Below are 265,036 nucleotides of genomic sequence, written 5' to 3' on the forward strand. Positions count from 1 at the left end.
CTTATCTCACTAGGGGTAAGGTAGATACTGCCTACAGGAAAATTAAAGAGACCTTTGGAGGAAAGGGAACCACTTGTATGAATATCAAGAGCTCAGATGGAAACCAAGTTCTAAGCAAAGAAGGGAAAGCAGAAAGGTGGAAGGAGTATATAGAGGGTCTATACAAGGGCGATGTACTTGAGGACAATATTATGGAAATGGAAGAGGATGTAGAGGAAGAGGAAATGGGAGATACAATACTGCGTGAAGAGTTTGACAGAGCACTGAAAGACCTAAGTCGAAACAAGGCCCCGGGAGTAGACAACATTCTATTAGAACTACTGACAGCCTTGGGAGAACCAGTCCTGACAAAACTCTACCATCTGTGAGCAAGATGTATGAGACAGGCGAAATACCCTCAGACTTCAAGAAGAATATAATAATTCCAATCCCAAAGAAAGCAGGTGTTGACAGATGTGAAAATTACCGAACTATCAGTTTAATAAGTCACGGCTGCAAAATACTATCGCGAATTCTTTACAGACGAATGGAAAAACTGGTAGAAGCCGACCTCGGGAAAGATCAGTTTGGATTCCGTAGAAATGTTGGAACACGTGAGGCAATACTGACCATACGACTTATTTTAGAAGAAAGATTAAGGAAAGGCAAACCTACGTTTCTAGCATTTGTAGACTTAGAGAAAGCTTTTGACAATGTTGATTGGAATACTGTCTTTCAAATTCTAAAGGTGGCAGGGGTAAAATACAGGGAGCGAAAGGCTATTTACTATTTGTACAGAAACCAGATGGCAGTTATAATAGTCGAGGGGCATGAAAGGGAAGCAGTGGTTGGGAAAGGAGTGAGACAGGGTTGTAGCCTCTCCCCCATGTTATTCAATCTGTATATTGAGCAAGCAGTAAAGGAAACAAAAGAAAAATTAGGAGTAGGTATTAAAATCCATGGAGGAGAAATAAAAACCTTGAGGTTCACCGATGACATTGTAATTCTATCAGAGACAGCAAAGGACCTGGAAGAGCAGTTGAACAGAATGGACAGTGTCTTGAAAGGAGGATATAAGATGAACATCAACAAAAGCAAAACGAGGATAATCGAATGTAGTCGAATTAAGTCAGGTGATGCTGAGGGAATTAGATTAGGAAATGAGACACTTAAAGTAGTAAAGGAGTTTTGCTATTTGGGGAGCAAAATAACTGATGATGGTCGAAGTAGAGAAGATATAAAATGTAGACTGGCAATGGCAAGGAAAGCATTTCTGAAGAAGAGAAATTTGTTAACATCGAGTATAGATTTAAGTGTCAGGAAGTCGTTTCTGAAAGTATTTGTATGGAGTGTAGCCATGTATGGAAGTGAAACATGGACGATAAATAGTTTGGACAAGAAGAGAATAGAAGCTTTTGACATGTGGTGCTACAGAAGAATGCTGAAGATTAGATGAGTAGATCACATAACTAATGAGGAGGTATTGAATAGAATTGGGGAGAAGAGGAGTTTGTGGCACAACCTGACAACAAGAAGGGACCGGTTGGTAGGACAAGTTCTGAGGCATCAAGGGATCACAAATTTAGCATTGGAGGGCAGCGTGGAGGGTAAAAATCGTAGAAGGAGACCAAGAGATGAATACACTAAGCAGATTCAGAAGGATGTGGGTTGCAGTAAGTACTGGGAGATGAAGAAGCTTGCACAGGATACGGTAGCATGGAGAGCTGCATCAAACCAGTCTCAGGACTGAAGACCACAACAACAACAACAACAACAACATGTTACTGATTAGAAGAACGAATTGGGATATACTGCTACTCACTACATAGAGACAGTGGTGGACAGGCACGTTTAACAGCAGACCAAGCCATCTGATGAGGTGCTGAGACCCAAAGGTGGTGAGCAGCAATCTCAGCTGGGATGGATAACGGAGGTACAGAAGAGGTGTGGGGTGAGGATGGGGAGAGAAAGCTGGATAAGGTTGGGAGAAAGTGCTGTAGTGTTGCCTATGAGAGTTCGCAGGGATGTGATATGGCTGAATGGTGGACTGTTGGGTGCAACCTATGGAGGATGTGCTTGATGGGAAAATGAAATAGGAGAGAAGGGGAAAGGGCAATGCTGTTGTATGGGTAAGTGGGGGGATCAGAGGCATATGTAAAACAGGAGTGGGAACAAGGAAGGGGTGGATTTTGGAGGACAGGTTCTTAACTATGTTGCTGATCTATTTAGGCTCTGGAGTCTCTTACCTCCACTGTAGTGCATACTTTCAGAAGTAATAGATAATGCCTATAAATTAAACTGTGAGGCAGCAATAAGGGACTAAGAAAATATTTGTTTCATTATGTTTTATGCCTACAGCACGAAAATTTAACTTACCGCCATTGCATCTGGTCCACCAAACTTTTCAGGTATTTTTGTTCTTTCCCATGTTGGAGTTTTCTTACTAGATGCTGGCTGTGATCTCTGTGCAGTTTTTGCGATATCCGAAGTCTTCAGCTTTTCATCTCTTTTTGCGTTATCTACCTGCAATTAAATTCACATGCAGTAAGTGCATTCAGTAGAAACAGCATCCCCTTCTCCACTCTACTCCCAGACTGCTTTCTAGTCTCCTGATCCTACACTTAACTTTATTTCATTTCTTCATAAGTCCCCCCCCCCCCCCCCAAATCCCAAGGCCATCATTCTCTCCCTGCCCCCTGCTGTAATCATACTTTTTACTCATAGTGGACACATATTGCTATTCTTTATTATCCTCATCTACTCAAGACTTGTTCCATCAACAGGTGGCAACACATACGTTAAAAAAGTCTGACATTAGTGTGCATTTTAGAAAACTGGCAATTAAGTAATTGGCTCTGAGCACTATGGGACTCAACTGCTGTGGTCATAAGTCCCCTAGAACTTAGAACTACTTAAACCTAACTAACCTAAGGACATCACACAACACCCAGCCATCACGAGGCAGAGAAAATCCCTGACCCCGCCGGGAATCGAACCCGGGAACCTGGGCGTGGGAAGCGAGAACGCTACCGCACGACCACGAGATGCGGGCAATTAAGTAATTCCTGAATCTTCAAAGTTAAAGGCTGATTTTCATTCATAATAGATTGAGAAATGTTTTGGAAGATGTCATAGTGTATGCCAGCACATTTTAAGGCTTCACATGCCACTATGTGGGAGCTAAAGTCCAGACAACATTGGTTATTGAAATCGATAGCCTGTGACTCCACCAATGCATTAATAACATCATTTGCACTAATCTGTAACAGTTGCCAAAATAAGCCACAATCTTATTATTGCTGAAATCAGTGTTATTACAATTATTGATAAAAAAGTTCTTAAAAGCTTGTGTACATTATATTCTAAATGTTAATCAACTAGAATAAAGAACAAGGGAAACAACACTTCCAATCTGTTGTGCCATTTTAAAATGGGTGGTGAAGAGTTCTTAACAAACATACTGACAGAGGAAGAGACATGATTTATTTATTTAAACCTGAATTGAAAAAGAAATTAAAGAAATGGCAACACACAAGATTGCTCAGAACTCTACAACCAGCTTGGGTAATATAAAACTACAAATTACTTAACAAATCAATTTCAAAACTAGGAACAACACATAAAATAATGGAAAGGAAACCACTAACGTTTATCAGATTGATGCATGGAGCACAGAAACATGTAACAGAAAACAGCTACACACACCCGTACACAACCATACAGACACTTGAACATACACTCCCTTAGTTCTACTTGTTGTTGCTACCTAGGCACGTTTCTCTTCTTGTATTGTGCATTACCCCAATGGGATACTAAAGATGCTGTGTTCCTTGATTTCTGGAGGATGTGAAATGTACTTCCACACCATTGCCTACTGAACAACATATATGTACACAAGATACCATACCAGGTTTGTGACTGAGCAGAAGAGTTTCTAGCAAATACTACACAGAATGTCATTCATAACAGAGAAAAGAAATTTCCAGATGTAATAGTAATTTTGTGTGTATGCAAGGGAGAGTTATAGGACTATTACTATCCAGAAAACATATGAATGACCTAATGGATAACATTGACAGCTCTATGAGGCTGTTCATGGTTGATGCTGTTTTATTTAGAGAAGTCGCATTGCTATAAAATTGTAGCAAGATGCAGGAAGACCTACAACGGATCAGCACCTAGTGCAGAAATTGGCAACTGACCTTTAACATAAACAATTATAACACAGAGCAGAAAAACAGATGGTAGTTCTCTTTATTGTATGGTTACATGAGTGCCTAACAATCAATGAAAGGAGTCACATACACTAAATATCTGGGAATATGCTACAATGTGATTCAAAGTGAAATAAACATATGAAATTAATCTTAGAAAATGAAGGTGTCAGACTACAATTCATTGATAGAATCCTCATAAAGTGTAATCCACCCACAAAGGAGTTAGTATACAAAACCCTCACTTGGTCATTATTTGAGTATTGCTCATCAGTCTGGCATCTTAACCAGATAGGATTGATAGAGAAAATTCAAATAAGAGCAGATCATTTATCACAGGTTTGTCTAGTGAGTATGAAACAGTCACAGGGATAATCATATAACTCCAGTAGCAGAGGCCCAAGAAGCTGCTGTGCATCACGGTGTGGTTGACTGTTAAAACTGAGATGGCATACAGTCCTCAAAGAGTCAGCCAAAATAGTGGTTCCTCCAGCACCATCTTACAAAAGACCATGAAGGTAGAACCAGAGATTTGAGCTCACATGGAGGCACACTAACAATCATTCTTCACACACACATGTTTTGTGACTGGACTGACAACAGAGAAAACTGCTTATTTCAGTTAGTCATGGCTTTATGCTCCCTTCGAAACTCTCAGCAATCTCTGGTTGTTTTAACTTATACAGGTCTAATCTCCTTAAATTTCACATTCTTGCAGCTTTTTCAGCTGTATCAATTAATGAATTATAGATGAGTGCTCATATACTCCTGGAAAAGTTTAACAGTTCAAAACCTGTTTTCCAAATCTCCACCTTACCCATTATATAATCTATTTGAAACATTCTGGTGTGTCCATGCCACTTGTCTGCATACAACCTTGCTTCATCATTCTTAAACAAAGTGTTTACAATGCCTAAATCATGTGCCCATCTGACAATAAACTTTGTCCTTCCAGCAATGTGTGTGTGTGTGTGTGTGTGTGTGTGTGTGTGTGTGTGTGTGTGTGTGTGTGTGTGTCTGTGTAATTATTACATGTGGTCATTTCCATTAATGGCTCTCAAAAATAATTAAATTTTTTATTTATTGAAACTGCAATTTCAGTTATTATTCCTACTCAGGTAGAAGTCTCAAATGCAGATATGCACACAGGCATAAGCAAATACTAAACCCCAAGCAAGCACAAACACTATTCTAATTATACAGTACACAAATAAACTGCCTATTTCAGTTAGTCATGGCTTTATGCTCCCTTCGAAACTCTCAGCAATCTCTGGTTGTTTTAACTTATACAGGTCCAATCTCCTTAAATTTAATTATGGCCAGCGATTCCCTAATATTCTTTGGTCATCATACTGAAAGCCTTTTCTGCTCGGCCACCTTCCTGATTGATTCTTGAATCTTACTTTTATTTCCACCTTTCAGTTTTATTTCTAATTTGCTGTTTCATATTTCTCCTACATTTTCTTTATTTTTTTATTACAACCTCATATCCATTTCTGTTCCTCTATAAAACTTTTTTTGTTAAAGTGTTGTGCCATTATCTACTGTCAGTTTCTTCTGAACAGCCTCTAGTTCCTTACACGAAAGCTAGATGAATAAGGAACAGCTTCTGGTTCCATACATCAACCCTAGATGAGTAAAGCCATGAGGTGAGTTTACCAGGAATCAACTAGGTTGCTGTCAACGCTGACTGGTACTAATATTGGTGCTGTGCCAGCTGCTGTTATTGGGATGTGGGGATACACAGTACATTGCCTCTATCTTAACAAGAGAGCCAAGATAGATCAGTTGAACTGGTAGCTAAAAATGTAAAGGAGGGGGAGGGAGTACAGCAACAGAAATTCTGAGAATTGCAGGAATGAGAGATAAGCCATTTTTAGGCTAAATACCTCATTCAGACACGCTGCTTTCAAAGAAATCTACATAAATGAAGCATCACACACAAAAGATGAGCTTAACATTATGCACCAGAATGTTAGAGAACTAAAAAGCAAAGTTAAATACATTCTAATCTGTTTACATGATCAAGAATATCAAATGGAAGTTGATGTATTATGTCTGTTTGAGAACCACATAAATAAAAAGGATCCTTATGTTAAACATTAAGGATTATGTATTAACAGTCCGTTTCTGTAGGGAAAATATGGACAAATGAGGAGCTGTCGTGTATGAAAAAATTAAAATCAAATTTAAATCAAGTGAAAGCAGTATTTTCTGTTTAGATCAACAATTGGAAGTCTGTAATTTTGAATTGCTGCTACAGGAAAAGTCATTTATAATTATTACAGTTCATAAATAAATCCTTACTGGGATGCTTTCAAATATTGTTAGAAAACTGTGGGTCATACTATGCCACCTAACAAACAAAAGCAACCTAATGTTAGTTTGTAGAAATTTTAATATTAATTTTCTGAAAGATTAAGATAAAAGTATTTTTTGGGAGTGTTACTTAACTTCATGTGCCAGATTAAAATAATAAGGGAACATAGACCATGGAGTTATGAAGAGGATACGCCAGAGTCATGTTGTAGGGACCTGACGAAGGGTTGTGAAGCAATGCTGGGTGTGAGGAATTCTTGGAAGGCTTGTAAGGGATGTTTCTGAGGTAGTAGTGGTAGATCAAGTTGGGATCATGATCAGAACTGTTCAAGGCAGGGTGGTTCAATGTCAGGTTTGCCGTTTGGAAGGTTTTGGGATTGGATTGCAAAGTGATATTTCCAGTTGCCGTTATATGTGAAGGAAAGTAGGTCCATCACCAAAGCAGCATGATCAAATGCAGGTTTAAGTCTGAAAGTGAGACTCTTGGATAATACAGATAATTCAGGAGGGGAGAGTACTTTAGACGAGAGGCTGAAGATGCTGTACTGTTGTTACTGGTACTTGTGATTATGAGTTATTCTTGGTTTCTTGGTCTGGAAGGCAGTGGTGAAGGCTGTGGAATGTTAAGGAAGTTGGCCAAGCTCAGTTTGTAGGAGAGGAGAGGTGGTTGATGATGTGGGTGTTTAGGGAGCTGTAGAGGGACAGGAAAAGAAACACTACTGTTCAGGTAGCTTAGTAGAAGGTCAGGATAGCTTTTTGAGGTAAAGTCTGGCATGTTGTTGCAGTTTTAAGTTGGCTTGGTGTATAATACCATTGAAGGTAACATGAGGTGCAGCTAACTGCAGGATTTTGTAGAAGGAGAGAAGTCTGGTGAAGTGGAAATTGGCTGATGAGTGATGTAGGTCATAGATTGGCCAGGTAAGAGCAAGAGATTGCTGAAAAAGAACTTGGTGTAGAGTAAGATTACATCCAGGAACAGGTATTTTCCATGTTAGGCCTTATGGAGTAAGTCCAAGAGACAAGCAGGTTTCAAGAAACACAATGTGGGACCTTAGTTTTGATAGTGCAAAAGCATGTTTTCAAAAAGAATGGATGTAATATGTGATGAGATTCATTATGGCAAGAGAGCATAGTTTGGAGTGTTAGAAATCCCAGGAGTGGCAAAAAAAGATAAGCAGAGGATGGATAAAAGATAGATAAATGGCACTGCAGAACTCCAGGCTCTACATTCCCTAAAAGCTGATGACTCCATCATTATCCTCCCAGCAGGCAAAGGACCTACTACTGTGACATTTGACCAACAGGAGTATGTTAATGAAGGTCTACAACCGCTGTCTGACACTTCTATATACAGCGTCTACCATTAAGATCCCATCCCTGTGATTCAAACTGACCTGCAGTCCCTCCTTAAAACCTGAGTTCCATAACAAGGACTACTAACACCTCAATCCATACAACTTCTCACCCCACCCTAACCACGCACCCCCACCTTTTACCTTCTTCCTAAGATCCACAAACCCAATCATCGTGGCCATCCTATAGTTGCTGGCTTGTGACCAGAGTGGAGTAGGTGGTGGGAGGATGCATAGAACAGATCTTACATCTAGGTCAGATCTGTTTACAAAAGGTATCAATGCTTGTAGTTGCTTTATTAAAGGAAGCAGTAAAACTGAAGTCTCTATGTCAATGAAGGATCATAAAAGTAGCTCCAGAATACTTAATTATGGATGAAATTAGAACTAAACAAACAAAAGGTGGGCTCCTAATGCTAGGATTAGGGCACACTAGCACTGGTCAAATATAGAAAATTGCTGAAACAGAGGTTAGGTGATTACTGGAGAGACAAAAATCACCCCCAGACCCACAGAAAACCATTTGTGAGCATATTATTTGTTTTAATAACTCTTAGGGATAGCTAAAACAATGAAACTAAAATGAAATAAGCATAATCTGTGAAATTATGATACACTATTCTGGGAAAATACAGGTTTAGTAAAATTTTCACTTTAGCTATGAAAAAGGAGAACTGAACTTAGTGAAAGTAGTGTAGCAATATTGTAGTATCCAACGACAATGAGAAACATAATTGACTACAGCATTAGACTTTTTTATTTACAGACACGATATGTATCAGATGTGTTGTGCAACTCTCACGAGGAGACAAGTGTGGAAATATTAATTGGTTTAAAGAAAGCTTGAAGTCTCTAGCTTTAAAACAATACTTCCTCCAAATTTTTAAAGCTGCAATACTGGTTCTACTGAACTACAGGAAAATCAGTTAAACAGTTACTGGATGCAAAACTTGCACAGCTACACTTTTTGGAAGATTTTTGTACGCCTTTCAAATCTTATAATTTCTTCCAAAATGTAGTTGAAGATACATCCAACAGATGGAGCTGAAAATTAAAAATGATTTTTTTCCCCCACACTGAACTTGTTCTTCATCCTGTAAACGCGACTTTAAAGTACAGTTTACAGGCAAAAGTTACACAGTGGAATTGCTAAGGTTCCAAATGGTGTTCCGCAATACATCCCATGCAGCTAAGATTTTTATGCACAGTTCCTTCTGCTTTGCAGGCAGGTTGGGCACTAACAGCAGGCTCAATGATGTCCCATACAGTTTTGATCAGGAGTGCATCTCATGATGGCACAGTATGGCACACTGTTTAGTACTGCAAGGTAAAATATGGAAGTAGCTGCAATGTGAATAAGCATTTCCTGTTGATGCAGAGCAGAAATGAAAGAGGTCTGGTTTGCAGTACCTAATAAATTGGGATGTAAAAGTATGATTAAAAAACCTATGGTGAATGTGCATCCTGTGAAACTGGACACAAAGCATGGCACCAGAATACTCTCCTCTCCCCACTCCTTGCTTTTGCTTATGACATCCAATATTAAAATGTTTGTCTTGGCACTCTCTTATTGCTATCACACACGACACATTAGTTGTCACTAACAACATAAAACCAGAACTCATTACTAAAAAGAATCCGTTGTCATTCATCATGGCTCCATCAGCATGACTCACCAGTAGGTAGAGGTCTTTCTCGGATGGTCTGTAATTAGCAGTTAAGACTGGAAACATACAACTGTTAAACATGAAAGAGAACCACTAATCTGTCAAGCAGTGTTCTCAGGAAATTTTGATGCTACAAATACAGATGCAGAGGCAAAATGTCATATAGTGGGAATTGTGAGATGTTGGACATAGGGCAAATGTGTCACTGACAAGTGTGGAGCTTGTAGGTTAGAGGCAAATGAACCGATTGCATGATAATTTGCATGGAGGCAGTAATGGTGGCATCTTTGGGTTCAGCAATATTGAATTTTCGTGTTGGGGTAAACAATTTTAAGTGACGTGTAGTAGCTGTGCCTCATGTAAGTGAAGGTTACTGTATGATCCTAGGGTTAGACGCAAAAACTGGCCTTACACACTGTGTTGTCGAACTTAGAGGGACAGCATTACAGCTAGGGGAAACTGTTGCAAGTGAAGTGCTTTGTAAGGCTCATCTATCTTAATGGGTGAACAATTTGAACTTAGGACTACAACTCCAATGACCTCCCAATTCAGATGAGTTGCTGAAAAGTTCAAAGAAAACTTGAGTTTGATTTCAAACATGTACCCGACTCATCGATTATAGTTGGTGGTGACTTTATTTTACCCTTGATATGTTGGTGAAAATATATGTTTAATTCTGGAGGCACGCATAAAATATCATCTGAAACAGTTAATTCATGAGCCCATGCAAATATTAAACAGTTGTGAAAACCCACTTGACCTCTTAGCAACAAATAATCCTGAGTTAATAATGAGTATCAAAACCTATACAGGGATTAGTGAGCACAGGGATGTCGTAGTGAGATTGAATATTGTAATCCCCAAATCCTCCAAAAATAAACAAAAAATATACCTATTCAAAAAAGCAGATAAAAATTCACTTGGAGCTTTCCTGGGAGACAATCTCCATTCATTACAAATTAATAAATAAGTGTAGACCAGATGTGGCTTGAATTCAAAGAAATAGTATTGGCAATAATTGAGGCATTTATTCCAAATAAATTAACAAATGATGGAACTGATCTTCCTTGGTTCAAAAAACGGATTAGAATACTGTTGTAGAAACAATGAAACAAACATGCCAAATTTAAGCAGACGCAAAATCCCCAAGATTGGCGATCTTTTACAGAAGCTCGAAATTCAGCGTGGACTTCACTGCAAGATGCTTGTAACAATTTCCACAACGAAACTTTGTCTCAAAAACTGGCAGAAAATCCAAAGAGATTCTGGTCAGATGTGAAGTATGCTAGCGGCAAGAAACAATCAATGCCTTCTCTGTATAATAGCAATGGAGATACTGTCAAAGACAGTGCTGCCAAAGCAGAGTTACTAAACACAGCCTTTCGAAATGACTTCACAAAAGAAGGCAAAGTAAATATTCCAGAATTTGAATCGAGAACAGCTGCCAACATGTGGAACTTAGAAGTAAATATCCTCAGAGTAGTGAAGCAACTTAAATCACTAAATAAAAGCAAGTCTTCTGGTCCTGCTTGTATACCAATTAGGTTCCTTTTGGAGTATGCTGATGTATTAGCTCCATACTTAACAATCATATACAACCGTTCGCTTGACGAAAGATCCATACCCAAAGACCAGAAAGTTGCACAGGTCACTCCAATATTCAAGAAACAAGGTAGTAGGAGTAATCCACTTAATTACACGCCCATATCATTAACGTCAATAGTAGTTCTAAGTTCTAGTGGACTGATGACCTCCGCTGTTAAGTCCCATAGAGCTCAGAGCCATTTGAACCATTTTTTTAGTCATCAATATTATATTCTCCTTAACTAATTACAATAGTCTGCCAATGCTGGAGTAATTTTACAATTTTGCGACTGTAGAAATCATGTGGTTTTGAAGCAAAGAGCTCACTGAGTCATATTCATAGTGCACTTTCATTCAGAATCTAAGTTATTTGAAGGATTTGCCCTGTCAAACAGGATACTTTCCGGAACTGGATCAGACTCTGAATGTGACTCTCCAGCAGGGATAAGACTTTCTCAAATCCTGCCCTGAAATGAGATCCATCCTTCATGAAATCCTCCCCACTCCACCAAGAGTGTCTTTCCGCCGTCCACCTAACCTTCGTAACCTCTTGGTTCATCCCTATGAAATCCCCAAACCACCTTCCCTAACCTCTGGCTCCTACCCTTGTAACTGCCCCCGGTGTAAAACCTGTCCCATGCACCCTCCCACCACCACCTACTCCAGTCCTGTAACCCGGAAGGTGTACACTATCAAAGGCAGAGCCACGTGTGAAAGCACCCATGTGAATTACCAACTGACCTGCCTACACTGTGAAGCTTTCTATGTGGGAATGACCAGCAACAAACTGTCCATTCGCATGAACGGACACAGGCAGACAGTCTTTGTTGGTAATGAGGATCACCCTGTGGCTAAACATGCCTTGGTACATGGCCAGCACATCTTGGCACAGTGTTACACCGTCCAGGTTATTTGGATACTTCCCACCAACACCTACCTATCAGAACTCCGGAGATGGGAAATTGCCCTTCTATATATCCTCTCTTCCCGTTACCCACCAGGCCTCAACCTCCACTAATTTCAAGTTGCCGTCACTCATACCTCACCTGTCATTCAACAACATCTTTGCCTTTGTACTTCCGCCTCGACTGACATCTCTGCCCAAACTTTTTGCCTTTACGTATGTCTGCTTGTGTCTGTATATGTGCGGATGGATATGTGTGTGTGTGCGCAAGTGTATACCTGTCCTTTTCCCCCCTAAGTCTTTCTGCTCCTGGGATTGGAATGACCCTTATCCTATCCCTTAAAACCCACATCCTTTTGTCTTTCCCTCTCCTTCCCTTTTCCCTGATGAAGCAACCTTGGGTTGCGAAAGCTCGAAATTTGTGTGTGTGTTTGTGTTTGTTATTGTTTCTACCAACATACCAATGCTTTCGTTTGGTAAGTTACAGATAATGTGGGCATAGAAACAAAACAAGTTGAGATACGCTCTTCAACTGGTGGTGGAGTGTTTTTGTCTGCCAGTAGTGGTTTATCTTGCAGTGAAGACGAAGTAGATACTCCGTGCGAATTGGTATGGGTGGAGGTTATACTTAACAGCCAAACTAAGTTAATAATTGGCTCCTTCTACTGACCCCCAGACTCCAATGATATAGTTGCTGAACAGTTCAGAGAAAATTTGAGTCTCGTAACAAATAAATACCCCACTCATATGGTTATAGTTGGTGGGGACTTCTACCTTCCCTCAATATGTTGGCAAAAATACTTGGTCAAAACCGGTGGTAGGCAGAAAACATCTTCCGAGATTGTCCTAAATGCTTTCTCTGAAAATTATTTCGAGCAGTTAGTTCATGAACCCACGCGAATTGTAAATAGTTGCGAAAACACACTTGACCTCTTAGCCACAAATAATCCAGAGTTAATAGAGAGCATCATGACTGATACAGGGCTTCGTGATCACAAGGTCGTTGTAGCTAGGCTCAATACCATTTCTTCCAAATCCACCAGAAACAAATGCAAAATAATTTTATTTAAAAAAGCGGATAAAGTGTCACTAGAAGCCTTCCTAAGAGACAAGCCTTCCGAACTGACTAATGCAAATGTAGACGAGATGTGGCTCAAATTCAAAGATATGGTAGCAACAGCAATTAAGAGATTCATACCTCATAAATTGGTAAGAGATGGAACTGCTCCCCCATGGTACACAAAACAGGTCCGAACGCTGTTGCAGAGGCAATGGAAAAAGCATGCGAAGTTCAGAAGAACGCGAAATCCTGAAGATTGGCTAAAATTTGCAGACGCGTGAAATTTGGCATGGATTTCAATGCGAGATGCCTTTAATAGGTTCCACAACGAAAAATTGTCTCGAAATTTGGTAGAAAATCCAAAGAAATTCTGGTCGTATGTAAAGTACACAAGCGGCAAGACAGTCAATACCTTCGCTGCGCAGTGCCGATGGTACTGTTACCGACAACTGTGCCGCTAAAGCGGATTTATTGAACGCATTTTTCCGAAATTCTTTCACCAGGGAAGACGAATGGAATATTCCAGAATTTGAAACATGAACAGCTGCTAGCATGAGTTTCTTAGAAGTAGATACCTTAGGAGTTGCGAAGCAACTCAAATCGCTTGATACGGGCAAGTCTTCAGGTCCAGATTGTATACCGATTAGGTTCCTTTCAGATTGCGCTGATACAATAGCTCCCTACTTAGTAACCATATACAACCGATCACTCATCAATAGATCTGTACCTACAGATTGGAAAATTGTGCAGGTCGCACCAGTGTTTAAGAAGGGTAGTAGGAGTAATCCATCGAACTACAGACCTATATCATTGACGTCGGTTTGCAGTAGGGTTTTGGAGCATATACTGTATTCAAACATTATGAATCACCTCGAAGGGAACGATCTATCGATACACAATCAGCATGGTTTCAGAAAACATCGTTCTTGTGCAATGCAGCTAGCTCTTTATTCACACGAAGTAATGGCCACTACCGACAGGGGATCTCAAGTTGATTCCGTATTTCTAGATTTCTGGAAAGCTTTTGACATCGTTCCTCACAAGCAACTTCTAATCAAGCTGCGGGTCTATGGGGTATCATTTCAGTTGTGCGACTGGATTCGTGATTTCCTGTCAGGAAGGTTGCAGTTCGTAGTAATAGACGGCAAATCATCGAGTAAATCTGAAGTGATATCAGGTGTTCCCCAGGGAAGCGTCCTGAGACCTCTGCTGTTCCTGATCTATATAAATGACATGGGTGACAATCTGAGCAGTTCTCTTAGGTTGTTTGCAGATGATGCTGTAATTTACCGTCTAGTAAGGTCATCCGAAGACCAGTATCAGTTGCAAAGTGATTTAGAAAAGATTGCTGTATGGTGTGGCAGGTGGCAGTTGACACTAAATAATGAAAAGTGTGAGGTGATCCACATGAGTTCCAAAAGAAATCCATTGGAATTCGATTACTCGATAAATAGTACAATTCTCAAGGCTGTCAATTCAACTAAGTACCCGGGTGTTAAAATTACGAACAACTTCAGTTGTAAAGACCACATAGATAATATTGTGGGGAAGGCGAGCCAAAGGTTGCGTTTCATTGGCAGGACACTTAGAAGATGCAACAAGTCCACTAAAGAGACAGCTTACACTACACTCGTTTGTCCTCTGTTAGAATATTGCTGCACCGTGTGGGATCCTTACCAGGTGGGATTGACGGATGACATCAAAAGGGTGCAAGAAAGGGCAGCTCGTTTCGTATTATCACATAATAGGGGAGAGAGTGTGGTAGATATGATACGCGAGTTGGGATGGAAGTCATTAAAGCAAAGATGTTTTTCGTCGTGGCGAGATCTATTTACGAAATTTCAGTCACCAACTTTCTCTTCCGAATGCAAAAATATTTTGTTGAGCCCAACCTACATAGGTAGGAATGATCATCAAAATAAAATAAGAGAAATCAGAGCTTGAACAGAAAGCTTTAGGTGTTCGTTTTTCCCGCGCACTGTTCGGAAGTGGAATGGTAGAAAGATAGTATGATTGTGGTTTGATGAACCCTCTGCCAAGCATTTAAATGTGAATTGCAGAGTAATCATGTAGATGTAGATGTAGATGATGAATTTTTATATATTCACCAGTTTGTTTCAATAAGTGACAACGGGCAGAGTTAATATTGTTAAAAAATGTGTATTCCATCAGAACATCAAAAATGGCTATTGAAAGTTGTCAGGATAGCAAAGTTTATTCGTCCAGTCATATCCTGTTCCTTATTCTGTAAAGCGCCGAGAATCCTGCATCAAGAGGATCGAAGCTAACAAGAAGAATTTGCATGAGCAGAGGAGGGGTCATCCGGAACCAGTATTGTCATACCAATCTCTATGCACAATAGCGGTAACAAGAATAGGATGTACATAAATTTACGAATGTATTGAAGGTCTGCTGATATTAACACTTTCACTGCGGCTGATGCTTATAAGCGTCACAACAAGCCATGAGCCAGTGCGGCTGACGCTTATAAGCGTCTGCGCTCGCTGTCGGATTACTCAGTCTAGTTGCAGTGTCTAAGCTAGCATCATCAAAGTGTGCAAGCTTTTGTTTTGTGTGGTCAGTTATTGAACATATATTGTTCGTAATGGTGGCTAATGAACCAAGACCTGGACCTTCCAATGTGAAAAGGAGCAGGAAGAGTATTAAATTGACAGAGGAACAGTTGCTTAGTGTACTAGATGACAAAGATTTTCTGTGTAGTGAGGACGAGGCATACCACGGAGATTGGCATTTAGAGGCTGCAGAAGAATTGCAGAGTGATGATAGCATGGAGGCACAGGTTTCGAATCTGTTTTGTAACAGTTCCAAATCTGGCAATACGGATCACGATTGTGTGGAAATCGATGACGAAAAAGAGCCCACCCCATCACAAGGAGATAATCCAGGTGAGTCCTGGCATAAAGAACCACATAATATGCAGTATCACCCATTTACGAAGGAAGAAGTTTTGCAAATTCATGCTGCTGGCAATTCTCCTATGGATTTCTTCAGATTATTGGTCACAGACGAATTGATGCAACTTGTAGTTGACGAAACGAATGATAAGACAATCAACATATTGCTGAGCGAAAATACAAAAGAGGGATCTAGGACCTGTAAATGGAAACCCCTAAGTATAGGCGAATTACTAGTTTTCCTGGGTGTTTCGTTACATATGGGTAACGTTAAATATCCGCGATTACAAGACTACTGGAAGAAAGAACCGCTGTTTTAGAGTAGAGGAATAGCGATGAGTATAAGCAGAGACCGGTATTTGATCATATTACGCTGTCTGCATTTTGCAAAAAATCCACTTCCAGGAAACCCAAAACCAGATGATCATTTATATGAGATACGACCTATATTGGATTATTTTAACACGAGAATGTCTCAAGTGTATTACCCAGGAAGAGATTAATCAATAGATGACTCAATGATTGTTTGGAGGGAAAACTTGTCATTTAGACAACACATAAAAAGCAAACGTAATAAATATGGCATTAAGATGTACATGCACAAAATTCCAGACAGTTTCGTAAATAAGTGCGCTGTGTACACGGGAAGTAGTGGAGATAGGGGGGAAAAGGTCGTGCTGAAAAGGTCGTTTGCATTTGACAGTAGAAAAGCTGCATGTTGGTCATCACATTTTCTTGGACAGTTGTAACAGTTTTCATTTAGCTACAACTCTGTAGAACCAAAAAACACTTCCACAGATACTTTGAAATCAAACAGGAAATACACCCCCGAAGACATTGTATCAGCAAGACTTGGGAGAGGAGAGACATTTGCACAGTATTCTAGTGGAGTTATGATTGGAAAATGGAAGGATCGACTTGAGGTTTCCTACGTTTCCACAGAACATCTAAATGTTATGGAGCAAGTGACGAATGCGCACCAGCAAATAGTCACGAAACCTTTGCCTATTATTAGGTACAATTCGTGTATGTCTGGGACTGATAAACAAGATCAGATGTTATCGTATTATTTATGTGAACAAAAGACTATCCGCTGGCTGAAAAAACTATTCTTTCATGTCATTGACATGCTAGTTTTCAATTCTCTATATCTGTACAATGAATACTCAGGAAATGAAATGACGTTGGACGATTACAGAATGAACATTATAAAAGGCTTCCCTCCACCAATGGACGTTCCATGAAATGTGAGCAAGAAACATCACAAACAAACACACGTTGTGCAAAAGCGAGAAACTACTCCAGGGAAGAAGCAAGTTATGAGAAAGCGGTGTAAGAAGTGCGCAGAACACGGCAAGTGCACTGATACACCATACGAGTGTACAACCTGCCGAGAGAAACCTGGATACTGGTTGAACTGCTGTATAATTTCCCATAAGTAGCAAAAACTCGATAATATCGGGGAAATTCCGATTATCAAAGACCACTTTTTTTTTTTTTTTTTGACATTGCATGGATTCTTTTTATGACATGTAAGGTTAGAACATTTTTTCAGGATTACTCAGAAGATGAGGTTTTCTTTTGTGTTAAGTCAACTTCTTTCTTATTGCGTTGCAAAGCGTTCACTTGAGTTTTTTGCGAAAGAATTTGTTGTGCTAAATTTGTCTTAATAGCACTGCAATTGAAGTAATGGGGGACACGAGAGAAGCCCCCATGTAGGGTGTGTTTTGGTTACTAATTTCTACACATCCGGGTGTCCCTTGGGTGTCTATGATAAATGTAGATGGCTAATTCTCTCATACCAGGAGCAAACATGCTACTAAATTGACGACCTCTATCAGAGTCAATCTTAAAAATGCACATTTGAAGTAAATATAATTTCAAATGAATCCAGTTTCCTTTTTCCTTTTTTTCCTTCTTTAGTGTCTGCGTTTTAGAATCAAAATTTTTCCTGAATGCAGTGGATTTGTTGCTTGTTTGAATTGTATTTTTTGTTACATTATCAACAAATCACGAACAATTGAATGACGCCTGTGACCCCTATAGGTGTCAGACAGCAAACAGACTTTAAAACATGACCACAATACAGTCGTAGCTTATTTGAAGCAATACATCTAAGGTGTCATCATTAAGTCAGTATAGAACATGATCCTAGAGATCTTACAATGTCTTGACGCCAGCCTGTAGCTCAAGTGTGCTTAGGAGCGACGGCTCTGAGCAGTATCTGCTGTTTCAGAATGTTACTGGCTCGCACTTGCACGTTGCCGGGCCGCACTGGAGAGGTGCATGCCTGCACCAATGCCGCAGCGAAAGAGTTAATGCTAGCTAAAGTTCACTCAAGATAAAAGTACTTTCCAATTTCTTTCAATTATTCTTTCAGAATTTCTCTGTTTAATAATTATTTAAGCAGCAATTTATAATCAGTTTACATTATATATTACATTTTATGCACACCCCCTATTCTTCTGTTCCCCTCAGCAACTATTCAATGGCGACCGTTCAAAGGATGGTGCCGAGCGCAATATGAACAAACCTTTCAATTGTTGAGATAAAAAGTTTTTGAGATAAATGATTCATTTTACCATTACAAGAAACTAATGAGGCTTTTGTTGCATTTGTTACATGTCTGTGAGACTGGAACTATTAACAACCTGAAGGAGCAAATTAAAATTAAATACTGCCTACAAATGAGACGCGCTGGTAATGCTGATTTCAATGGTAAAGGTATGCTTATAGGGCCGCACTTGGCGCCATCTCTCTCGCAGTAAATAATCTCTTTTCCTTTCAATTAATATAATTTATGGAAAGTGCATTTCTATGGCAAGGACAAAAATTTGTGTAAAGTCAACATTAAAGTGCAAAATAATTCATTCAGATTCTGCAAGACTGTATCAGAGAATAATAAGGTTCATTAATGAATATGAATATAAATCTGCTTTAACTGAAAAGTACTGATACAAACTCTGATTTAACTGAAAAGTACTGATACAAGCAAAATTTCATGTTCAATTTTTTTTTCTTTTCATAATTCTGTTAGCACTGTTCACAATGGAGTCAAAGGAAATGGCCATTGTTCAATACTCATTACAAAATGCAATACCCCAAGATGACGGAAATCCGAGCTTGGCAACAGTTGAAAGTAACAGGCCAACTCGTGAACTGGCCGATGGCTACCAAAACAATCACGTTGGCATCCCACTATTAAAAATTGATGACACTGGTGATATAACTAATCATGATGTCACTTTTATGATGCTCGCTGAGACAATTTCTCAGTTCTCACCGCAAAACATTTTTTCAAATAGTGAAACTGAAGTGCATGACAAAACATTTTTTTCAAATAGTGAAACTGAAGTGCATGGCAGCAAAACTTCCTCTGATTATTTGCTCACTATGTTGCGAATGTAAGAGCAGGAAATAGTTCGAAAAAAGCAATGGAAATACTAATGACACCCACAATTTGACACAACTCATGCAACTAATAACACAGTTCACACAGCAGTTGCGCCGGCCGTGGTGGTCCAGCGGTTCTAGTCGCTCAGTCTGGAACCGTGCGACTGCTACGGTCGCAGGTTCGAATCCTGCCTCGGGCATGGATGTGTGTGATGTCCTTAGGTTAGTTAGGTTTAAGTAGTTCTAAGTTCTAGGGGACTGATGACCACAGATGTTAAGTCCCATAGTGCTCAGAGCCATTTGAACCATTTTTGAACCACACAGCAGTTCACAAGATATCAGGAAAATATAGGACAACAGTTTGCACAGCAAAATCAGGCATTTAATGATTTCAAGAATAGTATTAGTCAACAGTTCAGTGAGGTGAGCAAAACTAAATGAACTGAATTATCTGATGAATTATCCGGCAAGTTCACAGGGCTCAGTAAACAACTAAAACAAGAAATAATTACTGACACGTCCTGCAAATATAAATACGTTAACGAAAAAGGTAACATTCGTAGATTGTAAACAGGAACAATTTGCAGGTGAGCTGCAGAGCCTTAGTGAAGTAGGAGACGCAATCCAAAGCGGATGCATTGGTAAAAATGTGATGAATGCAGTAAGCAAGCTGAGAGATGTATGCAAAAACCTACCTACAGAAATACACAAGTTCAGTCTATGAGCAGATCAGTTAAATTTAGAGTCAGAATTTGCCAAAAAACAGAGAGATACATTACGTGCAGATGTAAAGGAACTAACAGAAAAAGCTGAAGCCAGGATGCTGGATAAGGGCAGCACCCTTGCTGAAAAGGCAGTGTCAGAATGCAAAATTTATGTAGATACTGTAGAAGAAGCTCTAAAAGAGAAAGAAAGTCAATTTCTAGCTAAAATAGACTTAGGTTTAAGGGAAGCATAGGAAAGGTTATGAGGCAGTGTTGCCAGAACTAATGACATTTCAGAACAACACGTGACAGATAACAAACCTATGCTTTTACAGAAGTTAGATACGTTTGCTAGTTACTCACAATATGGGGTTAGCCAGTCGAAGGAAAATAGCAAAGGTTGCACAATGTGCCAACGCTTGCCGGCAGTTGCACCTGTTGAGCAAGTGCAGTTACCATGCGCTACCCCAAAAACGAACATAAACATGCTTGTCACTGACAGCGCAGCGTGTTTGTCAACATTACTTGCAGATGAGGCATTACTTAGGCATCGACTGAAGCCCAAAAAATTAGATTTGTTGTTGGATACACACAGGGTGAGATTCTGCTATGGGCTACAGACATGACAGAAGGTTGCCACTATTATTAACAGTTTGAAAGAGCATTTCTGGATAGGTATTGGACTGAGGCCGTACAAGAGAGGCTCAGATGTGAAGTATTCAACCCAGCTCCATTCAATAGCAAGTATGGAATCTTAAGGGGCAACATTAATCCCAAAGTATTTCTTAATTCTTTTAAAAGGATATTTCCACGTAGTTGGACAGAGTATGACAAACTACAACTCATAGTATCAAAAATTGTAGGACAAGCAGCATTGTGGGCTGTTGAGATAACCGAAACCTGCAGTACATGTTCCGAATCTGAAAAACTATTTTTAGCAAAATATTGGTCAATAAGAAGACAAGAGAGATTACGTGAAGAAGTTTATCAGCCTCAATTTTACAATTCAAAGAAAGAAACATTGAGACAATATTTTGGTCATTATTTCAACAAGACATGTTATTGGACTGAAGCAGTTTCAAGTAGGGAGGTTATTGATATATTAAAAGGTAGATTACCTTTTAATATCAGAGAGAAACTTATACATGTACCCAATAGTGAAGTAAGAATGATTTCTGTCAGTAATTGATTAAATCTGATGGAAGATGTGAGACAATGGCTGCATAAGAATAGTAATTATTATTCTAGGAATAATCTGTGTAGAAATCAATGGAATAATAGTAATCAAAGTAATAGTCATTCTCCAGACTTTAACCGAAGTAACAATAATTCTAAGAACAGTAGTGGTCATGTAGATCGCACACAAAAGAATAATCAAAATTGGAAGATGAATTACAAATACTCTAAAGGTAATTTTGTAGGAAATAATAACCAAATGCCAGGAGCAGGAGGTTTTTGACAGATGAACGTTGTAAATACAAATAGGAAAAGAGAGTTTGGGGGACAGCAGTTGTCAAACAATCCATGTTGCAACGATGGCCATAGGAATAATTTCACTCCTATGGAGCCACCGAATAAATCAAATTGGGGAACATATCAGACGAATGATGTAGGTTTGACAAACACTAATACTACAGGTACGTCTCCTGGATCTACCGGACCCATACTGTTGACAGACGGGTTGACAGATGGGACAAATGTAGTTGTGGATAATACATATCCACCAGCAGGAAATGAAATTCATTTAGTAGAGGTACATGAACAGCCGAGGTACTTGAATGACGGACCATCAAATTAGTACCAGTCATTTTAGGCCTTCCTCGGGTGGCTGGTATTGAGGAGAGAGGCAAACTCGCGAATCAGTAAATATTCTTGAATATAATATGGAACCGGATGTTTGGGAAGATCTCATGAAAGAACCAAGGAATGAAATACTTTGCAAGCGATTGTAGTAGTAAAGATTAATAATTTACCGGTTAATGTACCGATAGATACAGAGGCAACGGTTAGTGTGATGACAATGGGTTGCTTGAATATGGTTAGGCAGCAACAAAAAATACTCACCTTACCAGTAACAGGCTGCACAGTGTCAGGGGTGTTTAGCGTGAAAGGGCAACACATAATTAAGCAGATACAGGTGACAGTGGAACTACATGGAGTAGTCATAGAATGCACATTCTTGATAATGTCTAGAATGTCAACGCCGTGTATTTGGGGTATGGATTTTTTATATGATTATGGTGCAGTGATTGGTGATAACGAAGGTGTGTGTACTTTTATAGTTAAAGGCAAACTATTAAATGTAACTTTGTTGACAAAGATGATTATTTTAGGAAAGTATTGCCAGAATCTAACCATTAATTGTCTTCCTGTAAATGCTTTCCATTTCAAGAATAATGATTGTGTTAGGGAAACTGATGCTGAGACCAATATATCGAGCATCACTGAAAAAGAACGAGAATTGGGATATTTATCGCCCCAACAACAAACTGAATTGAGAGAAGTCTTGCAATTATGTTTGCCTGTATTTAATAAAAAAAACCAGGTGTAATTAAGGACTCTGAATATTGTATCGAAACATACCCTCATCCGACTTTTTGTAAAACGATGTATTCAGTCCCATGGTCAAAAAGAGAAGCTGTAACTAAAGAAATCAAAAAGATGACAGACTGGGGAATGATTGAGACTTCCATGTTCGAATACTCAAGCCCATTATTGGCATTGACTAAGCCAAATGTTGACATTCGGTTAGTCTTAGATGTCCGTGATATTAATAAGATTATTAAGCCTGTGAGGCTCGCCTGCAGAATTTAGAAGAACTATTACAGAAATTTCATGGGGTAAGTTCTTGAACTCCCTTAACCTCCAAAGCTCATATTGGGAAACTAAAATATCTAAGGAATCAAGAACGTATATGGCGTTCATTTACCTAGGACGTAGTTACCAATTTAAAGTAATGCCGTTTGGACTGAACATTAGTGGTGGTGTTTTTATAACTGCTTTAGATACAGTACTCGGTCCGGAGTTACTAGAGCATGTCACTGTATAAGTTGATGACTTACTGATCGCCACAGAGACCTGGGAAGAACATATTGAGCTAATGAATCGTGTATTTGAGAAATTCCTAGAATATGGAATCACGATTAATTTAGAAAAATCTAAATTTGGAAGAAATCAAATTAAATTCTTGGGTCATATTGTAACTTCTGAAGGAGTTGGATCCAATAAGAAATTGTCCGTACCCGCAAAATAAGAAACAACTAAAGTTATTTTTAGGTCTGGCATCTTCCTTCAAAAAGTTTGTATCTCAGCAGTTATTAAAAAAAGACTGTCTGTTGTAATTGTTGGGGGAAAATGTATCAGGACAGTGGACAGAATCTTGTAGTAAAGCCTTTGACAAGATTCGCAATGCTTTAATAAATGCTCCATTGTTGCATCATCCACAGATGGATAAAGGTTTTTTCATAGCAACAGATGCAACACAAACAGGACTAGGTGCTACATTATTCCAAATGTATGATGAGAATAAAGTAGAAACTATAAAAATTGTTGCCTTTGCTAGTCAAACCTTATCAGGCTGTGAATGCTCATATGGTACTACTGAGCTGGAAGTGTTAGCAATTACATGGGCACTAAAAAAGTTCCGATATTTTGTATATGGTAAATGGACAGTGATATATTGTGACCATAAAACAGTGACGTTCTTAATGACGAGTAGAATGTTACATGGCCAACTTATGCATTGGGCCTTATTATTACTCGAATACGATGTAACGGACAAGCATGTCAAAGGGAGAGACAATGTTGTCGCTGATGCATTGTCAAGGTTACCAACTACCAAGATCAATGAGGTTGAAGAAGAGTGAGTAATGGATTTTAAGGTGATGATATTAGGAACACTTCCATATAGGACAGAGGTTAATGAAGTGTGTTCGTGAATAGGGCAAATGCAGAAAGTAGATGGTAAATGGAGAAAAATAATAAGTGATTTAAGAATAGGAATGACTGATAAAGTTAATAGTCATTACCAATTGCAAGGCGTATTGTTTTATCATAAAACTGAGAAGGATGAGTGGAAGATATGCATTCCCTCAAGGTGTATTGATTCTGTATTGTGGTTTACACATGTGAGATGGGGACATTTCGGAGCTCATAAGTGTGTACTGAAATTACAACAACTATGTTTCTATCCAAATTTACTGAAAAGAGCTCAAGAAATACTCAAGAGGTGTAGGATATTCAAAAGGCAAAGCTGGTCAATTATTGTGTTAAAGATGTGTTGCATCCAATAATACCTAGGAAATCTCTCAGCATCGTATCATGTGATACATGCGGGCCATTTCCAGTAGCAAAAGGAAATTTTAAATATGTATTTGCGATGTATTTTTTCACAAAATATGTAAAATTGTATGCATTACAATCAACTAATGTGAAACCTAAGTTAAGAAGGATCATACATGAATATTTAGTTACGATGGGGAAACCTGCAATGCTAATTTCTGATAATGCATTGTATTTTTGAGGTAAAGTGTGGCGCAAAACAATGAAGACATGGGGAATTCCTCATGTATTCATTGTCTGCTGTAATCCATCAGGGAACCTGTGAACAGATTCATAAGAATGTATGTGTGTAATCAACATCATGGATGGATACAATTACTTGGAGAATTTGGACAAATGTATAATGAATTACCACATATGTCAACCGGTTTTTCACCTAATGATATTTTATTTAATAAGCAACATAGTAATGAGTGACTTGGTAAGTTACCATGTTTACATAATAAGACAAAGGATCATGATGAGGTTATACATAAAGTACATTTATAATTACAACATAAAGATAATTTTCGAAAAAGTCAATTCGATAAGAAGCTAGGTTTAGGAATTAGCTATAAAGCTGTTGATTGTACGTTATTAAAGAATCATCCCAAATCTTTGAAGAGAAAGAAATTAAATAGAAAATGGTGTAGCTTATATAAAGGACCATACCGGATTATTAAAATACCACCTTCTGGAAGATGAAAATAACAAAAAGATAAAAGGGGTATATCCTCATATAGAATTAAAGAAATATTTTAACTGATTAAGAATTTAATTATTTGCATATATAAAGTAGGATAAGATGGGAAGCAAGAAGACGTGAACAATGTTTATGAACTTTTCTATGTAGAATTAGTGGACAATTAATCGTAATGCATAAGTTAAATTTTAAGTCATCAAAGTTGATGACGAGTTTCATTGAAAGTTTAATAAGTAACAGCAGCATGTTTCATTAAGTTTTTTTTAGTAAGCCATCAAGAAAGATGATGGCTTTTGTTATAAGTTATTAAGTAGTTAAGTATGTGTCTATTTTAAGTTAATTATTAATGTTTGTTTGTTATTATTTAACTAATGTGCCTCATCATGTTATGCAATAAATGAGGCATCAACTTAATATAAAGTACGCAAGCACACTGAAACATCTTGTCATGGTCATTCCGGAATAAGGAAATTGATTTAAAAGGAAAAAAATCACTTATTTTGAGAAAAATGAGATAAGAGACGAGTAAAGGAAAAACAATATAAACAGATAAACCAATAAACTTAAAAAGGATGAAAAACATTTCAATGACAGAACATTACTAATAAAATAGTGACAGTGTCTAAAAAGCTGTACTGGTTAACAGACCGAAAGTACACGTGTGAAGTGACAAGAGATTAGTCAGACAGGATGTAAACATGGTCAATTAAGTGCAGAAACAATGTGCCATGATGAAAACAATGAACATGTAGTATCATGTATCTACATAAGAGAAAAGTGAGCTAATTGTTACAGACTAAACAACAGTGGTGATGCGGATTGTCTTACGGCAGATTGTACTGAGTTATTAGTGCAGTCTATCAGTAGAGCAGCCACTGGACAACGAAGGTCACCAGACGAGCACAAGTAATTGGATCGTACTTGCTGCCTTATACAATCCGATGCTATGGCAGCCTTGCCATGGTGGAGGAGAAGAAGAAACTGGCTTCGAACTGTGCCATGTTTGCAGCTCGCATGGTCTGGTGCAGATGCAGCGTCAGTGTGGTGATGCGTCGAAAAGAAAATGAACAATAATGATGAATTTTTATAAGCTATGGACCTTAAGTTCATATAATTGTACCAAATGATGTAACAATTTAATCTTGTATATGTGTTTGTGTGAATGTGTGTGTGCAAAAATAAAAACAAGGATCTGACCTGGCTAGGGACGTTGAAGTGGGAAGTCATGTACCCACTTCATCGTCCGGGTGGCATGTGTAACGCCCCAAGGACAGAAAACCCCAATTAACAAACATTGTGGAAACTTAAAGTAGGGAAGTGAGTCATCTTGACAGTGACAGCAACTATTGACAATAACATCTACACTGGTAATATTTTGATTGACAACTATGTTATTCAAATACTGAGAATAGCATACAAAAAGGGGAGATAAAAGGAAAGGATTATCATAGATTCTTTATCAAACATCTATAGAATAAATTCAAAATCATATGAATGAAGGTAAAATCCAAGAAAGTAATTCAGTCAAAGATAACATTTACCATGGAAGAGAGTTGTAGCCGCATCGAAAAGGAAATTAAATGTGACTACAATGCAACTCAGATATGGAAATATTCAGTTAGTTAGTTGCTCTTGAGTAACTGTAGAGTACTTTTGTGATAGTTGCCTGGACGTAAACACTATTAGATTGTTTCAGTTTTGGAAGTTTGATAATTCATGAGGTAGAGACTGAAGTTTTGCTCAGTCATTCAACTGATGAAAGTTAATCTTTACCATTCTTAACGCGACGGTATAGTAAGACGGGTGTTAGACTTCAATTGAGTGATATTGGTTTATCAGACTTAGCCTTCGTTCTGATGAACAGTTACAAACTTTTAGAGCAATGGATCAATGACAGAAAAACAATTCATAGTCTTGAGTAGGAAACAATAAAATGAAGACACGAAGAAACACAAGTACGCCGATTAGTCAAAAGTTGTCATCAGTGTCAGGATGACTGAACTGAACAGAAGTTAATCTTGAATGACATATCGGTGTGTGTGTGTTGTAGGGACAAACAATTAATTACCAAAAAAACAATAAAATCTGAATCGAAAGATAAATCTTAGGTCTTTAAGTGATGAAGTGAAAACATGAATAATGGACAGTGAAGAGTGATTAGTTCAAACCAATATTACGGCATATTAAAAAAAGAAAAAAACATTTACTCCAACTATGTTATCTCTGGAGTTATGTTGGACCGTTGTTAACAACTGGGCATAGCAATGGAATAATAGACAGAAAATTTTCATCCTTGCTATGCTATGTACGATGTGAAAAACAACTGCAATGATGAAATCAAGAATCGAGATTTTATTTCAGCACGGAATTAACCGGGCAAAAAAATAAAAATAAACAATTGCAGTTTACCAGTTCGCACAAACTGAGAAGACTGTTGTGGACAGATAACCGAATATTTCTAAGCCACGCGAGGAGTTGTGTTCTTACGAGAGTTACATGTGCTGTTCCAAGTTACACCAACGGGGACGAACATCGTTACAAGGCGCGTCTCTTCCTGGCGAGTGAAGAAGGAGGGAAGGGATGTCACACTGGCCTGTGCAATATGTAAAGAGACAAGCTACAGGCAATAATCAACCGATTGCTTGGCACACGCAAAACAATAACAGGCAATTGAATAACTCACAGACAGTGGAATTCGGCCAGCAAAGTAACACACATATGCCAAATAACACACAGAGGCAAAGAGTATTTCAGTCAAGAGCCTCTCAGGACACTAATTAACGTAACCAAACACCAATGGTCAATACAGAGAAAGTTATGCCTAACCCAGAGATTGATGCCAACACGATGCCGGAAAACTTGAATTGGTCATGGTAGGCCCCTGTTCTGTGACCTTGTAGGGGAGTGGGGACACGAGCTTGATCGAGACTTGCTTTATCAGATATGATCATAGCAATGAATGAGAGATGATCTGTATCTAGGTAATGAGGGTACGCAGAAAAATTTGACAGAGAGCATGGTACAAGCTGCTGCTAAAGCCAAAATATTTGACCTTGATGTACCCATTGTGCTTGACACAAGTGCTACGACTAATTTGATGTCACAGGGATTCTTTCCAGAATTGAAGAAACTTGGATGTATATCCACACTGCCAGTGCAAAATTGCAAGGTACAAACTACCACTGGTCATAAATCGAAAGGAGTCAAGATATAAGCCTTAATTTCCACACAATTGGGACAGTTTTCTGTACAATGCAATTATTTGATAGTAGAGAAATTAATAATTGATTGTTTAATCAGTATGGATACATTTAGGACATACCAAGTACAAAATGTTATAGGAAAATGCCAATGTTATTTCACTGTAAATAACCAATTATTTGTAATAGACCTAGACAGGGGAAGTACTAATAGATGTCAAACTGAAGTTGCTCATGACTTTGAAGCTCAATTGATAAATCCCATTACAATAACGAACAGTTGTCAGCACAAGAAATAAACGTCGATGCAATAACCAATGTAAGTCAATCAAAGTACTTGCCTAAAGAACAGCAAGCAGAACATAGGGAACTGATACTTGTTTATATACATGAATTTAAAAAAATACCAGGTATTATTAAGGACTCTGTGTACAAAATGGAAGCGTATCCTCACAAAACTTTTTGTTCTACCTCATACCATATACCATGGGCAAAGAGAGAAGCAGTACGAAAAGTGATTAACAGGATGCTTGAATGGGACATAATACAACCATCATTTTCCCCTTATTGCAGTACTATTTTGGCTCTGAGTAAGCCAGATGCCAAGGTGTGCTTGGTTCTCAACACACATAACATTAATAAGATTATTGTACCCATCCGAACATGTCCAAACAATTTAGAGGAACAGCTTATGAAATTCCAAAATGCTAAATTTCTTACTATAATCAACCTCAGGTCTTCATATTGGCAAATAAAAGTACAAGAAGAAAGTCAGAAGTATACTGCTTTCATATGTGGGGGCAGGAGATTAGAATTTCAAGTATTACCATTCAGATTGAACGTAAGTGCAGGTGTATCTATCTCTGCACTTGACAGAGTGTTAGGGCCCGAACTTTTGAGTAGGGTAGCAGTATACATGGACAACCTTTTAGTTGCTACACCCACTTGGGTAGAACATTTAAGATTAACTGAACAAGTATTGAGCCGTTTTTCCGAATATGGAATAACAGCAAATCTCAATCTCCTTGGAAGGCATACTACCAGATCTTAAAAAACTTGATGCCATTAGGAACTGCCCTGTTATTCAAAACAAGAGACAATTAAAGGCATACTTAGGTCTAGTGTCATTTTTCAGCAAATTCACCCCCAACCAACTTATGAAAAGTGATGCTTTACTCAATCTTCTCCAGAAAAACTGACCTTGGTTATGGGACAAGCAATGTCAAACTGACTTCGAAAACATCAAGCAAGCCTTATTAAATGCTAATATTTTATCTCATCCAGACATGAAGAAAGATTTTTGTTTATGTACTGACGCATCTTCTCATAGTCTAAGTGCATGCCTTTTTCAAATGGTAGAAGAAGAGGGAAATCTCATCCCTAAAGTTATTAGCTTCGCCAGTCGCATCTTATCCAAAGCTGAATGTTTATATTCAGTCACGGAGTTGGAGGGTTTGGCTGTAACTTGGTCCTTTAAAAAGTTTGAATATTTCCTTTGGGATAAAGACACAAAAGTGTACAGTGACCATCAGTCGCTATCATTTTTGTTAACTTGTAAATTGCTACACCGACGGACAGCCAGATGGGGTATGTATCTGCAAGAATTCAGTTTTGAAACAGTATACATAAAAGGAAATAAAAACATAATAGCTGATGCTCTTTCTCGACTACCACAAGGCTTACAGAAATTCAATGATCTTTTAGAGCAGAAAGATGAAATAAGAGCTATGTTGATGGAGGACAAAACACTCCGACCATACATGTCCACATTTGGAAACATATGGAGCAATTACAAAAGGAAGACACATGTTGGAGTACAGTAAGAGCAAAACTTACACATAACGGCAATGAAAAATTAAAGAGATTCTTTACTATTCACAAAGGTGTTCTGTTCCATAGGAACCCTCCCTAACTAGAACAGTGACACATGTGTTTGCACAATGGCGATTGTGTTTGCCAGAGGAATATGTGGATGATTTTATCTTATACACACACATTACTTGGGACCATTATGGCACTGGAAAATACACTGATAAAATAGCTAAATATTGTTATTTCCCCAGTCTTAGACAAAGAGTACTACAGGGGGTAAGAAAGTGTATTGTCTGCCAGAAAGCAAAACATTCTAACACCTCCAAACAGATATAACTACATCCCATTGTGGCTAAGAAACCTCTAGAAAAGGCATCATTACGTGTGGCTGGACCCTATCACAGAGGTAAAGGGGGGAGTAAAATACATAGTAGGCCTGTATGATATTTTCATTAAACAAGTAAAACTGTATGCTGAACAGAAAGTTACAGCCAGTTCACTTATAAGACGAATGAAAGAGGATTATTTTGCAAGAATAGGAAAACCAGAAGTTATGTTAACAATAATGACTTGTATTTTGTGGTATGTAAATGGAAAGAGTTTGTAGATTCCAACTGAGTCAAATACATTTTAGTATCCACATTTCATCCCAAAGTATCCCCCATAGAAAAGGTGATTAAGTAATGTAACAGGTCTGTGAGGACCTACATACCTCGTAAATATACAAAGTGGATTGAATATGTTACTCCTTTCTTACAAGTTGTTTACAACCTTCCCCATTCATCAACTGGATTTACACCAAATGAGCTGAGGTTCAATTACAAACAAGTAGACAAATGGGAAAAACCTTTGCCCAAGATAATGATACTGGAATTATGCTGGATGATAAAATATGACAAGCAGTAATCAACCTTGAAACCTGGGCTAAATATAGGAAAGGAATTTACGACAGAAAACTGAAACGTACAACACAGTTTTACATAGGACAAAAGATGTTACTTAGAACACGTCCCAAATCCACAAAAATTGGAAAACTGAACCATAAGTGGCAATTACTATGGACTGGACCATGCATGATTACCAAATTCCGCTACCCGGGAGCATAAGACTGGCACACTTGAACACGGGCAAAGACAAGGGATTTGCCCACACAAAAACCCGAGAACGTCTATATATTGAAGAAGGGCTGCATACACTCTAAGTTGTATATATGGATAATAATATTAGATTTAGGATGCTGGAAAATCGCATTCCAGAATTTATGTTGTTAGTTGATAGGGAAAATTTTTGTTTATGTTTTTCTTATATGTCAAATGCGTAAATGATAAGGTGAGTGGATGTAACAAGGAAGAATTTTACTTTTATTTGTCTAGATATGATGATACTTTAAACTTAATGTTTCACCTTGCACATAGCCCAGTTGTAAATGAATAAATGGACTTGTGAAATGCATGGTAGCGTGCAATGCACTGCGTAACTCACCACAATGTTAGTGGTAACATAGCGACGCAGCGCATGCGCGTTGGGGAGAAAGCGTGTGGGTGCCAGACACACACACAGCTGAAAGTGTTGGAGCACCCAAAACAAACAAACCCTATGAGCTACAGCCTGCACCAGCATTTTTAAAGCCTGTTGCATACAAAGGGAAATAGAAAATTAATGGAGAGTCTATACTACAGGTATGACTATCTACACAATACACACAAACAGAGATAAGCTAAGGAATTATATATACAGAAATGGATCCTAAACTACAAAATATTTACTAACATTACACTACTATGTACATTATGTCTATATAGTTACAAATTTCAGTATTGAAAGTACATGCACTAACTATAATTGAGGGACCAGAAAACTCTTGCTACAGGTAAGCAAGTGAGTACCCAAGTGGCAAACTGAATAAGAGGTTGCACCATGCTTATAATAGAGTTTATCTTTTAGATTTACAAGGTAAGTAGAGATGCACACATGACATTAAATGAGTCTGTGATAGCAGGAGTACACACTTAAGTAAGTGAATACATGGTTGAATATATGAAAGAGGTATTAGTGACCATCGAGCCACTGTACACTTATCTATGAAGATTTAGTTTTAAATTAGTATTAAGTTTTTTTCTTTCAGGCAATGCTGCATCGACATGTCCTAAAGTGAAGAAAGATAAATGCTTGTCGAGTGTTAGATACCGTATAAAGATAAGAAAGGACCACACCACAAGTAAATATAGTTGTAAGTTTATGATATGTATGAATGTGATAATGTGAAAATATGTGTGGAAGAACGTCGCGTATCATGATGCTGTACTAAGGTGGAGCACTACTAAATAATCTACTGATCGAAATGTAACTACTGTGAGCGTCAACTACTCGTTAAAGTGTCCTACAATTGATTTGCATTGAAATTTTTATACACATTTGCTACTTACGTAAACACTATTTTACACTCACTGTACATAACATATAGTATTGCTGATACAACTCTGTACACCTCGGCATATGAAATGGTTATCCTTTATATAATGAACATAACAAGTAAATATGCACTTTAAACACTGAATACGTATTCGATACGATTGTTATCGTCAAGTTTGCGTTATGTTTATAAACAACAAATTAATTTGCTCTGGGGATCACAATTAAGTCTAGTAACGAGATGTAACTGAGCACATAAATGCTTTTCTGTGAAATTTCCTCAACCCTGTAGCATGTAGATCCTTCCCAGAGAATGCTAGAGAGGTAAGGCCATGCATAGTTATTTAAGCTGTGCATAGAATCTGTTGTAGCGCCTATTGTTTACTTCTTCAATTCTTTGAAATTGATAATATGCTCCAACAAGAAGTCATTGTGAATTGGAATGAAATGTATGTCAAATTTATGACACAAAAGAAAAACGAATCTATTATTGTATGAATGTTATGTAAAGAATGTAAAACCAAAAAAGAGCAAGAAGTGTACTCATATAATCGGTACTGAACAATGTAATGAAATTATAATTTCACAAAATGTACTAAACAAAATGAAAATCAGATTGTAATGTATATAAGCAAAAATAATGACATGTCAGCAAATGAATAGGATAAGTTTATTTTTGTAGTTGTATTATTATTTTTTTGTCATGTATATATTATGTGGAAAGGACATTTTGTGCAGTGCAACAGTATGAAAGATGATTTCAAAAACAAAGTGCAAAAACATATGAAACCTGCCTGCAAAGTGTTAAGTGTGCGTGTGAGCTATGTGGGTGTGTGCGTGATGAACTAAAAATGACAATACTTCGTGTAACATGAATTTTCTGCACTCGACAATGTCGTAAAACCATGAATTTTTGCGCTCGACAATGTCGTAAATACATGAATTTTCTGTGCTCGACAACATCGTAGAATCGGCAAGAAACATACCTTGTCAGCGAATGTTGGATGTACGGCTGTTGTCCCCACTGAATAAGTGCGAGCAACGAGGTGAAGTACATTCCTCAGGCCACTCATATGGAAACCAGTTGTCACTGCATCGAATATTTCACAAAGGATCACGCTGCTGAACACAAGCTTCATGAATTTGTGCAGCAAAAGCTATGTGAATGCATGACATGGGCCCTCTCACTTTATGTTAAAAATGTGAAAGCGAGCATGGACGGTAATGGACGTCAAGCTGTGTGCACATGCTTCGCAGGCTAAACACTGGGCAGAAACTGACTGACAATAATGGGACTATGTGGTTACAGCAAGCACTTTGTTATGAAGAGAAACTTATGTATGTATGTGTTAAAGGAGCTGACATGCCTATATAAATTGGTAACCATATAGGATAACTCCAATGGCTAAAAATAAAGGATATGCCCACAACGGCCAGAGTTATCAACCCATAAAAAGAGAAATAAGCTCAGACATTGTGCACCTCCATATGATGTCAGTGCAGAGTGGCTGGCAATTGTAATGTATCGTATTATTATTTTTTTCTTTTCTCCCTTTTCTTTTATATAAATAATTTTGCACCATAGATAATATGGGCTTAGAAACAAAACAAGAAGAGATACGCTGGAACTGAAGAATTTTTATATATTCACTGGTTTGTCTAAGTAAGTGATAGCGGGTGGACGTATTAACATTTCTGCTGAATTAATATTGTTAAAAAATGTGTATTCCAATTGTTCATTAAAAAGTGTTATAGAAAGTTATCAGGTCAGCAAAGTTTATTCGTCCAGTCATATTTTGTTCGTTATTCCGTGAAGTGCCAAGAACCTGCATCAAGAGGACCAAAGCTAACAAGAAGAACTTGCGTGAGCAGAGGAGGGACGATCCGGTACCAGTACAGTCATACCAATCTCTGTGCACAAGTGTACCAAGAAGAGTGTGTATGTAAATTTATGAATGTTAATCTAATAATGTATCGAATATTGAAGGTGTGTTGATATTAATGCCAGCTAAAGTTCACTCAGGATATGAGTACTTTCCAATTTATTTCAATCATTCTTTCCAAATTTCTTTGTTTAATTATTTCAGCAGCAAGTTTTAATCAGTTTCCATTATATATTATATTTTATGCATTCTATGCAACTATTCAACATACAGCCACACAATGATTTTCGTAATTTTGGCATGACGATCTTTGAAACTTCCCCATGGCAAACAAATGCTGAAAAATGGGAGGACGATCACAGTTCACCACATCCACCAGTTCGCGAGTTCACTCATGTGTATCACTGTGGATTAATGCATTTAAATGATCTTCATCAAATCCTAAAGGTCTTCCTGAATGTGGACAGTCACTAATGTCAAAACAATCCTCCTTAAAATGAGAAAACCATTTTCTTGCCATGCTCTGCCCAACAGCATTATCCTCACACATGGTGTAAATGTTTCTGGCTGCATCTGCTGCTGTCATCCCTCTACTGAACCCAAACGAAAATGTAAAAAATGTTCCAATTTCTCCACTCGACACTCCCATTTTCTAGCATCCACTGCTCCATTCACTATCTCCAATTGTCAAAATGGCAACATGTAACTCAAATAGCCACAGTGAACTACAAATAAAAAATGACAAACAATTAATAAACCCATAGCACCCAGAATACCAACATGCCAAATAAAAAGACAGTGAACTTATGCACCATCTAATATTGTAGAAAATTTGTAAAAGGATTTGCACATGTGGTGAGACTACTTACACAGCTATTAAAGAAAGGCACAAAGTTAGAGTGGACAAAGGAATGCCAGGATGCATTCAAGGAATTGTAAAGAGCTTTAAAAATGAGTCCAGTGTCAATTTAGCCAAGCTACGCGAAAAGAGTTTGTGCTTTCATGTCATGCTTCCAATCTGGCACTGCGGTGTGTTGTGTGTCAGGCAGTAAACAGCAAACAACATCCTGTAGCATACAATTCTCAACAGTGGAATAGAGAGGAGGGGAACTACTCCATGATGCAAAAAGAAATGCTCAGTTTGATGTATGGGGTTATGTGTTTATGGTGTTTTATTTAGTGTCTTATTTAGACTTTTAGTGTGGCGTTACATGATGGCTTTAGCAAAAATCAAATACATTTAGGTCTCAGTATTACAGGTAGTAATTACACACACACACACACACACACACACACACACACACACAATAACGCTTGTCAAAATACTGTAGTGGCAATTCCTGCCACCGAATGTATCAGTATGACCAAATATAGCGGGGAAGACACCAAATGTAGTGGGTGGGTGCCATGAGGTGCCGAGAACTTTCCAAATGATTTAATTTCTTTAGCTGCAGTGCCCTTGTTCACCTCGGTCTGCATCACTGGGCCCCGTCATGCTGAGGAAGCACAACAGTGGCCTGTGCAACGCAATGCTGTGGCTTGCTGAGTTCCAAAGATTTCAGGATGGGTGCGCCAGCAGCCAACTCAGTGATCACCATCCTCATTGTCTCAGCGCTGCTCCATCAAGAGCTGTAGGCCATTCCCACTGCTGCTTCTTCCTCGCTGGCGTAGCTGAGATTGGAGCAGCAAGCACCTGCGATCCAGCATCCGAATCTGCAGCCCTCACCTCGGGATATCTCCGGCGTGTGTCGGGAGCCGAGACAACTGCCCGCGGTAGAGAACCAAAGAGCAGCCCACTGCTGCCTGGCTGTGGACCCTGCATTGGGCTCAGAGGGTCAAACCAATGACCTGCCGTGGACTGGGATACTGGTGCCCCATTTGTTGCTGTTTGTAGCCGGTGGTGTGACACGTCTCGCAGTCCAGTAGAGCTGCCACACTTGAATGAATCTCATTAGAAATCCGCACCTATTTATACTCAGCTGTGTGCCTCCATTTTGCTAATGTGTCGCTGCGAGTCACATACGCACAACACTTACGTTGGCCAGTGGCCCCCTTCTGCCTGTGACTTGCGCCATGAAAACTGCGGTGTGTGCCCTCTCTGGCAGTTGCATGCCCCTCTGGCCAATATTTGCCTTCGCAACTGCTGGTACGTGTAACTCACTGCAACCTGGCCCGCACCTGGCTGTAACTTGTGCACCAAATATCGAACAAAACTAACTTTCTCTATCCTAAACGGTGGTGCCGCTACGTTATTCCCCTCTTCGGAAAGACCAGGTCCCCGGGTCAACCCTTAACTAGCTCTTAACTTGTTTGGGTCAGCACCTATGGCATATTTCCCTACTATTAGAAAACTTAAATGTGGTCTAGTGCCCCTTAAAACCATGACATGAAACAACATGTAAAAATTCCTTACTGGATGGCCACTGCTCAATCAACCCCTTACCTACTCGTCTCACACCTTCGGTATCCAATCCACTGGGACTTGGACTACCCTTGGTTCCCTCTTGGAATTAACTCTCCACCTAATCAGAAAGAAAACAATGCATAACAAAGTTAAGGCTGCAATGACACTTGGCACATAGGTGCTCAAAATGAGCGTTACTTGCCGTTGCCTTTCCTTATACTGAGCGACATGTTGCACAAGCTGTTCAGCTGATATGCGCCCCTCTTGCTCTAAAACGAATTGATTTACAGATCTCAACAGACTTGGCTCCAGAGTTTGATTTAACAAGGTCAGATTCTGCCTTGGCAAAAACTCTAAAGTGGCTTTCGGCCAGTACAGCTGTGGCTGCATAATATTCAATTGTGTGACTCCTGAAATTGATGCTGGCAGGTGGAAGGTTGGTCCTATTAAGTTACACTTAGTTCCATTGATTAAAATTCTGCTCTCCTCAAGCTCTATAAGTTTCGCTTCTGCAAATACTCCCCACTCAAAACAACTTGCTGCTACTATTACCAAATGCTCGTAGGTGGACAAGATCCAACGCATCCCGACCCACTGCAAGCTCAATTTTGGCTCCATGATGTCCCTTGGACAGTCTATTTCTTTCCCCTTAGCTAAAAATAACTGCACCATGCACGTGTCCCATATTTGTGGCTTCACAGATTTTCCTCCAACATTCACTATTTTTTATCCAAACCCAACACTGATTGTGTGACTACTTTCATTCTTAAATTTACATTATATGAACTGGTGCAATAAACACGACTTTCCTGTCCCAGCACTGTCTATAACTAAAAATTTAAACAGGAAATTGTACGACTCAGACATCGTTCCACACCTATTTGTCATGGCTTTGCGCAACATTTACTCTGACGCATCTATTCCTCCATAACTGTGTTTGATTTCTCCTCCAACAACACTCCACATACTTCAGACACTACACTGCCCTTTTCAGTGACCTGATGATAGGGATCACCATCACCCTTCCTCCTTCTTCAAAAAGACTGCTGCCCAAGCAGGCTCATGATACTCGAAAACCCATATACAAAACTACAATGCAAACCCAATGATACGTAACAAGAAAACAAAAAAAAAACTACAAATACTCTACTGCTGTCTGGATCTCAAAGCATATGGTACTTCATGCTGTACTCTATCTTCCTGGTCTTCTCTGCGCTGAAACCTCTCCTCACGCTCCCTTTCTTGCTCTTTCCTTCCTGTGACACACATGGAATCACATCTGGGCAACCCTTAGATGACCGTAACCGCCCAATGTCTACTAGCATCATTCTAGTTGGCAGCTGAAGCTTAACATTAATGGGACATGTGGTTTCAACAACTTGGTATGGCCCTTGATACCTCATGAGGAACTTCTTCGTTTTCCCTTTTTGCGTGTAGAGGGTAGACAGCATTACCCATTGCCCTACTCTATACTGTGGTAAACTTCCTTTCCGCTTCACTGCATCTTCTTGCCTTTCCAAAGCCTTTGTATTCACCTTTTGTAGCCATTTCCAAACATCCTGAATTGTCCTTGCGAACTGACATACAGATTCATTGGTCCTTCCTTTCTGTAGCTTCACCAAATCAAATGGTGATGGCAATTTTTGCTCGTACACTACCTCAAACATAACAGAGCTGATATTTCACCTGTCAGCTGCTGTTATAGGAAAGACCATGTTGAGCATTACACAGCCACAGCTGTATTGGCCAGATAAGCCACCAGAGATGCTCCCTATGCAAAGTTTCACTTATTTGACATTAGACTCTGATCTAATCCTTTCCTTGAATTGACTATGACATACAAGAGAGATGAATTCTGATGAAGTGGATGCTTCAACAAATGCAGAAACACTGGGAGGACACATGTTCATGACCATTAGTGTCACAGCAACAGATACAATGTTGGTTTGACTCTGTTTTGTGCAGCCTTCATCACCTTAGGCAGATGGCTGCTAATCAGTGTAACTCTCTGGTGTATCACATACCACTACACTGGTTAATTATTTGCATGTAAAGTAGAAGAGTGGAGTTCAGAAATTTTGAGATAAAAGTAAATGTAGTAATAAGGAATATATATTCTAGTATTAAGAATACATGAAATTCAGGGGGCATGGCATGGGGCCCTGAGTTGATTGTTGGAATGAGCTCTGTTGGTTGCTCAAATGGAGAAGAGCCTCTTTTTTTGTTGTGGGAGGGGGCATTGTTAAGGCATATTATTTTGGCAGTTAGTTATGAGAGTAGAAGTTCAATGTAATTGTGTATCGAATGCTTAATGAGTATGGATGAGCAAGAATATGTTCAGCCTCCAAACCTTATGGTTCAAGCTGCATAGTGTTAAGAAGGAAACTGTAACTCATGTATGTTGTGGCTGCGTATGTGGAGCTTTCTGTTGCAAAGTAGTCATGGATAGGGACACACAGACTGGGTCTTCACAAAGGGCATAGGGCAGTAGTGGTGCCACTATTTTTTGGGTGCTACTGTGGAAATAACTGGTCTGCTATGGCTGCCTTGTAAGATATTGACAGCTGACGGGTGTAAGTATGCCAATTTCATCAACAGGCCTATTTAGCCACCACAAAGCAGGCCAGACGGTGCCTCACAATCCTGGTGACATAGCAGATGTACAGGACAGCTGTGTGATGGGGCAGGGAAGTTTCTACATTGTTGAAGCACAGAGGTGTTGACTGATACAGGGCTGGAAGCATCGCAACAGCAAAGCACACATGTAATTAACCAGTATAAATACTCACCAATGTTACTAGAGATAGGAGCACTCTGGCAGCACCCACCATAATGCGAGGGTCATGTCAGTCACCAATGGATATGAGTCATCAAGCAGCTGATGCTCGTCTGGAATGGCATCTCCACCAGACCAGTTCCCAGTAGTAACTCCACCACCTGTGGACTGAGTGCTGTGCAACAAATGAGCCACTTCCAGCAGCAGCTGATCTTGTGCCTTGGAGAGCAGTGGCTTACACCCAGGGTGGTGCGGCAGCCAACAGATCAACTCTGTGGCGAATGCCCCAGCACCTACCATCATTGCCCGCTGGGGTGAGTTCGTCTTCCAAATCATGACGGTACCTTAGGGAACTGAATTACATGTAACAACCATTGACATTCCCTACAGTGGCTTACATAATGAATAACAGATGAGTCGAAATCTGGCCAATGTACCTGATTTTGATTCTGTCAAGTGTCATCAGTAATTCAAGATTGCCTGATCTCAGTGTATCATGAAAGTATTTCGGTATGGCTGGTCTAAATGAGTTGGAATGAAGAGCAGCTATTTTCATCCCACTGAGACATAATTCATTTATATAGTTTTTAATATGAATTCTCTTTTGACATCTTCCTTTTTCTCTAAAGCCTCTGTGGCCTTCAGTAACCTAGAAACTTCCCTTTATCAGTTGTAACATTCATTGTCATAGCAATGACTAGAAAATAGTCTGGATGCATAAGTAATCACACTTTCAACATTTTTATTTATTTATTTATTTATTTACAGCTTCTGGGATTTGCATTAGAACTGCACCTGCTCCATAACCACAAGCATCAGTGTGTAGTTTGGTCTCAGCACTCTCATCAAAAAGCGGCAGCACTGAGGAAGATGTCAGTGCTTCCTAAAGTACGCACAGAAAGATCCTCACTCTAGGAAAGTTTGTTATTTCCCTACAGCAATATCTTGTTCTCTCACATGATGAACATACCACCAGTCCAACTATGCCAATAGTATCTCTGTATTAAATTTATTTATAAAGAGAATCAATATGAAACTAACAATCCAAAATCGATCACCTCAAACCTAACCTTAAAGTCCTTAATTGTCCCCTTCTGGATCACTAGAACTCTTTCACCCTAGTCCAAGGATATTTGGATAATCAAGATATTTCAACAAAGATCATTATAGCATCCAGACTAAACAATTTTAGTCGCCCATTATCAATGAAATTGTCTAAGATGACCATAATAAATGACATGATCTTTGACCATGAGGCTCACATTAACAATAAAACTTTGGCACAGTTTTTAAGACAATATTTGGAGGTAATATGCATGGTTATCAAAAATGGAACCATTTTCAAAAATTTGTATGTATTCCAGGATGAATCCAAAATGAACAAGCCTTACACCAATAAAAAGAGGAAGTTTCAAAGTTTTTGGCAGACAGTGGCGAGCAGAAAGGCAGTGGTAATACAGGTGCTGGATCACAACTTTGCACAGTGGCAAGTAGTGCAGTGTGCTTATGCTGGCTGCAAGCTGCATATAATACAGCCACCATTCGCTGTATGTGTCAGCCCATTATAGATTGCGATCATGCGTCATAGTGCCAGCTAAGCTGAAGGAAGAAATTCTGAAGGAAGCATATGATTACATGCTTCCTGGGCATGGAGACTGTAAAACAAAAGTTAGGAGAATAGTGGAATGCTATTGGTGGGAGATGATGAAGAAGGATATGGACTGGTACACTGCTCTTGTGGAGAAGAAGAGGACACAGATCACCTTTTCTTTGGGTGCCCCAGACAACATGAAAGTACTACAATTCTTTTCAAGAACTTGTGAAGCTTGGTCATCCATTGCTAAGCTGCATGATGGCTTTGTTAGCAACACAGGTTCACAGAATTTTCTGCATGAAGTACAGATTCACTGTGCTGCAGGTATTCTTGTTTATGATCAACATATTACTGACAAAGGCCAGCACAAAAGTGTTTCATAAAGTTTGATTTTACAGTGGTTATCTGATAGTCTCTCTAGAATGTGTCTGTGTGTGTGCAAACAAACAACAAATACTGTTACACAAATTTTCTATCAAAACCTTTATGTTTTGTGTAAATATAAGCTGGCTGTATGCTATAAAATGGAGGCCAATAATTTCAGTTTTTAAAAAAATGTACTGGAAGTTGGAAAATCTGTTACATCTCTTACTTTTTCAGTATCATGAAAAAGTATTTTTTAACAAAAATTTAATCTGGGCAGCAAGTTGTCTGTCATGTGGTTGGAGAGCTGAGCACACCAAATGGCACAACTCATGTAGATCAATAGGTGCTATGAAGGCAGCCTTTTCTAAGTTAATCTTAGTCTGCCAGGAACCAATTTGCATAAGTATAAAGGAGAAATACTTCACTCCCTTCAGAAAGTTCAATGTTTAATCAATTTGGGGCAATGTTCAGGACAGTAATAATGTACAGCTAAGAATGCTGTAGAGTGGAACTGACAGCCAAATAAGGTGAGACTAGCTGTTTCCTAGTTCTAATGTGGAAAAGTTGAATTAGCTAAGCATTCATCCACAAACAAACAATGATAAATCAAAACCTGCCCTGCTGCATATTGTCCAATGTCCTAAGTAAAAGAGTCAAGACCAGATTAGTTGAAGAAAAGTGGAAAATCATCAAGAAGGGAAATAATGTCTTGCCTTCAGATCAAAATTGGGAAGGACAGAGTAGTGAAAGAATTTTCCTGTCTTGGAAGAAATATTACATAGGGTTTTCAAAGCAAAGGAGAAACGAGAAGTAGATTAGCACAGGAAAAGAAATCTTTCTTTGATAAAAGAACTGTACTGGGGTCAGATATTGATACAGAAATGAAGAAGAGGTTCTTGAAAGTATATGTCTGGAATACAACATTATATGAAATTGAAACATGGAAGTCCAGAAAAAAAAAAAAACTAAAAGCATTTGAAATGTGGTGCTACTGAAGAACATTAACATGTAAGTCAACAGATTAAGCACAAAACGAAGGAGTACTATAATGAGTAGGCCAGGAACGATGTCTACTGAAGATCTTTCCCAATGCATGGACTGATTTGTGGGATAAATGCTACACAATCAATGACTAAGCTTGAGTGTAACTCACACCACAGCACTGTGATCAAAGGACCTTGTCTGAGTATATATCAGACTGCAATTTTCACAATATGCGAGTCACCTATTGTTCGAAAACTGGACTAGTTTCATAAGGACACAATGTATGAACATCTGGCAACCTGTCCCTTGACAGGTGCTGCCTTCCATAGTCAGTTTCTAGAATTACTTTGAAAGGTGCAGTAGAGAATCTAAGGCTGTTGTTGGGACTGACTGAGATAATGTGTGCTCATGTTGTCATAAGTTTTGTGTGCACACTCATTAGGTTTTGTAATTTGCTATCATTCTGCTACAAGCATGTCACATTTGTTGAGTGGGTAAGAAATTTTGCAACCTCAAGGAGAAGAATTCAATGATTCTGGATTGGCTGGAAAAACACCCATGAGGGATCAGTCTGAAGAAAATTCATATTCAGATAAGCTGCCATCTTTCAAAATTTTATGCCACTAATATCACTGCTACAGATATTACTTCTGTAATTACAGCTTTTTCTGTTTTACATGACTTAATCTTGTGTTTTCACAGGCGAATCTTATGATTAAACAGAATCCAACATTGATTTCCAAGATTTGTTTGGAAAAATCAAGATAATTTACTGGCAAAATGAGCAGGAAAGAAACAAGATGGTATTGCCTGCATTACAAATTACCCCTCTGCATACCACAACACTTCAGATTTTGCCATACAAAACCAAATTACATGTGAAATTGCTCAAATATGACAGTAATAGTTTAAATAATGTAATAAATGACTGGTTTTATGGGTCCAAAATTTTCCTAAATGGCTGGCCCTCAAAGTGTTAACTTGGCTTTGTAAGGAGGAGTAGGAGGATAAAATGGTACAGGTAGATAAAAACTACAATGTAGAAAACAGATTAAATAAGTTGTTGGGTGTAGCAGTTATGTCTATATAGAAATATTATCACAAGCTAGGAAAATATAGAGGACAGCCTGAAACCAATTAAGAAACTGGACAGAAATAAGATTTTCAATTAAACTTTAACTGAAAAAACAGGACTTCGCATTTCTCCTTGTGTAGCATTCCAATTTGGAGACAAAGTCTTTGTTCAATAGGTAACAATTATTGTCCTCTCAGTAACATGGGTACTGATTCTAACAGAGTCTCAATGTACACAACCTGTTCAGCCCAGTTAATATGAGGCCAACACACCAGATATGCTGGCAGGGCATAAACTGACCAATATCGATTTATTGTTATGATATGTAAATACCAGTTCTTCATAGGTTGTATTCACTCTACACACATGTATGAAGCTTCTCATGTCACCTGCTGGGGACACATTTTCTGTCTATTGTTATCACAACACTGTTGCCACTGGCACTCATATTTTTGTTGCTTATGCAATCACAGGTAACATCAAATTTTATTATTTTTATTCTTAATAATATGTTATGTAGCTAGTTAATATGTTTAATTTATAATTTTGTCAGAGTTGATTCTGTTGTGTTTTTCCCCATTTTCGTGTGGAGTCAGCAAATGCCATGGCCAACTAAAATTTGTTTGCTACTGTTCCTAAAATGGTCACTATTATACCTGCAATGCCAAAGAAAGACCCTAAGAAAATGAACTTCAGGTTTTCATACAGCCATTGTTATTTGATTCTCAACAACCATCTTCTTTTTTCAGTTGAAAAATCTTTGAAGAAAAAGAAAATCTACATTTAATTAGCTCATAGCATTATTAGCACTCCTATGCCTAGCTGTTTTCACATGGTCTTTAATACATCTGTTTCCCCATTTTTTCCCATTTCTACAAGATGTGATAAAAACACGAGATAAAATTGTCTGAAACATGCAGACAATTACTTCACACATGAAAAAACACTAAAGGCATTGCTCGTGTTGTGTTGCTAAACAACTAACTGAAAAGTGTGACTCAACCATTAGTCACGTCTCCACATCGACATCAGCACTTCCTGCAAGGTCAGCTGAGAGAGGAACACCAATAACAGAATGTTTAAAAATGCAATATTGAACTTATATAGTTCTAAGATTAAAAAAAAAAATCCTTGTCATTCATAAAATTATCAAACTCTGGGCATTTTTGCACCCAGGACGTTACGCTCGATAGCACTAAAAAACTAGGACTGACTGGACTAATCGCAGATGTATGCAAAGGCTAATAATAATCGTCTTTATTACTTTTACTCAGAACTGAACTGTATATCTTATTTACTTTTAGTCAAGAATTCAAGTAAAGATTAGACAGGCACTTAAGGTACTTCTTTACACTTTGTTTGAATGCAGTGATATTCTCTCATGAATTTGATATTAACAGCTAGAGAATTAAAAATTTTAATACAAACATACTTCATCCCCTTTGTCTAGTGAAAGATGCATTAATTCACAGCTGAGATCATCTTTTCATCTGGTGTTATGACTACGTTACACTTTTTTTTTATAGCCAAATGAGTTATTTAGATCAAAACAAATCAGAAAAAATATATATTGTGAAATAGTGTTTATAATTTCAAGCTGTCTTGAAAAGCTACAGCATGATGTTATTGGATTTACATCGCACAACTTTCACTGCTTTTTCTGTCCCATGTAAATTTTCTTTGAAACTGACATGTTGCAACACTTAATTACACCATATTACATTAGAGAATGGAAGCAGGCTGGTTAAGGAGCATTGATGCCACCAACATGAGAGATAATTATTAGTGTAAATGTTGCTGATGACAATTTCTTATTGTCTGTAGAATGCAAAGTTCCCAACTTGTTTTACTATCTACATAACCAAGAGAGTTTCAAGAGTGTGTTTCCTTATGTCTAATGCTAATTTCTTTGTCTGGAGCTAAAGAAAACTAGTTTTATTTATGTTTACTGTGAGTGATTTGGCAGTGTACCACATAATAGTTTTTTTTAGTACCTCATTAATATCCCATTCTAAGTCAGTAGGCACATTATCCACTAAAATATGTCAATCAATAGTAAATAAGTTAAACTTGAGTTGCACTTTTCGTTTTTTGAAAAAGGTATCTCTCTCATTTAATCTGTTGTGTTCACTATGTTACAATATCACTGCACTTATTGCTGCTTTGTATTACTGGTTAGAAAGTGTGTATATTAATATACTGGCTGTCTCAAGAATTACAATGAACATGGCCACTAAGCAAAAAATATATTATTTGGTCACAAGTATTTGAAGAACCTTAAAGACGATCTAGAATGTCAGTGGCAGAGCGCAAGGAATTTATTGACTTTTGATATTTCAACAGTGACAGTTTATGGGACAGCCACAGGAGGCATGAAAAGGAAAATGTGAGTTGTTAAAATTGCTGGCAAAATGCAGTGTTACATCAGATGAACAAAAGTCAAATGTACCAGCATTCCCAATGTATTTCCTGTCATGAGTCAGCATTGATACATCTGACCCGCAGACAAAGCTCTTTGAACAAAAGGATGTACAGTAAGGAAAAATGTTCCAAGCTGGTTACGCAGTGATCAGTTAATTTTGAAGCATGTGCTCGTGCCTACTTAAAAAATTTCTTGGGGGGCGAGAAAAAAGATTTATTTGAAGCCTAATTTACAGGTTGTTGAAGGGATTGCAATTTCATAATTATGTGAATATGATGGCAAAAAAATTGTTTATACTACCACATCAACCACATTCCATTATACTACAAACTCCTCATGATACAGTGCAGAATTTGATCCAGGTACACTAATCCTCCTGCACAAGCTTTCATAGATTGTTGGAACACACTAATGTACTCAACAAACTATGAAAACGATCAAGAGTGAAAATATAGAATATTCATCTGAAATTTTTCATGAATGTAGATTTTATTAAAATGTTTATTTGGCCAAGACTGCAATGTAGACAAATGATGTAAGATCTACATTGTGATCTTGGCAAATGAAAATTTTCATAAAATCTACAACGTTCAAATGAACAGATCCCTGTATCCTTGCTGACTGTGTTAGGTAATTACAATGTGAAATTTTTCAAATAACCAGCCACAACAAATTCAGAGGCCACGTTCAAGAAGCTCATCAAAGTAAGGGAGCCCTAATAAGGAAAAATATGTAGAGTGAACCATAACCAGAATGAATGGAAATTCAGCAATGCTGTGGACAATATCTGCTAGAACACAGCCCTCATATCCACCATCTGACTGTGGATGAAAAAAATCATCCTTTCACTGTCAAGAAGGATCAACAATCAGATTTATGGACCATGAAAACACAGAAAAAAGCAAACAAAGTTGCAGCATCTGAAAAAATACAGCAGTGAAAATTTGCAAAAATCTACATATCACAAAAAAATCTACAGGTGCAAAATGAAATTCTTGCAAATATTGGCGCAACTTTCCCACTGGTAAACCTGGATGTCTATGAATTACTGAGATCTTTGGAATATTTCAATTCAAATTCAGTATTGAAAATATTAAATGGAGTCCAGATTGAGCTAACGGGGAAAAAATGACAGTGGCCAAGTATGGCAGAACAACCAAAAATCTTCTATTAATAGTTGTTAACTCACAGAAAACACCCACTTCCTATGCATAACTAGTTCAATGCCTTCAACTTGAACATTAGTGGAAATAAGTGACTGATTTCAAACTTGATTGATCAAAATAGCTTTAAAGAAGCTGAGAAGAAAATGTCACAATGTAAACAACATCTTTTCTGGCCTGGCTTATGCATGTGAAAAGCCTACAAAGCAGCCCTGCAATTGAATACAGCAAAAATTGTCAAGCCCAACCCAGTACCACTTGCCATCATGAACAAGGTTAAAGATGAACCTGAAAGACTGATCAAAGAAGCTACCTGGCAGCCAGTAAAGAACAGTCAATAGTCTACACTAACTGTGGCTGTCCAAAGCCAAATGGATAAATAATAATCTGTGGGGTCTTCAGAAGACTGTAAGCCCACAGCAGGAAACAGCTCAGTATCTGATTTCAATGGCAGAAGAGATGTTCCAGGAAACCATAAATGGTTGATGTTATATAAAAATAGATTTATAGGCTGGATATCTACACTTGGAACTGGATGAAGAGTATGAGAAAATTATGGTCATCAGTGTTCCACTTGGACCTCTGACTAGCAGAGACAAACATGTGGCACAGCCAAATACCCCTGCAATATACCAGTGATTTGTATCACAAGCAACACACCTGAATGTACCAGTTACTTGTATAATATAATGGTCACAGGTGCAAATATAGATGAATGTATCAGGAATTTAGACATGTTTTTCACACACCTCACCTCTGATGAAATAAGAAGAAATGTTAATTGTTTAGAAATAGAATACTTGAGCCGTATCATTGTTGGAGTTGATATTCAAAGATCAGAAACTAGTACCAAACCAATAAAAAAGCTGCTTCATCCAAAGAATATCCAGGAACTAGAGTTTTTCATTGGAAAAGTAACTACTAAACAAATCTATCAAAGGATTTCCTGAAGTCACTGAACTACAGAATAATGTTTGATAGAGAAAACATGTAGTTCAAATGGACTAAGCAACAAGAAGCACCATCTCCAAAGTTGAAGATGGAAACTATGAAGGACATGAAACTAATGTGCACTTTGGCCCAATCCAAACTGTGGTATTAAATACAGATGAGTCGTCATATGGAACTGGAGCCTTATTGTCTTGTAAGTATCCAGAAGGATCAGAAAAACCTATTGCCTTTGCTTCCAAGACTTTAAATGAACATCATGCCAGATACAGCAAAACTGAAAAGGAAGCATTACCAATAATTTAAGAGGTCAAGAAATTTCACGAGTACCTGTGTGGAAGAATGTCTGAACTAATCAAAGAACACAAGCTCCAGTTTTAATATTCTACCCAAGCAAACAGCTGTCAGTGATGAAAGTTCACAGACTACAAACATGGGGAGGCACAATGTGGGATATAACTATGAAATTCAGTACAAACCCAGAGAGAAAAATGGCAATGCAGATACCTTACTGACAGCGATTGCTAGTCCAGATGGAAAATTCAATGTATCTGAAGAATTTTGCTTGTAAATTTATGAAAATTGGATGTACATGTGGTATATTTGGTCAGGAGATCCCTTGTGGGCAGTGTGCTCACCTGGTGCAAGTCTTTATTTGATGCCTGATCAGTGACTTGCACATTGATATTGATGAGGAAAAGACCTGAAAGTACTGAGTGGAGAAAATCTCCGAGCTGACTGGGAACTGAGTCTATGGTTCCGTGATCCAAGAGTAAGCAGTGCTAACCACAAGACCATGAGCAACTGATGTAAACTGATGAAGAAATTAATGAAGAGATCAATTCATATTCAGTTGATAGCAGAAAAATCTAAGAAGCCATAAGCAAAGATGCAGCACTAAAAATGATCCTGTATTATGTGAAAAATGGATCACCAAACTATTTGCCAGAGAACAATAAATTCTTGCAGCCATTTCACCAAAAGGTCTGCTACACTATATGATAAAAAGTATCACTTGGCTGAAATGACTTACAAGTTCGTGGCACCCTCCATCGGTAATGCTGGAATTCAGTATGATGTTGGCCCAACCTTAGTCTTGATGACAGCTTCCACTCTTGCAGGCATACGTTCATTCATGTGCTGGAAGGTTTCCTGGGGAATGGCAGCCCATTCTTCATGGAGTACTGCATTGAGGAGAGATATCAATGTCGGTTGGTGAGGCCTGGCATGAAGTCAGCGTTCCAAAACATCCCAAATATGTTCTATAGGATTCAGGTCAGGATTCTGAGCAGGCCAGTCCATTACAGGGATGTTATTGTCATGTAACCACTCCGCAACAGGCTGCGCATTATGAACAGGGGATCAATCGTATTGAAAGGTGCAATTGCCATCCCCAAATTGCTCTTCAACAATGGGAAACAAGAAGGTGCTTAAAACATCAATGTAGGCCTGTGCTGTGATAATGCCAAGCAAAATAACAAGGGGTGCAAGCCCCCTCCATGAAAAACACTACCACACCATAACACCACTGCTTCCGAATTTTACTGTTAACACTACACACGCTAACAGATGACATTCACTGGGCATTCACCAAACCCACACCCTGCCATTGGATCACTACACTGTGTACCATGATTCGTCATTCCACACAATATTTTTCCACTGTTCAATCGTCCAGTGTTTACATTCCTTACACCAAGCGAGGCGTTGTTTGGCATTTACTGGCATGATTTGTGGCTTATGAGCAGCTGCTCGACAAAGAAATCCACGTTTTCCCTTCTCCTGCCTAACTGTCAAAGTACTTGCAGTGGATGCTGATGCAGTTTGGAATTCCTGTGTGATGGTCTGGATAGATGTCTACCTATTACACATTACGACCCTCTTCAACTGTCGGCGGTCTCTCTTTCAGTCAACAGACGAGGTTGGCCTGTATGCTTTTGTGCTGCATGTGTCCCTTAACATTTACATTTCGCTATCACACTGGAAACAGTGGACCTAGGGATGTTTAGGAGTGTGAAAATCTCGCATACAGACGTATGATACAAGTGACACCAATCACATGATCATGTTCCAAGTCCATGAGTTCCGCGGAGTGCCCTGTTCTGCTCTCTCACGATGTCTAATGCTACTGAAGTTGCTGATATGGAGCACCTAGCAGTAGGTGGCAACACAATGCACCTAATATGAAAAACTTATGTTTTTGGGGATGTCTAGATACTTTTGATCACATGGTGTATCAGCACCTGTCATGCCTTGTTACTGCTGCAGACAGGTTTCACAAGGATCATTATACCCAAATTGTGCCAAAATAAAATTTTGTAGAAACTTCATAATGGACACAGGACCATCATCAGAATGAAACAAATTCAAATGATATTGGCGATAGCCAAAAGCAGACAAATGCATCACAGAAAGGGGTTTCACAATGTGAAACTTGTTAACCAAACCAAATGGCAAAACCAAATCCAAGAAGGATTTTCAGAACTGAACCTAAGCAACAGAACCTCGACAAATGATTCACACTGACTGTGCTGGAGATTTTGGAAAGCATCCTGGTTCATGTGTGTGCAGACATACTCATAGTTCTATATTTTGAGTGCCCTCTCTCTGAGGGTCATCAGGCGCATTTACTCAATGGCTGGCTGGAGTTGCTGTGCAGTTCTAGGCACTACAGTCTGGAGCCATGCTACCTCTACGGTCACAGGTTTGAATCCTGCCTCGGACATGGATGTGTGTGATGTCCTTAGGTTAGTTAGGTTTAATTAGTTCTAAGTTCTAGGTGACTGATGACCTCAGAAGTTAAATCGCATAATGCTCAGAGCCATTTGAACCATTTTCCTCAATGTCTCGGGATATATTTGCAATTCTATTTTTGCAATGTGCAGCTGAAGACAGTTCAAACAAATATTCCTCATCATGTCTTCAACATGTGATGCTCGGTGTCTTCAAAAAGGATTGGTTTGTTTCCCATTACAAACAAAATTATTTTTAAAGCAAAATTGTACATGCCCATTTGATAAAGTGGTCCCACATTAGTCTGTTGTGACACTCATTTCACTGATGTGCATTAAAAAAAACAGTATAACATGAAGAATAACCAGTACTCCTGCAATGACTGAGGAGCGCTGCTGCTACTGCAGGGCAGTAGAGGCCAGTGTGGGCCAGGGTGGTGTTGTCGTCACTGGAGCTTTCCAACAACAATGGGCATCTCATGAAAGACATGATAAGAAGTATTTGTTTGGGCTGACTCCAGATACACGCTGTAAAAAAGAAATTGCAAATATCTGCCGAAACGGCATAGAAAACACATGTGATAACTCTTAGGAGTGACATCCAGCGTATTTGACATAATGTCAACAACTACAGAAGCCACAACAAAGGGACTTCAGAAAAATTTTTGCCATAGGAAAACTCCCCAAGAACAAAGTTTCAGACAGTGGGAAACAGGAATGGAATAGAATACCTGACTACAGCTCTGTTTCACTGTTCTTCAAGTGGAACAGCAGAAAGATTTGTCACAGCTTTCAAAGAATCCAAGAAAATGGCTAACTGGTGAGGAGAAAAGAAGCAAGATGCCCAGCAGGAAATGCTGGTAACTTAGTGTACAATTCCAAATTCAATAACAGGAAAGCACCTTCTGAACTATTTCATTGACATCATTGAAGGTTCATACTGCTACTGATCCTTCCATTAGAAGAAGAGGCAAAGTCAAAGAAGAATTCAAAGTTTCAAATTGGTGAGCAAGTGTGTACCAAATATTTCTCAAAAAAATTGACAAATTGTGGATCACTACAGAACATTTCTAATGTACTCAAACAGGTGGAAAATATGTTGTACATCATGAAACTACCTTATGGAACTTCAAAAGGCACCAATGCCACATCAGAAAATGTGTCGTCTTGAAGAACAGTGGAAAACACAGAACTGAAGATGAATGGCACTTAAATTGACTGCCTCCTGGACCAGCAGTTGAGCAAGATGAAAATGGATGCCAGAACAATAATAGGGGGCTGAACCAGAGAATACACAAATTAAAGGGGCAAACAGCAAAGCTTTGAGGGTGTATGTAAGACTATGGCAATGGAAATATATATGTTTACTGTATTTGGGGGTAGCCCCCATCTATCAAGGACTTTGTGAGACCCTCAGCATACTGAGAAGGGCAATTCTCATCACTGCAGATATGTGATCCACAGGTGGCCAGCCCATATAGGGGTGATGTTTTGATGTAGAAGACATAAAAGCTGTACAATGCAGGTATAGTTTATGGTTAGTGGGTTTGATATGGACAGATGTATGAATGGAGCTATTAGAGAGGTGGAAGAAAGTCCAGGAAAATAACATGCTGGGCAGAGAATGACCATGTGAAAAGAATAGGAGAGGGGTTGAGGCTGTGGAAAAACAAGGGTAGGATGTCTTGGCCCTGGGTCAAGATAATTAAGATATTACCACTGAACCTGCACCAGACAAGAGTTTTGGGGTTTTGGAAGGCTAGGGAGGTTTCCTCTAGATGGCAAGAAACAGATTGTCACAGCTCGTGCCATATGGACATCCTCTGCTGTACCACAGACTCATTTATAGGTGATGCCGTCAAAGGGGAAATAATTATGGGTAAGAATGTAAGTGGTTATCCTTATAGGAAGGAGGTTGAACATTTGGAGTCAATCAGACATTGAGCAAGATAGTGTTCAATAGCAGTAAGGACATGGGTGTGGGGGATGCTGGTGTGTAAGTAGGCAGCATCAATAGTGATGAGTTGGGATACAGGTGGTACTGGGGTGGGAATGGTTGAGAGCTGTTAAAGGAAGATACAAATTATTTCCTTCACTAACAATCGTTGCTATCTCATTACCACCTGTATCCCTACTTGTCACTGTTGTTGCCACAAAGACCTCCTAAACTAGCAGTAGAATATAAACCCAGAGGCAAGAGAAGTGTCAGAAGATTGTGGAACAGATGGTGAGACTGGAACAGACACTAGGCCTAACCCTGGAGAGGGAGGAGGAGGAGGAAAAACATGAAAACATTTGGGTTGAAATGGTTTCGACAAGTAAAAACCATTTGGGTTGAAATAGTTTTGAGATGTTAAAAGGACGGACCAAACAAGAACAGCAAGAAAACAGCCTGAAAAGGAATCTGAATGTAAAAGACAGAGTCATTGACTCAGAAACATTGGATCACTGAAGCAAAAAAGATATGAAAGGGAGAGGACTGGAATGGTACCAAGCTGAGAAGGAAGAAGTATTCTGGTACAGACGAAGATGGAAAGTGCTCTTCTACACACCATAGCAACTGGAGATCATTTATGATTAATGAATAATAATGATGATGATGATGATGATGATGATGATGACAGAGTACAGTTATTCTCCTTACCTGACAGAGAGCAATGTCCAAACAGGAATCTTCAGTAGTATCACTCCAGTTGTCAAATGTAGTTTTTTTCTGTGTGCTGCTTCTTTCTTGCCTTATGAAACTTTTTGGAGAATCAGAATCTATGTCCTGCTGAAGTTTCAGGAAGGCTGATTATTAATATCATCACATGTTCATCGTAATCCACTATATTAATACTTTACAATAAAAAAATATCATTCCATAAATATACTAATTTATTATATCATAAACACAAGGAACAATAATAAAATAACAGCTGGAAAGAAATTATGGTAAAACAGGTGCATATTGTGATACTACTCAATATTTTGTTCTTATGTCAGTATCTTTTATGTCTGCTCTTCAACCTGTTGGTGAGAACTCAATTCTTCTCATGTAACTTTTATTTTTGTTATAGAGACAGGCAGTCATGTTTTACTCACAAGATCTACAATAAATTATTCCATTATATGAGCTACTGTCATTGGCATCAAAACCTACTTGTCATCGTACAACATGTTCTGATGTGTTTGGAATTTGAAGACAATGAATGAGGAATTTAATTAATTTTAAACTTGTCTGTTCCATGTTTCAAGTTAAATTCCCCCTCAAATGATCAAAGTCGCCTCAAGAATAAGTGAGAAAAAATAAGAGGTAACAACTGAGATTAAAATATTATGGGGAATAAAAGACATGTAGGAATCAAGTAAGACGAATATTGTTTATTCGCACATCACGTGCAAAGAAAAGACAAAAGCATAGATTTCCAACATAGTTTTATAATATTAGTCAATAAAATGAAAACTATGTGGGACAGGGGTGTTTCAGTTTATTGTAACTTTGATAATGGGACTGATAGGAATAATCTAAATCTGTTTTTCTCACAATGAGCAAAAATGATAGAGATTCAAAATATTAGTTTCCTACACAATAAATAGAGTTACCAAAATAATCACACAACAGTCTTTCAAAAATTTTGTTGTAATAAGGTTAAAAAATAACCAAACTCTTAAAAGTAAATTTAAACTTCTCTGCCCATATTAAAATATTCAAGATATTAAAAGGAAACATTCTATAAACTAAGAAAAATGTAGCTGTGACAGAACTTTGGAAGGAACACTTAATTACTGCTTGTCCCGATGTCCATTCCAGATGTTGTTGTGGTCTTCAGTCCAGAGACTGGTTTGATGCAACTCTCCATGCTACTCCATCCTGTGTGAGTTTCTTCATCTCCCAGTACCTACTGCAACCTATATCCTTCTGAATCTGCTTAGTGTATTCATCTCTTGGTCTCCCTCTATGATTTTTACCCTCCACACTGCCCTCCAATACTAGATTGGTGATCCCTTGATGCCTCAGAACATGTCCCACCAACCGATCCCTTCTTTGAGTCAAAGTGTGCCGCAAATTTCTCTTCTCCCTAATTCTATTCAATACCTCCTCATAAGTTATGTGATCTACCCATCTAATCTTAAGCATTCTTCTGTAGCACCACATTTCAAAAACTTCTATTCTCTTCTTGTCCAAACTATTTATCATCCATGTTTCACTTCCATACATGGCCACACTCCATACAAATACTTTCACAAATGACTTCCTGACACTTAAATCTACACTCCATGTTAATAAAATTTTCTTCTTCAGAAACGCTTTCCTTGCCATTGCCAGTCTACATTTTATATCCTCTCTACTTCGACCATCATCAGTTATTTTCCTTCCCAAATAGCAAAACTCATTTACTACTAAAAGCATCTCATTTCCTAATCTAATACCTTCAGCATCACCTGATTTAATTTGACTACATTCCATTATTCTCATTTTGCTTTTGTTGATGTTCATCTTATATCCTCCTTTCAAGAAACTGTCCATTTCGTTCAGCTGCTCTTCCAGGTCCTTCGCTGTCTCTGACAGAATTACAATGTCATCGGCAAACCTCAAAGTTTTTATTTATTCTCCATGGATTTTAATTCCTACCTTGCTCAATATACAGATTGAATAACATCGGGGATAAGCTACAACCCAGTCTCACACCCTTCCCAACCACTGCTTCCTTTTCATGCCCCTGGGCTCTTATAAATGCCATCTGGTTTCTGTAAAAATTGTAAATAGCCTTTCGCTCCGTATATTTTATCCCTGCCACCTTCAGAATTTGAAAGAGAGTATTCCAGTCAACATTGTCGAGAGCTTTCTCTAAGTCTACAAATGCTAGAAAAATAGGTTTGCCTTTCCTTAATCTAGCTTCTAAGATAAGTCGTAGGGTCAGTATCCCCTCATGTGTTCCAACATTTCTACGGAATCCAAACTGATCTTCCCCGAGGTTGGCTTCTACCAGTTTTTTCATTCATCTGTAAAGAATTCGTGTTAGTATTTTGCAGCCTTGGCTTATGAAACTGATAGTTTGGTAATTTTCACATCTGTCAACACCTGGTTTCTTTGGGATTGGAATTATTATATTCTTCTTGAAGTCTGAGAGTATTTTGCCTGTCTCATACATCTTGCTCACCAGATGGTAGAGTTTTGTCAGGACTGGCTCTCCCAAGGCTGTCAGTAGTTCTAATGGAATGTTGTCTACTCCTGGGGCCTTGTTTCAACTTAGATCTTTCGGTGCTCTGTCAAACTCTTTACGAATTATCATATCTCCCATTTCATCTTCATCTACATACTCTTCCATTTCCATAATATTGTCCTCAAGTACATCACCCTTGTATAGACCCTCTATATACTCCTTCCACCTTTCTGCTTTCCCTTCTTTGCTTAGAACTGGGTTTCCATCTGAGCTCTTGATATTCATACAAGTGGTTCTCTTTTCTCCAAAGGTCTCTTTAATTTTCCTGTAGGCAGTATCTATCTTACCCCTAGTGAGATAAGGCTCTACATCCTTACATTTGTCCTCTAGACATCCCTGCTTAGCCATTTTGCACTTCCTGTCGATCTCATTTTTGAGACGTTTGTATTCCTTTTTGCCTACTTCATTTACTGCATTTTTATATTTTCTCCTTTCATCAATTAAATTCAATATTTCTTCTGTTTCAAGGATTTCTACTAGCCCTCGTCTTTTTACCTACTTGATACTCTGCTGCCTTCACTACTTCATCTCTCAAAGCTACCCATTCTTCTTCTACTGTATTTCTTTCTCCCATTTCTGTCAATTGTTCCCTTATGCTCTCCCTGAAACTCTGTACAACCTCTGGTTCTTTCAGTTTATCCAGGTCCCATTTTCTTAAATTCACACGTTTTTTGCAGTTTCTTCAGTTTTAATCTACAGTTCATAACCAATAGGTTGTAGTCAGAGTCCACATCTGCCCCTGGAAATGTCTTGCAACTTAAAACCTGGTTCCTAAATCTCTGTCTTACCATTATATAATCTATTTGAAACCTGTCAGTATCTCCAGGCTTCTTCCATGTATATAACCTTCTTTTATGATCCTGAAGTAAGTGTTAGCTATGACTAAGTTGTGCTCTGTGCAAAATTCTATCAGACGGCTTCCTCTTTCATTTCTTACCGCCAATCCATTTTCACCTACTACGTTTCCTTCTCTCCCTTTTCCTACTGCCGAATTCCAGTCGCCCATGACTATTAAATTTTCGTCTCCCTTCACTATCTGAATAATTTCTTTTATTTCATCATACATTTCTTCAATTTCTTCATCATTTGCGGAGCTAGTTGGCATATAAACTTGTACTACTGTAGTAGGTCTGGGCTTTGTGTCTATCTTGGCCACAATAATGTGTTCCCTATGCTCTTTGTAGTAGCTTACCCGCACTCCAATTTTTTTTATTCATTATTAAACCTACTCCCGCATTACTCCTATTCGCCTGACCAAAACTCTTGTTCCTCCTGCCACCAAACTTCACTAAATTCCCACTATATCTAACTTTAACCTATCCATTTCCCTTTTTAAATTTTCTAACCTACCTGCCCGATTAAGGGATCTGACATTCCACGCTCCGATCTGTAGAACGCCAGTTTTCTTTCTCCTGATAACGACATCCTCCTGAGTAGCCTTGCCTGGAGATCTGAATGGGGGATTATTTTACCTCCAGAATATTTTACCCAAGAGGATACCATCATCATTTAACCCTACAGTAAAGCTGCATGCCCTCGGGAAAAATTACGGCTGCAGCCATTCGCAGTACCAGCACAGCAAGGCCATTTTGGTTAGTGTTACAAGGCCAGATCAGTCAATCATCCAGACTGTTGCCCCTGCAACTACTGAAAAGGCTGCTGCCCCTCTTCAGGAAGCACACGTTTGTCTGACCTCTCAACAGATACCCCTCCTTTGTGGTTGCACCTACGGTACGGCTATCTGTATTGCCGAGGCACGCAAGCCTCCCCACCAACGGCAAGGTCCATGGTTCATCCCTCTGAAATCCCCAAACCACCTTCCCTACCCTCTGGCTCCTACCCTTGTAACCGCCCCCGGTTTAAAACCTGTCCCATGCATCCTCCCACCACCACCTACTCCAGTCCTGTAACCCGGAAGGTGTACACAATCAAAGGCAGAGCCACGTGTGAAAGCACCCACGTGATCTACCAACTGACCTACCTACACTGTGATGCATTCTATGTGGGAATGACCAGCAAAAAACTGTCCATTCGCATGAATGGACACAGGCAGACAGTGTTTGTTGGTAATGAGGATCACCCTGTGGCTAAACATGCCTTGGTGCACGGCCAGCACATCTTGGCGCAGTGTTACACCGTCCGGGTTATCTGGATACTTCCCACTAACACCAACCTATCCGAACTCAGGAGATGGGAACTTGCTCTTCAATATATCCTCTCTTCCCGTTATCCACCAGGCCTCAAACTCCGCTAATTTCAAGTTGCCGCCACTCATACCTCACCTGTCATTCAACAACATCTTTGCCTCTGCACTTCTGCCTCGACTGACATCTCTGCCCAAACTCTTTGTCTTTAAATATGTCTGCTTGTGTCTGAATATGTGTGAATGGATATGTGTGTGTGTGTGTGCGAGTGAGTGTGTACCCGTCCTTTTTTCCCCCTAAGGTAAGTCTTTCCGCTCCCGGGACTGGAATGACTCCTTACCCTCTCCCTTAAAACCCACATCCTTTCGTCTTTCCCTCTCCTTCCCTCTTTCCTGATGAGGCAACAGTTTGTTGCGAAAGCTTGAATTTTGTGTGTATGTTTGTGTTCGTTTGTGTGTCTGTCGACCTGCCAGCACTTTCACTTGGTAAGTCACATCATCTTTTTAGATATATATACAGACACAAGCAGACATATTTAAACTCTTTGTCTTTAAATATGTCTGCTTGTGTCTGTATATGAGCGGATGGATATGTGTGTGTGTGCGAGTGTATACCCGTCCCTTTTCCCCCCTAAGGTAAGTTTTTCCACTCCCGGGACTGGAATGACTCCTTTCCCTCTCCCTTAAAACCCACATCCTTTTGTCTTTCCCTCTCCTTCCCTCTTTCCTGATGAGGCAACAGTTTGTTGCGAAAGCTTGAATTTTGTGTGTATGTTTGTGTTCGTTTGTCTGTCTGTCGACCTGCCAGCACTTTCATTTGGTAAGTCACATCATCTTTGTTTTTAGGTATATATATATATATATATATATATATATATATATATATATATATATATATATACTGTATATGTGTGGATGGATATGTGTGTGTGTGTGCGAGTGTATACCCGTCCTTTTTTCCCCGTAAGGTAAGTCTTTCCGCTCCCGGGACTGGAATGACTCCTTACCCTCTCCCTTAAAACCCACATCCTTTCGTCTTTCCCTCTCCTTCCCTCTTTCCTGATGAGGCAACAGTTTGTTGCGAAAGCTTGAATTTTGTGTGTATGTTTGTGTTCGTTTGTGCGTCTGTCGACCTGCCAGCACTTTCATTTGGTAAGTCACATCATCTTTGTTTTTAGGTATATTTTTCCTTCATGGAATGTTTCCTTCTATTATAACTATATATATATATATATATATATATACACACACACACACACACACACACACATATATATATATATATATAAAAGAAAGATGATGAGACTTACCAAACAAAAGCGCTGGCAGGTCGATAGACACACAAACATACACACAAAATTCTAGCTTTCGCAACCAACGGTTGCCTCGTCAGGAAAGAGGGAAGGAGAGGGAAAGACAAAAGGATTTGGGTTTTAAGGGAGAGGGTAAGGAGTCATTCCAATCCCGGGCGTGGAAAGACTTACCGTAGGGGGAAAAAAGGACAGGTATACACTCGCAAACACACATATCCATCCACATATACACAGACACAAGCAGACATTTGTAAAGGCCTTTACAAATGTCTGCTTGTGCCTGTGTATATGCGGATGGATATGTGTGTGTGTGTGTGTGTGTGCGAGTGTATACCTGTCCTTTTTCCCCCCTAAGGTAAGTCTTTCCACTCTCGGGATTGGAATGACTCCTTACCCTCTCGCTTAAAACCCAAATCCTTTTGTCTTTCCCTCTCCTTCTCTCTTTCCTGACGAGGCAACCGTTGGTTGCGAAAGCTAGAATTTTGTGTGTATGTTTGTGTTTGTTTGTAAAGGCCTTTACAAATGTCTGCTTGTGCCTGTGTATATGCGGATGGATATGTGTGAGTGTGTGTGCGCGAGTGTATACCTGTCCTTTTTTCCCCGTAAGGTAAGTCTTTCCGCTCTCAGGATTGGAATGACTCCTTACCCTCTCCCTTAAAACCCAAATCCTTTTGTCTTTCCCTCTCCTTCCCTCTTTCCTGACGAGGCAATCGTTGGTTGCGAAAGCTAGAATTTTGTGTGTATGTTTGTGTTTGTTTGTGTGTCTATCGACCTGCCAGCGCTTTTGTTTGGTAAGTCTCATCATCTTTCTTTTAGATATATTTTTCCCACGTCGAATGTTTCCCTCTATTATATATATATGGCCTAGCATTAACCAAACAATGTCACAGGCCTATCCAACCTGCAGATGACACAAGCAATTTAGTAAGTGGGAAGGCAGCAGAAATGTTACAGACAACACTATCTGAGATATTAACGAGTGTTGTAAATTGGTTCAGCCAAAACAAACTAATACTAAATAAAAGGAAAATAGTAGCATCAAATTTTCATAATGTCAAGAGAAACAATGAAGACAATACAAAAATTCAGATATCAGACTCAGGCAACGCAAGTGTAGTTACCACAAAATTTCTTGGAATCTGGCTCCAAGACAGCCTTAGGTGGGATCCTCACTTTGGTAGCATGCAAGGAGTGGTCGAAAAGTTTCTTTCCCGAGATAGTTGCAGTAATGTCTCGCACAAATACCACCACCTACTTTTATGGTGACCCTTTGTGGGTATGCAAGACAAATTTTGCGGCTCCAGCTTCATTAGTTTTGGATTTGGATGTGTTGTATACCATAGTGTAAGCAAAACAGCAAATGTCAAAAGAATCAAGAATCACACTGTGATTTGATATCTTCATTTCAAGAGAATGATGCCCAAGGAAGCTGTGGGAGGCATGTAGAATACATTTAACTACAGTGCTCCATCTTACACAACAGTGAAAAACTGGGCATCTGACTCCAAACGTAGAAGAACGATTGTGGGAGATGCACCAAGGAATTGAAGACATGCCACTGTTGCCACTGATGAAAGAGTGACTGCAATTCATGATACGATATTGCAGGATTGTTGAGCAACATTGCTGTACATTGAAACCACATTTGGAATCTCCCATGGGTGTGTTCATGACACTGTTGTGGATATTTTGGGAATGCGGAAAGTTTCATCTTGATGGATCTCAAAAGATTTGAATGCAGATCAGAGACGGAAGCGTGTGCAGTGTTGTGAAGAAATCATCTGCCGATTTGAAGCAGATGAAGATGCCTTTCTTGCAAGGTATGTGACAATGGACAAAATGTGGGTTCACCATTTTGATCCTGGATCCTCAAAAAAATCCTGGTGCAAAAATCAGCCAGTAAGGTGATTAGATCGGTCTTCCGGGATGCAGAAGGGGTAATTATGGTGGATTACTTGCAAAAGAGTGTAACTATCAATGCATCATACTATTGCATCCTCCTGCACCATTTGAGAGAAGAGATAAAGGGAAAAAGGCACGGAAAATTGGTGCATGGTGCTCTTTTGCATCAGGACAACACACCAGCACACAAAGCCCTCGCAACTCTGGAAACTGTGTGACTGCATGTCAAATTGTTATGTCATTAGCCATATTCTCCAGATTTGGCTCCATCAGATCTTTTCCTTTCCCAAACCTAATAAAAGACTCAAAGGATGATGCTTTGACAATGATGATGCAGTGATCAATGCTGTGAATGCTTCGTGGACTCAAAATCAAAGATCTTTTATTTGACTGGTTTGTAGAAGTTCTCTGAGTGTTCCTGCAAGCGTATTGGTGTACATGGATATTACATTGAAAAATAAAGTGGTATTATGAAACTTCTATGATTGTTTATTTGTTTATCACTTGGAGTAATTGCTATCCTGTCTAAAACTCTTCAGGATGCAAAAAAGAATAGTGAGAATCATGGCTGGAATAAAAAAGGACAAAACCTGCAGACCACTATTTAAAAGGATGAGCATTCTTTCTTCCTTTTCCATGTATTTAGCTCTCTGAAAGTGCATCATTTATTACGAAATATGCAATGAAAACTCCTCGTGATCTCCTCAGAAAAGAAAATCTTCAGCATCCTAATGCAAGACAGAAAACTAACTTTCACATGCTTCAAATAAAAGCCAGTCTATGTCAAAAATGAACATTAGACCATGGTAAAATTATTTGCAATAAGTTGCCAAAAGAAATTAAAGTAATAAATGATCTAAAACAAATATATATTAATTCACTGTTTCTACAGTGTGGAAGAGTTCCTCCAAAATCTTTGAAGCCTAAGAAAGTTAATGTTAAGCATATAAGCCACATTTTTAATGTTAAGCATATAAGCCACATTTTTATCTCTTACAAAAATATTATGTAAATGTGACTATCTACTTGTACCATGTAAAGACAGTAATTATCAATATTAGGTTATTCATATTTTCAGTTGTAATTTTTTAGTTAAAGTGGTATAATTATAAGTAGAGCTTAAAAATGTACCCATTAATAAACAAAAAATATCATGTAAACATAAAGACATATTTGCACTGACCTGTTCAGTATCTGATGTGCTGTACTATACATGTATGATTTACTGGACCAAATTAAAAATATAAGTACAACTGCTGAATAAACAATGCGGCATCCTTATATACTAATGATATCAAACAACTGCCTATGCTATAGAAATATGCGTACTATTTAGGTATCAAAGTAATCTACCTTAAAAGTACCAGGTGAATAATATCAGCTGTTTGAGATACAGTTTGGTTTTGTGTATTTCCTGTCAAAATCAGTTGTATTAAAAATGCAAATTTTAGAATTCTACCCCTTCTTGGATAAATTTCTGTGAACACCTGTGACAAAGACCATAATACACAGAGAAGATAGTGCAGGTCTTTATCTAGTCGTGCGTATCAAATTCCTAACACCAATTATGATAAATTAGAGATTTATAACTAGCAGATAATAGTCATCAGTAACTATCATTGGGTGCCCACCTGGCTAGCCATGCGGTCTAACACACTGCTTCCCGAGCGGGAAGGTGTGCTGAGCCCGGCACGAATCCGGCCAGTGTATTAGTGTCACGGTCCAGTGTGCCAGCCAGCCTGTGGATGGTTTTTAAGGCGGTTTTCCATCTGCCTCAGCGAATGTGGGCTGGTTCCCCTCATTCTGCCTCAGTTACACTATGTCAGCAATTGCTGCACAAACACTGTTTCCACATATGTGTGCACCATAATTACTCTACCACGCAAACATTGGGGTTACACTCGTCTGGAATGAGATGGTTACAGGGTGGTCCACTGGGGGCTGAACCACACAATAAACCTGGGTTCAGTGTGGGGCGGTGGTGGTGTGAGTGGACTGCTGTAGCCTATTGTGGGGTTATGTACCACTGAGGGCTAAGGCGGGAACAAAGCCTCTCTGTTGTTTCTAGGTCCCTAGTTCAACACATACATACATACATTCATAGCTTTAGGCAGTTGTAACACTCCATACAATTTTATGGTATGAAGCTTTGGAGCTTACCTTAGACTCAGAAATATTCTCATGTGAAACTGGGCTTAGGTTAGTTACTGCTGTTTTACTCTTCTCACTTTCAATTTCAGCTTTCAGTTGCAAAACTTGACTTTCTAAGATTTGTTTTCTGGATTCAATTTTTGTTACAAGATTTTCATGATATATTACTTTTTCTTCCCATATCTTCTGCAATGAAAAAAAGTGATTTAGTATTTCATTTTTAACTTTTGTCAAGGAAGAATATCTGCAAAACTGGCAAACCCCAAATCTCTCTCTTCTTAAAGACCATTTATTACCTTTTTAATTTTATAATGTCATAAAGGATCATACAAGGGTGGTTTGAAATGTTTTCGGAATCACCCATGAGAGGTCAGCGCTAGAGCAACGAGTTGTTCACATGATATTCATTGGACTGTTGCCTGCAAACACGTGTCATTTTAGTGCTCTTGGAAGAGAACTGTGGCGGTGATGTGACTCTGTTGTTGTTCCCCTGCAGTGATTTGTCAAGATGGAAAAAATCAAGATTCAAGCAGTGATTAATAACTTCGTAAAGAAAGGTATGAAAGCAAATGACATTCATGCCAATTTCCCGAATACATTGGAGGACTCTGCTCCTTCATATTCAACTGTTGCCAAGTAGAAAAATGAATTCAAACTTGGTCGGGAGAGCTTAGATGATGATCTGCGCAGTGGTTGGCCAAGATGTGTCACTTCTCCAGAAATCATTGCAGAAGTGCACAAAATGGTAATGGAAGATCACCAATTGAAAGTGCGTGAAATTGCTCACACTTGCCAGATGTCATCTGAAAGGATATATCACATTTTCACTGAAGAATTAGAAATGAAAAAATTATGTCCAAGATGGGTGCCACGACTCTTGAAGCTGGATCAAAAACGCATAAGATTGGACATATTGGAACAATCTTTGGCCCACTTTAGGAGAAACAAACAAGATTTTTTGTGCCAGTTTGTGACGACAGATGAAGCTTAGGTGCATTACTATACCCCAGAGACAAAACAACAGTCAAAGCAGTGGAAACATGCTGATTTTTTGCCGCCAAAGAAAGCAAAGGCAATTCCTTTGGCAGGAAAGGTCATGGCACCAGTGTTCTGGGATGCACAAGGTATTCTGTTTGTAGATTATCTCCCCACTGGGCAAACAATTACTGGAGGATACTTTGGCATTGGATTGTTTTTAGTAATTTGTATACCATCCCTTCTCTGCAGACTGTGTCATATGCCATAGTTAGGTCTACGAATGCGACAGATGTTTTCGTGTTTTCTTGCAAACAAGACTATGAAAATTGTTAGGGCCAGTACCTGGTCGCAGCAACTTCTCTGTGGCCAGAAACACACTTGCTCAGCTGGAATATGTTCAAGAATGAAGCGGCTAATTCTACTATAGATGAGCCTCTCTAAGAGTTTATAAGTACAGCTCAAAATGGAAATTGGTCAGAAGCTTTGCTGATGGTCATCTGGTTCACCTGGATTCAAAATTGACACTATTTTTATTCTCTTTAGCTCATTCGGCAGTGATCCACTAATTTGGATGTAGGAGAAGAAGCGGATCATCCGTTTTTTTTCCACCGTTACCCTGTTTATCAGAAATTCTGGGTGTATATTATCCTAATCAGGCATTTTCCCATGGTTAGTTTGTTTCAAGGCCTCATACGATTCAGCCAATGTCAATGGTTAAGAGAAATTGGATTCGTTTGGGCACTGTGCTTTTAGAGAGGTGAGTTCTTGTTTTACTTTAGAAGTATGTTTTTCGTCACGGGATGATCTAGATGTTTCAACTACATGATTAGAGATTTGGTTACTTGAAATACCAGGTTTCTGCCTGGGTTTGTTGGAGGCTCCACCAAGTCTACTCAAAAGGCTCTATGTGTCTCTACTTGAATGTCTGAAGCTTACATTTTCTGCCATCTCACACCATTGTACTCTTCTACCAGCGTCAAGACTTTAGAGGGGGTTGTCTGCAATATCACTGTCACCAGTTTTGCTATACTGTTCATAAAGTTGTTCACAATGTTCATTCCTGCCTGGTATATATTCCTTTCTGTACCCACGAGGGGTAAACTTCTTAGCAGCAGTAAGAACAGCCCCGATGAATTGAGGGTAGTTTTTAGGTTCTGGTGGAATAAAACAGATATATTTATCTAGGTGGTCAGCAAAACTCTGGCAATCAGCCTGCGGAAATTCCATCTGGGTTGTGGTACAGGTCTCGCTATTGGGACAAAGAGCCCCATATCAAGGATTACTGGCCTGCGCTGGGTGTGTGGGAAATTAGGTATGACCTCTCTCGATATAGGCACTGGGCGCCCTCTCCAGTCCTGGGACACAAAGCAGAGATCTGGGTTGTAATCTCTTTGCCAAGTGGCCGATCTGAAAGTTCCCAAATCGTTGGCATTGTACAACAGGTATAGATTTTCATTTTCAGCCCAGTCGTTGACTGCAATACCCCACTGATTGTCACGTGCGTAGTTCCAGTGACCATGGTGACTACTGAAATCTCCAGCGTAAATCGATGAATGGACCATAATTGGCAGAACATCCAGTGGCCATGGCACAGTTGGTGGTTTGTAAATATTATTTATAATGGTCTCCTCCACTTGCACACAAATATAATGGATCTCATTTTCTGTATTTGTTTACATGAGACGAGCATGCGCGATATCGCTCCTTACATAGGTGGCAACACCATACACTCTGTGATATGTAGCACCCATAAGATTGTAGCCATGGATCCTACCTCTTCTACACAGGTCTTCCACAGTTGGAGCACATGTTTCCTGGATTAGAACTACGTCAATATCATTATCTACAATGAGTTTCGATAGGTACTCACTTTTAGTTTGGCTAATACCCTCTATGTTTAAAATTGCATACTCGGATTGAAGATCCAAGTCTTTTAATCAGTTGGTCCTGAAACGGTCCATTTTTTAAAGCTTTTTGATTTTGATTTGTCTGCATGTGTGTAGCCAGGAAATCCAATATCTGGTCTGGGGGCATATTCGTTCTAGCTCATTTAGCGTTACCTGGGGTGCACGTGTAGTATTCCACTACGGACACCAGCTTGTTTACACTGTATTGGCTCTAATTTCTCGAATTTTCTGCTCGTGATCAATATGCGAAATGTATGTGGCGGGAAGTAATATGTTGCCTGACTCCTCCTGAAAAATGCTGTCCTGAAATTTGAATAGCAAATCTCTCCTTGATGCACAACACCAGTCTTGTAAGGCAATCTACAATAAATTACTGCTGGAAGGGGAGCAAGTTCTTTCGCATAATCTTTATGGAAACTTATAAGTGTCTCATCTGGTCCTGATGCCTTTCCACTACTAAGTGATTGTAGCTGCTTTTCAATTCTGTGATCGGTCTTCTCAATATCTGCCATTTCGACATTCGTACGACAATGAAAGGAGAGCCAGTGTTATGTTCTTCTATGGTGAAACAACTTTGGAAGACTGAGTTCAGTATTTCGGCCTTCTCTCTGTTATCTTCCATTTTGGTGCCAGAGTGATTCTTGAGAGAATGAATATATGATTTTGATCCACTAACTGATTTTACATACGGCCAAAATCTCTTACGGTTTTTACTTAAGTTGGTTGACAATGTCTTACTTTCAAAATCAAAAAACGCTTCTCTCATTGCTCTCCTTACACTCATTTTTGCTTCATTCAGCTTTTGCTTGTCAATTAGGTTTTTATTTCTCTTGAATGAAGTGATGAAGTGCTCTTTGTTTACATAGAGCTTTTCTAACACTGCTATTAAACCATGGTGTATCTCTCCCATCTCTTAAAACTTTATTCGGAACATACTTGTCTAGGGCATATTGAACAATGCCTTTGAATTTTTCCATTTGTTTTCCACATCTTTGTCCTCATCACTGTATATTTGATGCTGACTGCTGAGTTATTCTGAAATTTGTATCCTATCACCCTTGCTGAGCAAATATATCTTCCTACCTTTCTTAAGATTCCTTGTAGTACCCTTCATCATAGATGCTGTCACAGCCTTATGATCACTGATACCTTTCTCTACATAAACTGATTTGATAAGTTCAGGTCTGTTCGTTGCCAGGAGGTCTAAGACGTACACCCTCACAAGTTGGTTCCCTAACTATCTGCTCAAGATAATTTTCAGACAAGACATCTAGAACAATGACACACGAATCCCTATCTCTGGCACCAGTTTTGATGGGATAACACTCCCAATCTATACCTGGCAAGTTGAAGTCACCCCCTTTGATACTCAATTTCACCCAGATTAATTCACATTCAGAATCTGTGATAACCTTGCTAGTTTTTTGTCATCAGTCTCCTGACTGGTTTCATGCGGTCTGCCGCGAATTCCTCTCCTGTGGTAACCTCTTCATCTCAGAGTAGCACTTGCAACCTATGTCGTCAATTATTTGCTGGTTGTATTTCAAACTCTGTCTTCCTTTACAGTTTTTTCCCTCTACAGCTCCCTCTGGCACTGTGGAAGTCATTCTCTCATGCCTTAACAGATGTCCTATCATTGTGTCTCTTTTCCTTATCAGTGTTTCCCACATATTCCTTTCCTCTCTGATTTTGTGTAGAACTTCCTCATTCCTTATCTTATCAGTCCACCTAATTTTCAACATTCGTCTGTAGCACCACATCTCAAATGCTTCGATTCTCTCCTGTTCTGGTTTTCCCACAGTCCATGTTTCACTACCATTCAATGCTGTACTCCAGACGTACATTCTCAGAAATTTCTTCCTCAAATTAAGGCTGATATTTGATATTAATAGACTTCTCTTGGTCACGAATGTCCATTTTGCCATTGAAAGTCTGCTTTTGATGTCCTCCTTACTCCACCCATCATTGGTTATTTTACTGCCTAAGTAGCAGAATTCCTTAACTTCATCTACTTTGTGACCATAAATCCCAATGTTAAGTTTCTCGCTATTCTCATTTCTACTACATCTCATTACCTTCATCTTTCTTCAATTTACTCTCAATCCATACTGTGTACTCATCAGACTGTTCATTCCATTCAGAAAATCATGTAATTCTTCTTCACTTTCACTCAGGATAGCAATATCATCAGCGAATCACATAATTGATATCCTTTCACCTTGAATTTTAATTCCGCTCCTGAACTTTTCTTTTATTTCCATTACTGCTTCATTGATGTACAGATTAAACAGTGGAGGAGAAAGGCTACAGCCTTGCCTTACACCCTTTTTAATATGAGCACTTCGTTCTTGATTGTCCACTCTTATTATTCCCTCTTGGCTGTTGTACATATTGTATATGAACCATCTCTCCCTATAAATTACCCCTACTTTTTACAGAATTTCGAACATCTTGTGTCATTTTACATTGTCGAACGCTTTTTCCAGGTCAAAAAATCCTATGAACGTGTCTTGATTTTTCTTTAATCTTGCTTCCATTACTAACCGCAACGTTGGAATTGCCTCTATCATGTCTTTACTTTTCCTAAAGCCAAACTGATCGTCATCTAGTGCATCCTCAATTTTCTTTTCCATTCTTCTGTATATTATTCTTGTAAGCAACTTGGATGCATGATCTGATTGTGTGATAATTCTTGCACTTGTCAACTCTTGCCATCTTTGGAAATGTGTGGATGATGCTTTTCTGAAAGTCAGATGGTATGTTGCCAGACTCATACATTCTACACACCAACGTGAATAGTAGTTTTGTTGCCACTTCCTCCAATGGTTTTAGATATTCTGATGGAATGTTATCTATCCCTTCTGCCTTATTTGACCTTATATCCTACAAAGCTCTTTAAAGTTCTGATTCCAATACTTGATACGCTATCTCTTCTAAATCAACTCCTGTTTCTTCTTCTATCACATCAGACAAATCTTCCCCCTCACAGAGGCTTTCAATGTATTCTTTTCACCTCTCCACTCTCTCCTCTGCATTTAACAGTGGAATTCCCATTGCACTCTTTAAAGTTACCACCCTTGCTTTTAATGTCACTGAAGGTTGTTTTGACTTTCCTGTATGCTGAGTCTGTTCTTCCGACAATCTTTTCTTTTTTGATGTTTTCACAATTTTCCTGCAGCCATTTCATCTTAGCTTCCCCGCACTTCCTATTTATTTCATTCCTCAGTGACTTGTATTTCTGTACTCCTGAGTTTCCTGGAACATTTTTGTACTTCCTACTTTCATCAATCAACTGAAGTATTTCTTCTGTTACCCATGGTTTCTTCGCAGTTACCTTCTTTGTACCTATGTTTTCCTTCCCAACTTCTGTGATGGCTCTTTTTAGAGATGTCCATTCCTCTTCAACTGCACTGCCTACTGAGCTATTCCTTATTGCTGTATCTATAGTCTTAGAGAACTTAAAGTTTATCTCATCATTGCTTAGTACTTCCATATCCCACTTCTTTGCGTATTAATTCTTCCTGACTACTGTGTTAAACTTCAGCCTACTCTTCATAACTGCTATATTGTGATCCAAATCTATATCTCCTCCTGGGTATGCCTTACTATCCAGTATCTGATTTGGAATCTCTGTCTGACCATGATGTAATCTAACTGAAATATTCCTGTATCACGTAGCCTTTTCCAAGTATACCTCCTTCTCTTGTGATTCTTGAACAGGGTATTCACTATTACTAGCTGAAACTTGTTACAGAACTCAATTAGTCTTTCTCCTCTCCCATTCTTTGACCCAAGCCTATTTCCTCCTGCAACCTTTTCTTCTACTTCTTCCCCTACAACTGCATTCCTCTCCCCCATGACTATTAGATTTTCATCTCCCTTGACATACTGTATTACCCTTTCCATATCCTCATACACTTTCTCTATCTCATCATCTTCAGCTTGTGTCATCGGCATGTATACTTGAACTATCGTTGACGGTGTTGGTTTGCTGTTGATCCTGATAGGAACGCCCCTATCACTGACCTGTTCACAGAAACACACTCTCTGCCCTACCTTCCTATTCATAACGAATCCTACTCCTGTTATACCATTTTCTGCTGCTGTTGATATTACCCTATACTCATCTGACCAGAAATCCTTGTCTTCTTTCCACTTCACTTCACTAACCCCTACTATATCTAGATTGAGCCTTTGCATTACCCTTTTCAGATTTTCTAGTTTCCCTACCACGTTCAAGCTTCTGACATACCACGCCCCGACTCGTAGAACGTTATCCTTCAGTTGATTATTCAGTCTTTTTCTCATGGTAACCTTCCCCTTGGCAGTCCCCTCCCAGGGATCCAAATGGGGGACTATTCCAGAATCTTTTGCCAATGGAGAGATCATCATGACATTTCTTCGGTTACAGGCCACATGTCCTGTGGATACATGTTACGTGTCTTTAATGCAGTCATTTCCATTGCATTCTGCATCCTTATGCTGTTGATCATTGCTGATTCTTTCGCCTTTAGGGACAGTTTCCCACCCCTAGGACAAGAGTGTGCCCTGAACCTCTGTCAGCTACTCCGCCCTCTTTGACAAGGCCTTTGGCAGAATGAGAGTGACTTCTTATGCCAGAAGTCTTCAGCCGCCAATGCTGATTATTAATCAAAATTTAAGCAGTGGGAGGATTTGAACCTGGGACCGATGACATTTTGATTATGAATCAAATACGCTACCTCTAGATCACAGGTGCTAGATTTTGTCGAATTTTTTACTGCAATAAAAACGCAGTCACCACTGGTAACTAACCTACCCTTAAGATAAACATTACAATCTGAACTTAGGATTTCATTGTCATTGACATCTGGTTTCAACCAGCTTTCTGTTCCCAATACTATTTGTGCATTATAACCTTCAGTAAGTGATACTACTTCTGGGTTCAAATGGCTCTGAGCGCTATGGGACTTAACTTCTGAGGTCATCAGTCCCCTAGAACTTAGAACTACTTAAACCTAACTAACCTAATGACATCACACACATCCATGCCTGACGCAGGATTCGAACCTGCGACCATAGCGGTCGCACGGTTCCAGACTGTAGCGCCTAGAACCGCTCGGCCACCCCGGCTAGCACTACTTCTGAGACCTTTACTTCGATGCGCCTGCAGCTTACTAAAATGATATTAATCTTTTCTACCTCTGATCTGCGAGGACCAAGATTCTCTGAGGTCACTGTGGCTGATTCAACATGCAAATTGACTTTGATCCTAAAGGAGGGGTTCTCTAACCACAAAAAGCCCCATGAAAATGCCACATGTACTCCGCTACCCTAGAAACTGCTTCCTGCATGTACTGTACACCTGTTATATTAAGGGGATCCTTACAATTCTGCACCCAATAGCGGAGGTCAAGAAATTCATATCCGATACCATCACAGAGCCATCTGAGCCTCTGGTTTAGACCTTCCACTCTGCTCCAAACCAGAGAACCGCAATCAACTCTGGGTATGGTGCTAAAAATAGACAGCTTGGCCTGTAACCCATGTGTATTGTTATTTGTCTTCACCAGATCAGCCATCTGCTGAAAGGAGCCGAGGATGGCTACAGAACTGAAGCAGCAGGCATCATTCGTGCCGACATGTGCCACTACATGCAGCCGGTTGCACCCAGTGCGCTTGACAGCCACCGGCAAGGCCTCTTCCACATCATGGATGAGATCTCCTGCCTTGCCTGCTATCTCACTGAGGGGCTCCATCACCTGCCTAACACTGGAGATCACAATGACAAGCATACCCACCCTCTGTAATTGTCCATACTGGACAGGAAAATCAACTGCTGGCCCAACAGGAGAGGCATCCCATGCTGGCTCCGAGTTATCATCAACATTGGGTAGCACCTCAAACCTGTTGCTAAGATGTAGCAAGCCAGCTGCACAGCCTGCTCCCTCTTTTGCCTTCTGCCCAGTGACATGAGAACCCACCGCTGTCTACCACCCACTCTGGAGTGAGGACGGAGTGGTTGTGTATCAGAAGCCCCAGCGACGTCCGGGTCATCAGGGGATTCCAGTGGCAACAAAGGTGTCGCAGGTTTTGTCACTGGCACTCTGACATCACTGCAACTTTGAGCATTAGCTAGAAGCTTTTTGACAGTAGCCAATGCAGCTTCCAACTGTTTATGCAGAGCAGCCAACTCTCCTTGTCTGCTCACAACAAGCACAGTTCCTAGCCATATTGTGCTATGTATAAAATAGATATAAGGTCTAAAATGGCGCTACTGAGTTTGAATATATACCAAAGGAGAATAAAGTAACACTAAAAGTTGCTGTGCAGATTTCTCACTGTACTCTGAGACCACAAGCTATTAAACAGAAACAAATTTCTTTACTAAAGTTGATCTATTTACAGATACCTGCTATTAGAAATCCTGTTGACCGAAAAGTTACTGCACGAGATAAATATTCCAACTGAACTGTTCTGATCTAAACTGTATGCTGTCTACTAGCACAAAATTAAAACTTTTTGGCATGACAGAGTTTCTGGCGCCAGGAAAATTTACACTAGGAAGTCGCCCTACACAAGCATAATCACAAGACTTATGCAAAAACAAAGCTATGATTAATTTTCTAACCACTAGTCTAAACATTAAAATACACATGTACAGTTCACTTCTTTACAGAAGCATGTGAAAAAAAAAAAAAAGACTAAATTAATTTACAGTTAAGCAGACAAGTGCTGCTACTGCTCTGCTGCACGTCCTCTCGTCTCAGTGGTTGCCACTACACAGTTTTCGAAATAAACAAAACATGAAGACTGTCACGAATAAGTTCAAATTACTTATGGGAACACTGCCAGGCGATGCCTTTGACAGCCGCTGATATTTCGGCAGACGCAGGCCCCATCATTTGCAAGGCACAAATGGAACAAGAATGTGCTGAGCAAGGAAATTAAAACCTTGATATGCAGAACATACATAGAAAGATAACACACACACACACACACACACACAAACACACACACACACACACACACACACACACACACACACACAAAGAGAGTGAGTGACTCTGTGTGTGTGTGTGTGTGTGTGTGTGTGTGTGTGTGTGTGTCAGGGAGAGAGAGAGAGAGAGAGAGAGAGAGAGAGAGAGAGAGGGAGAGAGAGAGAGGGGGGGGGGGGGGAGATAGAGAGAGAAACATTAACACCACTACACCACACACAACCAAAGATGAGCAACATAAGAAGTTGTCAACAGTAAATATTAAATCAAACAATGGAAAATTCAGGGTGGAATATAACAGTATTATGAGAAGGAAGTTGTTACTCACCATACAGTGGAGATGCTAAGTCACAGAGAGGCACAAAAAAAAGATTTTCACAGTTAAAGCTTTCGACCAATGGCCTTTTTCAACATTAGATGCACATACACACACACACATTCACGCAAACGCAACTGAGTGTGTGTGTGTATGCATCTATTGTTGACAAAGGCCATTGGCCAAAAGCTTTAAGTGTGAAAATCTTTCTGTAGTGCATATCTGTGAATCAGCGTCTATGCTGTATGGTGAGTAGCAACTTTCCTTTTCTTATATTGCAACAGTAAATATTAATAACTAACGGAAGAGGAAGCATTAACTCTTTCCCTCTATTGTTTGACCAGAGAGAGAGAGAGAGAGAGCAGGATTCCAAGAAGAATTTAACCAAAAACATCCATGTCTATTTAAACAAATAATGGTAACTAGATTCATAATGTTGTATTTCCTCTCTTTTTATACAGACACTAGCTAATTTAATTTTGTCTGCTTCCTTAATAACATTATTCCAATAATTCCTCAGACCTTCAAGGTCATCGTTCAGCACCTTGAGGTGTTGGGTATTCTGCTGGATATCAGTGCCATTCTGCACAATGCTTTGACAACATGAGTCGTTATTTTAATCAGGTACTACCTGAAACTGATCGTCATGTGGAACAGACCCAGTATTTGTACCTATACTCTTCGCACTCCATCATCAGCTCCAATGTTCCCTCTTCAGTCTGGAGCACCTGCTTGTGGACTTGTGTTCTGTTTTCGGTTTGCTGCAGTTCCAGGTGTTCTCTCTGTGGTCCATTCCCACTAGAAAGATTCTTAGGCACTACCTCTTTGGTGTGGTGCACAAGGCCAAGTGCTTGTGTCTCATTTTCAGTCACATTCCCCCGTCTGCATGCTCACATTTCATTCTCAATCTGGTGCAGTTCTGGATGATTCCTTTGTGGTCCTCTCCCACTAGTAGCACCCTGCGACTTTCCACCTTCAGTACAATGCACCTGGCGCTCTATATCGGAGGGCTATTTCCCATACCCACACCCTCAGTTCTTCTTTTTGTGACGTTCTGCAGCTGTCCCTGTTGCATTTTCAGCGACTCCAGTGCAGGAATCAAGGCTCTAATGAGTTGGTACCCAGTGTCTCAATTCATGAGGTTTTCCATCACCTTCATCTCTATAGACTCTCATATAACACTGTCTCAGTATCTGGGAGACTATATCGGAATCCTCATTTCATCACAGTTCATGGAATGATTGAGCTCCAGACAGTGCTTGGCAATGGCTGATTTAGTTGCTGTCTTAGTCGTGTGGGCCTCTAATGTTCTGAACACTATCCTAGTTGTTTGGCCAATGTATGGCATGCCACACTGGCAAAATATAGAGGGTGTTTATAAATGAATATCAGGGTTTTAATGCTTTATGATATCTATTACATTAAACTTACAGTTATAAATGATACATCAAATTAAAGAGCAACTCAAACAGTTTTGTTTGTATACCTGTGCACAATGGGAAGAGTATGGAATGACAAAGAGCGACTGAAAAACATGTTGAACAAGTATGAATCTTCCACACTTAGCCTCAGGAAATATCCCCGCAGAAAGTTTATGGGCCTTTCTTTTTCAGTGAACCGACTGTAACTAATGTTTCTTATCTTGATGTCCTACAGCTATGGCCCATGATTCAATGGGGAGAAGCTGAACAACACATCTTTATTTGGGGGCAAGATGGTGCGCCACCTCACTTCCATAACTCAGTATGTGACTGGTTAAACGACATTGTATCCGACCGGTGGATTGGGCGCAAGGGGCCAGTTGACACAGCATTTAATGCTTGACCTCCACTTTCACACACAATCTGACTCAATCCTGTGTATGTGCCTCCAATACTAGCTGATCTATCTGACTTTAGAGACAGTGTTATTGCAACAGTTACTCGTGACACATTGATCAAGGTTTCGGAACAACTCGCCTATCGACTCGATGTGTGATCGGTGTTCACACTGAATAATTGTAAGAAAAACTGTTTGAGTTGCTCTTTCATTTGACATATCATTTATAACTGTAAGTTTAATATAATAAATATAAACCATTAAAACCCCGATATTCATTTATAAACACCCTGTATTATAATTTCATGGTTTTTGTAGTCCCATCTTCATCATCTTTCACATTTTTCAGTAGCGCTTTTGTTTTGGTACATGGACAGAAAACACAATTGATGTTGTGCTTCCTAAGAATCCTGGTGATTTTGGCAGGAAAAAAATCAGGCATAGGGCAGGTATGTCACAGTCTTTTCTCATCTTGTTTTACTTCTAGATCATGTGGTGGAAAGGCTGGTTGAAGTGCCTTCTGAATCTGTTTGGTCATGTATCTATTCTTGCAGAACACTGATTGTTGATCTTCCATTTCTACTGCCAAACTATCTGGGTCTGACAAGAAGTGTGCCCTGTGGACCAGTGTACCTTGTTGGACCAATGCCCTCCATGGTCCTCGTGGTATGACATTCCACAACTGCAAGGAAACTGTCTTACTCAAACTAAGATCATCCTAAACAGGACCTAATCTAAGATGGTGATCAAAAAGCACATTTCACATCATATTTCCACAGAATGTGACCATTCCTGTTGGAAATGCTTCCTGCACTTTCCTGTCACCTTGTCATCAATCCAACAATTCACGGTGGTTGATAAAAAAAGGTGCATCTGATCCGTCATTCATGATTCTGATGAAATGTGACTTGAAAACAGGCTAAAAGTGACAAACTTTCAGGATTGGAGATGATGTGGCCCCCTCTGAACAGAGGTATGAGGTACCCCTTCATGCTGAGCTGCATGGTGACGACTATCAGCCTCTAAATACAAATTGGTGTAAGTTGGCTACCTATAAATGGCATGTCCCAACACATCATCATTTCTCCTGACCAAGACATCAAGGAAGGCAAGGCAGCCATCCTTTTACACCTCCATTGTGAAGCAATGTTGATGAATAGAATTAAGGTGTACTAAAAACCTGTTTAAATCCTCACTTCCATAAGGCCAAACAACAAAAGTATTGTCTATATGTGTGAAAAAAACACAGGTTTCAATTCTGCCAACTCCAAGGCACATTCCTTGAACTCCTCCATAAACAAATGGGCAATACTAGGTTAAAGGGGGTCCCCATTACAATTCCATCTGTATGTTCGCTGTACTGGTCATTGAATGGAAAATAAGCAGAAATCATCAAAGCTCAACAAATGTCATAACAGATATGCTAATTCAACATGAAACCCAGCCTCAATTAACCATAATGAACCATACAGAGGAATGCCAGTGAAGAGAGAGAGACCACATCACAGTTCACTAAAAAATCAGTCTTACAAATGCAATACGTCTAATGGACTTGAGAAATCTGCCAATTCTTAATGTGATAAACAAACCGACCTACTAGTGCACTCAACAGAGTAGCAAGGTGTTTTGCTCTAAAGTATGTTGGAGCACCAAGAATTAAGACCTTGACAGGCTCCTGTGACAAGGAACTTTTCTTTTGGAGACTGTTAGTCTTTCTCTCAATACTTTTTGTCAGGACAGCATTGATCTTGCAATACACTGAATCAGGTAGGAAATGCTTTTGAATATATCCCTGCTTGTCCAGCACAGTAATGTCTGTGGATGATAATATCAGAATCCACTCAGCAAATATAAAGCAGAGGCTGTTATATTATTCTTGGGCAGATGTGCTCTAGTCAACACATATAACATGCTGCCCTCCTGACCTCCTTGGCAACATCAGTACGTAATTTCAAAACAGTCTGTTTGACAGAACTTACAAAATCAACAACCGGTAAACTCTTGGGCATCAATGCAAAATTTAAAATATTCCCTAGCACTGATGAAGTTACATCATGAAAGGCTCACCCCATAAGATTGATCACACAGTTGGTCTAGATGTAGTACTAGACTCCAAACCATGGAGATGTTCAAACTTTAGTGGATGCGGCACAATTACAGAATGAAATTCCTAGTCAGAATGCAACCAAGAAACACTGTATAGCCAATCCCAAGAAAATGCCAAAATTTTCAGGACTAGAGGCAGGAGAATTAATATGATGCCCAACTTAAGCAAACGTTGGAACAGTATTTTGATCTCAACAAGTTTGATGCTGCATACTAAAATCTCACTGTACTAGTGTGTAGTTTACTAAGCAAATACCAGTAGTGACACATTTCCTCCCCACAGAGGTATACAATGTGAAGCTTGAGTTTCTCCCAGCATAAAAATTGTCCAAATAGCTTATGAGAATGCAGTTAGGTGATATCTTGGACAACCACTGATACTTCAACAAGCACACACCCTGTTGATTTTAGGGTACAAATGCAACAAGAAAGTCTAGTGCAAGGAAATTTAAAATCTTGCTATGCAGGGCACACACACACACACACACACACACACACACACACACACACACACACACACACACACACAAAAGCAAAAGTAACGAATGCCAGAAGTTATACATAGTGAATATTAATAACCAATGGATGAGGTAGTATCGACTCTTCTCCTCTGCTGTTTCACCAGAGTTCCATGTAAAATTTAAGCAAAGACCTCCATCCGTATTTATAATATAACTTGATAATTTAATTTCAACTGCCTCCTTAATAACACTATTCCAATAGCTGGAAGAGCATCCCACCGTCTATATTTTCTTGTATTCCATAGGATGACTGGTTGCAAGACTGTTGTGCAATTTCAGATTTGTTTGGTTGTTGCAAGTGGGTGTATCAATAATTTTAATATGCAGGTCCTCCACAGTCCTAATGGTCTCACCAATATACAGCATGCCACAACTGCATGGAATACAATAGAAACCCACCACATGCAAACCAAGATCACCCTTTACAGATATTAAAAGGACCATAATCTCAGATAGAGGTCAAAAAACACATTTCACATCACATTTCTGTTGAGTATGGCCAATATTGTTGTAAATGCTCCCTGCACAATACAAAAAGCCCACGGAGTTTGGTGCCACCTCATTATTAGCTACATTCTCCCTATTCAGGGTTATTAGATAGTTAACCACATGTTTGGTCTGTCTTTCACTATAACTATTCTAATAAAAGTTGAATTCAAGTTGGGCTACTCAGCTGACAAACTTTCAGTGTCTGAGATGATGTGAATCCTGTGACCAAGGTACAAAGTACTCCTTCATACTTAACTGAATGGTGAAAACTACCGAACTATAAATACAAAATAGTGTGAGTTGGCTTCCCATAAAGGCATGTCTCAACTTTCCATTTACTTTCCTACTTACCAGATATGTAGATGATGCTTTTGTTGTTTGACCTCATGAAAGTGTGACTTTAATTGGCTTTTAACACATCTGAATTCTATCACCCAATTACTCGCTTCATGTCATGGTGGAGATTTAAGAGGATGGAAGAGTGACTTTAATTGGCTATTAATTACATCTGAATTGTATCCACCCTATTACTTGCCTCACGGTGGTGGTTTAGAAGGATGGCAGCCTTCTTTCTCTCGATGTGTTGGTCAGAAGAATGGGTGACCATATGTTGGGGGATGCCATTTATAGGAAACCAACTCACATTGATTTGTGTTTACAGTTTTAAATGGGTACCTCATACCTCAGTTCACAGGGCACATGACATCTCAGACCCTGAAAGTTTGTCAGTTGAGTTAACCCACCTCAAAGTCATCTCTCATCAGAATGGTTATAGTGAATGACAAATCATATGCGCATTTCTCTTTCAACCAACTGTGAACTGAGCGAATAATGGTGATAATGAGGTGGCACCACCAAAGTCTATGGCCTTTTTGCATTATGCAGGAAGGATTTCCAACAGTATTGGCCATATTCTGTGAAAATATGTTGTGAAATGTGTTTTGGGATTAGGGCCCTTTTAGGAGCCATAAAAGATGACCATACACCGGTCAGAAATTCAGGACTGTTGGAGGACCACACCATTGGCATAAGCAGCACACCTGTTTACAAAACCCAAGCAAATCTGCTATTGCAGAACATTGCCTTGGCACTGGTCAACCTATGGAATGTAACAACACGGAGAATCTGGGATACACTCCCAGCTATTGGGATAGTGTTATATATGATGCACATTCATGAGACTCCTGATAGAGATGGAGGTTCTTTTGCTTTAATTTTGCATGGAATCCTTCTCTCCCTCTCTCTCTCTCTCTGGCCAATGAACAGAGAGAAATAGTTAAATCACCTCATCTGGTAGTTATTAATAATTATCACTGATATCTTCGGACTTTGGTCATCTTTGATTGAGTGGTGGTGCTAGCGTTTACAGAGTGTGAGTGTGTTTGTGTCTGTTTTATCTTTTCATGTGTGCTCTGCATACTGGGGTTTTAAATATCCTTGCAGATGCCGGCAGTTCTCAAGTTCCACATTCCTTACTTCTACAAAGAGGAAATGCATTGTTGTTTCCAGGGGCTGTACAGATTCTGAAGTAGTAGAGTGAGAGTGCATTGTACATTATCATTCTTGTTTGGTATTGAGAACATAATGTTGTTCAAATATGCCAAAGAAGTCATCATGTTAATTAATCATCTTGTCACCTGCTGCATATAGCAAGCCAGTGGTTTATCTCTTGTTTGTGATAGGAACCATTATACTCACTGATTGCTGAAGTTTGTTTTCAAGGGATTACTTCTTCCTCATTTAATGATTGGTTCAAAAATTTTGGAATTTTCTTAGAGTGGGTGGACAGTGATCCTTGGTCACAAACTGATTCGGAATTTCATTCTGTAGCTGCCCAGCATTCAGCAAAGTTTGAATGTTTCCTTGGCCCAGAGTTTAATACTACAACTCGGCACTCTGTGATCAACCTCACAGAGAAGGCTTTTGATGACACAGCTTTATCCATGTTATGGAAAGCTTTAAATTTTGTACCAAAGCCCAGTTGTTTACCACATGTTGACATTATAAGTTCTGTTGAACAGGCTGTTTTTCAACTGCCTCCTGATGCTGTCAAGTAGGTTTGGAGAGAAGCATGCTGTGTCAACTAGGCAGATTCACGCAATAGTGATATTACAGCAGCTGATAAAAAGTGTTGAGAGAAAGCATAAAAACCTCCTGAACAAAAGTTTCTTGTCATAGGAGACTATCTAGAGTCTTAATTCTTACTGTTCTGTCCCTGGCAGATAATATGGCCTTCCAAAGATCCACAAGGAAGGGGCTCCTCTTGGGTCTATTGCATGTAACACTGGTGCTCCAACATATGGCATAGCAAAACACCTTGCTGCTTTGCTAAACCACTAATTAATCAGTGTATGCATCACCTTAGGATCTCAGTGGATTTCTTTCATTAATTAGAAGGTTTGTATTCATATGACTTTCATATATTAGTAAAAGCAGGTGTGGTCTCTCTTCTGTCTGATTCGTTTTTGTTAACTGAGGCTAGGTTTGGTGTTGAATTAGTGTACCTGTTATCACATCTGTTGGTCTATTGACTTCCACTTATTTTTTATTCAACGACCAGTACTGTGAACAGACAGATGGAATTGGAATGGGGAGACTGTTGTACCTACTACTGGCAATTTGTTTATGGAAGAGTTCAAGGAATGTGTCTTGGAGTTGACAGTATTGAAACCTGTATGTTTCTTTGCAAATATTTACAAAATATTTTTGTTGTTTGACCTTATGGAAGTGGGAATTTAAATGGCTTTTTAATATGTCTTTATTCTATTCACATAAATACTTTCTAGACACTGGAGGTGGAAAAGAACAACTGCCTCCCCCTCCTTGACATGTGAGTCAGGTGAAATGTTGGTGATACATTGGGACATGGCATTTATAGGAAGCCCATTTACACTGTTTTGTATTTACAGGTTGATAGTTGTCACCAACTGGCCCAGTGTGAAGGGAAACCTCGTATCTTGGTTCACAGGGGCCACATCATCTCTGAACCTGGAAGTTCGTCAATTGAGTTAGCCCATCCTGAAGTCACCTTTCATTAGAATGGTTATAGTGAACGACAGATCAAATGCACATTTCACTAGTGACCAACTGTGAATTTAGCAAGTGATGATAATAATGAGATGTAACCAAAGTCTATGGCCATTTCACTGTACATAGGATGCACTTCCAATGGATTGGTCATACTCTGCAGGAACATGATGTGAAAGGCACTTTTCAATCACTACCTGAGATTAGGGCCCTTTTAGGATCAATAAAGGATAATCTTCATTTGCATAAGGCAGGTATGTGTCATATTCCTTGCAACCGTGGAACATCATAAATTGGTCAGAATATCAGGGCTGTGGGGGGCCTGTGCATTAATATGAATGTCACACCACCTACAGCATCCAAGCAAATCTTCTATTGCAGAACACTGCCTTGGCACTGGTGAACCTAAGGAATACACAAACAAGGAGATTCTGGCTAGCATTTCCAGCTAATGGAATAGTATTACTAAGAAGATAGTTGGAATTAAATTAGCTAGTGACCATATACGAGGGCTGTTCAATAAAGAATGATCATAACATTTTTTGACAACATACCTTTATTCATCCTCACAATTTCAATGGTCCTGCTCAAAGTAGTCTGCCATGAATGTGATGCACTTGTACCAGCATTTCTGCCCGTCTTTAAATACATGATGGAAACCATTTTTTGAGAGATCCTAAAAATTGCCTCCGCAGCCTTCACCACTGCTTCTGATGATTGATAATGCCTCCCATGAAGGCGTTTCTTCATGTTAGGGAATAGAAAAAAGTCACATGGGGCTAAAGCCAGACTGTAGGGAGGATGAGGGATGCACTTCACACTGATTTTTGAAAGATATTCAGCAACAACATTGGCTATATGTGGCCACATACACTCCTGGAAATTGAAATAAGAACACCGTGAATTCATTGTCCCAGGAAGGGGAAACTTTATTGACACATTCCTGGGGTCAGATACATCACATGATCACACTGACAGAACCACAGGCACATAGACACAGGCAACAGAGCATGCACAATGTCGGCACTAGTACAGTGTATATCCACCTTTTGCAGCAATGCAGGCTGCTATTCTCCCATGGAGACGATCGTAGAGATGCTGGATGTAGTCCTGTGGAACGGCTTGCCATGCCATTTCCACCTGGCGCCTCAGTTGGACCAGCGTTCGTGCTGGACGTGCAGACTGCGTGAGACGACGCTTCATCCAGTCCCAAACATGCTCAATGGGGGACAGATCCGGAGATCTTGCTGGCCAGGGTAGTTGACTTACACCTTCTAGAGCACGTTGGGTGGCACGGGATACATGCGGACGTGCATTGTCCTGTTGGAACAGCAAGTTCCCTTGCCGGTCTAGGAATAGTAGAACGATGGGTTCGATGACGGTTTGGATGTACCGTGCACTATTCAGTGTCCCCTCGACGATCACCAGTGGTGTACGGCCAGTGTAGGAGATCGCTCCCAACACCATGATGCCGGGTGTTGGCCCTGTGTGCCTCGGTCGTATGCAGTCCTGATTGTGGCGCTCACCTGCACGGCGCCAAACACGCATACGACCATCATTGGCACCAAGGCAGAAGCGACTCTCATCGCTGAAGACGACACGTCTCCATTCGTCCCTCCATTCACGCCTGTCGCGACACCACTGGAGGCGGGCTGCACGATGTTGGGGCGTGAGCGGAAGACGGCCTAACGGTGTGCGGGACCGTAGCCCAGCTTCATGGAGACGGTTGCGAATGGTCCTCGCCGATACCCCAGGAGCAACAGTGTCCCTAATTTGCTGGGAAGTGGCGGTGCGGTCCCCTACGGCACTGCGTAGGATCCTACGGTCTTGGCGTGCATCCGTGCGTCGCTGCAGTCCGGTCCCAGGTCGACGGGCACGTGCACCTTCCGCCGACCACTGGCGACAACATCGATGTACTGTGGAGACCTCACGCCCCACGTGTTGAGCAATTCGGCGGTACGTCCACCCGGCCTCCCGCATGCCCACTATACGTCCTCGCTCAAAGTCCGTCAACTGCACATACGGTTCACGTCCACGCTGTCGCGGCATGCTACCAGTGTTAAAGACTGCGATGGAGCTCCGTATGCCACGGCAAACTGGCTGACACTGACGGCGGCGGTGCACAAATGCTGCGCAGCTAGCGCCATTCGACGGCCAACACCGCGGTTCCTGGTGTGTCCACTGTGCCGTGCGTGTGATCATTGCTTGTACAGCCCTCTCGCAGTGTCCAGAGCAAGTATGGTGGGTCTGACACACCGGTGTCAATGTGTTCTTTTTTCCATTTCCAGGAGTGTATTATCATGATGCAGTAACCAGCCTGCTTCACGGAAATGGACTTGCAAGTTTACAGAACATCCCTGTAGTATTCTCCAGTTACTGATGTGTGTGCAGGTACAATATGCTGATAAACCATTCCATGAATATCAAAGAATGAGATGACCATAACTTTCTAGGCAGAAGAAATCACTTTTGCTTTTTTGAGAGTTGGTGATGAAGAAGATTTCCACACTTAGCTTTGCTGCTTGCTCTCTGGCTCAAAATGATGCAGCCAAGTTTCATCAGCAGTGATTACATTTGAAAGAAACTCTGGATCTTCCCCTAATATCAACTTTAACTGCACAAAGATCTGCATGCGAGTGTCCTTTTGTTTGGGAATCAACGGTCTTGCAACCCATCGTGCACAAACATGTGTCATGTGTAATTTTTCTGTCGCCAACATGTGGGTGGCACCCAATGAAATGTTCAATATTTCCGAAAGTGATCTTAAGGTAATTCGTCAATCCTCTCTGACAATGACAGCAGCAGTGTTGATATTTTTTTCTGTAAGAGCAGTAACTGGAGCACCGGGTCCATCTTTCTTTGAAATTGGTTGTCTCCCCTCTTTAAACATTTTAAACCACCTTCAAGCTGCACTGTAGGGAAGAACAGACACCCCATAGGCCCCCTGTAACATTGTATACACCTCAGCTGTAGATTTGTTGAGATGAATTTCAAAGTTGCATATTGTTCCTCGTGTGTTACCACCATTGCAGCGGTAGGTGATACTGAACATGTCTGACATTGCCTGCCTCTCACAGGCGGGAAACAGGAATCCCAACAATGAAACTACTATGGCATGTTTGTTGCGCATTAAGCTAACAGAATATCATAAGATTAAATTTTAGTGTGAGAAACTATGTTGTTGCTGTTGTTGTGGCCTTCAGTCCTGAGACTGGTTTGATGCAGCTCTCCATGCTACTCTATCCTGTGCAAGCTTCTTCATCTCCCAGTACCTACTGCAGCCTACATCCTTCTGAATCTGCTTAATGTATTCATCTCTTGGTCTCCCTCTACGATTTTTACCCTCCACCCTGCCCTCTAGTACTAAATTGGTGATCCCTTTATGCCTCAGAACATGTCTTACCAACCGATCCCTTCTTCTAGTCAAGTTGTGCCACAAACTCCTCTTCTCCCCATTTCTATTCAATACCTTCTCATTAATTATGTGATCTACCCATCTGATCTTCAGCATTCTTCTGGAGCACCAAATTTCGAAAGCTTCTATTCTCTTCTTGTCCAAACTATTTATCGTCTATGTTTCACTTCCATACATGGCTACACTCCATACAAATACTTTCAGAAACGACTTCCTGACACATAAATCTATACTCGATGTTAACAAATTTCTCTTCTTCAGAAACACTTTCCTTGCCACTGTCAGTCGACATTTTATATCCTCTCTACTTCGACCATCATCAGTTATTTTGCTCCCCAAATAGCAATACTCCTTTACTACTTTAAGTGTCCCATTTCCAAATCTAATTCCCTCAGCATCCCCGACTTAATTCGGCAACATTCCATTATCCTCGTTTTGCTTTTGTTGATGTTCATCTTATACCCTTCTTTCAAGACAATGTCCATTCCGTTCAACTGCTCTTCCAAGTCCTTTGCTGCCTCTGACAGAATTACAATGTCATCGCCGAACCTCAAAGTTTTTATTTCTTCTCCATGGATTTTAATAACTACTCCGAACTTTTCTTTTGTTTCCTTTACTGCTTGCCCAATATACAGATTGAATAGCATTGGGGAGAGGCTACAACCCTGTCTCACTCCCTTTCCAACCACTGCTTCCGTTTCATGTCCCTCAACTCTTATAACTGCCATCTGGTTTCTGTACAAATTGTAAATACTGTATTTACCCGAATCTAAGCCGCACTCGAATCTAAGCCGCACCTGAAAAATGAGACTCGAAACAAAGGAAAAAAAGATTTCCCGAATCTAAGCTGCACCTGAAATTTGAGACTCGAAATTCAAGGGGAGATAAAAGTTTTAGGCCGCACCGCCAAATCGAAACAAAGTTGGTCCATTGTAATATGAGACACAATTTAGGTCGAATGAATGACGATACAGCTACAGTAGTTTGGTTCGAGTTGTAAGCTTTACCAGGTAGCCATTGCTATGCGTCAGGCGCTCCGTCCGTATTTATACGGGTACCCTTCCTTTTTCACGTGCTTCGTCTGGTTTGAATCGATTGCTTATTTTGTTTTATCTGATAAGTGCCGTTTTCTCTGTTATAGGTGTTTACGTCACTCTAAGCTGAAAATGCATCACTGTAATGTGTCATGCATTGTTTGTCGCATTCTGATAGTGCGTGTTTACGGCCTGTCGCCGTTCGCGGCATGGCTTGCTTTTGTACGTGCTACCGCCGCTTACAACTAAAAAGAGGCGAATCGTCTCATTAGCGAAGCAATGTCAAGAGACTGCTATTTGTTGTTACTTACACTGCTGCTTTCTTTGAGAATGATCAACAAGAACCAAATAATAGGCTGCGTATGATAGAACATGTTCTGAACGAGAGTTAGGCGAAAATTTTTCTCCGTTTGAAAATCTTTGCGGCCGCTTCTTTAGTACAGCAAATTCTGCACAGAAATTAGAGTCATCTTAGATTTAAAAATCTAGTCAGTTGCCGTGGTTCATTTCTGACTGTATCACTATTAGGCTAAGAATAATACGAATATAAACAGACACGATAAGTGTATTCTTCCGCGTTTGCGGTTGTCTCACTCTAGTTTCGTAGTTTATTAGGCAGATAGGATTTAAATGAGATAGCAACAAACACGGAAGAACACATGGCAAAATGTTTATATTCGTATTATTCTTATGGTGAATGGTGAAGAGAATACTGCTTGTGATTCACATTTCATCAGGTTACTATTAGCAACCATCTCTTCTCACAGGTAGGAAAAAATTCAGAAGGTAGAGTTGGCCATATTGAAAAACATCCCAAACAGTCTTGCCAGTCGGATTTTTGTAGTACATTGAAATTCTAATACATTCGAAGATGAACAATGCGGAATTTGTATTTACTTCATTGGATAATGTATGAAAATGCAGTGGTCGAAACTCGGGGCGGAGAAAAAAAAGCTCGTCTTCCACCTTTTTTTTTTTTTTTATTTATTTACTGACGCAGAGGTTTTGGCGCCAGTATTTATCTTTGTGCCTACAAAGCATGTCTGTGTAGCGCTACATATACTGGACGGCAGAAGTTAGTTGTGGCGGCGCCTACCAACATTTTTCAGAACTTCCGCTTGCTTTGCACTCGATTCTAAGCCGCGGGCGGTTTTTTGGATTACAAAAACTGGAAAAAAAGTGCGGCTTAGATTCGAGTAAATACGGTAGCCTTTCGCTCCCTGTATTTCACCCCTGCCACCTTCAGAATTTGAAAGAGAGTATTCCAGTCAACATTGTCAAAAGCTTTCCCTAAATCTACAAATGCTAGAAATGTAGGTTTGCTTTTCCTTAATCTTTCTTCTAAGATAAGTCATAGGGTCAGTATTGCCTCATGTGTTCCAACATTTCTACAGAATCCAACCTGATCTTCCCCGAGGTCGGCTTCTACCAGTTTTTCCATTCGTCTGTAAAGAATTCGCGTTAGTATTTTGCAGGTGTGACTTATTAAACTGATAGTGTGGTAATATTAACATCTGTCAACACCTGCTTTCTTTAGGATTGGGATTCTTATATTCTTCTTGAAGTCTGAGGGAATTTTGCCTGTCACTCACATCTTGCTCACCAAATGGTAGAGTTTTGTCAGGACTGGCTCTCCCAAGGCTATTAGTAGTTCTAATGGAATATTGTCTACTCCCGGGGCCTTGTTTCGACTCAGGTCTTTCAGTGCTCTATCAAACTCTTCACGCAGTATCATATCTCCCATTTCATCTTCACCTACATCCTCTTCCATTTCCATAATATTGTCCTCAAGTACATCGCCCCTGTATAGACCCTCTATATACTCCTTCCACCTTTCTGCTTTCCCTTCTTTGCTTAGGATGGGTTTCCATCTGAGCTCTTGATATTCATGCAAGTGGTTCTCTTTTCTCCAAAGGTCTCTTTAATTTTCCTGTAGGCAGTATCTATCTTACCCCTCGTGAGATAAGCCTCTACATCCTTACATTTGTCCTCTGGCCATCCCTGATTAGCCATTTTGCACTTCCTGTCGATCTCATTTTTGAGACGTTTGTATTCCTTTTTGCCTGCTTCATTTACTACATTTTTGTATTTTCTCCTTTCATCAATTAAATTCAATATCTCTTCTGTTACACAAGGGTTTCTATTAGCCCTCGTCTTTTTACCTACTTGATCCTCTTCTGCTTTCACTATTTCATCCCTCAAAGCTACCCATTCTTCTTCTACTGTATTTCTTTCCCCAATTCCTGTCAATTGTTCCCTTATGCTCTCCCTGAAACTCTGTACAACCTCTGGTTCTTTCAGTTTATCCAGGTACCATCTCCTTAAATCCCCACCTTTTAGCAGTTTCTTCAGTTTTAATCTACAGTTCATAACCAATAGATTGTGAGAAACTATAACGATAAAAAAATTATGATCATTCTTTATTGAATAGCCCTCGTATGTGTGTTGCACATTCTAGTTACATTTGTACCTTAAAAATGACAGGGTGTACACATGTCAAAATATTGACAATTGTCAAAAACATCATCTGGTTGTGTTCCCATTATTATTTACACATTTTACATGCCAAGAGAATCTCAAGAGTGAAACCATGAAGAACCTTGACACCAACAGGTTGCAAGGATGAAAGATTCTTAGAATGCCTATTAAATAACAAGAAAACCACAGGCAAATTAATCCATGCATATGTCAACAGACCAAATGACTACCTCACTGTTTAGAAGTGCTTGATATTATGAATATTTAAATATGATTTTAGTAACTTTTATTACATTTTCTTCATGAAACACAAAAATGAATTCTATGATAGGCTTAAACTTTTGAATAAAGTTAAATTCAATGGAAATGTAATCTAAGAATTTAGATATGATGGAGACAAGGAATATAATAACAAGAAAATCACTGAATTACTCACAGGTAAGGGAACATAATTACTGAATCCTCTACCCTATTGGTTCACTTGACCTGTATGAAAATTTGAATGCATCAATATTTTAGCACCTGTTGCTATGTTTATCTAGACAAATAATAGCATTCAGAATTTGATGACAAGGCTGTTTCTGGACAACTAATTGAACATGTAAGTGACACGGCTGGATTTAGAGTTTGGATTTTCCTAAAAGAAAATAATGGTGTAAAACATGAACTACATGTAATTTCTGTATTGATCATGCTGAACTGGACATGTCTTGAGAAAAATCCTGAAATCTGAAAAGGCGAAATGTGGTATACAAAGCAGAAGATGGTAAATGTCACAGGCAGTCTGCTTCAGGATGAAGTCAAAATGAAGAAAAGTTCGATGCACTTGACTATGGAGGAAGACAGTAATCAAGTGAATGGAACAAATAAAGAGGTCATCATAATTCCTGAAATCAGAACCTTCTGAATTTTCTGAAGAAGATAAACGGAAACAAAAGAGAATGAAGAAAATAATCAGCCTGGTTGGGAAGTGGTGAAGTAATGCTAGCAAAGATTGTTGCCAAACAGATGTTCTGATGTGCTGCTGTCAAACAAGGAAAAAATGGATTCTAGCAATTAGAGAAGAAATTTAACTGCTAAAGAGAAACAATATATGGGAGCTAGCTGAATGTCCTAATGACATTAAAATATTGCAGAATAACTAACTGGGTTTAATGTCGAAATGTTGCAGCTAATGGAAATCTCGCTTTAAAGCTCTATTGGTAAAGCTGCTGGTAAAATATTTTGATATGAAGACAGTTTTTTTGAATGGAAAACTTGAAGATGCAGTTTATCTGGAACAACCAGAAGGTTTTGAAGATAAACGAGCTCAAGTGAGTCTCTCGATAAAAAAGAAAGAAAGAAAGACTTCATATAACAACTTAGTTGACTATGGCCTGATGTAGGCAATGGCCAAGAACAAATTACTATTTCTGTGAACATTTCACGATGTGAATTTGATATAAAAACAGGTACTCTTCACAGTTCCTTTGCCATAAAAGAATGCAATATCAAGAGGTATTGAATATGGTAGCTCAAGAGAAATACACAAAACAAATACCGGAAAGATCTTGAATGTCATAATCCAATATAATCTCAATTCCCATTCAGTAGGTAGTTAATTTCCAGTTCCATGGATTATTTATATAGGGTAATTAACAGTAATGATGTGGAATACGTCATTCTACATCCACATTGCACGTTCATATCTAAGTCTGGCCAAATGCAGACCCCTGGCAAGTTTTTCCCTACTAATACAGATGTGAATTAGTAATTCCTACCAACCACCTTCTGTTTATTACATAAACAGAAGTTTCTGAACAAAAATAGGGCGATCAAGAAGAAAATTTTTCAGTTCATTTTCAAATTTAAATTTTCTGTCTGTCGGACAAAATATTTATCACTGCACAAGTGAGCAAAAATTTTATTGTCACTTTTTTGTGCTAAAGAGAACCCTAATGTGGAATAAGGAATGACATTTTTTCTTCTGATATTGTAATTATGTACACTGTCATTCCTTTTGAACTGTATTATGTTAGTCACACCAAGCTTCATGAGCGAATAACTCTACTGTAAAGAAGTAGTCAAAATGACTAAGTCCTAAATCAGTTGTCTAAAGGATGATCGTAGGTGAACACCACATGTTGTTCTTATGAGGTCTGTTCAAAAAATTCTAGAACTTCATCCACGAAATTTTTTCATGCTTACCTTTTACTTACTGTGCATAGTATTCTTTGAAACACACTGCTTGACAATTGATACACCGCTCCCCAAGCCATTTCCATTTCTCAAAGCAATATTAGTACGCCTCTTGCTGGATCGCATGAAGCACCATCTGCAAATATTCTTTTATGTAGTCTACATTGCAGATATTTGTCCTTTGAGCTTTGGTGGCGGTGGGGAGTCCTCAGCGATGAGGTCTGGAGAGTACAGAGGATGAGGCAGCACAGGGTTTTCATTTTTTGTGTAATAGTCCTGCACCAACAGGGATGATGTGCTGCTGCGTTATCATGATGCAAGAGACATGAATTGCCTCACCTCATTTCAGGCCGTTTCCCTCTCACATTTGATTTCAGGCATTGCAACATGTTCTGATAGTACCAACAATTAACAGTTTGTCTCTGTGGGATGAATTCATAATGAATAAATCCTTTAAAGTCAAGAAAACTATCAGCATGGATTTGACATTTGGCCTCAGGTGACGACCTTTTTTTGGTTTTGGAGAACCTTTCCCGCCCTTTGTGAAGACTAAAACTGGTATCAAAATCACAACCATAGACACATGTATCATCACCAGTTATGAACCTCCTAAGGAACATTTTGTTCTCATTTCCACAATCCAAGAGCTCTTCAAAGATTGTGAGTCATGGGATGAACCTGGCAGCAACATGATGCATTCCAATATGCTGTGTCAAACATTATAGAACTGAAATGTTACATTCTTCTGCAATCTCCAGTCTTCAATTGGCATGCACAGTTTCATTGATGCTCCTGACATGAGAGTTGTTGGTAGATGTCAAAGGGCATCCTGAATGATGGTCATATTTAATTTCTGTCTGGCCATTTTTAAACTGTGTGAACCATTCATAACACTAAGTACGGTTTAAGCACTCATCATTTTAGGCTTCACGCATCTTTTGGTGTGTCTCTGTGTGTCTTATGTGTAAGTGCCTTTTTAATGGTGAATTGCGTCTGTCTGCAAGAGCATGTTGTCTTTTTTTCTTGAGTTTCATGCAAAATGTAATGCATACATGTTTCTCCTCTAACTCTGCCATCTCAAAATTCGCAAACTGTGCAACATAATGTTCTACTCAACACAGCACTCGACAATAGCTAACAGACATACAGCAATGAAACTTCCGGCAGTTTCATATTAAACACAGACATGTGCAGGGATGCTAGCCACATTTTGTTTCAACACACCATTGGTGCAAAATAACGCATGTTCTGGAATTTTTTGGACAGACTTTGTAAAGCATTGTTTTGAGAAATGAAAACTTTATTAAATAGGAGTTACCATTTAACATTATTTCACATGAAATTTTTGAATAAATATGAACAAAATATCTTAATTTAGTATTTGTGTCTCCCAAAGATTTGCAGTAATTTAAAGTTCTAAAGTGGCTGAACTGGTCTGTTTCCAGAGAACATTTTTTTTTCCAGTTTAAATTCTAATCAATAAAGACACAGGTACCTTTTAGATTTTCACCTCTGCTATTATTTTCTCAGCATTTATTAAGGTCATCATTGCTGTTGTACCTATAGATGTACAGAACTGAATAAGTTGTCTCTTTTGAAACTGAGAGCAAGAACATGGCAGAAAACCACTCAATAATACTTTTAAGAACATTATTTACCATTTATTCTTTTGCTACATGTATGTTTGACAAAATCAAACAATGGAAAGTTCAGGACGGAATACCAACAAGATGAAAAGGATAGAGTGCTACTTTTCACACAGAGGAGGTGTTGAGTCACAAACAGGTACAATTAAAAAGACTGATATGCATTTCGGCTTTCAGACAAAAAGGTCCTTCTTCCAAAATAGAAAACACAAACACCTTCACACAAGTACAACTCATGCACATATAGTCATTGTCTCCAACCACTCAGTCAGGTCCCAGAAGCTGGAGACAGTGACCATGTGTGTGGGACCTGTAACTGTATAAGTGTGTGTGTTTTTTCTATTTTGGAGAGAACTTTTTGTCTGAAAGCTTAAAAGGTTAGCGGTCTTATTCATTGTGCCTGTCTGTGAGTTAGTGCCTCCTCTATGGTTGAATAGCAATCTATCCTTTTCATATTGTTAACAATGTAGAAAAAGACAGATTGCTACTTACCATAAAGACAACATGCTCTTGCAGGCAGGCGCAATTCACAATTAAAAAGGAACTTACACATAAGTTTTTGGCCTTAGCCTTTGCCAGAAAAAGAGAAACACACCATTCACTCACACAAGCAACCATATCTCATGCACACATGAGCACCAACTGCAGCAGCTCAGGCCAGATATACCGGGTGATCAAAAAGTCAGTATAAATTTGAAAACATAATAAATCATGGAATAATGTAGATAGAGAGCTAAAAATTAACACACATGCTTGGAATGACATGGGGTTTTACTAGGGAAAAAATAAATAAATAAAAAATTTAAAAAAAATAAAAAAATCACAAAAGTCCAACAGATGGTGCTGGACAGCAAAACATCAGTGACTGTGCATGACAATCGTGTATAAAAGGAGCTTGGCCTCCAGGTCCCCAGACCTCAGTCCATGCGATTATTGGCTTTCGGGTTACCTGAAGTCGCAAGTGTATTGTGATTGACCGACATCTCTAGGGATGCTGAAAGACAACATCCGACACCAATGCCTCACCATAACTCCGGATATGCTTTACAGTGCTGTTCACAATATTATTCCTTGACTACAGCTATTGTTGAGGAATGATGGTGGACATATTGAGCATTTCCTATAAAGAACATCATCTTTGCTTTGTCTTACTTTGTTATGCTAAATTAAGGCTATTCTGATCAGATGAAGCGCCATCTTTTGCAAATTTTTTGCACTTTTGTATTTGTTTGGTTCTAATAAAATCCAATGTCATTCCAAGCATGTGTGTCAATTTGTATCTCTCTATCTACATTATTCCATGATTTATTCAGTTTTCAAATTTATACTGACTTTTTGATCACCCGGTAAGTTTAGATAGATTGTAATACTAGGATTATCTGCAAAAAGGACTATTTCTGCTTGTCACATATTAGATGGAAGATCATTCACATTGGTGAATACCGGTAACAATAGTGGACCTAAGTAGTTTGAGCCTTGTGGAAGCTCACGATCTGGAAGCCACATGATATTATTTATTTTGATGACAGAGAAGTACATTTGACAATTTTTACTAATGCTGATTTTGCTGGAGACAAGTCATCCAACAACAAGCACCATGGCAAAATACTCTGGTGGTGCCAAAGAATTATTTTTGATTATATTACTTACTATCTGAATTACATATAATTCCAGAACAGCTTCCAACATTTTATGTCGACAATGCTGATGTATTGAAGCCAGCAAAAAGTATTAATACTCATCAATAACCAAAACATATAGAACCCGACACTTCTTTATTTTTGAAGTATTTCTGAAGGGTGAAAATAAGTTGGAATATTTCGATGGAAAGAACAAGTTGACTAATCTTCTGATAAAATCATTTGAATGAGTTTGGTTTAATTTGCTGCATGGAGTGATTGGCACGCAGAAAGTCAAGCAGTAATTTTTAATTTGTTTATTTGAGTATTTTTCTCATTTTTGAAGAAGTGTTTTAATAATAGGAAAAACTGTTAAGGATTCACTGTAATCAGCATATTATTTCAATGATATTCTGAAATGTCCTTTGTTTTATAGAAACACTTTGCATGTAATTTCGTTGGTAGTGAATCTTTCAATGCTGCCATGGTCTTCAGTCTGAAGATTGGTTTTAAGTAGTTCTCCAAGCTAGGCTATCTTATGCAAGCTACTTAATCTCTTTGTAACTACTGCAACAAAATTATTCATATCCCATGGGTAACTTACTCTTGATTACAATTTTGCTGGTCAAACTTAGTATTGCGGATGCATATGTGTGTGTGTGTGCGAGTGTATACCTGTCCCTTTTTCCCCCTTAGGTAAGTCTTTCCCTTAAAACCCAAATCCTTTCGTCTTTCCCTCTCCTTCCCTCTTTCCTGATGAGGCAACCGTTGGTTGCGAAAGCTTGAATTTTGTGTGTATGTTTGTGTTTGTTTGTGTGTCTATCGACCTGCCAGCGCTTTTGTTTGGTAAGTCTCATCATCTTTCTTTTTAGATATATTAGTATTATAACACCAATATATAAATAACAAAACAAAAAACTTTAAATCAATCACAGACAGAATACACTGTATGAGGTAAATGAGAAAAGTAGCAAAGAAGCACTTACTTTTTCCATCATAAGTTCCCTGTTGTCTTTCTCTAAACAAGTTGTCTTTTCTAAAAGCTTCTTCTTTTCTGTGTCAAACTCTGACAGCTTGCTGAAATATGATTGTTTGTACTCATCCATAGATGACAGCATGTCCTGCATCAAGTTGTTATCCAATCAATGTTATACAAACTTCCTCAGTTTTGTGAAGTTACAATTCATTAATGGCACTACTTGAATCATAATAACTGGCAAAAAATGCAACTTGTAACATTGTGTAAGGTTTTAAAGTGTCAAGAATAGAGGATTTAGATAACAAAGAGGAAAAGTTCATTCAAACTATAAATAAGATTAATGATAGGTCATGTTCATGTTCCTATGAGTTTATTCTCACTTCATACCAATACAATTTTGGTAAGGAAGAAGTAAAACACATAGCAAAGTCCTATAAATCTATACTTATGTCACACACTTCCCTGACTATAGGTGCAACAATCCATAACAGATAATTTTTTTTCTCCTCTACATTTTTTATGTTGGACCACGTGGAAAGTCAGAATTTGTGTTTATTGCAACATGAACTGCTAATTTTTTTTTAATATTTGCCTCTTCATTTATCTTGAAATAGGATATGTTGAACATACTGAAAAAGTTACCTGGAAGAATTACCATAATACTTATTGAAAGACACTAATATCTTCTGTCTTTTGTTTTGCCATTTGCCACAAGTTTTGGCATTTTCCAGGTGTCATTACTAAGTGCAAATGAATAACTGTAGTAATTCACTGTGATTTCCATTATCAAGTAACGTCCAGCAAAGAATTTAGTTTTAATTTAATCAAATGATCGTTGGAGTTGTCCAATATTAGCTTTAAAAGTATTCCCAAGATAGGGTAAGCACTGAATATTTACCTATTTTTGATAATTGCTTATAAGCCGACATACCTGCAGCAGCAATTGAATAAAGGAAATAATAATAGAATTAACTAGTAACTTAATACATTATGGCAACAAGTGTCCTTTCATTCTGCTGTCAAGACATACAGAATTCCTGTGTCAGAAGCAAGGATGGTAAGTTAACAGATTAGTGATCATTAACCAGTTAATAGAGGGCTGATTTTTCTTCACCCTAATTAATTTGTATGTGATATAAAATATTATGGAAGGTGCACTGAACTGAAAATACACTGATTAGTTGGATCTGAAGAGGTAAGGGGCATGAGAGAGAGAGAGAGAGAGAGAGAGAGAGAGAGAGAGAGAGAGAGAGAGAGAGAGACTATGACAGAGCCAAAAGATAACGTGTGTCAAATAATTTGGAATCTAGTGGAGCACAATTGGCTGGCATCAGAGCAGTTTAAAAATAAAGAACATTGTAGTAGGAAAAAATGGATTAATCACTAATTTGGAAATAAAGGGAAATGGTAAAATTTAAAATTTATGAAAACATCAATGATACACAGATGTGTATGTGTCAAGTAAAGAAATTATGAATTGTAATAAGGAAATGCAAGACATATTAAATATTTAAATATTTTTATGCTGGGGGAAAGATCAAAAAATTGTTAAAAAATTCAAAAGAACTTTGTTAAGTAAATTGAAGGATAAAAGTTAAATGTAATGGAACTAATCAACAATGTTATATTTGCAGTTAATTTTTATGCGTTATACTGTATCCTGCTACTAGTACATTTGAGTGCGAGTGCAACAAGTACAGTGTCGCCATGCAGGCCCAGACCAATGAGGGAGGGGTGGGGTGGAAGGGGGGGTCAAACTGGGGTATCTGCCCTGGGCAGCAATTTCAGGGGTCTTGAAGAAAAAACGTTGTTTCACAAAGTGCCTAGCATTCAATGCATGTTGGTCTATCGATTGCTGTTGCTGGGGCCTTCAGCCCAAACACTGGTTTCATGCAGCTCTCCCTGCTACTCTATCCTGTGCAAGCCTCTTCATCTCCAAGTACCTAATGCAACCTACAGCCTTCCAAATCTGCTTAGTGTATTCATCTCTTGGCCTCCCTCTATGATTTTTACCCTCCACGCTTCCTCCAATACTAAACTGGTGATCCCTTGATGCCTCAGGATGTGTCCTACCAACCGATCCCTTTTCCTAGTCAAATTGTGCCACAAATTCTTCTTCTCCCAATTTCATTTCAGCACCTCCTCATTAATTACATGATCTACCCATCTAATCTTCAGCATTCTTCTGTAGCACCACATTTGAAAAGCTTCTATTCACCTCTTGTCTACACTGTTTATCGTACATGTTTCACTTCCATACATGGCTAGACTTCATACAAATACTTTCAGAAAAGACTTCCTGACACTTAAGTCTAAACTCAACATTAACAAATTTCTAACATGGAATGTAACAATATTATGAAAAGGAAAGTTGCTACTCACCATATAGCAGAAATGCTGAGTCACACTGTGTGTGTGTGTGTGTGTGTGTGTGTGTGTGTGTGTGTGTCTTGTTGTCTATTTTCGACAAAGGCCTTGTTGGCTAAAAGTTTATTTGTGACAGTCTTTTTGTTGTGCCTATCTGCGATCAGCATCTGCACTATATGGTAAGTAGCAACTCCCCTTTTCAAAATATTACTAACAAATTTCTCTTTTTCAGAAATGCCCTCCTTGCCTTCACCAGTCTATATTATTTATATGATTTTGAGACACATCCCTACTGGTTTTGAACACATTCTAAGTTGATTTCTGAACAAATCAGATGTAGATTTTTCAATGTCTGCCTTGTGCACATGATGTCTCTGCCAGGGGCATCTAGAAATAAGAAACTTTCCCACAGACAAAAGGGGACAGGACTATATGAGCAGAGCCGAATAAGCCTGAATGGGTGAATGCCAATCGCTGTTTGTTTATGTGGTTGGTTGGGTGTGTGAATGATCAGCATTGTTATAATTATTTATGTCACCTCTCCTACAGATAAATTTGCCGGGTAAAAATTTCACAAACTCGCAGTAGAGATGCACTGGACATGTGTGCTATGGCTCCATCTTGCAGAAAACATGTTCTTTGGCTACACCCAGGAACTTTTTGCAATTCAGGCACCAAAACGTAATTTAACATCATCACATAACTTTCCAGACTCACAGTAACTGCATGACCACTGCTGTTCTCGAAAAAGTACAGGCCAACTATTCTTTGAGCCAACATCACAGCCCATACAGTAACTTTTCACAAATGAAGTGCTTTCTTATACTTTTGTTTAGGATACTTTACACTCCAGTAGTGGCAATATTGGCATGACCACTCAGGTGAAAAAGATTCTTGTTAAAAAAAAAGATGATGTTAAATGAAGGGCACTCAATCATTTCATTAACAAACTGCAGCCTATGCCTATTATCCTAAGCCTTTAATTCTTGCACCAACTGGGTTTTGAAAGGGTGCAGTTTAAGGTCTGTAAAGTTTAGTGCAGTGATACTGCATGTACAAGTGTGTTAAAAAATAAAACGAATTTTTGAAATAGCGCACCAACCAGCAGAGAAAGCACACTGCGGCTACCAAGCGCATGCACCTAGCAGCAGGCTTAGACAACAAACTGCCATTTGCCTCATGTCACTCGCACAATTAGCAAGTGAACCACAGCTGCTGAAGTAAGCATGTGTACACCCTGTTCATTGGCTTAGTGCAATGAAGGAACCTGAAGAAATGTGTGTGAAATTCTGCTACAAACTTGGCAAAACTTTCATAGACATTTGAAATGCTTAGCCGAGCATATGGGAACAGCTGTATGAGTTGCACGCAGTGCTACGAGTGGTTTACACTTTCAACTGGGCAGACTGTCGGTCTGCGACAATTCCAAGTCTGGACATCCTTTCTATGATGGCCAGGTGGATAGAATTCATGCTGTGATTCACAGAAATCATCGTTTAACTGTTCAGGAAGTTGCTGAGGAGGTGGGTATCAGCATAGGATCATGTCATCAAATTTTGAGTGAAAAACTTGAGATGTGTCGTGTCAGTGCAAAATTCATACCGCGTTTGTTGACTGGCGATCACAACCATACCAGTGGTGAACTGTGCAAGGAACTGATTGCCACTGTTAATGACAATGGAAATGTTCTTCAGAACATCATAACCAGCAATGAGATGTAGGTGTACGGCTATGATGCTGAAACGAAGATCCAGTCGTCGCAGTGTGTGGGCACCTTGTCCAAAGCATGCATGAGTCAGTCATAGATCAAGGTGATGTTGGTTGTGTTTTTTGACTACAAAGGCATTATCCACCATGAATTTGTGCCACAGGGTCAGATGGTAAACAAAGAAGTCTACCAGGGAATCCTAGGGTGCATGAGGGATGCTGTGTACAGGAAGAGGCCTGAATTGTGGGAAAACCAGAGTTGGATGTTGCATCATGCCACTGTACCAGCTCATGCATCACTCCTTGTCTGCAGCTATCTAGCAAAATGCCACGTTTCCATTGTGCCCCATCCACCGTATTCTCCATACCTAGCCCCATCAAACATTCTTCTGTTTACCAAACTGAAAAACATGCTGAAAGGATGTCATTTCCAAACCACAGAGGAGATACAGGGCAATGTGATGAGAAACCTGCATGCCATCCCATCTTCCAAAAACTGGAAGAAATGATGGGAACAGTGTATTGCCCGTAGAGGGGACTATTTTGTAGGGGACAGTGCTTAAAATGTTGTACAATAAGTAATAAAGCTGATATAGCAAAAGTTTGGTTTCTTTCTGAACACACCTTGTACATTTAAAGAACTTGCACACTTACGAATGGAGAAGTTAGGATCATCATGAACAGACCAACTTACACTCTCCATGGATTTGCCTCTTCTTGATGACTTTGGTCACCTTGAATTCAGTTTGGCCAGTCTTGAACTGGTCTCCTCAAATGTTCTGATCCAGTTTTAGATAAGGGGAACATTTGGAGGATCATTTACATTATGCAATCCAAGACCACTTCAAAATTTCCTCCATGCTACAGCCACCAAATAATCATTTTTGTAAAATTATCACACACAGAACATGTGGTCTGTTCCCTAGAAGTGCTCCATATTCCTAAAGGCCAAGCAAGATATGAAGGTACCCCCACTCTCGTTCGATTTGTTGTGCATATGCAGAGAGCTCTTCAAACATAAATTTTCTATTGAGACATGCTGTACAACAAATCTTGTCCACTTAGTGCCAGACATCATTAACAAAGAGTGAAGATACAGAACACAGTATTATAGACTCAGGCAGATAGAGACTCCAATCATGTGCGTGTGAGTTGCGTTTGCGTGCGTGCATGCATGTGTGTGTGTGTGTGTTTGTGTGTGCACACACGCTATCTATTTCTGATGAAGGCCTTGCTGCCTAAAAGCTCACACTCTGACAGACTTTCTGTTGTGCCTATCTGTGACTTAGCAGCTTCACTGTAGGGTGAGTAGCAATTATCCTTTTCATAATATTGTTACATTTCATCTTGGATTTTTCATTGTCGAAAAACACCATAAAATATCTTTAATATACATCTGTTGTAGAATTTTAGATCATATCAAACATAACAACTGAATGACCTGCTGCATCCCAACCAGAATGAGTTCCAAAAACATCAGTCATTCACAATCGAACTTATGCTAATACCATATGACACCCAGAAAGAATAGATTAAAGTAATCAGGTAGGAGCAGTGTTTCTTGACTCCTGAAAAGCATTTGACTCTGTAGCTCATCAATGCTTATTAATGAAAGTATATTCATACAATGTATCAAACAAAATTCTAGACTGGAGAATTTCTTGGTAGGGAAAAATACAGCATGTTATTTCGGACGGACAGTCATTCACACATGTTAGAGTAACTAGAGATACCACATGGAAGTTTGTCTTGACCCCTGCTACTTATGTTTGCCTGGAAAACAATATTAATAGCTACTTCTGGATTTTGCAGATCATGAATTATATTGAATGAATTACTTTCTGGAAAAAAAATGCACAAATATCCAGTCAGAACCTGAACATAACCAATTTTAAATTGTAGCAAAGTTGGCAACTTAATTTAAATGTATAAGAATATGAAGTCTGCACACCTCAAAATGAAACGAAAGTCTAGTATCCCATGACCACAGCGCTAATGCATCATAAACAGAATCAGCCAACACATACAGAAAACTGCATATAACAATTTGTAGGTACAAGAAATGGAATGATTGCATAGGCTCAGTAGTACATAAAGCAGGTGCCAGACTTTGGTTTGTTGGTAGGAAGTTACAGGTCTGCATCTAGCATTTACACTCACTCAAAGTGCTAACGCATGTAATTCTGTGGAAGTCCAGTGTAATAAAATATTCTGTGAAGGACTACTAAATGGCTTCTCCACAGACCACTCAAAATGGAAAAATAATGGACTGAATGGCAACAAACAGACCTAACCACCTTGAAGATGTTCACACTGAAACTGGTATGAAGAAACTTAGCATCACCAAAATTAGACAAAGCCCTGGGCCCAATGGAATCCCTATTTTATTCTACACTGAATTTGTGACTGAATTAGCATCTCTTTTAGCTGTAGTCTGCTGTAGATTTCTCAAACAAAGAACTGTGTGCAGTAGTTGGAAGAAAGTGTAGGTAACATGTGTTTACAAGAAAGGTAGCATATCCTTTTGTTGTAGGATCTTAGAACATATTCTAAGCCCAAATTTAATGAGATATCTCAAACAGAATTATCTCCATGTTAACCAGCAGGAATTTTGAAAACACTGTCAGCAGAGATTCTGAAAACATTGATCAAGTGAAATCCAATTCAAACCTTTTCACGTGACATCTTGAAAGTCATGGATCAAGGCAGTCAGATAGATGAAGTATTTCTTGATTTCTGAAAATATCAAAAACACTATTGTATGGAGTATCAAGAAAAATTTGTGACTGGGTTAAAATTTATTAGTATGTGGGACATAGCATGTTATCATCCATAGTGGAACATCAACAGATGTAGTAGTAATTCCAGGTGTGTCACAGGGAAGTGTACTGGGACACTTGCCATCTAGGTTGTGTATTAATGACCTTACATAAAAATTAATAGTAACCTCAGACTTTTTGCAGATGATGTGGACATCCATACTATAGTAACCTACTGCGTGAATAAAGTTACACAAATATTAAGTTGGATCTCGATAAGATTTCAAAGTCGTGCAAACATTGGCTACTTGCTTTAAATGTTCAGAAAAGTATTATCATAAAATTCACAACATGCAAAAAATGTGGCATCCTGGCTACAGTATCAATGGGACACAATTGAAGCTGATCAACTCATACAAATACACTTTGTACGAATATGGATGGGAATGATCACATAGGCTCAGTTGGAAGTAAAGCAGATGGCATGGCTTATACATCACTTTTCACCCAACCTAGAATACAGTTCATGTGTGTGCAACCAAATACCACTAACACAGAATACTGAATATGTACAGAGAATGGCAGTAGGAATGATCACAGATTTGTTGGACCCATGAAAGAGTGTCAAAGAGATGCTGTAGAAACAGAACTGGCAGACACTTGAAGATAGATGCAAGCTATCCAGAGAAAGCCTATTTACAAAGTTTCAAAAACCAGATTTAAATTGTGATCTATGAATACAAGTAGCCCCCTACATATTGCTCCTGTAAGGATGATGAGGACAAGATTAGAATCACAGTGTACACAGAGGTATTTACATAGTCATTCTTTGTGCTCTCAGTACATGAATGGAATGGGAAGAAGCCATAATAACTGGTATAATGGGAAGTACCATCAGCCATGTACTTAACAGTAGTTTGTAGAGTATGTATGCAGATGTCAATGCAGTCACTTTGGAGATGACTTTCTTCATGCTGTTTCAAGCATACCACACACACATGTCCTGAAAGTTTACTTTGATTACCCAATGACTGTTCAGTTGCCTGCTACAGGATTTTGGTGTGGAATGTGGGACTAAGCAAAGTAAGAAAGGAAAGCTTCATTTAAAAGAAAATGCCCTGAATGTGAAAGATGGTGGTCGTAGCAATGATCAGAGAAATTATGATTAGTGGTTGATAAGATTGGAAATCATATTGGCTCAAACCTAAACACTTCTTCTATTATTTGGATGACACTTTCATTGTATGGGAACATGGCAGAGATGCATGTATGAGTTCCTGAACCACGTGAACAGAATCCATCAAAACGTACAGTTCATGATGGAGCTGGAACACAATGGATGCCTTTGATTTCTGGACATTCTCATGCACAAAAAACAGACAGTACCCAGGGACAAACACCCTACAGGAAGAAGACCCACACAGATCTCAACATTCATGTATCAGGCCATCTTCATAGAGCGTAGTGGTAAACCATTCTAATGATGCTAGTTTGCAAGAAAACGTGCTATCTGCAACAAAGACAGCCTCCAGTATGAGCTGCAAAACCCTAGGGATGTACTTCGACAAAGTTATTACAGCAAACTGCCAATTAAATGTGCATTGAAGAAAATTAATGACACAACCATCTGCAAAAAAGAGGAAGATAAAAAGGAAGAGAAACTAGCTTTTATCCCCTTCATTGGGGCTTCCTCAGCCAAAATTGTGAGAGTCCTGAGAAAAAACAATATCAAGGCCGTCTTCTGACCACTACAAGAAACAAAAGATCTGCTTGGTTCAGTGTAGGACAAATTGCAATACGAATATCTGATGTATATAGTATCCCTTGTGAGTGTGTCCACCATAACACTGGGCAAACACAGTGCTGCTTCTTACAGAGCTGCTGCGAACACATTAGATGTGCACATCTGGGGCACAGAGACAAATCAGTAGTGGCAGAACACAGTGTCAATGAGGGACATATATTCAAATTTAAAAATGTTGTGACAAGCTAGTTGCTTTTGAGAGAGCATCATCAAAGAATCAACTGAGATAAGACTATGTGACAATCTTGTCAACAGGAATGAGGGCTACCAGTTAAGTTCATCATGGAATCCTGCACTAGCAGTTATACACCGAGATGGTGCCCAGCAGTCGACACTTCACAACACTGGACAAGACTGAAGGCGGCATAAATCCAAATGTCAGTCCATACATGCATGTCCCCTAACCAGTGGCCCCCACACCAGGGGAAGGGGGTGCAAAGACAGAGGCTGCTCAGCTATATAGATGGGATATGCCAGGCACCATCAACACTTCACCAGAATAAGATGAGAATTGAGACATCATGGAATTTGAACACAACCACCCAGATGGAAACCCAACAAGATTTGATCTGCAGTCCACACCGAGAAAGCCTACATTCATACTTATTGGCTATGTTTACTGTGGCAGGTGCTCTGCTCTTTTGGCTTTCAGATCCACCACAATGCAGCTGAAAGTGCCCGTTGTAGAATACGACAAAGAGTAAATTCTGAAGTTTCCTCTACAGGGGACACCATCTTATTGAAGCCCTCCCCATGTGGGTGAAAAGGATTGTATGTTTTTGTGAGGCTGAAGGCTGTGCTGGCTGTAGCACAGGTACTGGCATGGTCTCCCAAGCCAGCCAAGCCTCAGTGTATGAACCAGACGAAGAGTGTCTCACAACACCCTGTCTCTCCCATATCCAATCTCACAGTTCTCCTCAATTCCTCAACACCCAACCCAAGTGCAATGCAATCTATGCCAAAGCGTGCATGGCACATGGGAAGATGTGTCACTAATAAAGCTTCAGGGATATTGGGTGACCTCTCCATGTAATTAGCCTTGCACCACATGGGGCTCTGTGGTGTTGACCTAGTAAATCCCCAATTTTTGTGGAACCAAATTGGAGAACACACACCAAAACAAAACTAAAACTGAGGAGCACAATTCCATATCAAATACCCACATATTGGGACTGGAATTGATGGTTGTCCTTTCCACAACTGGATCAGGCAACAAGACAGTCCAAGAAGTGAAAATTTTCACTGAGAAGATGGACAAAGTCATGATTAAATCCTTGCACGAGGCTAAGAGTAGAAAACTTCTCAAAGAATGAAAAGTAAAGGAAGATAAAGAATGGCTTCCTAAACGTAATTGGAGGTAATTAAAAAGTCTCAAACCCAATACCTTCAAAAACAGACTGTCACAGAGTGAAGGGAGCAAACATGCCACTTCTACCTTTAAGACAGGGAAGAAGAGTCTTATAATTCTATTTCTCACGATAATTCGATCTGGAAAAAGCTGAGACATTGAAATATGCAAACAGACACATAGAACTGCAGTCTTGGTTTTCAAAACGGCTGTTATCCAACAGGGATACCCATCAGCCAATACAGCATCGCAGCAGGTGGAGTTCGTTTAGATGGCTATTTTTCAGAAGACTGGGTAGAATGTAAGCCCACACCCCATGTTCAGGGGGGCCTGTCTGGGCAAAAGTGCTCTTATCTTTGCCTGTGAGGGCATGGGAACAGAAGTTTGGTTTAAGGATCTGTTGACCAAGATATCTCCATGGGAGGAGGCAAAATTGCTGATCAAGGCAGCAATTGAGGTTTTCAAGACTGCAAAGATATGAATTTGGGAACCAAAACTTCTCAAGGAACTCATCCACAGACAGGGTTTGAGGAAGTACAGGCACAGAACCAGAAGGTCTCAACATAAGACTGGAGGTACTCTTGCGAAAGGTTTATCACCTGGCCAAACCCTTGTAGTGGAAGTCACTGAAGAATCCCTGAAGACAATGCGAGAACATGACCTGAAACTGTATTTAGGGTTCTCGCAGGTTACAAACAGTATCATCCAAGACATGGAAAGCAATAGACATGGCTGTCACCCAGGTGTCCTACTTATATAAAGGAGGTGTTTCAGACCTCAGAGCCACTGGTGGTAAGTTGATTTATGCTAGAAATCTAATGAATTTCAGTATAAACATTTTTATCAAGAATGGAATTTCAGTCATGCCAATAGTAGACTTTTGTTTCAGGGCCTTAGTGATTATCAGGATGAAACTGTGTGAGGAAGGAAGCACAAAGAAAATTGTATTGGCCTCAACCCCACCTTCCTTAGAGGACATTATCCTCCTTCTCAGGAAATGAAGAGGCTGGTAGACAGCTGCTCACAGAAGAATGAACTGGTTTGTTTCAATGCCAATATCCACAACCTGATGTGGGGAAGCAGCAACATCTACAGCACAGGTGAGTACCTACTGGAACATCTACTAAAGAGTAACATCACACGAGCACTGCCGGAAGGATGAGGCTAGGAGAGGGAAGGCAGTCTTGCTATATGCTCACTTTGGCACGCCACATACGAGCAGTGCAATGATTTAATTGGCTTGTTGTGATCAGAAAAAGCACTTCAGTGGTTGCAAATACAAAGAAATTTCTTTGCCTTTAAATATGTCTGCTTGTGTCTGTGTATGTGCGGATGGATATGTGTGTGTGTGCGAGTGTATACCTGTCCTATTTTTCCCCTAAGGTAAGTCTTTCTGCTCCCAGGATTGGAATGACTCCTTACCCTCTCCCTTAAAACCCACATCCTTTCATCTTTCCCTCTCCTTCCCTCTTTCCTGACGAAGCAACCGGGGGTTACGAAAGCTCGAAATTTTGTGTGTGTGTTTTTATTGTGCCTATCTGCCAGCGCTTTCCCGTTTGGTAAGTCATGGAATCTTTGTTTTTAATATATTTTTCCCATGTGGAATGTTTCTTTCTATATATATATATATATATAAAAAGAAAGATGATGAGACTTACCCAACAAAAGCGCTGGCAGGTCGATAGGAACACAAATAAACACAAACATACACACAAAACTCTAGCTTTCGCAACCAACGGTTGCCTCGTCAGGAAAGAGGGAAGGAGAAGGAAAGACAAAAGGATATGGGTTTTAAGGGAGAGGGTAAGGAGTCATTCCAATCCCGGGAGCGGAAAGACTTACCTTAGGGGGAAAAAAGACCCCTTTAAATATGTCTGCTTGTGTCTGTATATGTGTGGATGGATATGTGTGTGTGTGCGAGTGTATACCCGTCCTTTTTTCCCCATAAGGTAAGTCTTTCCGCTCCCAGGACTGGAATGACTCCTTACCCTCTCCCTTAAAACCCACATCCTTTCGTCTTTCCCTCTCCTTCCCTCTTTCCTGATGAGGCAACAGTTTGTTGCGAAAGCTTGAATTTTGTGTGTATGTTTGTGTTCGTTTGTGTGTCTGTCGACCTGCCAGCACTTTCATTTGGTAAGTCACTCATCTTTGTTTTTAGGTATATTTTTCCTTCATGGAATGTTTCCTTCTATTATAACTATATATATATATATATATATATATATATATATATATATATATATATATATATATATATATATATATATTAAAAAGAAAGATGATGAGACTTACCCAACAAAAGCGCTGGCAGGTCGATAGACACACAAATAAACACACAAAACTCTAGCTTTCGCAACCAACGGTTGCCTCGTCAGGAAAGAGGGAAGGAGAAGGAAAGACAAAAGGATATGGGTTTTAAGGGAGAGGGTAAGGAGTCATTCCAATCCCGGGAGCGGAAAGACTTACCTTAGGGGGAAAAAAGGACAGGTATACACTCGCACACACACACATATCCATCCATACATACAAGACACAGGCAGACATTTCGTGTCTGCCTGTGTCTTGTATGTATGGATGGATATGTGTGTGTGTGCGAGTGTATACCTGTCCTTTTTTCCCCCTAAGGTAAGTCTTTCCGCTCCCGGGATTGGAATGACTCCTTACCCTCTCCCTTAAAACCCATATCCTTTTGTCTTTCCTTCTCCTTCCCTCTTTCCTGACGAGGCAACCGTTGGTTGCGAAAGCTAGAGTTTTGTGTGTTTATTTGTGTGTCTATCGACCTGCCAGCGCTTTTGTTGGGTAAGTCTCATCATCTTTCTTTTTAAATATATTTTTCCCACGTGGAATGTTTCCCTCTATTATATTCATATATATATATATATATATATACATATATGAAAAACAAAGATGTGTGTGTGCGAGTGTATACCCATCCTTTTTTCCCCCTAAGGTAAGTCTTTCCGCTTCCGGGATTGGAATGACTCCTTACCCTCTCCCTTAAAACCCAAATCCTTTCGTCTTTCCCTCTCCTTCCCTCTTTCCTGATGAGGCAACCATTGGTTGCGAAAGCTAGAATTTTGTGTGTATGTTTGTGTGTCTATCGATGTGCCAGTGCTTTCATTTGGTAAGTCACATCATCACTTTAAGGTACATCCCACAAATGTGTCAGTAAAATTTTTAATAAAGACATAAATTTCTGATCTGCTGAGCTCAAAATTTTTCTAAATTTAGTCGTCAAAGACGATTTTCAAATGAGAGTCAAACGCTCTGTGATTTAAGTAATTCATCGTACATTCTCGCACGTAATTCATCTTTCATAAAAGGAAATTTACTCTGAAAGTAACACTTTACAAACAACCATTCACAATATTTTCACATGACCTGTTAGAAATAGGTACGTTTCAGTAGTTGCCAGAGAGCGCCAGAAAGAGGCGTCACTGCGTTTGCGCAGATACGAAGATGCAGGAAGCCCATATGTTCGTAGATGTAAAACATTAAAAGATCTTACACTATGTCATAAAAGAAACAAGACATCAGAGGATATTCCAAGAACATCGGAAATTCGTGAACCTTACTAAAATGCATAATTTGGCTTAAAGTACACATCTGTATGTCCACATTCGAAAGTAGACTTTCTTGAGTACCGGTACTGTATTATCTCATGTTTGGTTCTTTATTATGGCATAATGCCATACGTGCTAGAAGATGAAAACACGCACTTTTGAAATGCAGCGAACAGTTGAAACTAGCCCATGGTATGGAATTAAACACTTCGTTTCAAATAAATTGACTGCCCCAGCGGTAAAGATTAATAAAAGCCAAATTTCTTTAGCAAACTAACAAAAATAACTTCATTGTTCTGCAAGGCGATTAATGCTTCACTGTCACAAAGGTGGAGATAAAACCTGAACTAATAACGTTTTTAAGCCTTCTGTAATTATGCGAATGCATTTTAATTCATTTGATAGCTCACGGCCATAGACATTTATTTACTTTTCGTTTAATGTGAGAGCAATAAATGAAGAGGAAACAGCAAAATCACTAAACATAAACACGGGTCGCGTGCAAACTCCCCACTAGAACTCAGACTGCTCTGTGGATCAGCCCCCGATCTCCGATATTTCCGAACCGGGGCAATATTACATAGTTTTGCCCAACCACACGTCTGTAGCAAGAAGCGGGAGAAGGTACTTCCCATACGCGACTCAACTGCATATGCACAAGAGCCCACTCGCAACTGCTCAAAGGAATCTAAAGTAAACAATTGTGACGTCACGCTCATCGGAGGCAATTTGTTGTTAGGAAGCATTGCATAGTCTTCCCAAGGCCTTCGACACACTTTGCAGTTGGCAAATGCTTGTATGAGTACAGTGTTTTATTGTTGTATATTCCCTTTGCGACTTAAGTTTTATTTTCGTGTTTTTTCTCTCGTTCATGTTTTGTTGCTGCAGTATTATTCTACAGAAGGGGGATACAGTAATATCCTTTGTTAGAGTATTGGTTCTTACGTGTCAAAACCCCAAAAATTTAACTGAAAACTAAAACCATGAAAAATTCCCGGAATTCCGAAAAATTCCCAGGTTTTTCCCGGATCTCCTGGTTGTCCCGGATCGTATACACCCTGTGAATTCATTTACTTCCACCAGATTATGTGAGCTATCTTACTGGTGAAATTTTATTCTGTTTTCCTTTTTCATTTCTCAGAATTAGGATGTTCCCAACAGTTAGAAGTAGAAGTTCTTGGGCCTCTCAGGTTGACTTCAAACTTTACAACTGCAGCAAGTGTGTCTTCATTAAATTCTATCAAATGAAAATTCAACCAAGAAAATCAATAAATTATTATGCAGAACTACTGGTCAGTACTTAATTTCAAATGATAGCTCTCTAAAACTAACATTTCTCCCATGATGGGGGATAGAAGAATGTGTTGGGGGAGGTTAAAAAGGATGGGCAGGTCACTCATACCATACGATGAAAGAGCCTGAGTGGTCTGGCCTTGCTTTCTAGACCTCCCAACCTATCCCTCTCTCCTTCCTAAGGGAGACACTATTTGATTTATTTACTAATGGCAGAAGCATCCCAACTACAATAAATTGTAAGAAAGGGGAGTGGGGGCAAGAATATGTATATAGTATTGTTTTAGATTACATTGTCTTGGATCAAAAGTTGACTACATTCAATGCATTTGGATTAGCCTCATGTAGATCCTCCATAGCACAGATTTTTGGACACAACTCACACTGCAAGAGCTAGGTGGTAGTCTGCAGGTGTACACAGTGATAGGAAGTCTGTTCATCCAGAAAACTCCACCTCTATGTTTTCTTTGAACTTTGCAGCTTTAGAGCACAGTCTGTTGAGCAATTTCCATGTTGTCCACTCCCTGTGCATGGCCAGGAGAGAATTCCTCTTTGCATGTTGGCCATCACTGATGGATGCGGTTCTTACTTTCCTCAGGTCCAGTCTTGTACTCTGAAGTATACCAGTGAGGTTCTGTGTAGAACACAGAAAGTTTTTCGTATGTTTAAGCCACTGATGAGCTGGCAAGTTATCATACAACAGATTTATCACAGAGGTTAATATTTTTGTTTTCTCCTTTTGGGCTGCCAGTTTCCATCTGATGTGTAGTAGACAGTAGAGTGTGTATTTGGGTGTGTGTGTCAGGCATCTTGTTATGATATAGGATTCATTCAGGGGTATGTCACCCACTTTGCACAGCACGACCTACCCCATATCAGGCACACCAACTCTGCTGCTGAATAGGATAAAGTGGGAGCTGTAGTCCTGTAGTCCTTATCACCAAGGGCTGCAGACCCCATGTACTTACTAACAGTTTGTGAATGACGTTTCTTGCTGCAAACTTTTTGTTTAGTGTTCATATGGTGTTTACTCTGGGTAAGTGTTTATCCAAGGTGATCCCTAGATATTTTAGAGTTGTGCAGTGTTCCTGTGGAGTGCACTCACTGGTCAGCTGCAGAGTTCTTGTACTCTGTATGCTCTTCAGGGAAAACACACATGTTCAAGTTTTGGCAGGGTTGGATTGAACTGATTGTCCTTGTAATAGGCAGAAAGTTGTTCCAGGGCTGCTGATACATAGTACTCCAAGACATCAAAGCTATTTGCTTTGGTGGTGAAAGTGTGGTCATTGGCGTATATAAAAATTTAGGTGTTTTGAGAAACAAGTTGGCCATTAGAACTGGTATTATAAACAATAAGGCCAATTACACTGTCCTGTGGGAGACCATTCTTCTGTGTTCTCCACCAGCTCCTCTCTTGTTGAAAGTGCAAATAAAATCTTTGATTTTGGAAAAGTTTTCCAAATATTCATCTCCATTTGTAGTCCTTGAGAGAATGTATGGTTTCTCTAAAAGCAGTTAGTGGTCGATTGTATCATAGGCCACTGAAAGGTTCAGAAAGACAGCCCCTCCTGTTTTCAGAACCATCCTTGATGTGGTGCATTAGATCCAGTGCTTGCACTGTACAGCATTTACATGGTCTGATGCCAGCCAGTAATGGGATCAGAAACGACTTGATTAACTCTGTAAGGCAGTGGATCAGCATTCTTTAAAGAACCATGTGCAAGTGGTACAGTAGCAAATAAGTCCATAGCTTTTAGGATTGTCTTGTTCTTTATGCAGTATTAACACTGCATGGGATGGCTGGAGGACAAATGTAAGGATGTAGAGGCATATATCACTAGGGGTAAGATACAAATTGCCTACAGGAAAATTAAAGAGACCTTTGGAGAAACGAGAAACACTTGTATGAATATCAAGAGCTCACATGGAAAACCAGTTCTAAGCAAAGAAGGGAAGGCAGAAAGGTGGAAGGGGCATATAGAGGATCTATACAAGGGCAATGTACTTGAGGGAAATATTATACAAATGGAAGAGGATGTAGATGAAGATGAAATGGGAGATGTGATACTGCGTGAAGAGTTTGACAGAGCACTGAAAGACCTAAGTCGAAACAAGGCCCCGGGAGTAGACAACATTCCATTAGAACTACTGATAGCCTTGGGGGAGCCAGCCCTGACAAAACTCTACCATCTGATGAGCAAGATGTATGAGACAGGCGAAATACCCTCATACTTGAAGAAGAATATGATAATTCCAATCCCAAAGAAAGCAAGTGTTGACAGTTGTGAAAATTACTAAATTAGCAGTTTAATAAGTCACAGCTGTGAAACACTCACATGACTTTTACAGACAAATGGAAAAAACTGGTAAAAGCTGACCTCGGTAAAGATCAGTTTGGATTCTGTAGAAATTTTGGAACACGTGAGGCAATACTGATCCTACAACTTATCTTAGAAGATAGATTAAGGAAAGGCAAACCTACATTTCTAGCATTTGTAGACTTAGAGAAAGCTTTAGACATCATTGACTGGAAAACTCTCTTTGAAATTTTGAAGATGTCAGGGGTAAAATACAGGGAGCAAAAGGCGATTCACAATCTGTACACAAACCAGATGGCAGTTAATAGAGGCAATGGGCACAAAAGGGAAGCAGTGGTTGAGAAGGGAGTGAGGTAGGACTGTAACCTATCTACGATGATATTCAATCTGTATATCGAGCAACAGTAAAGGAAAAAAAGAAAAATTTGGAGTAGGAATTAAATTCCATGAAGAAGAAATAAAAACTTTGAGGTTTGCCAATGACATTGTAATTCTATCAGAGGCAGCAAAGGACCTGGAAGAACAGCTGAACGGAATGGACAGTGTCTTGAAAGAAGGATATAAGATGAACATCAACAAAAGCAAAACAAAGATAATGGAACCTAGATGAACTAAATCAGGTGATGCTGAGGGAATTAGATTAGCAAATGAGACTCTTAAAGTAGTAGAGTAAACTAACTGATGATGGTTGAATTAGAGAGGATATAAAATGTAGACTGCCAATGGCAAGGAAAGTGTTCCTGAAGAAGAGACATTTGTTAACATCGAGTATAGATTTAAGTGTCAGGAAGTCGTTTCTGAAAGTATTTGTATGGAGTGTAGCCATGTATGGAAGTGAAACATGGACGATAAATAGTTTGGACAAGAAGAGAATAGAAGCTTTTGACATGTGGTGCTACAGAAGAATGCTGAAGATTAGATGAGTAGATCACATAACTAATGAGGAGGTATTGAATAGAATTGGGGAGAAGAGGAGTTTGTGGCACAACCTGACAACAAGAAGGGACCGGTTGGTAGGACAAGTTCTGAGGCATCAAGAGATCACCAATTTAGTATTGGAGGGAAGTGTGGAGGGTAAAAATCATAGAGGGAGACCAAGAGATGAATACAATAAGCAGATTCAGAAGGAAGTAGGTTCCTGTAGTTATTCGGAGATGAAGAGGTTTGCACAGGATAGAGCAGCATGGACACCTGCACCAAACCAGTCTCTGGAATGAAGACAACAACAACAACAACACTGCAATCCCTTGACATTTTCTCTAGATTTGTGAAATTTTGCTGGTCTTCATGCAGTTTCAATACCTATCTTTTTGTACAAGGGGGCATAAAACAAAATGAGAGGGTGCTGCCATTTGTAGATGTAGTATAGAGTTCTTCCACTAGATTGAGTTAGTAGGGACCTTCATGAAACAACTGTGCAGACGGTGTCAGTGTGTAGAGGAAGGTGTGAGCGTAGTGTGTTTCTATAACTCTTTGGCATGTTCCGCTGGCAAAGTCATTATGCAATCTTAAAAAGAACAAAGAATGTGCGTGAAATTTTGTTTCTTGCTCAAAAAATCAGGAATGGAGACCCAGCATACACTTCAAGAGGCTTTCCAGATGGATGCTATGAGCCACACATAAGTTTTCAACTGATTTGAACACTTTCAACTTGACGAGATGAGTAATGAAGAGCAACCTCATTCTGGATGCCCTCAAACTTTGCGAAACGAGGACAACAATGAAAAAATATGCCAAAAATTCAACAAGGATTGTCACTTCATGATCGAGCAAATTTCAGCAGACAGGCGTGAACTGGAGCTCTTGCCAGTGGTTTTTGGAGGATATTTAGACCTGAGATGTGTTGCCACTAAATTTGTTCCCACACCTTCTCAAACAGGAAGAAAAAAACATACGCATGAATGTGTGCCAGGACCTGAAAAAAAGAGACTGAAAGTTATTCAAACTTTTTAAACAAAGTCATTATAGGTGATGAGAGTTGGTGTTACAGGTATGATCCAGAAACCAAGCAAGTGTCAAGCCAGCGGATGACTTCCAACTCTTCCAGACTAAAAAAAGCAAGGCAAGTAAGGTTGAATGTGAAGACGACAATCGTCTTTTTTTATGTTTGTGGAACTGTGCATCGAGAATTCATATCCCTGGCCAGATTCTTAACCAGCAGTTTTATTCGGAAGTTTTAAGATGTCTAAGAGAGGATGTGCAGAGGAAATGCCCACAACTTAAGCAATCAGGTGACTGGTTCATTCATCATGACAATGCCTCTCAACACACGGCCTTACATGGGACCCATTATTTGGCATCTCGGGGATGGTCTGTCATTCCCCACCCTCCGCCTTCACCAACCCTCCCCACATGACTTTTTCCTATTCCTTTGAATAAAAAAAGCACTAAAAGGAAGTGTTATGATGATGTGGAGGCAGTAAAAACAGTGTTGCAAAGGGCACTGGATGATATTAAAGTTGAAGAGTTCCAGATATGCTTCAAACAGGGGAAAAAGTCTACCAATCACTCTCTCTTTTTCCCTAATATCAATGAGACCATAGATTACCCTTTGCGATGCTTTCTTTGTTGAAACCATTCCTCTCACACAAAACATGGTCCTCATGCAGTAAGGCAGCTGTTTTCTGCACCAGTCCTAGTACATAGTTTATTCAATATCTTCCTCTGAGGAGATCATATTTTTCTGGGATAGCTCTGACAGACCTGGAGACACCGGAAGGTTTCAGATTGATTATATAATGGTATGACAGAGATTTAGGAACCAGGTTTTAAACTGTAAGACATTTCCAGGGGTAGTGTGAACTCTGACCAGATTATGAACTGCAGATTAAAACTGAAGAAGCTGCAAAAAGGTAGAAATTTAATGAGATGGGACCTGGATAAACTGAAAGAACCAGACGTTGTTGATAGTTTCATAGGGAGCATTAGGGAACAGATTGACAAGAACAGGGGAAAGGAATACAGTAGAAGAAGAATGAAACAATACAAAATCCAAGATGTAATGTGCCAATACCAGAGAAGGAAAGTTGCTACTCACCATATAGCGGAGATGCTGAGTCGCGGCAGGCACAACTAAAAGATTCACACAATTAAAGCTTTTGGCCATTAAAGCCTTTGTCACCAGTAGACACACATACACACACGCATGCGCGCACACATACACACACGCATGCGCGCGCGCACACACACACACACACACACACACACACACACACACACACACGCATACTCACATAAACACAACTCGCACACACGTCTGCAGTCTCAGAGAGCTGAGACCACACTGCTATATGGTGAGAAGTGAAGGAAGCAGAGGATGAAGTAGGTAAAACAACAAGGGTTAGCAGAAATCCTTGGGTAACACAAGATATACAGAAATTAATTGATGAAAGGAGAAAATATAAAAATGCAATAAACGAGGCTGGCAAAAAACAATACAAATGTCTCAAGAGTGAGATCGACAGGAGGTGCAAAATGACTATGCGGGAATGGCTAGTGTATAACTGTAAGGATGTAGAAGCATATATCACTAGGGGTAAGATAGATGACACCTACAGGAAAATTAAAGAGATCTTTGGAGAAAAGAGAACCACCTGTGTGAATATCAAGAGCTCAGAGGGAAAAACAGTCCTACACAAAGAAGGGGAAGCAGAAAGGGGCAAGGAGTATACAGACAGTCTATTAAAGAGTGATTTACTTGAGGGCAATGTTATGGAAATGGAAGAGGCTGTAGATGAAGATGAGATGGGAGATATGATACTGCATGAAGAATCTAACAGAGCACTGGAAGACCTAAATAAACAGTTTGGACTAGAAGAGAATAGAAGCTTTTAAAATGTGGTGCTATAGAAGAATGCTGAAAATTAGATGAGTAGATCATGTAACTAATGAGGAAGTACTGAATAGAATTGGGAAGAGAGGAATTAGAGGAATTTGTGGCAGAACTTGATTAGTAGAAGGGATCGATTAATAGGACACATTCTGAGGCATGAATTGGAGGGAAGCGTGGAGGGTAAGAATCATAGAGGGAGATCAAGAGATAAATACACTAAGCACATTCAGAAGGATGTACGTTGCAGTAGCTCCTCGGAGATGAACAGGCTTGCAAAGGATAGAGTAGCATGGAGACTGCATCAAACCCATCTTTGAGCTGAAAACCACAACCTCAACAACAACAATAACAACAACAGTGCTGATAGTTTTAAAGATTCATCTAACATCCTGGAGAACTGGGCCAGTCTGCCATTGTGAAGTTTTATCTTCTCCTGAATTGCAGTGAGGCATGGCAGTGATATTTCATATCTCTGCCTATGCCCATTACTGGCATTAATAAACAATAAGTTTAGTTAACGAACACATTACCATTTATTCGATTTAAAAATATGAAATAGCAAATGTTCAGTTCACTGATGCAGTCAGCATATAACTTGGCCCTAAGGTTTGCTGTCTTCCAATTTTGAAGGTAAAAAAACAGCAGAATTCCCGAGTGGACAAGGTAGTCATGTTTACTATCATTCCAGAGGATACGAGGAGAAAAGTGGATGGAATATGAGTGAAGGGGAACCGCTTTGGGTTCAGAAGAATGGACACATCCATGTCCCTGAAGTGGGAGAAAACACAAATATTGCTTTAATAACTGAACTGTTTGGAAGACAAATATAAGCAAAATTTTCATAATAGTTGAACCAAGTGAGAATAAGCATTTGTCATAGTCTGTACTAATAAAAGTAATTTGGTTAAGTTACCCAATAAAACTGATGTTTATGATGTCATCGATGGTGAAGAGTTTACTTACATGGGTGGCTGTCCCTTGTTTGGGAGATATTGTGACAAGGTCGATTGAGTGCAGATAATGTTGCCAGTGGTAGTCGAACCTTAGTGATGCAATAGGCTGAATTAGTAGTTTAACTCATGTTGATGAGTGAAATATGTAAAATCCTGTAAGAACTAACTTAGAAAGTGTGTGGTTCATGCCCACAGATCTGTTGATTTTTAAGGGGTTTTGCTGGTTCACAGAAAGTATGTTAGAAAGACAATTATTTTGAATTCATGGCTCTTGTGAAGGCTCCTTAAATTCTGGTATTGATTTAATTTTAACACTTACACATAACAGTTTAAATGGAGGGCACAGAACCTCAACAATATGGTCTGTTTTTACCAGATGAGTTTGGTAAATTGGTATTTGCAGGCCAACTGACCTCCTTCGTGGCCTATTATTTTATTCAGTGTAGATGAATGTGTCACCAAAAGGAGCAAAATATCAGAGGAACTCACGCAAGTGACTTCTGTAGCTGAGGTCACAAGATGGTGGGTGTGAGTCAGAGTGTTATTGTCTGTATCTGTAGCTCTGCTAACCGTCTCTGCAGATTGTCATTACATAGAGATATTGTACTTTATACTTCCACACAACTACTTTAAACCATTCCTAAATGTGTAAATGAGTGAACGTTTCCAAACTAGAACAACAAGACTGTGAAATTTGATGAATGATGCAATCGGAAGCATGAAATAAACAAAAGTTTTGAAAGCATTCTCCACGTAACAGCACAGGGAGTTTTAAAGCACTGAGAATAGTATAGTCTGGCAGCAGGGCTGGCCCTTGCATTTGAACAGTTGGAGTTTTATAGCCCTCTGCTACCCTGTGGCAAACAGCAGATAACAGCAAATGTATGCACGTAGAAAGTAGTCAACTGAGCTAGGGCTGTGGCACTATTTATGAAACTCTGCAAGAAAAGCACTGTGGTTCCTGCACAAGGGTTTGAGTCAATGAAAACATGCCCCAACACCACCGCCTCACCTGATGTCAATAGGCAATGCTTCTGTGGAAATCATGTAAAGCAGTTTCAGCAAAGTTTATTCAAAAGGTTTTTTTTCCCAACTCCTGGACAGTCTTGTAAAATTGTAGAACAGAATGGCCACGAGAAGCCAATAATTATTTTCTCTTCCACATGATGACATTTAGGAAATAAGTGATCTCAACATAACTGAAGCTGACTTCAGTGGCATTGATGTTTTCAGTCCTGATATTTACTTCACTGTCACTATGAGTGATGTCAAAATTCCTGAATAATTGCCTATTATGAGATCAGTAGATCAAGTAAAAATGGGACCAGTTGTACTCAATGTGAGTAATTTAGTAGCTAATGGTACTGATGACATGTAATAACAGAATCCACTGTAGAAAAACTGTCTTGGATGTCATAACCATTGGGCAATATGTTTTGATGTTGTCTTTATAGGTGCTCTCAGTTCTTTCAAGGCAGAATTTAATAAGGACAATGTCACTTTAAATGCAAACATAAAGACAGATTGATAATGCATGAATACGTTTCAGCCGAAATTACTGAGAAGTCAAATGCATGTACACGAATCCGAGCTCAACATTGAAAAAAGTTGAAAGTGAATGCAAATGCTTATCACACCTTTACCGAATATAGAGGGAAAGCAGACAACACAAGAGGACACCATGTGTAAAGAGTTATCTAGTATAAGCACTAACATTATGCAAGAACAGTGAATTAGTTTTAATGACCTTGTAGAGGAGGTGAATCATACACTTGACACCAAATGGAAAGTGCATGTCATTGCAAAGTGTACATCTAGAGCATAATACTGGTACTGGTTAGAAATTATCTGAAATTAACCAGGAAATTCAACAGCAGTTACAAAGAATTATTGGTATTCACCTGTTGTTGCAGCAGCAGTTGCATTTACAAGATCAGGTAAGTCCAGTTACTTTGATCCATAAGGGACAGTGAATCTGAAGGCATTTACACAAGAGTTTATGGATGTGTCACTGGTATCTTGGCCGGGACACAGATTTCTTTTACAGTGGGATATCTGAATAGACATGCAGTTTAGTGGATGAACGATATTTTCAATGCCTGCTCTGACATTAAACAGTTTCATGACAAATTTCTTCATGAATATTGGACAACATAAATTCAGTGGGAATTATCAGTGGTGATCGATAACAGCTGAACTGCGGTACAGCGAAAAGATTTTGTGGGTACTGATGGACACACCTTAAATACACTGACAGAGGCATTGACACTGAAGTCTTTGCTGACAGTTCTGAGAGAATGTTACATCCTTCAGCAGTTTATTGCTGCACCCTGGAATGATTACAATAATTATGTAAGATTCTTAGAATGAGTAAAATGCCTGCATGTACACGATGGGCAACATACGAAAACCAACAAAGTCAAGATCGTATCCGGCCAGTGCATATTGTGTTCAGCAGAGGCAGTTCACCAACCTGAGGTTGTGTGCAATGTAATGGTAAGCATTGGCTGACAACTGATTATCAAAACGAAGCAGCTAAAATAATAATGCCTTGGCATGGGATCAACTAAAGACAATGGAATCTGAGGTCCAAATGTATGTTTTGGATGTAAAAAGTGAAGGAAAATGTTTTCAACTAAATGAAAAGAAAAGGGCAAAATTGTGACATCTTGATTAACCTTGATGTTCAGAGGTGTGCATGGAGTGATACCAGCAGATCATGCTTTGCACAGTTCTAGCAACCACGACACTTCTGACAAAAAGAAAAGCAGATGTTATTTTCAGTATTGTAATGGTATTTAATGAATGGGAACAAACTGTGCTGTATTCTGCTATTAGTGCATGTGAGTGTGAGTGCGCCAAATGTAGTGTCGCCGAAAGAGTGTATTTAAACTGACCACCAATTGTATCAGTGTGGACCGGCTACTAGAGGCAGCCAGAAGCAAGCATCCACATGATATGGTCTCTGCTGCGCTGTCTACTGGCGACTCATGCCTATATACGTGCAGAGCAGTGCTGACTGACCCTCACTACGTTGTTTTAATTTGTACCGCTCACATCAGTTGTTCTGTGTATCGCTTATGTTGCACCTTCTGCATGATTCTTTTGTCTTGTAATGTATGGAGTCATGAGAGGCTTATTTCCGTTATTGTTCAGAGGTTTATGAATAAAAACATATTTGTGTTACTTGGATCCATTTTGTGTATTACTTTTTTACTACATGACCGGTGATGAGTTTGGAACAGCTACCATATGTGCAGTCTTTGAGTGTGTTCTCATTAGGTTTAGTCATTATGGACACTGTGCAGAATGCCTGATTGAACAGCTTTCTTCAGCAGTGACCACTCTGTCAGCTTCCATTAACAAACAGGGTACCGTTCCATCAGTCTGTCTACCGACTTTTCCACTGCATGATGATTCAGCCGAGATTTGGGAAGTATACGAAAAAAGACTCAGACAGCATTTTTGGCTTTTGGCATCTGTTACTTTCGATCATATGTGCCAGAAGGCTTTACTCTGTGAAAAACCTCCGCTGACAGAAGTTCTGCAGATAGCACAATCTTTTTTAAGTTGCTCAGGCAGTGAGTGACCAAACTGAAGTGTGGAGCAATGTGTCAATAATCACAAGCTGTGCCCATTAGGACAACAGATAGCTTGCAGCAGTAAACATACAGGCCCGGCGCCAAGCAGACCAAGGCCAGCCCATAAAGCTGTGACTGCCATGCACCAGCACCAGCGTTCTCTGCTACTGTCTCATCCTTTCTGTTTTGTCCAGCATGAACATTCGGCATGCTCTAAGTGCTAGGCTACTCGTAAACGCTTGCCAGAAGAAATGCCGCATTGCCACTGTGTGTCATTTGCAGAAGGTTGCTCAGGATATGGACATGGATGTAAACTGTGTGACTCCAATGTTTGTGACTTTTCCCAAGTTGTTTATCAAGTCAAGTGTGTTTTGTCAAGTGCTCTGGCTACAGGTCGACACAGGAGCTGCATTGACATTATTGAATTCTCAAACCTATGTAAGTTAGGCCCATCGCCACTGACACCAGCCATACAGAAGCTGTTGAGTTGTAACAAACAGAACACTGCAATGTTGGAACAATTTATGGCATTAGCCTCTTAAAAGTCAATGGTTTGTTCCATTACATTCTTGGTGGTTACTTATGCTGCTGTTGAGAACTTGTTTGGGGTGGACACATTTCAGGAATTTGGATTTTCTATCACTGACACTGTATTCGCAACTGGGAACACTATGTGAGGAGTTTTTGGACTTGTTTTGGAAGGTACACATTGTGCTACAAATTTTCTTTGAAATTCATGGCTCGACCTCATTTTTGTCGTGTGCATCCTATTCCTGTCACCTGAAAGACCAAGTGAAAGTAGAATTGGACAGACTTAAATCTCTAGGAGAGGTGCAACCTGTTATGGCTAGTCAATGATCATCTTTGTTGGTTGTAGTTCGGAAGCCGTTGCGGAAACTTCGCCCCTGTGGCAACTCCAGTATTACTGTCAGTAACAGCTGTTTTCTCTCTTCCAAGCTTGCTTAATGAGTTTGTTGTAGCTCAGAACTGGTATGTAAAACCTCTTGATACCATTTGTTGCATTCACCTTAGCCTTTCTTTCGTCACATAACGAAGATGATATGATCCTGTTTGCCTGCTCTGAGCCACTACATTCTGGTGGTTCACCAGAAATGTTGACACTGTGTTTTGCCCTGACCCAGTGTAAGTGGGAAAATGTTTTCCTTGTGTATGCCTCGTTTTGACATTGTTGCATTGTAGTAAGACAGCTCTGCTCTGGGACTTCGAAAATTTTATCCGTTTTACTGCCCTATACAAGATTGGCATGCAACAGTTTTTTCAACCTTCTATTGTTTATTTGGGTTCCAGGTCTCGCAGTATAGGATTTGTCCTCTGCCAGACCACATCTTCACTGTTATGACTATGTGTCATCCCTCATCCAAAAAGGAGTTTCAGGCTTTCCTAGGGAAGATAGCTTAATACCATAAATTTCTGCCAGTGATAGTCACACTGATCCACCCATTGCAGGCCTTGTTATAGAAGAATGTACCTTTTTGCTGGAGCCTAGATTGCAAACATGCTTTCCAAATGTTAAAATTCAAACTACTGTCAGCTCCTTGTTTAGCTACATTCTCTCTGGACCAGCATATAATTTTGGTGACTAATGCCTCACAGTGCGGCCTTGGCGTGGTCCTAGAGCACTGATATGCCAATGGCTCTGGACAACCTGTTGCTTTTGCCTCTAAATCTCTCACTCCAGCACAGCAGCAATACTCTCAGGTAGAAAAAGAGGCTCTTTCCATAGTCTATGTGCTCTAGAAATTTCATTTTTTTTTGTATGGCTCCAAGGTGCACCTTATTACTGAACATAAACCCTTAGTTTCCTTGTTTAACCATCACATTTCCTTGTCTGACAAGGCTGCACAATGCCTACAGTGGTGGGCACTATTCTTGTCTCACTACAATTATGAAATCCATTTTAAATCTACCTTTTAACGTGCCAATGTGAATGTCTTGCCCCACATTCCTGTGGGCCCTGATCTCGATTCTGATCATGAAGAATTGCTTTGCTTCCATCTTGATACTGAACACAAGTCGCAGTCGAGGGTTTGCCAATTATGAGTTCACACGTAGCAGCTGCTGTTGCTGCTGGCTCGGTTCTCCACCAGATGGTTCAGTTTGTTCAATGGGGCTGGCCAGATAAACCACCAGGTCAGGCTTCAGATCCCCTGAATAACTATTTTTCCTTACAGTATTGCCCCTCTGTTTTTGATGGTGTTTTGCTGTTGTCCGTGGAAGACCTCTCTTCCAGAGAAGTCATTCCCAACACTTATAGGTGTGACGTTCTGTGCCTTCTCCACCAGAACCATTAGAGAGTTCTGGCACTAAACTGTTAGCTAATAGGCATGTTTTTTGACCAGGGATTGATGGAAAAATTGTCCTTTCTGTCGTTGCTTTTGAGCATTATGCCCAACAACAGGCAGCTCCCAGGGCATCTCTGTCCCCCTGGCCTGCTCCATGCCAGCCACAGGAACACATTCAAGTACTTTGTGGGTCCATTCTTGAATTCCTATTGGCTCTTTGTTGTGGATGCATTGTCTGGGATTCCTTACATTTTCTGGTATGCATCAATGTCTACTGAGGTCACAAATCGTACTCTTTTGCGGGTTTTTTTCTATTGAGGGGTTGGCTTGTAACTTAGTTTCTGACAATGGGCCCCAGTTCATTTCTCACACATTTCAACTGTTTTGTTCCTGTCAGGACATTCATCATGTTATGGTTCCACACTTTCACCATCAATCAAATGGCAAGGTGGAATGACTAGTGCATACATTCAAGTCCCAGATGAAAAAGTTGGTTGTGGTTCTTTGCTGGATGATGCCCTCCTTCATTTTTTGGGCTCTTATTGCTTTACGCCTATGGGGGAGTGGAGGCAGGCTAAGTTGATTCATGGCTGGCAGCCACACCCCCATCCGACCGACTGACTCCTCCACATGTGGCACCCTGGGGTTCCAGATTCCCAGCACTGGGCACCGGACACTGGTACATCTCCAGGCTCAGATCCACTGCCACAGCTTGCTGTTCTGGTCATGCCACGTCCACTGGCCCCTTGCCATCATTATCTCAGCCATCATCACCAACAGGTCAATGTGACACCTGCCTGCTGATGACAACACATAGATGGAAATGGCACCCTCCTCCCTGGTGTTGTCGTTAGGCACCGTTGGGCCCACTGCCCTCAGGCATGCTCACATCTCCATGCATTCCACCCCTATGCTCTGGTGCTCGCCTAGCACATCATCCCACACCCACCATTGGCACTGGCAGCCGCTGCTCCAGATCTGATGCATATGTCTCTCGTTGGACCACTGTCATCTCCCAGCATAGGCATCCTCGTCACATGCTGGAGAGATGTGTTGTACCCTGCAACTAGTGCATGTGACTCTGAGTGTGCCGAATGTCATGTCACCATGGCTGCGAAATCAATGGTTAACTGTATCAGTGCGGGCCAGTCACTGGAGGCCGCCTGTAGGAAGCGTGCATGTGGTACAATTTCCGCCGTGCCACCTACCAGCAACTCGCACCTGTATACACGTGGAGCAGTGCTGTCTTACCCTTACTATGTTTTTTAGTTTGTACCACTCACAATCAGTTGTTCTGTGTGTCGCTTATTATGCACCTTCTGTATGGTTCTTTTGTCTTGTTACATGTGGAGCCATGAGAGGCTAATTTCTGTTATGTTCAGAGTTTTATGAATAAAGCCATATTTGTGTTACCTGGGTCAGTTTTGTGTATTACTTGGTTACTACAAACTGCAAGATAACAGTTACTAAATGGTGGAACATTTAGCTGACAAATATGAGATTTATGGGCTCCAAAAAATGATGTAAAATAAGATGCAGTCGAGACTGCACCAGTGGTTACAGTTGAGAACTCAACACTTAGGAAAGGTTGAAATGTGCAGAAGTGCCTGATACTGAAAGAGATATATTTGTATTCAATGGTAAATCCAAGTATGAAACCTGCTTAAGGCTACATGACAATGCTTCATTCCTCTTAAACACACACAAAGTGTGGGGCAAGGCTAAGTGCATATGTGACCTGTCACTTCCATACAGGCTACCTAAGTAGTTCTAGTATTTACCTCTGAAGAGAACATGAAATGTAAATTCTACCACTAACAAAGATTTTGACAACAGAGCTGTTATTAAGCTGCTCTCTCTCTCTCTCTCTCTAATCAGTTCTCACAGTCCTTCCCCAATTCCCCATATACCCAATCCAAAGTGTGATGTGATCCATTCTGAAGGGTGTGTGGCACATGGGAAGATGTATCATGAAAGGGGCCTCATGGATACATGACTATCACCTGTTGGCATGTAGATACCCTTTCAGCATCAAAAAAAGTAAGAAGTAATTTGAGTGAAAAAATACACTGTCAGTCCGGAGAAATGGACTCGTAATCTCTATCTTCAGCATAGGCTGTGGTCATCAGTGTTTACAAAATGTTCCCATCTCATGCATATGTCCTTTCTGTTACTAATTTCATCCATAGAAATTTGGATCATCAATACTGTCTGGTGTTAAGTGTTCCTTGCACACAGTGTGTGTCTAATTAATCTTTTCGGCATGACTCGCTCAGTGTCTGTTCTTCACAAGGTGGAAGGCCTCCTACGTTCATGGAGAATTGTGACAGTTGGTTCCATAAGGCATTTTTGTAACCTTTGCCCATGCTGCTGCTTTGAGAGAATTTGCTGGTACAAGCCATTACCAGGGGATGTCATGCGGAGGCTTCCCTTGTGCTCCTTGATGCAAGTATATGTATTTACACTAATGTTAGTTGCCTCAGTATGTATCCCAGTGGTTATGTCTGTTATCCTGTATTTGCCACTGTAATGAATGATACTGTCATGTTGCAAAGGGAGATGCCTTTTGCATTTTATACATGTACTTGGCTTGCTACAGCTAACTTTTGATTGATGGTGTGCATTTGAGCATTCATCTGAGTCATTAACTCCGCAATATTTGGACAACTGGCCCAGTCATCTTCTTCAGGTGTTGCGGACTATACCTACATATCATTGTTGCTTAGATTCCAATCAGACTGTAAAGTATTGTTGATTGCATACCGTTATTTATAGGCAAGTTTTACTAATGGCATCCATTATGCCCTTTGGTAGCCACTTGTTTTTCAAAGACTGCACTGTTATTCAGTGAAATGCATGTTCAGTGAAATGCATGTTCTCTCAGTGTTTTCCAACTCTGATGGATGACACAACTAGAGAGATCTTAATAAACTGACTGCTGGCCCCCAAGCTTTTTCTAAACTGAAACCCTCATGCTAGTTTATTTGATTTTCTGACACTTTTATTTCAATAGACTCTGTAATTATGCCATCCTACAAAGTTATTGTTCGCACACATTATTGCTGATTGTATTTCATTTCAAGATTGTATTCAAATTATAACAGTACTACCAATGCAGTCTTACTACAAGTGCTTGGTGGCACACGCAAAACTGAAGTCTCATGTCCTGAAATTGTTTTAGTCGACTCTCTCACTGTTCAGTGACAGATACAATTGATTTAAGTTTGATATTCTTCCACATTTATTCAAATTAAATCACATTTGAGCAATGACAGTTTCCACAACATTTTTTCATATAATCACCAGTTTTTATTGTTTTGTAAAATCAGCAGTTTTTTGACAATAATTTGACTAGTAATACTCATCTGAGCAGTCCACTTTCCCCCTTGATAATAAAAGTAAGTGACCAAATGTAATGGGTTTGAGACAGTGGCAATAATTTTACAGCACACTTTCACAAACAAGTTCTGACTAATGAATATCATAAGAATATTATTAAGTACATAGTCAATGAATACAACAGTACTCAGATGGTCATGTGACTGATGCAGAAAATTTAATGAAATAATTAAGGCAGACTTTAAGTGATATGTTGACAAAATGATTACTGATTGCACAATAACTTTCATCAACCCTGTTTACATGAGCTGACCGAGAGATGTTAACTAGGTGAAAGCTAGATATGGACTTCATTACAGCACAATAACTTTCATCAACCCTGTTTACATGAGCTGACCAAGAGATGTTAACTAGGTGAAAGCTAGATATGGACTTCATTACAGCACAATAACTTTCATCAACCCTGTTTACATGAGCTGACCAAGAGACGTTAACTAGGTGAAAGCTAGATATGGACTTCATTACATAGATGTTATTTGATTGAGTGCTAGCAACAGACTCATTTTCTCAAAGTTCAACTTTATGGGTGCCACTCTATTGAAACAATTAGTTATTTTGTTTAACTGTATGCCAGGTAGTTATGAAAATTGAAGGTACTATTTGATTGATACACTGAATACCTATATGGCAGTTTACTGAATTTCATGTATAATTCTCAGTTTGATAATTCCTCTAATTTATTCAGTTTCTTAAATAGTGTCTTACTTGGATGACCAAATTCACTACCCATTCAGAAAAATTATGGCAATGAAAGTATAATGGCAAATATGGGAAATAAACAAATTTAAAAGTTCAAATAATGAAAGCAATTTCAGGGGTGTTAAAAATTTAAGTATAAATAATTCCTTAGTTATTGTATTTTTGGAAATAGTAAACTGATTGTTGGGAAAAGTGAAATTAAAGTTATCCAGTGACCTAGTACTTTTTATGGATAAACAGTTATTAGCCGAGAGCCTTTTCATGATCAACAGGCATGGGAACAACTTCAGTTACTAATTTACCTTTAAGTAAAATATTATATGGAAAATTAATTATTTCATTGGGATCAGCAGCACGTAAATAATCTAGTGGACTATGAGTATTAATAAAGTACTGCTTAGACAGGAATTTTGACATTTAAAGTAAATAAGCTATATCTGCTATCTGCCCAATAATTAATAAAAAAAATTCGTTACCTAAAGGAATAAAATGGCAGAAAACTGAGTAATTCCATCTTCCTATGTTTCAAAGTCAATGGTTGGCACAATTGACTATTTTGTCATTTCAGCAGTACAAAAGACAGGAAACCACTGACATTCTGACATTGCAACGTTGCATGGTTGCAAACAGCTACTCCATTCATTCACTAAATGTGAGGTGTGGGAATATACTAAATACCATGAAAGAATTTACAGAACTCTGTGTATGAGAGTATCCCATGTCTGTAAGCAACCTAAACTGGTTATCTGATAAGAACAAAGTTACTCATAAAATTACAAAAACCTGTTGTAAATGTGGATTATAATACATTTTGTATGTGAAAACGTGACAGACACCAAGAGATTATAAGGAAAGTGTTAAACTAATTGTAGTGCACACACATGTATGAAAGTATCATCTTCTGCCTATGCATGACTTTTGCACTTCACAAACATTTTTTCATGTCATTTAACGTCTCTCGCTGTGATATTTACCTTAATATTTTTACTGCAATCCATCTCCTTATTTTTAATAGCTTGTTCAATATCCTTTATTTTTGTTTCAAGCTCACTCTTCAGAGCATTTTTCTCGACAGTTTTTGTGTTTACAGACTGAATGGATAGGTTGAGAGCTTCTGTGACTTTTTCAAGCTGGTTACTCATTTCCTTCATCGAGTTCAATTTCTCAAGTCCAGCAGATATAGCAGCTTGCAGTTCTGCAGCCTATTAAAAAACAATTTATGAAAACATAAGAACATGAGATATGTTTAGCTTATCAACAACATAACTTTGTCCACATTTTCTGTTAGTTAATAAAGAGGTGATATAGCAGCTTGCAGTTCTGTAGCCTATTTAAAAACAATTTATGAAAACATAAGAACATGAGATATGTTTAGCTTATCAACAACATAACTTTGTCCACATTTTCTGTTAATTAGTAGAGATAGAATAAAAACAAAAGGAACATTAGAACAAATATTTACAAAACAGTGATGATGTGGTGGAACATGACAATCAATGTCAAACAATGGAAAATCCAGGATGGAATGTAACAATATTATGAGAAGGAAAGTTGCCACTCACCATATAGCAGAGATGCTGAGTTGCAGATAGGCACAACAGAAAGATTTCCACACTAACAGGTTTTGGCCAATGGCCTAGACAAAGGCCATTGGCCAAAAGCTATAAGTGTGAAAATCTTTTTGTTGTGCCTATCTGCGACTCAGCATCTCTGCTATATGGTGAGTTCAAATGGCTCTGAGCACTATGGGACTTAACATCTGTGGTCATCAGTCCCCTAGAACTTAGATCTACTTAAACCTAACTAACCTAAGGACATCACACACATCCATGCCCGAGGCAGGATTCGAACCTGCGACCGTAGCAGTCGGGCAGTTCCGGACTGCAGCGCCTTAACCGAGAGACCACCGCGGCCGGCATATGGTGAGTGGCAACGTTCCTTCTTATAATGTTATTATGACAAGCAATGTCATTTAAAAAAAGGGCAGTACTTTAGAGTGCTGTTAATAACAACAATTCTCCCCACTGACACTATAAAGCAAGTGTACATGAATAAATAAATTAGTTTTATTGGAGAACAGTTAGTACAGAAAAGGAAGCATACAACTAAAACTATACAATTTTCAAGCTTTTCATAATTATATCCAGAAAAATTACAACAGTCTAAGCTCTTATGTACATCAAAAACATAATATGATATTTTTGTATCATGAAGTGGACCCTTTCTTCTACATCTTTGTGATGAGTATGTTGTGCCCACTCCCACTTACAAGATGACAACAGCCAGTTTCAAAAGGCTACATGTATACATTTCTGGTTAGATGACATACAGGCATCCTATCAAATCTAGACTGGCCAACTATATCATGTATATGTCTGGGACTATTTGATCTGCAACTAAATTACAGCAATCAGCATCAATGCAGTTAGGTAACTCTGGGGTAACTAACTATCAATGGGTGGCTTCAGCTGGCTGTGGCATTTCTGAACAAAGTCATGGACTCTCTTCATAGCCAAACTGAGACCATTACTGAGGCATAGTGTCTCCGGTGGAGGACTAATTTTTTGTCTAGTGGGCTTCTTATTCTTTCCATTTTCAATTCATGTCCTCCTTCTGAATAAGTTTGTTTTCTTCTTTTTCTTTTTTCTTTTTTCCTCAGGCCAGTCCTAATTCTGAACTGAATATGACATAATCCATACTATCCTTGACCTCTTACTCCACTCATTGCTTTTCTTTTCTTGTGATTCTCCCTTCCTCCTGACACAAGGTGGGATACTATTAGGCTGTCCAACCCATCTGTCTTGCTGAAAATTTAACAATTTTCTGTACATAATTTTTCATTTTTAAAATTATATCTTTCCAAACAAATCAAATTAAAGTGGGGCAAAGATAATTTATAAATGATTGCGCTTCTAAAAACAGCAGGAAAATAATTACAAGGAGAAACACACTACCTGTGATTTTGAATTAAGTGCAATTATAATTTTTGAAAGGCAGTCAGATGATGGAAACTGTCATAAGAGAGCACAGAAATTACTACAGTGTTATACAGATGGAGTAATCAGCATGTCATGAAGTAAGCACATCAAAATCTCCTGCTATGATACAATATTTCTTTTTTCCTGCAACGGTGCTATTATCAACAGTACTTTCTTGATTTTAAGTTTTCAGAGAGTGAATTTATCTTATTTAACAGTGACATTTTCACTAACCTTTTTTTTAGTTAAATTCTGGCACTAGATGCTTCTCAAAATAAATGAAACATTATCCATTTATTGATTTAATTTTGTTCATATAAAGTAAGTAACTTAAAATTTGAATTATAGAAAAATACACAATTAATCTCTGCTAGTAATATGTCTGCTGGTTTAAAAATGTTTCTCCAAAATTACTAGGAGAACTTTTATCAGGTTTTCACTATAAGTTGAGTACAGCTTGGGGCATTGTATAGGCTATAATTTATCAAAATCAAGTCATGGGAAGAAACATAATGTACCTGAAAGTTTTATCCATACTAATATTATGAATGTAAAAGTAGCTCTGTCTGTTACACTTTCATACCCAACACACTAAATCAATTTATATGTAACTTGTTATAGAGAAGTTAGAACACCGAGAAAGAACACAGCCTACTTTAGAATTGTGTAGTACAAGTTACTTATTGACCTGAGGAATATTATGTAATTACGGAAAAAAATATTTACACTTTGCAAAAGCTATTTAGTCTTGATCTTTATCATATTTGTGAAAATGCTTTTTTTGATTGATATGTGTTGTTGTTGTTGTTGTTGTTGTGGTCTTCAGTCCAAAGACTGGTTTACTGCAACCTACATCCTTCTGAATCTGCTTAGTATATTCATCTCCCTCTATGATTTTTTCCCTACTTTCCTCCAATACTAAATTGGTGATCCCTTGATGCCTCAGAATATGTCCTACTAACCGATCCCTTCTTCTAATCAAGCTACACCACAAATTCCTCTTCTCCCCAATTCTGTTCAGTGCCTCCTCATTAGTTATGTGATCTACCCATCCAATCTTCAGCATTCTTCTGTAGCACCACATTTCAAAAGCTTATATTCTCTTCCTGTTTACATCATTTATTGTCCATGTTTCACTTCCATACAAATACTTTCAGAAAAGACTTTCTGACATTTAAATCTATACATGATGTTAACAAACTTCTCTCCATCAGAATCATTTGCCTTGCCATCCCCAGTCTACATTTTGTGCTTTCTCTACTTCAACCATCATCAGTTATTTTGCTCCCCAAATAGCAAAACTCATCTACTACTTTAAGTGTCTCATTTCCTAATCTAATTCGCTCAGCATTGCCCGATTTAATTCGACTATATTCCATTATCCTCGTTTTGCCTTTGTTGATGTTCATCTTGTATCCCCATTACAAGACACTGTCCATTCCATTCCACTGTTCTTCCAAGCCCTTTTCTGTATCTGACAGAATTACAATGTCATCAGCAAACCTCGACAAATCTCAAAGTATTTATTTTTTCTCCTTGGATTTGAATTCCTACACCAAATTCTTCTTTTATTTCCTTTACTGCTTGCTCAATATACTGACTGAATAACATTGGGGATAGACTATGGCGCTGTCTCACTCCCTTTTCAACCAGTGCTTCCCTTTCATGCTCCCTCAACTCTACTAATTGCCATCTGGTTTCTGTACAAACTGTAAATAGACTTTCACTCCCTGTATTTTACCCCTGCCATGTTCAGAATTTGAAAGAGAGTATTCCAGTCAGCATTGTTGAAAGCTTTCTTTCTAAGTCTACAAATGCTATAAATGTAGGTCTCCTTTCCTTAAACTCTCTTCTAAGGAAGTCATACGTCAGTATTCCCTTGTGTGTTCCTGCATTTCTATGGAATCCAAACTGGTCTTCCCCGAGGTCAGCTTCTAACAGTTTTTCCATTCATCTGTAGAGAATTCGTATTAGGATTTTGCAATCATGACTAATTAAACTGATGGTTCAGCAATTCTCACACCTGTCAGCATCTGCTTTCTTTGGAACTTGAATTATTATATTCTTCTTGAGGTCTGAGGATATTTCGCCTGTCTCACACATCTTGCTCATCAGGTGGAAGTTGTCTACTCCCGGGGTGATGTTTCAACTTAAATTTTTCACTGCTCTGTCAAATTCTTCATGCACTACATATCTCCCATCTCATATTCATCTACATTCCCTTCAATTTCCATAATATTACCCTCAAGTACATCGCCCTTGTACAGACCATCTGTACCCTCCTTCCACCCTTCTGCTTTCCCTTCTTTGTTTAGAACTGGTTTTCCATCTGAGCTCTTGATATTTATACAGGTGGTTCTCTTTTCTCTAAAAGTCTCTTTAATTTTCATGTAGGCGGCATCTATCTTATCCATAGTGACAGATGCTTCTACATCCTTACATTTATACACTGGCCATTCCCACTTAGTTATTTTGCACCTCCTGTCAACCTCATTCTTGAGATGTCTGTATTCTTTTTTGCCAGCCTCGTTTATTGCATTTTTATATTTTCTCCTTTCATCAACTAATTTCTATATCTCTTATGTTACCCAAGGATTTCTGCTAGCCCTTGTCTTTTTACTTACTTCATCCTCTTCTTCCTTCACTATTTCATGTCTCAGAGCTACCCATTCTTCTTCTACTGTATTCCTTTCCCCTGCACTTATGAATTGTTCTCTAATTGCTCCCTATGAGACTCTCTACAATCTCTGGTTCTTTCAGTTGATCCAGGTCCCTTCTCCTTAAATTCCTACCTTTTTGCAGTTTCTTCAGTTTTAATCTACAGTTCATAACCAATAAATTGTGGTCAGAGTCCATAACTATCCCTGGAAATATCTTACACTTTAAAACCTGGTTCCTAAATCTCTGTCTTACCATTATATAATCAGCCTGAAACCTTCTCATGTCTCGAGTCTCTTCCACGTATATGACCTTCTTTCATGATTCTTAAACCAACTGTTCGCGATGATTCATTTATGCTCCATGCAAAATTCTACCAGGTTGCTTCCTCTTTCATTCCTTACCCCCAGTCCATTTTCACCTACTACTTTTATTTCTCTTGCTTTCCATTCCCTTCCTTTTCCTGCTACTGAATTCAAGTCCCCCATGACCATTAAATCTTAATCTCCCTTAACTATCTGATCATACATTTCTTCAATCTTTTTATCATCTGCAGAGCTAGTTTGCATATAAACTTGTACTACTGTGTGGGTGTGGGTTTTGTGTCTATCCTGGCTACAATAATGTGTTCACTGTGCTGTTTGCAGTAGCTTATTGGTGTTTCTATTTTTTTATTCATTATTAAACCTACTACTACATTACCTTTATTTGATTTTGTACTTTTAACCCTGTATTCAGCTGACTAGAAGTTCTGTTCCTCCTGCCACCAAACTTCACTAATTCCCAATATAACTAACTTTAACCTATCCATTTCCCTTTTTTAAATTTTCTATTCCACCTGCCTGATTAAGGGATCAGACATTCCACACTCAATCCTTAGAACACCAGTTTTCTTTCTCGTGATAACGACATCCTCTTGTTAGTCCCCACCCAGAGATCAAAATGGAGGACTTCTTTACCTCTGGAATATTTTACACAAAAGGATGCCATCATCAATAACAACACTGTAAAGATGCATGCCCTTGGGAAAAATTACAGCTGTAGTTTCCCCTTGCTTTCAGCTGTTCGCAGAACCAGCACAGCAAGGCCATTTTGGTTGGTGTTACAAGGCCACTTCAGTCAATCATCCAGACTGTTGTTCCTGCGACTACTGAAAAGGCTGCTGCCCCTCTTCAGGAACTACATGTTTGTCTGACGTCTCAACAGATACCCGCCGGTTGTGGTTGCATGGCACAGCTAACTGTATCGCTGAGGTACTGCATAATTTACATGCTGTATAATGTGTAGCTATTTTGATAGCACAATGCATAGATGCCCGTTCCTGCCCATAACTCTCTGTAAAAACTGATCAGCAGCAATGCTGCACATGCCAACACATCATGTGCTGGGACATCTTGGAAGGGGGGAGAGCAAGGCACACATCATCAGCTACGTTTACCCAAACAGTCAGACACATGAGGGCAGTTGGTGCTATTGCATGTGCAGTAACTTACTTATTCACCATAATTCATCACAACAAAACTGCTGATATGCAAGTGCAGCTGTGGGTAACAGCTAGTGTAAAATACTATTAATGAAGTCTTACAAAATTACTTGGCTGAAACAAATAAAATCTGTATTTTGGAGACTTCTGTATGTTAAATAGAAGATGTGAGACAGGAAAAAGTATATAATACCTTTGTTGCACATTCATTAACTTTTAACATAAGCTCCTGGATTTGCATTTGAATGTGATTTTCAAGTTCCATGTGTTCACTGAGCTGGAGTTCAATGCTGCTCACATTTGTTTCCTTTGATTTCAGCAGCTCACTTAGCTTTGACATTTCTGTTAAACTGTTGTTCTGCAATAGCTCAATATCAGTCCTGAAAAAATATTATAATACTATGTTTCAAACTAGTCTGTGAAAGAGCAATAACATTGGACCACAGGCATAATCCATCCACTCCACAAAAAAGGAGATAAAAGCAGCCCAGATAATTATAGAGGTATCTCTCTCTTAGACTCCACCTACAAGATTTTCTCCAGAATCCTATACAAGAGGATCAAAGTGCAACTAGAGGAAGAATTAGGTGAATAGCAAGGAGGCTTCAGACCTTGGAGAAGCTGTGCGAACAGATCATCACTTTAAAATTAGCCATAGTATATTAAAAGGAATGAAATAAACCTCTTGTAATAAGGCCAAGATGGCGCCGATAGAAAAGTGTAGTGGCACTGTGCTCTCGTCCAAAAGGCAAAAAATTAGCAGTTCGTCGTGTAAAGAATGTGAAAAGCAAGTGATGAAAGGTATTTGGTGTGTCAAGTGCAACTACTGGTTACACGAAAATTGTGCGAAAAATAAACTTTAAAAAAGCATAAGAATGTATCCATAGACCTTCAATGTTAAAAATCTTAAGAAATTTTGGGCTCCATACAAAATTAATCAAATTGTTAGAACTCATAGAACTCACCTTAACCAACACTGTATCAAAAGTCAAGTTCAGGGGGGAACTCTCTGAGGCATTCATCATAAAAACAGGTATAAGACAAGGAGATTGCTTGGTACCCCTACTGTTCAACTGTGCTTTAGAATACATAATGAGGTAATGGTACAAGACTAACCCAAAGAACATCCAAATTGGAAGACCCAAAGACAATATAAGTTTAAATTGTCTAGGATTTGCTGATGTCCCCCTCTTGTCCAACAGTATTCAGGAAACCAAACAAGTTATCTCACTATAGGAAATAGCACAGAAAATTGGTCTTGGAATATCCTTTGAATAAACAGTCATCATGTTTACTGACCCACCATTCATAAACAAAATTGCTGTAGGAAACCAAGAAATCAAAATTGTGGATAAATTTAAATATCTGTGAGAAATCATAACATATAACCTCAATGAAAAGCCAACATGGCATAACACAATAAACAAATTGACTAGGGCACAATATATCACCAAGAACCCCTACAACAAAAAGAGCCTGTCAATAGTAACAAAATTAAAACACTACAAAATAGTCACTCAACCAGAAATAACATACGCAAGTGAAACCATCTTCAAAACAACTAACACTGCACAAATAGACAAAATACTCAAAATAGAGAGAAGAATCATCAGAACGTGCATAAAAAAAAATCGTACCAGAAAGATGGACACTGGAGAGTAACTACAAATGAAACAGTCTACAAGAAAATAGAACTGGTAATGAGTACAATCAGGAAGAAATGCATTTCATTTTTTGGACATCTAATCAGAACACCAGAGAACAGGATTATCATGAGAATAATAGAAAAATTGTGGAATAGTAAGTGCAACATTAAGTGGATTACAGAAATCAAGAAAGATATGGATGAGCTATAGATTACATTGGAAGACCTAAGAAACGAAACTGACAAAATCAGGAAACTCACAGACAAACAAAGCAGACTGCAAATGAGAATCAACAAATGGACAATAGGAAGGGTGATTTCTGAGAGAATGAAGAAGTACTGGGCTGACAGGGAACTGAAAAATTCTTTGTATAAAGTTGGCTAGAGTGCTCCAATGAAGGCCATAAAATGTAAATAACAATAATAATAATAATAATATAAAAATATCCCTTTTAAGAAACACATTCCACGTCAGGAGTGCAAATCAAACTGCTTGCATACTGAGAAGAAACTCTTATGAATAATTTTTTGGAAACTGTGATGACTATCTTTTGAACAATCTAGACAGGGAACATACAAAATTCAGAAATATGCAAATGAAAAAGGAAGTAAATTAGAACATAAATTTGGACTAATAAGAATATAATCAGGCTCAAGTCTATGTGTAGTAATACATCACAAAGGTAATGAATATAATTAAGTCTACACTTACATCAAAAGACACACAATTATCAGATTTACATGTTAATGATTAAGAACTTCATTCACTCAAACCCACATCACATTCCAGGATCAAACAATGGAAATTCCACAATGGAACAACAACAATATGGGAAGGACACACTGTTCCTCACCACATAGTGGAGTCATTGAGTCACAGACAGGCACAGTGGAAAAGACTGCTCAAATATTTTAAGCTTTTGGATAAAGTCCTTCTTCTGAAGTAGAAAACATACACACAGTCATACAACCACAACTCACACATGCATGGCCACTGTCTTCAGGCACTGATGCGCTACTTCAACTCTCTGACAGCTTAAAGTATTACAGCAGTCTCTTTCACTGTGCCTGTCTGCATCTCAATGCCTCCTCTATGTGGCACTCTATTCTTACGCACAATATTCTGTAAATCCCAGTCCTGAAGGAGAACCTCCAGTGATGTGGAATATATCGAATGTCACCTTATGAGGCAGAAGCAACCAGTGACAATTACTTCTCTAAATTATACTACCAATGAATCATGACTTGTGCTAAAGTACTCACATTGATGACTTTAAGAATTACTCTTAGATTACATATGTATGTAGATAGAGTGTACTTCCAATTATTCATGTGCAGGTGTGCAATTTTTCCTCTAGAAAATAGCAATAAACAACCCACTGTTTGACAATAAGTGCCACATCCATTGTTTAAATGAGTGTTGTGTCACAACAGAGTACCATTTCCACAGATATCCACCATTTCCATGTAAATTGAAAACAAATTCAGTTTTCTGATATTAATTGGCATGTAAGTGTCAATGAAGCAAATTAAAAAATTTGTAAAAGAGATGATGGAGAAATGAAAGAAGTGTGTTGACATTAAAATAAAAATTAGAATTAATGTAAAGAACTGAGAGGGGGGGGGGGGGGGAACTTCTGCAAAACTAAGTGCTGCTTATGGTATTGGAATGCGGGCTGTTTGGGACATTAAAAAGAATAAGAAGTAATGCTGTTCTAGTTCAGGACCATCTGCATGAAAACGACTGATGAGATCTACTTCTGATGAATTACATGCTTCTCTTTTGTAATGATTTAGGCAAAAATGAGCAGATGTCATTGTTCCACATTCAGTGTGTACTGAAACAGCTAAATTTTTTCATGAAGCTCTAGGGTTAAAATCAAAATTTAATGCCTCATCTGGATGTCTAATCAGATTTAAACAATGTCATGGCAGTTGATTCCTTGCAGAAAGAATTCCAGTTATTTGTGGAAGGAGATAATTTCACATCAGACCTACTTTATAATGCAGATAAAAGTTTTCTGTATTGCAAATGTCAACCAACCAGAACCTGTGCTTTTAACCCTTTCCAATCCAATTTTTCTAATCACTGCATTATCCCCAACTCTTATTTATTTTACACAGGTAAGGATGTAAGGCATTATGGTTTATTACGCTACTGTTTCAACAATAAAATAATAAAAATAAAATAAAAAAATAAAATGCAATACAAGGTAACATGACAACTTTATTTTCTTTACATTAGTTTTTGCAACAACAATGGTGTTTGTTTATGGCTGCTTATAATTTTTTTCTTTATGGTACTTGTTAAGATATTCTTCCAGGTGAAGTCTAGGCTGGCTCTTGCATGTTGTGCAGTAGAAAATTGTCTCTCTTCTTCCTCCTTGTGTTTGGTGCAAACCATTTAATCCTTTGTTTTTTTTTTTTTTTTCCTCTCTCCATTTTGCATTATAAAATGCACCTTCCCATTTACTCTCTCTACGGTGTCAGACAACAATGGTCTTTCTCTTTTCTCTGAATTTGTATTTCTCGCCTGGTTGACTGGCTGTTTGATTACTTTTCCTCTGTAGGAATGGTGAGTCTGCAGTTGTTCTACACATTTGTTTTAGTCTATTGAATAAAGAATATAACTGTTCACTACAGCAACTTCAATCAGCCAGAAAAATAAGTTTTCCCGCCACTTGTATGACCACCTTGTAAAACCATAGCAACCACATTACTGTTCAGCAGTGTCCACTGCTCCCATTAACTTCATGTATTCCAAAATAACAATTGGTTTCAGGAACCGCACCAGCTCTTTCTCCCTATAAACATCAGTTGGGTTTGAGGACCAAACAATGTGCTCAATATTGTCACTAACCTCTTGTCATAGAATAAAAGACACATAATTTTCATCTCACTTTGATAGGCACATAACTTATATTCAGCAAGTCCTGTTTTCTTCAAATCGCATGGAAAATCCTTCCTGTAAGGTACAACTGTACCTGTTAGATGAAAATTCATTTTCCTGAGCAAGTTGAGGGCTTGTGCAGTAAAGATGTAATAGTCTGAAACACATGCACAAGCCAGCAGTTGTTGAACCAAATAAATCACTATTCAGGTTGCAAAAGGTAAATCTGTAGTTGTCTTTCAATAATACAAAATGTGAGAAAAATATGAGCATATTCTGAATCACACAGACACAAATCTCGTAAACCACACTTTCTGAGCTTGTTTGGACTATAGCACTTGAATTGAATTCTTCCTTTGAATCCTACTCTGCTCTGCCCTATAGCCACATTTCTCATTGGTACATCAAGTTCTTTGCAATTACTGTCGATATACTTATAAATGTTCTTCACCTTGTTCCCTCTCGCATGTTGAAACCCTTAGCTGTGACAGGTGGAACTAAAAGCAGTTTCCAAAATATCTGGGAAAAAACTGGAGATGAGAAAAACTCCTTGAAAAATGGAGTTCATTCTAGACAGTCTTCCGTAAAATTGTCACGTAACTCTCCCTTTAAATTCAAGGACATGTTCGATATTATACCAAGAAAAGCTTTCAATTCTTCTAATGAAACATTACTCTATGATTGCCACACTAAGATTTTTTGTAAGTGGCATGACTTTCTCTATCCTTTCTTTAGCATATATATTTTCAGCATCCACAATTTCATTAGTAAGACTGTCAGTGAAGAAAAGTTGGAAATATTCAACTTCACATTTTGGTTAAACACCATGAGGAATGGTGAAATCTCATTGTGTGACAGAAAAAGGAAAATTCATGAGATCATTGTTGTCACCATGATAAACTTCCCAAGTATTTGCTACAGGTTGTATCTCTTCGTACTAAGTGTTGCCATGCACCTAGTGAATACCTACAATTGAGCAGATGGAAAGCACAATGATGGAAACATGTCTGACATCAGACTTGTAGCAGAAAATTGTAATGTCAGACACAATCCAACAGTGAATCTGAAAGGGTTAAGAGTGAAGTTTGTGCTCCTGGATATAAGTTGTCTAAAGAAAGCAGCACAATTTTGAGCACAACAAATGCTCCTGGGAACTATTAAGTGAAACTATTAGTGATTGGAAAAAAACTGAGCATTCCAGGATATTAATATAGCTAAGGATCTCCCTGTGCATTATTACAAACAAAAAGGAGCATGGACGGATAATGAAATTTTCAAAAACTGTTTCTACACACACTTTGTACCACAAGTTCGCGATTTCTGAAAGAGAAAGGACTGCCACAGAAGGCTATTTTATTGCTTGATAATGTTCCTTCACATCCCAATGAGAGGATTCTCATATCTGATGATGGTCTTATCATAACTAAGTTTTTACTTCTTAATGTGACTGTCATTATACACCCAAGGGCCAAGACATAACTGAAGTGATAAAACGGCACTATTGGTCTGGTCTACAGAGAATGCTAGTTAAAACTAAACTCCACCTGAATAGGCCATGGAGGCTGAATGGTACTGACCTGCCGCTGTGCCATCCTCTGCCCACAGGCATCACTGGATGCAGATATGGAGGGGCATGTTCTCAGCATACCACTCCCTTGGCTGTTTGTCAGTTTATGAGACCCAATGCTACTTGATGAGGATGATTTGATGGCATTCTGGAAAAAGTTGACAATTCTAGATACTATACACATGATTTCTGATGCCTGGCAGGAAGTCAAGCAACTTACATTAGTTTGATCATGCAGGAAAATTCTTCCAGATATAGAATAAAGAAAGTGATTTTCAAGGTTATGATGGCGAAGAAATAACAATTGCACAGATAAATAATATGGCAACAGGTTTAAATGGTTTTGAGGATTTCAGTGAAGAAACTTGAACGAGTGGCTGAAGAACGATGCATGTGACCCCAGCTTCTAGCACATCAGTGATGCTGAAATTGTGACCACCGCCTCACAACACAACAAAGAAGACGACAGTGAGTGTGAAAGTGGAGATGAAAACAGTGACATCATCAGTGATTGTGCCACATTCATTGCAATGTGTAGATACTTTTATAGATATATGGGTCATAGGGGGTTTCAGTACAATGAGATTATTGCTTCAAGACAAATTGGAAATCCTATGAAAAGAAATGACATCTCTTCTCAGAAGCAAACTAAAATCACAGACTATTTTAAGAAATAAACCGACCTACAGTAACTGTGCACAGATATTGGATAAACTTTCGAACAATGAATACATGTTTGAAACTATCTTGATTATTTATGGATTCCCTCTGACAACCATGCCTCCATCCTTGCTACCCTCCCTGTTTACCTTTCCCTGTCGCTTCATAACCTGGGTTGTGAGTAACTGAATCCACTTTCCCTTCTTCCCTTTCTTCCCCTCTCTCCTCCCTGATAAAGGAACAAAGTTCCGAAAGCTAGGAATGTAAATTTTCTGTTCTGTTTTGTGAATCTATCAGCTGTACTGAGCTGAGGTAAGTACTGGCCAGCCCCTCTATCTCTTTGTTAGTATTTGTTTCACATTTTAATATGAGATTTTCCATTAATCATTACTCGTACTGTGGTCAAAGATTGCACAGTTCATCGTAAACTGACTCTGGTTATTAACTGCAAATACAATGTCATATTCATAGCTAAAAGACAAGTTCTGTGAACAATACTGAGAGTTAGTTAGAGTAAAGACAGAACTTTGAATATGGCAGAACAAGCCACAAGGGCCACAGACAGTAGACTACAGGAGGTGACTTGGGCAACCTTTTGAGATACGTCACACCCTGGGTTACAGAAGCATAGGAGAGCGTTTAGGGAGGCCTATGAGGTATAAGTTAGTTGACAGAATTAATGAGCAAAAGTGTTAGACAGTTAAGATAAATTAGGTGACAGAATTCATGAAGCAAGTTACTTACATAATAACTGAGAGACAGAGAACAAAGCTGTGAGAGAGAAAGAGAGACAGACTTGTGAGCGGGCTACGGTACATCATGAGAAGGCTTAGGTCAAATTCGGTGGCCTTATAGGGAAAGATTTCCTATCCGACCAATCGATTACACATAGAGATATGCACCCAGTATAATCTACCAGGTCACAAAGGACTGTAGGGTGAAAAAACATGTACACATTTTAAATTCAAACAAACAGGGCATTATGCCAGGGACTGCAATAAAGGTATATGGCATGTAGAGAGGAAGTGGAGAATGTCAATTCCTTGTAAAACTGGAAGAAAACTTCAGGGAAACTAAAGTGTGACAAAGCCACACAGTCAGGCAGTGTCGAGTTAAATAAGCCCACAGTTACGGTAATAGACTGTGCCACTGAAAATGATGTGTCACACAGTGTAGAATTAAGAAAGAGACTGAAGTTACTGTTAGACACTGGTCAGCAGTGGTGCTTTTTAAAGAAAATGACTATTTTTGTTACTTATACTGTTTGAATAAATGAAGCAGAAAGGCTTCGTCTGGAAGGTGTCAGCAGCGGAGCAGTAAGTACAACAAATGTGGTGAAAATATACCTCAGAGTGAAAGGTGGCGGGGAAGTTGGGTACAAATTTAATTTGTATGGGTCAGGGTTAGAAAGTTAATGTGAAAGATTAACTGGTAGAGACTTTCAAACACAGCATAAGGTTAAGTTGCTTATATGGGAAAAGGGCAAGACACCCTTTGCAGCAAAAGAGGTTCCAATTTTGAGGGAGATCAGGAATCTGATTGAGAAATAGGACTGAGAGAGAAAAAGATACTCCTGTTAAGAGTGGAAATTAAGGTACTGCAAGAGAGTGAAAGGTACTTGTTTATGCCGAAACAGGAGATAGCACAACAGTTGTACATACCATAGTCATCAGTGAGGGTGCGAAACAGCAAGTGCATAGTGAGTGCAATGAATCTGTCAGAGGACAAAGTTCAGTTGAAGAATGTTAGGTTGATAATGGAAGAATCAGAGCACCTAGTGAAAGTACACAAGGTAATAGGCAGCAAGAAAGACAGAGAGAAGACACAAAGTCTTATTAGTGTTTTACGGAAAAAACTGAGAGATGATTATCTGAATTCAAAAGAGAAGAGTGCAATAATGGAGATTTGTATGCAGTACAGTGATGCATTCCATCTGCCACGTGACAAATTGTCATATGCATCCACAGTAAAGTATCAAATACTGATAGCACCAGAACATGCAGGGAAGGTAGTGGATGCTAGACTGTCCAAAAGGAAGTTTTAAAAGAGCAAATTGAGCAAATGGTGAAAGATTACATAACTGTCAAAAGCAAGAGTGCCTGGAATGCACTGTTATTGTCGATTCCACAAAAGATAAATGCCATTGGTAAACAGAAGGGAGAGTCATTGTGAACTACAGGTGATTAAATGATAACACTGTAGACAACACATTTCCATACTGATTATGTCTGATTTCTTTGACCAACTGGGGCAGGCAAAGTACTTCTTGACACTTGATCTGGTAAGAAAATACTATCAAATATTGATGGACAAGAAGAATAGAGAAAAAACTGTGTTCAATTAAAATTACTAGCATTATGAGTATAAGAGAATGCCAATGGGACTAAAAGGACGTATGCTATGAAAAAAACTTGCAGGAGCATAATGTGAAGCTCTGTGAAATCTTTGATAGGCTGCAAGAGCATAATTTAAAGCCGCAACTGAGTAAGTATGAGTTCTTAAGGAAAGAAGTGATCTTCTTAGGCCACTGTATTACAGATAAGGAAATCACACCAGACATTGCAAAAGTGGACAAGGTACAGCTTACTTTAAATAGGCTTAATCAGGTACAACTGGAGATTTATTATTAAATGCAAGAAAATTGTGAAACCGCTCCATGAGCCTGTTAGAGAAAAGAGCATCATATGAATTTGGAAAACAACAAACAATGCGTTTGAGGAACTGAAGGAGAAATTTGTTAATCCACCACTACTTCAGTATCCTGACTTCGAGAAGCCATTCATATTGATGACTGATGTGAACAGTGCAGCTTTGGGGGGCAGTTTTGTCGAAAGGCAAGAAAACTGGTGATGACTTCCCCATTGCATATGCATCCAGGTCATTGAACACAGTGGAATTAAACTACAGTACCACAGATAAAGAATTGTTGCCTACGGTACATGCACTGAAGCAGTTCTGACTTCATGCACTATAGGCCAGACAGCTATCATGTTGTCACCACAGGTTTCTCATAGTCTGCAGAGGAAAGTCTTCTAGCATCCTTGGAAGATGGTCTGTTAGGAGGCTGCATGTTCAGTATTCTATCTATGAAAAAAGAAATGGGCCTATGAGTTGATGGTTCACTATCCCACACCACACATTTTAACTCCATGGACACAGACATTCCAAGAGTCAAAACCAAAGGGGATAGTCAACACACCAATAGCACATGTTTTGGCAGTTTACCTGGCCAATGATTGATAAACGCGTCTTCAGCACTGAACAAGATACATGATTCGTCTGGAATATCCTGTCTTAACAGCCATCTACAGATATTAACACCATTTTCATAATTGTTTCCATGCAGCTCTTGATGGAGAGAGATGCTATAGGCATGGAAACTATGTTGATGGAGAATGAGCAGGACATTTGCCTGACTGGTCTCACTTCCTCATGCGTTTGCGTGGGGCTAACATGTGGAGCAATTAATTTTTGGCCCCCTTCTGTCATCACTTTTGCCTTCTGTTACATTATCTAAGTGTTACACTACCATTTTCATGTAACTGGTTGAAGAGGTTGATAAATAACTGCTGAAATGGTTGACGTCTATCAGGATATCATGCCACATACACCATACAAGAACGAACTGCATTCTTCCTCCATTCTCCATATACCATGAGTATGTTGACTGTTGTTGCATTGGTAAATCCCATTGTCCACTCATGACCTACTGCTTGGACTGTCACACACTAACTATTAAGTTACAATGCACTCAAGGAACACATAAGCACACTGAAAGCAAACATAAAAACGTCGTACCTAGCACCTATGCAGGTTGAATGGCACAAACAAATGTTGAAACTTTTCAAAATACAATATCTCATAAATGACTTGCACTTCAATCTTGCAACAAATGCCACTGACATTCTAATTTACACTACTATTAGTTTGTTAATATCAATAGGCATTGTTCCAATCAAAAAGTATATGCTTGCACAAAAGATACATTCCTAAGTTTTATTACAATCTGTTTAATAGCTGACAATACGAGCCACTGATCACCAATCCATTATGTGAAAACTGCACAGCAATAGCACTTCCCATTTTCACAATATTTGCAGTGCAAGTTTTAGGTGATTCACTTTATATATGGATGTATGTCACGTCAAAGAGCTAAGTACACACAAGTGAAAACAAGAACGCCTTTAGAGATTACAGACACAGCTGAGTCAGTGACTGAAAAGTGTTCAATGGAAATATATCCGTTAGATGTATCAAGTACAGATAAGAGATATATGTTGATTTGTAAAGATGATTTAAGTAAATTTACTTTATCAGTTCCAATAGAAAGACAAGATGCAGACACAGCAATTGAAGTGTTCGTGAAACAAAAAGTATTAAGATATGGAATTCCATCGGGTTTTTTAAGGAACAAAGTTTGAATTTCTTGAGTGATGTTTTCAGATGAGTGTGCAAATTGTTAGGAATAAAGTGTGTACAGACTACAGATAATCAGCCAGAATCCACCTGTGCACTGGAGAGAAGTCATTGTACACTTGTCGAATATCTATGACATTTCGTAACTGGATCAAAGTCCTTGGGACAACTGGGTGCCATACACAATTTTTACATTTAATACCACACCACACAGCAGCACATGGTACTCACCACTTGAACAATTGTATGGAGGAAAAGCAAATGTAGCATGAATACTGCAACAGGAGAGAAAAAGCAAATGTAGCATGAATACTGCAACAGGAATCAAAGTTATGATTATGAACTGGATGTGAACAGATTAAGATAAAGAATGCAGGAAACACACTGAGTACTGGGAGAGTTGGCAGTAAACAATAAGAGAACAAAAAAGGAACAATATGGCAAGAAACATAATCTAAAATAATTCAAGATTGGTGACAAAATACTGCTCTTTGATGAGTCAGTAAACCAAGGCTAAAATCTAGAAAGCCAGATTCACAGTGGTGATCACCATACAAAGTAGTAAAGGTTAATACTCCAAATGTAATAACAAACATTAAAAGAAACAAACGTACATGCAAACAGACTGAAACACTACTTTTAATATCAGCTGTGACATATGCAGGGAGAATTTTACTACTACTAGCAGTAAACACAACATGTTACAACACAGAACAAATGACCAGGAATTTCAAAGTAACGAACATACATAAGTGTTCAGAATTGTATTATAATAATTTAGGGGGAGCTGAAACATACAGTGCCACTTGGAGAACAGTTATGTATGTATATTATAGATGCAATAATAGGTTGAATGGTATAGAAAATTAGCAGTGCAGAGATGTAGGGACACACTGAAAGAACTGAATGTAGGATTAATAGAGTGCTAAATGTTAGACCAACAAGTAACATCACATACAGAGAAAGTCACAGGGCTATAGCAACCACTGCAGCAGCTAACAAGGTACAAGAGCAGAGGAAAGATTGACTGATGTAGATCTATTCACAGCCCAAAGTATATTAGGTTATGTAACAATCGTTCCTCTAGTTAATAATAATACATTTAATTTGTATTAAATTTTGAATTACCAAAAGAGATTCCCCAGTCAAGAAAAGTACATATTTGTCAGTCTGAAAGACAGTTTTTGTTAATTGGTGAAGCCAAAGAAATAGTACACAAAGATGTCAGCTGAACAAGTAAATTGTAAGGAATTAAGTAAGGACAGACACCTATGCAGACAAACATTGCACTACTCTCAGCTTTCGACCAGGAACAGTGTGAAGAAAAATTGCTTGATGCAGTAGGTGAAATTCCCAATGATTGTGTAGAAACAATACTAACTTCGAATCAGAGTATTTGCACATATTTAAATAATAATGAGTGGTTGTCTGTAGCTACTAAAGGGGAAGATCTTACAATATTATGCAGAAAGCAGGTTCCAAGGGATGTACTGTTGAAAGGAGCTGGAATAGTAAGTTTTTACAGTAAATGTAAAGGGTATAAACTAGAGTGTTCAGATGGACAGATTGAGCAATATGCATAAACATGACCAAGAAAGATACAAGCTGATTTGGAGTTCAACTGTTGTGTAATACATAATGAAAAGACAAACATTTCCTTGTTTAATTTAGAATTACCTTTAGATCATGTTATCACACAGCTCGATGACTTGAAAAGTTGCAGGGAAAATGAGAAGATGATGCACTCCAGGCACTTGACATAGCTTTCTGCCATGACTTATGTAAGCATAACACTTGTTACATTGGTTATATAAACCCACTGTTGCAGACAATGCAAATTTTGCACGGATTGTTTGAGAATTCTATACAATTAATTTGGTAATAAAGACTGTTGTGGGAAAATTTATGTTAGAACTACCATATTAAACCAATGTCCAGATAATATGTCAACTCACTGATCTCTGAACAGAGGCACAGAGGAGGTAGTAATCTATGAAAAGGTCCTAAAGGCCATGACAGACCAGTAGCCTTTAGACACAGACAGTAAGTTGAAAATAAAAAGACTGTAATGAACGAATACTAGAAATCAATGAATTATTTTTCAGAAAATCTTTGAAAACTGTATAGTAATAATAGCATGACAAGGTGAAGCCAAGTCCTCTCTTACAGAAATGTATAACCAGACATAATTGTTTTATATACGTAAACTTTGTGCAAGAAAAAATAAGATTTGAATGTCAACAATGGAAAATCCAGTATGGAATATAATATTATTATGAAAAGGACAGTTACCACTCACCATATAGTGAAGATGCTGAGTCACAGATAGGCACAACAAGAAGACTGTCACAGTATAAGCTTTTGGCCAATAAGGCCTTTGTCAAAAAGAGATGACACATGCGCGCATGCACACACACACACACACACACACACACACACACACACACACACACACACACGAATGCAAATGCAATTCACACACATGACTGCAGCCTCTGGCAGCTGAAGCAACAGCTTCAGAAAGGTGCCCATTACTACAGTGTGGCTTCAACTGCCAAGGGCTGCAGTAATGTGTGTGTGTGAGTTACATATGTGTGTGTGTGTGTGTGTGTGTGTTATCTATTTTCAACAAAGGCCTTATTGGCCTAAGGCTTATAGTATGACAGTCTTTATGTTGTGCCTATTTGCGACTCAGCACCTCCGCTACATGGTGAGTGGCAACTGTCATTTTCATAATATTGTAAGATTTGAATATTATTGTTATACACATCTACACTATGTACAGAAAAAAATAATACTTGAATGTAATTGTTATACTCTTGTAACCTATGTACCAGAAAAAAAGAAATCAAAATTCCAAAATAAGAACCCACAAAATTGATGCCACTCTGAAGAGTACTGCCAATTTTCACAACGGTGAAGTGTCACATCCATAGGTAAAAGACAAGTTCTGTGTAAAACACTGACAATTAGAGAAAAGACAGAAATTTGAGTGCGGCAGAAGAAGCCACAAGTGCCACAAATGGTAGGCAACAAGAGCCACCTTGGGTGGCCTATTGAGGTAAGTCATGTGCCTGGATTACAGGAAAGTGATATGGGAGGCCTATAGAGATAAAGTATATGTTACTTGACAGAATTAATGAGCAAAGGTATTGGACAGTTAAGATAAATTAAGTTACAGAATTAATTATGTGAGGTCCTTACGCAACAACTGAGAGACAGAGAACAAAGGTGTGACAGAAGAAGAGAGAGAGTCCTGTGGGGAGGGGGGGCTACAATACATCATGAGAGGCCAATGGAAGACTTAGGCCAAATTCTGTGGCTTTATAGGGAAAGATTTTCTAACCCGTCCACACATCCTCTGAAAGATAACTGAAGAATAACGAAGTAATATAGCCAATACGCAATGTGAAGCCTTAGATACTATATCATGTCAGGGGTTTTGGGATCTGAGGGGCAAGGCGACCAAAATGCTAGGACCAGGGGTCCAGCGAGAGATTCTGGGCAGACAGTAGCAGAGAGAAAGATGTAGTTTCAGTGGAGACGGGCTCAAGAAGTGGTCGCAAGCAGGGACAGACAGAAAAGATTCAGAATAAATTTCAATGTTAATTATTCCTTTTGAGTGCTTATTCTCATTGTCATCTTCCCAGCTCCTATATCCATGTCACAGAATTTACATCACACAATCAAGTCTCTCTCTCACTTTGGTCAATTGACTGAATTCTCTGTAGTATGAACACCTGTTACTCAATCCCTGGCAAAACACATGCTCGGGATACAACTAGTAGGGAGTGTGCATATTGGCATGTTAATGGGAAAATCTCCAGGTTCCTGAAGAGACTTCAGCAATATGTTTGTTTAATCAGCTTTACATTATACACTTATTGCACTCTTCTAGAGATTAAATAATTTTTCATGTTAACTGCATTGTCCCTGAAGGTTATACCATTATACAGTAAAGATTGAAAGTATGCAACATATGAAAGCAATATCACTTGCAAGCCATGAGAAAGATTGAAAGTATGCAACATATGAAAGCAATATCACTTGCATGTCAACAAAACTTGAGAAATATATAAAAGCAAAACAGGAAGAATTAAGAATTTGTGTAAACTTATCCAAGTGTCCAAGACACCTCAGTCCATTTGGTTTCCATTAGTCTTTCTTTCTAAATTAGGTGTGCTTTTTATTTCATAGATCTATGGTGAGGAGTGCCTCAAGAATGTAGAACAAGTCAGAAATCAAAAATATATAATACATATTTACATACATAAAGATAAAAGTTAATGTACCTTCCACAGATTTCAAGTTAAATGATCCTAATGAATGTGGAATAAATATATAAATCTTAAAATTCTTTTCATTTAAAAGTTAATAACAAACTTGTAAAAAAAAGAAAAAAGTAAATGTGCTGTACAATGAGGTGCACATGATAATTCTTAGACTATTGTAGCCACACATCACCAAAGGTAAAATCAGTTTATAACACTTATTCATACTGATCACACTGAAGGTTACTGGAGTCAGATTTTATATAATATTCACATTATTTGACATTAATAGCAACATATACACATCAGTCAATTCTACTAAGAAATTAGTCAGTGGAACAGAAGGAGTTGGCCATCAGTAAATCCTTTAGATTTCTTTTAAACTGAACTTTATTAGTAGTTTGAATTTTTATGGTTGCTAGTAAATTATTGAAAACATGTGTTCCTGAATAATGGACACCTTTCTGGACCAAAGTAGGCGACTAAATCTTTGCAAAAATTACTCTTATCTCTATAATTGATTCCATGAACTGAGCTGTTGATTTGAAAAAAAAAAAAGATATATTTTTTTGACAATACCAGAGAAGTAAAGTTGCTACTGACCATATAGCGGAGATGCTGAGTCGCGATAGGCACAACAAAAAGATTCCCACAATTAAAGCTTTCAGCCTTTAAGGCCTTTGTCAGCAGTACACACACACACACACACACACACACACACACACACACACACACACACACACACACACACACACACTCTCACATAAACGCAACTTGCACACACGTCTGCAGTCTCATAGAGCTGAGATCACACTGCGAACAGCAGCACCAGTGCATGATGGGAGTGGCGACTGGGTGGGGGTAAGTAGGAGGATGGGGTGGGGAGGGGGAGGGATAGTATGGTGGAAGTGGTGGACAGTTAAGCGTTGCAGTTTAGACGGAGGGCAGGAGAGAAGGTGCGGAGGGGGGAGGGGGTAAATAGCAGAAAGGAGAGAAACAAAAGAAATTAAAAGACTGGGTGTGGTGGTGAAATGATGGCTGTGTAGTGCTGGAATGGGAACAGGGAGGGGGCTGGATGGGTGAGGACAGTGACTAACGAAGGTTGAGGCCAGGAGGGTTACGGGAACATAGGATGAATTGCGCAGGTGGGAACATTCCCTGCAATATATCCTATGTTCCCGTAACCCTCCTGGCCTCAACCTTTGTTAGTCACTGTACCTCATCCATCCAGCCCCCTCCCTGTACCCATTCCAGCACTATACAGCCATCATTTCACCACCACAACCAGTCTTTTAATTTCTTTTATTTCTCTCCTTTCCGCTACTTACCACCTCCCCCTTCCGCACCTTCTCTCCTGCCCTCTGTCTAAACTGCAGCACTTGACTGTCCACTACTCCCACCATACTACCCTCCCCCTCCCCACTCCAGCCTCCTCCTTACCCCCACCCAGTTGCCACTCCCATCATGCAGTGGTGGGGCTGTTTGCAATGTGGTCTCAGCTCTCTGAGTCTGCAGACGTGTGTGCAAGTAGCATTTATGTGAGTGTGTGTGTGTGTGTGTGTGTGTGTGTGTGTGTGTGTGTTGTTTGATTTTTTTTTTTTTTGACAAATTTCATTAAGGAATAAATATAATGGGAAGCACTAGTTAGTATTGACAGTTCCTTCAACAGACCTCTGCAGGATGTTCTTGACTTCACACCATAAATAACTTCCATTACACATTTTTGGATTCTGAAAACTTTAGCTTAGCTTGATGAATTACTTCAGAAAATGATCCTTTATGACATTATGGCACCTCAAAATATTGTGGAGCACTGATTGACACCAATATGTATTCAAATAGGGGGGTTTCAAAGGTTGGACATATCAGAATAATTTGTAAGGCGTGTAAAGCAGAAAACTGATTTTGATGAGGAATTAGATCCTCAAATGAAGAACAGGTGTTGGCAGAAGACCAATATTTTCACCAAGGTCTGTACAATTCTTGAAACTGGTTTTCTTGTACAAAAGACATCAAAATGAAACTGGAACACAGTGGCATTATTGCATCTGAAAGAACTGTAATAAGCAAACTCACAAAGAAACTTCAAGGCTTATGGGACTGCCCGAAAGCCAAAATTTACTGCTACTATGATGTCAAAATGTCTTGCATGGGCAATGTAGCACAAGAATTGAGAATTGGACTTCTGGAAATTGGCTGAGTACCATTAAATCTGATAGTATTTGCCTTCATACAGTAGTGATAAATAAATTTTCTGAGTTCAAGTCTAATCCTAAAGCAAATCTTAATGGCTTTTTCATTTAGTTACAGTTTTGTTTTAATGGTGAGCTACCATTTGAAATTTTGTTAAGTAGATCTTAGTCTATATGAAGGTGTCCTGGTGAAAAGAACCATCCTGACAGTATTGTGCAGACTGTGTAACATACCGCCAAAGTCACAATATGGTCTGTCATCAGTGGCAAAGGCACTGGATGTCTGTACTTGGTTGAGGGAACAATGTGGCAAGGCTGGTACAAGGAAGTGTTAATGGGGAGGCTACTAGCTAACATAAAATAATGGTCCCCTAAAGAAAAAACATTTGTGTTTATGCAGGACGGAGCTCCATATCACCCACCATGATCAGTAAAAATCTTTTTGCAGCAAGAAAATATCCCTTTGTTATCCTGGTCAGGAAATTCATCTGACATGAACCCAATTGAAAATGTTTGGAAGCTGGTGAAAAGGGAAGTGGTGAAGTAAACAATCACCACAAAAATTTGTCCAGTGAAAGGATTATTCAAGTCTGGTATCATCGCCCACTGATTCAGGGCACTGTACTACCAGTATGTCACTGTGGGCTGAAGAATTAACAGTAGTGTGACAAAGAATCGAGAAGTTAGGCCAGTTACACTTATTTGAAATTTCTTTAAAATCAACAACAGTTAAAACAGTGAGGTTTATCAGTTATAAATCACATCATTTAGACTGGTCAAAATAATCTCTGCACCCTTTTGCTTCTCATATTATGTTAAAAACTCAAAGTGTGTCTAAGAATGTGGCCAGGTACTGTATATTTTAATTTGAGCGACTTTTGTGTGAAGTGTTTTTAACACACACACACACACACACACACACACACACACACACACACACACACACACACAAAAAAGAAAAAAAAAGAAAAAAAAAGAAAGTGTGACACTTCTCTTGATTTCAAATTTTGAAATTTTTCAATGTAAATTACACAAATAAAGTCTGAACTGTGATCATAAACAATCTGACGGTAAGGGGCAGAGGTAATTCGGGATTATATCAAAGTACAGATAGTTCATTTTCAGGAGTAAATTCTGTAATAGAACAAATGTTGAGGGAATTGGAAGATTTGATAACAGGACCGAATAAGGAGGTTGTAGGATTAAAGAAAGAGACTGAGTGATCAAATAACATAGCCCCCCCTCCAATCCCTCCCCATCCCCCAAAAAAAAAAAAAACGTAACACAAATGAGTGACAATGAAATGGATCTCAGAGATAAGCTAAAAACTAATTTCCCAACTGACAAAAACGAGTTAAGTAAGGAAACTGTAATTTAGAATTATAATCCAGATAATCTAGTAGATGAAGTAAGTAGTTCAAAAAACAGATTGACCAGAGTTGAATCTTTGCCAAAATTTTGTTGGCCAGAAGATATCCAAAATAGGATTTGGTTCAAATTCTGAAATGAATACTGTGTCTCATGTTGGAAACCTTTATGTGCATAAGATGAAAAGATGAGAGAGATAATTTATGTAATGATTACGTAGAAGTTGAAGAGCTAGCTTTGACTGAAGTAGAAAATACAGATGATGATGTAAAATATTTTATGGTCTTAAAATAAGATTTTTTTTGTTAGAGGAAAGACAAAATGACAAATTTAATGTGGGAAGTTGTCAGAAGCAAATATTTATTTAGCCTGGGCAGTACATATATGGATCAGATCAAAGTATATATCTGCACTGTTAGTTTAACATAATAATCACAAAGACTACTTAACTATCATTTTTAAACACAATAGCATCATACATAATTACACATTTTGTATCTACTGTACAGTCTAGCTACATACATTTTATTTTTATTCTACCATACATAAGAACACATCTCAAATTTACTATTTATCTACTTACATCCATTTTAATTCCATTACATTGTATCACAATTTCCAGATTTTTGCAATTAGTAAGTATTCATTGACTAAACAGAGAGAACTTTCTATAAACAATTTCTTTTTCTAGCTAAAATTTGTAATGTGAAACTGTAAGCAGAAGTACAGCTTTACTGTCATATAAGCAGTAATTCTTTCTAGTTTAGCTGTGTTGTGTCGCGGAACTTTTAATTTTATACTGTTTCAGGTAGCATGGTTTGATATATCTTCATTTTTATTGAACTTGTTCTGATGCAAACAGTAGTATTTTATATCTATGTACACTGTAAAAAGTTGAAATTTTAAGTTTTTTAATAGTGACCTAGAGCTATCTGTTTTTCTTGCACTAGCGATTATTCTGGTGGTTACTTTTTGCAGTTCGAATTTTTTTTTTCTTCAGTCAACTGACTTGATATTTCTATTCCATAGGTCATGATAACATTAAAATATGAGAAATACGTCATTTGCATAGCATCATCAGCTACTGATGGTTTAATGTCTCGGAGAACAAATATAGCTCAACTTAGTTTGCTTAGTAGGGTTAGCAATGTGATCTTTCCACAGTAAACAGTTATCTATTGTGAGCCCTAAGAACTTTGTGTTTTCAACTTCTTGTAATTGTGGGGATTCTTCTATTACTCTTCTGTTGTGGTTCCTAAATAGTATTGTTTTAGTTTTCTCTTTATTTAGAGTTAGCCTACTGGATCCTAGCCACTGATGGATACACTCACATATAATTTTTCTTTTGTTATAGTGTCATGTAGGTTTGTGCCAATGGTTATACTGGTGGTGTAATATGCGAAAAGAATCATTTTACTCTCGGTGTTAAGACTTAAGTCATTCATATATTTATCAGAAACAACAGAGGTCCTAATATACCACCTTGTGTTACACCATGACTACTCTGTTGAAACTCTGATAAATATTTGTAATGTTTCCATGAGGTGATGTTAAACAGCCATGAAGTATTTTATAACATGCATTTTAACCATAGGGTACAACAGATTAGTTAAAAGCATCCCATATTCCTTTGAAGCTGAACAATTTTCCAGTGCAGTTGTACAAACAATTTGTCTTAGAATACAAAAATCAAACAATGGAAAATCCAAGATAGAACGTAACAATTTGTGACAGTCTTTTTGTTGTGTCTATCTGTGACTCAGCATCTCCGCTATATGGTGAGTACCAACTTTCCATAATATTGTTGTCTTAGAATACTGACAGTCATATCTTATGTCAAGCAGACAGACATCACTGGAGAAACAAGACAAACATTTACTGGAAAAATACAAATATTTCTTTCATTCAAACTTTATTTCTGCTGCTTGTTTCTGTTTTGCAGGTACGGTTTAATGATAATAGCTGCCCTCTAATCCCACAGTGATAAAGTTTCCTTATTAAATAGATTTTCAGCAGGGTGAACTGAAAGTAATTTTAAATCTATTGCATCTAAAGAATCAGTGTGTTAACAACTAGCTAAATCTGGTAAACTATTGCATCTTGACTAAAGAGAATTTAGTAAACAATTTGAGAAAATTTAGGAAACAGTTTACAGTTAATTAGAAAGAACTGGTATGCATGTATTAACTGATGTTGGCTCATTTGTCCGTTTGATTCTTTCAGGAAGGTTTTGATTTGTTTGTTAAGTTAAAGAAGAGGGTGACTGTAATGTGTAAACCTACAATTCTGTATGACTGTAAAGCATAAATCTACAGTTCTGTATGGTGATATGAGTATGAAAGTACAGACATCAAACGATGTTTTGACTAGGACAATCAAAAAACCATTAGTTAGTAGAATATGGGTATAGAGCAAGCAAATCAAAGTATACAAATCTGTCTACTATGGTAGAGAATTAATTCTGTTTACTGTTTGTCCATTAATTATACTACTCCCTTCTACTAATTTTTGAGGTTCACTATACAGTAAGATTTTTGTTGTTGTATTACATTTATTTATATCAGGATGTTGTAATACAATTAACTAGCATTCGAGTTTCAAGAAAAATTTTATCGTCCAAGGGGACACCCACACTTTTTTATGCTTGCGAGCACATGGCTCAGAGCCACATAACCCTATTTTCCATTTTTAATTCTTCTACACTATGTTATGTTATTAATCATAGCTAACACTTGGTTCAAGAATCATGAAAGAAGGTTGTATACATGGAAGAAGCCTGGAGATACTAGAAGGTATCAGATTATGTAATGGTATCAGATTATGTAATGGTAAGACAGAGATTCAGGAACCAGGTATTAAACTGTAAGACATTTCCAGGGGCAGATGTGGACTCTGACCACACAATCTATTGGTTATGAACTGTAGATTAAAACTGGAGACACTGCAAAAAGGTAGGAATTTAAGGAGATGGGACCTATAGAAACTGAAAGAACCAGAGGTTGTAGAGAGCTTCAGGGAGAGCATTACAGAACGATTGACAAGAATGGGGGAAATAAATACAGTAGAAGAAGAATGAGTAGCTTTGAGAGATGAAATAGTGAAGGTAGCAGATGATCAAGTAGGTAAAAAGATGAGGGCTAATAGAAATCCATGGGTAACAGAAGAGATATTGAATTTAATTGATGAAAGGAGAAAATACAAAAACGCAGTAAATGAAGCAGGCAAAAAGGAATATAAATGACTGAAAAATGAGATCGACAGAAAGCGCAAAATGGCTAAGCAGGGATGGTTAGAGGACAAATGTAAGGATGTAGAGGCGCTTATCACTAGGGGTAAGATAGCTACTGCCTACAGGAAAATTAAAGAGACCTTTGGACAAAAGAGAACCACTTGCATGAATATCAAGAGCTCAGGTAGAAACCCAGTTCAAAGCAAAGAAGGGAAAGCAGAAAGGTGGAAGGAGTATATAGAGGGTCTGTACAAGGGTGATATTCTTGAAGACAATATTATAGAAATGGAAGAGAATATAGATGAAGATGAAATAGGAGATATGATACTGCGTGAAGACTTTGACAGAGCACTGAAAGACCTAAATTGAAACAAGGCCCCGGGAGCAGACAACATTCCATTAGAACTACTGAAAGCCTTGGGAGAGCCAGGCCTAAGAAAATTCTACCATCTAGTCAGCAAGATGTATGAGACAGGCGAAATACCCTCAGACTTCGGGAAGAATATAATAATTCCAATCCCAAAGAAAGCAGGTGTAGACAGATGTGAAAATTACCAAATTATCAGTTTAATAAGCCACGGCTGCAAAATACTAACACGATTTCTTTACAGATGAATGGAAAAACTGGTAGAAGCCAACCTCAGGGAAGATCAGTTTGGATTCCATAGGAAAGTTGGAACACGTGAGGCAATAGTGACCGTACAATTTATCTTAGAAAATAGATTAAGAAAAGGCAAACCTATGATTCTAGCATTTGTAGACTTAGAGAAAACTTTTGACAACGTTGACTGGAATACTCTCTTTCAAATCCTGAAGATGTCAGGGGTAAAATACAGGGAGCAAAAGTCTATTTACAATTTGTACAGACACCAGAAGAAAGTCATAAGAGTCAAGGGACATGAAAGGGAAGCAGTGGTAGGGAAGGGAGTGAGACAGGGTTGGTGCCTATCCCCGATGTTATTCAATCTGTATATTGAACAAGCAGTAAAGGAAACAAAAGAAAAATTTGGAGTAGCTATTATAATCCATGGAGAAGAAATAAAAACTTTGAGGTTTGCTGATGACATTGTAATTGTGTCAGAGACAGCAAAGGACCTGGAAGAGCAGCTGAACGGAATGGACAGTGTCTTGAAAGGAGGATATAATATGAACATCAAGAAAAGCAAAACGAAGATAATGGAATGTAGTCGAATTAAATCTGGTGATGCTGCGGGAATTAGATTAGAAAATGAGACGCTTAAAGTAGTAAATGAGTTTTGCTATTTGGGGAGCAAAATAACTGATGATGGTCAAAGTAGAGAGGATATAAAATTTAGACTGGCAATGGCAAGGAAAGCACTTCTGAAGAAGAGAAATTTGTTAACATCGAGTGTAGATTTAAGTGTCAGGAAGTCGTTTCTGAAAGTATTTGTATGGAGTGTAGCCATGTATGGAAGTGAAACGTGACGATGAATAGTTTAGGCAAGAAGAGAATAGAAGCTTTTGAAATGTGGTGCTACAGAAGAATGCTGAAGATTAGATGGGTAGATCACATAACTAATGAGAAGGTATTGAATAGAATTGGGGAGAAGAGGAGCTTGTGGCACAACTTGACTAGAAGAAGGGATGGGTTGGTAGGGCATATTCTGAGGCTTCAAGGGATCACCAATTTAGTATTGGAGGGCAGCGCGGAGGGTAAAAATCGTACAGGGAGACCAATAGATGAATACACATGTGATGCTGGTCTGCTAAGCAACAGTGCTGAGTTTTTCATACTACTCTTATTTGACAATCATTGTGACTATCTGGTTTACAAATTGGATTCCATAGTCTCTATTTTACAGTATTATATGACTACATACAACAAAAACTTATATAGTGATAAATTTATTGAGGACTTAAGAGAAATAATTTTTGGTTAATTGTAGTGAAGGAAAATTCATTTCTTAAAACTAATAAATTATGAGAGACAGTTGCTAGCCAGTACTTCAAGAGATGAATGATGTAGGAATGTCAATACACACATGTTAAAGTGAAAGCAACATGCTACCTATGTTTTGGTATTATCGAGTTACAAATCACATTCATGAAATGACTTATTTTTGTGAGAAACCAGTTATTTTGCTGGATTATCATGCTTCTGACTGAGTTATGAAATGTTGCATATACTTTACAAATATCTTACCTGAAATGCTACAACCATTTGAGCCACATAGTGTAATTATGAAAGATGATGTTCTGCTTGGAACATATAAATAATTATATGATCACAGTCTCTTTGAGCTGATATGAAAACAATAATGATGAATGATGCATGCATTATGCTACTGGAAATCCTTGTTGTAATATTCAACAGGTGCCTCACAAAATCACACGTTATGGAACCTCCATCTCCCCCCGCCCCTCCCCAATCCCACCAACACACACACAACCTTTGCATATATGGGAATTGTCATTGCAACACATCATTCAATCCTGTAATAGTCCTGGCCTAAATCTCTGTTAGCTCCTATCCTACAACCATCTCCAGAACTGCTCCAAGATCTTCAACCCCCCCCCCCCCCCCCCCCCGCTCCCCACCAATTCCTTTTTTTTTTTTTTTTTTTTTTTTTTTTTTTTTTTTTTATGTAACAATTTACATTGTGTGGATTTCGTCAGCAAAATCATATACAATACAATATACCTACAATTATACATATAAAATTTGTATTTACACACATTTTTGAGGTATCTTAAATTAGTTTTATATCCTTGTGTAATTTGTAATTTTCTTATAGTACTGTACAATTTTGATTTCATATTATAATTATTTCCTCATGTATTACAATGCAGGCTACTTTAATTACACTACATGTTTTAATTTAGATAGTCCATTACTGCGTAATAACTTTTATTTAATTAAAAAAAAATTTTAGTTTGGTTTTGAACTGTCCGATTTTGTCAATATCTTTTATTTTTTGGGGTAATTTATTATATAATTTAACAGCATTGTACAACAAGCTCTGCTGAGTTTTTAACTTTATTTTTCCTCTCTAGATGCAGATTGTATTGGTTTCTAGTTTCATAGCTGTGTACTAAAGAATTTTTCATATAGCAGTCAATATTTTTTTTTTAGATACATAACACTTTGAAAAATGTATTCACAGGGGACAGTAAGGATTTTCAGCTTCACTTATCCTGAGATCCTGCACTTGCACCCTCCTGTCCACAGTCTCATTCTTCCTATATTGTATCTCTCCTCCCAGTCATAACCTGCATAATTGCTATTGCTGAAGCAGTGAAGAGGTATTTTAGTAGAGATTAAGTTATGAATTACAATGAAAGAGGTGTATGGATGGCAATTGCATGGGTGTTGTATGTTTAAAGAGTAAGAACATTGTATCCTTCAGAGTAATGCCACAGTACAAAAAACAGACAGCAGTATGTTGATGTATGATTATGGATATTAAGTTCTGTTCGATCTGGTATAATTTTGCACATGAAATAAGGAAACAAATTAATGCCGTATTTTGTATTCTATAACTGGATAAGCAACCCATGAATAGGTTGGTGTACGAGGGGGCCATCCTGGTACCCAAGGCTGTTCCCTTTAATTGTTGGTATGTCTGGCCTTCGAAAGTAAAGACGTTGTGGGTCAGGATGAAGCTGGGTAAGGTAATGAGGGAAGAGGTTTAAGGTAGGGTGGCAGGTGATCGGCGTGAAAGGAAGTGCTCCATCGCAGCGAGGCCCTGGCCATATGGAATATTTGTGTATATACACAAATATTGTATATAAACACAAATATTGTAGATATACACAAATATTGCGCACGGCCAGGGCCTCGCTGCGATGGAGCACTTCCTTAAAGAGAACAGCCTTGGATAGCAGGATGGCCCCCTCGTACGCCAACCTATTCATGGGTCGCTTAGAGGAAGCCTTCTTGGTTACCCAGGCCTGCCAACCCAAAGTTTGGTACAGATTTATTGATGACATTTTCATGATCTGGACTCACAGTGAAGAAGAACTCCAGAATTTCCTCTCCAACCTCAACTCCTTTGGTTCCATCAGATTCACCTGGTCCTACTCTAAATCCCATGCCACTTTCCTTGACGTTGACCTCCACTTGTCCAATGGCCAGCTTCACACGTCCGTCCACATCAAACCCACCAACAAGCAACAGTACCTCCATTATGACAGCTGCCACCCATTCCACATCAAACGGTCCCTTCCCTACAGCCTAGGTCTTCGTGGCAAACGAATCTGCTCCAGTCCGGAATCCTTGAACCATTACACCAACAACCTGAAAACAGCTTTTGCATCCCGTAACTACCCTCCCGACCTGGTACAGAAGCAAATAACCAGAGCCACTTCCTCATCTCCTCAAACCCGGAACCTTCCGCAGAAGAACCCCAAAAGTGCCCCTCTTGTGACAGGATACTTTCCGGGACTGGATCAGATTCTGAATGTGGCTCTCCAGCAGGGATACGACTTCCTCAAATCCTGCCCTGAAATGAGATCCATCCTTCATGAAATCCTCCCCACTCCACCAAGAGTGTCTTTCCGCCGTCCACCTAACCTTCGTAACCTCTTAGTTCATCCCTATGAAATCCCCAAACCACCTTCCCTACCCTCTGGCTCCTACCCCTCTAACCGCCCCTGGTGTAAAACCTGTCCCATGCACCCTCCCACCACCACCTATTCCAGTCCTGTAACACGGAAGGTGTACACGATCAAAGGCAGAGCCACGTGTGAAAGCACCCACGTGATTTACCAACTGACCTGCCTACACTGTGAAGCGTTCTATGTGGGAATGACCAGCAACAAACTGTCCATTCGCATGAATGGACACAGGCAGACAGTGTTTTTTGGTAATGAGGATCACCCTGTGGCTAAACATGCCTTGGTGCACGGCCAGCACATCTTGGCACAGTGTTACACCGTCCGGGTTATCTGGATACTTCCCACTAACACCAACCTGTCAGAACTCCGGAGATGGGAACTTGCCCTTCAGCATATCCTCTCTTCTCGCTATCGGCTAGGCCTCAATCTCCGCTAATTTCTAATTTCAATTTGCCGCCACTCATACCTCACCTGTCTTTCAACATCATCTTTGCCTCTGTACTTCCGCCTTGACTGACATCTCTGCCCAAACTCTTTGCCTTTACAAATGTCTGCTTGTGTCTGTGTGTGTGCGGATGGATATGTGTGTGTGTGTGTGTGTGTGTGTGTGTGTGTGTGTGTGTGTGTGTGTGTGTGTGTGTGTGTGTGTGTGTGCGAGTGTATACCTGTCCTTTTTACCCCCTAAGGTAAGTCTTTCCACTCCCGGGATTGGAATGACTCCTTACCCACTCCCTTAAAACCCACATCCTTTCATCTTTCCCTCTCCTTCCCTCTTTCCTGATGAAGCATCCGTTGGTTGCAAAAGCTTGAATTTTGTGTGTATGTTTGTGTGTCTATCAACCTGCCAGTGTTTTCGTTTGGTAAGTCACAGCATCTTTGTTTTTAGATATAGAAAAATTATTTCAGTTTATTTGCAGTGTAAGTAGTACAAAAAAATTAAAAAAAGGTGTCCTAACATTACCACTCTGTACTACTCCTGCTGTGACAGTCACTGCCTGGAAACAACACTAACATAAATGGCTTATGTCTTGCCTGACTCAAGGAATTTTTTTTTCTTTTTTCCTAAATCATTAGCCATCTGGAGTTCCCACTACTGTTACTTCCTGTTCTGGTCAAGCATTGTACATACCACAAATTTGGACAAAATCAGTGTGACGAGTAGGTGCAGTCCCCTTGTGAGTTATTTTAAGAATGTACAGGAAAGTAATGTATGGAATTTATTAATTTTTAAGTAACAATGTACTATGCTAGAAGTTGACAAAGCACACAAAATGCGGAAACCAGTTATGTTCATGCTGATGATTAACTCAAGTTCTTGAATTTTATAAATTTGTATACATTAGTTACAGAAGGTTATTTTATCAATTTCATCTGAACTTATTATATTTTACATATACTTCATCTTCCTTTATAGTCATTTTTCTTGTTGTAGGATCCAGCTTGTTTTGTTGCCAACAATATATTACGATATATCAGTGTACTATGCAGATGGAGAGAAAGCCAAAGAGAGTAGGGGAAAACTGAATGGAACATGAGAATGGATTACTGAATTAACATAACATCATACGTCAAGAAAAACATCAACAACATATTAATTGTTATTTTTATAATTTATAGTATATTGAGAAACTTGATAACAACTGAAGAAAAGTCATGTCACGACTACAACAAAAACCAGTTTACAATGTCACTAAGTATTTAATTGTCAAAGGAGAGGGAAGGATGGTACGAAATAGTGGGAATTCTAATGAAAGACAGTGAATTGCATGGTCTGCTAAAGGATCTCATGACACAATCGATCAGGCAGGTTACAAGAAAGAGTAGACATTGTGACGATTAATGTAGCAGGTGCATGAAAAGTGGATGTGTGAGCTATACGTTGTAATTGAGACCTGTACTACAATTTAATAATAACAAATCTACTCAAAGTATAAAATGTATGAATACATTTTATGAAAATAATGTAAGGAAAAGATAGATAGCTACTTACTGTAAAGACAACACATTAAGTTGCAGACAGGCACAACTAAAAGGCACTTACACATTACCAGAGAAGGCAAGTTGCTACTCACCACATAGCAGAGATGCTGAGTCATGATAGGCATGACAAAAAGATTCACACAATCATAGCTTTTGGCCATTGTTTAATGTTTGCCTGACGGCTTTTCTTCGATCCTAACCCTGTGCTGTTTTCCTTTGTAACTACTACATTCTTTTGCATTCGCTATACTCAATTTGACAAAGGCCTTAATGGCCGAAAGCTATAATCGTGTGAATCTTTTTGTTGTGCCTATCGTGACTCAGCATCTCTGCTATATGGTGAGTAGCAACTTTCCTTCTTTCCATCCTGGATTTTCCATAGTTTGACACTTACACATTAGCTTTTGGCCACAGCACACACACTCACTATGAGAGAAGGGAGCTGTCTGTTAGTGTGTGCAGAGACTAGACTGCTAACAGATGCAGTGTCAGGAGGCTGTGGGCAGGGAGATGCAGAAGGGGCAGGGGGAGGGGGAGGTGGAATGCAGTGAAAAAGGAGAGGAGTGGGAAAAGATGGACGAATGTACTGACAGAAGGTGGCACACAATGAGGGTGGGAGATGAGATTAGAGTGGAGGTCAGAGGACAGGGAGGTGGAAAATTGGTTGGAGGGTGTGGGGCAGTATGTCACTGTAGGTTGAGGCTGGGATAATTTCAGGAGTGGGGTGTGTGTTGTTAGGATAACTCCCATCTGCATAGTTGAGAAAAACTGGTGGTGGAGGGCAGGATCCAGATGGCTTGGGTAGTGAAGTAACCACTGAAATGGAGCATGTTTTGTTCAGCTGCATGTTGTGCCACAGGGTGGTCTATTTTGCTCTTGAACACAGTTTGCCGATGGCTGTACTTTCTGGTGGACAGCTGGTTGGTAGTCAGACAAATATAAGAAGCTGTGCAACGATTACACCAGAGCTCGTATACAACATGGCTGCTTTCACAAGTGGCCCTGCCTCTGATGGGTAGGATAAGCCTGTGACAGGACTGGAATAGGAAGTGCTGGGTGGGTGGATTGAGCAGGTCTTGCACCTGTGTCTTCCACAGGGATATGATCCTTGTGGCAAGGGGCTGGGAGGGCATGGCATAGGTATGGATTAGGATGTTGTGGAGGATGGGTGGCAACGGAACACCACTTTAGGAGGGGCGGGAAGGATTTTGGGTAGGATGTCCCTCATTTCAGGACATGATGATAGGTAATTAAAGCTCTAGCGAACGACGTGATTCAACTGTTCCCGTCTGGGATGTTACTGAGCGGGGAAGGGAGGGCGCTTCTTTGTGGCTGGTGGGTGGTGGTGAGAGGATTGAGGGTGTGAGGAGAAACGGAAAAGAAGATCTGTGAACTGGGCATAGTGTTGGTCTGTGTAGGCCTTAGTGAGACTCTCAACATAATGGGCAACATGCCATCCTCGAGTGGTCAGGCTGTGAGAGAGGGATTTTTTGCTATGGAAGAGATGACAGCTGTCGAAATGCAGTGCTGTGTTTGGAGGGTTTAATGTGGACAGAGGTGTGGATGGAGCCATCAGAGAGGAGGAGGTCAATCTCCAGGAAAGTGGGATGAGAGAAAAGGTGTTGAGATTGTAGCAGCATGAAGATAGGGTGTTCCTGAGTCCAGAACACGAAAATATTAACAATGAACTGAACCAGACAGGGTTTTGGCATTTTGGGAGACTAGGAAGGTCTCCTCCTCTAGATGTCCCATGTGGGTGCCCATGGCTGTGTCACAGATTTGTTTGTATACTTTCCCTTCAAAGGAGAAGTAGTTGTGTGTTAGGATAGCATCAGCAGATTGTATGAGGAATGAGGTAGTGTATCTGGGGTCTGAAGGATGTTCCAAAAGTTGGTGTTCAACAGCAGTAAGACCATGGGCATGATGGATGTTGATATACAGGGAGGTGGCATCAATGGTGATAAGTATGGATTCAGAAGGTAAAGGGGTGGGGATGGTGCAGAGTCGTTGAAAGAATTGGTTGGTCTCTTTGACGTGGGAGGCTATAACATGAGCAATTGATTGGAATTGTTGGTCAACGATGGCCGAAATTCTTTCTGTGGGGGCAAAATAACCTGCCACAATGGGGTATCCAGGATTATTGGGTCTGTGGATTTTGGGGAGCAAGTAGAAGGTGTGTGTGGTGTGTGTGTGGGGGGAGGGGGGCGGGGTTGTCACGGGGATGAGGAGAGACATGGATTCAGGGGAGAGGTTCTGGAAAGAGCCTAAGGCTTTAAGCAGGGATTGGAGGTTACGTTGGACTTCTGAGATGGGATCACTCTGTCAGAGCTTGTAGGTGGAGGAGTCAGATATTTGGCAGAGGTCTTCCACCAGGTAGTCACTGTGATTCATAATAACACTGGTGGAAGCTTTGTGTTCAGGTAGGATGATAAGGCCATGACTTGTTTTGAAATTGTGTATGGCTGTCCTGTCTTCTGCTGAAATGTTGGTGTTCTGAGGGACAGACCTTGGGGAGGATAAGAGGCCAAGTTGGTGGTAAAAAATTTCCGGAAGGTGACCAGCAGGTGGGCAGCTGGGAGGGGGAGCAGGATCACAGATGGATGGTGGTATGACCTGAGAGAGGCAGTGTTAAATGTTGGGATTAGGTTGGTTCTGGTTGGAGGGATTGGTGGCAAAGAAGTGTTTCCACTGTAGGTATATGGAATAGGAGAGTAGGTCCACACACAACACACAGCTTCAGGACTGTGCAGATTGTTGATGCAGCATCTGATGCCCCAAATTTATTTATTATTATTGATCCCACTTCCCTCTACATCCTCACATCCTTCAGCATTTTATTTTTCATGCCTGCCCATGCCTTCCACTACCAGTTTTTCTGAAATGAAATACACACATTCAGACACAAAAAGTATAAAACACACACACCCATAGCCATGGCAAGCTTGTGGGTACATGTGTGTGATTTTGGGTGTCTGTGTGGGTGTGTGTGAAAGTGTGTACTTCAACTAAAGAAAGAGCAAGAGCTAGTATAAATGGTTTTCTGTTGTATGTGTTTATGCACCACACTTTATCGGTTATGGGTGAGCAGTTGTCTTTCCTTTATTTTACATATATATAATATCTTTAACATTTATTGTTTATCGTTCCATTTCAGTTGCACATTTATTTTTGTGGTATGACTAACATTCTCATGTTAGCCTCACATGGGCACTATGGGTTACTTATACAACTATGTAGATCAGAATAAGATCAGCTTCGATAGAATAATCCTACCATTAAATAAATGTGAAACTGAGACAAAAATTAAACAATAAATTTTAAATATCAAAATGGTTGCTATTTCTCTCATAATGAATATGTAGGCAATACTGGAAATAAAATGTCAGTAAAACCAAGTACATCAGTTGATAAGCGGAAAGTATACACTGAGCTGACATCAGGGTACCAATAGAATAGAGATGAGTGTGCATTTTAAGTCTGAGTGACGGTAAGTGTTAGCTATTTCTCTATATAGTATCACATTTCCAAATTTCACTAGTATTTGTTAACTAGCATTGATTGTTGACAATAAATTTCATAGGAATATATATGCACTGTAAAGCTATTATCAGCATACCCAACTCTTAAAAAGATATCTACAAAAGATTTGACACTGGACACAAAATATTACCACATTAGATGCTTCTACACTATGAACACTTGTGTCCTCAGAGAAGAGTTGCCCCAGAAAATGATGCTATAAGACATTAGTGTATGAAAATTAAAAGAAAATAAACCACTTTTGTGATGCTTTCATCTGCTAAAGACTGAACATACTTGAAGTGAAAAAGTTGCAGAGCTCAGACCTTTCAAAAGATCTTTAATATGCAAATTCCTGTTCAGGTTTATTGTCAATACAAACACGTAATGTAGAATACTCTGTGCTATTTACTGGCATTCCCTGATGCATTTCTTCTAGTGGTATGGTCAGACCTTTTACAGTAATCACTCTAATAAATTTTCTAGGATACTACTTATTTGTGCTCAGGCAAGTTATTAAGTATAGCTAGTTGTGCTTCATTATCTGACTGTATTGTCATTTATATAACTGAGAAAGTGTTTACTCATGAACATATTACACTACTGGCCATTAAAATAGCTACACGATGAAGATGACGTGCTACAGATGCGAAATTTAACTGACAGGAAGAAGATGCTGTGATATGAAAATGATTAGCTTTTCAGAGCAGTCACACAAGACTGGCGCTGGTGGTGACACCTACAACGTGCTGAAACGATGAACGTTTCCTACCAATTTCTCATACACAAACAGCAGTTGACCAGCACTACCTGGTGAAACGATGGCGTGATGCCTCATGTAAGGAGGAGAAATGAGTACCATCACATTTCCGACTTTGATAAAGGTCAAATTGTAGCCTATCGCGATTGCGGTTTATCATATCGCGACATTGCTGCTCACATTGGTCGAGATCCAATGATTGTTAGCAGAATATGGAATCGGTGGGTTCAGGAAGGTAATATAGAACACCGTGCTGGATCCCAATGGCCTTGTATCACTAGCAGTCGAGATGACAGGCATCTTATCCGCATGGCTGTAATGGATCGTGCAGCCACATCTCAATCCCTGAGTCAACAGATGGGGAAATTTGCAAGACAACAACCATCTGCATGAACAGTTCAATGATGTTTGCAGCAGCATGGACTATCAGCTCGGAGACCATGGCTGCGGTTACCCTTGACGCTGCATCACAGACAGGAGTGCCTGCGATGGTGTACTCAATGACGAACCTGGGTGCACAAATGGCAAAACGTCATTTTTTCAGATGAATCCAGGTTCTGTTTACAGCATCATGATGGTTGCATCCATGTTTGACGACATCGCGGTGAACGTACATTGCAAGCGTGTATTCGTCATTGCCATACTGGCGTATCACCCAGTGTGATGGTATGGGGTGCCACTGGTTGCACGTCTCGGTCACCTCTTGTTCGCACTGACGGAACATTGAACAGTGGACGTTACATTTCAGATGTGTTACGGCCTGTGGCTCTACCCTTCATTCGATTCCTGTGAAACCCTACATTTCAGCAGGATAATGCACGACCGCATGTTGCAGGCTCAAATCCTGCCTCGGACATGGATGTGTGTGATGTCCTTAGGTTAGTTAGGTTTAAGTAGTCCTAAGTTCTAGGGGACTGATGACCTCAGATGTTAAGTCCCATAGTGCTCAGAGCCATTTGAACCATTTGACAACCTGTTCTTAAGAGGTGTCTTAACTCTAATAAACTAATAAATACTTTTAATGATGAAAGTGATGTTCTAAATTAACAAATGAAATCTTACAGAATTATTCATACATTCTTTTCATGCCGACATTCAGTGTCAGGACAGTGTAATTGACAGAAGTTATTGCAGTAATTCATTCAATGATGTACATGTGTATTGGTGATACACAGTTTATTAATATGAATAAACATCTGGTGTTCTTTAAAAGGAACTAGAATTGTGGTTATGAATTTCCTGAAAGCATTAACACTGAAGTTGGAGATGAAGTCCGGTGCACATATTCAAGAGGTCACGGTCGAGAAACATAAAAAGGTAATGAAGAAACTGCATTAAATCATACAACATCCAACTGTAAATCCCAATTCTTTGGCCCCCAGGTAGCACAATAACTCATTTTTTTCTAGAAATATTTGAAAATTTCCCAGTGAGGATCTACACTGAAGAGCCGAAGAAGCTGATCCAGCTGCCTACTATTGTGTAGGGCCGCCACAAGAAATGCCACAACATGACATGCGATGGACTTGACTAATGTCTGAAGTAGTGCTGGAGGGAATTGATGTCATGAATTCTGCAGGGCTGTCCATAAATCCATTAGGGTACGAGGGGGTGGAGATCTCTTCTGAATAGCACTTTGCAAGGCATGCCAGATATGCTCAATAATGTTCATGTCTGTGGAGTTTGGTGGCCAGTGGAAGTATATAAACTCAGAAGAGTGTTCCTGGAGCCACTCTGTAGCAATTCTGGACGTGTGGAAAGTCGCACTGTCCTGCTGGAATTGCCCAAGTACATCAGAATGCACAATGGACATGAATGGACGCAGGTGATCAGACATGATGCTTACATACTCCCATATCACTCCAACTGCACATACCCCACACCATTACAGAGCCTCCACCAGCTTGAACAGTGCTCTGCTGACATGCTGGGTCCATGGATTCATGAGGTTGTCTTCATACCCATACACATCCATCTACTCGTCTGACCAGGCAATATGTTTCCAGTCATCAACAGTCTAATGTCGGTGTTGATGGACCGAGGTGAGGTGTAAAGCTTTGTGTCGTGCAGTCATCAGGGGTACATGAGTGGGCCTTCGGCTCTGAAAGCCCATATTGATGATGTTTCATTCAATGGTTTGCACATTGACACTTGATGGCCCAGCATTGAAATGTGCAGCAAATTGTGGAAGGGCTGCACTTCTGTCACATTGAACGATTCTCTTCAGTGGTCATTTGTCCAGTTCTTGCAGGATCTTTTTCTGGCTGCAGCGATGTTGGGGATTTGATATTTTACTGGATTCCTGATATTCACAGTACACTCATGAAATGGTCGTACAGGAAAATCCCCACTTTGTTGCTGCCTCAGAGTTGCTATTTCCAATCACCCGTGAACCGACTATAACACCATGTTCAAACTCACTTGAATCTTGATAACCTGCCATTGTAGCAGCAGTAACCCATCCAACAACTGTGCCAGACACTTGTTGGCTTATATAGGCATTGTTGACCACAACATCGTATTCTGCCACTTCACATATCTCTGTATTTGAATACGCATGTCTATACCAGTTTCTTTGGTGCTTCAGTGTATATACTGCAATAATTATAAATGAGTTTTCCAATAGCAGCAATCCACAAGCACATGCTTCCCGTTGTTCATCTGAGAAGAAGCTACCGGTTTCAATATTTTTGAACTTGATGCTATTTTTAACCTATGTGAGAACTACACACTTCTCCATATTTGGCCTTCCCAAATATGGTAGTGATTTATAGGCATCTGTGTTTAGCATATGGTATTTGTTTGTTACTCGGACAGACACACTGCATCAAAATACTTTTGGTTTCCTAGTTCATGCAAGTTGACTAGAAGTTCAAAAACTTTCTTTTCAGTCCTCTAATATTCTGGTGCTTTACAGCTGACTCAGTCAAAAAGTTGCTCTGGGGTATGTCTGTCTGAATGAGGCTCTTCTACCACACCTCTGATCAGAATATAATACATTAAAGAAGTACCATGTTTCACAGTTCTTGGTGTCAAACAAGATGAAGCAGGAATTTCTATTTATCAAACTGCTTCTGTTTGTTATCAGATTAGGTCAATCAAATGTATGGGAGAATAAAGACTAGAGGAAAAAAAGATGCAATAATGTATGTTAAATGTGATATCCTCTCCTTTTTGCAGAAAACTTTGCACAGATTAAATGCTGTCTTCCACTTTGAAAAAACTACAATTCCCAGAACTACTTTAAAACCTTGTGTATGTTTCAAACTGTAAGACTGAAATACAGGTTTTGTATATTTGAAACATACATTTCCACTAACTATGAGAGTAAATTCCACATTCTTGCAGAATTAGAATCAAAATTATACAATTTTATTTGTAACAGAAGTAAATTTATCGCAAGTTATAAACAAAAAAGGAAGAAAGATTTGGGTGTAATGTTCATATGACAAGGAAGCTATTTGATATACAGGACAAGTTTTAATTGGACTTTGACAGGGATTCGACAGAAAATCCATCATGGCCAAATCGAATGAACCTTCCAAACATTTGGAAGTGATTTTGGGGAACCACAATAAATATGAATCTGGATGGTTGACTGGAGATTGAATCACTCTCATCCTGAATGCAAATCAATGTCTTAACTACAACACTACTTTGCTCTGGATGGCGGCACTAAATGTTGGTGAATTTGCGGTAAGTTCCTATGGGACCAAACTGCTGAGGTCATCGGTCCCTAGGTTTACACATTACTTAATCTAACTTAAACTAACTTACTCTAAGGACAACACACACACACCCATGCCCAAGGGAGGACTCGAACCTATGTTGTGGCAAGCCGCATGAACTGTGGCAAGGTGCCTCAGACCGCACGGCTACCCTGCGCTGCCTAAATGTTGGAACGTAGCTTATGTGATAGTGTCAGACCAAAAATACTTAACAGAGGCTTTGCAAAATGTTTGTAATATCTTTCACATTTTGTCTTCCTCTTTTTATTTTCATTTTCTTATTTGCATTCAGTGTTAGTGTTTTCCACTTCTGACAGAAATATGAGACAGAGTTTGATTACGTTTCAATTTATGTGCACGTCACATGACCATGTAGGCATGGTCCACAGAAAATTTTCTGTTAATTTATAATTTGCATTCATTTGTATGCAAAGTGTACTCACATTTTCTGGTTCAATACATTCCTGTTCTTTGCAAGATCATCTTCTAGCTTTTCTTTTGTCTTGCGCTCTTCTTCAACCTGAGATTGTACTTGTTCCACTTCTGCAGAAATTTCAGAGACTTTACTCACCACTTCCTTACTTTTCATAACAGCCTCTTCTAGTGAACATTTTGTCTCATTATAGTGTGCTTCAGCTATTGGTATTTGGCCCAGTATGTTACACAAATCAGTTTCTAGTTTCTGTAAGCAAAAATTAATGACTAAGAGGACTAAGAGATAAATAACATGGATGTGATATTGTTGCACAAAAATTCTGTCATGAAACAGTGAGTTAATTAGAAATTGTGAGCTAACAGGAAGTAAATGTAGTTTATAAACTCTGTGAATGAACACAAATAAAATACCATGCTGTCATGAGGATGAAAAATCACTTACATGTGTACACACTTATGCGAAACAACACAGCTCTCGTAGTTCTGTAATTAGGGCTCAGCACATTTTCTACTAGTCACTGCAGATGTAATATCCCTCTACTCCAGAAATATGGATATAGACTCAGAGAGTGGCAGCAGTTTTATTTGTTTAGCAGATATTTCTCCTTCCAAGAGCTGTAACTCCACAGACTTGGGTAAATGTATCAAATAGGGCTGTCAGTTGGTCCGTCATAGCAAATAAATATATGACAGGACAGATGGTCTGGCAATTTGTACATTATTGAAGACTCCTAAAATACAACAGCCATCTAGTTTCCACACCTAAATGGTTTGCAGCAGTGATCCACCTAATTTGTATCAGGCTGACATAAAAGTGGTGATGAAAACTCCAACCATTGTAACAGCACAAAAGTATTTTTATTACACTTTTGCGCTGCCACAGGGCGAACACTCACAAGTTAGCTAGTTAAAAAGAAAAGGCATTAAATTGAGTGATGTCTGCCTGAAGAAATGAAAAGAAATGTTTATTATTACGAAAAAGATCGGAAACGTTTTTTGTGCATTAGTGTGTGCTTGCAAAGTTTTCAAAATGACGAGTGACAATGTAGTAAGCAGCAGTGTGTCTCACGAATTTTCACTGTGTCTGCCTGCCATGGAGTTTCTAGTGCACTGGCCAACACATATGCTAGATCACAACAATGACTATAACTATCAAAATTTTCTGATGAGGGTTACTCAGAGGAAAAAAATATTTTTTAGGTGATTATTCCTCAGGAATTCTACTTACTGATGAATAAATGAGTTAGTCTTCATGAAAGCATTTGATATCAAGTAGTTTGAAGTACATCTAGATACTTTCTCGACAAAGATAAAAGAAAAGAAAAAAATTGTTAACAAGGTGCAGATGAACATTGTATCCTAGTATGTTATTAGTACAGAATGAAGACAATGTTTATCAAATTGTTGTAGCAGCAGTACCTGAAGTGACAAGTTCAGCAGCAGTGCATACAGAGATAGTTTGCAACATTACAGAAACAGCAAAAAGACTTGCTGGAGTGCATGGGAGAGGGACGGTTTTCCACTAACAGCATAAACAACAGTGGTATCTATGACAGTGCAGTCATCAACCGTATTTCTGGAACTTGGAATACATATCTCCAACAGTTTCTGACATTTTGCAAGGTGTGACATCCCCTCAAATTCTCTGGGGAATTCGCACATGCTACCATGACTGATGTGATGTCAGCACTACAGACTCCGTTTGTGGCCAAGGAAATGAGGGTGAACAATATACTTAACTTTATTCTTGATGGTCTTGTAAAAGTCAAAACTGCATAATTAGTATCTCCAGGTTCACAGCTGCAGCTTCACACAAGTTTGCATAATGGATTTTGTGATGTTAATTGCAACAAATTAAAAAAAAGGCCATTGGTTTCAGTAATCTTCATGATTTACAAGTTGCTTTTTGCTCTACTTAAGTAACAAACACATTGAAGTTTCAACATTGGCACTTTAACATTTACAGAAATTACAAAACATGTCTTTCTCAATAACACAGTGTCGTCGTAACTGCCGCCTGCTTCACGTCTGCTGTGCAGCGAGCTACCTTAATTTAAGTATTAACTGTATTTTCTTACTTGTCACTTCTTCTTCCGTGTGTATTTGCTTTTAGGAAGCTTTAATTTTCGAGTGCTCTTAATAGTGTTCCATAGATTTCGTGTTTGTTTTGAATAGAGTCAGAGAGAGTCCCTTTAGTCAGCCATAGTGCCAGTAGTGCTAGAGTTTGTTTTCAATACAGTCCAGAGACAGGTAGTGCTATTTTCATTGTTTTCTACAAGAAGTGGCTAGCAACCACAGTTTAGTGAATAAGCAGCCGCCTTTAGTGAATTAGCAGTCTAGTTAAAGGTTGATTAACCCCCTTCAGTAAATTGTTTCCTTAGGATGGATAGGATGTGTGACTGCTGTGTAAGGACGCAGGAGGAGCTGGCCACTGTTCGCGAACGGCTGAGCGTGTTGATGGCCGCGGTCAGCCGTCTTCAGGCTGCTGCCTCGGAGTGTAGCGGCAGTGGGGAGTCTGGTGCGTCGCAAGGTACACCCCAGGTGTTACATGCTTCACCCACTGTCCCTGCTGTCGAGACATCTTCGCGGGTACCGGGCGCGGTTGGGCCACCCTCTCCCCAAGGGGAGTGGGGGGTCAGCGGCGTTCGCGGCGCACGAGGCGGAAGGTCAATGTGGAGGCTGGCCGTGTGGCATCGCCCGCTCTGCCTGTGAGGGGACATGTGGCTGCTCCTTCAGCAAGGTCCGAGCAGGCACACGGGGGGAGGGGTTTATTAGTTATTGGGAGCTCCAACGTTAGGCGGGTGATGGAGCCCCTTAGGGAAATAGCGAGAAGGTAGGGGAAGAAGGCCAGTGTTCACTCTGTCTGCTTGCCGGGGGGTCTCATCCGAGATGTGGAGGAGGCCCTACCGGCGGCGATAGAGAGCACTGGGTGCACCCGACTGCAAATTGTTGCTCATGTCGGCACCAATGACTCCTGCCGTCTGGGTTCAGAGGTCATCCTCAGTTCGTACAGGCGGTTGGCGGAATTGGTGAAGGTGGAAAGCCTCGCTCGCGGGGTGGAATCAGAGCTAACTATTTGTAGTATCGTTCCCAGAACCGATCGCGGTCCTCTGGTTTGGAGCCGAGTGGAAGGCTTAAACCAGAGGCTCAGACGATTCTGCGGAGATCTGGGGTGCAAATTTCTCGACCTCCGCTATCGGGTGGAGAAATGTAGGGTCCCCCTGAATAGGTCAGGCGTGCACTACACGCCGGAAGTGGCTACAAGGGTAGCGGAGTGCGTGTGGAGTGCACATGGGGGTTTTTTAGGTTAGAGAATCCCCTCCCTAGGCCCGACAGAACGCCTCCTGAGACGCGGCAAGATAAGAGTAGGCAAAATGCAACAGGGAATAACAATATTAATGTGCTAATAGTAAACTGCAGGAGCGTCTATAGAAAGGTCCCAGAACTGCTCTCATTAATAAACGATCACAACGCCCATATAGTACTAGGGACAGAAAGTTGGCTGAAACCAGACGTAAACAGTAACGAAATCCTAAACTCAGATTGGAATGTATACCGCAGAGACAGGCTGAATAGTGAAGGGGGAGGCGTGTTTATAGCGGTAAGAAGTGCAATAGTATCGAAGGAAATTGACGGAGATCCGAAATGTGAAATGATTTGGGTGAAGGTCGCGGTTAAAGCAGGCTCAGACATGGTAATTGGATGTCTCTATAGGCCCCCTGGCTCAGCAGCTGTTGTGGCTGAGCACCTGAAGGATAATTTGGAAAATATTTCGAGTAGATTTCCCCACCATGTTATAGTTCTGGGTGGAGATTTTAATTTGCCGGATATAGACTGGGAGACTCAGACGTTCATAACGGGTGGCAGGGACAAAGAATCCAGTGAAATTTTTTTAAGTGCTTTATCTGAAAACTACCTTGAGCAGTTAAACAGAGAACCGACTCGTGGCGATAACATATTAGACCTTCTGGTGACAAACAGACCCGAACTATTTAGAAAAGTTAACGCAGAACAGGGAATCAGTGATCATAAAGCGGTTACGGCATCGATGATTTCAGCCGTAAATAGGAATATTAAAAAGGGTAGGAAGATTTTTCTGTTTAGAAAAAGTGACAAAAAGCAGATTTCAGAGTACCTGTTGGCTCAACACAAAAGTTTTGTCTCAAGTACTGATAGTGTTGAGGATCAGTGGACAAAGTTCAAAACCATCGTACAATATGCGTTAGATGAGTATCTGCCAAGCAAGATCGTAAGAGATGGAAAAGAGCCACCGTGGTTCAACAACCGAGTTAGAAAACTGCTGCGGAAGCAAAGGGAACTTCACAGCAAACATAAACATAGCCAAAGCCTTGCAGACAAACAAAAATTACGCGAAGCGAAATGTAGTGTGAAGAGAGCTATGCGAGAGGCGTTCAATGAATTCGAAAGTAAAATTCTATGTACTGACTTGGCAGAAAATCCTAAGAAATTTTGGTCTTATGTCTAAGCGGTAGGTGGATCAAAACAAAATGTCCAGACACTCTGTGACCAAAATGGTACTGAAACAGAGGATGACAGACTAAAGGCCGAGATACTAAATGTCTTTTTCCAAAGTTGTTTCACAGAGGAAGATTGCACTGTAGTTCCTTCTCTAGATTGTCGCACAGATGACAAAATGGTAGATATCGAAATAGACGACAGAGGGATAGAGAAACAATTAAAATCGCTCAAAAGAGGAAAGGCCTCTGGACCTGATGGGATACCAGTTCAATTTTACACAGAGTACGCGAAGGAACTTGCCCCCCTTCTTGCAGCGGTGTACCGTAGGTCTCTAGAAGAGCGTAGCGTTCCAAAGGATTGGAAAAGGGCACAGGTCATCCCCGTTTTCAAGAAGGGACGTCGAACAGATGTGCAGAACTATAGACCTATATCTCTAACGTCGATCAGTTGTAGAATTTTGGAACACGTATTGTGTTCGAGTATAATGACTTTTCTGGAGACTAGAAATCTACTCTGTAGGAATCAGCATGGGTTTCGAAAAAGACGGTCATGTGAAACCCAGCTCGCGCTATTCGTCCACGAGACTCAGAGGGCCATAGACACGGGTTCACAGGTAGATGCCGTGTTTCTTGACTTCCGCAAGGCGTTTGATACAGTTCCCCACAGTCGTTTATTGAACAAAGTAACAGCATATGGACTATCAGACCAATTGTGTGATTGGATTGAGGAGTTCCTAGATAACAGGACGCAGCATGTTATTCTCAATGGAGAGAAGTCTTCCGAAGTAAGAGTAATTTCAGGTGTGCCGCAGGGGAGTGTCATAGGACCGTTGCTATTCACAATATACATAAATGACCTGGTGGATGACATCGGAAGTTCACTGAGGCTTTTTGCAGATGATGCTGTGGTGTATCGAGAGGTTGTAACAATGGAAAATTGTACTGAAATGCAGGAGGATCTGCAGCGAATTGACGCATGGTGCAGGGAATGGCAACTGAATCTCAATGTAGACAAGTGTAATGTGCTGCGAATACACAGAAAGATAGATCCTTTATCATTTAGCTACAAAATAGCAGGTCAGCAAATGGAAGCAGTTAATACCATAAATTATCTGGGAGTACGCATTAGGAGTGATTTAAAATGGAATGATCATATAATGTTGATTGTCGGTAAAGCAGATGCCAGACTGAGATTCATTGGAAGAATCCTAAGGAAATGCAATCCGAAAACAAAGGAAGTAGGTTACAGTACGCTTGTTCGCCCACTGCTTGAATACTGCTCAGCAGTGTGGGATCCGTACCAGATAGGGTTGATACAAGACATAGAGAAGATCCAATGGAGAGCAGCGCGCTTCGTTACAGGATCATTTAGTAATCGCGAAAGCGTTACGGAGATGATAGATAAACTCCAGTGGAAGACTCTGCAGGAGAGACGCTCAGTAGCTCGGTACGGGCTTTTGTCAAAGTTTCGAGAACATACCTTCACCGAAGAGTCAAGCAGTATATTGCTCCCTCCTACGTATATCTCGCGAAGAGACCATGAGGATAAAATCAGAGAGATTAGAGCCCACACAGAGGCATACCGACAATCCTTCTTTCCACGAACAATACGAGACTGGAATAGAAGGGAGAACCGATAGAGGTACTAAAGGTACCCTCCGCCACACACCATCAGGTGGCTTGCGGAGTATGGATGTAGATGTAGATGTAGAACACACTTGAAAACATCTACTTTCTTCATTTTTCCATGGCAAACATGATGCATCATTCCAAAGTCAACATAACCTTTACATATTGACTTCTTTAAGCAGGTCACTGATAATTGTTCAAATTTAGGTTAAATATGTTGATAACTTCAACATTCTATATGAACACAATCCTATTCCTATTTTCAGCAGTTCAAGGAACTAAATCACAGTGGTTGTTGCAGATACTCGTAGAGACAAAATTACAATTTAATGTTGTCTTTTTTTTAACATGACTTTCCAAGTTTAAAATACTATTTCAGTGTTACATAAATCCAAACATGACAATACTACTAGTATTTGTGTGGATTAAAAATGTTTCAGAATTTTAGTTTCATATGCAATTTACGCAATGTCTTGGAACAGTAGTGTGTAAAGGTAGGATGAAGCAAACAGCTTGGTGGAATGACACAGTCAAGGCAGCCTGTAAAAGGAAAAATAAGGCGTATCAAAAATGGCTACATACTAGAACTCAGGTATACAGAGAAAGTTATGTTGAAGAAAGAAACAAAGCCAAACAGATAATTGCAGTATCCAGTAAGAAATCTTGGGAAGACTTTGGAAACAGGTTGGAGACTATGGGTCAAGCTGCTGGAAAACCATTCTGGAGTGTAATTAGCAGTCTTTGAAAGGGAGGTAAGAAGGAAATGACAAGTATTTTGGACAGGTCAGGAAACCTGCTGGTGAATCCTGTTGATGCCTTGGGAAGATGGAGGGAATATTTTGAAGAGTTGCTCAATGTAGGTGAAAATACGATCAGTAATGTTTCAGATTTTGATGTACAATGGGATAGGAATGATGATGGAAATAGGATCACATTTGAGGAAGTGGAGAAAATTGTCAATTGATTGCAGTCCAATAAAGCGGCTGGGGTGGATGAAATAAGTCGGAAATCATCAAATACAGTGGAATATCAGGTCTTAAATGGCTACACAGGATAATTGAAATGGCGTGGGAGTCAGGACAGGTTTCATCAGACTGGACAAAAGCAGTAATCATACCAATCTTTAAACATGGAAACAGAAAAGATTGTAACAACTACAGAGGTACCTCTTTAATCAGCGTTGTGGGTAAAATCTTCGCAGGTATTGTTGAAAGGAAAGTGCGAGTATTAGTTGAGGACAAATTGGATTAAAATCAGTGTGGGTTTAGGCCTCTTAGAGGTTGTCAGGACCAGATCTTTAGCTTATGGCAAATAATGGAGAAGTGTTATGAATGGAACAGGGAATTGTATCTATGCTTTATAGATCTAGAAAAGGCATATGACCAGGTTCCTAGGAGGAAGTTATTGTCTGATCTACGAGATTATGGAATAGGAGGCAAACTTTTGCAAGCAATTAAAGGTCTTTACATAGACAGTCAGGCAGCAATTAGAGTTGACGGTAAATTGAGTTCATGGTTCAGAGTAGTTTCAGGGGTAAGACAAGGCTGCAACCTGTATCCACTGTTGTTCATATTATTTATGGATCATATGTTGAACACAATAGACTGGCTGGGTGGGATTAAGGTATGTGAACACGAAATAAGCAGTCTTGCATATGCGGATGACTTAGTTGTGATGGCAGATTTGATTGAAAGTTTGCAAAGTAATATTTCAGAGTTAGATCAGAAATGTAAGGACTATGGTATGAAGATTAGCATCTGCAAAACGAAAGTAATGTCAGTGGGAAAGAGATATAAATGGATTGAGTGCCAAATAGGAGGAACAAAGTTAGAACAGGTGGACGGTTTCAAGTACTTAGTATGCATATTCTCACAGGATGGCAACATAGTGAAAGAACTGGAAGCAAGGTGTAGCATAGCTAATGCAGTGAGTGCGCAGCTACGATCTACTCTCTTCTGCAAGAAGGAAGTCAGTACCAAGACTAAGTTATCTGTGCACCGTTCAATCTTTTGACCAACTTTGTTGTATTGGAGCGAAAGCTGGGTGGATTCAGGTTACCTTATCAATAAGGTGGAGGTTACGGATATGAAAGTAGCTAGGATGATCGCAGGTACTAGTAGATGGGAACAATGGCAGGAGGACATCCACAATGAGGAAATCAAAGAATAACTGCGAATTAACTCTATAGATGTAGCAGTCAGGGTGAACAGGCTTAGATAGTGGGGTCATGTTACATGCAGGGGAGAAGCAAGGTTACCCAAGAGACTCATGGGTTCAGCAGTAGAGGGTAGGAGGAGTTGGGATAGACCCAGGAGAAGGTACCTGGATTTGGTTAAGAATGATTTTGAAGTACTAGGCTTAACATCAGAAGAGGCACCAATGTTAGCACTGAATAGGGGATCATGGAGGAATTTTATAAGGGGGACTATGCTCCAGACTGAACACTGAAAGGCATAATCAGTCTTAAATGATGATGATGATGATGATGATGCAATTTATGCAATTAATACTTACGTTGTATCCCAGCTCAATAGCTTTTTCATAATAGAAAATGCATTGTGTTTACTTTGTCCTCTGATAATTTCACTGAGATATAAAGCATCAAAAGGTAATAACTTTTTTAAAATATATAAGTTTTGAAGCCCAGTGTTTTAACAGATTATGTATCAATTTGTACCCCTTAATAGTTTTGATGGTTTTTCAGTTTTTTACACAAAATATGGTCACTGTTGGAAGGAATTCAGTATTAGCCACAATTAACTTGCTTCACAAGATATTACCTTTGTATATAGACAGTCACAAATATGGTTGTAATTACAATAGGTCAGAACTTATCAATACACGAGAATCTAAGGTGAACATTACAAAAGTCTAAAAGCCTAAATATCAAAGACAATAGTCTGATGAGTATTTCTTCACCTACAGGTTTTATTTGCCTATATTTTAGATACAAACCAGTACTGTAGCACCCAATAATAGAAAAATAGTATTGCAGTGTCTGACACACTGCCTAATTTGTTACAAAGACTAGTAATTTTTCAGGTACACATGTCCAATAAGCTTTCTTATTGTTCTCTAGTTGTCGCACTTATGAGATGGTTCCACAATTATGCCCATTCACAGAAACCAGTAGTTTGTTGTCTGATGCTTTAGATAGTTTCTGGTCCATTCATTCTGAGACAAAAATGTAGTGGTTGTTTCAATAAGTTTGAACCAGTATCTGATGACACTGGACAACTGACAGTATATTAATAGACAGCGAAATTTTCTGTGCCCAAAATAGGTATCTAACATTATTCCTCAAACATCATATAAAGAGTCACCTATTGCTGAATGGTTGGGGGGGGTGTGGAAGCATTTTTACCTGTACAAGTCAGTTATTTTGCGTTGTTGCTGCAGTATTTCCATAAACTTTGACATTCGCTAAATATAAAGTAGTATGTGTTGACTTGAGCCCATGGAAGTTACAACCAATACAAGGGTTCAGTTCAAACTGATTGTTTAAAAAACACAGAAGAAAAGAAGATACTTGAAAAACCAGTTTATTTAAATGTACTTGCTATCATTAACACCACTGGAGTTAAGACTTCCAAAATATAAATTTTTTTAAATGTTTGAAGAAGAAAAGTGAAAGGCTGTATAACCAAAACATTCAGTAACATATATAATAACCAAATAAAACACATTTGGAGAACAGTTGCAAGAGAATAATTTATTTATTTTGTTTCATAAAAACATATAATTTCCTACTCACCTTACACTGTAGTGTTGAAGCTTCAAATTCCTGCCTTAAGTTAGTGTAATCATCACACATCTTCCTCAGATTATCAATTTCATTTAAAAGAGATTGTTTTTCCACTGTAATGTTGCTTAACAACTCTTTTAACTTTACCAGTTCCTGTAAATGAATAACAAATGCATTCAATTAAGTCAAGTAATGAGTACATATAAAAATTGAACACCTGTTTCAGTCTGAAACAATATTGTCAGCTTAACAAGAGTCTAACTAGTATACTGTTTGTCACAATATAAACAAATCTAGTTCTATAAATTAAAATAATTGTCAAGATGATGAGGAAGAGGTATGTGGATGGCTGAGAGAAAAAAATGAGGCATAGGATGTTATAAAGAGGGAGGAATGCAGCAGAACTGGAAAGTGACAACATAGAGAGAGAGAGAGAGAGGGGGGGGGGGGGAGAGGGGGGGGAGTTGGAGTAGGGGGGTGAAAGTACAGATGTGTAAAGGTATTTGCTATGGAGATAGCAGGAACAAAGGTAGTGTCCGAGACTAAGATGTCATATGTAGTCATGAGAAGAGCTAGTGCTGGAGATGAGGATTCAAATAGGATGGATACTGAAGCAGCTGTTGAAATCCTTAGTGTGTGGTATTTGCACATTCAATTACTAGGTGGTTGAGTTTCTGGTAAGGCACTATTGGTGGTGGCCATTTATATAGGGTGTTTCAAAATGACATTTTAAAAATTTGTGGATGGGTTCCTTACATCAAAACAAGAAAAAGGAAGTCCAGTAAACATGGGCTCTAAAACGCATACCTTCATAACTGCGAGCACTTGTTCAATAAATGAGATGTGTTTCACTGAAGATGAAAAAGTGCTCATAACTCTCAAGGTATGCATTTTAGAGGCTTCATTTACAGGACCTTTCTTTTCTTGTTTTGGTCCATACTATGTCCTCCCACAATATGAAAAGCAAAGAACTTACAATAGAAGAGCTGTTGTTCACAGTAGCTTTTAAGGTATGCATTTTAGATCACATGTTTACTGGATTTTTTTTCTAGTTTTAGTGTAAGGAATCTGTTCCCAAATTTTTAAATCATTGTTCTGAAGCACAATGTAGATGAGAAACCTAAGTAATCATTATAGCGAATTCTGCACAGCAGGTGCAGCATAGCTCGTAGATGACATGACTGATTCCAAACCTCTGATATGGCAAGAAATATCTGTGACAGGATGGCAATTTGAAGTGGTGTGTGTTTGTGTGAATGTGTAACAGGTCTTGCAGCTGCATCATCCACTTGGAAATGGTCCATGAGGTACAGGAGAGGAATCCATGGCAGCCAGCATCAAACCACTCAGAAACTGATACCCCCACTACCAACCCACCCCAGCTCCACCCACTGTTTCCCACAGCTTATGTGGCCTCTATGTGTTTAAAGGTTGTAGGGAAGAGATATTTTGATATTGGAAGGGCAAATGCTGTTACTCTTTCGGTGATTAGTGGGTTTGGTAGAGACAGTCTATGGAGCCTTTACAGAGACAGAAATTAGCAACCAGGTTGGGAGTTTGTTGAGCTGAAAGGTTAAGGCTCAGAGAGAAGATATTTATCTTTCCATACACAAATATGTCACCAATGAATCTGAACAAGACAATGTGTTTAAGGTACTGAGTGGATAGTAATGATACAACTAAGTGTCCCATGATTAAGTTGTCATAAGACCATCACACACACATACCCATGGTAGTCCCATAGATTTGACTATAAATTTGGACTTCATAGTAGAAGCACTTACAGGGTGCATACATGGACAAGGAAAAAAATCCCAGATTTTTCCCAGATTTCCCAATTAAAAATGCTTTTTCTCCCAGGTGAAAATACACTTTTTCCATGTTAAGTGGCAGTACACTTTCCCCTCGGAACTGTAGAAGTTATGAATCCCTTGAATAGCTATGGTGTTACATATTGGCGCAGCAACATGTATGCTGCATATTTTCGTATTATGAAAGTATAAATGTGAATTCCAACAAACACTGTATGTTACTTTCCAAAGCATTGAAATCGGGATTGCGATGTGCTTTTGTAAGTCAGTCACAGCTCATGTCATGTGATCTCACCAGCCGATGACAGCGGATATTCAAAGTATAGGGTATGTGATGTAGTCAGCCAATAGCAACATCACTGTTGAGTAGCGCAAACACACAAATAGAAAAATTTAATGCAGGGTGTAACCGTGGACAAGGGAAAAAAAAAAAAAAAAATCCAGGATTTTTTCCAGATCTCCCTGTTAAAAATACATTGTCTCCTGGGTGAAGATACACTTTTTCCATGTTAAGTGACAGTATACTTTCCATCGGAACTGTAAAACTTTTCAATTCTTTGAATGGATATGGTTTTATACAGCAGCTTAGAATTTCTCGGCACTTTAGAAAACGAAACTTTGGGGGGAAAAACACGTTTTGGAAAGATCTTTGATGTGCAGCAACATGTATGCTGCATATTTTAGTATTACGAAAGAATAATTCGAATTCCACCAATAGGAAAAGTTAATGGTTTAAGTTAATACACATAGTGTTGCTACAAGAAAAGCAAAGCTTTCACATATAATAATGGTCTCAAAGATTTGTGGGGGCGTGGGGGTGTAGAACAGTTCTCTGTAGTACGCACTCTATGCTACACGAATTGTGTATATGCTGCAAGAATAAGAGTGCTCATTGTAAGTGACGGGAGTGCGAGTGTAATCACCATGCCCGTGCCCCACTACCTACACATTAATGAGCTGCAAGAGAAGCTAAGTTTCCTCATATAATGTTGCTCTTTTTTGTGTATGTTACACTTTAAGATACATCACACAAATGTGCCAGTGAAATGTTTAATAACAACATAAATGTCTGATCTGGGCTCGAAATTCTTCTCAATGGCTCGTCCCCAAAGAGTCGATTTTTAAATGAGAGTCAAATGCTCTGTGATTTAAGAAATTCATCATACATTCTTGCACATAGTTCATCTTCTTTGCGTAAATGGAAATTTACTTTGAAAGTAAAGCCTAGTTTACATGACGACACTATAACTGCGTTACCGGCCACCGCTCACATGCGCCGCACTTTTGACCAACTCAGTGAAACTAATTACTTTTGGCGTGTTCCAACTTTGGTGACATTAGGTGCCAGAAGATAGTTGCAATCAGAAGATAGATGGTTTGACAATATCCGAGCTGCAGGGCAAAATTTATTGAATTAGGAGCACATATGCAACTGAATTAAGAAAAATACAAGCAAGTACAATTCTGGCTGTGGAAATGCTCTCATCTACAAGACTAAAATCCCATCGTTTGAGTTGGCCTACTCTTTTTTAAGGAATAGTGGTAGTAGGAGGGAAGGACAGACAAATCAAGAAGCTGCATGTTTTATTCAATATCCAACTATTTAAAACGTTGCAGAACACGTATTTGAATTCTGAAATGTTTCCATTGTACAGATCTATCTCCAAGACAGTAATTTGCAAAACATTCTCTTCTTAATGTGCCCTGCTTCGAGTAATTATTGCTGTTAATGTTAATAACTATTACTTTTAATGTTAATAATTATTGGCATTAATGAAAAAGCGTTATCACCTCCTAAAAACTGCATCTTCTATCATGCCGAGTGTTCTCGACTGTAATGCACACAATGTGATATGTAATACCAGTTCTGGTGACAGTGTTTCATGCATTATAGTATCTTTTCCTTATCGCATAATTAACTATATTTAGAAGAAACATGAACTGTTCTAGTGGCATTCTAAGATAATTAAAAGAACTACTTGGGTCTTCCATTATAAATTATTTCTGCGAGGTTGCTGAGCAATTGAGCTGACATCTTTTCTTCATCCAGTCACGAATCGAAACAGGTTTCTTATATTGTGTGTGTGTGATGTGCAGCTGCCAAAACTTTCATTTCAGACACGACTTAGGAACTCACAAAACGACACTGAAGTGTATACTGGTGTCGCCGTGTATCATCATATTGGAAATTATTTGCCTGCAACGCATTCAACGCAACGAGTTGCACAACCGAATGTCATCGTGTAAACTAGGCTTAATGCTTTTCAAATCACAATTTGCAATATTTTCCCACAGCCTGTTAGAAATAGGTTCGTTGCAGCAGTTGCCAGAGAGCACCAGTCAGATAACAGGCGTCACCACGCTTGCCCAGCTACGATGATGAAGGGAGCCCATATGTTTGTACGTGTAAAACATTAAGAGATCTTACATTATGTCACAAAAGAAACAAGACATCAGAGGATACTACAAGAGCATCAGAATTTCGTGAAGCATACTAAAATTCTTAATTCAACTTATAGTGCACCTTCGCATGTCCAGATTACCAATGAAGTAGGCCTCAACCTGATATTAAGCTTTGCAGTGTGGTTTTCAGAATGTAAATTTTCTTGGAGTGCCAGTACTGTATTATCTCAAGTTTTGTTCTTTATTATGGCATAATTCCATATGTGCTAGAAGATGGAAACATACACTAGAAATGCAGCAAACACTGAAACTAACCAACAGTGCGGTATCATTAAACACTTTGTTTCAAATAAATTGACTGCTTCAGCAGAAAGGATTAACAAAAGCCAAATTTCTTTAGCAAACCGACAAAAATAACTTCATTCTTCTGCAAGGCAATTAATGCTTTACTGTCAGAAAGGTGGAAATAAGGGGAGACATCACGTACACTATGCACGCATTCAAAAATCAACTTATGATTCATTCAGAAATCAACTTAGAATGTGTTCAAAAATGTTAAAAATCAACAGGGATGCGTTTAAAAATCATATGAATAATCAATAGACCAATGTGCACTGTATGCTATGCACTTTGTGAAACAAGGTTTTTCCCCTCAAGAACATGAATTTGGCACCCCCCACCCCGAAATTGCCACCCGGGGCAAACACCCCGCACGTGCATGAGCCCACTCACAACTGTTTGAACGAATCTATAGCCTAGTTTACACGATGACACTAGGTTGCAGGCAACTGCGCTACCAGCCACTGCACATGCACATCGCGCGTTTGTGCAACTCGTTGGTGAAACTAAACACATTGGGCATGTTCCAACTTTGGCGACACTAGTTGCATGAGTTTCGAGGTTATGTGTGTTCGTAGAGTGTAGACAAACTAAATATGAAATGGGAAATGGAGAATAATGTTCGCTTTTTGGATATCTATGCTTTGCATAGGTGTTTGTGGGATTTCTGTGATGCTGATTACAAAAATAAGCAACATATTGCTGCTGCTGAGACCGTCATATGCGATCATAACATAGATGGTTTGACAATGTCAGAGCTGCAGGGCAAAATTTATTGAGTTAGGAGCACATATACGACTGAATTAAGAAAAATACAAGCAAGTGTAATTCTAGCTGTGGCAATGCTCTTGCCTACAAGATTAAAATCCCATCGTTCGAGTAGACCAACTCTTTGTTAAAGAATATTGTTGACAGGAGGGAAGGCTATATTAATTCAAGAAGCTGCATTCTTTATTTAATATTCATCTATTTAAAATGTCGGTGCAGTGCTTCCCATTCACAATGTTAGAATTTTGAAATATTGCCACTGTACAGATCTATCATCAATAGAGTGGTTTGCAAACCATTCTCTTCTTAATGTGGCCTGCTTCGAATAATTATTGTTGCTAATGTTAATAATTATTACTGTTAATGTTAATAATTATTGATGTTAGTAAAATAGTGTCATCACCAACTAAAACCGTATCTTATAGCATGCCAAGTGTTCTCGATTGTAATGCAAGCAAAATGGTATGTAATATCAGTTCTGGTGACAGCGCTTCATGCATTACAGTACCTTTATTCCTTGTCACATAATTAACTCTATTTAGAAGAAACTTGAACAGTTCTGGTGACATTCCAAGATAATTAAAAGAACGTCTTGGATCTTCCATTATAAATTATTTCAGCAAGGATACTGAGCAATCGAGCTGATGTCTTTTCTTCATTCAGTCACAAATTGAAACATGTTTCTGATTTTTTTCTTATGCAGCAATTCCACGCAACAAGCAACATGCAGCTGCCAAAACTTTTGTTTCAGACACAACTCAGGGACCCACAAAATGATGAAACTGAAATGTCACCATGTCTACAGTCATATATGAAACCACTTGCATGCAACTCATTCCACGCAACAAGTGGTGCAACCCAATGTCGTCACGTAAACTAGGCTTAATGTAAACAGTTGTGACACCACGCTCATAGGAGGCAATTTGTTGTTAGAAACCATTGCTTAGTCTTCCTACAGCCTTTGATTCATTTTGATATCGGCAAATGCTTGTATGAGCAATGTATTTTGTTGTATGTGGTGCATTTCCTTTGCAACAGAAGATTTATTTTCATTTTTTTTCTCTCGTTCATGTTTTATTGCTGCAGTCTTATTCTTCAGTAGTGGGATACAGTAATATCCTTTGTTAGAGAATCAGTTCTTACCAGACAAAATTACAAAAATTTAACTGAAAACTAAAACAATGAAAAATTCCCGGAATTATGAGAAATTCCATTGTTTTTCCCAGCTTTCTCCTGGATAAAAAATTCCCAGGTTTTTCCCAGATTTCCCGGGTCATATACACACTGACTAATTGAGTTACGATACAGTTGATAAAGCAGATCACAAAGAAGGCTGTGCTTGAGTCAGGAAATTACTATGAAAGACAACAAAGCCACAGGCGTGCACAATGATTGAGTACAAGAGTATCAGAGCCATGGATATTGAGGACTGCAATCAGCCTTTCCTTCTCATTCTGTCCGCTAAGTCTCCCTTGCCCCGGGCTTCTGGGTGACTTTTCCGAACTCTACCCCTATTCCTAATCATCTCCATTCCTTCTCCTTCACCCCTTTTCCATCCCCTTCAGTTATTCTGATAGAAGAAGGAACCATTGTTTCCAAAATCTTGCACACAAGAAACATTTTTTTATATGTTGTTCTCTTGCCGCCACTTGGTGAGTAGATTTTTTATCTACCCAATTAGAGGACAATATGTAGGTAGCTTTACTCAAAAGCAATTTCAGTTGCTAATGTTATTTGCACTTCCTCTGTAGTTATAAAGTTTTATTGTTCTTAGCTACCTGGGCACCTTCCTCTGCTTGTGCATGTATCACTCAGAATGGTATACCAAATAAAGCCTTTGTGATTTTTCCACCCAGAGTTTTGTGTAAGAACCTCATGGTAGCAAGTTGATATGTTGGTATAGATTATAACTATTTCATTGTGTTAGTTCCCAGACATTGATCCACAAACACGCCGAGTGTTATGAATAATTGTCAGCAAAGAGTAAATTTCATTGATTTTTTTTAAATTATTTTTAGGAAAACGTTTTTGACTAACAGTACATTTAGAATAATATAACTGGTTCGACCATCACAGACTGTGCAATTGAATTAGAAACAACTACAGGTTTAAAGTAAAGAGTTATAACAATGAAGCTATTATCTAAAACAGACTGGATGGATATGGCACCAAGAGATCTTATTGCATAATGGCAATGGTTTTACAGGGTAAATATACAACAAGTGTATGTCATTTAATTTTAAAGCATTTATCTGAAGAGATCTAAGGACTGATCAAATATTTACACTCCTTTATCCAATCTCTATGGCAGGAATACTTGTTTGCCACCAGTCACTGTGACCAAAATCTAACATTGAAACTTGCCTCTCAGTTCACACCTTCATCCAGTTGTAACCCAACCATATCCACCAGACCAATCCCTGGTTATCTTCCAAGAATCACTACTTGCAATCTGGTCCGTTTCTAAGAACGGAAACCTCTTGGTAGAGGAAAAACCACACAGTCTCTAGATAGGCCTTGATCTGCACATCTTCCCCATGGACAAAGTGTCCACCATTATTGTGGTGAACTGCAGAGATTATCTGACAGAAGGTGTCTGTCAACTGTATAGTGCATGCAAATTGATGCGGGCACTTGATGCGCATCATTGAGAGTCCTGGAGGGAAAGTGCCATTCTAAACTGAAGCTTACACTCACATTGTTTGTAAATATTAAGCGGGGTCCCTACATGCCCACATTTGCATGGTGACCATTCAAAAAGATTTGTCACCTCTTCTTTGGTTTGTATCGGAAAAGAAGTTAACCGAAAATGCAGCAATTTATTTTTGCCTGAAACTTCCAGGCAGATTAAAACTGTGTGCTGGACCAAGACTCAAACGTGGGACCTTTGCCATTCGTGGGCAAGTGCTCTACCAACTGAGCTACCCAAGCATGACTCACGCCCTGTCCTCACAGCTTTACTTCTGCCAGTACCTTGTCTCCTACCTTCCAAACTTTACAGAAGCTCTCCTGCGAACCTTGCAGAACTAGCACTCCTGAAAGAAAGGATATTGTGGAGACATGGCTTAGCCACAGCCTGGGGGATGTTTCCAGAATGAGATTCACACTCTGCAGTGGAGTGTGCACTGATATGAAACTTCCTGGCAGATTAAAACTGTGTGCCGGACCGAGACTCGAATGTGGGACCTTTGCCTTTCGCTGGCAAGTGCTCTACCAACTGAGCTACCCTAAGAATGGCTTACGCCCCGTCCTCACAGCTTTACTTCTGCCAGTACCTCGTCTCCTATCTTTGAAAGGCAAAGGTCCCGCATTCGAGTCTCAGTCGAGCACACTGTTCATTGCCAACTTTTTTGAATTTCACACAGTGTCTTACTTCCATGTAAATATCCCAATAACTATGATATTACTATTAATAATGAATAAATAAAAAATAGGAGTATGGGTAAACTACTACAAACAGCATAGTGAACGCATTATTGTGGCCAAGATAGACACGAAGCCCACGTCTACTACAGTAGTACAAGTTTATATGCCAACTAGCTCTGCAGATGACGAAGAAATTTATGAAATGTATGAGAAGATAAAAGAAATTATTCAGGTAGAGAAGGGAGACAAAAATTTAACAGTCATGGGTGACTGGAATTAGAGAGTAGGAAAAGGGAGAGAAGGAAACATGGATTGGGGCTAAGAAATGAAAGAGGAAGCCGCATGGTAGAATTTTGCACAGAGCATAACTTAATCATAGCTAACACTTGGTTCAAGAATCATGAAAGAAGGTTGTATACATGGAAGAACCCTGGAGATACTAAAATGTATCAGATAGATTATATAATGGTAAAACAGAGATTTAGGAATCAGGTTTTAAATTGTAAGACATTTCCAGGGGCAGATGTGGACTCTGACCACAATCTATTAGTTATGACCTGTAGATTAAAACTGAAGAAACTGCAAAGAGGTGAGAATTTAAGGAGATGGGACCTGGATAAACTGACTAAACCAGAGGTTGTACAGAGTTTCAGGGAGAGCATAAGGGAAAAATTGACAGGAATGGGGGAAAGAAATACAGTAGAAGAAGAATGGGTTGCTTTGAGGGATGAAACAGTGGAGGCAGCAGAGGTTCAAATAGGTAAAATGATGAGGGGTAGTAGAAACCCTTGGGTAACAGAAGAAATATTGAATTTAATTGATGAAAGGAAAAAATAAAAAAATCCAGTAAATAAAGCAGGCAGAAAGGAATACAAACGTCTCAAAAATGATATCGACAGGAAGTGCAAAATGGCTAAGCAGGGATGGCTAGAGGACAAATGTAAGGATGTATAGGCTTATCTCACTAGTGGTAAGATAGATACTGCCTACAGGAAAATTAAAGAGACCTTTGGAGAAAGGAGAACCACTTGCATGAAGATCAAGAGCTTTGATGGAAACCCAGTTCTAAGCAAAGAAGGGAAAGCAGAACGGTGGAAGGAGTATATAGAGGGTCTATACAAGGGCGATGTACTTGAGGATAATATTATGGAAATGGAAGAGGAGGTAGATGAATATGAAATGGGAGATATGATACTGCATGAAGAGTTTGACAGAGCACTGAAAGACCTGAGTCGAAACAAAGCCCCCGGAGTAGACAACATTCCATTAGAACTACTGACAGCCTTGGGAGAGCCAGTCCTGACAATACTCTACCATCTGGTGAGCAAGATGTATGAGACAGGCGAATTACCCTCAGACTTCAAGAAGAATATAATAACTCCAATCCCAAAGAAAGCAGGTTTTGACAGATGTGAAGCCGGCCGCGGTGGTGGTGCGGTTCTAGGCGCTCCAGTCCGAAGCCGTGCTGCTGCTACGGTCGCAGGTTCGAATCCTGCCTCGGGCATGGATGTGTGTCATGTCCTTAGGTTAGTTAGGTTTAGGTAGTTCTAAGTTCTAGGGGACTGATGACCACAGCAGTTGAGTCCCATAGTGCTCAGAGCCATTTGAACCATTTGACAGATGTGAAAATTACCGAACTATTAGTTTAATAAGTCACAGCTGCAAAATACTAAGGCGAATTCTTTACAGATGAATGAAAAAACTGATAAAAGCCGACCTCGGGGAAGATCAGTTTGGATTCCGTAGAAATGTTGGAACACATGAGGCAATACTGACCCTACGACTTATATTAGAAGAAAGATTAAGGAAAGGCAATCCTACATTTCTAGCATTTGTAGACATAGAGAAAGCTTTTGAACAATGTTGATTGGAATACTCTCGTTCAAATTCTAAAGGTGGCAGGGGTAAAATACAGGGAGTGAAAGGCTACTTACAACTTGTACAGAAAGCAGATGGCAGTCGTAAGAGTCGAGGGGTATGAAAGGGAAGCAGTGGTTGGAAAGGGAGAGAGACAGGGTTGTAGCCTATCCCCGATGTTATTCAATCTGTATATTGAGCAAGCAATAAAGGAAACAAAAGAAAAGTTCAGAGTAGGTATTAAAATCCATGGAGTAGAAATAAAAACTTTGAGGTTTGTCGATGACATTGTAATTCTGTCAGAGACAGCAAAGGACTTAGAAGAGCAGTTGAACGGAATGTACAGTGTCTTGAAAGAAGGATATAAGATGAACATCAACAAAAGCAAAACGAAGATAATGGAATGTAGTCGAATTAAGTCGGGTGATGCTGCGGGAATTAGATTAGGAAATGAGACACTTAAAGTAGTAAATGAGTTTTGCTATTTGGGGAGCAAAATACCTGATGATGGTCAAAGTAGAGAGGATATAAAATGTAGAATGGTAATGGCAAGGAAAGTGTTTCTGAAGACGAAAAATTTGTTAACATTGGGTATAGATTTAAATGTCAGGAAGTCATTTCTGAAAGTATTTGTATGGAGTGTAGCCATGTATGGAAGTGAAACATGGATGATAAATAGTTTAGGCAAGAAGAGAATAGAAGCTTTCGAAATGTGGTGCTACGGAAGAATGCTGAAGATTAGATGGGTAGATCACATAACTAATGAGGAGGTGTTGAATAGAATTGGGGAGAAGAGGAGCTTGTGGCACAACTTGACTAGAAGAAGGGATCGGTTGGTAGGACATGTTCTGAGGCATCGAAGGATCACCAATTTAGTATTGGAGGGCAGTGTGGAGGGTACAAATCGTAGAGGGAGACCAAGAGATGATTACACTAAGCAGATTCAGAAGGATGTAGGCTGCAGTAGGAACTGGGAGATCAAGAAGCTTGCACAGGACAGAGTAACATGGAGAGCTGCATCAAACCAGTCTCAGGACTGAAGACCACAACAACAACAACATATGACCATTAATGAAATGACGGGCACATCATAATGAACCTGACATTAAAGCTACAAGCAAAACAAATTATTTTTTTTTACCGAATAGTTTCTGTAATATTGTCTGAGAAAGACTGCAGGGAATGTGTGCCAATTCTATCATCGCTGACCAGCCCAAACATGGCAAATGCTTGTTGGCCTACCCTTCTGAACAAATGAATGAACTCACTCAGCTCTTTGGATGAAAACTGGTATGATACTTCGAATTACAGGCCCAGTCATCCGTCTGAGAAGCCCACCATAATCCCCAATCCTTACTCACTTCCTCTCCACCTCCCTCCACATACAGACACATCTTCTATATATTTCCCAAAATTTTTATGCCCAACCTTCCCCAATGCTCTACTCTAGTTGGTAATTTTGCTCCCATGGAAATAATATCAAGTTTTGTTGAAAAACACCAACCCACTGCAATACCCTAGCTTCCTATACCGAGGTCACAAACCACTTCCTTCATCACATCACAACCATCTCCACTTTATTACCACCTTCATACTTGCTAGTCACTGGCAACCTCAACTGTCTGTATGACATCACCCACCCCCAGAGTGTTTTGCCACTAACAAGCATTATATTTCCCAATGTCCAGCCAACTCCAAACCTACAAACGTGTCTCTATATCCCTAACCACAACCGCTTCTCCTTTGGGAGGAAGATGTACATGTGTACCTATAGATGATGATGTTCTCCTGCATGGCACCCTTATATGCCAGCCTATTCATGAATGGAAATCTTCCTGATTATCCCAGATCCTAAACCTCTTGTCTCATTCAGATTCACTGATGCATTCATGATTTGGACCTTATCATTAATCCTGTCTGTTTCACCCAGTCCTCTTCAGCCCAGCATGCCAACTTCCAGGAGGTTGATCTCCACCTCACCACGGCTTCAAACAACAAAACCTCTGTCTATATGAAGCTCACAAACTATAAAGCACCTCTATTATGACACTTGTCATCCTGTACAGACTAACAAATATCTCCTACACAGTATGTCCACCTACAGCCAGGCCCTGCAGCCAGGCAACTAGCGCGAGTCTTGGTGTTCTCGTAAAGATAAGTTATTTTAGATTATAAAACATATAGATTAGTACTGATTATGTGGTAAATAAGTGTATTAGTGTGCCATTTAAGTGTACCATTAAAGGTTTCATTTTTCTTTATGTAATATAGCAGAAAACGCGAAAAGACCGTACAGTCGTATTTTCTGTTTACGTTCTGCTGCAGCAAATCTATAGAATTTCGTTTAGTTGTTCCTTCCTCTCTCCAGCAATTTAACTTAGCGTACCTGTTCATTATTTAACTAGCATTTCCGGAAAGTAGCGTAAAGTTTAACTTGTTGTTTCAGAAACTTTGCACTTTTGTTTTTGTTTACACACAGTTGCGTATAGGCCAAATTTGTGTAACCATACTTTCGTGTTTATCTGTAATTTAACTGACTTATTCTTAATAAACTATTACGTTTATCATGAGTGAAAAGTGCTTGACTTGCCGTAGAATTGTTAGGTCGGGGCTTTGGTGTGATGGGTGCTGTAGTTTTTTCCATGTGGGTGACTGTAGTGGCGTGGGAATAGGGGAAGTAAATGAGACTCATCAGTGGTTTTGTAGGATTTGTAGTAGAGATAGGAAGATACTGGAACAGGAGGGGAAAATTGCTGCCCTTCAGGCTGAGTTAGACAAGGCCAGGGGAGATCTTGACAGGTTAAGGAGGGAGAAGGGTAAAGAGAGGTGGGAAGTGGCAACAGGCAACAGGAGGAACAGGCCTAGAACTTTGTCTGACAGCTTTATGGTGAATGTGGAAAATAGATTTGACCTGTTGCTTCAGTTAGAAGCTGGTGAGCCTCAAGCAGTTGCAGGTGTAGACATGGCACAACAAACTTTCAGCAGCAAATTGAAAAGTAAGAATGTAGGGAAATCAGAAAAGAGAAAGAAAGTGTTGTTGTTAGGTAGTTCCCATGGAAGAGGTGTTGGCCAACTCTTGCAGGATGAACTAGGATCAGAATACCAGGTCACCAATTTTTTTAAACCTAGTGCTGGTCTGGAGCAGGTGACAGAGGATTTAGGATCACTTTGCAAAGATTTCACTAAGGAAGACACCGTGGTTATAGTGGGTGGGGCAGGTAACAGTATTGACAGAGATCTTGGGTACAGTATAGAGTGTGACCTGGCGAAGATTGCATCAGCATCGAAGCATACTAGTGTTGAGTTTGTATCTGTTCTTGGGCGCCATGACCGATCTCATTTGAACTCTTCTGTCAAGAGAGTTAATTTGGAGCTGGAACGGCTGCTCATGTCGGGTGCGGGGTCACACATTGGTGTGGTTCATGTTGATTCTCTCAGTAGGTGGGATTATACTAGGCATGGCCTTCACCTCAACAGGAAGGGGAAGGGTAAATTGGCTGGGGAAATAGCAGGAAAGTTAAAGGGGGGAGGCACTGTCATGAGTGGTAAAATACCAGTGGTTATAGGATTCAGAAAAGATCCTTTTTTAGGGTAGGGAGGACAGAAAGAAAGCAAATTTTAAGAGAGGTTAGAACTGAGACAAACCTTCAGTTTGAGAAAGAAATCAAAAAACATAATTCCACCTTATTACATCAGCATAAACAGCCATTGGCTAAGAATTTTCAACTGTCAGCAGATATTTTAACTCCACCCAATTTTAACTCAGTCAATGTGAAATGTCAGCTATCTTTATTGCATCAAAATATTCGAGGACTGAGAAATAAAATTAATGAATTAACTATCTGCATATATGAATTAGAGTCTTCAAACCCAGCTGACATAATCTGCCTCTCTGAACATCATGTGACCACTGGTATAGAACTTTTAAGTGTTACAGGGTTTAGGTTAGCATCTCTATTTTGTAGATCAGAAATGGAGAAAGGAGGAGTTGCCACATTCATCAGGAACTGTCATAAATTTAAGAACATAGACATTCATAAATTTTGCCTAGAACAGCATATGGAAGCATGTGCAACAGAATTAGATTTTCACAAAATATCTTTCATAATATTAAGTGTATATCGAGCACCTGCAGGTAACTTTAATCTGTTTGTAAACCAACTTGAAGCTGTACTGGCCCATTTAACAACCAAAAACAAAGAAATAGTGGTTGCTGGTGATTTCAATGTAGATTTCCTTAAAGACTCTCCCAATAAGAACTTATTTGAGTCAGTAACACTATCATTCAACTTAATTCCCACAGTAAAGTTCCCCACTAGGATAGCCACTTGCTCACAAACATCCATTGATAATATCTTTATAGAAAAGTCCAATGAACAAAATTATATTACAAAACCAATAGTCAATGGCCTCTCAGACCATGACATGCAGTTCCTTCTGTTAAATGTTAATACTGAACAGGATATAAAATCTGTTAAATCTGAGCTCAAGAGGGTAATCAGTAAGCCAAAAATTGATTATTTTAGGACACTCCTCAGAGACATTCACTGGACTGATGTTTACAGTGCTCATGGCATGAATGAAAAATATAACGTTTTTGCTAATAAAGTGCTTACCTTATTCGAACACTGCTTTCCCCCAAAACTTACCAAGGTTAGAGCAAAGTCTACAAAGAAGCCATGGATTACACGAGGAATAGGGGTATCTTGTAAAACAAAAAGAAAACTGTATCTGTCAATCTGAAACATTTCCAATGTTGATTCTATAGCACATTATAAGAAATACTGCAAAATATTAAAGACTGTAATACGGATGTCAAAGCAAATATGTTACAAGGAAAAGATAGTCATATCAGATAACAAAATAAAGACAATATGGGATATAGTGAAGGAGGAGACCGGTAGAACCAGACATGAAGAGGAACAAATAGCATTAAGAGTAAATGATACATTGGTGACAGATGTGTATAGTGATGCAGAACTTTTTAACAAACATTTTATAACTGTTACTGAAAAGATGGGGTTGTCAGGTTCGGTAGATGCTGCTATGGATTACCTTAGACCAGACATTTCAAGTAACTTCCATAATATGAATTTGACCCTCACTACCCCAACAGAAATAATGTCCATCATAAAATCTTTAAAATCAAAAACATCTAGTGGGTATGATGAAATATCAACAAAGTTAATTAAAGAATGTGATTCTGAGCTAAGTAACATATTAAGCTATCTGTGTAACCAGTCGTTTATCAGTGGAATATTTCCTGAATGGCTGAAATATGCTGAAGTTAAGCCACTGTTTAAGAAGGGAGATAAAGAAATAGCATCAAATTTTTGTCCAATTTCACTGTTGCCAGCATTCTCAAAAATTTTCGAAAAAGTAATGTACAGTCGTCTTTATAACCATCTTATCTCAAATAACATACTGTCAAAGTCACAGTTTGGATTTCTAAAAGGTTCTGATATTGAGAAGGCTATCTACACTTACAGTGAAAATGTGCTTAATTCATTAGACAAAAAATTGCAGGCAACTGGTATATTTTGTGATCTGTCAAAGGCATTTGACTGTGTAAATCACAATATCCTTTTAAGAAAACTAGAATATTATAGCGTAACAGGAAATGCTGCAAAATGGTTCAAATCTTATATCTCTGGCAGGAAACAAAGGGTGTTATTAGGAAAGAGACCAGTATCAAGCTATCAGGCATCATCCAACTGGGAACTAATTACATGTGGGGTTCCACAAGGTTCCATTTTGGGGCCCTTACTTTTTCTTGTGTATATCAATGACCTTTCATCAGTAACATTACCAGATGCCAAGTTTGTTTTGTTTGCCGATGATACAAACATTGCAATAAATAGCAAATCAAGTGTAGTCTTAGAAAGATCAGCCAATAAAATACACTCCTGGAAATTGAAATAAGAACACCGTGAATTCATTGTCCCAGGAAGGGGAAACTTTATTGACACATTCCTGGGGTCAGATACATCACATGATCACACTGACAGAACCACAGGCACATAGACACAGGCAACAGAGCATGCACAATGTCGGCACTAGTACAGTGTATATCCACCTTTCGCAGCAATGCAGGCTGCTATTCTCCCATGAAGACGATCGTAGAGATGCTGGATGTAGTCCTGTGGAACGGCTTGCCATGCCATTTCCACCTGGCGCCTCAGTTGGACCAGCGTTCGTGCTGGACGTGCAGACCGCGTGAGACGACGCTTCATCCAGTCCCAAACATGCTCAATGGGGGACAGATCCGGAGATCTTGCTGGCCAGGGTAGTTGACTTACACCTTCTAGAGCACGTTGGGTGGCACGGGATACATGCGGACGTGCATTGTCCTGTTGGAACAGCAAGTTCCCTTGCCGGTCTAGGAATGGTAGAACGATGGGTTCGATGACGGTTTGGATGTACCGTGCACTATTCAGTGTCCCCTCGACGATCACCAGTGGTGTACGGCCAGTGTAGGAGACCGCTCCCCACACCATGATGCCGGGTGTTGGCCCTGTGTGCCTCGGTCGTATGCAGTCCTGATTGTGGCGCTCACCTGCACGGCGCCAAACACGCATACGACCATCATTGGCACCAAGGCAGAAGCGACTCTCATCGCTGAAGACGACACGTCTCCATTCGTCCCTCCATTCACGCCTGTCGCGATACCACTGGAGGCGGGCTGCACGATGTTGGGGCGTGAGCGGAAGACGGCCTAATGGTGTGCGGGACCGTAGCCCAGCTTCATGGAGACGGTTGCGAATGGTCCTCGCCGATACCCCAGGAGCAACAGTGTCCCTAATTTGCTGGGAAGTGGCGGTGCGGTCCCCTACGGCACTGTGTAGGATCCTACGGTCTTGGCGTGCATCCGTGCGTCGCTGCGGTCTGGTCCCAGGTCGACGGGCACGTGCACCTTCCGCCGACCACTGGCGACAACATCGATGTACTGTGGAGACCTCACGCCCCACGTGTTGAGCAATTCAGCGGTACGTCCACCCGGCCTCCCGCATACCCACTATACGCCCTCGCTCAAAGTCCGTCAACTGCACATACGGTTCACGTCCACGCTGCCGCGGCATGCTACCAGTGTTGAAGACTGCGATGGAGCTCCGTATGCCACGGCAAACTGGCTGACACTGACGGCGGCGGTGCACAAATGCTGCGCAGCTAGCGCCATTCGACGACCAACACCGCAGTTCCTGGTGTGTCCGCTGTGCCGTGCGTGTGATCATTGCTTGTACAGCCCTCTCGCAGTGTCCGGAGCAAGTATGGTGGGTCTGACACACCGGTGTCAATGTGTTCTTTTTTCCATTTCCAGGAGTGTATTTGTGGACATTAATCACTGGTTCCTAGCCAATTCTTTGTCACTAAACTTTGAAAAAAACACACTACATGCAGTTCAGAACTTGTAAGGGGTGTCCCAAGAGTATATGTCTAACATACGATGACAAGAAGATAGAAGAAGTGGATAGTGTTAAATTCTTGGGATTACAGCTTGATAATAAATTCAACTGGGAGGAGCACACCACAGAACTGCTGAAGCGTCTTAACAAATCTCTGTTTGCAATGCGAATTTTGTCAGACATAGGGGATATAAAAATGAAAAAGCTGGCATACTATGCTTACTTTCATTCCATAATGTCATATGGGATTATTTTTTGGGGTAATTCATCAAGCCAAGCTAAAGTTTTCCGGGCACAAAAACGTGCAGTAAGAATTATATGTGGTGTGAACTCAAGAACATCCTGCAGAAGCCTGTTTAGGGAACTAGGGATACTAACTACAGCTTCCCAAGATATTTATTCCTTAATGAAATTTGTCATTAAAAATATATCACTTTTTCAAACCAACAGCTCAATTCATGGAATCAATACTAGAAATAAGAATAATCTTCACAAGGATTTAAAGTCACTTAGTCTTGTACAAAAAGGTGCGCATTATTCAGGAACACACATTTTCAATAACTTGCCAGCAGCCATAAAAAGCTTAATAACCAATGAAATTCAGTTTAAGAGAAGCCTAAAGGATTTATTGGTGGCCAACTCCTTCTACTCCATTGATGAATTTCTTAGTAAAACCAACTGATTTGTATATAAGTACAATATAACTTCTGCACAATTTCAGTGTAGTAATGTGTTCACTGAAAATTTGTGTGTTTGTGTGTGTGTGTGTGTGTGTGTGTGTGTAAGTATAATCTAACTTCTGCACCATTTCAGTGCAGTAATGTGTTTATTGTAAATAAGTATTACAGTAGTTGTATTACATGTTTTATTTTAAATTCAGTGCATTAGTATTTGTAAAATGACTCTTAGTGTTCATTAAAAAATGATGATCATTCCACTTGGGACCTGTGGAATGGTACATTAGCTTATTTGTTTTAGTTGTAAATATTTGTCATGTATTGTTGTTTTTCTGACATGCTCCACATCCTGGAGGTCCTCCTCACTACGGATCAATTGGAATGAAAGTAAATCTAATCTAATCTAAACAAACACTGCACCTGCAATCACAAGAATCAGCTGCCTAGCATGCTGTGAGGCTTACTAAGGCCTCCACTGAAAGATTCTATGATCCAAACTTCATTCGCATAAAGACCCACATAATTTTCCACCCATTTCCATGTACAAGCTACAGAGGTGCATCCGTTTCATCACTCAGAATATCTGTATTACTGGGGCTTCAACTGCCTTTCATTGTGCCCTGAAATGGGGAACATCCCCCTCACAATCATTCCTGTCTCTACTCATAGTGGCATTCTACCACCAATCCAATTTACACCTAACTCAACCTTAAGTTACGTGTGTCATATCTTTCTAGAAGATTATAGTCCTTTCACTGACATAAACTAAAACAGAGGCAGAATCACCTATAAAAGCAGTCAGATCATATACCATCTCTGCTGACACTTCTGCAAAGACATTTACTTGGACATGATCACTGGCTAAATCAAAGGCCACCAACAAACTGATTATCCAGTAGTAGAACATGCTCCTGAGCACAATGTGCTTGACTTCAATAGCTGCTTGACAACCTGTGCCATTTGGATCTTAACCCCTCCACCTAAGAATTACACTTATGTGAAATATATCCTCTAATCCCCCTAGCTTTAATCTTTGCTAGCCCCTTCAAACCATCCATTTCCTTCCACTAATCCACAATCACACTCTTCTCTTCTCCTGAATCTCTCTCTTCCCTTATACCCCCCCCCCCCCCCCCCAAAAAAAAAAAAAAGTCAATAATACCTCTCCAGCACCCATTCCACTCTTCTACCTCATCATTTCCCAGATACAACTTCCACAACTTGTATAAGTATACAGCCACAGCTACCACAGTCTCATCCTATTCCCTTGCTGCCTCTTCATTCCAGCCATCAGCTATGTTTCCCTCCAGTACTTGCACCCTATGCTCTCCAACTGACACAAGCCCCCATTTAAAGCATAGCGCTGTGGCAGGACAATATAGTTCACTGAGATAATGTACCTGTGTGTGTGTGTCAATCAAATCCTATTAAATCCTTAATGATACAACAATACTGTGAATGGTTATCTTTACTACTTCTATTACCTGTAAGCCTAACTGATCATTCTATATTTCAGATACTATATACTAACCCCAGCTAATTCATTTGAAGCACGTTCTTTCAGTTCAGAAAGTAGTTGTACTTCCACCTTAGTGTCCTTTAATGTTTGGTCCTTTTCATTTTTTTCACAGCACATATGAAGAATTTTTTCACCTGCTTCCTTGAGTTTTTGTTCAAAAGCATTACACACTATCTGCCACTGATTTTCATTTTTGGTGTGCTGTTCTCTCTCACTGTTCACTGAAAAAATGGTGTGTAATTAAAAATTGATATTACAATATTGCATATGATTTAAGAAGTAGCCCAAAAATTTTATTGCGAAGCAGCATACAAATAAAGTTAACAGAAGTTAAGTTTCTAATAAAGGTAAGTAAAAAAGAGAACTATTTAATCTTGAAGTAAATGCAGAAGAGAACCAAAAAAGTCCTGCAGTTCGTATACAGATGAAGTCAGGACAATCATCAACATAAATTTGTATTAGTTGGGTAGCTATCACAGGAAAAGCATATATGTAACAGAAAATATGCACAACTGTCATCAGTTGATGAACTATCATCTTTGCTGAGACAGTGTTTTCTTGTCATTGAATTACCATAAGTCATCTACTTGACAAAGTAAAACATCTGCTTTTGTGTGTTGCTGTACAAAACATGAAAGAAAATGACACTTACTGTTTGCACTGTACACCAGTGATATCCACATATTATACAACCTAATAAATCAGCAGTGGCTGAACAGTGTATTTTCACTGGCCAGAAATGAGGCATGTGGAAGAAGTATCTGGGTTTCTTGAAGTTTTCCCAGTGGATCGAATACGCCATCATTTTTTGGGTGTGTATCTGGAATATTTTGAATTCATGTTCGAATATTTTGGCCAACAAATTTTCAGTCATTCTAAATATGAGTTTCTTGCAAGATTTTTTATTATTACTTTACAGGCTGTGGAGTGAATGCACAGGCTTCAAACATAATGCTGTTGGTAATGAGAGTGTCAGTCATGGATTAAACTAAGAGTACAACAAAGCAAGCACAGAACCCGTGAATCCACAGAGTTTATGAACGTTTTGTACGTTGTTGATAATTATGGATGGCACAAATATTTAGAATGTTTCCTTTGCGACTGCAAACATGAAATGAGGCATTTCCATGAGTTGTTGAGTTGGAATCTCGATTGAGGAAGTTGTCTGCCAATTTAATTATATTTCCACATCTTTCTTGACCACTGAATCTCAGTAGCATGATTCTATGGCAGTATCTTAACTTCCCCATGATCCACAGAACAGTCAGTGAAAATAAAATGTTCAGCCACTGCTGATTTATTGGGCTGTATAGTATGTGGGTATCACTGGTGTCCAATGTAACATTATTTTACAGTTTGTATTGTTTGTCCTATATATGTATCCTCATACATCATGAAACCACAACATCCTTCACAGATCCCAGAAGAGCTGCCATCTTGGCCGGTGGAAGGAAAATCACATCGACTTTATGCTTCTTTGTTGTTCTTGCAATTTATGAAGAGCTATTTCCCACATATAGTAGAAAGGCCACAGGCTTTACACCTCTTTCTTTTCAAGGCATAGCGTTTACCAAAAGCCCACTCATACTGATTTATAGTTGCAGGCATCTAGCTGCTATCACCCTTCACAAACTATGAGTGCACTTAAAGCTTTGGTACAGAGGGTTCATGCAGTGTCCAAAACTGACAGCTTACCAAGTGAACTGATACACTTGCAAGAAATATTCCATAAGAATGGATATACAAAACATCAAATTAAGAGAGTTCTGCATGCACTTACACCAGACCACCCAAAAGAAGAACAAGAAGAAAGAGATGTAGAATCTACAGCCTTTCTGCTGAAAGTGGGAAATATCTCTTCAAAAATTGCAAATATAATGAAAAAGCATAAAGTTGATGTGACTCCCTTCTACTAGCCAAGACGGCAACTCTTCTGGAATCTGTGAAGGATGATTTGCTTCTACAATGGGTGGGTATATATGAAATTCTCTGTGAGTGTGATAAAAAATATATAAGACAAACAATATACTTTGTAAAAGAATGTTGCACTGAATACCAGTGATACACCTGCCTTCTACAGCCAAACAAATCAGCTGTGGTTGAACACTGTATTTCCATTGGCCATTTCAAGGATTACAGGAAAGTGGAGTTATTGGCCATCATCCTACTGGGATTCAGTAGTCAATGAAGCTGTGGTAATACAATTAGCAAATACCTGCCCACTCTAGATAAATGTTTCCAGTTCTAGAAATTATGGAAGCCACCATTCATTTCAAGTCTACACTCTCACAGAACATATTACAGGTCTTTATATGTCACCTGTAATTAACAACAACACACTTTATAAGCACTGTGCATTTGCAGATTCTGTTTGCTTTGTTTTATTATTAGATACATCAAGTGTAATCAATGACTCACACTCTTGTTAACCAACACTGTTACCTCTGAAAAATGTGCATTTACTTCACAGTGTGTAAAGAGATTTAAAAACTTGCAAGTAGCACACCATGAGAATGGCTGAAAGGCTGTCAGCAAAAGTATCAGCACCTGAATTAAAAATATCCCAGATGCACACCTGAAAAACGATGGAATAATGGAATACATGTGTTTGAGTGGTACAAATGATAATAAAGGTGGCAGGAGAGAACACATAAGAGATGTGGGAACACGAGCTTTCAGAGCCAGTTTCCATTTTCTCCTGCAGCTGCTTGGTGAGTAGCTTTTTATCTGTCCATATTATATTTTCAAACATTGGTTATTTTCATTAAGTGATCATAAAGGTCATACACGCACTGAAGATGACCAATGCTGCAGGCATCATCAACTTTCAGCACATTTGTGTCATCATTCCAGCATGCAAACAGAAAACAAGCAATCAATGTCACTGCACCTCAATGCAGTTTATGCCTTGAAACAATTCACAGCATTTTGCATGGCAGTGTGAACATACATCACATACAGCAATAAGTACTAATCTGTTAATACCAAATGATCTCACTGCAATGATAAAAGTAAATGACAACTTTTGGTAAACCATTGTGTACATCCTAATGTTGTGGTAATGATGAGTGTTATTGTTGCCACACACACACACACACACACACACACACACACACACACAGAGAGTGATCTATCACATAGGTGGTGAGGTGTTTATAATGTGACAACCCACCTTCACAGGAGGCTAAATGGTAATACAATAATGTCTCAGGAACCTAGGATGCAATTATCAATTTTGTACAGAAGTTCTTGTAGAATGTAAATACTTTAGAATCAAAGTCGTGAAAGCAGCCATGTCATATACCTACTCTGCTGCAAATATTGCACAGCCTTTTATCCTGATATGACTACCAACCAGTTGTCCACGAGGATTAATGGCCACCACCTATTTGCTGCAAAAAAAGATGTTGACCACCCAGTGGCACAACATGCAACTGAGCACAACATGTGCAATTTCAGAGGCTGCTTCAAGCCCAAGCCATATGGATCCTTGACTCCACCTACAGTTTCTATGAACTACACACAGGAGTTAGCCTTACAGCGTATCCTCTGCTCCCGTAATCATACCGGCCTCAATCTCAGGCAATCCACTGTCCCTGCACACTCCACCCAACAGTTTCCTCTTCCTTCCTACTGCCATCCCCTCCCAGTTCATGTCCCCATGTTGCCTCCAGTGTGTGCCACTTCCTACCAGCCACTGCAATTGTGCCAGCCCATATACTTACCATCCCTCCCTCCTGCATCCCAGCCCGCAAACCAGCTGCGTCCCTCTAAGGCACTGGCCACCCATCCCCAGACCCTCTCCTGCCTCCCACCTCCCTCTCCATACTCCACCCAACACTACCCCCTTCACAACAAGTGCATTAGTGAAAAATAGCATTAGCCTAGCCAGTACCATGTAGTGGCATAGGAGTGTGTGTATTTTATATTACTCTAGTTCATCGAAGGATAACTCCAAAGCTAGCCAGTTTTCATTCTTCTGTGTGTCCCTATTGACAACTCAATGCTTTTGTTTTTTGGTGATTGGTCTCTTTTAATCCTAACGTATTCAGGACGTAATTATGTGCGCCATAGTTTAGATAGTCCCTCAACTTGTACCATTGTACCAGTCTCTCTCAATAAGGGAACATATGTTGGAGGTATTTTCCAATTAAGAAGTTGCCATCCATTATTAAATTATCCTAGAGGTACAAATTACAAGTGAAGGAATTTATGTAGATATACTCTGCTAAATATGATACACTATCAGAAGGGAATTGGCAAAAAATAGGACAATAAATAATTAAGTTTTGCTGGCTTGCTTTCTCCATGCATCAGGTTAAAAAAAATTATATAATATTACTTTGTTAAGCATCTAGCTCACTTAAAATGTTCCAGCTAATTACAGCACATTCCTTAGTGTAAATCTGAAACTGATGACATAATCTTTCATGAGTTTTGAATAAATTCTGTATAAGGTGAGAAAGCATTTCCCGATTAATAATTCCTCAAATGCTATAAAAAGAAATCACAGATTACTGATGCTGGTACTTTTAAGCGACAACAAGTTAAAATTATCTAAGTGTACAAAATATCAAGTTTCAAATTAATTTCAAAAACTTTGCAACTATACCCAATATAGCAATGGAGCTTTACATACAGAGTTTCCTGTAGTGGTTTGCCTCATTGAGATGTCTGCTATGTAAAACATCAAATTTTTCTATCAGTTGTTCATAATTCTCCTTAATGGAATCATTTCGAGAAATTAGATTGTCTCTAGTTCTTTCAAATGACACAAAAGTGGTATTCATACTTTCAAAATATTCTTGCAGTATTCCAGAAATTTTACGGGTGTGCTGGACTCTGAAAGTATCAAAATATGTCAGTAATGCCAGTCCAGAAAACTTTATAATAAATAAATAAATTATTAACACTATATAATGTATTTGTAAAGTCAAGCACTAAATACTGTGACTGAGAAATGAGATTCAATCTTTGCTTTCTATGAAGTGAGAACAAAAGTGATGTAGAGCAATGACCATGATTCTCATGTAGTTTTCTTTCCTTCTTGTGTTTTAATATTATAAGTTGTTTGGAAACAAAATCATAAAAGTGCCATATGTTCCTAAATGTCCTAAACAGTGCTCTACTAAAAATCAGAGATTGATACAATTATCATCTAAGAACAAAATATTTTTGGTTTGTTCTAGTTAATAGTCAGTGGAATAATATATTCCTCTCCTATATATATTGCTTTGCACCTTGACAATATTTTGAAAACGATAGACTGCTACTCACTGTAAAGATGACACGCTGAGTCCTGTTTCTGGCCACAGCGAGCAGAGACAGTGATCATGTATATGAGGTGCACCTGCTTGTGTGAATGTGTGTGTCTTTCCTTTCTGTAGAAGGCATTGGTCAGAAGCTATCACCTACTTTACCCATGACTGAACCTATGTGATCATTCCATTTCATATCCCTGACACTTGTATAAATTGGATGATTCCAACAGTGATTCATTGATTTTATAGTCATATGATACTACTTTTCTTTTGTGAAGTGCAAAATTTTACATTTCTGAACATTTGGAGCTACTTGCCAATCTCTGTACCACACTGAAATCTTATAAAGACCTGACTGAAAATTTACGCAGCTTCTTTCAGATAGTACTTCATTATAGATAACTGCATCATCTGCAAAAAGCCTGATTTTACTATTAACATTGTCTACAAGGTCATTAATATACTGGGTGGTTATAATTAAACCTTCCCTATTCAACATGTTATAACATGGAAAATAATAACCATATGAGGACCAAACTTGGTAGTATTAATGTCAAGCACATGGGGAGGAGAAATAAAGCAGAATTCATTCAAATGAACACTTTTAATGTGCTGCTATGATGCATCACACCATTACACACTGGTACTGTTACTGCTCCAAAAGAGACTCAATATGGTGCCCATCAGTGTCCAGAAGAGTCTGAAAGTGCAAGATTGTAATCTGCACAGTAGAAAGAATCATGTCCTTATGCATGCTGGCTACTTCTCTTGATATGCTATGCTTCAGATCAGCACATGTGTGAATGTTCCCCTGGTAAACCCTGTCCTTCAGGTAGCCCCACAACCAGAAATCACAAGGAGTGAGATCAAGTGATTGTGCTGGCCAAGCATCTGGAAATGATCAGCTGATAATTTGATCATTTCCAAATTTGTTTCGTGGAAGCAAGTGATCTTCATGAGCGATGTGTGGTGGGGCCCCATCTTGTATGAAACCTGTTGAGTTCAATGCATCTCTCTCCATAGGGTGAATATGACATGCTGCGAAGCATATTGCAATAATGCCAGCCAGTCACACTGCACATCTTTGGTCCTTGAGCACCAACCTCTACAAAAAAGAATTGTGCAATGATGAACATAGCTGTGAAGCCACACCCTACCATGACACATTCACCATAGAGAAGAACTTCATGCACAGTGATTGGAGCTGATGATCTCCACACTTGGCAATTCTGTGTGTTCACCTCACCCATCAGAGAAAAAAAGAGCTTTGTCTGTTCATAAGATGGTCCAGGGCCAGCCCTCATCAACTACAATCTTGCGAGAAAGTGGAGAGTGAAATCAACTCGTTGTTGTGCATCCTGTGGTGCAAGCTGCTGTATGATATGGATCTTGTACAGATACTATTTGAGAATGATTCGAAGCATCTTCCATACAGTGGACCACGGGATGTTCAACCGTCGTGACACAGCATGGACACTGCCTGACAATCCAGAATTGCGTGCACCGCTGTCTGCCATAGCAAACAGTGATTTTATCAGCCACATGTGGTGCAAATGGTCATCTGCCTCTTCCCAGAATGATGCCCAGTTCTCTAGTTGATTCGAGTTTCTTCATCATGCTCCGTACAACAGACAGAGAAAGAGGACCCTTCCATAATCTTTTCAGCAGGTGATATTCTCAAAGTATAGCTGCAGCATTACTGTTGTTTTGATAATAAAGCTTCACCAATAATGCCCTGCTCCTTTTATCCAAGCTCATGTTGACATGACAACAAGTGCACTGCGACTGGGCAGGTGTGTGAGACTATGAATCCCAATGACTGATCATGGCACCTGGTGGCCATAGTTGGAACTGGACAGGGGCACTGTAACACATGGAAATCATGCATCTCATACTCTGGACATTAATGCTATCACGTTTGGTACTCGTATGCTAATTAGTTTTCATGTTATAAAGTGTTAAATAGGGAAAGTTTAGTTATAACCACCTGGTACAATATGAACAGCAAAGGTCCCAACACATATCCCTGGGGCACACCCAAAGTTACTTCTACATCTGACAATGACTCTCCATCCAAGACAACATGCTGTGTCCTCCCTATCAAAAAGTCCTCAATCCAGTCACAAATTTCATTTGATACCCCATATGGCCATACTTTTGACAAAAAGCATAGGAATGGCACTGAGTCAGATGCTTTTTCGTCTCAGTCAAAACATGAAAATTGGTTTACATTTTTCTTATGATATCATTAACATAATATACTGTACTGAATATGTATTTAATATACAACTAATAACTTTTGATAGAAAGAAACAAAATTTTAAATATTAACAGTCCTAAGTATTGCTCTCTCCTGCTCAAACTTTCAGGTTGTCCTTCACGAATTCTTCTACTGAATAGTACATTTCTGCACTAGTTTCTCATATAAAGCTTTTTTCAGCATTTCAAAATTTATATTGACCAATTTTCTTCCTTTCACTTTGCTATACATTTTCATACCCATATGAGGTCTTTTCAAAAAATTCCAGAACTTTGCCCACAAAATTTTTCTATATTTACTTGTTACATACTGTGCATGGTCTCCTCTGAAATACTCTCCTCCATGACTGATACACTGTTCCCAATGCCATTTCCATTTCTGGAAGCAGTCTTGGTCCACCTCTTGCTGGATCACACAAAACGCTGTCTGTGAATTTTCTTTTATCTAGTCCATCACTGCAAATCTTCATCCTTTTAAATGGATTTTCAACTTTGTAAATTAAAAAAAAGTCTGCAGAGGCCAGATCTGGAGAGTGGGGAGGATAGGGCAGTACAGTGACATCATATTTTGTGCAACAGTGATAGACCAACAGGGACGAATGTACAGGTGCATTGATTATTGTGATGCAAGAGCCATGAACTGTCTCGCCACATTTCAGGCCGTTTTCTTTGACAGTGTGTCCCTGTGACATTAATTAATGGTGAACAAATTCTTCAAAGTCAAATAAAACTAGCAACAAGGTTTTGACATTTGACCTGACCTGACGAGCTTTTTTGGTCTTCGAGAACCTTTCCCAGCCCACTGTGGAGATTGAACCTTGGTCTCAACATCATCCACAACTCATCACTAGTGATGATTCTCTCGAGGAACATCTCATTCTCATTTATGCAATCAAAAAGCTCTTCACAGATTGCAAGGTGAAGGTTGTTCTGGCTTTGACTCATGAGCAGTGGGACGAACCTGGTGGCAACATGAGGAATTACAAGATGTTGTGTCATGATTTCATGGCATGATCCAACTGAAATGTTACATTCTTCTGCAATCTTTCAGTCAGCCTGCCTTTGATTGGCACACATAAATTCACTGACGTTCCTTACATGAGCACAGTCTGTACACGTCAAAGAGTGTCCTGAATGAGGTTCATCTTTAACTTCCATTTTTAAAGCATGTGAACCATTTGTAACACCTGAGTACAGATCAAGCACTCATCACCGTAGGCTTCCTGTATCAGTTGGTGTGTGTCTGTAAAGGTTTTCTTGAGTTTCACAAAAAAATTTAATGCAAACACGTTGCTCCTCTAACTCTGCCATCTCGAAATTAGCTAACTGTGTGACACAATGTTCTACCCGATACAACACTGAACAGCAACTAACAGACATACAACAATGAAACTTCTGGCAATCACACATTAAACACAGGTGTTTGCAGAGATGCTAACCGCATTTTGCTCCAACACACCACTGGCACTACATTGCGAATGTTCCAGAATTTTTTGAATATATCTCGTTTAGTGTGGAGTTCAGGCATAACGTTTTAAATGGTGGATGGGCAGCATAAAATTATTTTGATTTGTGGTGTTGTAATCATATTGAAAATGATTTGCTGGTCGATTTAATCTCAAATCATGCAGGTCAACAGCGAATGTGTCGTATCACTATTTCAAAGTTTGCTGAAAATGATATATGTTGAAGTTCCACATGATACCTCTTCAAAACTACAATACTTTGAGTTTCTGATGATTTATTAAAACAATACAGACCTCTCTAAATGAGAGTATTTGTGAAAATGTCGTAACGAAGGGAAAACTGAATAATTGCAATAAAGAAACCAAAACTGGTAGTGATCTGAATTTATTTTCAGTAAATACACTCCTGGAAATTGAAATAAGAACACCGTGAATTCATTGTCCCAGGAAGGGGAAACTTTATTGACACAATCCTAGGGTCAGATACATCACATGATCACACTGACAGAACCACAGGCACATAGACACAGGCAACAGAGCATGCACAATGTCGGCACTAGTACAGTGTATATCCAGCTTTCGCAGCAATGCAGGCTGCTATTCTCTCATGGAGACGATCGTAGAGATGCTGGATGTAGTCCTGTGGAACGGCTTGCCATGCCATTTCCACCTGGCGCCTCAGTTGGACCAGCGTTCGTGCTCGACGTGCAGACCGCGTGAGACGACGCTTCATCCAGTCCCAAACATGCTCAATGGGGGACAGATCCGGAGATCTTGCTGGCCAGGGTAGTTGACTTACACCTTCTAGAGCACGTTGGGTGGCACGGGATACATGCGGACGTGCATTGTCCTGTTGGAACAGCAAGTTCCCTTGCCGGTCTAGGAATGGTAGAACGATGGGTTCGATGACGGTTTGGATGTACCGTGCACTATTCAGTGTCCCCTCGACGATCACCAGTGGTGTACGGCCAGTGTAGGAGATCGCTCCCCACACCATGATGCCGGGTGTTGGCCCTGTGTGCCTCGGTCGTATGCAATCCTGATTGTGGCGCTCACCTGCACGGCGCCAAACACGCATACGACCATCATTGGCACCAAGGCAGAAGCGACTCTCATCGCTGAAGACGACACGTCTCCATTCGTCCCTCCATCCACGCCTGTCGCGACACCACTGGAGGCGGGCTGCACGATGTTGGGGCGTGAGCGGAAGACGGCCTAACGGCGTGCGGGACCGTAGCCCAGCTTCATGGAGACGGTTGCGAATGGTCCTCGCCGATACCCCAGGAGCAACAGTGTCCCTAATTTGCTGGGAAGTGGCGGTGCGGTCCCCTACGGCACTGCGTAGGATCCTACGGTCTTGGCGTGCATCCGTGCGTCGCTGCGGTCCGGTCCCAGGTCGACGGGCACGTGCACCTTCCGCCGACCACTGGCGACAACATCGATGTACTGTGGAGACCTCACGCCCCACGTGTTGAGAAATTCGGCGGTACGTCCACCCGGCCTCCCACATGCCCACTATACGCCCTCGCTCAAAGTCCGTCAACTGCACATACGGTTCACGTCCACGCTGTCGCGGCATGCTACCAGTGTTAAAGACTGCGATGGAGCTCCGTATGCCACGGCAAACTGGCTGACACTGACGGCGGCGGTGCACAAATACTGCGCAGCTAGCGCCATTCGACGGCCAACACCGCGGTTCCTGGTGTGTCCGCTGTGCCGTGCGTGTGATCATTGCTTGTACAGCCCTCTCGCAGTGTCCGGAGCAAGTATGGTGGGTCTGACACACCGGTGTCAATGTGTTCTTTTTTCCATTTCCAGGAGTGTACTTTATTCCCAATACAATGAGACATGATTAATACATAGACACCTCTAAGCTTTATTTAAATTTTTTTATAAACTATGAAAATTTGTAATTTTTTCGAATTTCAAAATTATGTTTTGAAAGTATGAATAGTTGGGGAATGTTAACTGTCTTGAGAAATGATGAAGAGGAAGGGCTGCTGTCAGCTATGACATTAATGCATGAAATTCTTAAACTATCAAAATATTTCTACATAAAGATGAACAGAATCTGAAAGTTTTTGGTTATTTAGAAATTATTTTCTCCAAAACCTCCATCCTAAATGTTCTAAAAATTTCATGGTGCATTAGTTGGTCATTGTACTTAGGGAATGTACAATCAGTGTGGACAATACCTATCTATACAAAACGTGAGACAATTTTTAAGTAGACATAGTTCTACCTACAAGCTCAAAAAATTGTGGTCACTTAACTATTTAAATTGATTGCTGATTTTAAGTAAATGCCATGGAAACTGATATTCCCGAATCAAAACAATTACTTTACAGCATTATAAGTGAGTGGAAAACAATTCATAATTTTGCTTGAAACATTTTACAACAAATATGAGATACAGTATAGAATTTTATACCCATTTTTCTTTTTATGATAGTATTCACAAATTATTATTGTCTTCTATCATCATTTTACTTCTTCATGAGTTGCCATGAATTAAAATTGTCTACAATGTAACAATCAACAGTGTTCTGCTGAAAAGAGTTCATTTGTATAACTGAGCTGAATTTGCACACGGACAAGGATGATCCAACAAGAGCAGTACTTGGGACATGGGAACTGCACACTGATCTTTTGATGATGGCCATTTGAAAGTACTGGCAAGATGATATGGTGTTATAACGGAGATGGTTATATCTTGCAGTTCATGAGACACACTTATTATCAGCCCCCCCCCCCCCCCCCCCTGATTGCCATATACACAGGAAATGAAAAAGTCTTCTGATGTTTACTACATTCTCTGCATTTTTCACAGAGTAACAGGCTGCATTTTGTGGAGGACCATTCTTGCAATGTATGTGTCACTCCAGGATGCAACCCAGTAATGACTTGATTGAATTCCCACCACAGGCTTCATAGTAGACCACTCTTCTCTCTTTTTTAAACATAATTCCCTTAATGTGCTTTCATTTAGAATTAAGAGTTTCATGTTTGTTACTAATGTTGATATAGTGTATACAAATCCAGTAGATCTCTTATAGCGTCAGCAGCTTCATGCTGAAGATTACATCTTGTTGCAAGATGTTTACAGAGACCTCTTACCCCATCACATGCACTTTTTCCATGACCTGTTGCTACAACTATCTATTTTTTTGTCTTAATTCCTGTAGTACAGTGTTGACCAAGATCATAAAGCTGAAAGCGGTTTTTAAATTGAGATACTACATCATCAGTCACATACACATGCTTAGGAATTGCATGGCCTCTAGATGCCATGTCATCAGTTATCGTACTGACAGCGTAGGATGCATGAGCACTGTCATGAATAATATCAACGCTGACAATAGCAAAACAGTGTGATGTTCCAAGGAAGTGAGCAGCATATGAATATTGATACCTGTGATAAGTGCCAGTGGTAACTTTGAATTTAGTTCAACAGACCAGTTCTCATCAAAGTTGAAATGAAGAACTAATGTGTCAGTATTCAGGGATGTGGCTGATTTTACTTCTACTATGGCCTGTCTCCGAATCTTCCAGATATGATGGTGAGCTGTTCCTTTAATGACCCAATGTCTAACCTCTGTAACAAATTTCTCTGGCTCTACTGTCTTCTTCACCAACTCTCCTTCCTCCCACAATGCATAGGTTACATCATTGTCAATTCTTCAACAGCCATCACTTCAGCACCAGGACACAATGCACATTCCTGCAACATTTATCTTGTGACTCTTGTATACACAAAAGAATCAGGCCCATCTCTGTGTACTTCTTTTCTGTGACACTGCTGATGGTAAAGCAAAGAGGTTTCAAATTAGTGCAGTAAACGCATATGCATAGTTCCTGCGCTGGCTGGTTTTTTACCTATTTTGGTCGTAAGAAGTAGAATTTTGTGAGACAAACTTGTATTCTCCTTTTTCATTAGGAAATCTGCTTCTCTTATTGATTTTGTCATATATCTTTTTAACCTTTTCACTATTTCCACTAACAGAGATACCATTGGCCTGGTTAGGACTTTCCCTGCTGCAATCTTTGTCATCACTTATGTAATATTCTAGAGCAACGGTAAGCATATCACCTTACAACGGATGCCCACAGTAAGAATCTGGGCAAGTCCAAATACCTTTCTCATTCTTTATTTCATGAGCTTTTGAAATCAAATAATGTGAGGCTGTGGGTACGTATTTCCGTATCTGTTACTTAGAGTAGCTACCTGGTATCAGTGTCAGTGACTGTACCTTCTCAGTAAAGTGGCTGCTGAGATAGCAGTATTTCAGTTTTGAAACAAAACATCAGATTCATGCACACTATCTTCAGGTTCTGCACCAAGTGCATCTACATTATACACTTCACAAAGTTTTGATGATGTTTGCTTGTGTAAAATTTGTTTCAATTTCTTCCACTTTTCTTTTTACATACTGTTTTCTTCTTGTGCTTCTTATCTTTCCTGGATGTTTAAGAGTGGGTATAGTATGGGCTACAGCAGAAATGCTAACGTTCAATGCATCAACAACTTTACACCCAGGTATATAAACATCTGAAATGTCTTCTTCAGTTTCACATTCAGGTGATGGTGATCGTTCAGGTGGGTTGTCACTAAATTTCTTCTTGTACTGAGCGTAGCAATTCCTGCACAATCGATGTCATGATAATACCGTTACTTGAGGATGAAGATATTTCTGGAAAGCTCTGACAGATTTCCAATAACTGTGAAGTATTCTTCACTTTTCTTACACACCACCTTCTTGTATCTGTTTCGTAGTCCATACACCCCCCTCACTCTTTCACTACTGTATTTACTCACTGACATTGAATGTAATAAAAAGTTCAAACCAAACACAAAACTCGATGCAGAATGGTTTATGCGCAAGTTTTCACTCATTTGTTATAAACAGAAGAGTGCTGGAAACAGTGTTGCCAACATGCATATTTTATACTATAAATTCAGTGATGCAAAATATGCAAAATGTCAAACATTTTTTAACACTTTACACAGAAAACTATTGCCCACTCTGTTTGCACTGACTGCTAACATATTAGCCAAACAATATTTTTGGTAATTCTCAAAAGTTTTCAGACAGAGGTTTTTGAGTAAGTAATTCATAAAAAACTCATACTTTTTTAGTAATAAATATTTACGTAATACAGATAGCTTGAGCAGAGAAGATACTGTTTGTAACTACATTAGTAGTATCTGGTAATATGGCAGAAAAGATAGCATTATGTAACTTTCCAAATCAGAAAAAAATGTAAGTGTAAAAATTAACCTAAATATCATATTTTCGTTTTTTTGTTAAGTTAAAGGGAGCCCATAAGTGTGTGGGTGTCAACTAAATTTTAACACATTAAGAGGGAGCTTTAACACAAAACATCTGCCAGCTCTCCACTACTTTTGGTATATTAGTTGTACATATAAATATTTTGTTCTCTACTGTTTTGAGAGTTATTTACAAAATATATATTTCGAAGTAGCATATTTCTAATGATGGTTTTCCAAAATTTTAATATCCGGCACATGTGACAAGAGGTACCCCAAAATACAATTCCACACCATATTAATAATTCGAAGTAGCTGTGATGTACTACTTTTCTTATGTCCATACTGCTACCATTGTACAATATTTTCATTGCAAATGCTACGCTATTTAATTTATTTCCAAGGTACTGTATATGTGAGCCCCATGATTTTTATCCCGTTGCATTCTTAGGAATTTCAAACAGCTACCTTCCTGGAAATCCTGGATTTTTCGATTGATTTGATTATAATTTAATCCTGCTTGTTTTGTTTTAAACTGAATTAACTGAGTCTTTTACACATTTAATTTTAATACATTTAAAGCAAACCAGGTATCTAATTTTTCTAAAGTATTTAACACAGTTTGAGGAATTTGGTCAGTGCTGTTACTTTCAATGATTACAGATGTGCCATCTGCAAATAAAACTGAGTGACAATATTATGTGGTAGATTATTTATGTAAAATAGAAACACAATGGGATCAAAGACAGAACATTGTGGCATTCCTTGTGAAATAGTTTTCCTTTCTAAAGTATAAGTTCCTCTCTCTGACTCTATAACCACTCTTTGTCTTTGATTGGTTAGGAAGGACTTAACCCTTCTAATACAGTAGCCCTAATTCCGTATTTTTCCAGTTTAAAGACTAACAAGGAGTGGTTCAACTACCAAAGGTTTTTGATAGGTCACAAAAAGTTGCTGTGGCATGCAGTAGGTTGTCTAGAGAGGAGCTAATTTTATATACAAAATGGTTTATAGCAGATATTGCGTGTTTTGCCTTTTTGAAATCCATACTGATTCTTTGAGATTATTTTAAATTTTTCTATGAAATTTTGAATTTGTATTGTAACTACCTTTTCAAATATTTTTGATAGTGATGGAAGAAGAGAGATTGGGCAATAGTTTCCCATATATTCTTTTGCGCCTTTTTTTGAATAGTGGCTTAACTACTGTATACTTAAGTGTGTCTAGAAAATAACTTTCTTGAAGGGACTAATTAATTATTGTAGACAGTAGTTGCGCAATTATTTTAGAGGCTGTTTTTAACACTTTTACAGGTATCCCATCCCATCCTGCTGTTTTCTTTTTAGTGATAGTATCATATTTTCTATATCTTTTAACAGTAGTTTTTCTCTTTTACAGTAGTTTTGCTTAATGTATTGAAAAGTTCACCTTCAAATTGCTCAGTATTACAGTAATTTACCTTATCCGTGTAATTAGCTACATTGATGTTCGATTTGTTTACATTTATAAAGAATTCATTAACAACAGTTTTGTCCTATATCTTGATTTCAGAAATATCATCACCACCTGCTGTGGCACTTGTTTCTGCTTTGATCACTAACCCTAATGATTTGATTTCTTTTCACTACCCAAAACAAATCTATTATTTGCCACCTCTTTTGCTGCCTTAATAAATTTTGTTTTTAAGTTGTAATTTTTTACACTTGTAACAAAATCATTTAGTTCTATACACTAACATGCTCACATATTATGCATATACACTCCTGGAAATGGAAAAAAGAACACATTGACACCGGTGTGTCAGACCCACCATACTTGCTCCGGACACTGCGAGAGGGCTGTACAAGCAATGATCACACGCACGGCACAGCGGACACACCAGGAACCGCGGTGTTGGCCGTTAAAAGATCAGATAATATTATCTTTGTCTAAAAGCAATTCTGAATAAGTCAATATCTTCCACACTACAAACTGGCTGTACAAATTATCATGTCAGATATCTTTAAAAAATTCAACGAGCTAACTATGTCTCTATGAGAGTGGGAGTGGGGAGAATACGATATATTTACACTGAAACACGAAAACCAGGCTCTTACTATTAAATTAAATATCTGGGAGCATAAAGTAGAAAATAACTAATATGAAATATTTTCATGTACAGATAGCTTTATTCTTGATTTGGTTAAGCATATTATAATCGATAATTTGATATGAAAAAAATAATTTTCATATTTATTTTCTATCACAACCAAATTACAATTAGTTACATTGCATTCAGAAACCTTTTTCTATTGGAATGGTACATGTGAATCACCTCTTCCTAAAATCTCAGAAAGGATTTGCAGAGCTGCCCTGTGACTCCAATCACAAATCTGAATTTTCAAGGAAAAACTTAGAATAGTTTTTGGTTTGGTGTTCAGAGAGAAGTTACGGTACTTTTGGATTAAGCAGTTAATCATCATTTTCAACACTGGTGGCAATTAAAAATTTTTCAGTTCTTCACTACATCAAGGGACCATGAAAGGAGCAGTGATGAACTTTAAGCCACAATTTCAGCTGTTCTGTCAGAATAAGCAGTGATACCCATGGCATTAAAGGTACCTTTATCTCTTTCCAGCCTTCAGTGTAATGCACTTTGCTATATTCAAATTGTATGTGCTAAAATAATTAATAGAATTTTTAAAATCTGTTACCTACTTCTTTTTGTTCATTTCCATTGTTGGTGTTTTAATATACCACGGGTACTTTATTATTTAATCATATATTTATCTAACTCAAGTATTTCTCTCTCTCTTTTCCAAATATTGTTCACGTGTAAAAATTTACTCAATTAGGGTTTCAACAAAGATGGACACTGGGATAGCATTCACACAGAACAGTTGGCTTTATATTCTGTTAGTGCTAATCAAATGTCTAACAGTGAGAGGGGGCCAGGGAAATGAGTTTGAACTGAAGTATCATTCTGAAGACATGGTTATATTCTGCCAATTTACAGCTCTCAAAATTCCCATCAGGGAGGCAATTCAAGTTAGGAAAGAAAAAAAATTCCTGAGAATTCTAGATGTGAGGAGGAAGATGGTGTCAAGAAGCCCCTGATAAACTGATAAATTAATGGTGAGCTGTGGGGAAGAGAGGGGGGCAGCACATCACAATATTGACTTTTCTTTCCTCTTGAGGCACCTATATACCAGCCATAAGCAGTAATTTAGCTGCAACTTTTAAACATCAATAATTCATATGGGGTAATGTTCTTGTAATTAACAGATTTTGAAATAGTAATTATTTTAAAATTTGTCTTTTGTAAACCTCACTAAAAATCATTTTCAATGTTAGGTTAAAAACACAAAATTTCTTGAGATTTTATGAGATTCCTGACGTTCCCTGACAATTCCAGAGTTTCCAGAAGAATCGCCACCCTGCCCAAATACAATTGTGTGCTGTTTACCTTTGACAATTCCATTGAGTGTTAACAAAAGTACAGAGGTGGCCACTTGTTGCAGAATCACTGCTTCCCTCACACTCATTAACATGCACAAACCATGCCATATCTCCACACAATATGCATGTACAGAACTCCCCAAAACTATTAATAAAATTTAACTGTATGTTGGTGAGTGTCACTTGTTGATACTGTTAACATTGTGCAATACGTCACTTCATGGAAGTGATATCTTACATCTCATATCCCTGTCCTTTGATGAAAGATGTCGCCCTAAATATTTAACATTCTTAACAGAATAAAAGATACTATTTCCTGAAAACTCTCTGTAGAATTACACCTGACACATTAATCCACCATTTCTATCAGCTATTTAATTCCTTCAACTTCAAATCATGAACATAATTCATTTATACCAAGTACTCATTCAGTTAAGTTCATTCTAAGCCCTTTTCACTGCGTTGCCTATTGTGAATGCCAGCACTTCATTTACAATCAGTAACCACACCTTTGTCACAGGTCACAATTGAGGTATTTCTCCGATCTATTACTTAAATTATAGTTACGGCAATGATTCCAGCATACATCCATTGCATACCATTGCTATGTTTTAAGCTGTGTTTTAACTATATTTACTGAAAAATGTGCAAACTATTTGCTTTCTGAGCTTTATAAACAATCAATAAGTAGTATTTCAATTTCGTTAAATAAGGGTTCTATCAATATCACTGCTACACATTAAAGTACACAAAGAAAAATTATGTGTTGCCTATTCAGGCTTAATGAGACGATCACCATCTTGCTACACTGATTTAACCCAGTTGTATACATAGGCCATTTATATTTATTTTAAATGAATTTCGCAACATAGTATCTGGTGAAGTACGTGCTGTGAGACAATCACAAGCCCATATTATCAATGGCAAAAGCTCTGAGATATACTTTCTACCTTCATTTGTGTATGGACACATCTATTACATTAATCCATATGATCAAGCTATGTCTCATTATATTTCATTAGTTTGGAGAACTCTTCACTAATGAGAAAACAGAATTCACTACCATTCCTTCTAAGAACTGTTTGGACACTCCTCAATCATTTACAATCCTGACAGTGCTAGTGTTCCCCTCAAAATTTATCTCCAAAACACAGTATAGGTCATCCCTTCTACAGGTCCACCTAACCTTTTCCTGCAACATATGATTCACACTTTTTTTTTGTGTCATCATCAGTCTTCTGAATCGCTTGATGTGGTCCACCACAAATTCCTCTATTGCGCCAACCTCTTGATCTCAGAGCACTTGCAACTTACATCCTCAGTTATTAGCTGGATGTATTCCAAACTCTGTCTTCCTCTACAATTTTTACCCTCTACAGTTTCCTCTAGAACCATGGAAGTTATTCCACGATATCTTTACAGTTGTCCTACCATCCTGTTCCTCCTTTTTGTCAGTGTTTTCCATATGTTCCTTTCATCACCAATTCTGTAGAGAACCTCCTCATGTTTTGCCTTATCAGTCTACCTGATTTACAACATTCTTCTGTAGCACCACATCTTAGATGCTTCAATTCTCTTCTTTTTCAGTTTTTCCGCAGTCTATATTTCACAACCTACAACGCTCTGCTAGAAACATACATTCTCAGAAATTTCTTCCTCAGATTGGCTTATGGTTCATACCAGTAGACTTCTCTTGGCCAGGAAAGCAGGAAAGCCATTTTCGCCAGTGCTAGTCTGCTTTTTATGTCCTCCATGCTCTGTCCGTCATGGGTTATTTTGCTGCCGAGGTAGCAGAATTCCCTACGTCATCTGATTTGTGATCACCAATCCTAAAATTAAGTTTCCCCCCCATTCTTACTTCTGCTACACCTCATTATTTTTATCTTTCTTTGATTTACTCTCCATCCGTATTCTGTAATCATTAGACTATTCATTTAATTCAACACAGCCTGTAATTATTTTCACTTTCACTGAGGATAGCAACGTCATCAGTGAATCTTATCATTGATATCCTTTCACCTTGAATTTTAATTCAACTCTTGAAAATTTATTTTATTTCCATTATTGCTTCTTTGATGTAGAGATTGAACAGCAGAGGTGGAAGACTACATTTCTGCCTTGCAACCTTTCTAATCCAAGCACTTCGTTCTCAGTCTTCCACACTTATTGTCCCTCTTGGCTCTTGTACATATTGTATATTACCTGTCTTTCTCCAAAGTATATCCTTATTTTTCTCAGAATTTCGAACATCTTGCACCATTTTACGTTGTCGAACACTTTTTCCAGGTCGACAAATCCTATGAACATATCTTGATTTTTCTTCGGCATTGCTTCCATTATCAACTGCTTTGTCACAACTGCTTTTCTAGCATCTTTACCTTTCCTAAAGCCAAGCTGAGCATCATATAACAAATCCTCAATTTTCTTTCCATTCTTCTGTATGTTATTCTTGTCAGCAACTTGGATGCATTTGCTGTTAAGCCGATTGTGAAACAATTCTCACACTTGTTGGCTCTTGCAATCTTGGGAACTGTGTGGATGATGTTTCTCTGAGAGTCAGATGGTAATATTGCCAGACTCATTCATTCTACTCAACATTGTGAATACGTAGTCATTTTTTTGTCATTTTCCCCGATGATTTTAGAAATTCTGATGGGATGTTATCTATCCCTTCTGCCTTATTTGCTCTTAAGTCTTACAAATCTCTTTTATATTCTAATTCTAATACTGGATCCCCTATCTCTTCTAAATCAGCTCTTGTTTCTTCTTTTGTCACATCATCAGACAAGTCTTCCCCTCATAGAGGCCTTCAATGTACTCTTTCCACCTATCCAGTCTCTCCTCTGCATTTAACACTACAGCAATAAAAAATAAGTTTGAAGAAATTTCTCCACGCAGGTATGACTTCACCTGATCTATTGAAGCTATTTACAAATGGCGGGGTCCTTTCTCCTTTATACTGCAAGAGCTCCAACCCCTATTCCTCTGTTAATGTTCTGAGTGGATAGCCATACCATCGTATGTTAATTGCCTGATTGGCTGTTGCTCCTCTTCGTATTCTTAGACAAACAGCGCCGGCCGCGGTGGTCTAGCAGTTCTAGGCGCTCAGTCCAGAACCACGCGACTGCTACGGTCGCAGGTTCGAATCCTGCCTCGGGCATGGATGTGTGTGATGTCCTTAGGTTAGTTAGGTTTAAGTAGTTCTAAGTTCTAGGGGACTGATGACCACAGATGTTAAGTCCCATAGTTCTCAGAGCCATTTGAACCATTTAGACAAACAGCAACCATTTTGTCTGTATGTAAGCATGACATAACTAATTCTAGGGCAGGGGAGGGCAAACGTTGCACGCGGCTCATGAGTGCACTGCGCTGCTCGTGTGCTGCACGTGTGCAATCATCAACCGGGGCTGTGGCGACAGCCAGCAGGTTGCAGTGGTGTAGTACCAGGCTCAGGCTCTCTAACCAGGCTGAGCTGCGGATGCTGATGCGAAGCGGCCACTACGTAGTGAACGTTGTATTTCAAGAACCGGAAAATGCAGAGTGAATCAAGGAAATGGAGAAGTGGAGATTTGCTATCTTTTAAAAGGGAATGGGACAATCATTTTTTCTTTGTGCAAGAACGTGAAAATTTCAAATGTTTAATGTATGGCAGTATTCTCGATGGTCAGTGGAAATTTAGTATTGAACGCCATAATAATAAATTTCACAAGGACGAGTACAATTTATTGTAGAATTCTGAGCGGATGGGGAAATTTACTAAGCTTAAGAAGAGCGATCTGACGATACTAGATGAATCTGACGTAAGTTGCTGTTGTCACTTTCTTTCTTCATGTCTCTCATCTAATTGATTTAACATTGTATGGATCACTGTTTTCAATTTTTCAGGACGACAACAATGATAGCCCAGTGGTACGTTCAAGTTATAAGATTGCGCTTAATATAGCGAGAGATGGAAAACTATTTTCTGAAGGTGAGTTTATAAAGAAGTGCATCAATGATGCTGCTGATTTACTTTTCCCACTGAATACAAATCAGTTTTGAGCTATCATTCTTTCTCAACGGACTGTAAGTTGTCGTATAAGTGCCATGGCAGATGACATTTACCGTCAATTAAGGAGTGCAGTGCAGTGCATTTTCAATCACACTTGATGAGTCCACAGGTATTTCAGACACCACACAATTAGTGATATATCTCTGTGGCGTGGACACTGCTCTGTGCATAAAAGAGGATTTTTTAGATATGATATCTTTAAAAAACATGACCACTGGTGCAGACATCCTAAAAGCCGTTGAAGAAGCTGCCGATTCAGCTGGCTTAAACTGGTAACATTTGGTGTCAGTGACAACAGACGGAACGCCTGCAATGAAAGGGGAACAAATGGGATTTGTTGGATTACTAAGAAAAAAGCTACAGTGTACAGGAGAATCATTGTACAGCATCCACTGCATTTTGCACCAAGAAGTACTCTGTGCAAAACCAGCAAAACTGGGGAACGTCATGCAAATGGTTATTCAGACAGTTAAATATTTGAGATCCCACAGGCTTACACATAGACAGCATCACACATACTTATCTGAAATTGGGAAAGAGTACGGTGGCATACCATACCACAGTGAAGGCCGCTGGCTTAGCCACGGTAATGTACTCAACAGATTTTTTGAGCTGACAATACCAATAAATCAGTTTTTAAAGAACAAAGGAAGGTACAATCCCAAGTTAAAAGATCCAGAGTCGGTTGCCGACCTTGCATTTTTAGTATACATTACCGGACACATGAATGCATTGATCACAAGTTTGCAAGGAGAAAATCAGCTAATTTGTGAAATGGCTGAGAAGGTGCAAGCTTTCACTAGAAAGCTTGAGCTTTGGGAATGGCAGCTCTTGTCAGGGAATGCAATGCATTTCCCTACTCTGTCTACTGTCCGAGAACAGAATTGCAAAGAATATGTTTCCGTACTTAGTGCAATAAAAGAGGAATTTCTCAAGCGATTTGGGGATATATCATATTTATCCCAAGCTTTTGAATGGTTCTCGAGACCATTTGCTGTTTCTGAACATGATATTCATCCCAATTTGCAAATGGAATTTATAGATCTACAGTGTAATTCTCGTCTCAGAGACAAGTTCCTTTTGGCAAGACGTGTAATAGACTTTTATCATGACTTTCCACAGCAAGAGTTTCCTCATCTCCATTGTGAAGCCTCAAAGATAATGTCAATGTTTGGCTTGACATACGTTTGTGAGAGATTTTTTTCTGTTATGAAAATTAATAAGTCTCTGCTAAGAGCAAACATCAGTGATGAAAATTTACGTAACTGTTTGCATTTGTCTGCATGTAGAAATTTTGTTCCAGACATTAAACGTATTGTAAACTCCACCTGTGATAATTAAATAAAATGTATCGTAGGTAATAGGTACTCTTTCAAACCATGATTTCTTTCAAGCACTCCTACTAACCATATTCCCTCATTCAATAAAGCAAGCTAGAAAACAAAATGCATTACAGAGGAAGGAGCGGAGAGACGGTATATTGGGGAGGGGAGAGAAGCGGGTGGCTAGCTTGCACTTGTGTGCAAGCAGAACTCCTGCTAACTGCACACAAGCAAGTGCACCGCACACGTGCAGGATTCCTGCCTGCCCCTGTTCTAGGGAATGCATGCATTTCCTATCTCTTTCCCTGATCAAAGTGACGCCACCTAACATGCAGTGCATTACCTTGACACAATTTTCTACAATATTCATGCCTTTGATGCCTAAAATATGAGCAGTCTGGTGCCTTCGAGCAGGTGGCCTACTACTGGCTGATTCCAGTTGACTCCAGGACATTACCTGGGGATCTTTGATTCGCAGACTGCACCTGACGACACCTCGCTTCTGACTTACTACCCACCAGCTGTTGGCATTTGATGCTTCCATGTACCTCTGTTGTCGATGAGCCTCTGTTGCAGCTGCAACCACTATGCCACAGACACAATTGACTCTGACCATTGGCGTCCGTCACTGGTGTTGTGGTGATTTGGGTGTCGTTGTCTGAAGGCATTGGCCACTATCGAGACAATGTCTTTGGGTGCTATATGAATTCTGTTAAATAAATCTGTTGTTTTTACACTGCCCATATGATCCCAGAATGGCCAGGGAGCTGGTTCTCCATGCTCGCCACCCTGTCTACCATCCTGCAGTGTCATCAAGACCTTATACGAGGTATGTAACACTTGGACCAACTTGACCCCTTCACAAACCACATTGCTAAATGCTATCCTTCATGATAGGATTTACAGAATATGACATGCAAATGAATCAGTCAATGACATTAACACAAAAATATTCAGTTACTCTCATTATTATTTGGATATTAGAAAGATAAAGCAAAATAAAAACCAATAAGATGCAACATGACAGGAGACGTACATCAGTGCTGATAAACTGTCTCCTTCAAACATCAGTATTTAAGTCACACAGTGTCATGTAAAAGGGATAGTAATCTCTCAAACAATGTTTGACACAGCCCGACAATGATTCACAATGATCAGTATAGCTCCACAGCACTTAATTGTTTTCCTAAGAAAGTATTTCAGGAAATACTGATCAGGTCACACATTCAGAGTGGGTCCACACACTTGTTGTTATCCTGCAATTCTAATAATTTATGTATCACAGCTTGTTATGAAAATGCTAAAACTTACATGTCACTTGCTTGATTTTTTCATGATGGTAATATTTTCACAAACAGTAGAGTACAACAAAAGATATATTGTGAGTTCATACCACAGAAAGATAAGACAGATTACAGATCCTTACAGGGAATTAAATGTGGGAAATATAATAAGTCTGAGCTAGCTGTTCTGGTTGCACAAATAAAGAATAACAGGAATTCCTCCAAACATCATTATTTCAGAAAACAGTACACACAGGGACAAAAAATCTATTCCATCTTCAGTTTCACATTTCTCTCAGCTAAAGTACAAGAACCTTCCACCATATCATTTTTCTGCACCCTCTCACACCCTTAACCTTCCTCAAAAACAAAATTTAATTTAAAATGAGTGTTGATTCATTATTTAAAGTTCTCACTTTTCTTTGAGTTCCTCTTGATGCTTCACTTCATTAGCATATTCCTGAGACACTTCTTCACAATTCATTTGCTGTTGTAATAGACTTTTCCTTTGTCTTTCTACTAATTCTTCAAGCTCTTGTAACTTTTGTTTCATTTGCTTGAACTGCAAATCCTTTTTCACTTGCCATTGTATTATTTTACTTGATTCTCTTTTAAGTTTCTCTTGAAATGTTTCCATGTTCTCAAAAATGTTAAATACAAGCACTCAAAGTTTTACAGGTATCTTGCAACTGTCACAAAAGCACTGAAATGGAAACAAGACACTAACTGAATGCATTTGGCAAAAACAATGTATATAAATACATGCACAATACTAAGAAAGTATGCTATTAGGATGATTAAGAAATAGTAAGTGAAGAGATAATAAGATAATCACAAATGGCAGAAGTCATTGTACAGTGCTGCAGCCAAAGTGTTGGGGGAGAGGAGAATGACAATTTTCCCACTCCCTTTATTTCTTTCTTTGGAACGGCCAATGAAAATCTCTTACCTTGGTCCATGGCTGTAAATATGTTTATCACAGGGTAATTTCAAATTAGCTACCAATTAAACATCCAGTTCAAAAATTATTGAGAATTTTATGACTGGATTAAACATGACACGTATGAAAATTGATAATGCAAATGATGTTCAATCCCCTTACGACAGCAGCTACCAGATAAGTAATATTAGATGCACATCATTGGTTACTGAAGTCAGTGCACTGTTCATAATAATACTTGTAGTCCAAGACAAAGAGAAAAAAATGAACCATTAATCTCATCCGACTCACTAGATTTCCACCTGACAGAAAACTTTTGAGAATTCTGGTATTTTGATGGGGCACCTTGTTTATTTTGAAGGTCAATAAAACTAATAAAATTTTCTAGAATGAGAAAAACCTGTTTTATTTAGCAAGTATTTCAGTTTTATGTCATAACTAATCACAAGGAACTCACAATAAAATTTTTAAAATATAAAGAGAAGTCAAGAGAGAAAACCCGTGTTATCAATAGTTTTTTGTTGAGTAAACATAGAGATCATAATAAATCTTTACTTTTTAAAAGAAAGTCAAAAAAGAAATTTTTTGAGCACTTACTTTCTGTGGAACACAAGTGTTATATACGCTACTGGCAGACACCAGTTTTACCAACTCGGCTCTTAGAGAGATCACAAAAACAATTAGGTCACTAAACAGCAGTAAATCTCCAGAGTATGACAGCATTTCAACTAAAATCTTGTGCTGAATTGGTAGCACCTATATTGAGTTACCTTCGTAATAAGTCTATGAGCAAAGGTATTTTCCAAAATATTGAAATAAACAATAGTAAATGCAGTTTATAAGCATGGACATAGCCAAACGAATAAATTATTGATTCCACATTTCAAAAATATTTCAGAAAGTAGCTTATAATGGAATACTGATCACTCTTCTGACAATAAACTTCTAATAATTGCTCAGCTGGGCTTCCATAAAGGATTCTCAACAGAGAAAGCAATATACTGTCTCATAAACTCAGTTTGGTTGGAACAAAATAAGAGAAATTATTCTGTTTGCATTTGTGTAACTTGCTATGGACTTTGACTGTCTAATTCATAACATTCCATTTGGAAAACTCAAACATTATGTTGTGAAAGTCAGACTTCTTGCATGGATGGGGTCATATCCTAGCAACAGGAAACATAAGGCCATATTAACAAATGATACGGGGAGAAAAAAACTAAAGTTTTTTATTCCAGTCTTTGATCATAATATGAATTCTTTAGACGATGACTACCTCAGTTCTGATTTTTTGCTTCAGTTTACAGAGCCTATTGACTGTCGTAAGCCAGACATGGTACTAGTTTCACCAACTGTAACATGGTCGCATATACAGTGATCCAATACTGTCAAATGTTTTTTATTCCAGTCTTTGATCACAATATGAATTCTTTAGACGATGACTGCTTCAGTTTACAGAGGCTTTTGACTCTGTCGTAAGCCAGACATGGCACTAGTTTCACCAACTGTGACATGGTCACATATACAGTGATCCAATACTGTCAAATGTGTTTTTATTCCAGTCTTTGATCACAATATGAATTATTTAGACGATGGCATCATCTAAGGAATTCATATTGTGATCAAAGACTGGAATGAAAAACATTTGACAGTATTGGATCACTGTTTGTATATGCGACCATGTCGCAGTTGGTGAGAAAAAGATTAAGCTCAGACGGGACTAACATTAACCATGAAGTCCCAGAAAGATTTATACTTGGTCCAATACGTGGTCTTTACTAACATAACTGATTTACCAAAGGCTTGCAGGATTCTTTGTATGTTTCCATAGGCAAGTGACACCAGATGTCTATGCACAGGTCACGCAATTTGGCCAGTGGTTTGTGGATGTGAAGCTGGCACCCGATAGCATCCCAGATGTGTTCCATAGTGTTCAAATCAGGTGCATTTAATGGACAAGATGAGAGTTCATGATCACACTCATCAAGTCATTGTAGCATGATTCTGGCCTTGAGACATAGACAGTTATTCTGCTGGAAGATTGCATTGCCACTGGGCAAGACAGCAAGTATGAAGGAATGTGGGTGGCCTGAAACAATGTTTCCATAGTCTACAATTGTCTTGGTCCCTTCAGTTACTGCCACAGGTCCCATGGATGCCCAGGTGACTGTCATTCACAACATAACACTGCTGTCACCAGCCTCTGTCCATGGAGAAGTGCATGTTTCAAGGAATCATTCACATGGATGATTGAATATATGAGCATAATTACTGACCAGATGCAACAATAAATGTGAGTCATTTCACAGCTGACACATTCTACAGTCTAATCTTGTGTATTCTGTGTCCACTGCAATCATAAATGACAATGCCATTTGGTCAACATGGGAAAATTTTGGAATCGTCTGCTGTGGAGCCCCATATTCAACAATGTGCATTGAACAGTGTGCTTTGAAACATGCCTGCACCAGAATTGTACTTTGTCATCAGATCTGCCACATATTGCTATCTACCCTGCTTTATAGAGGGGATAAGTTTCTGACCTGCAAATTCTATAATGAGACATGCATGTCCAACACTTTATAACTTACTTATGGTTCCAATATGCTTCAACCACTTTCCACAGACGCTCACGATAGCAGTAAACAAACAGCAACAGGTTCCATCGTTTCTAAGATGCTTGTTCCCAGGCACTGATCCACAACAGTATGCCCTTTGTCAAAGTCACTTATGTCAGTGGACTTTCCCAATTGTGGCTCGTGTGATTCCTAGGCTAATTCCTCATTTGTCTCTGGCCTGTTTCACATGAAAACAGACAGTGGCATTTGCTCTCATATCCCATATATTTGTGAAAATTTAAGAATAAGAAAGTAAGTAATGAAAAAGATTTAAAATAATTTTTCTACAATTTTTTGTTCAAAACTACAGTTAGGAGAGCAATTTGGAACATGGGTCATTTTCACAATCTGGCATCGAGAGAGAAGGTGGCTTACCAGTTTGTAACCACTATAATTTTTTTTTAATCTATGAATCAGTTTTATTCAATTTGGTGTCATTGGAAAATTAAAAGAATCAACTATAATGAAAAATTTTAAAAATTCTGGAATTATGCATACAAATATTTACATAACTGGATTTTTCTAAATATCAGGAATTTTGTCACCAACATCACAATTTTCACCATCTTAATTTTTGTTCACACAAAGCCTATTACTAAACTTTCCAACATAAAAAGAAATCAAAAGGACAGTTTTCCATTCTTGCTAAAGCTCATACATTTTCAAAAAGTAGCAATGATTGTTGTTTCAAATTGCTAAACAACAATGAAAAATTCAGTCTAGCTGCTCCACTCACAGACAACAAAGGGTGTGTGTGTGTGTGTGTGTGTGTGTGTGTGTGTGTGTGTGTGTGTGTGTGTGTGTGTGTGTGCGAGAGAGAGAGAGATATCTGAAAAAAAAACTTTTTTATTTATTTTTTAAGGGCACAATAACAACTAAGGTCATAAGCACCCAAGTCATAACCTTAGAACTCTAATAAGTAAAAAAAGTTGCAATTAAAACACTAATAAGTAAAAGAAGTTGAAAGTGACTAAATGTTAAGCCCAATCGATGGAAGGAAAGAGAGCTAAAAACAAGGTCTTCTCACAGGAGAAAAGTCCACCAGATATGATGCAGTGGCAGCGGAGGTCCCAAACCAAAGATTAAATGTCCTTCATCATATTGCTACAACAGATAAAAAGAAAAAGGCAATCAACAGCCCGCCATCCGCTAAAAACGTCAAAACTCAGATGGCGAACATACATCGGAATGCAAGCAGTTAACAAAAAGGCATTCAGTCAGGAACTGGTGGACCATCAAAGATTGATGACAATGAGCACAAAGTGGTGGGGAATCATCCCTTAACAAATAGTTATGGCTAAAAGGACAGTGCCCAATATGCAATATCTACGTCTACATCTACATGTATACTCTGCTAATCACATTAAGTGCCTGTCTGGGGGTTCATTGAACCACCTTCACAATAATTCTCTATTATTCCAATCTCAAACAGCACACGGAAAAAACAAACACCTGTATCTTTCCACGAAAGCTTCGATTTCCCTTATTTTATTATGGCGATCATTTCTTCTGATGTCGGTCGGCGCCAACAAAAATTTTTGCATTCGGAGGAGAAAGCTGGTGATTGAAATTTTGTGAGAAGATTCTGCTGCCATGAAAAATGCCTTTGTTTTATGATGTCCATCCCAAATCCTGTATCATTTCAGTGACACTCTCTCCCCTATTTTATGATAATACAAAACTTGCTGCCCTTCATCGAACTTTCTAGATGTACTCCATCAATCTTATCTGGTAAGTATAGTGTCCTGCAGTCAGCAGGAAAAAACTGACAGTCTAGTATGAACACACTTTAAAAAAGCCTTCTTGGCATGCACTAATTGTCAAATGCAAGAACAAAAAGAAAACCCCACAATTCTTGTGGTGGAAAAACCAGATGAGAAAACAATACAATGAAAAAAAAAAACAATGACCAAACGCTACTCTACTGGAAGCTCAGTGAGTGTATACTATGCTAGAGCCGGCGAAGGTACTGGCCGGAGCTGTCCCTAGCAAGAGATAAACACTGCTGGTCTGACTGTCTAGGCGTGCTTATAAGGCTTAGTCAGTGGAGCGCTACAAGAGTCACATGAGTTGCAATTGGTGGAACACTGTCATATGTTGTCTGGCACAGTAGTACCATGTTTATTCAGAAAGCCCGTTAATGTTTATAACCACTGACGAAGTTTCGCTGTGCGCTCTTGAAGAGGGGTAGCAGCCCATCTTGCTTGTTGGTTGTGCGGGTCCTCTAACTGATAAGGGGCTGCTATGACATTTCTCCCCCTGGAAAAAGAATGCACAGCATCACAAACATCCACAGGAGTAGGGGCATCCTGGCCGATGTCATGGCTTCATGGCTGGCAGTGGCGGGAGGTGGTGATGCAGCACTGACAGCTGGCGGCAGAGACAGTGGCTGAGGTGAAGGCGTAAGTGGAGGTTCCGTCACAGGGTGGCTGGCAGCTCTTAATATGGGTAAATGAGCGATCGTGAGGAGACTGCTCAGGGTTCAATTGTTGAATTAAATTATACACCTGTGGACCGACTGTTGCTAAAAAAAAAGCCCAACTTTGATTTTCGTCGTGGATCCAATGTGCCACTAAATGTTGTTCCAACCATTCGACATAATTTGACCATGGTTCGACAGACCTCTCGAAAGCTGGAAACGTCAGTGGAGCCATGTGCAAAGTGTTCAATTTACCTGTGATAGAATCAACTCTATGAGCTACCTCTTGCAATGCTGGGGAGTGAGGGTGAAGTTCTGACCTTGTGAGTGCTGCCTGAATCTGCTGCTGAGTTTCCACCAAGGACTGAAGAAGTTCCTCTGAGAGGCCATTTAATTCAAAAATGAAAGTTTTATCCTCATCAGCAATAACTATAGTGTGCTGCAGTCAGCAGGAAAAAACTAACAGTCTAGGTTGAACACACTTTATTATAATTAAAAAAAAAAATAAAAAAAAAAGAGTCATAACAGAGAATGGGGAGGAGTGAACAAATGAAGGGTAGTCACTTAGGTGGCTGCCGAGTGATACCCTTCAAAGACTCACAGCTACAGGGTGCAGAGGGTGGAGGGTTCTGTTTCATGAAATCTACAGAGGCGTCAGCATTCTCCCTGGGTCAGGCTGCAGATTCCAGGCTGATAAATGGTAGGTGGAGTGCACCAGAGAAATAGAGGTACAGTTGGCAGATAAAGACTCAGATGTTTGTTTGCTGGAGGGTCATAAAAAGTCTTCATGGGAGTATTCCTTTTGTCCTTTTCGGCATGCAGGTTGTGTAACAGGTGATTTCACCACCTAGTGCGAAGCTTTGGTGGCTTGTTGTGCAGCTGTAAAAGAAGACAAGGATGCTACCATGAAACTGGGCAATTTCACAACTGCAGTACTGAATTGGAGGTTACAAGTCTGTGTAGTCATGTCCTTTATGGAGCAAGGCATAGCAAGAACTGTACTATAAGTGCTGGATGGTAATATGCAGGGATTTCCACTAGCCAACAACTTGTGAACGACAGGGTAGGGCTCCTTTTCCTCATCCAGATCTCCTGGATGACCCACTCATCGATATACGTGGGACATTCAGGGTTGAGTTGGCATGTTCGCCACTGCAATTGATACAGCATGTAAAAGGAGGCGGCAATGGCCCTCGTGAGCATCTCTACTACAAGTAACACATTTGGTCATGTTTTGACAGGACAAGCAAATGTGACTGTTACGGTGGCACTGGTGGCAATGCATTAGGATTAAGATGTATGGTCATTCTGTGATGACTTCAGAGTCTGCCTTAATCTTTGATGGTAGCAATACCCAATCAAATGTGAGAAAAAGAGTGCTTGTAAGCACTAAGTTTGCATCAACCTTTTTCATTAGCCAATGAACCGCAGTGATTCCCTGATCAGAGATATAAGTTCGGATTTATCCCTCAGTCAGATCATCAAGCAGCTGAGTGTAAATACTACACCACACTACACCATGCTAAAGAGTTCAGTGTATGATGGGCCCTGACACAAACAGGATAGTCATGGAGTGGGCTTGAAAATCACAATCTACAGAAGCAAAGTCCCATTATGTAACCGAGAGCAGGATTTCACAAAGACTCATTCCATTTACGTTTTGTAGATGTAGACTGAGATGGAGATAGAGATGATTGGTTCATTGCAACAAAATCACCCATGGCTGCCAGTGTCTCTGATGGCATGGTCCTTTCAACTGAGGGCACCCTCAGAGGGCTCACCTGCCTTAAGTAATTGTTCACACTTAAGATCACACCTCCTGAACTTCTGACGGAGGGACCAATAGGCATTTGGGAAGCTAACACTTCAGGCAATCATCACTCCTTGGGCCTGGCCTGTACGAGGGGGTATGTGCAAACCATACCTGTCAATCCAGGGCTGGGAATTATGCATTACCCAGTCACCTGTTACGCATCGAATGCATGGACCGGCCTTCAGGTGTACACAAGGAGGAAAAAGAAACAAAGAAAAACCTCAAATGCCAAAGTGGAGGGAGGATATGGATAATGAAGAAAGAAAGAAAGAAAATAGATGAGGGACTGTTCCAATACCAAGCAAGCTATTGAAACTTCAGAATACGTTCCCAAAACTATCCAAGACATATTCCTCAATCGAGGGGAAAAAAGAGTACATAGACATGGAGAACAGAAAGGGTAGAGGTGCTGCAATGGTTGGGGACCCATGGTAGCCAAGCACGAACTCATCAGAGAGTGATGGGTCCCCTGGGTGAGTTTTGATGCTTTGATTTCTTGCTTCAAACATGCCTGTCTGTGTCTCTCAGCACATTTCCTTTTGGTAAGTAATTTGAAAGTAAAACATGTATGTTAGCTTGTAACAAAAATGTGATGCTGTGAACGGGCAACAGTTTTATAATTGTTCTTACTTGGAGCATGCTATATGGACATTTCTAGTATCTACTGTTTAAATCCTACTTGTTTCCTGATATAAATGTTAGAGATCACCTACAACATTCATTAGCTATTTCTTGTTTTGCCTTGCATATTCTTCATAATACATCTTTGACTGTTTGGAGTGTCAGGAAAAGTTTGAATCATCCAGTCTTTTTCTGAAACACATACAATCAATTTAGAAATCATCATGGAAAACAAATGATCTATAGGCATAGTGTCAGCAGAGAGGTGTCAGAAGAAAAATAGTCATAACAAAGTGATTGATTTACTAGACATGTCATGTCTGAATCAAGCTGATATTGAATTACTGAAGCTAAGAAGTTTCTGTGAAAATACTGACAGTGATTGTTTTTCTCATCAAAGGCTCTATTTAGGGACATTTGAAGGCAGGGGTTAGATAAATTACATATAAAAGAATTCACTCTAGCTGCTTACTCATGCAGAAGTAACATGGGAAAAGGGGGAGTTGTTACGTACACTAAGACAGAACACAAGTTCAAAGACACTGAGGCAAGTCAATTTTGTAGTGATCAGCACACAGAAGTTTGTCTTTGTGAACTATTATTGATAAATAATACACTTTTAACTGTAATTGCATACAGATCCTATTGGGAAATTTCGAAATGGTGAGGAATGTGGAATCCTTACTATACTATCTAACAACAAAAACAATTTTTGACAATAATGGTCTTTTCTTCTCATTTTGTCTCATAAGTCTCCCCTGACTAGAGGTTCTGGATGACTTTTTTGAAACCTCTCCAGTGCTTTTCCTTTACCCCTCTTCCTTTCCCTTCAACTCTTCTACATGAAGAAGGAGCTGCTGGCACTGAAAGCTTGCTTCATATAACCTTCTTTTATATATGTGTTCTGCTGCTGCTGCTGCTGCTTGGTGAGTACATTTTTTAATCTATACAATTAACATTACTATACTATCTGTCAGATAGCATCAAGCAGTTAGTCTACGGTGACTTGAACGTAGATTTTGTAAAGAACCCTGATAGGAAAACTGATAGGAAAACTGATCCAGAAACCTTATTTGGATCCTATAATTTGATCTTAGTGATTTACTTTCCAACGTGGGTGGATATAGTCAGTAGGATCTTAACTGATAATGTTTCCTTTAGTGAAGCTCAGAGTAAGAAAATGACAGTATACCGTGTAACAAATGCTCTCTCTGATCATGATGCACAGTTAGTTTGGATAAATAACATAGTGCCTTACAGTATGGATATGCTTTAGTGGAAATATGTTACAGTAATTAATGACTCCAGGACAAATGTTTTTAAGAATAGTTTACAAGAGATAATTTAGGATGAAATTTATAATGAAGCAAATGCTAATGTAAAATTTAATCTGTTCCATGATAAATTTTTATCTGAAAACATCTTTCCACATAAGATAATCTGAAAGGACATTAAACAACTACACAAAAACATGGATCACAAGAAGGATTAAAGTATCTTGTGGAAGGAAAAGGGAAATGTACCTTTTGGCAAGAACAAGCAGAGATCATACAATAGTTTCACACTACAAAAACTATCCAAAAGTAGTAAGAAAGGTTATTAAAAAGTCAAGAAACATGCATGGAATTCATAAATCAATAATTCAGACAACAAAAATAAGGCTATATTGATTATAGTGATATGAGAGACACGACAACCAGCCACAGAACAGGATAATATAATTATCGAAATGAATGGAAGGGCTATAAATGATGAGTCACTGGTAGCAAATACATTTAATGATCATTTCTTAAATGTAGTAGAAAGTATAGGGACAAAAAGTTCAAGAGAAAAATCACAGCAGTATGCTGAAAAAGTAACTCTCATAAAATTCAGTCATGCAAATGTATCACCAACTCCGTCTTCTAAAATCAAGGAAATGATATATTCTCTCAAGAATAAAAGCTCATTTGGTTTTGATGGTGTTTCTAATGGAGTACTTAAGATTTGTTCCCATACACTTAGCCCTAGCTTATCTGAAATATGTACTGCATTTCTAACTCAAGGCAATTTTCCAGGGAGATTGAAATATGCTGCTGTCAAACGTCTCTTTAAGACAGGTGATGGGAGAGATGTCAATAACTACTGCCCTGTTTCACTGCTAACATCATTTTCCAAAATTTTTGAGAAAATCATGTATTCTAGACTAGTATCCGACCTGAGAAAAAAAATTAGATCTTCAGCAGATAAGAGAAGTTGCTCTACTGAGAATGCCAGTTACATGTTCACTCACCAAATTTTACAAGCGTTCAAAAACAACTCAGTGGTAGTTGGTATTTTATACGAACTATAAGGCATTTGACTGTGTGAGTCATGGTATTCTTCTAGTTAAACTAAGGTTTTATGGAATTGATGGCATGGCAAATCAATGGAAAAAATCATACTTAATGAAAAGAATGCAGAAAGTTTGTATTTTGTAATTCCACCAATATAGCCTGGGGACATAATTCTGACTGGGAAGAAATCACATAGAGGTTTCCCCAAGGCTCAGTCTTAGGTCCACTATTGTTCCTCATATATGTAAACAATCCTCCATTTAATACACAACAAGCAGAATTAGTTTCTTTTGCACATGACACTAGTATTGTAATCAATCCAAGTATACATGTAGAAACAGAAGAAATGATAAGCAATGTTCATAACAATATCATTGACTGGTTTTCTGTAAATGACCTCACTCTCAGTTTCAAAAAGATACAACATATGCCATGAATGGTAATATACCAGTGGTCATAGGTGTTGGAGCAGCACCTTTTTTAGGATAGGTAGGACAGAACGAAGTCAAGTTCTGAGAGAAGTAAAGATTGAAAGAAACTTTCAGTTTGAGAAAGAAATCAAACAGCATAATCCTGGCACATGGGATCGGTGAACACAGCTGTTGGTTAAAAAGTTACAACAATCAGCAGAAATTTTATTTCCACCCAATTTCATCTCAGTAAATGTGAAATGCCAACTATCTTTAGTGCATCAAAAAATTCGAGGGCTTAGAAGTAAAATTAATGAACTACTTATGTGCATTGATGAATTAAAGTCATCAAGCCCAGTTGATATAATCTGCCTCTCTAAACATCATGTGAGCACTGGTATAGATTTGTTAAACCTTACAGAATTTAAGTTAGCCTCTTACTTCTGTAGACAAAATATGAAGAAAGGAGGAGTTGCCTCATTTGTTAAAAACAGATTTAAATTTAGGAATATTGACAATAATAAATTTTTCTTAGAGCAGCACTTAGAAGCATGTGCAACAGAGATAGAATTTCATAATAGGTCCTTTATAATAGTAGCCATATACAGAGCACCTTCAGGAAAAAAACAAAGAACTAGTGGTTACTGGTGATTTTAATATAGATGACCTGAAAAACACTGTCAGTGAACAGTTACTGAAATCAGATACATTGTCATTCAATTTAATTTATACTGTAAATTTCCCAACTAGGGCTTACAAATGTTCTAAGACTGCCATTGATAATATCTTTATAGACAATTCTAGGCAACTAAGCCGCATTACAAAACCAGTCGTAAATGGGCTATCTGACCACGACATGCAACACCTAATGTTAAATTTTGAAAATTGTCAGGGTAAAACATCTATCAGAACTGAGTACAAAAGGCCAATAAAACAGTCAGAAACTGGGAAATTTAGGAGACTGCTCAAAGAAATTAATTGGATGGATGCTTACAGCATCCAAGACACAACTGGAAAATACAAAACGTCCATTAATAAAGTTAGCACCTTATTTGAAAATTGTTTTCCCCTGAAGGTAACTCAAATTAAGCAAAAGTCTAATAAGAAACCACAGATCACCAAGGGATAAAGATATCATTTGAGACAAAAAGGAATCTCTATCTGATATGTAGGGACACCTTTGATACTAACATTATAGCTCATCACAAAAATTACTGCAAAACATTGAAGAAGGTTATCTAGAAATCTAGGTAGGACCAGAAAATAAATGAAACCCTGGTAACAAATGCATGTTGCATAGCAAACCATTTAAACAAGTATTTTGTCTCTGTTACTGATAGCATGGGGTCTGACAACCCATTCAGTAAATAATGTAATGGAATATCTGAGACCAGTGCACACAAGCAGCCTCAGTAAAATGGAATTGACATTACTTCACTCAAAGAAATAGAATCCATCATAAAGTCCTTGAAATCAAAGCATTCCAGTGGTTATGATAACATATCAACAAAAGTTAATAAAAGAGTGTTCATGTAAGCTAAGCCGTATCTTAAGTTATTTGTGTAATCAATCACTTATCACAAGAACATCCCCATACTGGCTTAAATATGCTGAAGTTATACCTCTCCACAAGAAAGGGGACAAAGAAATGATGTCACATTACCAAGCGATCTTACTTTTGTCAGCTTTTTCAAAAATCTTTGAAAAGGTTATGTTCAAGCATCTACGTATGCACCTTACTGAAAATAACATACTGTCAGAATCACAGTTTGGGTTTCTTAAGGGTTCTGATATTGAGAAGGCTATTTACACTTACAGTGAAAATGTCCTTAATTCATTAGACAACAAATTAGAGGCAACTGGCATATTCTGCGACCTGTCAAAGGTTTTTGACTGTGTGAATCACAGCATCCTTTTAAGTAAATTAAAATATTATTGCATCACTGGTAGTTCTGCAAAGTGGTTTCAGTCATATCTTACTAATAGAAACCAAAGGGTGTCATTATGTAACACTTCAGCAGTAGGCAATCAGACATCATCTGACTGGGAAGAAATTACATGTGCTGTTCACCTAGGTTCCATACTAGGTCCACTACTTTTTCTTGTGTATATTAATGACCTGTCATCTGTTACATTACCAGATGCCAAGTTTGTCTTATTTGCAAATGATACAAACATTGCAATAAATAGTAAATCAAATACAAATTTAGAAAAGGCAGCTAATCAAATTTTTATTGACATTAATAAGTGGTTCATAGCCAATTCACTGTCATTAAACTTTGAAAATACCCATTATATGCAGTTCAGAACTTCCAAGATATTTCATCTAGTGTGTGTATAAAATATGATGACATGGAAATAGGAGAAGTTGAGAGTGTAAAATTCTTGGGACTGAAACTTGATAATAAATTCAGTTGGGAGCGACATACTAACAAACTGCTAAAGTGCCTAAACAAGTCTGTGTTTGCAATGCAAATGAGGTCAGACATAGGAGATATAAATGTAAAAAAACTGGCATATTTTGCTTATTTTCATTCCATTATGTCATATGGTATCATATTTTTGGGTAACTCCACAACCTGAGAACAATTTTTTAGAATACAGAAGCATATAATAAGAGTAATGTGTAGTGTAAATCCAAGAAAACCACGTCGAAACCAATTCAAAGAACTGGGCATACTAACCACAGCTTCTTAGTATATTTATTCCTTAATGAAGTTTGTTGTAAATAATACATATCTTTTTCCAACTAACTGCTTAGTACACAGTATCGATGCTAGGATTAAGAAAAATATACAGGGTTATTACAAATGATTGAAGCGATTTCACAGCTCTACAATAACTTTATTATTTGAGATATTTTCACAATACTTTGCACACACATACAAAAACTCAAAAAGTTTTTTTAGCATTCACAAATGTTCGATATGTGCCCCTTTAGTGATTCGGCAGACATCAAGCTGATAATCAAGTTCCTCCCACACTCGACGCAGCATGTCCCCATCAATGAGTTCGAAAGCATCGTTGATGCGAGCTCGCAGTTCTGGCATGTTTCTTGGTAGAGGAGGTTTAAACACTGAATCTTTCACATAACCCCACAGAAAGAAATTGCATGGGGTTAAGTCAAGAGAGCGTGGAGGCCATGACATGAATTGCTGATCATGATCTCCACCACGACCGATCCATCGGTTTTCCAATCTCCTGTTTAAGAAATGCCGAACATCATGATGGAAGTGCAGTGGAGCACCATCCTGTTGAAAGATGAAGTCGGCGCTGTCAGTCTCCAGTTGTGGCATGAGCCAATTTTCCAGCATGTCCAGATACACATGTCCTGTAACGTTTTTTTCGCAGAAGAAAAAGGGGTCGTAAACTTTAAACCATGAGATTGCACAAAACACGTTAACTTTTGGTGAATTGCGAATTTGCTGCATGAATGCGTGAGGATTCTCTACCGCCCAGATTCGCACATTGTGTCTGTTCACCTCACCATTAAGAAAAAATGTTGCTTCATCACTGAAAACAAGTTTCGCACTGAACGCATCCTCTTCCATGAGCTGTTGCAACCGCGCCGAAAATTCAAAGCGTTTGACTTTGTCATCGGGTGTCAGGGCTTGTAGCAATTGTAAACAGTAAGGCTTCTGCTTTAGCCTTTTCCGTAAGATTTTCCAAACCGTTGGCTGTGGTACGTTTAGCTCCCTGCTTGCTTTATTCGTTGACTTCCGCGGGCTACGCGTGAAACTTGCCCGCACGCGTTCAACCGTTTCTTCACTCACTGCAGGCCGACCCGTTGATTTCCCCTTACAGAGGCATCCAAAAGCTTTAAACTGCACATACCATCACTGAATGGAGTTAGCAGTTGGTGTATCTTTGTTGAACTTCGTCCTGAAGTGTCGTTGCACTGTTATGACTGACTGATGTGAGTGCATTTCACGCATGACATACGGTTTCTCGGCTCCTGTCGCCATTTTGTCTCACTGCGCTCTCGAGCGCTCTGGCGGCAGAAACCTGAAGTGCGGCTTCAGCCGAACAAAACTTTGAGTTTTTCTATGTATCTGTAGTGTGTTGTGACCATATGTCAATGAAGGAAGCTACAGTGAATTTATGAAATCGCTTCAATCATTTGTAGTAGCCCTGTACATAAAGATTTAAAATCACTTACTCTTGCCCAGAAAGGAGTCCAGTATTCAGCAACACATATTTTCAATAAGTTACCAGCAACCATTAAGAGTTTAGGTTCAGACAAGGCACAATTTAAACATAATTTAAAAGAATTTTTGGTGGCCAACTCCTTCTATTCCATCCATGAATTTCTCAACAAGTGCAATAGAACATTTTAATTAAAATTTATTACACTTTCATTTTTTACATTACTTGGTTGTAACAGCCAAGTGACTACCTACTGTGTGAATGATGGATGTATGGAAAGCCGATGTAAGTCTTCAGTCTGTATATAGTGGAAGTTTAATTTTAAATCTTGTACATAATTTGACTGTTCTTACCTGAGGATCATTGAAATGAATAACTTACTTTAACTTTTGACAATACTTGGTTGTAATAGCAAAGTAATTAGCTACTGTGTGAATGGTGGATTTAATGAAAGCAGATGTAACTATTTAACCTGTAATAATTTTAATGTACATAATTTTACTGTTTATTGACTGAGGATCATTAAAATTAATGAACCTCAAGTTTTTTTAGAAACCAGAGTACAGTCAGTAGAGATCCCACATGTCTCCAGTGGATCAAAGTACTGAGGAGGATGCTCGGTTTGGTTACACCAAACAACACTCCCATTTTACAGTAGTTCATTTATTCACCTCTTTACACAAGCAAGACTTGGTGTCGGCAGGGTGGTCCGCGGGAGCCGGACCACGGTCAGCTCGACAGCATCGTCGGGAGGCTGAGTGGGTAGATGTCGTGAAGGAAAGTCCGGCCACCGAACCTCGAAGTCGTTGAAGTGCGCTGGGCGTTGTACTGGGCATGCTGAGCGTGCGGCAACAGGTAGGTCGGCAGTTTGCGGGAGGAACGGAGTGATGACGATGATGTCTCCAGTGGGCGTGGAGAACACACGAAGCATGTCCAGGTCGATGTCGGGTGAGAGGGGAACACATTTCACCAGGTGGCAGGGAATGGCAGAGGTTGTGTCATGAGCACCGAATGAAGGGAAACACACAACGAACAGTGTGTCATTGCGTAGCATTATAGATATGTCATGGATTATGTCTGGGGGGACAGGCACAAAAACCTCGAGTGAGGGCACGTTCAAGACAGGGGGTGTGAGAAACCTTGACAGGGCGAGGCAGGCGACGGTGGAGAGGTCGAAGGGACCGGTGAAGGGCCCGGCGGCAAGGGCGTGATCGTAGGTAAGCTCAACGTGGGGAGCATGTGATCACTCGATGGAGAGTGTGAGACTGGAGTAGAGGGCGAAGTCAGACAAGAGCTCGACGATTGGAGATGGAAGTCACTCGACCGAGTGTGTAAGTCCGACGTGGAGGGACTGGTCAGAGCGTCGTGAGCCACGACAGTGAGTGGCGTGGTCGTGGCCTGAAAGGGGATAGAAGCTGGCTCGACATGAGCAGGCTTAAGTCTGTTGAGAGAGACTGTAACAGCTGATTCTTTTATCTGGATGTCATAGGTGTTGGCTGAGCGCCGGAGAACTCAGTACAGGCCGGTATATGGAGGTTGGAGGGGAGCACGGACAGTGTCATCTCAGAGCATGACGTACTCGCAACTGCTCAGAGATTTCGGGAAGCAAATCTTAGGGCGGGAATGGATGGCGGGCGGAGGCATGTGGAGGTCGATGAAGTGGCATCTGATGCGGTAAGTCAGACTGAGGGAGAGAAGCAGAAGGGCTCACAAGTTCGCAAGGGAGAACAATGTTCTGGCCGTATACAAACTGGGGCTATTGTGCCTTTGAGGTCTTCCTTATAGATAGCATGAATGCCGAGTAGCACAAGGGGAAGGGCCTCCGTCCATAGAGAGTCGTGGCATCGAAGAGCCGCCTTGAAAGTGTGGTGCCAGCGCTCAACTAGCCCGTTACTTTGCAGGTGATATGCTTTGGTATGGATGCGCCAGATGCTGCAAACGTTACAAATCTCGTTGAACACGGCTGACTCAAATTGTCTGCCCTGGTCACTCATGATGATAGCTGGACATTCGAAACGTGATACCCATGACTCGGCGAAAGCTCGAACAACAGTTTCTGCCATGATATTTGGGAGGGGAACAGCCTCGACCCAGCGAGTTGTTCGGTCGATAGACAAAGAACATAATGAAAGCCGTTAGAGGGGGGGGGAGACGGCTGACAATGTCAATATGAATATGCTGGAAACGCCCAGGAGGGATCGAAAAGGCACCAAGGGGGGTGAAGTGTGCTTGTGTACTTTGCAGCGTAGGCATGCGACGGAGGAGCGTGCCCATTGCTGGCAGTCCTTGTTGACATTTGTCCACACAAAGCGCTCCGCTACGAGGCAGGTGGACGCAGGAACACTGGGGTGGGCTAAATTATGCAGTGCATTGAAGACAGCTCGATGGAGCGTGGTTGGGATGAGGGGGCGTAACGTGCTCGTACTGTCATCGCACCACATCTCACCAGAAATGCCAGGGTAGGTGGTGTGGACGAAGTATAGTGAAGAGGTAGAGTCTCAAATCAGGTTTTGCGTGTCCTCGTCGGCGAGTTGGAGGTTAGGCAGTTCAGAGAGGTCTAACAGCAAATGAACGGTGTCGACTCGTGAAAGGATATCAGCAACTATATTGTCAGCACCCTTTATGTGCCTGCCATCGGTGGTGAACTGAGATATGAAGACCATGTGTCTGAAGCAGCGAGGAGGCGCGTCAGCTGGCGGGTTTGTAATGGCTGCAGCCAGGGGTTTGTGGTCTGTTAAAACATAGAAAGGGTGTCCCTCAACGTCAGTCTCAAAATGCTTGATCGCTTCGTAGACCGCGAGCAACTCCCTGTCAAATGCGGAATATTTCCGTTGTGCATTGGTGAGCTTGTGTGAGAAGAACTGCAGAGGCGAAATTTGGCCATCGACTGTCTGGCTAAGAACAGCGCCAATGGCAGTATCGCTCGCGTCTGTGGTGATGAAAAGCTGTGCATTGGGATTAGGATGAGCGATGGTGCAGGCCTCGGCAAGAAGATTTTTGAGGGCAGTGAAAGAGGCAGTCATAGCAGGGGTCCATGGAATGGGCCGAGATCCAGAAGTCTTGGTGCCTGCCAAGTCGTCCATCACTGGAACCTGAATCTCTGCAGCTCGAGGTAGATGACGGTGATAATAATTAACCGTCCCCAGAAAGCGCCAGAGCTCTTTGAATGACGAAAGTCTGGGTAGGTTTAGTATTGTTTGTACTTTCTCAGGGGGCAGTTAAATGCGGTCGGCAGAGACCCGAAAACCAAGAAAAGTGACAGCAGGTTGATGTAGCTGCAATTTGTCTTGGTTGGTCTCGATGCCTGCTGCCATGAGAGTGTTCACAACAGTTTGCACATGTCGAATGTTGACCTCGACGGAGGAGCTGAACACAAGAATGTCATCAAGATATGCAAAGCAGAATTTTAGGTCGAATAGCACTTCGTTGATAAAGCATTGGCACGTCTGGGTTGAGTTTTTCAGACTGAAGGGCATGAATCGAAACTGAAATAACCCGATTGGGGTGGTGATTGCTGTCTTCTCGATGTCTTCAGGTGCCATGGGGATCTGGTGTTAGGCCTGTTTGCAATCAATGACCGAGAACGTGGTCACACCTGCGACGGAACTGGTAAAGTCGGCAATGTTGGGTATGGGGTAGGTGTCCATAATTGATCGTGCATTTAGTCGACGGTAGTCTCCGCACATGTGCCAGGACCCGTTTTTTTGGGTGTTATATGAATGGGCGTAGACTAGCTACTGGCAGAGGGTTCAATGACGCCAGAGCTTAGAAGTTCAGAAATCTGCTTTTTAAGATCAGAGAGGCGCTCAGAACAAAGTCGACATGGTTTACTGAAGATCGGGGGGCCTGGCGTGAGGCAAAGCTTGTGAACCGTGCTGTTGGTGATAACGGAAATGTTGCTGGCGGCACGGGAGGCGGTTTGTTTACAATGTGTGGCAGACAGGGCAGACGAGGCGTGGTCGTGGTTTTCGGAGCCACTCGGCGGATCTGACAGGAGCCGAGGCGGTGAATTATCCCAGGAGTCAACGTGACAAGACGGCCACCGGCCCGAAGCAGTGGCACCGTGGTCAGGTGAGCTGGGTAGAGCTCATGAAGTGTTAGTGAGTCCACTGTCCGAGGGTGCGGCCTGAGGCAGCACAGTCACAGGCGAAGCGCTAGGCATGAGTGCACTGTTTGTGTTGTTACTGGCAGTCACATGGCGGTGCACAGGAGCTGAATTGCATAGTTTGAGGTGCTGTCCACGAGGGGAGGAGTAGGAGCTGTCAGCTCAGGAACACGTGACACTCGTTGCACATGCGCATTCGGGTCCGGCTGAGTGTCAAATGCTGCCGTGTTAGGGGGGTGTGGTCCTGTGGAAATGTCAGTACACATTATGGTAGACTTGATAGCACAGATGCGAGGGGTAGCGGGAAGTAAGCACATGGAGGCTCGATTGCTGGGACTACAAGCAGATTCGGCGCACTTACTGACCTTGCTTTGTCCTTGCTGCAGTGTTTGTAATTCCTTTGCTGCATTGGAGAGCTGGAGCTGAGTTTCGTGGAGCCGAAGAGAGAGTTCAAAGTTTTCCTTGCATAGGCGAGCGACGTTTCCAAGCTCGGCAAGGCACTTGTGCGTTGTTTCTTGTAACGTCGTCAACAGAGACGAGCATGTATGGATGAGATGAGCCCGGATCAACGTGTCACTGGGGGGGGGGGTGTTTGCTCGACGGAGCACAGGGGAAGTGAGTTTTGGATGGGTGATGAAACACGGTGTTTTGCACTAGGTCCAGTGAAAGTTTGTGGTGTTGCAAGAAGTCAATGCCTAGCATAGGTTCGTCAATTTTGCACACTAAAAAAGTCCACTCGAGTTTGCAGTTTGCGGAGAGTGAGACGACGTGTGAGGTTGAACCCGAGCATTGTAGTTTAGTGGAATTCACGGCTCGCAGTGAAGTATGATGAGGGCGGATGTTCGATGATCCTAAGGACGTGGGCAGCAGTGAAACACCGGCACCTGTGTGCACTAGGAAAAGGTATCCTGATGAAATGTCTTTAATGTAAAGTCATCCACAATTATCCGGTCATTCTCAGACAGAATGGAGCACCGGGAGGTACCTGTCATGCTGTGCACAAGAGGCGGCACCCGAACCTACCTGCGATTGACGTTTGGGAAGTAGCAGGGTGGTCTGCAGTTCCTTGCTGCCTCACCAAACCGTGTAGAAGTAACAGTATGGGTTGTTCAGTTGCATTTCCTGCGGAAAGTTCGTTGCCAGTGGCAGTGGCTGAGGTTCGGAGGCCGCAGCAGGTTCGGTTGCGGGAGGGGGAGTGACCACAGAAAGAGCTGGTGACGTCCCAGTTGCTTGTTTACTGCTTCCCGGTGCGAGAGGAACATTCGGCACAGTATGGTCCGGGCAGCGTCTGGCTGCAGAGCGATGAGCCTGAACCTGAGACTTGTCAGATAGGCAGTGGCTGGCGAAATGGAGCAGTGATGCATCGTGTAGCTTGTCAGCAATTGTCATTCTTTTCTCAACAGGTTCAGGAGGCCTTTGAGCCAGAGCAAAGCAGATGTGAGGAGATAGTTTATCTGACCAGATGGCGAGGAGAGCTATGTCAGAGAATAGATCGGCGCTGACCAGGGCACGTAGCCGTCTCCGGAGCTGGGAAGGTTTGTCTCTGCCTAGTTGCTCGACGTGGAGCACTTGCCGCATTGGTGCCTCAGTTGAGCGTGTAAGCCGATGTAGAACTGTCTCTTTGGCTAGAGTGTACCAGTTAGATGAGTCCCGGGCATCGACCATGTCAGCAATCAAGTCCTCCTGGTCGTGCAGGTGGGTGATGAGGCACGGAAACCTGGTTGACTCGTCGAGTTTGTAATGGTCGAACACTTCATCCACAATTTTGAACCAGGTTGTTGCTCTGTCAGGATTAAACAGCGGCAGCGTCGGTAAGTGTTGTAGAATGTTCGGAAGAACAGGTTGAGTTGAATTCGTCGGGGCACTGCCTGAATCAAGCTGTTGTTGCTGTAGTATTCCAGGAGAGTGTGTCTCCAGCGGATGTGGCAACGACAGCTGTTCGGGTGGCAGCGTGAAGGTGACACGTTGTGGTTGAGTGCAATCTGTTGCAATGCGGAAGGCTGATGTGGGCGAGACACCGTAATGTGTCGATTGCGGTTTCGGAAGCACAGCACGTTGCGGGTGTGCTCGAATTGATGTGTAGTGGAAGACTGACGTGGATGAGGCACCGAGGTGTGCCGAGAACGGTAGCGGAAGCTCAACTAGAGCCAGCACGTGGGCGACAGGTGAGAAAAAGTTCAAAGTTTTAGTCTGCGGAAAGCTCGACGTTTGATCAGAGCCAGGGCCACCTGTGTTGCAGGGAGGCTGCAGAGGTGCGGGCTGTCCAGAAGCACAGTGTGGGAAATGATGTCGAACGTAGGATGGAATGTGCGAATGTTCACTGTTCATAGTCACACCACTCAAAACAGTGTGTGGATAAGGTGAATGTCGTGGCACAAAACACTGAGGCATAGCAGTGGGATGGAGGTGGAGGTCAGGCACAGATAACAAGTTATTGTTCGTGTTGCAGTCCGCGGTATCAAAGTAGGAAGGCATGTGCTGATGCTGAACCAAGGCAGGTGCGGGTGTGGTCGGATGCTGAGGAGGTTGACCTGTGAACGAAGCAGTTCCGGCCACATGGCAGGTATCCGCGTGGTACGGCAAGGATAGCGGCATAGAAAATCGTTGTCCTGGCAGTGGTAGGTTGTCCAACAAAGCATTTGCAGAAACTGGCATTGGTCCCACACTGTGCGGAGATCCGTAAGAGGTAACTGCACAGTCGATGAGGGAGGGCACATGTGGAGGGAACAAAGGCGTTTGACAGCCGGAGTCATGCGCACTCCTAACCTCACTTATTGTTGCAGGCTTGAAAACGTCCGGCGAAATCGGCGTAATTGTCGAGTGAGAGGCATCGTGTTGCAGACCTGGCGGGTGGACATCGTCCACAATACAATGCATGTCGATCACAAAATCCGGCGTAAGGCGTTGGGCCAAAGTCATTGTTCGAATGTTGTGTTGATGTAATACACGCGAAAATAACCGACACGGAGGCCACAGACACAGTAAAACAGCAAACACGGAAAACGTTACAACTCGGGGTCACCAGTGAGGAGGATGCTTGGGTCGGTTACACCAAACAACACTCCCATTTACAGTAGTTCATTTATTCACCTCTTTACACAAGCAAGGCTTACACAGAACTGGATGGCGGAACAGCACAAAGATAATGTTTAGCTTAGTTCAAAGACGATACTCAGATCGATACTGGTGTCGACCTCAGTGCCACAGTACATATATCTGATCCACAATATATCAATATTGAGGTCCCTCAAGGAAGTTTACTAGGCCCTGTATTATTTCTGGTGTATATAAAAGATTTCCCGCAACATATCAGCCATGGAGAGAAGATATTGTTTGCGGATGACAGCAACATAGTAATCACCAGTAAGACACCACCACAAATGTTGGAAAATTCTACTAAAGTGCTGAGGGATGTTCACAAATGGTCTCAGGAAAACAAAGTAACTCTTAACATAAAGAAAACAAATACAATATGCTTTAGAATGAACAGAAAACAGAGTCCCTTAAATTTAAAGCTATGTAACATCTCTATAGATGATGTACCTTCAACAAAATTCTTAGGGTTGCACACTGACAGCGAAATGAAGTGGAATGAAGATGCTATGAAACTCTCGAAAAAGATATCCACAACAAGTCATGCACTTAAGAGTCCTTGTATCCGCATGCAGTAGTGAATGTTTGCGAACTGTATATTTTAGTTGTGGTATTATTTTCTGGGGAAACAGTGCTCAGAATTTACAAACAGTATTTAAAATGCAAAAGAGAGCAGTAAGAGTTATAACAAAAAGCAGTAAGCAGGCCCACTGCAGAGAACTTTTCAAAATGTTACGAATTCTAACTGTTCCTTGTGAATTTATATTCCAAACCATAGTGTACATCAAGAAAAATATAGCACAAATAGCATTTTTCATAACTATAGTACAAGAACAAGTCACTGTCTTGACCTAGATAGGAAGAATAAACATAAGACTCAAAATAACTTCTTGTATGAAGGTGTAAAACTATATAATAAATTGCCGCAGAAAATAAAAGAAACAGATAACATGTACCGCTTTAGGAAAAGTCTTAAATTGTTTTTGCAGGAACACTGCTTTTACATTACAAGTGAATTCCTTAGTACAAAATGATTGTAAATAGCTTTTGTTTCACAATATTTTGATAAGGAGCAAAAAAGATTGTAAATAACTTATATGTCACAATGTTTAACTACATGTAACAACAAACTGTGTAAATATATGAATGTACGCAACTAACAACATCCATACATTTTGAAATGTCCATGGATGGCTAAATAAGTAAATAAATAAATAAATAAATAAACATTTTTGTAATGTGTTTATCTGACATGTTCCACGCCCTGGAGGATCCCCTCTTTTGTGGTACATGGAATGAATAATTAATGTAATCTAAAAAATATTCAGTTTTGCACATCAGGGGGTACTACACTAATAACAACTGTAGCACACAAAGAGGAAATAATAAACAGGGAGAAAATTTCAAAAATTTTAGTGCCCATATTGATGAAAATTTAAACTGGTAAAAGGACATTCTGCAACTCCTAAAATAATTTGCTGTGATTTGCTATGATCTTTTTAACAAGTATGGTAAAAAGACTACTAAGAACTGTTTGAAAGTTGTTTCTTTAAACATGCCAAAGGAATATAAAATTCCTTAACTTATCCCAGGTAATTAAGCTTTGTATAACATGCCAGAAGGCCATTTTATCTCCTTCAATATATAGCTTGCCCAGGATGGATGAATGTGAATTGGAAGACCCAGAATATACATCAGATCCATGTACAATCCTTGAACAACTTAACTTAATGATGGCTGTGAATAACTTGAATTTTCACCATATAATGTTACCAAAAGTATGCAAGACAGGCACACCATGTACATTCATTCCAAGTCCCACTGTTTGGTGTTAAAAATCCAACAAACAACATCAGAAGTACTAAATATCCCACTGGAAAATATGTCTGAAGAACATGGAAGTGCTGAGCGCACAGACTGCAATAGTTTAATGCAACAACTTTTAGAGAAACTGAGCAGGCATTGGGTTAAAGAAAAACTGAAAATGCTTACCTTAGCACCAACTTCATGGGGTAAATGGTAAAGACATAAAGGGTATTCCTAAAACAATACTGTATATCAACACAAATAAAGGTGCATTTTTGAGACTTTTTGGAAGCTACCATTGTCCTTTGCATAATCTACGAGCAGTTTGTAGTAAATTAGTGATTGTGATTTAGTTACTGTAGCAGATTTCTAACATATTGTGTTACATCTAGTTTTTCCTTATATAGGAGTAGCCCTATGTATTATATACATATATCATAGATTAACTCTGTTTCCAAGTTTGTTAACAACTATAATTAACATCAAATCATTTTAGGAAACTAGTAATTTTTAACACAGGCTTTTTTATTTGCTACAATATAATGAAAAGGAAACTTTCCACTCACCATACAGCGGAGATGCAGAGTTGCAGATACGCACAACAAAATGACTGTCACAAGTAAAGATATCGGCCAGTAATGTCTTCGTTAAAAATAGGTGACACACACACACACACACACACACACACACACACACACACACACACACACAAACACATACGCGCACGCACACACTCACACAAACGCAACTCACATACACATGACTGCAGTCTCAGGCAACTGAGGCCACACACATGATTAGTGTATCGGCTTCAATTCTTGTAGTGGATTATTAACTTTTTAGCTCAACAGATTAAAAGATAATCAGTGGGCCTAATTTCAAGTTATTTGTTCACTGCCTTGTAATATACTGCACCACCCAAAATGCAGACTCATTGTGAATGATGTTCTCAAACACAGGATGAGTTGGTTGATGTTCGTAAGCATCTGGAAACCACCCAGACTACTGGCAAATGATTGGCAGTTCTTGCGAATCAGTGTGTTGGAAGAGCTCTCAAGAGTCGACTACCTCAAGTACTATCCCCTCCTGTGGATCCTGTCTCCTCTGAAAATACAGGATCTGTCATTACGTGTCCACTTGACTGCGGATGGCATGTCAATGGTAGATCCAGGAGTCCTATGCAGTGTGGAAGACGATCAAGAATGATTCAAGGTGTTGTACTGATCCCCCTAGCCAACAAGTCTTTCACTGAAACTGAGCCAGTGGGACCAGTTCACCGCTCTGGGGAAACCTATTTGGTCCAGTGTCAGGACGAGGCAAACAGGAAAGGGTGGTTGTCTATTAAGTGCTGTAAGTTAAAAAGAGTGGGAAATGATGTTATCCCTTAGGGAAATGGCAGCAAAGGTCACGAAAGGGTGCCAGGTGCACTTAGTGTGTAAAATTTAAATGTACACGGAAAGGATAGGTAAATGGGAAATGGAGGTGGTGTATTTGTCGCAGCAGACAAAAAACTCAAATCCCCCAATACAGAAATTGAAGTTGCATGTGAGATTGTTTGGCCAAGACTCAATATCACGGGTGGGCATAAAATGATAATTGGATCCTATTGACCGCCAGACTCGTCTCCTGATCTAACTGAAAACTTCAGAGAAAACCTCAGTTTACTTCTACGTAAGTTCCCCAATCATTCTCTTAATACATAAGTTCCCCAATCATACTCTTAATCATTGGTGGAGACTTTAATCACGCAACAATTAATTGGGAAAATTAGAGTATTGTTAGTGGCAGGTGTGATAAGACATCCTCTGAAACTTTACTAAATGCTTTCTCTGAAAACTACCTAGAACAAATAGTTAGGAACCCTACTCATGATGGAAATATATTGGTCTATTGACAACAACCGGGCCTGATCTCTTCGAGGATATCCACGTTGAATCTGATATCAGTGACCATCACGTGGTTGTGGCAACAATGATCATCAAAGTACAAAAGACAACTAAAACAAGCAGAATAATATAACTAAAACTAACAGAATAATATACACACATAAAAAAAAAAGTTTTGCATCACCTTGGTTCTGAGAGTTCCGGAACCTGTACAGAAAACTGGTATAGAGATCAACATAAACAAATAATTTCCACCCTTTTTATTGCTCATGAAACCCACACATTGCATGTTGTATCACAAAACAGTGAGACTGTTGTGACAGTGCCACGACATTTAACAGTGTCGCCATGACAGTACGCGCAAATAGCGATAGAGGCGCTCCGCAACTCGGCTGAGCGCGGGAGCGCCACCTAGCTACGAACGGCGCCGGCCGCATGTCATGGCACGGCAGCCGAATAAGAGATACTGAGTTGTTATCATGTAACCAGCTATTGTTTCTAAGGGAGTGTGTTTGAATATCCACACAATTATTGGTGATTAAAGGTTATAACACTTTTTGGCGACGAGGTACGATATTTTCACTGCATTGTGGATTTGTGTGTTCGTGACGGGGCAGACATGGATCAGCTTATGCAAGCGCTCACTGAACAACAAACACAGTTGACGGCTGTTATTCAGGCGTTGTCGATGTCGCTTACTAATCGTCTGTCTTCCTCTTCTCCGCCTCCATTCCCTCCTTACGACGAGGCCGCTGAAGACTGGGAGGATTATGAGAAGCGTTTGCGGCAACACTTCTTGGCTCTCGGCGTTGTCGACGCTCCTATGTGTAAGTCATTATTTCTATCTTGGATTTCCCCACGGATCTATCGGCTGCTATCTCAGTTCGCCCCTCTGCGCTAACCTGCCTCTCTGTCCTTCCAAGAAATGTGTGACTTTTTGTCTAACTATTACCGAAAAAACACTCACATCGTTGCCGCCCGCATGGCGTTCTACTAGTGTCGTAAACAGCCCCATCAATCTTACCGGGCTTGGGCGGCGGAACTACACGGTCTGAGTAGGAAATGTCAGTCTGTCACGGACACTCATCATGAGTCTTATGCTGATTCAATGGTTAGGGATGATATTCTATGGCTTGCTCCTGATAAAGAAGTTCGGCAACGTGCCCTACAACTGCCAAACCCGTCGTTGTCGGAAGTTCTAAGCATCGCTCAATCCTTTGAAGTGTGTCAAGCTGCTGGCACGCAAATAGATGCATGGTGTGATGTAGGCGCTGTACAGTCAACTTTCGACACGGACAATTTGCCTGTTTCACAGGAGAACGAAGATGTGGCAGCGGTTCACTCGTGTAAACAACGTCGCGTTGGGCCACAGCACTCGCAGCGACAACAGCAACCACAGAAGCAGGTTCGTTCCGCACTTCCTTCTCGTCCACGTTGTTTTGTACAGCATGACAGGGCCGCATGTCCAAAACGTTGGGCCACATGTAATTCATGTAGGAAAAAAGGCCACATTGCTTCTGTGTGTCAGTCCCCTAAAGTTCCTGTGGACGAGGACGAGGCATCGGACATGGATGTTAACTGTGTGCTTTCTCAAACAAATAAGTTGTTTGTAACTGTTCGTATTCTGGATAAAGACATTCGCATGCAAGTGGACACTGGCTCTGCAGTAACTCTCATTAATTCTCGCACGTATTTGAAGTTGGGCTCCCCTCCTTTGTCTCCAGTTACGCGAAATCTGAGAACTTATAATAAACAGAAAATTCCTATCATTGGCCAGTTTGATGCTTCCACTGCCTACAAGTCTGTTGTTAGGCCCCTCATGTTTTATGTGGTGGATCATGCGGGCACGGAAAACCTGTTCGGTTATGATGCTTTCCAGCTGTTCGGGTTCTCCGTTGATGATGATGTGCACCTCATATCTGAGGATATTCCGTATCAACAGCTGGATGGATTGTGTTCTGAATTTTCGTCCATGTTCTCTGCTGGTCTGGGTCGTGCCAAGGATTTTGAAGCCCACATTACTCTTAAACCTACAGCTCGCCCTAGGTTTTTCCGGGCACGCCCTATTCCGGTAGCGTTGTGTGCACCTGTCAAGGCTGAGATAGACAGGTTAACAGCTTCAGGGATTCTCCTTCCTGTTACCTCCAGCGAATGGGCATCGCCAATTGTGGTGGTTTCTAAACCAAACGGGAGTCTGCGATTGTGTGGTGATTTTAAAGCCACTGTCAACGCTCAGAGACTCATTGACACTTATCCTCTTCCCCGTCCTGAGGAGCTATTTACCAAACTCGCTGGGGGCCAGTTCTTTTCCAAACTTGACTTATCGGAGGCATACCATCAGTTGCCGTTGGATGCTTCTTCCAAGGAATTTCTCATTGTCAACACTCCTTGTAGGTTGTATCAGTACCAGTGGTTACCATTTGGCATCGCTAGCTTGCCAGCCATTTTTCAGCGGTTTTTGGAACAGCTCACAGCTTCCGTTCCCGGTTGCATAAACTATCTGGATGACATTGTTGTCACGGGGGCCTCCACTGAGGAGCACCTTCGCAATTTGCGTTCACTGTTTCGGGTTTTGCATTTGGCTGGGTTGAGGTGTAATCTGTACAAGTCACAGTTCTTCCAACCCTCCATTGTGTATCTTGGTTTCCACTTGTCCCGTGAGGGTATACGTCCTCTACGTCAGCACGTTGCGGCCATTAACGCTCTACCCCGGCCGTCTACGGTCAAAGAACTACAGGTGTTTCTAGGCAAGATTGCTTATTATCACAAATTTATTCCATCCACAGTGGCGGTAGCTCATCCTCTGCATTAGCTGTTACGAAAAAACGTCCCTTTCTGTTGTTCCGACAAGTGTGAGCAGGCTTTTGTCTGCCTGAAGGCTCATTTGCAGTTGGTGCCTTGTCTTGCCACATTCTGTCCGGGTCAGCACTTGGTTCTGGCGACTGACGCGTCACAGTATGGCCTAGGGGCTGTTCTCCCCCATTGGTATGAGGATGGGTCAGAACGAACCATCGCCTATGCTTCCAAGACCCTCAACGATGCGCAACGGCGTTACTCTCAAATCGAAAAGGAGGCGCTCGCTATCATTTATACTCTAAAAAAGTTCAGCATTTTTTTGTATGGTTCTAAGTTTCACCTCATCACCAACCACAAGCTGCTGGTATCTCTGTTCAGCCCATCGGCGTCGCTTCCGCATAAGGCAGCTCACCGCCTGCAATGCTGGGCCTTATACTTGTCTCGTTTTCACTACGAGATCCACTGTCGTCCCACGGCCCAGCACGCCAACGCTGACGCTTTGTCGCGATTGCCGATGGGCCCTGACCCGGTTTTCGATCGTGATGAACTACTCTGTTTCCATATTGATGGGGAAGAACGTCGTGCGGTCGAGGGTTTTCCACTTACAGGTTCGCAGGTCGCGTCGGCTACTGCGCGGGACCCGGTCCTGCATCAGGTGATCGGTTTTGTTCAACGGGGTTGACCGGACAGGACCCAGGGCCGGGCATCGGATCCCCTTTGCAACTATCATGCCTTGCGCCTTCGTCTGTCTGTTCGTGATGGTGTTGTTGTTCTGGCCACGGATGCCGCATCTCCACGGGTCGTGGTGCCAGCCTCTCTTCACAAAGATGTTCTCAAACTGTTGCATGATGGCCATTGGGGAATTTCTCGGACTAAGTCCCTGGCCCGCAGGCACGTTTATTGGCCCGGTATTGATTCGGACATCGCCCACATGGTTGCTGCGTGTGGTCAGTGTGCTCAACAACTGGCTGCACCTCGTACAATGCCCTCTCCGTGGCCTGATCCGGCGCAGCCATGGGAACCGGTGCACGCTGACTTTGCCGGCCCCTTCCTCGGTACTTATTGGCTACTGTTGATTGACGTCTTCTCGAAGTTTCCGTTTGTTGTTCGATGCCCGTCACCCACCACTGCGGCGACGACGCTGGCTTTATCCAAAATCTTTGCGCTAGAAGGTCTTCCATCCATGATCGTCACGGACAATGGCCCTCAGTTCTCTTCGCAGGCCTTCCGTGATTTTTGTACTGGACAAGGGATTCATCATGTTACAGCACCGCCCTTCCATTCGCAATCGAATGGGGAGGTCAAGCGCCTTGTCCGCGCTTTCAAAAGCCAGATGAAAAAATTCCTTAGTGATTTTTCCACAGATGATGCTCTGCTGCAATTTCTGAGTTCTTATCGCTTCACGCCTCTGGGTGATCGCAGCCCTGCTGAACTCTTGCATGGCCGCCAACCACGCACTCTACTGCACCTGCTTCACCCTGTCAGGCCTTGTGCTGTGTCCCCTAGTGCGAGAAAATACTTGGTGGGCGCCGACGTGTGGGCACGAGGGTATGGATCTCGCCCTAAATGGATTCCAGGGGTGGTCAAGGCTCTTCATGGCCGCCGGCTTTGTGAAATACGTACGGACGACGGCATGGTTGTTCGCCATTACGACCAGATGCGCCCACGAGTGGTGGCCACGCCGGTGCCACCGCCCCTTCCTTCGCCTCCACCAGCCCGAGAAGCCAGTCCTGTCGCTGCTGCCGATCTACCATACGTGTTGATGCAGCCGCCGTCGCTACCGTTTCCGAGTATGCCGGAATCGGCCCCAGTCATGACGCCGCCTTCTCCGGGACCCATCTCGCTGGAGCACACCCCCAGCTCCATGACACCTATGGATGCTGCTCCAGAGTTTTCACCTATCATCTCGTCCAGGAGGCACGTTCCATGCACGAGCTTCCGTCCAGGACATTTTCGACCATACTTTCGTGTCTCTCCGCGGGATCTTGTCGGGGCCTCACAAGAGGCCATGGATGTCTCCGCACTGTCCATGTCTCCAAGGAAGTGAGTTTTTTTTTTTTTTTTCAAGGGGGGAAAAGTGTTGTAACAGTGCCATGACATTTAACAGTGCCGCCATGACAGTACATGCAAAAGGCGATAGAGGCGCTCCGCAACTCGGCTGAGCGCGGGAGCGCCACCTAGCTACGAACGGCGCCGGCCGCATGTCATGGCACGGCAGTCGAATAAGAGATACTGAGTTGTTATCATGTAACCAGCTATTGTTTCTAAGGGAGTGTGTTTGAATATCCACACAATTATTGGTGATTAAAGGTTATAACAGAGACCTTCAGAGATGGTGGTCCAGATTGCTGTACACATTGGTACCTCTAATACCCAGTAGCACGTTGTCTTCCTTTGATGCATGCCTGTATTTGTCGTGGCATACCATCCACAAGTTCATCAAGGCACTGTTGGTCCAGATTGTCCCATTTCTCAATGGTGATTCAGCGTAGATCCCCCAGAGTGGTTGGTGGGTCCTGTAGTCCATAAACAGCCCTTTTCAACCTATCCCAGGCATGTTTGATTCGGTTCATGTCTGGAGAACATGTTGGTCACTCTAGTCGAGCGATGTCATTATTCTGAAGGAAGTCCTTCAAAAGATTTCTTCAGGAATTCTGGGAACTGGGGTGATGTAAAAGTTATTTTGATGTGTGTATTTGTTCAGTAAACTAGATAAACAGTCAGTAGTGTCACATCTCAATGAGGAACTTGAAACTTTCAGCACAGGTCAGGAGCATGTAGAGGAGCTCTGCCTCAAGTTTAAAAGACTAGTTGACCCACACTGGATAGATATGTCCCAGTAGAACAATTCACAATAGGAGGGAACCTCCATGGTATGCAGTCACTGTAAAATAACTTCTAAAGAAAACAGAGATTACCACATAACATTGTTCAGTAAACTAGATAAACAGTCAGTAGTGTCACATCTCAATGAGGAACTTGAAACTTTCAGCACAGGTCAGGAGCATGTAGAGGAGCTCTGCCTCAAGTTTAAAAGACTAGTTGACCCACACTGGATAGATATGTCCCAGTAGAACAATTCACAATAGGAGGGATACTCCATGGTATGCAGTCACTGTAAAATAACTTCTAAAGAAAACAGAGATTACCACATAACAGGTGTAAAACAAAGTGTAGGGCTATAGAGAGAATGAAACAAGAGAGCAATTCACGATGCCTTCAATGACTACCATAGCAAAATATTGTCAAATGTCATTTTACAAAATAAAAAAAAATAAAAAATTGGTCGTATGTAAAGGCTGTTAGTGGCACCAAGGTTAGTGTCCAGTTCCTAGTGAATGAGACAGGAACTGAAATCGAGGGTAGCAGAGCAAAAGCTGAAATGCTTAACTCTGTTTTCAAATGTTCCTTCCCATAGGAAAACCCAGGAGAATTGCCTCAATTTAATCCTTGTACCACTGAAAAATGACTGAAATATGTATTCATGCCAGTGGTGTTGAGAAACAGCTGAAATCGTTAAAATTAAACAAAGCTCCAGGCCCCCATGGAATCCCTGTCTGATTCTATACTGAATTTGCAGCTGAGCTAGTCCCTCTTCTCACTATAACCAATTGTTGATCTCTCAAACAAAAACACCGTGCCCAGTTCTTGGAAAAAGTTACAAGTCACACCTGCCTACAAGAAGGATAGTAGAAGTGATCCACCAAACTACCGTCCAATATCCTTGACATCGATTAATTGTAGAATCTTATAACATACTCTGATCTCAAACACAGTGAGGTATCTTGAACAGAATGACCTCCTCAACGACAACCAGCTTTTTTTATAACACTCCACATAGCCTTTGATTTATTAGCTGAATTATAAATGATTTCATCATTATGCATTATTTTTGCTGCTTTTATTACTTTTCTTAATATTTTGGAGTATTTTTTATAGTATGCGCGTACTACAAGGGAAGAATTTTTTGAGTTACATATTTCATGAAGTAGTCTTTTCTTCTGGCATGAAACCCTTATTCCCTTTGTGATCCAGCTGTTTGTTCTAGAGTTTCCCCGTATGGTTAATGTTTTCAGTGGGAAAGTAAATCATCAGGTAAGGTCAAATGTCAAAACCGTGCTGATAATTTTCTTTAACTTTGAAAGATCAGTTCATCATGAATTCGTGCCACAGGGACAAACTGTTAATCAATGATACTATCGGGACATGTTGCGATGCCTGCAAGAAAATGTGAGAAGGAAACGGCCTGAAATGTGGCGACACAATTCGTGGCTTTTGCATCAGGATAATGCACTTGCATATTCATTCCAGTTGGTGCATGATTATTACACAAAAAATAAAATTGCTGTGCTGCCTCACCCTTCATACTTTCCAGACCTTAGCCCTGTAAACTTCTTTTTTATTTCCAAAGTAGAAAACCTTGTTGAAAAGACGAAGATTTACAATGACATATGAGATAAAAGAAAATTCGCAGACAGTGCTTTGCACAGTCCAGCAAGAGGAGTACCAAGACTGCTTCCGGAAATAGAAACGGCATTTGGAGTTGTGTATCAATTGAGGAGGAGAGTATTTTCAAGGAGACCATGCACAATAAGCAAAAGGTAAGTGTAGAAAAGCAGAATTTTTGAACAGACCTTATATTTTGGATGTTAGTATTCAATTTTGGATGATAGTTCCCACAGAGTGATTGCTGAAAATATTAGCCATAATTTTAGAATCATTCACTTTGTTGCATCTATTTCTTAACTTATCATTTCTCTGGCAGCTGAGCCTTTCTCCCATCTCATTTTGCACATATTTCCATATGGTCTTAGTTTTGCTGCCAGATTTATTAACTTCCTCTTTTAAGTCCATACTTTCAGATTTTTGTATCACGTTTCTCAACAGTTTGGCGTACACTTTATATTGCCTCATCGTTTCAGAATTGTTAACATTTTAATTGATGCATAGAATTTCCTTTTTGTTTTACATGAGATTTTTATGCCCTTAGCAATTCATGGCTTAAATCTAATGTTACACTGGTTTTCTCCAACTCTTTTCTTTGGAAATACTTCCTCAAAATACTTGTAGCTTGATTAACAAATCCATTAAATCTGAAGATAAGATCTGCTGCAATATATACACTGATCAGAACATTATGACCACCTACTTATTAGGCAGTATGCTTCGCTTTGAGATGGATAACAGCGGCAACACATCATCGAATGGAAGTAATGAGGCATTGGTAGATCCATGGAGGGAGTTGGCATCACATATGCACACACAGGTCACCTAATTCCCATAAATTCCACAGAGGGGAGCAATGAGCTCTGACATCACATTAAATTCCATTCTAGATTTGTTCGATCAGATTCAGATCTGCCAAGTTGGGGGACCAGCATGTCAACTGAAACTTGCCACTGTATTCCTTGGTCAACTCCATTACATTCCTGGATTTGTGACATGGTGCATTTTCTTGCTCGAAAATGCCACTGCTGTCGGGAAAAATGATCGTTATGAAGGGGTGTACATGGTCTGCTACCATCACGGTGCCTTTAATGAGCTCCACTGGACTCACAGACGTCCATGTGAATGTTCCCCAGAGCATTGTGGAGTCACCACCATCTTGTCTCCATCCTACAGTATAGGTGTCAAGGAGCTATTTCACTGGAAGACAATGGATTCGCATCCTCCCATCGGCATGATGAAGAATGTATTGGGATTCAGCAGACCATGCAATGATCTGCCATTGCGCCAATGCTCAGTGCCAATGGTCACATGCCCATTTCAGTCATAGTTGCCAATGTCATGGTGTTAACATCGGAACATGCATGGGTCATTGTTAGGAGTGTTCGGTGCACTGTGTGTTCAGACACACTTGTACTCTACCCGGCACTGAAGTCTGATGTTGGTTCCGTCACAGTTTTCTGCTTGTCCTGTTTTAGCAGTCTGCCCAGCTTACAGTGCACGACATCTCTAATGGGGTTGGCTGCCCAACAGCACAACATCTGGACATGGTTTCCACCTGGCTTCACCAAGTGTTGAAAATATCCACCACAGCACTCCTTGAACACTGCACACATTTTGCAGTTTCCAAACTGCTCATTCCAAGCCTGTGGGCTGTCACAATTCAGACAGATCATGTACCTTCCCCATTCTACACACAGACAGCATACTCACTGATACTACATGGACTGTGCGTTTGACTGACTAGCAGTCATTCCTTGCCAGGTGACACTACTATCGCCTGGACAGTTTTACATCGATAGTTCATCGGTGGTCATAATGTTCTGGCTGATCAGTGTACTTTAGGCCAGTCACCTAGCTGTCATTTATGTGTGTATGTCCCCACTGTTTCTTTATTTATTAATCTCTCTGTTTTCCAGACGGGTTTTGGTTATTTATCTTAAGACGGAACTGAGGGCCAGCAAGCATTATGGCATCATGGTCTGAAATTGTTCCAGTTCTACTCTGTTACTACTTTCAGTCAAGAAATGTACATTAAAGTCACCTAGTAATATGATTTAAATGCTTTGATAAGACTGCTTCACTCTGGGAAAGATTACCAGATTCTCCACAGATGCCCTAATAATTGATAATATGACAATTGATGTACTATTTGCTGTCCATGAAATGTATTCGCAGTTACAAATATGGACACCCATTAGCTGTATAATGGAATGACAATTTGTGCCAGACTGGAACTCAAACCTGAATTTTCCGGGTAACATGAGTGGTTGCCTTACCATTTGGCTATCTGAGCATGACCCAAACTTCCATATGTCAGCAACCACATGTCTACATCCTGTACTCATATATCTATTATGTATAGTTCCATACAGGGAAGACACTTTACATGAAAGTCACTCGCCCAGTGTCGGCTGATAAATATGGTATTCCAGTGCCTGTGTTCCCAATGCATGCATGTCCGAAGGAAGTTTACATTGTTATCTGGAATAACACAGGTACTGCAATATCATATTTGTCCACTGACAACAGGCAAGTGACTTTCAAGTAAAATGTCTCCCCTATTCAGGAATATACATAATGGATGTATGAGTACAGGATGTAAACACATGGTTGATAAAATATGGAAGTTTGGTCTGGCTGTGGGTCCTGCTCAAATAGCCAAATGGTAAGACATGCATGCACGTCCGAAGGAACTTCACACCGTAACTTGGATTAACGCAGACAGTGTAATATATTTGCTGTCTGTTCTATGAAACACACTTCAAAGTACTGCAGAATACAAGAATTGTTTATTTCTAGGGCTTTAAAAAACTAAATTATTTCTAGCATAAATCATGACTCCATCTTCCTCCAAGCTTGATCTACAATACTGAGATGCTAAACTGAATCTGCTAATGCAGCGCATATGAATTCCGCTAGTGATATGCTACACGAGGACACACAATATGTCAGGTTGCTATTCACATTTAATATCATTTAGATTCATTACTGACTGGTCTGACTTAAGTAATAATGAAAAGATACAACTGCAGCACCCTGTCACATTACAAATCATAATCACAATGTAATTTTCTTTCAAGAAAATGTACTATGATCTATAGCGCATGGTAGTAATGTCTCGTCATTCTTCTGAGCTTAACATCTCACTTGTCAGAGGGGAAGCTGATTGGTTTCCAGAAGGACTGAAGAGAGAACATGGAGGTGTACATATTTGTAGTACTTGAGGCACCACTGTGTTTTCTTATAACATCTTTGGTGCAAAGTGTGTATGATCAGGACAACACTAAACAGTGGGGCCAACCTAATGACACAGTACAATTGCTAAGTCACTGACTTCATATATGGGAGGATGGAGTTTGCTCTGTTCAGACATCCAGATTTAAGTTTGCTGTGATTCCCTAAATCATTTCAGGCTGTGGTGGTTCCTTCAGTAAGACGGTGGCTGATCACCTCTCCTACACTTGTAAGCATACTCTTATATTCTGTGTGTATGAATACTGGAGCTATTTATTTTCATTGTAATACAATGAAAAATCCTACATGATTGAATGAATGATTAAATAAATAACTAAAGCTGCTTCTTCTTAGTCAAACGACACCTCAGCTAGCCTTCTGAGGGTGATAATAAGACCCACATCCAATACCCAGACAAACAAAAAATTTATAGTGGCACTAGGAATTTAACCCACGTCCTCCATACAGCATTGAGACAAGCTGGTCATTCAGGTAAGAGACAGCTGAATATAGAAAATCAGTAGCAGTACCAGGAATTGAGCACAGGTTCTCCATACAGAAATAATATTTACTGTCCACTGAGCTATGGGGGGAGTAGGTCATACACAATTCATAGTTTCACATGACTGGATGTACCAGATGATTGTGTAATATAAGCCTAAAATGGGGGTAAATTGTAATGAAAGAAAAGCAGAAGGAAAAAAGTGGTTTGCTGCACATCAATTACATCTTGATAAGATTTGAAAGTGGTGCAAAGATTGGTAACTTGCTTTAAATATCCAAAAATATAAAACTGTGGACTTCATAAACAAAACAAAACAAAAAACTTTGTATCCTTGGAATACAGTGTTAACGAGTGACAACTGGAATCGGTTGACTCCTACAAACACTTTATACAGACCTGAAATGGAAAGATCACATAGGCTCAATCATAGAAACAGCAGGGGGCCGACCTCAGTTTATTGGTAGAATACTAGAGGAATGCAATTCATCTTGGAAAATTGCTCTAGTGGATGCCATACTAAATACAACTAACAGTGGATATTGAACATGTACAGAGAAGGGCCACGTAAAAGTCACAAGTTTGCTTGCGGAGGGGGGGCAAAAAAAAAAAAAAAAAAAAAAAAACTGGCAGATACTTGAAGATAGAGATAAACTATCCTAAAGGTTTTAAATGGGGACTATAGCTATGTACTACCACCCCTTAGTATCACTCACATACGTGACGTCAAGATTAGATGATTTGAAGCACGCAGTCAAGATTAGATGATTTGCAGCACGTATGGAGGCATTTAAATAGTCAGTCTTCCCACACTCTAAACGTGAATGGAATGAGACGAAGCACTGATAACTGGTAAAATGGGAAGTACCGTCTGATATGCACATCACAGTGGTATGTAGAGTATGGATGTAGATGGCACAATCCACATACAGTGAAGGAAATAAAATGCAGCAACATGAGGAAACAACATTATACATGTCACCTCCTTCCGAAAATGTAACCGAGCGAGGTGGCGCAGTGGTTAGCACACTGGACTCGCATTCGGGAGGACGACGATTCAATCCCGCATCCGGCCATCCTGATTTAGGTTTTCCGTGATTTCCCTAAATCACTCCAGGCAAATGCCGGGATGGTTCCTTTGAAAGGGCACGGCCGACTTCCTCCCCCATCCTTCCCTAATCCGAAGAGCTCGCTGTTTGGTCTCTTCCCATGGGTGTACCCAGCGAGGGGCAGGGGGGGGGGGGGCAGCTGCCCACCCCCTCCCCCCTAGAAGATATTCGCAGTTTTTCACTAGTTTACTGTTTTATTTAATAAGAAATGCTGCATGTTTTCTCAGATTGTACTAGTGCGTTCTTGTATTTAAAATGTTTATTAAAAGCAGTTTTTCACTGGTTTACTGTTTTATTTAATAAGAAGTGCTGTATGTTGTCTCAAGTCCTTGTTTCCTGAGACTAGTATGACCTGCCCCCCACCCCCCGCCGCCCACCTAGTTCAGATCCTGGGTACGCCCTTGTCGCTTCCCCCAAACAACCCAACCCGAAAATGTATGTCGGTTGCATAAAACCTAGCCAATGTGCATCAAATGAAAAAATGACCACCAGTTTTCGGCACTTATGCAGTTTGGGGGGTACATGCGCTGATCACGAGAAAAGTGCCTATTTTTGAAGAAAACGTGTATTTCTGAGGATATAAACATATATATGTACGGAATACAAAAAAAAAAAAATTATTTCAAAAATTATGTGTTACAGTGATATCTGATGCGCTTGTCGCCAAATAAGTACATATTTTCATATGGATGCAAAAAAAAAGATCAGTTAACTGTCTCAATTTTTTTTTTTATCATAAATGATGTAGGCCCCTATTGCATATGTAGGCTATGCACGGAATTTCAAAAACTTTTTTTTTTTTTGCAAATAAGATGGAATAAATAACAAATTTTTCTCAAAAAATCATATTTGTTTATTTTGCACAGATAGACATTAAAGCTCGAATCACAGATTAGATAAAAAGAGCTACCTCAAGTTAATTTGCAGCATTAGGATAGATTTTTCGAATATACTCAATGAAATTGTGGAATGGATTTTCCCCAAAACGTTGACGCCAGAGAAATTCCGCCAGGTAGTTATTCAGCATAGCACGGTGAGTTCCGAAACGCCTTTTATTT

General features: G+C 39.6%; 1 protein-coding gene across 1 annotated transcript; it reads right to left on the reverse strand.

The window, feature by feature from the left end:
* Positions 1 to 2,187: 2,187 nt before the first annotated feature.
* LOC126176571 (ankyrin repeat domain-containing protein 26-like) lies at positions 2,188 to 172,045 on the reverse strand. Its single transcript, XM_049923732.1, has 13 exons — positions 172,004 to 172,045; positions 171,734 to 171,787; positions 171,381 to 171,619; positions 134,328 to 134,514; positions 134,237 to 134,248; positions 129,970 to 130,026; positions 129,715 to 129,819; positions 127,990 to 128,217; positions 95,097 to 95,231; positions 63,611 to 63,787; positions 53,530 to 53,658; positions 2,356 to 2,502; positions 2,188 to 2,265 (listed from the first exon to the last, which is right to left on the reverse strand). Exons 1-13 carry the CDS (start codon positions 172,043 to 172,045, stop codon positions 2,188 to 2,190), a joined length of 1,590 nt encoding a protein of 529 aa, XP_049779689.1.
* Positions 172,046 to 265,036: the final 92,991 nt, after the last annotated feature.

This window comes from Schistocerca cancellata, chromosome 3 (genome assembly GCF_023864275.1).
Source record: "Schistocerca cancellata isolate TAMUIC-IGC-003103 chromosome 3, iqSchCanc2.1, whole genome shotgun sequence".
Taxonomy (NCBI): Eukaryota; Metazoa; Arthropoda; class Insecta; order Orthoptera; family Acrididae; genus Schistocerca; species Schistocerca cancellata.

What these genes read in the sequence shown, in the direction of transcription:
- LOC126176571 (XM_049923732.1), bottom strand. Translation starts at nt 172,045, where the DNA reads ATGACGGACCAACTGACAGCCCTATTTGATACATTTACCCAA. An exon ending in TATTTGATACATTTACCCAA is followed by an intron (nt 171,788 to 172,003) that starts GTCTGTGGAGTT and finishes TCCTCATGACAG; the next exon opens with CATGGTATTTTATTTGTGTT. An exon ending in ATTGCAGTAAAAATATTAAG is followed by an intron (nt 95,232 to 127,989) that starts GTAAATATCACA and finishes AACTTGATGCAG; the next exon opens with GACATGCTGTCATCTATGGA.